At 40.9% G+C, this 272,212-nt stretch overlaps 9 protein-coding genes and 1 long non-coding RNA gene across 20 annotated transcripts in view; 5 read left to right on the forward strand and 5 right to left on the reverse strand.

Moving 5' to 3' along the window:
* Positions 1–4,984: 4,984 nt before the first annotated feature.
* On the reverse strand, positions 4,985–30,139 carry scaf8 (SR-related CTD-associated factor 8). Of its 4 annotated transcripts, none has more exons than XM_010731270.3 (20): positions 29,954–30,139; positions 29,202–29,285; positions 14,182–14,226; positions 13,682–13,843; positions 13,073–13,229; positions 12,852–12,979; positions 12,533–12,709; positions 12,372–12,451; positions 12,126–12,246; positions 11,580–11,711; positions 11,388–11,497; positions 10,765–10,958; positions 10,568–10,668; positions 10,153–10,266; positions 9,813–9,969; positions 9,291–9,421; positions 9,047–9,203; positions 8,919–8,966; positions 8,588–8,779; positions 4,985–8,403 (listed from the first exon to the last, which is right to left on the reverse strand). In XM_010731270.3, the coding sequence occupies exons 1-20, from the start codon at positions 29,981–29,983 to the stop codon at positions 6,410–6,412; spliced, it is 4,314 nt and encodes a 1,437-aa protein (XP_010729572.3). In that variant the 5' UTR covers positions 29,984–30,139; the 3' UTR covers positions 4,985–6,409. The 4 variants fall into 4 exon arrangements, with proteins under 4 accessions (XP_010729572.3, XP_010729570.3, XP_010729571.3 ...); XM_010731268.3 differs by having other exon boundaries at positions 8,555–8,779; positions 29,954–30,138; XM_010731269.3 differs by having other exon boundaries at positions 8,555–8,779; positions 9,047–9,182; positions 29,954–30,137.
* Positions 30,140–30,785: 646 nt separating this feature from the next.
* Positions 30,786–38,678, reverse strand: ipcef1 (interaction protein for cytohesin exchange factors 1). 3 transcript variants are annotated; one of them, XM_027274544.1, is made up of 11 exons: positions 38,457–38,678; positions 36,853–36,906; positions 36,339–36,378; positions 35,702–35,871; positions 34,001–34,074; positions 33,677–33,748; positions 33,499–33,563; positions 33,251–33,375; positions 32,748–33,114; positions 32,355–32,545; positions 30,786–32,191 (listed from the first exon to the last, which is right to left on the reverse strand). In XM_027274544.1, exons 1-11 carry the CDS (start codon positions 38,529–38,531, stop codon positions 31,991–31,993), a joined length of 1,434 nt encoding a protein of 477 aa, XP_027130345.1. In that variant the 5' UTR covers positions 38,532–38,678; the 3' UTR covers positions 30,786–31,990. The 3 variants fall into 3 exon arrangements, with proteins under 3 accessions (XP_027130345.1, XP_010729575.3, XP_019115417.2); XM_010731273.3 differs by lacking the exon at positions 38,457–38,678 and adding an exon at positions 37,692–37,986; XM_019259872.2 differs by lacking the exons at positions 36,339–36,378; positions 36,853–36,906; positions 38,457–38,678 and adding an exon at positions 36,093–36,278.
* Positions 38,679–45,090: 6,412 nt separating this feature from the next.
* Positions 45,091–76,858, reverse strand: LOC104919292 (connector enhancer of kinase suppressor of ras 3). The gene is made up of 13 exons (XM_010731272.3): positions 76,578–76,858; positions 61,822–61,985; positions 57,511–57,713; positions 55,563–55,650; positions 51,880–51,921; positions 50,800–50,919; positions 50,561–50,620; positions 49,791–49,859; positions 49,544–49,690; positions 47,998–48,122; positions 47,275–47,462; positions 47,080–47,166; positions 45,091–46,904 (listed from the first exon to the last, which is right to left on the reverse strand). The coding sequence occupies exons 1-13, from the start codon at positions 76,627–76,629 to the stop codon at positions 46,618–46,620; spliced, it is 1,632 nt and encodes a 543-aa protein (XP_010729574.1). The 5' UTR covers positions 76,630–76,858; the 3' UTR covers positions 45,091–46,617.
* Positions 76,859–78,139: 1,281 nt separating this feature from the next.
* qpct (glutaminyl-peptide cyclotransferase) lies at positions 78,140–85,913 on the reverse strand. Its single transcript, XM_019259695.2, has 7 exons — positions 85,743–85,913; positions 83,749–83,895; positions 83,311–83,592; positions 82,083–82,250; positions 81,449–81,548; positions 80,819–80,935; positions 78,140–80,531 (listed from the first exon to the last, which is right to left on the reverse strand). Exons 1-7 carry the CDS (start codon positions 85,848–85,850, stop codon positions 80,350–80,352), a joined length of 1,104 nt encoding a protein of 367 aa, XP_019115240.2. The 5' UTR covers positions 85,851–85,913; the 3' UTR covers positions 78,140–80,349.
* Positions 84,558–92,818, forward strand: mocs3 (molybdenum cofactor synthesis 3). Its single transcript, XM_027274545.1, has 14 exons — positions 84,558–84,673; positions 86,573–86,673; positions 87,714–87,843; positions 87,957–88,049; positions 88,642–88,762; positions 89,583–89,657; positions 89,864–89,981; positions 90,054–90,162; positions 90,259–90,321; positions 90,861–91,024; positions 91,187–91,234; positions 91,805–91,901; positions 92,003–92,110; positions 92,613–92,818. The coding sequence occupies exons 1-14, from the start codon at positions 84,646–84,648 to the stop codon at positions 92,768–92,770; spliced, it is 1,413 nt and encodes a 470-aa protein (XP_027130346.1). The 5' UTR covers positions 84,558–84,645; the 3' UTR covers positions 92,771–92,818.
* Positions 92,819–93,278: 460 nt separating this feature from the next.
* Positions 93,279–131,152, forward strand: prkd3 (protein kinase D3). 2 transcript variants are annotated; one of them, XM_019259896.2, is made up of 19 exons: positions 93,279–93,897; positions 94,790–95,412; positions 114,095–114,233; positions 117,785–117,916; positions 118,523–118,680; positions 119,591–119,780; positions 119,866–119,943; positions 120,034–120,220; positions 120,802–120,925; positions 121,156–121,233; positions 124,173–124,449; positions 125,812–125,864; positions 126,273–126,345; positions 126,472–126,578; positions 126,754–126,915; positions 127,778–127,876; positions 127,963–128,230; positions 128,676–128,761; positions 129,502–131,152. In XM_019259896.2, exons 2-19 carry the CDS (start codon positions 95,143–95,145, stop codon positions 129,673–129,675), a joined length of 2,655 nt encoding a protein of 884 aa, XP_019115441.1. In that variant the 5' UTR covers positions 93,279–93,897; positions 94,790–95,142; the 3' UTR covers positions 129,676–131,152. The 2 variants fall into 2 exon arrangements, with proteins under 2 accessions (XP_019115441.1, XP_019115435.1); XM_019259890.2 differs by having other exon boundaries at positions 93,283–93,897; positions 119,588–119,780.
* A 9,646-nt stretch (positions 131,153–140,798) lies between these two features.
* foxa2 (forkhead box A2) lies at positions 140,799–143,432 on the forward strand. The gene is made up of 2 exons (XM_010731276.3): positions 140,799–141,148; positions 141,833–143,432. The coding sequence occupies exons 1-2, from the start codon at positions 141,077–141,079 to the stop codon at positions 143,003–143,005; spliced, it is 1,245 nt and encodes a 414-aa protein (XP_010729578.2). The 5' UTR covers positions 140,799–141,076; the 3' UTR covers positions 143,006–143,432.
* Positions 143,433–145,199: 1,767 nt separating this feature from the next.
* LOC113744555 (uncharacterized) lies at positions 145,200–160,652 on the forward strand. Its single transcript, XR_003461634.1, has 3 exons — positions 145,200–145,343; positions 157,074–157,251; positions 158,878–160,652. It is a non-coding gene; the product is annotated as an uncharacterized LOC113744555 (long non-coding RNA).
* A 77,638-nt stretch (positions 160,653–238,290) lies between these two features.
* pax1a (paired box 1a) lies at positions 238,291–242,926 on the reverse strand. The gene is made up of 5 exons (XM_010731277.3): positions 242,670–242,926; positions 241,323–241,952; positions 240,142–240,275; positions 239,412–239,625; positions 238,291–238,867 (listed from the first exon to the last, which is right to left on the reverse strand). Exons 1-5 carry the CDS (start codon positions 242,671–242,673, stop codon positions 238,758–238,760), a joined length of 1,092 nt encoding a protein of 363 aa, XP_010729579.2. The 5' UTR covers positions 242,674–242,926; the 3' UTR covers positions 238,291–238,757.
* Positions 242,927–255,236: 12,310 nt separating this feature from the next.
* The window catches only part of nkx2.2a (NK2 homeobox 2a), a 31,115-nt gene continuing 14,139 nt past the window's right edge, over positions 255,237–272,212 (forward strand). The window contains exons 1-2 of one of the 5 annotated variants that reach the window (XM_027274524.1): positions 255,237–255,273; positions 256,261–256,345. The gene's annotated coding sequence lies outside the window, so the exon portion shown is untranslated. Of the gene's footprint in view, positions 255,274–256,260; positions 256,346–256,428; positions 256,448–270,249; positions 270,309–272,212 lie in introns of those variants that run through there. The other 4 variants (XM_027274528.1, XM_027274530.1, XM_027274527.1 and 1 more) reach the window with 4 other exon arrangements.

The following is a 272,212-nucleotide window of genomic DNA, read 5'->3' on the forward strand; positions in this document are numbered from 1 at the left end:
GACGAGAAGCAGAAGCACCAACAGAAAACCATTTTGCAAAAACAGACAGATAATAAGATGTAAACACATGATGTGTGTTTACTGATATTTTTGTTTGGAAATATGGCCGCTAACACGAAAGATTAGGGACCAACAATGTTAAGAGGGATGACAAGAGTTGTAGACGTCACTCCTGAAATGTGAAAGTACCGTCTCTGCCCGTGTACACCATGTTTGCACTAATGGGTTTAGTTCTAGTTGCATTGCAGCACCACTGACACACTGCCAATACACGCACAAAGTTAGTTATGTGTTCAGTGACAGACACACACACACCTCCTCAGTATGCATATACACACTGATTTGCCAAACACAGGTGTCCTTTCCTCCTGCTTCTTGTGTGGGGTAAAAAAAAAGAAAAGAAAACACTTTCAATCCATTTTAATTATTTTTTTTTTTTGCCCCAAGAGAGGATGAAATGAAATATGCTCATGAAAGTTGAGAGGAAAAAATGATACAAGTTGCTACCTTAAAAAAAAAATAAAAGTGGAGCAACACAACAGTATTGTTTCGAAAATAAGTCTAGATTTAATGAACCTCTCTGCCTGTCACAGAAAGTAATGCACACAAGACGAGGAGTTTACAGCTACGCTAGATGTTCTGTGAGGCTGAGGTCAAAAATTGTTTTTTTAAATTTTGACTAATTGTTAATGGTAAATGTAAGAAATTTTTATAGGACGGCGTCAAAATAAATCTACATCAGAAGAGTTTATCATGTCATGAGCATGAACTCCATGTGCAGTTGCACATGTCCATGTATCAGTATCTCTTTAGGGGTGGTAAAACTCGTCTTTTGACCAGTTTGTGTCCACAACCTTGGTCCAAACTGAAATATCACAACTATTTCATTGATAACCATGACACGTAAACATTCAAGGTTCCCAGAGGATGAATCCTAATGTTGTTGCCCCGACTTTACATTTAAAGCCACCAACAGGTCAAAGTGATGAAATATCTAAAAATGTTGTCCTTGTAAAGATTGTATCAGCCTCAGATGTACTTTATTTCTTACCGAATGGCAGATCTAAAATAAGGTGTTGTTCTTGGGAAACATGCTTGAAAAAAACCAGCATATTAGCATTTAGCTCAAAGCTCCGCTGTGCAGCTTCACAGTCACCAGCATGGCTGTGAACTTGTTTCTGAACAGTCGAGCTTGTATATGTATAGTACTACTGGTCGTTTTTATGCAAAGTAGTACTTAAACACGACCTTTTGTTAAATCTGATGGGAATGTAACACATTTTTTGAATGTCTGCATCAAAATTGCACGGTAATCCAGCCAACAGAAACCCAAAAATGTCGACTATTATGGAGATTAGGCGATCACCAAAGTCATTAGGATTCATCCTCTGAGCGCCATAGATACCTGTACTGAGTGTTATAGCACTCCATCCAACAGTTGTTGGGAAAGATACCAAGGTCATGGACTGACAGACAGACAGACAGACAGCTCGTGTGGCTAATTAAAGAAAGACATGATGAAACTGAAAACCTTTTCAAGGGGCTTATATTACCATTAAAGATTACAGTTACAGAAACCAGCAGAAAACTGAAGAAACTGTGTGTATCAGCTTCTCTCTGAACCAAAAAAGGCTCTTTTGGGTAAGATTAAAAAATACAACAGTATAATCATCCAATATATCTACAACAGGCCAAATGTTTATTATTCTGTTATTATTTCCGTTTGATGAAGGCCATCATCAGCGTCATGTTTTTCTGCAGTGACTGCCATTTTTCTCTTATTTTAAAAAGTAAAAAATAAACTCCCTCTGGCTGCATGAATTGAAATTCATACAAGAGCTTAAAAGAAGAGCAAGTGACAGCCGAAGACTTGGGTTTAAGCTTGAATTGCTGGAAGTGCACACCTTGCTAAAGTGCCCTTGAGGAAGCCACTGTATCCCCACCAACAACCAGCTCCGGGGACTTGCTCGAACTGTAAGGGTGGGGAACAAATCTGTGTCCTTGCTCCCCCTCTTTCAGCCAATTCGCAGCAGGGGGTGAACTCACAATGGGGTTAAGTTCCAGGGGTTAAGGGAACTTTGGACACTTCAGCCCAGTCTTGAAGAGTCTGCTGACTTTGATAACAAGAGAGCCAGGCAGGCAGTGGCGGCTTCGTGAAGGAAACTTACAGACACTCTCCGCAGTGGTGGTGAGTAATTACGGTGGCTGCAGAGAGTGTGTCGAGATAGGGGGATTCCTCTCCTGCACAACTAGGCGTATGGAAGATAGATGTCTGTTTTTTCCTCTAAACTAAATCTTTCCTATTCATTTATTCGTGTGAGCAGCCACACCAACACAGACGCCATTTCTCTCCTCTTGGCACGGACTCTACCTTTTGCGAATATAATATTTGGGTATCTGGCCCATGGCAGATAGAGGCCGATTTTAGTCTGTAGGCTTTGGGGAGGCATAATCAATAGCTTTAATCAATTAGGAATGCAGCAACTGAGAAGCTGTAGAAAGGGGCCAAGTCTCACACTGAAAAGACCTTGTTCCATTTATCAAAGCGCTCCTGTATCGATCTGAAAAAGGTACAGAAAGAGGTATCTGATGAATTAATTCCAGCATGGTGGTACCATGAAGTTGCTGCACAGCAGCAATTTTCTATGCCCATGAATCTGGAGTTGTTGTTTCACAAGAGGGAATTGTGTGTGTACTTCACCGTGGCACCGTGAGCTTTTATTTGTCTCTGTGAGAGTGAGGTGCAGCAGAAGGTAAGAGAGGTGAGCACTGCAGATTTTAAGCTGTCGCACCCTCCGAGAAGCCAGCCTGCCACAATGACGAGAGCTGCAGTACCACACTGACCTCAAATGGTCAGACGTGGTACTGACGCGACAGATGCACAGACTGTGACGCTTCAAGTGACAACAGGAGAGCAGAATCTGTTGTGGAAAATGAACCACTATATTTCAATATAGCCAAAGCTAATTTGAAACGTCCTCTATATAGTTAAGTCATGAATCTGGACATATTTAGTCCATTGCAGACCAAGATTTGTGAAGTCGTATTTACAAGCTAAAACTCAACCCTCATTATTGTGTCTAATTGACTTCCTCACAGCAGGAAACTCGTGTGTCTGACCTGACAGTAGAAACCAAACATTAGCGCTACCACCCGGCCATTAACTGGCAGTGTATTATTATTCCATGCCATTATTGTTTAGGTGCTCTCATTAGTTGCCCAGGCTTGGGTAATCCTCAACTAAAAAGGTCAGGACCACTTTGCTGGTTTTATTTATTTGGAGTATAACATGGAAATAATGTGCAAATGGCTTGGCAGAGGACTGAGTCAGGACTGTGCCTATTGGTTATAGCTGGATTTAATGAAAGGCTTGCAGACAGAAAAAAAAAAAGCACGATATCAGACACTAATCAGTATTTGAAAGCCTAAATGTAGACGTTTGGTTTTTAGCAGGATTCATTAGAAGCTACATCACATGCTGTTTATTCTACTACAGATAAATAAGTGAAGGATGCCGGCCCTCCGCACTGCAAGGATTTATTTTTATTGCTGTCCAAGGGAGAGCTGGCCAACTGCTGTGTACATGTGTCTGTTTCAGGGCAGATAGTGGTTGATTCAAAGTCTTAGGGCCTGTCAAATCTTTCTGTGGGGGAGGTCAGCAGGAGGCTGGACCTGGCCGACTGCCAGACTGCTTTTTGGAGCCAGGTGGGAGCTAAAAATTTATAGACTGAGTCACACTAGGAGACACAAACTGGATATTTTCAGCTTGGCTTTATCCCCCGAACGGGTCTCTAGATGCTAAATCCAGAGCCAAACTATGAGAATGTGTTTTGTTTTTTTTCCCTGCGTATTAACATTTGGATTAGCAGCCTAAGCTGAGGTGTAATTGGAGGTAAAGACATTATGCAGCAAGCACACGTTCTCCCATTGTTTTCACTCTATAGAAAAAGAAAAAGTGCTGAAACGGCATCGGTAGACAACATGATGTAGGCAACTGCTTAAATAAATCGTGTAGCTTGTGTTTTCTGACACTAGCCAGGCCGTAAATGAGTACAGAGACGAGCTCGTTGCTAGTGTGTGCTGAGTAAGCGCTTCCCTCCAGCTGTAGCAGCTGGAGCACAGGGTGAAGGAGGGTGGCTAAAGCAGTGGCCAGCATCTTCTACTTCCTCCAGATCTCCCTCATTTGTATATTTCCTTACCCTTTTGTTCTGTTGCCAGATGGCTGATTTTTTTATATATATGGGAACTGTCCCTTGTGAGAAATGTGCTTTTTCTTTGCATAATTCGAGGGCATTAGGAAAATATCTACACCTTTATTGCTAGGTGTGAAATGCAGTATATTGCAGTGTTTTGACTGTATGGAATAGACCTCGGTTTGGCATCTCAGGTCTCATGGGAATTTTTCTCTGGATACAACCAAGTTTAGACCTCTACGCCTGGAAAAAAAGTCGGTGTCTACAGTCGAGATGGTTTATATTCTTATAAAATAAGGATGTTACACAACTTTTTTAAATAGTTTTAAAGGAACAGTGTAGGATTTAGTGGCATCTTGCGGTGTGGTTGTTGCAGTCAGCAACCACGTTGCCTTATCCTCTCCTCGTAGGCATGAAAGAGAAACTACCGTGCGGAAAATGCAAATATCTACAGTTAGTGTTTGGTTTGTCCATTCTGGGCTACTGTTGGCGGGTCAACATGACGGACTCCTTGGAAGAGGAACCATCTATAGATAAGAGGCTCAATCGAAGGTAACAAAAACAAGGATTCTTTTCTTCAGGCGATTATACACTAATGAAACTCAGTTATGAATATTAAATTTTGTAAATACTACCCCCTAAATCTTGAATACTGTACCTTCAAACTACAAGCATGTGTCTGGTTAAAGTATTAAAGTTTCTCTGTTTGGAGGCAGCAGTGTTGATGTGTATGCAAGGGTTCATCTGATGGGCCTGAGTCAGGATTCATGACAATAAGAGGGGTAAAAAAATCTGATGCACCTTCAACTTTTATTCAACATCACAACTCCTGTAGTAGACATTTGGTCTGAGAGAACAGCAGACTATGGATTTCTAGTAGTATGTCTCAACAGAAAAGCACTACAAGTATGAAATGAACAAGAGAGACAGGAAGGTTAAAACATGGCTACAGGCCTGCATGCACAGAATGATGGGGTATATAGACTTGATCTCCTCTAGGTGAGTGCTGTACAAACTGCCCAGCTACCATTCAAAACGGTAGGCCAGTCAATTCTGTGCAGGTAGCATTGTGTTCATAGAGCTGTCTGAAACCGAGTTGCACGCACAGTCTGGGTGTACATCACACAGTAGTGTTGGGTAGCATCATGAACGACAAATCCCATTCAAAAAAAAGGCACAATCCCATCCTCAACAGTCACCCAGCAAAAGCTTATGGGGAAACATACAGGCTGAAGTCATCGAAAAACTAAAAAACTACAAGTCCCACGGTTGCATCCAACAAAGTGCTCTGCGGATGGATGGTATAGCAGCAACTTGAGTTACGAGAACATCAAATCGACTGAGGTGACAGCGCACAATGTGTACGAGTCTGTAAAGCAGTCTTAGTTTCCACTGGTCCTGGGTCAGAAAACAGTCCTAAAGCATGTGTTTTAAACAGACAAAGCATGTTTATTTCAAACTAAAACAATATGTACCCAACATCAGAACATCCCTCTGTTCGTTTCTTTTTTTCTTCCCCCTGGCATGTAATTTTCTGTTTGTGTTCACTGTGTAATTGGAAACAAATTACAGACATTTATTTTGGGGATACAACATTTTCATGTTTTCAGTTTAAAAGTGTTCATTTTTTCCCAATTACAAGCGGCTGGACTGGCTGTACTCACTGTATGCAGGCTATTTGTTCTGCTTCGAAACAGAAAGCATTGTAAAAAGGACACCACAAAAGCATTCATTGAAAACTTTGCAGCAGCATTTTAAAAAGAAGAAAAAGACAGAAATGGAGCCAGCGACTGCCGTTTTCAAGTATCATGTGTAACTGTATTCAATCCGTTGTCGGACAGCCAGGATTTCTTACTCTTCCATAGGAAGGTCAAAGCTCTTTTTCCCCCATATACAATTGAAACATTTTGGTAGGCAATTCAATAAAATTCGCCAAGCTTAGATTAATTAAAATGGGTAGATTGGCATTACAACTTAAAAAGGGTAAAAGGAAATAAAACACAAACAAAATCGTCTATCAATATATCAGCTAACGAGCCTTCTATTTAAGTACACTGGTATTTGTGAGAGATAAAATCATTTGTTATTGGTTATCAGTCAATAACCGATGTGAGTCAGTATTCGCCATGTCCCGTGTGGTGGTGGTGGTTTGCTGACATGAGTACAGAGAAGAAGAGACAACTTTACAAAATGATCTTTTACCTACTGAGTGATGATTATGTCCCCTCAGTGTCTGTGACAGTGTCTACCACTGGCTGACTCGCAGCTTCCTCCATGGGCTCACTCTGTTCATTGTCTACGTCCTTAGGAGAGGCAAGCTGCTCCTGCTGCTGCTCCGGTTCGCTTTCGGGGAGCATAGAGTCGGAGGAGGGTTCTGGAGTGGGCTCAGGAGAGGGCTCAGGGGAGGCCTCTAGGGATGGCTCAGGTGAGGCCTCGGGTGAGGACTCCGGTGTGGGTTCATCCACAGTGCTATTGTCCCTCCCAGGTCCATTGACCCATTGGGGTTCGGGTGAGGAGGCTCGATCTTGTGACTCCTCCTCATCCTTCTGTGGGCTTTCCTGCTCCTCCAGATAGGGAGTCGTCTCCTCAGGGGGGCTGGCAGCTTGCGTGAAGGCCACAGGTGAGTCCTGGGATGAGGCTTCAACCAGCGGTGAGGCTTGGCTTGGCGTCTCACTGTCTGGAGAAGAAGTGGTTTTGGAGGGGGACTGGGCCGTGAGCTGGGATGGTGATTCTGTTTGTGGGAGGGTCTCAGGTTGCGGTGATGACTTGCCCTCAGTGGGAGCCTCAGTCAGTGGGCTCTGACCCTTGCTGTCAGATGATAGGTCAGGTGATTGGGCCGAGGGTGGTGACTGTGCCTGAGGTGTCTCAGACGGAGTTGGGGTTTCTGACTCGGGCTCAAGCTCGGGCTCAGATGCCTGGCTCTGTGATGGGACTGGAACCTGAGGCAGTGGCTGATTCCCAGGAGAACCCAGGAGAGAGGGCTTGCCCTGAGCCTGAGGCAGGAGGGAGGACTGGAATCGTGGCTGAAGCTGAGGGTTTAATTTGAGTGGTGCAAGCAGTTTGCCTTGGTTCAGGCTCAGGTTAGTATTTAGAGGTGGAGTTGGAAGCAGGGGTGTAGGTAGAGGGAGAAGAGGCGTCCAGCCACCACGTTCACGATCCCTCTCACGGTCTCTCTCTTTGTCGCGATCTCTGTCCCGTTCATGCTCTCTGGGGCGGTCTCGGTCTCGGCCTCGCTCGCGGTCTCTCTCCCTCTCCCTCTCCCTCTCGCGCTCCCGGTCTCGCTCTCTCTCTCGGCTGTGGCGGTTACCATTCATCTCCTTCCGGAAGTCAAAATCTCTTTCATCTCTGTCTCTTTGCCTGTCCCACGGGCGTCTTCGCTCATCTAGGTCTTGATGTAGCTCACTGTCGAAAGGCGCTGTGGCAGCACCACTACGGTTCCAGGCCTGTGGCCCCCCAACAGCGCCAGCATTTCCTGAAACTCCGGCTGCTCCTCCTGTCGCCCCAGGACGGCTGTCGAAGCGGTTGGGGAAGTTCTGTCCAGGAGTGGGACGCTCCTCCTGGAAGCCTTTTGGCCCGACTGGGGCCTGTAGGCCTCCTCGCATGTTATCTCGTTCGTCAAAGTCCCCTCTGGCCTGGTTCCAGCGGTTATCCGGAGTGAAGCCTGCAAGAGCCTGCAGACGTCCCACCAGGCTTGTTCTGGCTGGCTGAGTCCCTGGGGTCTGGAGCAAGGGGGGCCTGCCTCCTCCAGCATTTCCTGCTCCGCCACCACCTCCCAGGGACTCCCTATGCTCTGGTGGAGGGGTCCTCAGCAGGCCTGTGCTCTGCTTTTCCATCGGAGGGAAGCGGTAGTCCTGGTCTTTGCCCTCATCGGCCCCAGAGGAAGACTCATTTTCTGTCTTCGATAGATTTTCATTGTTGAGGTTGGGGGCCCTGTTGAAGGGGTCCAGCTGAGGGAAGGGAGCCCTGGCACGAGCTTGAGCCTGGAGGGCACTGTCGAGGAGGCCGGCAGCCTGCTGGGCGGGGCCCTGCTGCATGAGGAGCGGGAAGCGGGCGGCAGCCCCGGGTTGGAGGAGGTTAGGTCGCACATCCAGAGGCAGCAGGCCAGGCATCCTCTGTGCAGCCAAACCAGACTGATGCAGTGGGTGGGTGAGGGAAGCTGTGGGGTGCATGCCAAGGAGACCCATACCGCTGCGGACTGCATTCTGCATGCCTGCGGACAACAACACAATGACAGAACAAAATATTTAAATTCTTCATGGACAAACACAAACGACTTTGGGAGCACAAATAAACACGAGATATGATCAAAGTGTCCGCCAGACAAAAGAATTATATAAAAGAACACATTAGCATTGCTTCACCTTGCAGTGTAAGCTCTGCAGCAGCATCCATACCCTCTGCAGACTGTCCCGATTTCTCATTGGTTGCTTGCTGAGCTTGTACTCCCACTGGGTTGAACATACTGGCTCCAGGGATGGCTGAGGCCATGAAGCTCCCGGGAATAGTGCTGGTTGGAGGAATCATAGCGCCGAACGGTGAATCCTTGACAGCGTCTTGGCTGGTTGCCACTGAAGGCTGCACTAGAGCTACAGGTGGGTACAGAAGAAACAACACATTTAATCCAAGGCAGTAAATTCCATCTCGATGCCTTGAAAGGACAGATTCAATTTCAAGTTACCTAAATGCATGTATTAGTTATAAGGCTAGCATGCCATAAATACTCACAAGTAGTTGCTGAAGCCATGGCTGCAGTCTGTGCTGCCTGCATAAAACCTGCATATCAGAAAATAATGTTGTGTAAGCTTGGAAATTTACACGGTTCTGATCTTTAAAAAAACGTCTGTGTCATTTACCAGGAGGAGGCTGCGATGTATTGAAGCCAGCTCTTATGAAGGGTGGTGGAGGCCCGTAACCTGGTGGTGGTATTCCCATGGTGAAGGCAGGAGGCACCAAACCTACCGCACTGGGAACAGCCTGGGCCACTGGTAGCTGGGTGAGACATAACGATGACTACGATGAGAATGGACAACAATCAGAACAGCATGCGCCGTGCTGCTTGCAACGTATCTACAGATTGAGACGAACCCTCTTCAGTACCTGTACAGGCATCATGGTGACCTGCTGGTTGTAGGTTTCAGTCTGGGTGTTCGATGCAGCTGTAGTCTCAGCACTCACCGGCTGATTTGTAACTTCCTTGGCTGGCTCAGCGTTTTTGGCTGCCTCCCACTCTGCAGAAACAGACAGAGATGAAAACACAATTATGAACTCATCCAGTTCTTTGTTTGGATTTGGGAGATTAGCTGTATTTTTCCAACTCAATCTTTGTCCTCATTTTTCTATCAGGATGGGCGGGGAGTTCCTGATAGGATTTCTTCAAGGATTTTGGGCATTACCACCACAAAAACAGAGAAATGAGGGATGGTGGGAGAAAACAAATCCACTTAGACGAAATGCCAAGAAGTGCCTGTGTTTGGATAGCTGCATCATGCCTTCATTATGTGTGTACAAACTTGCTTGCGTATCCTTATTTATATTTAGACAAGCATCGCTACTGAGTCAACAGAACCAGCGCATGTGCCAAAGAAAGGAGTTAATAAGTATGTATGTATTTCTATTCACCATCATTAACGGTCTCCTGGTCAATGATGCCTCCTTCAGCAAAACCATCCAGGTCATCCAGCTTCACCTTCTCCCACGGTATGTAAGTGACGCCCAGGTCCACATCCCAAAACTGCTTGTACTCCTGCTTTACCCCCTTGTTCAGAGCCCATGCGATCTGGATCAGACACACAGACGAAAGTCAAGAAACAGCCTTTTTCCAAAGTCATTTCTGGAATCCAGCAAGGATCCATGTGCCTGGAAAGCTAAACTATCTCTGAGGTCAACGGAAAATTACATTAGAAGAAGCCACAAGGAGAATGAGAGCACAATCAATCAAATTATAAAATGTGATGTGTACCTTGATAATTTTGGAGCCAATCTTAAAGGAGCCGGTGCTGAGCTTCTGGCGGGCGCGGTACGCATCCTGTCTGTGGACCATACAGATGTAGGCACAGCCTCTGGGAGGGATCATCTGCAGACACACAGACACACACATTACATTACTTAATATAGGACATGGGAAGGTTAAACAGTGAGACGTGACCATACGGTGGAGAATGACAGGAGACTTGATGGATGAGAAAAGGAGTGAGTGCGAAGAAGTAGCACAGAGGAATTTCAAAGGAATTAAGAGACGGGGGGGTTATAATAGTAATACGGCCTACAGTTAATGGCAGTTTAAGGTCACCATATGATAATGATAAATTGACGTTCTTGTACCACTTTAAGAGATCAAAGAAGCAGCTAGCATGCTTTAAGTAAAGTCTACTTACGTTAATAGACTCAATCTGGCCAAACTCTTCAAATAAGTTGGTGAGGTCTTGCTGAGTGGCCTTTTTGTCCACCTGCCCAACCCACAGGGTTGTGCTGCACACTAGGTATGGGTAGAGGGGAAATCAATTATTACTCATCGGAAAAGCAGTGACAGCAAACTATGAAAAATATTCTCAAACAATGATTTCCACTTTACCACTTAGTGTTTTAGATCGTATGGGAGGCAGTCCTTTCTTCTGCCGCTCCTTTTCTCGCTCTCGGGCGCGTCTTTCACTTGAGTAAGAGCGCGATGACTTCCTCTTGCGGTCTCTGGAGCGTGAACGCGAGCGCTTGCGGTGTTTACGTTTCCGTGAGCCGGAGCGGGACCTGGACCTTCTCCTCTTGGGAGACCTGCAGAGAGAACATCAAAACATTTCCAGAGTGACTTTTTGTAAGACAGGCCTGCTCCTTTAGAGCGTCAGTCTGTTTTCACAGTTCACAACTGCATTGACTCATCAACTAAAAGTCTTGACTCCCCATGGAGGAGATTCCCAGAGTCTTTGAAAGAAAGTAAAAGCAGTTCTACATAAAGTAAACTAGGCAGGGTTAGACAAGGTTAGAGGGAGTCGAATTATCATCATGTTTTGGTTTTTATCCCTCATACATAAACATCTTCCAGCCAGAACCTGTTCAATACAGTATCTTGTGCAACAGTCAGCACTTTTCTATGAAAGGTGAAAAGATCAAAGCTTGTTCAACTTACACAACAGACAATTCAGCGATATTTTCAAAAAGGTACATTTAGGAAAAGCTGAGATTTCAGAAATAAGTGATACTGACCTAGAGCGTGACCTTGAGCGTGTTCTGGAGCGCGTGCTTACAATCTTCTTCTCCTCTGCTTCAAAGATCTCCTCCTCCATCCCATCTGGACCCTCATCCAGATCCATGTCCTAAAACCATCATAAATACAAGGTAATGAATAATACTGCAGTCATTACGATCAGATCTAAGCCTTACATGGGCCAGGCATACCTGCTGTTGGTTGTCTATGGAGTCATCCAACTTGTTCTCTGACTCTGGAAGCTGTGCTTGGCTGCTGCTCTGAGCAGTTGCCACAGAGTTCTCTTGGCCAAAGATCGTGTCCTGCCCTTCTATGCTCATTGCCTGGAAAATTAAAAAGAGCAACGCACGTATTATTGTGTCCTTTATTAACGTGGCATGTACACGGGCAGGTCTAGGAATATTTACCCATGACGGGAACAGAGGCACTTGCAGGACTAACGGTGTGTGGGGGACATAGTGTGGCATAGTGTATTGTCTGGGGATGTGGAGTTATTTATAGATCACTGAATCCCAGGGCGAATGTGTGCAGTCCCTCTGGGATGTTAAGGTGACCGTTTCATCTCTTAGTACGGCCAAACGTGGTTTATTTTTTAAAGCAACTTCACTTTTCACTCTCCAGGAGGGGAGGAAAAAAAAAACGTGTTAAACCATGGAAAGCTTGAGTACACAGTCAGTCAGTCCTGATATTTTTGGGGGAACTAATCTGTGATCTGTGTGTACAGTGTGCGTTCATACCTTCTGTTGGTGCTGCTGGTGCTCTAAAAGCTGCTTCTGAAACTGCTCCAGGTTCTGCTGCTGCAGCTGCTCAGCCAGCTGATGGAAGAGGGAGCTGTTGATAGGCTCCGACACCATGGGCCTGAAAGTAGTCAGCAGCTTGATTAGATTAGTGGTTGGCGCAGTGAAAGGACAATGGTTCACTAATGTTAACTGCAGTGTGGGAGAAATAATAGCCTGGTTATAAAAAAAACACAGTAAACTCACAGTTGAGATGATGAGGAGTCTTTTTTAGATTCTTCACCACGTTCAGAATCATTCCCAAAATCAAAAGGACCCAGAAGTTTCTAGAAGAAACAAACGATCACATTAGGAGGCACCAGACAGAGCAAGGAGGAAAGAAACATTTGTTTGCTAATAAGCATTACCTTATTAAAAGAGGAGACCCTCTGCTCCAGGGGGTTGAGGCTGTTGGCAGTAGCGGCAGCTGTGAGTTGAGCCGTGAGAGCTTGTAACTGCACCACCAGGCCAGCATCCAAGGCATGCAGCAGGGACGGCTGAGGCTTCTGTTGCTGCATCTGTAGACTCTGTACCAGCTGCTGCAGCTACAACAGGTGACAATACAGAAGTTTGACACCAACAGCCACACAAACTGCAAGTATTGACTTACTAGATTGTAAAGTCATAGAGATTGCAACATTTTCAGTTTGATAGTTTATTATCTGGGAGGTTTGGGTGGACACTAACCTGCTGTCCCTGCGGACTCTGTAGGATCTGTGCCACAGCAGCCACAGTGTCTGTGTTGGTAATCTGGGAAGCCCAATCAGGAAGACCCTGGACTATGTTGGCTGGAGTGGCCGGGGTAGCTGGAGTGCCTGGACACACAGAAACAGAGGTGTCGTAATAAGAACCATGAAGTAAAAGCAAGACCACAGTATCAGTGTGAGTATGTGTGTACGCTGACTCACCAGGCGTAGTGTTATTGACTGGGGCAGCACTGCTGGGCATGACTGGTGTGACACTGGGAGGGGGAATCCCTGCTGCCATGTCCAACAGAGGCTGGATGATGTCACTCTTGAAGACTGCATTCTTTTGCCACAGGTTCAGGACTCGTACTATCTTACTCTGGAAACACCAAAAAAGGATGAAAAAGCTCATTTTAAATGACAGTTAAATGCAAAGACACAATGCTCTGGGGCAGGTGCAGCCTTAGAAGGTGCTGATACAATAAAAGAAAACTGTGGGAGTCTCAAGGCAAAGAACTAAAGAACAACAACAACTAAAAGACTAAAAAAGGCATGATGTGTTAGTCTTACAACCTTTAAATATATCTTCAATTTGGCCTTCAGAGAGGTGCAGCTTTCCTTTGTTAAAATATGTAATTCCCCTTCACTAGTTTAATTAACAATTCTTCATATTTGCCCGTGATGACATGGGACAAAAACAAATCCTACTCTGCTCTATACACGTGACCAGGCTTATATCAAGCTGTACCATCAACTCTCATGAGACCATGGCAAGTGACAGAAAATGAAAAGCCATGGAGAGGAACACAAAACCTGTTAAAACTGTCTGACCTTATCATCTGAAGGGCAGCGGTAGAGATGCTGGAACGTTGCAATGATGTTCTTGCTGAAGCGCGGAGCGAAGACATCCTTCTCTGTCCCAAACTGGTGTCGCGACTGTCGGACAATTGAGTCGATGACGTATAGGCCCGGCACTTTGTATTCTGGTTTGCACTGTTGATGCAGAGACAGGCAACTGTGTTAGGATATTTTAGTAACAGTGAGAAAAGAAATCTTTTAAATCTTGGGTCTTTTATGCATTACTCAAAAGATAAATGCACATATTCACAGTCCTATAACATTTCACAGGTCATAAAGAAATTTGTGAAATTGTTAAAAGAACAGATGTACATTGTTAAAAAGTAATCTGCAGAACTATAAAGACGGCATTACACTGAAAATATAAACTGTTAGGATCATATATCATTGTCCTCTGTGACTGGCTTAGGAAAAGGGTGACCTGAAAAATGTGTAGTTTAACTTTTACTGTGACAATCTCATTTAAAACTCACCTTCTGTATGAACTTCTCCACACTCTGGACAACATGCTTATAGAACTGAAAGAGAAGCAAAGGAAACATTTTGAGGGACTTGAACAAGCAGCAGTATTTCAGAACAGAGTTTAAGAACCCAACAGGGAAGATGAAACTAAACCAGCAGCAGCTCTGGTTGATTAAAACCTGAAAATGGGAATGAAAGAACCCCTCCTGTTTTCAACTCTGGAGTTACTACAACTGTGCACCCATCACTCCTAACACCGCCGCCACCCATTAGTCATTAAAGACAGAGAAATTAGTAATGAAAACTGCAGTTTTGTCTCCAGCAGCTTTATAAATGTTAAGTAAATGTAAAATATGCTGTTATAGCATTTCAGATCAGAGCTATTCAATCATGGTTTCACAAGGTTTGTACAGGACATATCGATGCTGATGGTAAATTGGTTTTGGAGGGTGTTACAGGAAGATTAAAAGAATCACAGCCTCACAAAAAAATAAAAACTTAAAACATTTTAATGGGTAATATGTGTAGAAGACATTCCTCTATAAGTACAGAGAAATATATTGTTAGTGAACGCCTTGGAAGAGTGTCTTATGGTGAGTGATGAGATTACATGCAAAGTCAGTGCAAAGATGCCCGGGGCTTTGCACAGGGTTTTGTGTGGAGGGCCTGAAGAAGGACAGAGCTTCTGCGTACTGACAGACAGCTGCTGAGTGCTAAAGAGCTCTGCAGAAAAGACCCGGTGGCAGAGCCAGAGCTTTAGGAGGAAGAGTCACAGCATATTCTGTTCTGATCTAAACCCGCTTACTGAGTTTATTTTTTTAAACGTTACGATTAAAAAGCGGATTTATCTTCACTCTCTACCTGTCTGCAGCAGCAGAGGTGCCCAACCCACTTGTAGCTATCTTGATGAGAGACAGGACAAAATGGAAACTGGACAGACAGAAAAGTAAGCGAGGAAGCTGCACCGCCTGGTAAAATATCCTTCTATTTCAGCTATTAGTTATACATTACTGTGAACCAAGTTAGAATACAGCCCTGATCGAGAAAATCATTTTAAAAGTTGTTGTTTTGCAGACAGACCTGATTAGGCAGAAATGTTTTAGAAATCTGCATCATGATGTAGTATCTGTAGATTATTTTGATCTGTTAATTGCACTTAAATCACAACAAACTGTTTATTTTTGTGCTCATACTACTGTAGTAATGAAGACTGAATTCATACCACGACAGGAGAACTGAAACATCTAAGTAATGTACCGTAAAATGCAGTAAACGGATCTCACTTCAATAAAACAAATGTATAAATTAAGAAGATTTGACAAAATGATCGCTGTCGTTATGTTGTTCAGTCTATAGTCACTAGACTGAGAGACAACAGACAGACTGGTTACACTTTGGCTCAGCCATGATACATTATAGACCAACCAAAGAAGTACCTAAAGACAGACTGGTTACACGTTGTACATCAATGACCAAATTAAACAGGTAATTACTATGGTGGTTTTTGTTTTTGCCAAAATGATGATGCTCTAATCTACAAACCTGTGCACGTTCAGCTTTACTGTTGCATGTTTATGTTCAAACGAGGATTATACACATTTATATAGTTCATGTGATTTTGTAGAACAGTGTTTCTTGAACGTTTTACACTGCATACCACCTCAGAAAATATTTGGCTCTCCAGGTAGCATCAATATGACAGTAGATACACACATAAAATACAGTGGCATAGGTTGGCCCTGTTCAGTTACACGCTAGAGTTCACACAGGAGATTATTTATTGTTGACTGTTGTCGGGCGCGCTGTACAAACGAGCAGAACTAGAGCTGGCACTTAAACTCTCCCACACAAATCAAACCAAAAATATTACAAGAAATGTATTTTAAATTACATTAACCGATCTCATAGTTTGGGTCTTTTAATTTCAAATTTTGTAATATTTTGAGTGTATTATATTTTTACATGAACAAGTTTAATTTTTCTTTAAAATGTCAAATTCCTCCTTGTGACATTCGAAGCTCACATACCACCAGTGCTTTGTGTGGCATAGTGTGAGACACAGTGTTGTTGATGTTTATTTATAGGTGACTACTGCACTGTTGACACTAACCATAGAGCTAAAAGACAAGACCAGGGTTGATACGCTTTTGCCGGCACAGCTGTGAACATCAGCAAAGATGAACTTGAGACTTTATAGGGTCAGAGATGTATAGTGCAGTTTCATAAACATAAAGTCATGTACAAATGTATTAATGTCTCCACTGTGGATGACAAAAGTGATAAATGCTGAAGCTCCTATATATCAATACATGGGCACTGAGACACGAGTGAAATATTTACCCCTTTCATAAAACAATTTTCCCCCAAATCCACATCAGATATCTGAGGACTTTGACCAGAAGGGCTGACACACTTTAATTTTTAATGAAGACAAACACTTTCTACAGTGGTCCAGTAGATGGAGTCAAAGCACAGACTGAGACTGAGTCCAGACTTTATGGTTCTTCAACAGAGTTTCAATAGTTTCATTTAATTTCCCTGAGGTTTAAAAGGCAAGACATTAAATCTGTCAATCAACAGAAGGCATGTTGACGTCAGGCAGTGAAGGAGTTACTGTCGAAATAAATGTTCACATTAATTAAGAGACAGTAATGTACCATTTCACTGCAAACACATTCCAACCTTCAAAATATTATTTTTTTTTACTTTTCCTATCTGTGAATAGACATGATGTGAGCTAAGTTAAACAACTTTTGTTTTGCTGGTATTTTTTAAAAGCATTCGTCAACATTGAAAACTGAAATTTGTTGTCTGTGAGTTGCAAGGAAACTATTTCTCATTTCTCCAATCAACCCCTTTAACACAAGGCCACATATAAACACATATAAGACCCTTGCACCAACAGAACAATGAGCTTTAACAACAAATGAGTTCCAATAAGAGCACAACAAGCTTTCAGGAAACGTGATAACTGCAAGAAACGTTTGACATCTTGCAAACACCAAACTGTGGCAACGACACCGTTCATAGACTCAAATGTAAAAGCAGTCTATCAACAGTTAAAGCATTGCCATCTAACGGAGTGCTAGCTGTGTGCGAGTTTGGCTTACAGTGACTGAAAATCAGCAGTGCAAAACAGATTTGTTAACAATTTAATGATAGTGATATTATATTGGGAATAAACATGTTTGCTGTACCAGCCAACTTGCTCGTCGTCATCAGCCTTACTAAAGACAATCACTGAAAAGATTCGACACTGAGACCAATAACTCAAAAGAGGATAGATGTCTTTAAAATAAAAGTATACGGTTCTTTTAATGGCAACATTAGCAACACAAGCTTTAATTAAGTAGAATGTGAAGCCATATATACAAAGGAGATGAAGATAAATACAACTGAAGACTCTGAAGACTGTCAGTATTTTGATACGTTAGTCAAGGTGAGTCCAGATACTGATTGTGTTACATGCCCAAACCCCAGGTTACTTAATTAGCTGGCTAGGTAGGTAGGAGGTGCAGCCTTGTTTAACTTAATAAAAGGGTAATAAGAGGTGAGCTGTCTTGTCTGTGTACTGTGTTTAACTACAGGCAGTGTGCATAAACTGACTGAATGGTGAAGAAACTGTAACTGACTGTAACACTACTGTCATGAGATGAAATGTGGCACAAAATATTGGACATAAGATAAATAAGATTAAGGTATATTATTCTAAAAATAGTAGTGGCCACTGATGAGTACACTGATTTTTAAAAGATAGCCACACTGACATATTTAAATATAGTTCATAATGTTGTAAATATTGTTTAAAAAAAAGCCTAATTTCACCGAACAGGAGGATTTTCATCCCACCGTATCAGTACATGTCACAAATCTAGACGAGCTAATAATGTTACTGTCAATGTGGTCGTACTGTATGAAAAAGAATGAAAATCAAACACTGAGAATGGTCTTTGAAATTAAATCCAAACATGAGATTCCCAGATTGTAAACACGCTGTAACCCCGCTGAGCACAGGGCTCTCTCACAGAAGAAAAACACATGCTCATACACTAGTTGCTGCAGTGATGACTTGTCTCTAGGCAACTGATGTAGCATACTGCAGAGCCTGATAAGAGCGTGCAAAGGATAAAAACAACTTTGCAACAATTACGTATATTGGCCACATGAAAATTACATTTGGGCAATGATTTCAACTGAGCTTTGGTTAGGCACATTTAGAAGACGCCCGACTGTTAAGGGGAAAGACAGATACTATAGAGAGCAACAGGCCAAGATTACGTCACTTTAGGTGTGAGTGCAACCAAACAAGTGGAAGTCCCTAATCTGAAATAAGGTTGTCCACGATACCAGAGTTTTAAACCTTGATATGATTCTTAATTCTTCACCTAATTTTAGGTCAATAGTGTTTTTACAAAGTCGCCCAAACACACTGACATAACCCACTGAAACCAATGTGGTACCGACTGATCAGAACCAACCGGGTGTGTTCACTGTCACTTAACCTGCACTGTGCTTGTGAAATAAAGACTGCGCTTGCGTCTTCAACATAATAACAGATAATGTCTTTCTCTTTCTGAGAAACTGCAGCAGAGCTGTTTGAGGAGAGTGAGGTGGAGACTGTCGACGAGTTCATCTATCACAGATGCAGCCATTCTGCGATTTTATTTTTTTTAAATAACTTCAGCACTTTAGATACTATCGAACATATAATTAACGGAGATTGTATTGTTTTATTTCTGTTTAAAAAAATAAATAAACCCAACCTGAAGACTCATTTGTGAAGGAACAGTTTTATGTCCGAGGCACCATGTTTACTTAAAACTTAAAACTGACTGTGTTTAAACGTTCTACATAACCAGCTGGTAGAAGTAATGTTACACAATAATCACTTCATACTAATGATAATGATTCATACGTAATGAAATTAACTTCTCACCCACAGACACTGTGCTGAACAAAGAGAGAACCTAAGCTGAGTGAAAACGTAAAACATATTTCAAAGCTACACTGATGACTTTTAAGTTTGGTGACAGAAAAGCTCAAATATAATAGTACATTAAATGTAATATGCAGTTCAAATCAATTCGAATATTTGACTTCATTTTCAGGTAAAGTTCTGAGCTATATGTGCAGTAGCCTTGACAGCTAGTACTTGCTACTATCTTGTGTATGACCACAAAATAAAACCCCAGGAATTTGGACCCACTTAGAACTAAGTGCCTCTTTATACATCTGTATAATCTTGAGCATATTGAGCACTCTGAATAATTTATAGGTCGTATCACAGCACAATATTTATTTAACTTGAGTTTCCATCTTAAACTGAAAACCTGAAAGGTCCATTTCAAGTTGAATGTAACAGGACTGCTTCAAATGATTATTTTATTATTGATTTATCTGCAGAAAATGTTTGAGATTAATCAACTTAAGTGAATGTTCCTCAAAGACGAAGGTCTTGTTTTGTCAGTCCAAAACCCACATATTCAAAAAACTCAGGAAAAGCAGGAACTCTCCATATCTAAGAGGCTGAAAGCAGCATTATCTGCCATTTTTGCATGAAGATAAATGATCGATTGTCAAAATAGTTGGCGGTTATTCTTCTGTTGATGGGCTAACCGTCGACTAATTGTTGCAGCTCTAGACAGTAATACATTTTACTGCCTATTAGGTCCACATATTACTAAATTAAGTTTAGTATAGTGTGATAATCTGGGACTTTTTAAAAAAAACCTTTCTGAGCTACTGCATAATATTCTATTGAGGCTCAATAATTAAATATTTTTTGAGCACAAGGAGTTTTATGACAAGCAGGTAAAGAGCCGAAAGACCCAATATATGCTCCCACAACCTGATGAATATGGTCAGTGTGTGTGTGTTTTCTGCCAATTACAACATCAACATGAACAAATTAAACCAATATTCTTTTTGTAGGGGAGGAGGTAAAAGACTGTGGGGAAACCGCAGACGGGTTATATCAGGAAAGGAGAGAATAAAACTGGAAGCAGGAAGGCAGCAGGACAGGTAAGAAAATATATCAAGTCTGTGATGTTCAGAAGGAGGTTTTTATGTTACAAAATATATCTGAAAGATTATGTACTATAAATATTTGTTTGGCTTTTGATGTGAAAAGACCTTAAATGGCCTTGCACACAAACGCAGGTTACTCTGGCTATCAGATCCTCTGCTGTGGATGAGCTGGGACAAGCTCTGCTGGAAATTACAGTCACCAAACTTCATGTACAGGCACAAATAAAGTAAATAAAAATTAAAAAAACATACGAGGGCGTAGTACAGTCTATGATGGTGTAATATTTCAGCCACAAAATGCACAGTCATGCTGGATTTCACTTATCTAAATTTAGTGGCACGGTGTGGTGAAAAGCAGGCCGAACAAGAGAGACGACAGGTAGGGCTGCAGGAGGGAATTGCAGGCGTTAGCCTGGCTCGTGGGATAGCAACAATGTCAGAAAATATCCAACTTCTAATCAAAAACCTACAACTTTCATCATTAACCTTCACTCACTGCAGCCAGGCAGCATCTCTCATTCCCTGTCTCTGGTCTTATTTTGCTGAGTAACCATACAAACAATGAAGATACAAACAGGCCTTTTTGACATAGCAGGAAAAGCACAGGTGTTACTAATAACATTAACAATGGCTTTGTTGTATTTAAGTGTCTGAGCAAGCTGTGATGGTGAGCCTGAAAGCACGACACCAGCACTGTGTAACTGGAGCAGCCTGATGGAATTCAGCCACCATTCATTTTATTATTTACACCGGTGTTTCTCCCCGTGTCACTAACAAGATTTCCTGAGTGAGGGGTCAATCCAAACAGCCTTTTGGTAGCGTCGTCATAAATATAGATTTTTCAATACATATTAATTCAAAGTATTTGAAATGGCTTCAATATTTAGTTTCTGCACTACTGATGCTCCAGTACCAGCTGTGTTGACTCACTGCCGGAGAGGAGCTCTCGCTTCTCTCTGACAGCGAGTTGACACACACCTCAGCCTCTCACTGATGTCTGCTTCTTGTGACATTCGCTCTTCTCATTAAAAGATGGCAAGTGCAGAGAGACTGAGCATTTTAGATGGCAAAGAAAACAGCGGCAATGTTGTTTGGAAACACTTCGCATTCGAGGCAAACGAACAAGGAAAGGAAAAAGACAGAAGCAAGCCCATATGTGAGTGTGATGTTACAGAGCAGAGCTAATAAGTGCTTACACGGCAAATTTACCCATACACCTGAAGAGCCAACATATCATGAAGGTTGGTGAGAGCTCCCATTTTAACATCACTGAAGCATTAAACAGGGTGCCCTGTTAAACTGCTACTGATAAGTGTGCAATCCTTAAAGCTAAAGGAGGGATCAAAGTCTCAGTTGATCGTAGAAGTAAGTAACTCCTTTCAAGGTATTGCATACAAGTTAATAGTTCCAGTATTGTGACAAAACTATTTGTGCGCCCTGTAATTTGACATGTTCAGTCAGACTCAACTCTACACAAGAAAAAGAGTCAAGTCAACTTGTGACAAATATGTCTCACTCGCTAACAGGAGAGTCCGAAGCATGACAATAAATCTTCTCGTAATGATCTAGTCTATATGTACTCTCACAGTCATCACAGTGACACCTGTGTGGGTGTACAATGGGGATGCAGTGCTCCTATTATAGACCGCTTATTTATTTATTTTTCCCAAGAATATGGAAAGTCATCGTCTTTTATGTTATGGTACAAAAGATGATTATGAAAGTCCGGTGGTAAAATGTTCCTTCCTTCTACTTTCTATAACTGTTAGCAACAGTCTGATCTCATTTACTCAGCAACTTCATGAACTTTGTGTTGTCTCTACAGCAAGAACCCTGTGTAATACATCATCACAAAGAAGACTAGTTATACCTTCTCATTCATCAATAATTGTTCTAACGAATTTAAACAACACAGGTCACATGGCTTTTTAAAATGTTGCCCTTCTGATAGCTGATGTGCCAACACTGCTGCTGGTGCTACCAGGAATCAAACGGGGAATGGGATGTTTAGGATCTTGAATAAACGTAGAATCTACATTTAGGTTAGTTTCATCTCATTATACTCTATGTAGAGTGTGTCAGAACAAATGGAGACAAATATTCTAATAATACAAAGAAAATGAAGCCTTGTAATACAAATCCCTGATTCTCTTCTCACTTGAGCTCAATAAAAAGGCCACTTTATCGCAATAAACATTTCTTTCAAATAAAAGCACAGATCCAAGCGATGACCAAAATGGTCACATGAGACTATTTTTTGAGAGTGGGAGTAATCCTTTTATCTGACCGCTGTGTGAGGCCCAATCTGAGAATTATCCAATTACTCAGCTTTTCTAGCCTTTATGGCAGACCAGTTGCATGCATCGTAATGACGTGTGATGATACTCAGCCAATCAACTCTGTGCTTTCTGATACGCATTGTGACTCAAATCGGTGTGTGAGATACATGTGTCTAGGGCTGCAGCTATCGATTCTTTTTGAAGTCTATACAGAGTATACTACTGAATATTTCAGTGATTAATCAAGTTTTTTTGCATTTTTAAACAACAATACTGTAACGGACCGTATATACACTGCGGCTGTTTGGATTAGAGTTGCACGGTACCCATGGTACCCCATGGTGCCAAATCTTAACCTTAAACGGAGGACCTGTGTGTGTGTGTGTGTGTGTGTGTGTGGTGTGTGTGTGTGTGTGTGTGCAGACAGTCTCTTCGCTCTCTTCCGCAGCGCCAACTTTTTGACTCTGAGTTGCGTGCGTCGCTGTTTACAGTCCGTGTAGAACACGATCTCCAGGGAGGAAAGCAAGTGACTTACTTAAACTAAATTATTGATTAAACGAACACTCAAGGCAAAAAAAATGATTTGAGGATTTTTTGTACTCAAATTACTTGAATTACTCGAGTACTCGTTGCAGCTCTACATGTGTCCCAAGACTGTGGTGAGAGTGGGAACCTGAAGCTACAAGACAGCAGCACAGAGCATCTTTTGAGCAAGCATACCCACTCAGATCTGAACTAAGGGGGCAAGAAATAAATTATCTGATCGTTTATTAATTTTTCCATAACTGATTATACTTATCAGGGTCACAATGACCCGAATCCAATCCCAGCTGACATCGGGCGAATCTTAACACAATCATTAACTACCGGCCCAGCAACGTGCTAAAGGATTTTCCCTTAAATACTGTTGAAGTGTTATTGAATTGCACTTTATTTCATACATACAGATGTTAATCAACTACTAGGCTACTTCATTAGTCAGGTGCACCAGTGCTACCAGAAATTAGAGATGTTTTTGATGAGGTTATTGTAAAAAAAAGAAAAGAACAAAATGCCATTATACAGAAACTGACGGACGCATTATGCTGCATTTCTCCAGCATCCAGCAGAGGAGCACTAATCTTGGAATCACCAAGTCCCTTTCATCTATATCCCGGATCCCAGATTAGCCCTCATACTATGACACTCGATTTCCGCTAGTCACTGAGTGCCACTATTTAACAATGTCTTATTTATGCTGTCCTGCTAGCACTTATTATCCTAAACATACCATACTTTGATTAACCTTAAGTCTGTCATATTTCAGGTCAAATTTGGTCCTAAAGCTAAATTACACATAAGATTTCAGGAGTGCTGATTACAAAATTGTAATGATCCAAACCCTACTCGTTCTGTCTGGGGGAGACGGGGGACACACAACACACAAAAGAAAGAGAGAAAATCTTCAGCTGTAGCTTTCAGTAGCTGTGTACCGACATCAGCCCAAGAGGTTTAATCTAATGCCGTTTGGATAATTAACAACAATTAGCACAAACTGCTGAAGCCTAGGTGTAAAGAAGATAAAGTATTTAACGTGTTTAAGTCTGTGAGACTAATTAAATTTAAAAAAAGTCTGGTGAAAATTTTGCAGCTTAAGGCCAAATTCAGAGCAAATCAAGTGAGCCAATCACAGCTTGTCGTAAGGGGGTGTGTGTGTGAGGTTGCAATCAACGGAACCGCTATGAAATAATCAAAAAAAATATATAATATTATTATATATAATATATTAATTTCTCTGATTCACCGGCTTTATCACCTTTAACGCACTCTCTCTCATTCACCTGTCTTTGTTGCTCGATCACTGCTCTCGCTCTAAAACTGAAAAAACAAACAAAACAAAGGAAGCTTCTTGGAGTTACTGTTTTGCAGTATAGACTGTGAGCCAGACATAGGCGGAGAAGCTGGGTACAATAAATAAACCAGGCCAGGATACATGAGGAGAGTACAGCTTAGTCCACGAACCTCCTTTCAGTGATATTTCGGGTTGACTATGGAGTAGTTTGACCGGTTTGACATTGGGTTTCTTGCATCTGGCTCAACTTCTCTGTTTTTGACAATATCTCTATTATCTAATTATCTCTAATATCTCTATTCAAATGAATAGGGAAAACCTGCGTTTTCACGGCAGTGCCTCATCTGGTCTAAATCAGATCCCTTCGAAATGTGACCTAGCGTTCCAGCATGGGGAAAACAATGTCCACGTCTGTAATGAAACGTCCCACTGACACACAGTGGGTACACACTACAGGCCACGCTTTGCACTTCAGCAGGGGGGTGCATTTGTAATTTTGCACTTGTGTCCTGTTGCCCCGTCAGTAAACTAAACTATTGTTCTCTGTGCTAACACAAAATGGACAGAACCAGCCAGGTGCGATGACGGTATCGCAGGGCTCAAGTCTTACACTTTAGCTGCTGTTGGCTCACTTCCAGAGAGTTTACACAAAAAATGAAAACAAATAATGTTACAGCCATGAAGTTATCTGAGCACAGACGTTATCCTGTTTGCTTCTCTCACTAAATTACCAACACCAGTGAATAAAAATGAGCCAATTCAATTCTACGATGTGCTTCAGGATTAGACTGTGGGTTACTTCTCTTTCATGCGAAATTTGATTTTTTTTGTCACTGATTCGTTGTTAGAAATCGGCACTTGAATTTTATCTTTAACACCAAGACTGAATCAGCAGATTAGACATCTTCAACTGATTTCATACCACATGTGCCAACATGAAAAATATAGCCACACTCACTCTGTGTGTGTGTGCAGAAGAAATGAATCACTGCCGCTCTGTCAAAACAAACACTCAGGGTTTATGTGCTGCGACAGAGATATAACCCTTAGGGATGAATGAAATTACCAAGTTGATGTATACTGTCATATTAATGCAGCGTTAATAATGGCTTACTCTTGAATGACTAGTGACTCTAAAAAGATTGTGCACACGCTGTGTTTTATGAAGAACACCTAAAGATAACATCCACCTCAGACTGATGTCTGCCGCCCTCTCCGGCATCTGTCATGTGAAAATCAAGTGTACATATGTGATGTCTGTTATGTTGAGGATGAAAAGCTGAAATCCTGAAACTGTGTGTTTGTGTTACAGCAGCACTTGTAGCAGAATTTGGTCCAATCCAAACCACCAACAGAAACGTGTCTGTTTGCATTCTCACAACTCCAAAATTTAAACTCCACACCATTAATATGCAATATGAAGCAACGCCTATAATGTTGTGACTGGACTACCAGGGAAGAAAAGGTGCATCAAGTAGACCACAGCACAAATACTGCCATCAGACAATTCAAGATAAAAATTAAATAGACTGATCCTTCAGAACAATCCAGAGTTAAAGCCAAACATCGACCAACGCATAACAACCAGAGAGGGCGTATAGCCGCCCATAACAGTGACAACAGCAAAATCCCCGCTTCTCTAGGTGTGTGGGAACACATTCATTTTAAATGATTTTAGTCTTCGTCCATCTTCCTTGTGAAACAACCCATACTCCTACCTAAGCTGGTAAGGGATTCTCTTTATCTCTTTGTAACTCTCTCCACCCCATCCTCCTGCTTCACTTTCAGTGCTTTGGGAGAGCTGGGAGAGCTGCTGAGGGAAGGGGAAACAGGCGTTATTCACATGCAACACAAGGAACAGGCAACACCAAAACATCACAAGTTCCTTCAGAAACCAGTGTACAAACATGGAGAACATCAGAAGATTTATCAGTAAGGACTGGTATCCTGGACTTTTGCCACCAGACTTGGAATCTTTAATTACGCAGCTTATGTTGTAATAATAATAATAATAATAATAATAATAATAACAATAAAATCAATGGTGATTTGTGTAGGAAAATAGCTTCGCTCTTGGCCTGTATGCCTTTAGCATCTCAGGAAAAGGAAAAAGAGTTTTGCATTTCAGGTGAACTACAACCACAAATCATGTGGTTTTTCTCGGAGATACCTTAAATAGACCGAAGGTGCAGGAAACCAGCCTTTAGTGTAATATATGAGAAGAGAGACAAACTACAGGAAGGCAAGATAGCAAGATAAATCCTAAATTTTAAAAGACCTTTATCTAAACTCATTAACCATATAGGCAAAAACTATATTTTTTATTGCAGGTGGGTGCAACATTAGAAACCCAAAACAAGAGATCTTTGACCAACGAAGTGTGTTTAGTTGGTATTTGACTATGGATGGTGTTAGAACAAGAAATTGTCCCTCAAGATTTGAAAGGGCTGAGCACAGACTAGGTGACCACAAGGTAAAACTTTAAAGCCTCTGGAAATGTGGCTTAAAATAGTAAAAATACATATAAGATATCAAAGTTGAGCATCTCACTGAGTTGGTTCAAAAATGGCTCATCGCGGTGCGCTATATTTGGAACATTTTCACGGCTTTACTTTGGCTGTCAGACAGCCGACAGGAAACTGAAGCTGCTGTCTCTACAAAGCTACCAGACCACTTTTACAGAACAAGTGAAAATTTGTATCAATCAAAACAGAGTAGGTTAATGTTGGAACAGTAGAGAGGCTGTCATGTTTGAATAAAGTGCATTTTACGAGTTAACAAGGAAATGAAGCTCATCTAAAAGAGATGAAACTTAAATCCTGAAGGTGTACGGCTGTATTCTTCTGTTTAATTAAGAAAATAGTGTGAGAAGATTTCCTTTCTTTAAGAGTTTATCTATTACACTAAACATGGCAAAGTCATTTACTTTTGACTCTCCAGCTGGCTTGATACACAGTAAGTGAGAGCAGAGAAATTTTGTTCTGAGGGACAACTGATGCGGATGTTTTATATGATTTGGCTGCAAAATTTATTGCATAATAAATACCGAGCATAACCACATCCAAACCAAACCCAGGGTTAATAAAGTTTAAAATTCATAATGTCTTTTACATGCACACTATTATGTACCAAAGACCCTAAATCACAGAGTTAGAGGCACAGAGAGTCACAGATGAGAAAAACTATGGCAATACTGAATCCTTATTTAATATCAAACATAAACTGGTGACTTTTCACCGCTCTGTCTCACGCTTGTCTGGTGGAACAGATAGGCTTCTATTTTGAATCAATATAGCCGTCAACACACGACATCTAACAGCTTGCATTTCACCCAATTTGCATGTGTAACTGCAAGCCCGAGCATCTCTTCAGGCTTCAGGCCTATTTTCATTTACATTACGAGTGTCACTACAGCGTATAAAAAAGGTACAGAGTGTCCAGTGTAGACACTGCCAGACGGCTGTGTGTACACTGTGTTAAAATACTTGCAAATAAACAGCGTTTAGTCATACCGTCAGAGATATTTACCAAAGCACTACTTGATTATACGAGCTACTCCACTGTTGTTCTTTTGTGTATGTAGATACGACTGGACCTGCACAGAATCAACTACTAATCCACTCCTAAACAGATCAATGATGGCTGAAATCCATTCAGCGTCTTGGTTTCAGGGTGCTGGTATACTGCCTGCTGGCCCTGTTTACACCTGGCATTAACATGTATCTTGGGTGGTCCGCTCACAAGTGGACAGCTCAGACGTGAATGCACAAGATCTGATCGCTGGGGACCACATGTGGAGGTGGTCTGGGCTGCGAAACAGCCAAATTCTTTTAGCAGCGTGTACGCAAATTTGTCATGTGTCCCAGTGAAGGACCACCTACTCAACTGATGTCAGGCAACAGTCAAAAATAGACTGTGGTGGACATCAAGTATCTACTTATAGCCGTTCATATCACAACCAAACACCAGATATAATGTTCGCGTTTATCTGCGTATGGAGCAGGGAGGTGAGATCAGACCACAAGTGATCACTTGAAATGCAGTCAAACGCATGTCCTGTCTAATTTCTGATTTTAAAACACTGAAAATCACAAAATTGGTGAAACTCAGTTGACTCTGACTTTAAATGGTGTCCCACGGGAGATCAATCAGCTAGAGCCCTCTACCTCATGTCGTCAACATGCATTAATAACTAAGTTAAACACCGATTATTATTCCTGTTGACCAGCTCTCCTCACGGTTTGACAACTATGTGCGGCTGTGACGTGAGTTTCATCCTCGCAGGTATCTGAAGAAGAACAGATACCTCTGCACTATTTTTAGGCAATATAACTCTCCTTTGTTTATTTATTTATTTAAAGTTGTCAGAAGAGCTTACACATGTTCTTCACAGTCTCAGACAATTTAAGCATTATTAAAAAATAAATATTGTATTCACAGGACGTCAAAAACAATGAACCAGGTTGTGTGGATGAGTTTAACTCGAGCTGACATTGTTTGGTAACGGATGAAATCCCTGGCAGGAGGAGGACGTGCAACCGCTCGCTTCATGATTTTAGAGGCGTTAGAGGAGTCTGACATTTTAAACTACTTCTGTGTTAGACTGAGTTTTTCTTTTCCCCCCATGAACACATCAATATTTTGCATGAATCAGCTGAGTTTGAAGTATCTTTAACATAAACATACCTTTAATGGCCGGGGGCCTGAAACTCGTTAGATAATCAAACATGTCTGTAGACCCTCCTCCTCCTCCAAATTAATTTATACATTATAAACAAGCTCATAGCAGCTCGGTTATGCATGGATCTTTGTCTTACTGAGAGTGTCCTCCCCTCCTCTCATGTGTTTATTCCCCTGTTACCTGCCTCTCTTCCTTCTTACACTACATACTTACTTTTATAGCCTTGATTCCTGACTTGGTGATCTGGGTCATCTTGGCCTTGGAGATGGGCGGCTTGTACTCGTTCAATGAGTACAACTGGAAAACAAGAGAGAACATCTTTTATCATGTGATGTAACCACTGAAACATAAGCATATATAAACATAGTTCACAGTCAAAGCATCCTCTCTCTTAAAGCTTTGTGGTCACAGACCCTCTGACTCAGGTTATGGTGATTTAAAATAAAAAAATAACCAATTTAATTGCTGTCAATTAGCGGTTACCTATGATACAGACACAGACTGCGGTAGCTTTGAGCCGGTAACGTTAGCTCTGTGTGCTAGTTCATCTCAAATCATTTATATCCTGTGTTTATACATTTATTTATTATGAATTACACGGCTGTAACCATCTGTTAGCTAGTTAGCTGGCTAACTAGTTACCACGCAACCGAGGCGGGTTTTTTTTGTAGCTTGTAGCTAAGCTAACGTTAGCACCAGCTCTTTAAAATGTGCGGACATCCTCACACGGTGTGTGTGTGTGTGTTAGGAGACTTATTATCTCCTCGTGTTTAATCTGCACAGTTAACACACACGCCAGACAATAAGCAGGACACCGTCAGCTCGCTGTTTTGTTGTTGCGGCCTTGTGTGAGCCTGCCCTCCTCCTCTTTCTACTACTTGATGCTAACAGTTAGCCACAGCCGCGACTAAAAAACATTTTCTGCTCTGTTCACAAATGTGCAAGGGATTTTTAAAAAAACAAACCTCATTGTTAAAGGCTTTCACGGCCTCCATAGTGTTGTTTTTCGGCTCACAGGCGACTGTAAATATTTACAGATGTCTCCTCAATAACCGGTTTGAGACATGCATGCTCGACGTTTGCTGAGATGGAGGAGACTGCCAATATGGCGCATAACCCCGATAGAAATCTGCAGAGAGACCGGCGACTCCTAGCGCCAACCTGTGGGTACTGCAACCTGTATCACACTGTACCCTCTGTGTCGAGTATACATCACAGTGATGCTGTCCACAAACACACAGTCATCTATGATTATGCAATAGAGGGGCGGCAGTAGCTCAGTCCATAGAGACTTGGCTTGGGAACCGGAGCTGGTTCAAGTCCAGCATGGACCAAAAATATGGAAGGTGGACTGGTGAGAGGTGCCAGCCAGAGCACTGAACCCCCACCGGGCGCTGCTCTGGCTGACGGCCCATCACTCCACCATCTCTCTCCACATTTGCATGTCTATGAGTCCATACAGTACTTCTGTACTGTATGTGTGTTAGGGGTTAAAAAATGCATGTAAATAAAAACTGAGTAAAAAAAATAATTTATTAATAAAGTATATCTTCTTCTTTTCTTATCTTAGAGTTGGAGCCTGTCCCAGCTGACTTAGGGTGAGAGGCAGGGTACACCCTCCATTGACAGTAACACACACACCTACAGCCAATTTAAGAGTCACCAATTAATCTATTAAGTGCATGTCTTTGGATGGAAGCCGGAAAACACGCAAACTCCACATAGCCCCAGCCGAGGTTCGAACCTTCTTGCTGTGAGGCAACAAATGCAAATCCACAAAAGCCACCATGGAAAATCTTCACTTGTGTGATAATACTTTATTTCCCTGTATACAAACAAGCGCACTGACTTGAGATCAAACATAATTAAACATCACACGTCCATGTACATCTATTTACACAAAGTTAATATTTAACACGCACAACAGATGAAACCGCAGGGAAAAAAATGAGTTTCTGTGCCTGGAGCTTGGTTGGGCTTCTACCAGTAGGTCATGATGTCAGAGGCCCCCGCTTGACTCGAGTTTCCTAAATCTGTTGCTCTCAGCTCTCTGCTCTGGCTGTACAGAGTCTTATAATGCCTGATGTCTGGATCTGAATGACCCTCTAATCTCTTTATCTACTAGTACAGGGTTTGGGTCTGCTGGGATTTGTTTCTAAAGGCCCAGGAGAGGACACTATTAGAGTTCTTATCTGAGAATTATCAACCATGCATCCTGTGTTTAAATGCAAATGAATACTGATACATCCTAGCCCAACAGACTGTTTATACTACTGTTTGTTAGTAATAATATCGTATCACATTAAGGTTGGGATTCTTCATTTCAAAATAGTTTTTGGTTTAGTAGAAGACGTAATTACATTGCCTTTTCTACTGAAAATGAGGGAATTTCTTTGACACCTTGACTCTGAAATCAGGATTTGTGACCAGCATTTATTGTGTTCGTGCAGGTCCTGATGTTCAGTCTGGAATGTCTCCATGATAAGCATGACAATACCATTTCTAGGATGCGCCACTCATTCAAAATAGTAGCTGTAAAACACATGTAACAGGCCGCGATGGTGCATGGCACCAATAATTGACAACAGTTAAAAAAAAACAAAAAACGGAGCAGGTTAAAAACATACTGTAAAAACAAGTGTTTCCATCCAGAGAACAATAGATTCATTATTTCAATGTACTCCATCATTCCAAATATTTCAATGTTTTATGCATAGGTTCACAGAATTACAACATAAAAACATCTGGAAAATCAACCAGTCTTACAAATCCAACAGTAAAAGTAATACTAAGACACAGTTCACATTTTAATGTGACAGGCTAATCAGAAAACGTCTGCTCCATCTCTATTTAGGAGCTAAAAACACTCTTCTTCATTGATCCAGTAACTCGTCCGCCGATATGGAACAGTAGTCTCAAATGAAAACAGCAGTGTGTATCCAAAGTGTGTGAGTGTAAAGTCCTCCGGGTCCAAACACTTAAAAAACAGTCATGAAGAGTCTTTATAAACTGGTCTCGACCACTGGAGCAGCAATGACTGATGCTGCAGCTTTCGTGGCCTCTGATGCCACCTGCTGGTCCTGTTTAACACAGATCTCCTGCACCAAGGGCCCATTGGCTTCCTTCCACTCTCTGAACTTGCCTGAGGTAAGCGCCGAGTCCGACAACAACTGCTCTATTGCCTGCAGGTCTGCCTCTTTCGACTGTGCCAGAAAGGAAGAGAGCAAAGACTTGAATTGAAACAATTAAGTGACAAAACAAAGATATTCAAATTCTTTTGCAAACATTAGCTGCACTGCAATGTAAAAATCACATGGACAAAAAACAAAAGCAGTGCAAAGAGAGACTATGAAATGGAAAATGTACCTTTAATGTGCTGTTGAGAGTCCTGATAAGGTGCAGTCTATCATTGACAGTCTGGTTTTTACAGCGTTTTATGAACGAGGCCCTGAATTCCCTTTTCGTGGATGGTTTACGATCCCCTATTGGCGAGAGGCTGGCCTCTTTTAGATGGATATACAGCTTCTCCATCTCATCTGAGCTGTTCCCACGTACGCCTGTAACAAGATAAAGTTATATTGTATCATCACAGTACATGGCACAAAGATTACGCTGATAACTGCATGTATGAAAGGTTCCTAAAGTCAGTACGAGACAACAAAACACAGGCAAGTCACACACAAAGGAGATTAAATCGATCACAAAATCTGAAACAGAATAAAACGCAACCAATTAAAAAGAACTAAAATAAAGTCTCACCTGCTTCTTGAGCACCAGAAACAACCCTCTGTGCCTCCGCTTCCTCCTCCACCTGCTCAGCAGCAGGGCTTTTCTCATTAGACCTTGTTTCCGGCAAGTCCTGCTGAGATGAGCTTTCCATCACTTGGCTGTCATCCTCTTCTTCCGCTTCCTCTTGTGGAGGTTGGTGTGAGTGTACCTGAGCCGAGCACACCACAGCGTTTTCCAAGGTGGGGGGAGATGCCTGCGCGACCAGGTCCAACCAGGACTGACGGTGTTTGGCGAGTGAGGAGGTGGAGCTCTGCGACGTCATCGTGCTGACGGGCGATGACAGCGATCCGTTGGCTTCGCTGGGGACTGCGGAGGAGTAAGGGGGAGGAAGTGTACCCTGAAAGACAAATACACCGTGGTCAGACGTAATAATCCAGCCAGCCGGACGAGAGTAAACATACAATAACAACTTAATTCAGCAGCTACAGTTTTGAGTGAATGAATGGCCGTGACATGCCAGAGACATGACTGACCTGATGTGTGCTACCAGGTGGACCGGATGCATCTACAGAGTCCCTCAGGGTTTGTTCAGAATATGGTGGAGGGGGAATCTCTGTGCTTTCAGCTTCTTCATGGTCACTGGCTTCACTGTAACACTCTGAATGGGAGACACACACAAAGTTAGAAGTTATAACAAGGCTAATCCAACTAGTATTCAGAGGAGATTTAAATATTTGAAGCAGATAACAGTGATACACGTCTGATTGTTACAGGAGCTCACCGGCAGCAGGGTTTCGTTCCGTTGGCTCATACTGAATGGAGGCAAGCCCGAGCTTATTCAGCCACCTGGGGAAAAGAAAAAAAAAAGAATATTCAACTTAGACATGACAAAAAAAAAAACAAAAAAAAAACACGCCCTTAGAGAAATACATACAATAAAATCTGTTTATGTGACTTACAAGTTCATCTCGTCGTGGTTCTCAGCAGCAAAATAAAACATCATGACCTGAGGGTGGCAAGCTTTGAACGCACTGCGTGAGGAGAAGTAAACAGAGAGCAGTTAGGACAAGAAAGTGAAGAGATGCTCCTACTGGAATTCATGAAAACTGTGAGTTCATTTGCAGATAATCTCATGACTATACACTTCATATTACAGCGTGTGGGACAGCGTTTCTGTGTCATTCAGGTCCCAAAATAGACAAGGACATAGTTCCTTTTTTATTTCAAACCACTGGTGGTCAAGTACCTTATAAGCATTATCTGACTGAGAGTTATGAGCTTACTGTTTCTTCTTGCACTCTATGGCTCTGTCAATCATGAAGTTTGTGAGGTCAATGTAGCCATCGGCTTTCTCCGCCTGCAACACACGAGATTGAACAACAGTGAGTGTTAAAACAAACTGATGACTTCAAACCACTTCCCGACAATGACACAGCCGTTGAATTGCACTAAGCCACTTCTTCTATTTTCTCCCGTCGTGTCACAGTGACACAGAGAAGATGTGATTGTAGTTACCATGCTGGTAAATGAAACACGTCAGTTACGTATGAGTGTATCAGAGTCTGACGGGGTGCTAGTGGCACTATCTCATTCAGGAAACACACACACACACACACACACACACACACACACACACACTGCTTGGTGGTTCCTGCAGTGGCAGGCTGGCAAGGCAGACAGCTGTGGCAGAAACAAGTATGACTCATGTGCCTCTGGTGCCTTAGACGGCAGCTGTGACTCAGTATGCATTAAACGTTTTCGAAGATTAATGCCGGTTTGAAATTCTGCTGTGTTTGCTTTTTTTGTAAAAAAAAATTGAAACAAAACCGACGATCTCAGGAAGAACTAAAATGAAACTAATGAAATGACATTGGATCTGATTGCAATTGATGGAATTGTGGCTTCAGTTTGTTTTTATCTTTAAATGTATTACCTTTCACACACACACAACTTAAAGGATAGGTGTACTGATATTCTATATTTTTCATATTGTTGAATAATTCAATGAAAACCAACAGTACATTGATCCTACCAACAGAATGTGCAGCCAAAATCTGTTACAGCTTTTTCCTTACTTTGTATAAATCCATTCTTTTCATTACAATAATAATAGGAACATCATTGCCCTGGGTGACATGGTCCTTCATTACAGCGAACACGAACACTGTAGTTTATTTTGAGCCAATCCTGCTGCTGTAATACTCACGACACCCCCAAATTTGCATGCACCAGCAACTGAAGACAGCCCCCTACAAATACACTGTTCCCTCCTGTTTGAGTAATATTTGCCCAAAACTATTACATTTATTTTGAAGATTGAAGTATTGTATGAATCAGCTTAGGACTAAGAGCAACAGACAGGATTGGGAAGCCGGAGAGTGTTGAGAGGCAGAGCAAGACGTTGTTGGTTTTAGTTTCATTGGATTTGTTGACATAAACAAATATAGAATATCCCCATCCTCATTCTTAGAAGCACTGTAGAGAGAGCATGTCACAGCAGAATAATACATAAAAATGTACTGAACCACTTTAAAATCACCCCAATATTTGTTTTTTAAATCTATTTTCCTCTGATTCTCACATTGTATTCAATATTTACACTTGAATTTACTCTTTTTATGTATGGGAAAATGTTCATAAACAGGTAATGAACAGTGAGCTAGTCATTGTTGCGAAATAACCCAGAGTCTTGAAACTATTTATTGTGCAACAATGAACCGCCTGCTGTATGTTACCCTGCTTACTACTCATCTGCTTATACATTCGGGATTATTTTAATCACATCTTCTTACAGTAATACTAAAAGAGCAAATTTGTATTTTTTGAGCGACTGAGAGTTTCAGATCATGAAGAAGTGAGCGAATCCTGAGAGAGAAACAGAGTGAACAGTGATGAACTATGACAGCAGTCTCATATGAATGCCTCAGACTCTGGCTGAACATGTCTACATCATAAATGGGTCTATAAAAGGCCACTTTACTCACCAGTTGGTTGTTGTACCAATAGAGAGACGTCTTCTTCAGCACAAACCAGTACTTCTTCCATTTGATACCCAGGAAGCCTTTGCTTTCTTTCTTCCTATACAGCCAGCCCTGGTGGTCTGGCTGACCAAGCTCTTTGACTGAAATCCGTCTCCTGCTCATCGTACCATTGCCTGTGCACAGAAACAAAGAAGCAACACCGCAGTTACAGCACAAGAGGAAACAAGAAGTTGCGGAGTCTAAATTCCTGACAGATAGAACATTTCCAATTGAGGGGAAATAGGTCACTATGTTGGTTCAATAAACAGGTGAATTGTATAAATAGCACTGACAACAAACCCACGCAGAATCCACAACAGTCAATTCAAAAGTGCAACGCTACATTCAAGCCTACCTGTTTCCGTAATGAATAACACAGCGATAATAACACAAAAATAGAGCTGACTTCTCAGAATCCAAAACACTGATACAGAGAGACAGAACAGAGAAGAACTGAAGTGAAAGCAACCACGAGATGTCTTAAAGCCATCTGTACACACTAATTGCCCTGCCACTTCACACACGCCCACAGAGTGTCGAAATTACAGCTGAGGGCGCACACACAGACAATGTGATGAGGGCTCACGGGGTGACAACGTACCTCCTCGGGTCTTCTTCTTGGATTTGTGTCGGAGGGAGACCTTCGGGAGGAGAGCAGAGAAGGGTGAGCACTCAGGTCAGACGCAGGAGGCGAGAGGAGTGCGTTAACGGTTTCAGACCCCACAGCTGAGAAGAAGAGGCTGTGTGGAACATCCTGTTTCTCGCACCAAGTAACACATGTATTTTCTCTCTGCTGTTCTCTCTTTCTCTATCTCTACACACACACCTCCCTCCTTTCTAACATCCTCATCTGCGATGTGACTTTCTGAGCTACGCTTTGTCCCCTTTTTTTAAATTTCACAAAAAACACTAAGAGAACTAGAGCGCAACCACCCAGTGGAGCATAAACCCATCCTACTATGAATATTTAACCCTGCCATCATAAAAAATAGGAGAAGCAGAAGTAGCCCAACCATTAAAAAGGAAAGCAGGGCTTCAATTTCATTATATATAAAGAGAGAGTAAATGTCAAACGCAAAAAAAAAAAAGAAAAAAAAAAAGGAAGAAACACTTACAGGGTTGTAGTCATCGGCAGCCATTGAAGGGGGGACAGATATGGGGAAGGCAGCCTGTGGAAAGAAACCAAAAAGATGCAGGTTACCCACAGATGTGTAGGCTGACAGTATCATCTCCCACAGTTAAATAATAAATTTGCACTTCTTTGCTCTCTAGTGTAACAACAGGAAGCAACGTCATGGGCAGAGAGTAGAGACAATGTTGTTCAATTAGAAAACCTAAAAAGTTAAAACTCATGACGAAATGCAGCACTGACTCACAGTGTCACAATGGTCACTTTGTTCATTAAAAGACCCCTTTTGTGACATTGTACTGCAAGTTCAAATATATTGTTTAGCAGCGTCAAGCACAGAGGAAAAAAACCTCAAATGACAGTAACAGCAACATGAAAGATGTTGTGAAATCCCAGTTACCATCATTGACTAACTTCCTCTGCATATGCAAGTTCCTTATTTGTAGTGACAAAGCTGCCTGAGAGAGACAGAGAGAGTATCACAGACCAAACATTTGTGTGGAAAAACCTTTTACGATACAATACAGCAAAAAACTGGGTATGATCTGACAGAGATGAAGATTCTCAACCACCCACTTCACTTCTTTGTAGATGTGAAACATCTCCCCGAGAGTCAATCTATCACATAACCTTGACATTAACATGTCAGACTGAGCTCTATGCGAGAAAAGCCAGCCTTGATGTCAGGAAATGTAAAAGCACAGGTGGCAGGGTGATCACACAAGGTCCTGACTTCTAGTCCTGCTGCAGTTGTTCGCATTCAATCACTCACCACAAAGTACCTCCAAACGCCGCCCAGTGAGAACAATAAAAGAAGAGTCATACCTGATTCACTTCAAGTCCTCTGCTGCTCTAAAAGCTCACACGGCAACAGCTTCTCTGAACTAAACCTCTTTGCGCCACCGTGTATATGTGTGTGTTGCACAACACACATGCATCATGTCTTGTTTTCCGGGTGTTGGAGTACATGATGATAACCACATAAACCACAGCACAAGGCTGTGAGTGTGTGTGTGTGTGTGTGTAAGTTCCTGTGGGATTTTTTTTTTTTTGCAGATGTTAAAGGTTAAGTGTAATTTTAGTTCTGTGATTTAACAAATGTGCATGCAGATTAATATGTAAATCTTATAACTGGAATGGGTACATACACTTTCTGACTTCAATCAATCCAGAGAACTATCCCCCACCCACACCATCTGCACATATGATTTTTTTTTTTTTATCTACAAAGACACAAAGGAGACATACCATTTTGGTTGTGAATGCAAATTTTGGGCCAAATGTTGGTTACTATATCAAATAAAAATGTGAAACGAGTCTTAAAATCAGTGCAAAAAGCTACTAAACAAACAAATGTTAATCCAAAAAGTAAAATATTAAGTAAAAATGTATTTTACACAATTAAATTAAAGTTATCATTGGATTGTAGATTCATTTTAAGTGAATGTAAGCATTATTCCCCCTAAATGTTAAATTACATAAATGTATACTACCTATACCTGTACTCTTTCTACTAACGTTAGCCCTAAACGCAGGGTCCTCGGCCTAGCCACAAATACAGAGTTTGAAACAAAACATGTGTTACTGTACCTTCCACCACGACCTCAACGAAAGCAGTTTAGTCCGAAAGCTCTGCTCAAAGTCTGACCAAACCTTGGCGAGCATGTCGGAAAAAGACAAAAGAAGAAATTCAAAGAAGGCTCGTTTGGTTTCAGGTGAGTTCAGCTGCTCGTTGGGTGTTACCCTCTTCCTTCACTTCAAACAGGGTAAACACACAAACCCAAACAGAAATTAACATCATGAAGGCACTTTTATTTATTTATTTATTTTACTTTAATGCAGCAACAACTTTAGAGCTACTTTACACAGTCACTGTATTATATTCAGTGGTTCAGATTTACTAGTTTATCTCAGGCAGTCTTCGCAGTTCCCACTCTTGTCCGCTAGGTGTCGCTAAGACACCAACAAAACCAACAACTCAACATTTAGGGGACACAGAGGTATAGTAGCTAGATCTAGTGTCAGCACTGTCAAGTAAAGTAGGATTAACAGAAGACGTCAAGAAATACTGGTTAGTAATTCATGGTTCGCCCATCATGGGAAAGAAACAGTATTAATGTGGATACCAGCAGATTAAGTAAGTTGGTGAAGGAGGCAAGAGAGAACATGGATATTAAATCAGAGGGGAAAAGTTTGGACTCCATTGTTGGGAGAATGGGAGACACTTATATAAAGTACAAAATAAAGTAGGAGGTGAAAGAAATAGTCAAAGTAACAAAAAAAAAAGAACAAGTAATTATTCACAGATTAAGAAAAACACTTTTTACTGTAGGGGGACGTCGAACTGGGCACTTCAATAACTATGGAGAAAAAGATTTGACACAGAACAAAGGATAAAGATTGTAGGTTTACAGATGTTGGGACGGGTGGAAGCCAGGTTTAAAGATGTGATTGAGTGTGGGGGCTCCATGGAAGGAAGAAAATGGATATTTCGGTTGTTGAAAACAAACGATTCATTACAAGACTGTAATGGAATAGGAAACAGTGAGTGGGTGAAGACCAGAAGGAGGTAGTAATACAAATACAAGGATGACAACTGCCAAAACCCCAAGGAAAAACAAGAACAAGAAGAAGAACCAGATGGCAAAAACAGTGTGTTTAACATGGATCTATTTCTTATAGCTAATGTCGTTAAGTTGTTGATGTCTACTATTCTAAAGATTCTTTATTGTAATTAAAAACACCTACTTCAAATACCTGTCAAACGCCTTAATGCGCCATTCACTGATAATGAGCACACCTACTGAATAAGTCTGGGGTGTCATGGTCAGGGCAGAGTGTTACAAAACATTCTTCCTTTTATAGCTTGAAGACAAATTCTCCAGACACACTACGGTTTCTTCTAGAAAAGACAGAGAAAAATAAGTGTTTCATGTTACAAAGTCCGTCTGTGGCTCTGGGAAGCTGTGGCCTGGCTATCAACACCCTTCACCGTCTTAGTGGGGAGCTGGGTTTGTAGCCATAACATCAATGCTCGAGGAGTATCTGTGCAGAAGTTTGAAAGTTCTGGCCTACGCTGGCCTGTGCCGGGACGGCGGTAAACCAGCAGACACATTCCCGGGTCCTGCATTATTATAGTCTCCATTTCATTTTTGCTTAAATAGACAGGGGCCTCTTCTCTCTTTCCACTTGCTATTGTGCTGCAGCGAGTGGATTGAAGTGACTATGAAGAGACCCCCCCTTCCTTTTATATCTCTCACATTCTCACACTGTAGCTTCCCCTCCTGTTTGTCACCCTATCTTTCTCATCCATATCAAGTAACTTCCTTGTGCTACCCTCCCTTTGACATTTCAATTAAACATGTTGAATTAAATAAAAGATTTCAAACACAATTCACACTCTTCTCATTTTGTGACGAGGAAAAAAAAAGTCTCAGCATGCCACTTTAGGCTGATTTAAAGGGGCATTTCGCTGAAGCTGTGTTTGGGTGGAAGTGAGGTAATCTTGCCTGCGACTCATGTCAAAGACCCGAAGGATTCACAGGAATGCAGATTGGTCACACCATTGTAGCACTCAATCTCCCATCATGATCCATGCTGAGAATTGTCACGGCACTTAGCTAATGCCCCCCCTCCGCACTCCTCCCACCCAGAAACTGTGTGTGTGTGTGTGTGTGTGTGTGTATGTGAAGGGGAGAAAGAAGAGAGGGGGGCAAACAAAGTGGCTATTATTCAGCAGGGGGATCTCACTAAAGGGGGAAGGGTGCAAGGGCTGGAAATGATATCAGATTCTAGCTTGCTCAGTTTGACGGCGCTGCGTGCCCCCCTGCTTGCTGTTGGTAGTAACTGCCCTGGCACAGTTCACCACCTCAGTTTAGATCTTGCTGCATGTGCTCACTGAGCTATAAATACACTATTGAATGACAGTCAATGAGGATTTGGATTGAAATAAATTGTAACCATTCAGGTACAAGCACAAATAGTCCAGAAGCAGTAAAATCCAAACATCCTTGTACCCCCTCACGTCAATTCTATATAAACGCTAACAGCAGGGTCAAGGTTTTCTTGTTTGGTGCCACAAGTGGCCGTTGGACTATAAATCTGTACAAATGTGATTTGTACACATGCCACTACTGACTATGTGCCTAATTCATCTGACCCCTGTGGAGGTGCATGACTGGTATGTGCCACTAAGACAGTAACTCACGGTGCTGTGGAGTATGGCCTCTGTGTGTGAGTGCAAAGGCAGTAAGAATGATCCTGAGTTTACCCTTGTGGTCATTTCATTTTCACATCTGCCACAGTCAATAGATGCTAGATCAATTTCAAGTCCTTTCACGTGGTCTGCACGTTCAGTGACGGACAACACAAAGAGTCTGCAGCCATGCTAGCAGCTTTGAGGCAGCGCCTTGACCTAAATGCTGATGCTAAGACAATGACCATGCTCAAGTTTATATATATGAGATATATAATATATATATATATATATACACACACACACACACACACACATATACAGAAATTCTGAGCACATTTTATTGATGATAGTGCTATATTAACTTTTGTACCAAATTTCATGACAATTCATTCAATAGTTGATGAGACATTTCACTCAAAACTCCACACTCAAACCTGAAGGCGGCGCTAGAACGCTTAATCCTCTAGAGACCTCGTGGCGATCCGTGCTATGCTTTTTTATTTTCCACTCAGTTTCATGGTGTGTGTGTGTGTGTGCGTGTTCAGACTCTTCAGTCAAGACCTTTCACGTGGACTGCACATTGCAATACTTGTCTGGTGGTTTGTGTTTGAAGGAGAGCGCAAGAGAAAGTGTGTATGTTGTTTTATCTGTGTGTGAAATGTAATGGGCCTGTAATTGAGGCTTTCGGTGTCACCTCCTCCCGGGCCAGTGGCATTCCTCACATTGCACAGTGGACTAACTCAGTCACTCACGCAGATGTATGAAAAATGCACACCCATACTGTATGACCACATACACATCATTCTTTCATCAGTGGGATTGATAGCGGTTACATTTAGACAGACTGACCCAACACAGTATACTTACTGCTTGAGAGAAGGACCAGGATCGTATCTGTGGTTGATTATACCTGTAAGAGACAATGAAAGTCGACGTTCAATGGTTTGAAACTGACTGCTGAAGCTGACGTCAAGCAGTTTACAGTACAGTTGTCCTGTACACAAAAAATCTTAATCCAACCGTCATTCCTCAGATCAGACGAAGGTGTCTCTTGAAAATTTCCAACACATACTTATTGCTTCTCAGCTCATTCGTAACCACTCATTACCTTTATCTGTGTTCCAATGCAGTTTACTTTGATGATATGAACTGAACTAAACACATCCCGTGGAGACTGTTTCAGGGTTGGCATTTTAGTTGGTGTTCCAGCGGTTTTGATACTACATTTGGCAACCAGCCACAGCAACATGGGCAGACAAAAAAACTTGTTTCCAATGCTCAGAATGAGCAGAATACCTCATCCAGGCCTCACCCTGCAATTTCAGGGTATGAAATTGTCTCTGGCTCATTTTTTTTCTTCCTTTCGATCGCTGACATTTTCGGCGCTCTCCTCCTCCTGTCATCCATAAATTTTCATGTCTTTGTCTCGTCTGTAAATTACTAGTTTGTCAAAGAAGAGACTGATGACTTTTTTTTTGCAGGTGTTGCAACTTAAAAAACTTCTGTAGGTACGCTTTGCTGCTCTCCCACCCACACAGAATTCACCCCCCACCTTTTCTTAGATAATTAAATAGATGGTTTTGACAACTGACAGAAATAAAATTGATGCACCGTCACATTTTATGCTTTGTCATGAGGAAAAACTGGTTTGTTTTAATGGATTAACAAGCCAAAATTAAGATGACAGCTGATTAAATCCACCGTCAATCAAATTCCATGACCTGCACCAGTGTCACATGTTCATGAACCTCCACCAACGATGAGTCAACTGCTTATCTGCGAGATTTACTATAGCATCTCTATATATTCTAAATTTGAGTAATGTGTTTTGATCGAGCGTGCAACAAACCGGATGCAACGCGTTTGTGTGCGGCTCTTAGAATAGAACTGCCGGGAAGGACGGGGGGTATTGTGTGAGGCATTTAGTCATCGATCACGGTGTTAATGTGGGGAGTCACACCTCCCCAGGCCCTACATCCAAGACCAGAGGAAGTACAGGGGCCACAGATGAGCAGCAATCCTTAGATGTCGTCAGATTTCGCAGTGGGGTGGGTTTATTTATAGTTAGACGCATAGAAGTATCAGGATTTGTCATGACAGTGACATTTCTAAAGATTATCCGGCATGTGGGGGTGGATGGCCACCAAGGATGGACACGTTGGTGTGTGGGATATGTTGGAACATATTGGAGGTCCTGAGGGATAACGATGTCTCAAAAAACAGACATTACCCATTTAATAATAAGCTTTTAATGGATTTAACATTCAAGCGAGTGAAAAGGTTTGTACAGCTCCAACAAAATGACCATAGATTTCTCAACTATAATACTATAAGCCTGGAAATCTTGTGGATGGAAATCTATTCTTTAGTTTTTATTGTCTGGTTGAAGCAGAACAGTGATACTTTGGATCAGTTCTGACCATGTTGCTGCAGCTCCTAATAGCCACAAGCACAAATCGATTAATATTAGTTCATAGCCTACCATTAAACAATTGATATACAGCCACACTTGGATAGTAACTCTATGGTTTTTACCCTCCAGCTGTCACCATCTGTTTGTCTGTCTCTCTCTATGCCCTATATGAGCCTCAGTATGGTTGTCTATGGCATATTTTCCTTGATCATAAAAGCAGCCCACCCACTGACCCACTGTTTTAAAAAGATTCCACAGCCTGCTGACTGTCACTCCCTGTAGGAAAAGTAGACCCACCCTGTTCTTATGTTTCTCATCTGACCTACGCACGACGTAACACTGTGTATATATGTGTGTGTGCGTGGGAGAGAGTGAGGAACTCACCGGTTGAGGAAGTCACTGCTAGAGTGCCAGTCGGATCCCTGTGATACATAAAGATTCTGGTGTTAACGCATGTTGGAGATTGAGTCAACTATCCTGATATAGTTGCTCTTAAAATTGCTCTTAGTTTCAAAGAGATCTACAAACATTAACTTAAAGCTACTGTTTATAAGGACTCGTTTTATGACTTTATGTGGTGGTAGTTAAATGTTGACTGTTAAAGTGCAGCATCTTCTCGATTACAAGCATTTTGTTTTCCTAATTTCATGTTGTAGCAAAATGGAACTCCTCTCCAGAACAGAAAAAAATAATTAAATTAAGAACAAAACATTCATCACATTTATGTGTCTCGGTCTGAGATTTGTTTACAGTTAACAAAAAAAAAAAAAAAAAATTCCACATGCACACAGTCTACCAATAATTCAGCATTCCCATGTAACCATTTGTGATGTGCAGGCATAACATGTTAGTGGTTAGCAAACTTAGCAGTGGGTTAAACAGAGTGCAGGTAGTATTTAGACAGACCACAGGTTTTCAGAAAGTGCAAATTAGTAAGGACCACAGGCGACTCTAGCTTGGCAAGTTTGGGCAGAGCAAGACACGGGAAGGGAAGAAGAAGAAGTGGAGGAGAGATAAGAAAAGAGGCCCATCTCAAATCTGAAAATTCATGCGCAAAAAGACACATGCAAAGAGGCAGGGAAAGAGGTTAGTCTTTGACAGATCTTTAGTTCCATGATGAAAAGGTGCTGATCTTCTCCAGGCAAACGCTCAAAATCAATGAAAATGGCAAAAGCTGTCAGGCAAAGTAATCCTAAACTGACTTTTAAATGTTTAAAAGGCAACATATGTGCAGGAATAGGATCCCCTGATGGAAAACCTGCTTTGACCATATGGTCACCCAGCTGGAATTTAAGGTTCATCAAAGAGGGTGGTAGTTGCATAAGCATCACCATCTGAGACACAGAGAAAAGGTAACTTGACAGTAGCTATCCCGTTTCACCGCATGCTTAAAAAAAAAACAGAGGCAGAGTTCACCTCAAAATGTCAAAAGGTTAGAGAGCCAGTTAATAACGACTAAAACGGCCCTTCACAATGTCATTTTTCAGTATGTAAACTGATACTAGAACAACAATGAAGTTTTCAGGAAGAAATGTCATCCCACACTCTACGTTACAGTTACACAGTAAGCAGTAATTCCACACCCAACGGTAAAATAAAGACAACACAAAAGATCACTGACATGAACTGCAATTTTTAATAAAACACTATTCAAAACTTACAAAAGGCAGATCAAGCAACAATAGACACTTCTTCCCTGTATTTTCTTAAATAATACTGTCATTCTGTCTCTTGTGATCTGTGGTCGTCCATGTGACCCGTGCGTCCTAAAAGATTGGTTCAAAACACTGGCTTAGAAAGACCATTTATTACTGTCAGCCAGCTCTATGTATAGGCTCTTTAGGTGGATAATTGCAGAGTAAACTGAAACACAGGATAGAAAAGTTTACTGAATAGAGTGCATAGCTTTAAAACTAGCACAAGTATTTGTGACAAGATATAAACATCCTTTTACAAGGGGTGCAACAATACATGTATCTGTATTGAACCGTTCGATACGGTGGTCTCGGTTTGGTTTGCACTATGAATCGAACAATACAATGCAATTTTATATTTATTTTTATCAACTTCTGACAATGCGCTCTGTGCTGAGAGCTCAGTGGCGTAGCATTTCAGAAGCAAGCGTTTAGCCCGCCAGATTTGGCCATTTTCCCAGTCTATGTTCTTCCAAACATGCATAAACATATTAGTTTCGTCTGTTTTTACGACCGGTAGTTTGCATGGGGTATTTTATTTTGAAAATCCATCAGCTTCTCTTTGCTTTTTCTGTGCCTTGCTTCCCACTGCTCGAGGTGGTCTGTGTACATTGACGCGTGCTGCTCGCTAAAATCAAAGATCCTCCACCATCCTTCAGATCAGTTGAAACAAATGTTGGTAATTTCAGTAAACTACAAGTCAAAAAAGGCATGGAAAGTTCTCTTTTTTGTATTGAAAAAATATCGAACTGTGACAGTAAAGTATCGAACCGAACCGTGAATTCTGTGTATCGTTGCACCCCTACCTTTTACCAACCAATGCAGCATTTTTCAACTAAAGTGACTACAAAAATCCTTATGAAGTTTATGCATAGCTTACAAGAGGCAACCTTTGGCAGAGGTTAATGTAACTGATCACAAAAGTGTAATTTGAAAAAAGAAAAAAGTAACATGTATAGTAAAAGCACAGTTTCACTAACAAAATATGCTGTTTGTTTCACTTAGTTTAGTTTCCATAACTTATTTATGCAGATAAAATCAAAATAAGCAAATAGCTGAAGTATTAAATAATGGTACCAGAGAGCATTTCAACTGAAACATGACATAACTTAGTATGTACAGAGGAGTCCATAGACAGCACACAAGGCCAAAGTGTCCTAAACCTGAACAAACTGTATCCACTTGAGGCAGAGATGGGACTTGTAGTCAGAGACGAGGAGGGTTGTGCGCAGTGTTAAAGGGGTGATGATGTAATGCCGTGAGTACTACAAAAGTAAGTTTGGTTGAGGAGTAGTAGTTGGTAGTAGTAGTAACACCAGGGAAATATGGAGGTTGGGGAGAGAGTGTGAGAAAGCCCGAAGCTGCCAAAAAACCAGCTGGACGTTAAAAATCAAAAGGCACTGAGGAAGGACACAAGACAGGAAGCCCCGGACAGGAAGCGCATCATCAGTGAGTCAATAGCTTAAGCCGCGTGATCCAACTGACCAGTAGTGAGCGTTCTGCCGTGCGTTTGGAGACGGGGGCTACGGGGGCCTTTCTCATGTCCTCCTGGTAGGGGATGGTGGCGCTGTTGTGGAGGTCAGAGTTGGAGTAGTAGCGGCTGCCCCTGATGTGGTCCACTCTGACGAGGTGACGTTCCCCCGCAGGCCTGTAGGGCGGAGACACCGAGGGGACCTCCTCCGCAATGGTAGGGATCCTCTCATTGCTCAGGTATCTGTACAGGAGGTCTTCACCTAAAGCAAAGACAATGAGAAGTCAGCTTATCCCGTCTGAAGTTTATTAACTAGAAAACTCATTCATTAACACATTATAGCTTGCTGTATAAGACAGGAATTGTCAAGGAAGTGCAGAAGTGCAAAAATATATTTTTGAAGGGGGTTCATCTGACAATTAGAGCATGCCACATACCTTTCCTTCCCTGTGTCCAGGGCTTAGCGTAGGGATCTACCACTCCAACACATGTATCTGCTGGCATGGAGAGAGGCCGGGGCTTTCCTACAGGCAAGAGTTAAATATTTATCAAAAGCATTATTTTAAGGATCATATATTTCACTACCCACTGCTTGAGTGTTTATAAGACTCTGTAGATGAGAAAATACTGACCACGTGAGGGCCTGTGCTCCCTCATTCTGGGCTGTATCACGTTGGCCTCGATCGGACAGCCGACGCTTATCTTGTCATAATCTGAGATCGTGCAGCGTCTTCTGCTCTCCTGGTCCAGAAAGGAGTTGGGTGACTCAGAGCCCTTTGGTCTTTTACTAATGCTGGAGAAGGTGTCCGTTCTCGCCTCTCTGCGCGGAGAAAGGAAAAAATACTTATTTATTTAACAGCACAAGATGCCACAGTTCAAAGTATCAATGATGACGTCACGATTTGGATGATTTAGAAGCAAATATGTTACTGTTATTACCAGAAATAAATATGACAGAGCTGCAAACATTTCAGCAGTTTTGTGAGTGTGACCATGTTCTGTCATCTTTATGAAGGTTGAAGATGAAACAGTCATTGCATAAGGACTATAGCAGGACTGGGAGCAGAGTGGGCTGAGGACAAGAACAGAATGTGCAGTAGGAGGAGAGAGGGAAGTATTGTGGTCACGGGTCTGGGACACACTCATTATCCACCTGCTTCAAAGGCCTGGATGTGGAAATGCTGCAAAGGTTGACCAGGGGTGACTGGATAGCTCACTGCAGGGTGGAAGTTGTTTTCTCTCCTTCTCTTCTTCTTACTATTTCTTTGAGCTGTTTCATGCCTTGTGTGTTTTAACCTCCAACTTTTTAGAACTCTAGCTAAAAAGCTAAACCTCATGAAATAGTAATCGCTCACCGTGGGGTGTACGGCATTGGAGGAGGAGGGGGGATGTACAAGTCCAGGATAGCTGGCTTCTCCTTTTTGGTTGAGCCGTTAGCTGAGCTGCAGGGAGACTGGGCTCTGATCAAGGAGGAGTTGTTCTGAAAAAGAGCAGCACAATAATTCATTTTAGTCAGTTAACTTCTCACACAATTAATAAATGATAGTGGGATTTCTGCTAGGCTTCTCACGCATGCACACATACAGTGCATCAGTTTACTGTTGAAAACGAATTAAGTCATTGTTTGTTGTTTCTGCCAAATCCCAAATTAAGACCAAATATGACTTGCTGGCAACTGGGAGGAGTTTACCACATGTGGTGAGACATTTAAGTGCTTGTGTGCGTCTCTCTGAGTATGAACCTTCTTGTTTGAGGTACGGAAAGATTGTAAGTAAAAGTCCAAAATAGCTTGCGAGACATGTACTTAAAACTGTACTCATTTACCACAGTTATGTTTCCCAACACTCAACAACATTGTGCCCTCGACTAAATGTACGACTCTTACACGCTGCCATTCTCATCAGACCTAAATGATACGTCTGATGTTACAGCGTAGTGGATGTCGTAGATTAATGACAAACTAAACATCCGATTTAGGATCTCATGAATCATTCCCCCCTCTTTCTTTCTCCAAATAGCTCCCATGTGTACAAATTATACAGTATTACAAAGCCAGTGTCATTCATTCCTGAATCAGGGTGTACGATTTATCTCCGTTTTGCCTTCTGGAGCCTTGTTATCGCAGATAAACTGAGATGACTAACTCTGATATATGCCTGAGTGCTTGTTAAAACAAGACGCTGGTGGACTTGTTGACATGGGCCACCTTTGTGTTGAGAGGCTCTTTGTTGTTTTGAGAAACCCACTCTTATCTGATATCGTCTCATCTTGCCTTCTCAGGCTATAAAACACGCTACGCATGATAAGACAATGGCAGAGCCTGAAATTGGGCAGTCTTAGTTTACAAAAAGGCTTATTGTCTCTCCGTCTGTTTAAGGGGACTCAGGTGCGGAGATGCGGTTAAAAGCTATGTTAAGCCTAATGTGTTCACATGAGAGAGAACAGCAAATTGGATTATGGTCACATAACCTTATTAGCGCAATATTTATCAGCTACCCCTGACCTTTCTTTGAACGAGACACATTTGGGGTGTTTTCCCTTAGCAAACCCAAATAACGTGAATTATCGAAACTCCAATTGTCTTCTTTGTCTTCCTCTGGGCACTTCTCATCAACCAGATACTAATCTAACCAGACTCCAATACAGGCTGGCAGCTTTATCTCCTAGACTGAATGACATCATTGGTTTGTTTGCCTCTGATGTTGCACGTGAAGGAAAACTCAATGTTGTATTTAGTTCAGCTGGCAGCACTTTCAGGGTGGCTCTGTGACACTTGTCTCGACTTGCCACTGGAACCAGCTCCCTAAAAAGCTGATAATTGGTTTAAAATGACTAGACGCGCAGGCTTTTGTTGATCTTCCATAATGAAAGGAGTATTGTCTGGAGCTTGAGTGCATGTACCTGTGGTACGGGGGGCTTCCAGCGCATGTTCTTTAGAGGGGCAGGGGTGAAACCTGTTGGGCCTGTGGGCCTCTTCTTAAGGAGTAGAACCACACCGCTGGGATCCTCTCTCAGTTTGACAACCAGGTTTTTCAGCTGCCAGCCCACCTGGTTAACAAGAAACACACACACACACGCTCCATGAATTTATTTTTTGTACTCAAATTGACACTATGTATATAATCGGATATGTAGAGTCTGTGCTTACCACTGTCTGCTGGTTAACCTGGATCACTTCATCACCAGCATGGATCTTCCTGGTCAGGTCTGCAGGTGACTAAAGAACAAACAAAGTAAAAAGGTCAAATCCTGATAAACCACTTTTACTTGCTGCACACACCTTATGCTAATCTACAAGCTACTTCGCTGGCATTTCTGCCTGATTTCAACAGCTGCCTTTAAAATACAAACACAAAAAAGCAAATATTTGAGGAACAAACACTGAACCCAAGTTCAAATCGTGAGAAAACAAAACACTCTCAACAACACTGTCTGCATGTATGAATACAAGTTGAATTGTTTTCCATGCCACACGGATGTCAAGCAGTATTAACTAGTCATTATTGGTGATGATTCAGGTCCTGATTCACGATTAAGGACCGGAGGCGTGAGGATTCAACCGTGGAAGTGATGCTGTTGTATTAGTCACTAACTGGTTGTCTCAGTGTGTGGAAAGTTTTTTTGTGGGGGTTGTTTGTGATATTTACCGGTTACTAGAGTGCAGAAAGAAACAATCGCTTTTTACTGATGAGTAGTTTTTGACTTATTCAGATAAGTCAATGTGCCCTCCTCAGTAGAGGAGGAAGAGAATGAAGAGGAGAATGAGACTGAGGTGTTTTTTTACTAATATCAGAAGCCTTTTTTTAGTGAGTGCATAAAAACTGCAGTAATAAAAAGGGATTTCTATTATACCGTTCGCTGCATTTTACAATACAATAATAATTACAGCATGGAAAGGGAGCGTTTTGTCATACTTACGTGCTCTGTGGTGCCTGTGATGACATGTAACCCATCATACGTAGACTTGATGTACATTCCCTATGGCAAAAAACAACAACAAAAAAAAAGACCAGAGTTATGTTTTCAGTAAAAATATGATATTCCCAAAGGGATGTGAGGGTCACGATTTGACACACATTGCATGCATTCCTTGCCCATAAGGCAGACATCGGGTTTAGGGCTGAAAAGAGGAAGACAATCTCCCAGCATTCCCTTACCAGACCCTCTCCTGGTTTGATATTGGTCAGCTGGACTTCTTCCAAGCAGGCCGACTGGCTCATCAGGGGGTCAGAGGTGGTTCTCACGGTCTGGTCACAGATGCTGTTCAAAATCTTAGACTGCAGAGGAAAAGGGTAACATGAATGAATAAACCAAGAAGCACAACAAACTTCTCACAGTAATTTTGTGCTAAATTCTCCAATGGTGCATTGTGCCTTTACTAACAAGTGAACGTAGCGCGTGTTTTACAGGTTACAACAAGTCAGGTTTACGCTGCTACTCGTGACACAAAGACCTTATCCGTCATCAGTTAAGTTGTATTACTCACTGTGTACATGGCTGTGTGTGTGTGTGTGTGTGTGAGCATGTTCATGTTTAGTGCCAGGCTTAATGGGCTAAAAAAGGCCATTAGTGTGCTATTAACTGGACGTAGTGCAAACACAACACTGAAATCAGTCCCTTCTGTCTGCTTTGTACGTTGCTCGTTTCAGGACAAAAACTATTATTTATCATCATTAGAGGGGGCCTCTTCTCAGGCACGTGCGTTTTGTTTTGAACACAAAGTGTACAATTTATCGAGAGGACATACAGAAATGAGAGCGATAGCAACAGGAAATTAGGGAAAATAAAACGCAGCATGAAAAGAATAAGTGAAAGAACGTGAGAAAAAGCTGGAGACAAAAGATGATAACAAAGACCAGAGGCAGGGTAATGCAAAAGTGTAGGAAACAAAGAAATGCACAAAAAGAAACTCAGCTCTAACGCGGACTTGGGTTGTCTAAGAAAGAGACAGAGTGCTAGAGGAAGCTCGGTATTAGCCCAAGGGGTCTGGAGAGTGTCAGCAACAGGAAACACTGATTGATGGTTGGGGCGTATTAGAGCCGCCTCCTCTGCTGGCAATCCTATAGACCAGTCTGTTCCGTTCACTCGGAAAAATGACCTTGCTGCTGTGAGCGTGTCACACAACCTCAATGTAAAAAAGACATGTATCCAACCTTTTTCCCCTCTATACGTGCACTTCAGCGTCTCATTTAGTTTATATTATGGGAAACAAAAAGAAGAGATAGCAGCGTACTTACAACTTCCAGGATCTTCTCTTCCATCTCGTAAACACTGCAGTCCTGTTACACAGAAGACAGCGATGACAGATTAGGCTGGTGAACAGTAAACAACAGGGAAGAGGAAGAGGCTGTTCAATGGCTACAGAGAGGAAAAAGTATAGGGGTTGGGTGAGTACGATATAATCAGCATTCCAGATATAGAACTGAGAAAATGGAGAACAGCCACAAATAAACAGCTTTTAGATTCTCTCTAGACCTCTCTGCCTAAATTCTAGGGATGCTATAATTGCATAATGCCCCGTGTGGTTCAGTAAACTATATTGGAACGTAAATACCATACTAACACTCATATAGTAACAATGTGCAGTTGACATGGTGGGAAAACAATTGAAGAAAACATTGTAATGATGTTCAGAAAGCCCTCATCCAAATAGTGCTTTGATTTCCTGCAAACGTTTGGATGCATCGCTGCTTTTCCACAGTTGACAGTGGGTGGGCTAGTGAAGGCAGGGGGGGTTCTGGAAAGAAATAAGACAGTAGCTGTGATCTGTGGTCATTTGGAGATAGAAATCTGCAAAGTCAGCTGGGAGACAGACCACCATCCCTTCCAAAATGTCCCAACACGGCGCTCGGAGACTGCAGCTGGACTGGACACAGCTGAGGCAACAGCCTCCCCTGACAACTGTGTTGCTGGTGGTGAAAGGGCCCCTGGTTAGGCAGGGAGGGGTGGACTCTACGCTGGGAATGCCCAAAGGGAAGGCATTCATCAAAACGTAGGTGAAACACTTGTCAAAACTAGAGGGCACAGAAAAACTACTTCAACACGTCTCTTGTTTCTGGAGAGGCCTCACAAGCCACAAACCTTTTGTCAAGGCAAAATAAAGGGTAAATGGTGTTGTGGGCCCTCACAGTATTAATGACATGCACAGGCATGTGCCATGTACAAAGCCAGTTCTGTTGCTCCTTGTAAATCCATTGTGCAGACAGCGAATGAGGGGTCGAGCAAGTTTTTCCATATTTCCATAGCTTGCACATTCCACTAGACTAAAGGGGGAGCGTCTGTTTTCAAATGCACTTGGCTTGTCGTTCTGTTTGTTTGCATTGACGAGATTTGTATGAACTGCCTGTCTGTGCCTGTGAGCGATGGCTTTACATCAAAGCGAGTGTACATCCCTAAATATTGTTTTTTATCTGTGTTTGACCGCAGGACTAAGCTCTTTTGGTTAAAGTAAGTAAGTAACATACAAGTGACTTTGCCACGTTTCCTTCGCTTGAAAGGGGGGGAAAAATTAAAAGCCAACATAAACATTAAGAAGGAAAAAACAATCAGAAGTTAAATTTGACACATATTGGTCCCAAAATCATGTTTCCATACAATGTAGTTTCTAATGTCAGCCAAGAACATATGGTGGTTTCAGAAGGAATTTGGCCATGCTTGCGTAAACATGCAACTGCATATTTCTTTTAGAAACTGACCCATGTTTGGATGACTACACTGCTGACTGAGCCAAGAGGGATGAGCTAAAAATACATTATTTTGATGTTTAGAGGTTGTTAAACAAAAGCAGTGTCATTATGTGCCGCAGACATGGCTTGGCACATCTCTGACCAGGCTTTAAAATTTGTGGAACATTTATCTTCACCGTCAAATCATGTGAATACAATGACACAGTTAATCCTTCTAAAGATCTGTTTGTGATATCCAAATTAATCCCATATCTTTGTCGAAACCAAAGTCCTACAAGTAGACAGAAGCCAGATCATAACTAAGCACTGACAGAGGCTGAGGGACAATTCCCTGGGTGTACTGATCCCTCACGTTATGGACTTGATCCACACAGCCGGTGTGGATCAGATGACTCTCTGTGTGCTGCTCTCTGGGCCTTTGATCTGCCACCAGAGCGGATTTGCATGGTCGAGCGATGAAGTGGCCGAGAGAGAGGAGTGCTGGCACAGTGCAGGAACCTGGAGTGTAGAGCTGCCTTTTCACTCAAGTGAAATGGACTGCAAAACTTCAGACCTAGTCCTCTACTCATATTATACCTACATATGACTGCTATATTTGTTAAAGCGTTTGGCCTACATAATGGAATCTGTTCTTTCTGCTAAAAATAGAGAGGAATAAACTTCAAATCGAACAATTCAGTGGGAAGCACAGATAGAAGACATGGGGGATTTATGTAAAATGCCTTCTTTGAAAGAGAACGACCTCCACGCCAAGACGTGTGATGCCTTCACAGTTTTATGGCTGTGTCCCATTTTGTGTGTAGACAAAGGCTTCATTCAGGCAGAACACATAAATTGTGTGATGTGAAAAGCCCTAATTCCTGGCTGAAGTTCATGAACGAGCTGGGCAAAACTCGTGGCGTCCTCCCGCGTCATAAAACTAATCACTGGGGGAGTCTCCTGTGCATCCTATTTTATTAACCAGTGGCTCATACTCTGGCCAGCACAAAACAAAGGGAGTCTAAATGGAAAAAGGAAGCCAATAATCTAACTGTTGTGCCATTTGTGTGCACACAGAGTGGAGATACTTAAATAAGCTTCCTCATCATCATTTCTGCAGTCACATATGTCGCTAAGGACCAAACTGCATCCCTCCTCCACTTGTTGGAGGAAACTAATCTCCCCAGTCTTACAAGACTCTTTCAGCACCTATCAGGAGTTTATTCTACACCATAACCTCTCCACTTCACATGGCAGTGTGGGAAATGCATACCCCCCACTTCTCCTGGATGACCATGACCGAGACAGCCACAGTAAATCACCAAAGGCGCTGAAATCCCAGACTCTGGCGAGGAAATGGGCACTCTGGGAAAGGAATTTATTTTGATGCAATAACCCTCTAAAAGTGACACCTGCAGTCTCAGCAGCCACATTCACTGGCAGCGTAAAATGAGTTGCTTACAAGCTTAAGTCGAACCCTTTAGGGAGAACGAATTGTACATATAAGCTAATGACTTTAACATTGAATGAAAAAGACCACTCGCCAGCTCTCTTTGTTTAAAGATATATACAATCTGCATGACCCACCACAAATGGTTGTATATAACTGACAGAGGTAGACTCAATTGTAACATGATGCAATGCTAGAGCAACTCTGCAGGAAGTTGTGAAATATAGTGGATGTATCCTGATGCTCTGTTTTTACCGTTATCCGTCTATCTGGCAGTCCCATGGACCACCTCCTCATCCCTGCATTAAACCTACACACGGGAAGCACTTTCAGACAGTTTGGTCTCCCACTGCGAGCATCTTGAAGAAGCAAAAACAGGAACCACATGGCTGAGGGAGTATGGTAGCCTGGGGAATGTTGGCAGCCACCTTTTAAAAGTGCACCAGTGGGTTTTTTTTTATGAAACTGGAAACACAAAAGCGACGTTTACCATTAAACGTCCCCGCAAGAAGGGGGTCTTCTCATTAGCCAGCGTGAGGAGGAAAAGATCCCAAGAAAAACATCAGCATTTGCAATAATGTGCTCAGACTGCTGGCTACAGGCTTATGTCATGGCTGCCAAACCACATTTCCCATAACTCTCTTCTACTACACTTTATCCTGCATGTCTGTGCCCCCGGGCTGGTATGTGCTCAGTGGAAAAAGCTATTGTGTGTGTGCATGTGTGTTTGTGTATGTGTGTTTGTGTATGTGTGTTTCCCAGGGGGTAATAACACGTGTGCTGCTGAGCTAACTAGCATGCAGACCTGTTGAACTGTGGTGGTGAGCTCCAGACACAGCTGAATGATCTTGTTCTTGGTGGCTGTGAAGTCACTGATCCCTGTCAGAGGTGTCCTGCAAGCAGACAAAGAAGGAAAGGGAGAACATTAGGAACCAGTGATGGACTGGAGAGTTGGGTTGAGATTTCATTTACTCATATTTAGGGGCAAACTGTCAAACATTGGATATCCAGTCAGTCAGGGACACCTGTAAAAGCGAATCCCATACAACAGCTCAGCTGCATTATACTGAGGTGTTTCTTATATTTTGCTTATGCCCTTTACAAACATGAGAGAAAGAAGAATATCAGAAACACATTTCAGTATAATGCACTCCAGTACAACAACCCCAGTAACCGTGACTTCAGTAATAAACATATAGATGAATTAACACCTGTTGGAGAGTTGTACAGAGCTGTTGTACTGGATTGCATATACATGTATGTATTGTATACATGGACCTCATAAAGCAGCCTTGGAGTAAATGTTTAGAGTGACTTACCGATGTGGAGTCAGCTATGAGCTGCTAACACTATACTTTATAATAGACTCAGTGAACCTTGCTCTGATTACTGTGTTTGGGTGACTGGCCACAGACAGACTTGGTTGTAACTCAAGAATGTCACTGCTCTGGTGCCATTTTATCTCCTTTTGTGCATGACTCCATCTAAAAACATATTCGTGTGAGCTCCAAAATAGTTATCCAAACATCAGCCCCCAAACCCCCAACCAGTCCTTAAAATATGTCCGTGTGGCTCATCATATCAAGTTCTGAACGTTACAAAAACATGAATCTACACACAGCATGTGACTTTATTCAATATTATGGATTTCCTAATAAAAAAGGTGCATGAATGTGAACTTCAGAATTAATTTAACATTTAGTATAGCAGTTTTAAAGGATTGTCACGCTGCTCTCATCCCAACATCAGAAGACTACCGTTAATATCATGACGTCACCTTACCCGCTTTAGCCGAGCCTGCCTCAATAGAAGCTTAATTTCAGCCAGATAACACTTAATCCTGGAAACCTGCTTAATATGCTCTGCTTTTATGGTATAATGCTTTTTTTTTGGAGCCGGTCACTCTATATTGTGAACTATTTGGCCATCATATCTACATAAATAATTCATTTAACCTGCACCAAGTCTAGATTAAAGAATGTAGGAGCACAAAACAATTAAATCGTGTTTTTAAGGTCAATCTATGACAGAAAGTCACATGCTTAATCCCTGTATTCACGATTGGTGCTCATCAAGAACCAAATAAAACTACTCCATGTAGGTCCCTGTAATGAAATCACAGTAAAAAAAAATGGGGGGACCGATAACCTAGTGCGTTTCTGAAAGGTTATCTGAAAACTTTACTTTACTAGGTAAAGAGAGTTTCTCTACATGCATATGTGCAGTGGTCTTACAGCAGCCCATCTGATTCAGAGCACACATGTAAGTTCTAACTGAGAAATTGCCAAAGTCAAAAGGTCAATGGTGAGGTCAGGAGGGAAGAAAGTGTTCAGGAGCCTCTGATGTCTTATGCTGTAATATTTATTGAAGCTTGGCCAAAGAGAATTAGAGACACTCTCAAAGTACATCAGAAGTGCCTGAGTCACTCTCACATTCTGCCAGACTCATCCTGGTGGTCAGACTTTAAACCCCAAGATAACACCACAAATACTACACGCCCAGAATTAGTCAAAGAGAATGTATTTCTCCATGTTAATGTTACCGTCAGCACATTGTAGGCTGGAAACACTGTTGTCTGTTTATGTCGAACTAGGAAGGCAACATTAGGTCTTGTCGACACTGGCCCCCACAGTGTTGAGATAGGCTGGCACCTACTGTTCTCAACCAAAGCCAAACAAGTACTACTGCAGAGGACCTCAAGGCCCACACGTGACCTTGTGTAACCTAAAGATAGAAAATTCCATAACACTAACCTGTCAAGCCAAGCCAGCAGGCTCTTTGCAGCACCGATCAGCTCCACCACAGAGGTAAGGAAGTCGTTGGGTGGCTTGCGTGACATGCTGCCATCATACGCTGGGCTTTTCCTGCGGTCAGACGTGGCCATGTGTAGACTGTTGGTGGCAGCTCTCATCCTCACGACCAGATTCTTCAAGTTGTCCGTCTCTACCCCATAGTTCTGAAATGGTAAATTAATGCACAATGTAAATGAGCAAAAAAAGCAGAAATAGAAAAAGCACACACTAACGAGTGAAGCAGCAATTATATATCCATTCAAACTAAACAACCCTTCTACATAGTCTACACCTGGGGGGTTACCTTTTTGTTATATTCCAGGAAAACAAGTTTTCAGTACAGTAAATGGCTGTAATCATTTCTTTGACAGATTTGATTTACGGGCAAATTTCCTCATTCAGGTTTGTTCCAGGGTGTGCAGGGAGGGTGTGCACGTGCTATCACCTGATTTCTATCAAGCAGAGCAAAGTTTGCATTCTTGAGACTGAGTTGTTTCCTGCGTTTGCATTCCTCTAATTTAAAAGGTTATTCACATGCACAAAGCAGCCGAGCTCTGTGTCTTTAAGGGGGTCACTAAGTACACTACAATCCCGGCTATGAACTGAACTGCTGCGGGGTGCTGAGCTGCGACAGCACGCAAACGGGTCTGAGACTGAACGTAACCACTTGTCAAATATTTTTAAGAACTTGTTTTTGAGTTTGTGCAATGTTTTGATTGAATAAATGGGTCTGAAATAATGTGTTGGTTAAGGTAAGCAGAGAAAGGGCAGCCTGGCACTTGTCCTCGTAAAATATCAGCTTACATGGTGTTGCATTGCTGCCAGCTATGCTTGCTGCGTGTGTGATGTGCCAGTAGCTAAATATGCTTTGCAAGGAGTAACAGCACGTGTTTGGAAAATAACGAAGGAGATATGCAAGTGGTTAGAATCTACTTTTATTCCACTGGCTCTCTCCAAAAAGAGCTTAAAAAAACATTAAAGTTATTTCACTCATGTCAGTACCAAAGGAATCCCTGGAATAATTGAGTTTGTCAGACAGTAGCTGTAGGTAGCCGTGCTCATGGTACACTTGACATGGATTGTTTAAATATCAAAAACAAGTAAACATGCTCAGGATACGTACGGGGGGAAAAAAAGGGAAAGGACTCATTCGATGGTTTCTCGTTCATACAGTGAAAGTAGCACAAAAGGCGCTGTGAACATTTTCCAGATCAAACGTCTCTCCTGCCTTTTTCATTAGCAGGCTAATCACACAGTCACAGCAGTTCTAACTGGCCCACAGATGTCCAGAGAGCTTTTGTCCCACACTGCCAGCTGAGCTAAAAACCACGTCTGAGCAAAATGTGCGGTTCCAGTCGAATGCAATTTTTCACTCTCATAACAGCACTTCAAGTCATATTTACATTTCTTACAGTGCCTTTTTTTTTAATAGACATTCATTTAATACAGAATCAAGATGGCAAGCTTTTTGTGGAGGCTCTAGTTGGGGCTCTTTGAAGTGCAAACTATACGCTGGTATAAGTGTCCTCGTGAGAAATGGGGAACGGCTATCACAACACAGAGCTTCCTGCCATCGCCACAGGCATTACATGGATCTGACTTGACTATAAAAGAAAGATGCAAATGCCTGCAGGCTACTACAGAGAGAGTGTGGGTGCATGTGTCTGTTGCTCTAATGTGCCATCTAAGGTTAAGTGTTACATTATATCATGGGGCAGAATCACCGCTAGGCAATGGTAAAATACATTTACAGCAGCTCAGCGGCACATGCCGAGGCCAGATGATCGGTCATATGCTTATGGCTGCTGGAGAAACCTAATGTGTGTGTGAATATCATGCTGTGCTGGTCTTGAGTGGGTCACTGGGGTCTGAGAATAAATAAAGAAGTGTTGGGTTTCAGCATTGACTCTGCAGAAGACATCATGTCTCGGAGAAGTCCAGTAAAATTAATTGAAATGTTCGCTCTTTGTCCCTTGACGGCAATTTGCTCATGATAGCTTTTGGGTGGAAGAGAAGCATGTGTATGAATGTTTCCAAAAGGGCTGTGTGGCTTCATGTTAGGCCATCAGTCATCGTGATTTAGTTTTGAAAACGCTAACGGGACGGTTCAGGCTCCGGATATATACAAAAGGTACTATGATAAAGTCAAAATTTTTAATATGTGTGCAACAGCACCTGTTTAAACATTTAAAATTCAAGAGCAAAGCCTTGTAGCAAAGTGTCACAGGGATGAATGTGACTGCATCAACAGGAAGTGTCTGACCTAACAGTAAACAAAAAGAGAGAAAGTGGGGGGAGGGAGCGGCGTGTGGGGGTTTCGGTTGCTGGTGGCCTGTGTTCCTGTCGGTAGCAGTGACCTTGCCTCAGTTAAGGCTAATTGAATCGGGGGCCTCACTTCCTCCCATGAGGCCTGTGGGAGGCCAAGGCCTCATTCTTAATAAGGAAACCCCTAACGGACAAAAAACATTTAGCCAGACTGTTTCAGTCAGAGGTGAACGGTTTGCTGAGAGTCGAGTATTCCTGGTATAAACCGCCTTACTGAAATTACATAACACTACACGGCGCATCCAACACCACACGAGCATGGTGTTAGAAACTAACAGCACGTTTTGAAGGGAGAATAAAGCTCACATGCGAGGAAGAGGGTTCACTTAAAATAACAAAACCACGCTGAGGAAGCACTTTGGAGGCCAAATTTATGACTCTGCTTGAGAAGAAAATGACTCGAGATTTCAGTGCCTTGATGTCAAGGTTCTAGGGGTGAACAAAAATCTGTGCCTGATTACTGTGATAGTAAAAGAGGTTATGGACCACATGACATACCATATGTTATATATACTATGATGAGTAAATCTATCAAAACAAAAAAAAAAAAAGGTGTGGTATGTGCAGAGTGCTTCCAGGTGTCAACTTAGGAGAGACTGTGGACAGGTATAGGACAGACTGCTGAGAAACAATGGATGAGTGTATTAATTGGGTGAAAGTTTAGTCTAAGGGAAGAGATGGATCAAATCTTAATGTCCCTACCTCAGTTAACACAGTGTGGTTTGAAAGGTGGGTATCCCAGCACTGTGAATGTAAACCTGAACACAGAAGGAGCCATGAAATGATAATGAGATGTGAGCCGAGTGATGAGAGTTGAATCACACATATGCCCGATTCACACAGGATGCTAGAAAACCCCCTCCATGGCTTCAGTATGCTGAGGTGATGGATCGCTGACAAAGAAATCACATCTTTTCTAACCATAAAAGGTGTTGATCCAAACACATTTGACCTACAGCTTTCAGATCGATTCAAGATGCGGCCTCGTGTAGGAACGAGGAGATTGAACTTTAAGGTTTCTTCAGGGTAAATATAACCATGCCGCAACCAATGTAATGTACAGCATTTTAAGAGAGCATAAAGGCAGAAATGCTGACTCTGATCAAAACGCAGGGAGCACAATCTGGGACTTTTATGGCACAGGAAGTGATAAAACTCCAAAAATCGATCCCATCTGCTGGAAAAAGCTGGTTTTCTTTCAGTCGAGAGCACGGACGGTTTTCATCGCTCTTTTCATGCTCGTGAGTTGAAGGCAGAGACATTTTTGTTGGCAGCTCTTCTGGGAGCCGTGATGATGGACAGAGGGGCAGCTGGTTCGCTCCCAGGGTGACTAATAAGAGCCAAACAGGGGGATCTATAACTGAACCGAGCGAGATGACTCAGGTGAGTGGATGGCTGCAACAGTAAGAATGTTCTCTGAGTGACACTGTCAGTTTGATTAAGAGAAGAGTATAGCCTGGTGGTTTTTTTGTGTGTAAAAGAGACTTAAAGTGTAAGTAAGTGTGGAAAAAAAGCTCTTATCCATCAAGAAGATCAAACGGTCACTCGTCCCTACGTGATTATCATTAACATCCTCTAATAATCTCACACAACTGCAAATTGAGCCCAAGTCCCCTCCAACCAGATTTCTACTCTTCTCTGAGTGACACTGCCGTTCCCCCCTGTGTCCTCGGGCTGCTTCGAATGTTGTGGTGCTTCCACACCCTGCTGAGCTGTTCTGCATCACTAGTTCCTTTAGCTGCCCAACCAGAAACTTTTTTTTTTTGGTGAATGCGGACACTGAGCTTGAGGGGGTGGGGGTGGCAGTGACCAAAAGAGAGCCCCCCTGCTTTGTTACAAATCCTTTCTTAAGACAGTTACATCCTAGGATTATGCCTTTAGCTGTAAGATCTCTAAAGCTACTGTATTTGGATTAGCAACACGTGCGCGCAGCGGAGATCTACTAACCAAAGCGCAGAGTAGGTCGACGGCCTCCAGCACCAGTTCCTGGTGTCCAATCCTGGCCACGCCGAGCTCCTCCAGGTCTTGATGTGTGATCTTCAGTAGCTGTTCCCCACTGATCTTTTCCCGCTCAAAGTTGCTCACATACTGCTGCAGGCTGTCGTCTAAACCTAGACACACACAATGAGGAAGGCAAATATAAAAAGATCCATTAGACAAACATTAAGAATACGGATCGGACTGCGACGGTTCAACTGTCATTTGCAAGAACCCTTTACCTCAATGCAAAACCAAAGAATGGAAGTACTGTATCTGTACTGTATCTGTTATTATTAGTGTGTCCTAATTGTGTGAGTGTGTGTGCACAGTTCAGATAAGGAACAGGTGCGACTGCTATCTTTGCTAGACAAACACACTATAAACAGAGTTAACGGTTGAGACCTCTAAGTCTGTTGAGCTGGTTAAACAATGGATGTCTATATTTGTGAGTGTGTGTGTGAATGTGTGGGCGTTTCAATAAACGTGCCAGTGTCAGTGGTGTCCCCTTGCTACTATTTGGAGTCACCAATAACAAATGACATGGGCCGTTACACTACCAACTGCGCTGGTTGTCGGACGCACAAGGGTGCAACTTGCACGGATATTCCGTGTACTGTAGTGCACTGCAGATTGACTTATATACACAATGCATTGCTATAAAACAAACTCACAAGCATGCCCTTTATGTGCACGCAATGTGTCCTTCAGTGGATCTTCAAGTAGTGTTGAGACAACATCGTGAAGAACAAGCCTTTGTGTGTGTGTGTGTCTAGCTGTGGGTGTCGAAGCAAACACCATCTTTCTCCCCATCAAAGAGTGCACAGAGAGGGGGCAGCTGCAGATGCATGGCCCCGTGCCCTGCTTCTCTGAAAGACCTGTCAGCTGAAAGACACACTCGCTTGCTCTAGCCATACCACACACACACACACACACACATAATATTCTTCCGCATGAGACAGGATTCAGCAGATCCATTTTCAGTTTGACATTCAAGTCGCAAAAAAAACTTGACATGTTTTAAAAAGTAACATGTAACTTGATAGCAGATAACAGCATGCATATAAAATGTAGGGCATGTAGTTATGAGTGAAGACCCGCTGGGTGTGTTCTGAGCAGACTTTATGAATGGCTACTCGTGTCTTCGTGTCTCTGTGGCACTCAGTCTGTGCTCGTGTTGCAGAGTATAGCATAAACGACGTATGTGTGAATCATCATTTATTAATATTTATTATAAGATAAACAATGAATACACATACTACATGTTTGCATTGAAGGTTAGGTATTGCAGCCCTTTGAGATACATTTATTGTAGAAATTGACATCACAATAACAACCTTCAAAGCCATTAAAATTCCATTATGGCATCAAAGTTCACTTACAAAAGTGTTCTGAATCCCTGAGAAAATATCTGTGAGAGCTCAAGTCATGTCTGCTGAATCAAAGGGAAATTCCATCATGACTTGTTAACCATTAACCTTCACACAAGTCAAGTCCAGTTAGCCTCATTACATTTTTCTCATTCCTCTCATTCATAATTCTGCAGCAAGACTGGAGAATTTTAAGCTTAACACCTGACTGGCCTTGCAGTCTGCAAGAGAATCCGCTTCATATTGCAAGACTTTCAGGGGCTAAGCACTGGCCTGAACTCACAAATACACAAACACAAGTCAAAACACAAACACTGGGCCAGTAACTTAATTCAGTCAGATTAAAACAAAGACTTGGATGCAGTGGGGAGGGGGCAAAGTTTCTTCCTTCCTGCTGTGTTAAAAAGGCATTTCCTGTGGAATGGTGCCACTCTCCATCACAAAGGAAACTTGTGGCACAGCTCACAATGAGACTCGCTGAGGCTTATGTGTGTGTGTTTTCTTACTTGGTCGCACTAAAAACACACAATATAACTCAGACAGACAAGATATGGGAAAACACTCAAATGGTGGGAGGAATGAATCTGCATCCGCTAATTGATGAATGAAGCGCCTATCCTCTCCTCTGGGATGTTTTCACTTTTCCATTCATTCATTGGCAAGTGTTTTCTCCCCACATAACCCTATCCCTGATCCTTGAAATCAGACCTCGAGAGTTTAGAAATCCGAGAGTCCAAACTGATCTGCATTAGCTTTGATTTGGAACAATTATGAGTGTGTTTACGTGAAAGCACTGAACGAAAAAGGGTTAAATGTGCACTACAGAGAAAATGTATTACCCTCCCACAGAATTCAGGGGCACTAAGAGGAAGGTACAAGAGCAATCGCTCCCTCTGGACTCAACCATTGACACCTTCTAAATAAAAGAGGGGTGTCCTTACAATGGAGCTTATAAAACATTTATTGGGCCTCGATCAATGGCTGCTGGGGTGTGTGTATATATGTGTGTGAGACTATCAATTTTCATTAAAGCTAGAGTAACCAGTAAAGGAGATTGAGTGTCACGTTATTGTGAATTGAGCGAGGGGGGGGGCACAAGGGAGGACTGTGTGAATTCTTTTCAAAAGCCTGCGCAGGATGAAACGCTTTGGAGTTTTATGGCCTCTGTGAACCACTTGGCAAATGTCCTCAAACCAGAGCAAGTGGGTGTGACTGTGTAGCAGAGGCACAGACACACGGCACCATCAACGTCAAATGCAAATCGCAAAAAACATTCATTACCCCGCAGGGTTCATCGGAATTACAAGCCTGGCTGAACAGATTCAAACTGGACTGATACGTCAGGGCTTAAATTATACTAGAAATACGACGCTTACAACTAAAAAGCGATGACGGTATAAAGGACGGACAGAGCCTGAGTGATGTCACTCACTCCAAAGCGCTGTTTTTAAGCCAAAAATATGCGGTGCTGGGCCGCCGCCATGTTGGATGTATTGCTTCTTCCGCCTCTCAGCTAATTTAAATATCGGCAAAGACGTGGATCACCGGCACACCTGAAGCAGTCCGAATGACGGCTGGGTGCTCAAGTAAGCCATCTGTAACAGCACCTACCTGTCAATCAAGCGGCAACACTGCTAATTATGCGTAACTTTATCATTTAAACGAGTGAGTTGAAAAAAATTCACCCTCCTCACAGTTGTCACTAAAGGTGAAATTAGCTATAGAGACCAAAACCAGGCTGTAAACATGTTTATTTCTGCTGTGAAACTGGCCATTTTAATATGAGAGCTTATGAGATGTCTCAAGCGACTGCTCGAGTAATCTTAGCGCTTCAACAGTGGCTTCATTTCCCAGAACCAGAGGTTGCCACTTGCTAAAAACACTATGATAACAAAAAATGAATAAAACAAAAAAAAACTGTATTACGAATGAGGTCACGGTAGCGTTGTATATGGCAAACTGCTGCAATCTAATGCAATCAAACTGCAGCAGTTTTCACCTGCGGTTCGAAAAGACCTTCTCTGTGTGAGCAAGAGAAGGGCATCTGAATGAAACCTGTCAAAGTCTGTGGCCAATAAACAAACAGAAGAAGCGGTGTTGGCAAATGCTGATCTGTGTGACGCAGTAACAGCATCTGCTGTTCACTGTGGGGTCTTTCTTGCCACCCACCATCTCCCATTGATTAAACACTGATGGGTAGAACAGGTTATCAACACAACATTTGCAGTCCATAGATGCATTACACACACACACGCACAGAGGCATATTTCTGGACAGCTGGGAAAGCAAGAACCCAGATACTCCCGTCTGGATGCAACAAGTGGAACTGGACCCTTTTGGAGGCCTTTCGAGCTCTGCAGCCTACTTAAAGGCTGTGTAAGCACACATTTTTGGCAACGTAAACAGCTGAATCCTTCCGCTTACAAATGGCTGAGCTATTCTTGCCATGATATCAGCATTTCTCATCTGAACAGAAGCACAAAAACAGCAGATTGTGTTTAATGTGGCCAACTACACGATAGCTCAGGGCCCGCTGTGTTTGTGTGACGGAAAAAGTCATTGGTTTTATGACATCTTACACAAGTTCAGTGCTCCGTCTTAACAAAAAAAAAAAAAAACAAGTTGATCAATTTTGTACAACAATGCTTTCAATGCGGTTTTTGGTTGCCGACGTTTCGTTCTCAGGGGTTTGATTACACCAGAAAAGAGTGAACGGTCTTTCACTTCCTACAGAAAGAATGAAACAAGCGCTCTCCTCTTCACATCCCCCATCTTTCAACCCCTCCCTGTGCTCCCGGTGGACGCTGTAGCCACCCTGTAACACACATAAACAGGGACACACACACAAACATGCACACACACAAACACAAACCAATATCCCCACTGGGGTGACCAGTGGGAAAGCTACTGGGTATAGAATAGCAAAGCCACTGTAACTCTGCTGTCTTTATTTGTGAGCCCGGCCTCTGGACCTGCGGGGAACAGTCTGGAATTTGACTCATTGTTCTCCGCTGAGCAGCTCCATTGTGGGAATTCACAGCACCCTGGCACAATGGTCTCTGGCCGGACCAGGCCGTGCTGTAATTAGAAAGAAAGAAAAAGCTCCTCTCGGCGACTGCTAAGCTATCCTAATGCATGACTTCACAGCACAACAACAAAGCCTGTACACACACACACACACAAACACACTGGGCTTGCCCTTCCAATGGGAACTGGGGATAGCAGTTACACAATGGTGTTCTACATCTCTCCATCGAGCATGTTGTGTCCTCATCTGGGAACAGTGAAGAATGTTCCGTCTTTTTCTGGGACTCTTCACACAAAAAAACCTGATAGTCTGGCAAATATCTGCCTTATTATGCCACGTGTCCAGATACCGACAGCAGATATTCCTTTAATAATCTGAAACTGCACATACATTTGGATACCGAGAATGAATATCAGATTAAATGAGTGTGAAACATAAAGGCTACTTTGTCTCAAGGACAGCATTTTATTAGTTCTATCACTTTCTGACAGCTTAACTGAATATGACCCTGTGCGACCCGTGTTTTAATCTTATCACTGCTTCCTTCAGCTAACAAAGAGTGTTTCACTTCATGTACCCTAATCTAAAAACACAGACATCTACAAACTGGCAGTGACATGTCCCGAGTGGGCTTCCTAAGTGAGAAAAAGCAGCTGAGCATGGCCCGACCACAGGCAGACAAAAGCAGCTCTGTCTCTCAAAGGGTGATGGACGATGACTGATGACGGAAGAGGGGGTCAAAGTTCGCGGGGGCTGTCATGGTTGAAGCACATCAGCAACCACGAGCCCGAGCCCCTGGGCTCAGTTCATCCGCACCTCTAGCAGCACACGACCTCAAATCACATTGCTGGTACCACATCAGATTTCCAAGTTCGAGGGGCACTGACAGCTCAGTAAGTATTGATTGGAGCGAGGTGAGAGGGGGCGTCACTGGTCAGAGCACAGAAGGTTATGAAAGGTATTTTGGTTGTCGTATGACCTGACACAAGATGAGTTCTGGTCACAAGAAGATCAGAGGATAGAGGAAAAACAAGATGGAAGAAAGAAAAAAAAAAAGATAAAACAGAACTGCTGCGGGCACATTAGTGACTGCAAACCTGTAGCAACCAAACAGCTGCTTAAGCCAAGGGCGTGGAAAAAAACTGAAAAACTAGTTGTCCGGGTCACTGAGTTTGCACCTGATGCATGATTTAGTTTTCTCTTGTGAGAAAAGTTTTAAAGACCAAACATGTGATCTGTTCTACGTAGTTCTTTCACGGGGCCCGCACCTTCTTGCTCACCTACATTCCCTTAATATTGAGGATTCTCAGGTAGTTTCAGTTAGCAGCACATAAATACTGGTAACAAAGAGACCGAGCCTCGCTCTGTCAAATGGTAACAAAATGTTAACCATTTCTTGGCTCTGCTCACAGCCAAGTAATAGAAGAGCTATAACCCCTTGTAAAACACTGAAATGTCTTGTTTTTACACTTTGTTTTTGTATGTATTAAATAAATAATATGTTTATTATTCACTACAGAGGTACTGGTAAGGCATGCAGCTTCTGTGTCCAGTTCTGACTTTGTTTCTTATGAACTTCTTGGTCAGAAAATGAAAACTATGTCCAATTAGATCTAACTATTCCTTTAATGATGGCTCTGATTCAATATTTTACATTACATTAAGTCACATGTTGCCACTAGTGCCACTAGAAGTATAATCATAACAGATTGTAAACACAGACGGATACGTGATTTATTCATGTGTACATCGGACCGGAGATATTCAAAAACCAGTTTGTAGAGCTGCGTGTAAACAGGTTTTTGTTCTTGCAGAGGCCAATGTCAGGAATCGAATGTGCAGGTAAATGTAGCCAGTGCTTGGGTGTGTTTGACGGGGACAGGAGCAAGGGTTCAGACCAATAACCTCTCAGGCCAACATAAACACCTATCACTCTCCAGCCAGTCAGCCGCCCCGCCACACTGCTGCTTGTTACCACTAGCATAAACACCCACTGAAGAAAGCAACAAAGACCTCAAAAATGTCTCAAACTCCCCCCTCCCTCCTTCTTTTCTCAGTCCTGTTCCTGCTTCCCCCACCCACCACAATCTTTTTAGTCTTTCCTGGCACCTCCAATGTTCATATTGTTGTGGTTCCGACGTTTGAAAAGCATCCCAAGATAGTCCCAAGTCTTTGTGTCTTGAAAGTGCACAAAACAATAGAGACCGTCACTTTTGGAATTCGGGAATTGTCAAGTGTTTTCCAATAATAGGTGTTAGAAAGCAATAAGGAAAGGACACTACCCTCTGTGTGGCCTGAGAGTCACTGAAGAGACTGCGCTGTTTGTGTGTCAACGGGACTTCTAAAGCACTATACATCATTTCTCTAAGACAAAACTATAATTAAGGGCCGGCGTTCTGTGACGGAGACAGATATGGAGGGAAAGAGGCAAAAAGTAAGCAGAGATGAGAAAAAGGGAAGAAGAAAAAAGAAAAGAAAGAAAAATACCTCTTTGCAGAGGTGACACCCCCCATCAAACTTAACCCTAGGTTCAAAGTCATAGCCACTGAGACCCAAACAGGTCATAGAAAAAAAGAAAAAAAAAACCCAGGGAACTCCATTTAATGCTTTCATCCCATCACATGTATGGTGTATGATCAGGGTGGCCCATGTACTGATTACAGAGCAATTTACTAGCACCATAATAGCTGCCTATGGAAACCACAATAAAGATGAACATGGTTTGGGGGGAGGAAATGTGCCCCACTCATTTAGCTTGCCATGGGAAAAGTGCGCTTGCACTCAGAATAACTGCGTGTGAGCATATTTTTCAACTTATCTTAGCAGCCATTGTGCTACAGTATTATGGTTTATAAGACTTTTATGAAACAGAGATGACAGAAGTAAGAAAACTAAAGATAGCACTGTATTGTCCCTGTGGTTTGTATGGTGTAGTGTAGTACTTGCTCCGCTGCTAATGTGGATCCCCATAAGCATCTTTGGTTAAGAACTTGCTAATTGCCATTAATCTCCCAGAGAGTAAATCCCACCCTCAATCTTGTTTAAAAAGACTGGCTTAAGAAGTAGGAAGAAATATCTCACTGCCAAGCCAAGCAGAGGATTTACTCCATCGACACAGACACCAGGTCCATCTCTGACCCTGTCACAGCGGAGGTCCGTTCCTCAGTCTGGCCTGTCTTGTTGCCGCCTGCTTTCTACCCAGGATAAATCCAACAGGAGCACTTTGCTGTGACTTCTTAGTGCTACCGGTGGTCACCCACTCTGTCACAATGGCTGCCAACAAAGAGCTGAAGCATTGGCAGGAGCTGTAAATAAAATTAAGGTTACTATAGTGACAGGGGAAGTGGGAACTGGGGGGTGAACGGATGGAGGAGGCTAAAGTGGAGAGAAGAGTGTGACCACAAACCAGTGATTTACAGCCGGCTTGTGTCCAGGTCAGAGGAGGAGGACACGGAGGTCAAAAAGATTGAGAGCGTCATTATTCCATCTATCCTTGCCGTGGTGGAGCGATAACAACAACACACTGCCTCACGATTAAAAAAAAAAAAAAAAGAAAAACACACAGTCCATTTACAAAAAAACACAAAATTAAGAAGTCCTTAGCTTTCCCTGAAAATTCTCAATGACTAATGCCTCTTAATACGACAGCGAGGAGCAAATATAACAAACGCTTGGATGCATGAATTATGTAATGTAAGACATCACTAAGCAGCCTACAGGCTGTGGGCAGCTGATCCCAGTCTCCCTGCTGCGAGGGGTGCGGTTGGGGGAGGGTGAGTCATCTTCAATAAAAGTTAGCGTGAGCGTCGGTGTGTCACCCGCAGGCCAGGACAGGGCACCTATGACGTAGCCATTCAGAAAACACATTCACACACTCCATGTTGTGCTGTGGGTTACTATATGGACTCTCTGGCTTTGGTGTTTGAAGATGTGCCCCCTATGTTTTCTTTCAACGCTTACCTGAAGCAATGATGAATTCTTTATGAACACACAACCTCTCATAAAAAAAACACACTCCTCCCTTTTCCAGGTGAGGTTTGTTTGTATTCCAGCTGGCATCTGCTGTGGGTCTCCCTCACAGTCGTGACATAATTACAAGAAAAGGGACGGTCGTGTTTTCATAAATGATAAATGTGCTGTTGACTGGAAAGGTTGCCATACAAATACAGATGAAGGGCAGGTGAGAGGCTTTCCCCAGGTGTCTGCACCAATGGAAACAAAAGAAAGGATCCCATGATCGTCTCTTTAGGTCCAGAATTTTCTCAAAGAGGAGCCACCACACCCTGCTCAAACAAAATTCAAAACCCTCGTTTTGCTCTAATATCCTTTGTGCGGTCTATTGAATTGAGATCAAGAAAACAAACTTGTTTTGTTTCAAACTCTCTGACGTTTCCAGCATAGTTCATTTTTTAGTTCAGTTGGTTGAGCGGTTTCACAACCAAATCCAAAATGACAAAGCACATTAGACCCGATCCATCACAGCTGAGCTGTATTCTGATAAGTTACCTGTATGTTAGATGAGAGAAGAAGGAATTAGGCAACAAATGGGTGTTTTTTGTTTTTTTTTAAGGTAGGGGACTTGTGAGGGGGATGTCCAAGGGAAGTTGGACAATAATTGAAAGGGTTCCTCTGAAAAGCCACAGTATGTATGACTTCACTGCTTAGTGCTTGTGGAATTTTCTGTGGACTCCCCTGGGTGACTTTCATCCATAACCAAACCAAAACAAAAACATGGCACATGTGTGTGTCCCCTTATCAGCCTTATGACCTTTCCATAACACAGTACTAAGCACCATTGTGTGCCTTGAACCAACATGTAAAAATAACCACAAAGAAAGTAGGGTGCTTCCCTTTAATCATCCAGGTGGTTTTTAGTTTCCTGGTTAAAACAAACACTTTCATCCATCCATCCATCCAGCCTTGTGGAGCCACGGCGGCCTCAGGGCTCATCAATGCACCATGTGAAAACACAGACTAACCCATTACAGCTGCCATTTCTATCAGCACTCCCTAATGTAACAAGTCAACAAGAGAGCTGACTCAGAGACACGTCACAGCAAGTGAAAACACGAACACAGGCGAGGGACACCTACAAACAATAACAGCCTGCATGCGATGCTAATTTAATACCAAGAAAATGTTATTGCAAAGTGAAGGTTTAAAGTTTAAAAGACTGTATTTCCTATAGAGACGACAATTTTAAACTGTGTGAATAGCTCGACAGGAATTCAGTGAGTCTCAGTGCAGGACTTGGGGAAACTCTGGACAAGCCTGAACATGTTATGACCAAACTCTGATCTGGCATCTGCCCAAGTGCCCGACTAAACCCAGAAGTGGGTAACAGTTCATAAAACTACAGATCACTTCATAATCATAATGACACTCCATTACAGTGTAAGCTGGTGACAGGATGAAAGAGCTTTGGTTCGAGGGGGAACGTCAACTTGACTTAGTTCTGCATTTTAAATCCGTTAAAAGCAACTAGTGGCCCAGAATGCAACAAAGGAGGAGGTGTATGTACGACGTATTTTGACTGCTCATTCACAGAGCTGCTGGTTTGGTAGGGGGAAAAAAAAACAAGAGTGGTTGACTGCATTCCTCTCGTGTCCTGTGGTTATTTGAGCAGAAACGCATTAGCAGTGCTCTGGTAGCAATATCAATTCTTTCCTTCTTCCTTCTCTGTATGACTTATGAGACTCATATCATCAAGCACAGATCTTGATTCAGCACCTATCTGAGACTTGATATATTAAAAACACTTCAAATTGCATGACTGCGACAGTGAGCCTCGAAGGCCAATCATGACACGCGTGGGCAGGCGCACGCATTTAACAATCCCTTCACGAGAGGTCAGTCGGCATGTGACCCGCATTTGCACTCGTGCCACGCTGTGCCACCTCAGGTTGGGGCTTTTATTCCCACGGCTTAAGCATGGCATCTCAACAGGCCAATGCTCTTAGGGCAAGAGCAGGGCCAAATAGCTTGCAGGTCCTGCTAAGCTGAGATCATCTGGGGAGATTTGCAATGCACATTATAGATTTGAATGAAAAGCAAACTGGTCTAACCCAGGTTGGCAGACAGACAAGGTGACATGTGGCACTGAGAGAAGAACCGTTGAGTATACACGCAAATGCATGCTGATTTTGTTTTACAGATCCAAATCATCACCCCTGTTAAGCATTGCACACATGAAGGATCATTACTAAGCACTGTCAAAACTACTACTACGCACTGGCACTAGATGACAACACACACTTCTTGTCTTTGTCTCTCATCACTAGGAGAGAACAGTGACATTAACTATTTATGATTTCTGCAGGAGTCTCCATATGTTAAAGCGCTTGAGGGCTGTGAGGCTGGGACACCGGGCCGTGTGAGAAACAGGCCATGGAAGGGCTGCCAGGAACCAAACCACGGCAAACCCTTTCAGTCACCTCTCCCCGGGGGGAATCCTCTTACACTACTTCCCCTGAACTCTAAAGGCCATTTTCAATGGAAAGGTAACTTGGTTATCTGCCCATCAATGGAACACAATAGGTCAATTTTAAAAAGCTGGAAACTTGTAAATGACAAAGACAGGAATTTTTAAACTTTTAAAAGGACTTTCATTTGAATAAATTATTATACTTTGTGAGGCCACTAGACAGAGCAAGATCTCCGCTGCTTTAAAGCTTACGTTTTGTTAAATTTAACACCTATCCTCCCTGATGCACACAAGTCTACAGTATAAAGGTTGCTAGAATGGATTAATGATGCCTGTGGAGGCTATCCAAACACAGAAGTCCGTTTGTCCAATAGAGCCGGCACAACAGAGGCAGTGGATGCCTTAATAAGGGTGAGAGGTGTCTGCACTACGTCTGTTCACACTCCAGTTTAGGAAGTCTCTGTTTTAGCCAGATAAGGATCATGGGCCATCATTGCCCACACCTCACTATCATCTCTAAAAGATAAGGCTGCTTAAAAGGTATCCATCAGTGGAGTCATTCAGCATGCGCAGACTCAGACACAATGCTGTTATTTTTCCAAGCACACACTTGGTCAAAGACAAAAGCGACATTCGGCACGTTTGCCACCTCTCCGGCAAGATAACAGCCTTCTTGGCACTTTGGTGTTATTTGGGAGGCATGATACAGCGACACCCACTCAACATCAGGCAAACCCGCAAAATGACGTAGAAAAGAACACATGATCTGACCGCTGACATCAGACCTCCGCTTATGGGTTCATGCAGCTGTAGCTCCAGTCACATCACAGATAAGCTAATAGCGGGAGTCTTGTACGTGCGCCAAAACATGGCTGTTTGGTCTGAAAGGGGTACGAGATGCAGGGCACTAGATCAGCAGGACTTTTTAATCATGACCTCGTGCTCAAAATAAACCCATCACTGAAAATCACATGCCTAATCCATTTCCAGATACAGTACTTTGAAATTTGATTAGCCTGTGTTTAAGTATAGAAAATGCTGGAGGATATCCAGGCTGTCTGGACTTGTTAAAGAACTGGATAAAAGCCACTCAGTCAGACAGTAGTTGTGTAGATTTGGATGTTTGGGATGCCTTGTTAAAACTTAGCAGTCTTACTCCCAGTAACTAAAAGGTGGACAAATGGAGAGGGGGGAGGAAACAAAGTAAGTATGTTTGGTAAATGAGAAACTATTCACCTAAGTTGGAGCTAAACATTCCCTGAACAGTGCCAGCCCTTCTCAGTTGAAGCATTGCCCATGTGGATTCAGGACTATATTTGGAAAATGACTCGCAGCATATGGCTTAAACTTTTGACTTTGTGAACATGGCTATGTGGGTCACTGTCCTAGAGTCACTGGATATGGCTTTTCAAACCTAAGCATAATTAAGTTTCCAAAGAGTCACAACAAACCTAAAATTTTTATTCATTCACTGGTTAAAAAAAGATATTCTGTCGAAAGGTGCATATTTCCTCCAGGGTAAGTAGTCCTACACATGACATATGGGATACTAATCACACGACACCACAGGTCCAGCTGGAAGATCAGAGCTTGTGGTGAAGGAAATGTGCTTCAGGGCTTCTCCAGTCTCCAAACAAAAAAACAACAGTGTTTAAATTGAAAGAACAAAATGCCCTTTCACTGGTAATACACATTCGCCAACAACTGCTTGATCTTTTGAACAATGCAAGTGATTAACAACAGCCTCAGTACACAGAAACAGTCCCTGTCCTATTGAGGAAAAACAACCTGAGGCAAATGAGAGCGAAGGTCTCCTCACAGAGCTTTCTGGGAGTTTAATTATACTTCTTTCATACAGGCGCAACAAGTCTTGAAACACCCGTGTTTGCCATTGGTGTGAACAGGTCAACAGGCAGCCATGACCCTGCTCTCAACGCTGGTTTTACTTGATGTCGCTTGTTTTCGGTACGCAGGAATTACACAAGTTGTTCTTCCGTCAAACAACAATGACAACAGTGGTTCCATGCTATGCTGTGGCTGTGCACTGTACAGCGGTCACTGAGGACACAACAACACAATGTCTTCTCTTTTCCATGGAAGCAGTCGGCGTCTTCTGGTCGTCATTTAGCCACATACTTTTCTGCTCTTGGACAGTAAAAAAAAGGTATTAAACATAACGCTGCGTTGACTTTTCAAAAGCTTCCAGAATAAAGAAATTATACCTTTTTACGGACAGTTTAGATTATGTTAACTTTACGTTTAATGGTAAGAGCTAAATTTTCAACCACAAGTCTTGAAAACATTCAGATGGAAGTCGGGCTGATCGGTAATCCGGGTGAGCAGTTTAAATGATGAAAACAAGCTGGGCTGCATTTTGAATTTTAGTTGTTGAGTTTATTTGTTTAGTGACTGCTTAAAGGCTGATCCCTTTTCTTGCAAAGTAATGGTAGTCTACACCCACTGGCGACGCCTCTAACCAAAGTAAACAGCTATTTTCTAAACCACAATGAGGAAAGTTAACATTTTGGGTACTTGACTTTGCAAGGCTGCATCATCTGCTTTTATAAAGACAACACACTGCAGTGACCATGTTAAATCCAACCTGTTTAACAGTGGCTTGATATACCTGCCAGTACCCATCACTTGATATGAATGGTCAAACGTAAGATGACCCTACGTTCACGCATGAGAAAGGGATGTATGAAATATTCCCATGAATGGTTTGCTGTCATTTCAGTTAGCTCACTTCTGCGAGGTTTGTAAGGGTCCGCAAATCCACTGGCTAAGACCTACAGAGACAACCGCTGAGTCAGATTTGCAGGAGACTGACATCAATGGAGGTCTGTGTAAACAACTAATCCTCCATCCATGCGTGCCATGGCCAGGCTCTTTTCACTGGACACATTGAAACTAACCCCTCCACAATACCCTTTAGCTCCAGACTATGGATGAGCACTGGCATGGCATGCCTCAATCAGCAGTTACAGCTCCACAACACGATCATAGCTCCAATTAGATTAAAAAAGGAAGTCGCGCATGATTTGTTTTGGGAAGTTTCCAAATGTCCGCGACATCCACGTAATCATTTTTCTGTATAATACACACACACACACTTCATTTCTTCCTGTGTTTGGAATGATAGCACTCAAACTATTTCCATCCATTCTTCGCATACCATTTGGTGTCCCTCATCAGGCATACTTCTGCTGTGACTGAACAGTTTCAAAGCACAATCGTGCCATTAACATAGAATGCATTCCTGTCAGCACCTGAAACAGGTGTGTTTTCTTTTTTAATATGCGAGTGTCACATCCTACAAAACACTAACACAGAATTATGACTGCAAAAATGATTTATGGACTTTCAAATCATCTTCAGATGGAGCAAGAGATTTCAAAACTGAGGTCAATGATCATTACTCAATTAAAAAACAATTATTACAACAATGAGTCAGTGCTGTCATTCCTCAGTGGGTGAGTTAGACAACAACAGTGTTTTTTTTAAATGGGAGACCCTGAGGCAAAACTCTGTCAGATAAGAGTCTCTCTGTGTATTTGGGAGTGAATTAAATGTTTATTTAGCTGCAGCGTGCTGTAGAAATGAGCTCATGTTTGTCTCTCAGATACAATTTGAACGCTAACAAGAGCCAGCAGCATCAAATGACTGATTTAAACAGCTTAACTGTGAGTGAAAGGATCCAACTCAACGTTTGTAAGTGAGAGTAAAAGAAAATGCAGCCCCATTGTCTGACGCCTCGGTGGAGGTATGTTGACTCGCATGAGCAGTTTCTACGAAACCAAACTGAGATAACCGAGGAACGACTCGGGGCTGAGACGTTAAGGAGCCATTGTTTCTGTCAGAAAATGTGCGTTATAACGTGTGACAACACAAACACAAACCTCACCTCTCATCCAGTCGACAACTTGTTTTGGCGTCCACTTCGTTATCGGCTCCATGGCTCCTTCAAACAACGGAAAAATGCCAGACACAAAAATGTGTCAGGGTTTGTTTGTTTTGTTTTTTTAAGCGACGTGGTTGTTTAATTTTTAAATTAAAAATGAAAAAAATCTCTAAATGTGTACTGTCACATCATTGGCAACAGGTCGGTGTCTCCGTCTGTCTCCGTCTGTCTGTGTTGTCTCACCAACTGAACCACTGTGTGCACGCGGGGCTGGAGGCTGGACTGAAATCCGCCACACAGACCGATCTGGGATCAGTGCTGCGTTCAAGTGCTGCCGGGAAACACTGGGGAAAATTCAACACAACCAACGAACAATAAGACAACCCAAAGATAACTTGCTTTTCTCAGACTTATATAAACCGAAATAATATCATAGCTTATTTTTTTCATTTTTGAATCATTATGTTTACATTTTTGTATTGACATTTCCACAAATGTTTAAACTAAATTATAACAAAATTACACCGTGATGTATTTTTCCCCCTTTTTCCGTCAAACAATGTATTTTTCTGATTTACATCATATTTTATAATTATTTCTGACCAAAACCGCTTGAGCACCTGAACACCAGTCTGTCAGCATGGTTGTATTTACTACTTCACGTGATGGTGTTGGTAGTTTACGAGGTGCACATGAATGCAACGTATGATATTGGTAGTTTCTGTGTGTTCACCGCCCTCATTTGAAACTAGAGGCGTGCACATATAAAAGTGTGCTACACAGTTTATATTTTGTTAATCCTTAAAAAAAATCTGCAGATTACACACTAATCCTATCACCATTTTTTAAATACAAGTGCATTTTTTTTTACAATGTGTATAAAACATCTCACTTTGTTGTTGTCACTGATAATGTTTTACTGAATTGATTATTAAGCCATTCTTGTAATATTAACTAGTAAATCAATCTGTACAATCACATTTGCAGTCACCAAGATATAATATGTAAGAAAAACTTCAGAGGCAGCACGAAACTGAATATGACTCACTGCTGCTCTCTGTTGGTAACTTGCAAGCTGTGTAGTGGCAGGCTTCAAAGCCGTACAATCTTCCCCACATATGCTTACAATAATACTTCATATTCTCAGGATACCCCCAAATCAGTAATACAATAAAATTTGATTGTATCTTATAAAGGAGTCAGCCGGCTGTCTCAGGTCAGATAGAGAATTAAGTCACAGCCACCCAAGAGACCCTGTTGGATTTTCATTTTAATAACTTAAATTTCTAAACAGGGATATGACCCTTTTGTCATGGTAAAATAATATTTTTGTGTATTTTAACATGAATGAAAGTCAGTAAAAAAAAACCTTTTGGAGTTTGATTTCCTTCTGACAGTGAAAATATGTGTTGATATGACCATAAAGAATTGATACATTCAACTCAGCATCATCTTATTTCCATGCTCTTGGCTAATATGGCGATGACTGGTAAGAGATACTGTACAGGTTTATTGTGGGTCAAGAGCAAGCAACTACACAATGAACTCAAAGCAGAAACAGATAATAAAGCACATTTTGTTTTTAATGAATAGCTATTTCATTATTTTTGCAACACCAGCATGCACTGCAGTTTCAAGTCTGTTTTTACTAATATGGATTCTGACATTAAGTGACCTTTCCAGGCTCATTGTTTTCCAACAATCTGAAACACACCTTGGGAGAGAGCATGGGAAAGGCCCTTTCCATCACTTTATTACAGTACAGCTGGAAACTGTTGATCTCTCTGCACTGTAATCAGCTGCAGATTAAACGTCAACTGTTATTAAACCTGGGCATGCATCAGTTTGCTGTCAGGCTAAAAATTACTGGAAGCCCCACTACAGTGCAATACAACAATTTGTTCTGCCTCTCCTCTTTTTCCTTGTTCCAACATGCTGGTTGCTTGTCATTCAAGAGTTTTGAATGAGACCGTTCTCCTTAGATTAAAGTTAATTAAATATATTTTCTTCTATTTTATATCCCAACCGAGTAATTTTGGTGATGACTGACAGGTAGAATGCCTGAGGTAAAATGTCAAGCTTCCAGAAACAAGAACAAAATTAAGAATGAGCACAATATTAGCACGGTACAGGACGAAAAAAAAAACTCTCTAAAGAACTGCAGATAACTTACGTTTTACGACCTAACACCCAGATTTCACAACTCTCTGGAGTTAGGGAGGAAACTGTACATCACACAGCAGTCTTACTTGACTAATGGCCCTTAAAGCATGTTTAATCTCCCTTTCAGAGACAAGATATAGGCTGTGCAGTATAATGGTACACATTGTTGCCAGGCATCACAAACATTTCTGACTGAAGCCAATGGGAGGTAAAGAGCCATGTTCGGTTCTCATGGGAGTGGGTTGGATTGAAGGGGATTTGGGTGGTGTGGAATTCAGGGGAGGTCCTCTGCGATAGGATTAAGTCAATCATGGGATTGTTGTGAAGGCGAGGTGGAGGGATGGATGGAGGAGGAGAAGGCCCAAGCTTTAAAGTTAAGAGAGTGAAAGACCTGAGAACCAGATAGAAAACTGGAAGAACGATGTCAAGTACTCTTTCTGTTTTCAAATGACAGAGAAAGTTAACACTAGATAATCAAAATGATCAATCATCAGAGCAACACCGACTTCTTAAACCACAATGAAACAAAGACTTGTAAAGATAAACAAACTCTGTGCAGCCTGGCTTGTACTCTGTATCAACATTTATTTCAGCCTCATAACACAGAAGTCCAGGCTTGTATTGGATTGTATATTATTCTGGGATCTATATTTAAAACCTGGCTAATAATGTCATATAAACAAAGGCAGGCACATGAAACATCAGCACAGGAAGTTCACTTCACTATCTAAGATGACAGGATATGAAGGGCTAAAGAGGTTTTTAACATAAATAAAACCACTTCCTGACACTGACGTGTTTGCTCTATAACACTGAACAGATTTACTGGGAGGAAATGTAACGTGTTGCTGAAATGCACAGTTTGACACTGTCTCACGTGTGTTGCTACATACTCTTCCCCATATGTTTTGGTAGCATCATGCGGGTGGCCATATTGTATATATTTATCACGCTACATAACAGATCAGGGATTCTGGATGTCATTACATTACTATAAGAAGGTGTTTTCAGGCTGCAGCTGTCCCCCAAAGCAACTCATAATGAAATTGTCAACGATATTGCCAGGGAATTTTTTTAAATAAAGTGTATAATAACATCCGAGTTATTTTTATCTTTTTACCTCTGCATTTCTCTTTTTCTTCCTCTTTGAGGCTCCACATCCTAGACATTAGCATTGCCTCCTCACAGTGTAAAAGAGGGGTTTGGGCTGATATAAAGAGAGCAGTGTTGTAAAAAAAAAAACACACAGGAGATTTTGTGGCTGAAAGTTTAGAACTTGAAAAGAAGATGAAGCTTCAGAGTTTTGAGCTCTCTTATGAATATATTTTCTTGGGAAGAAAATACATGCTACATACACATAGAAAATATGTTTAGAGAATGACTCCAAAGTTTAAAAAAAAGAAGTACTGGATATGTAGATGACATAAAGCATGTCTATACATCATATGTAAAATGTTTTCTGCAGCTGTCGCCCATCTGATCTGAGTCAGGTCCTAACCTTTAAACAGTATTAAATACAGTATATTCTTTCAGTCGTTAAAAAAACAGCTGAAGGTCTTTACTACAGTGACATTAAAAAAGAAAAAAAAGTTGTTAAGTGATGCTGGTGTTTTCACGGGGCATACTGTGGGGTTGAGGGGATGGTGGGTCTGGCGTTGAGGTACTCCAGAACAAAAACTTGTAGGATCTTATTGAGGTTCTGAATGGCGGAGCGATCCAGGTTCTGCTCGTTGTCATCAAATGTGTGCCACACGGACGGGAAAGGGGACGGGATAAGGTGAAGGACACGTACACCTGACAAAGAAGAATAAGAAGAGAGATGTAGAGGGTTAACTTTAGTGATCCCTTGATGGGGATCACTAAACCCATTTAGGCCCAAAATATAGACACAGACAAACAGCTCATCGACATACAAATATGGAGAGATGTAGCCATGTAGCACCCTGGGAGCAATTAGAGGTTCACTACGTTGCTCAAGTGCAGGAGGTGAATGGGCACGTCTCCAACTACCAGTTCACAGGACATACTGCAGTCCAATATGTAATCATATTAGCTGTAGTTGTGTTATTTGGTGTGTTTACCTCTGTTTAGGAATGGTATATGATCATCTTCTATGCGGCTTACAGTTCGCTCTGGCCAGAAATATTGCACGCTGTTAGGATGATCCACAAGCTGGTTCATGGAGTGTAAGCGCTTTTCTGAGGATATAAGAGGGAGGACATAGAGTCAAACAGTGCATCTGTTAGTTCAGTTTGGAAAACAAAAACAACAATGAGCTGATTTGCCTAGTTAGGACTGTTCTTTGGTCTTTGGCTAAGGTTGATTTGCCTAGTTAGGACTGTTCTTTGGTCTTTGGCTAAGGTTTAATACGTTTTTACTGACATTTTCTAAATCCGATTCAAATGGCAAATTGCAGTTGGTGCACCAAAATACATGTGACACCTTCTTTCAAACAAAGCCCCACTGACTCACCGAAAGTGAGTGAGAAGAGGAAGAATATAGATATATATAGAAGAATATTAATATAGTATAGTTCACAGATTTGTGAACTGACTGTTAGCCCAGTTGCCATGTCAGTTGCCTTTGTATGATGATGTCTGGAATATAACTAATGTATTGAGTTATTAACGTTACTCATGTTGTTTGTGGCACACCTTTACCAAAGCACACAAACCTACTTTATAATAATGATAAAACACAAGATTACTCACCAATGTCCTGTAGTCTGGAGAGCCAGTGCATTGTGTTGGCGAACTGGTTGCCAAAGTATGGACTGGGTGCTCCGATCAGGTCCAACAACACAAACAGATCCTGGAGGAGAATAAACAGGACAGGGGAGGGAGCCGTTTCATGAGAAACTCTCTACACATCCTCAAGATAAGACTTGCTCACAAGAAGCTTGTTTCCATAATAATCACACCTCAGAGCCCTTGCTTTGAGTGTGGTGTGGTGGTAGCTCACTGACATCAATGCTCCACGCTACACAAGCTTTTTTTAAAGATATCATCTGCTTTATCTCCACACAGGAATGTCTACATTTGTCAATAAACAGCTGCCTTATCTCTCCACAGCTAGGATACAGAAACAAACAAAAACTGATGTGGCATCGTGTTATTATAGAGTGTATAATAAATGATGTTTGATATCAAGACACCCAAGCCTCCCAGATGATAAAATAGGTGGCTGTGAGATTTCTTCAACAAATGAAAGACCTGCTTTGCTAAGGTGCCTGTGTGGGCTGCATGATGGTACTGAAATTGATGGGATGATCTTGAGTATGATTAAGTGATCATACTAATCTCAGGTTGTTTTGGACAGAGAAGGGTGAGTAGCAGTGTAACGTACTATGCCGTGCAGTTGATTGGTGCCTGTGGCTCCAACGGGGTGTGGAGTGGTCGCCATCTTTTGGGCCAGGTGGCGGGAGCCATAGAGGGAGTCTGTGGCGGTCCAGCGGAAAAGAGCCTCCTCTCCATCGAAGAAGATCAGCTGCAGGGTCAGGTTGGGATTGGAGCTCTACATGGGGGATAAAAAGAAGATAAATCATGTGTTACATCAGTTTGCATCCGTAGAGTTTTGCTGCCCCCTAGTGATTCTGGGATCACAGTGACACAAACTGCCTGACGTTTTCTGAGGTTGCTTTTATGTGAAATATTCATTTTTAATTTTGCAACACTCAACACAGTAGTAATAAGTAAAAGTTATTTATCAGCTATAATACTGATTATCTGTCCATCTACATGGCAGCTAATGTATTTGTATTCAATGTGATTCCTATTCCCCCAGGGACCTTTGTGACAGACAGCTGAGTCTGATAAACATGTCCCTAGGCTGATCCCTCCCTGTCATAGGCTGTGTCACAGTCCACCCAACAGACAGAAGTCTGAGCACAGCTGTGAAACAGGAAAAGGGCAGATGAGTAAGCTGCATGAATACAAAGTGATTTCTTTAAGGATCATTTGTTTGTGGAGAAATTAAATATTATTGATGGCAAATTTGTATTTCTGTGTGACTGAAGTCTGATTTAATATATTTATCTATGGCATAGACCTACTGTCCAAGCCTTAAAAAAAACATATCAATTCTTCATTACTATTAACATGGGCACTGTAGTTTATTTTAAGGCCAATCCACCAGGCATGTATATTCATTTCCAGGTGAAAATAGTCCTGAATAAATGCACTACTTACTCCTAGAAACTACAATGTCCAGCTGTATTAGGACTTGCTTCTCCTTTTTTATGTCTTCCATATGTCACAGACGCGTAACAAAATTGGAAAGTACCGAAACCAAACTAATCTGTAATCCACTTCAACATTTCAACATTTGTTACTCAGCTTGTCGTGCCATTGTTTCTCAAGTTTCAGTGACATAAGGAAAATCTAAAGTGATGTTCACCCAGTTCCTGAAACTGGTTTTGTCTAAAACATGTTTGACCCTAGAACTTTCTGCCCCTCGTGCTGTTGTATGACTCGCCTGTGATTCATGACCATAATTTGTCAGCGCTGGCCTCAACCACAAAAACTAATGACGCATTGTATGTTGTAGCTTTAAGTCACATGGTATAGGTCACCACCTTCTGAGCTTTGAGTTCTTCATCCAGGGCTCGTGCCAGCTCCAACATCATAGCACAGGGAACAGCAGAATCAGTGGCGCCCTGGAACTCCATCCCGTGCCATTGTGGTGGATAGTACTTGGAGTCATAGTGACAGGCCAGGACCAGACGGCGTTTGGCTGATGGGTTGAGAGTGGCAATTAAGTTGGTGAAGGGCAGGGTGCCATAGGGTGTTTGTGACACAAACCTATCCTCTGTCACCTCCCAGCCTGCTCCAAGGGAACCAAGGGTTGTTTTGATATGCTGTGAACACACACACGCGACGATTACTGCTTAGGCATATACCTCACCTTATCACCGCACCATGTTTTCCATGAGGTAAAAGTAACAGAATAGATGTGTGTCATGGGGAAGTTACATGTTTGTCTGTAGTGTTTATGTTCCTGCAAATAAACTCACCTGTTGCACTGCCTGGCTACCTGCAGAGCCGGGATACCTGGTAACCAGCAGTGGCCTCAGGTCCCTCAGCCACATCTGTGCCAGGTCAGTGTGAGACAGGGCAGTATTGATCTCCTCTTGTGTTAGAGTCAGGGCTTGGTGATGCAGCTGAAGAGGAAACAAACAAAAAGGGTGATTAATTGGTTTCTGAAAGACTATAAACCAATCACATGGCTATTAAACATCAGGGCTGTAGCCTAGTTAATCACAGATTATGGAACACAGAATATCATGAAGCAATATACTCCTATTGTCAGTCCGTGCCAGCTTCAGATCGACTACTTAGTAAGAGCTGGGAAAAGTGTCACAACACTCTCCTGTGTTACTGGAAACCACTCACTAAATCTGACAATGAAGGTTGCTATGGAGATCTGAAGAGAAAACACACCTTAACAGGGAATTTTGAGATCACCTAAACATCTAAAACAATATTCTATAAAAAAGCAGCAATTTAATCTTGTGGCAAGATTGCATCAAATGTGTTTTAGATGAAAGACACACAAGAGCTACTTAGCGCTAACAGTGTGTACAGACATTGATTGAATGGCTTCAAATGGACACAAGGGCTGCTTTAGAAAAGCAGGGATCTATTGAATAAAGTGTGAAGTGGAGGATAAAGAGTGAAGGGTGCTTGTCAATGTGCTATTCTACTCTCTCGTGTTCTAGGAAGTAGACATGATTGCAAAAGAGCAGATCACATGTTTGTGCAATTCCAAGAAGCACAATATGGATTTGGATTCAGCTTTCGAGTTGTAAAGGTCGATTAGGCATGGGTTAAAAAAACATATTGATCCTCTGATCGTTTTCATTTGGTCTCAAAGTTCACCTGCTGAGAAGTATGGTTGTCTTGGTAACAACATGAACCCGAAAAGGACAGAGCAGGAGGGTAAGAGCCGATGGTGAGAGTCAAAGCCTGTTTGTACTGTATGTTTTACACCACTCTGATAACATCACAATTAGAAGCATGTTGACAGAAAATAGTGAGAAATCACATCACATATACCTAAAGCTCAAAGTGATGTCTTCAGATAGCAGTCCACAACCTAAAGATATTTATTTCACTGTGACATAAAACATCAAATCATTGCATCCGAGAAGCTGGAACCAGCAAATGTTTGTAACATTTACTTGAAATGTAGTGTAAGTCTTTAGACTGAACATTTTCACATTTGTTCTCCCTTCTAATTTAGTTTCACTTGCCTGTCTCACAATAGGGGAGGGCACATTCCTTAAGTTTGTTCTTTACAACTGAAGCATAAACATTCACTTACAAAACCTGTTCACAGGTTGAGTTTTACCCATATACTGACTATACCACGATGTAGACTCAGACATCAGTCTTGTAATTACAGTACGGCGTACAGCGCAAAAAAGTATAATTATGTGGTCACATGGGCTGAACATAGTCATCCAAAGAGCTGGGGCTCACTGGGCTCAGAGAGGGTTAAAAGGGGGTCCACTTAAGGTCTATAAATACCAAGACCTGCAATTGGAGGATCAATGACGATGGCTGTGCTGCCATAGCAACTAGGCAAAGAGGAGAGGAGAAGAAGACCACAAATGAGGAGCATGAATGGCCAGGCATACCCAGGTGCATCACAGGAGAATTACACAACACAAGGCATGGGGTTGTTGAGATATCATGGATAAATATAAACATATTTTATGTAGATTCAAAGTGAATTTGGGAACTTTCCATTTCTTATAGTCTAAGCACTGTTAATCTCCAATCAAACACATGCATACATAGAAACACAATATGAACAATTAAATTAAATTCCAAGCAAATGTTTAAACATATTACTTTCAAGTGTTTTTAAAAGTAAGCAATACAATTGTAAAAGCACTGCATGCGGCAAGTTTTTTTTATTTTTATGGCACTTCTAGAGACGGTTTTCTGAATGTCTAAATATGTAAGTATTACTGTCCGGCGAATTGTGGATTCATTTATTTACCTTTTCTTGTGTCCAGGGAATTCCTTTAGTGCAGTGGATGAATGTCACCCAGATAGCCACCGTGTAAAAAAGACGCGCAGCCATCGTTGTTGACGCTTCTCTCCACATTCCTGTCTCTCTTCTGTGGAAGCTTACAGATCATGTGAAAAGCAGGAGGGAGGACCCAAGGCTCTGTAGACCACAGCGCGTCACTATACTGCTATGTGTGTGTGTGTGTGTGTGTGTGTGTGTGTGTGTGTGTGTGCGTCTCATGGACCACATGGGTGTTAATTGATAATGGCTCATTGCTTAACAACATATCGACATATTTACAGCATACCCACAGTGTGGGGGTCACAAGTCATCATTAAATGTCATTCAATATGCCTCCCTAGTACTCGTCAGCGTTTAAATGGGAGATTTACATTCAACTAAAATATATACTTATAGTAGTACTTATATAGGAACACTTTGCTTTCTTTTTGAAGCTTCAATAGCTTTTTTCTATCTTATTTTTGAGAGTAAATTTAGAATTATGTATTATAGAATTATTAAAAAAAAAATATTTTTAATATTATATTTATATTTTCCCTTATATATTATTTATGATTATTATACCATCTTACACCAAATTATTCATAAAAAAAAAAAATAAAGATTATTATATTTTGTGAAGTAAGACGCTTCGCTCGCCCCTACCATGGTGTCATTGTCACGTGGTGAACCCGGAAACGTGTGCCGTGTGCTCCATGTCAACATGTTCTCTAATTTACAGAAAGCTAAATCCTTTTTTTTAAATATAATATATATAAATATAATAAATCATTCAGTAGCTTCGTGTGTTGTTGTAGCGTCAGCCATGGCTCAGGAGGTCTGCAGCTTGAAGGCACAGCTGCAGGAAAAGAGAGAAGAGATAGCTGCTCTGAAGGAGAAACTGGCACAGCTGGAAAAGGTGAGAAACTTACGAGATGCTGAAGTTAAACTGTGTCCTTTGTCCAGATTTGAAGGCAAATTGACCCTGTAAAAGTGTTTTTATAAATATATATAAATATATGTCACCATCGCATCCTTATAGCCTAGTATGATCCGCCTAACATGAGCAAATATCGCTCATGTATTTGTTATTGTCATGTTGGACATGCAGTGACAGGACTCCTGTCTTAAATCAAACCTGGACACTCTGTAGCTAGTGAACTACTGAGTTGTCCTGAAGATGATGTGCAGCCGAGGAAAGATTCAATATATTCAGGTACACTGTGAGATTGTGTCACTGAACATATTCAGTATTTGTTTGTATGTTTAGATACAGACTGTAGACCAGTGGTTCTTAACCTTGTTGGAGGTACCGAACCCCACCAGTTTCATATGCTCATTCACCGAACCCTTCTTTAGTAAAAAATAAAATATGATTTTTTTTACTGGTGCACAAAATGAACCGTGCATTAACATCACCTTGTTCAAATAACAAAACCAACACAGTGCATGAACTCACAACAACTTACCTCAGTGTGACTTCTGCTGTTGCCTTTGAGAGACCAGTTCAGATATAGTTCACAGCAAAGTCTGTTCCTTTTCTTAGTTTTTATGTCCAGCATCCTCGAAAACGATTGCTCACAAAGATATGTTGTAACAAATGGTATAAAAAATTCCAGGGCGGAGGCTCCACCGAACCCCTGAGACCGACTCACCAAACCCCTAGGGTTCGATCGAACCCAGGTTAAGAACCACTGCTGTAGACTGTGGTGCTGTCTAAATAAGTTCAGGTGCTTTTTATTTAAGTCTGCCATCTTGAGAAACATAAGAAAAAATATTTTTTCTCCCCCAAAATAAGTCTCAGTTGATAAAAAAAAAAACTTAACCACTTAAATATCTCACTGTATTATGTCAGACACGTGTAGTCGTATGTAAATAAATGTAGCCCATTTATATGATAGAGGTAGACTGTCGAGCTCCGGCTTCAACATGTTTCTTCTGTAATAATTCTTCCCTCAGAGCCATAACTCAGTGGAGCTGCATGACAAAGTGACACCACTAACCCCCCTGAAAGCCAAAGCAGCCCTCAGCAATGAGGACATCATGCGGTACAGCAGACAGCTCTTACTGCCCGAGCTGGGTGTACAAGGTACGAACGGCGGCGGATGGTGTTATTCGGATATATACAGTGCAGTAACTGTTTTGTCAAGTGAGATTTATGGTGTGACTGAACACATCAGAGTGAATCTTGATTGTCCACAGGTCAGCTAAACTTATCCAAGACTTCAGTGCTGATTGTGGGTTGTGGAGGACTAGGCTGCCCACTGGCACAGTATCTTGCAGCAGCGGGCATCGGTAGGTGATCTAATTGATTAATGATGTGACCTCACCAAACAAATCAAATCATTAACCCTTCTACCATCCTGGAAGTGAGTGTACTGTGAGTAATTGTTGAGTTTTTGTCTTTTCCTTTAGGCAGCATTTAAAATTAGGACTCTGGCTCACCTCCCAGAATGCAAACATAATTATTCCTTTACATTTCCAAAAGAAATATATCCCACTACTTTTTTAGTGCTGTCTGTAAATAAAAGCAGGTACGCTGGGAAACTTAAAGACACAGGAGTATGTTCACAACTTTTAATTTAAGACGCACTTATTTTGTGAAAATGCTTTTCTTTTGCGGTCAGAATTATACTACCTGTTGCCTCAGATGAAGTTTCCTTAGCCAACATAAGCATACTGATCAGGGCCAAAGTCACTGAATGTGTTTGGTGGTTAGCAGATACAAAATCTGAGAAAAGCAATGAACAAGAACTATAGATAAAAAGTCAAAGGTACACTTTGTTAAATGTTTACCCTGGGTGTGGAGTTTAATCTCCATGGTTATCCGTATTAAGCTTTGACATTTATACAGAAGCCTTTCTGACTAACTTGTTTGTCTGTGTAGGACGTCTGGGCCTGCTGGACTATGACGAGGTGGAGCTCAGTAACCTGCACAGACAAGTGCTTCATGGGGAAGAGAACCAGGGCATGGCCAAGGCTCTGTCTGCTGCCAATGCAGTTAACAGGTACAGACTGGCACCTATATACAGTGGATGAAGCCAATACAGTACATAGAGGTCAAAAGCACCTTAATACCAATACCAATTAGTGGCACAAAGGTTTGAGGATATTTAATAAATATGTTCCGACACAAACATACCTGGGAAAAAAAGTAATATTTTGATATTATTAATAAATGTTCTAAATTTCTTTGTTCTTTTATTTAATTGTTGTATTTCCACATTTTTTTGTGACCCTTTGGTTGCTGTATAATGCACGCTGGCGCTTTCCAGTCTCACCACAGGTTATATTTGGTTGTGTATTTCTCCCCAGTCTGCAAATATTGTGTAAACATGTTATTTTAGAGACAGCTGTTTTTGGTGCCTTTCTCCCTCACAGTGGGCCTACTGTGGTTAGAATACACGTTGTACGACCATGACCACACGGGGGAGCCATTTCTCTGGCTAGCAAAAGTGTTTTTGATTGCGTGTCACACACACACACACACACACACACCACCACCCTCTTGCTTTTATTCTTAATTCTTTACCACATGCATTATAAAGCTTCTAATGCAAAAGCCTTAAGTGATAATGTGTGTTTAAGATTAGTTTTTTGTGCTCTTTGTGATAGCAGGGAAGGAGAGAGAAGAGTAGGGCCAGGCATGTGACTAAGGTCTCATGTCGTATTCAACACTCACATGTTACTGTTTTGTGATTTGTTTGAACAAACCACCAATATGGCCCTGATACTTGTTTTAGATGTCAGTTCATAGAAATACAATTTTTTTTGTTATGAGGACCAAAACTTAATTGATATTTATGTGATGTGATTTTATGTCTGCAGGCTGAACTCAACAGTTGAGTGCGTTCCCTACCACCTGCAGCTCTCGCCGGAAAATGCCTTGCAACTCATTCAACAGTATCCTGCTGCAAAGCTCTCAACCTACATCTGTTACACAGACCTGCCACTGGCCAATTCTTCTAAAGTCATGAATCTATCTTTACAGCTGCATAATGTCATTCAGGCCTATGATCGTTTATATACTCAGTTGAGAAATTCAAACATGCGACTTACCAGTGATATGAACTGTGTCTGTGATGACACCTTGACTTCACTGACCTCATATATGACATTGTGGCTGACTGTTCAGACAATGTCCCCACTCGTTATCTGGTGAATGACGCCTGTGTGCTCAGTGGCAAGCCTCTGGTGTCAGCAAGTGCCCTGAGAGTGGATGGGCAGGTAAGATGGAAATCTTACGTCAGTTTGACAAGAATCCATCAGCTTGTACTTTATCTTGTACCGTGTGTGTAGTTGACAGTGTATAACTATCGTGGAGGCCCCTGCTACAGATGTCTGTACCCAAAACCTCCACCCCCAGAGACAGTGACCAACTGTTCTGATGGAGGGGTTTTAGGAGTGGGTGAGTCTTGTTTCTTTATGTGCCCAGAAACCATTAATACACAGCACAATCTGTTTAATTAAGAGTTATTGGTATAATATTCCACTTCTCTCTAAGTTCCAGGGATAATGGGCTGCTTTCAAGCTTTGGAAGTCCTCAAGATTGCCTCAGGACAAGGCTGTATCCTTTTTACTCCCACATAACATACATACAGTACCTTCTTTGGTCATTTTGTTGCTTTACATAAGTAGTTTTCTGCTTAGTCATCTGGATGAGTCAAGAAATAACTGCTGAAAGGGTTTTCATTGTAGCAGAGTTAGGGATTAGAAGGCTGTTTTGTGCCTGACTGATAAAATAAAGTAAAAACAGGCAGAAATATTTAGTCTGCATCCTCTGCACTCTGCTGACTCTTCATTTGCGATTCCTATGAGAACTCTTCCGAAGTGTGTTGTGGTTACAGTGTTCTCATGCTAATATTGAGACTTAAATCAGAGAATAGACTTGTCCTATCCTGCCTTTGGTCTTGCGTTGTAATACCCGTGCTAACACCTGGCCTGTTATGCATCAGCCCGGGAAGTATTTCACTGTTTTCAACCAAAACGGTTGAGCGTTGCTATGATGTTTACACACAAATGGAAGTCATGTCATCTGCTTCTCCAACTCAAGCGGCAGTGGTGCTTTTCAAAAAAGTGGCCTTTTCCTTGACCGGGGTGTGGCAGCTTCCTGTGGCCAGCAGCTGGTGATGTTTGACGCTCAAGATGCCAGATTCAGGTCCATCAAATTGCGGCCCAAGCAGGCCGACTGTGTAGTGTGCGGAGAAAACCCCAGTATAACCCAACTGGTGGACTACGAGGCTTTCTGTGGGGCTGCTGCCACAGATAAGGTTGGTCATGAGGGTTATGCACATACTCACAGGAATGTTGCTTTTTGAAATGATAGAAAAGGTTTCCCCATATCAACTGGACTCTGCCAGTTAATACAACACATGATTATTCTCTAATCATAGAAGAAAATCTCTCATTGCTTGATTTGCCGTGTGTTTCAGTGCCGCAAACTCAACCTCCTTTCCAGAGATCAGAGGATCACAGTCCAGGTAGGGAACATGTACCAAAGAACAGTCGGCCATTTCGTGACTCCCTGTATTTAGTGCCGTTTATTGTATGATTACACGCAATTTTCTCAGTTTTCGTTTGCATTCATAAACTGATTACATCTCAGCACTGACCCAACCCCAAATGGGAAATGACTAAACATGAGCCTGTAGATTTTCTATGGGAAAGAATAATATGTTCTATTTGGCAGCGAGGGCAGTGGCAGTGGATTGCATCTGTTTATGTTTCTGCAGAATTGGTGCTTTTCAAACCCGCTGAGTCATTAAGTGCAGAGATGGGGATCATGATTGATTGGGCTGTAATTGAGATTGTGCAAAAGGGGGCTCCAGTTAGAAACAGTTTTGTTTCCTGTGATTTAAGGAAAAGTAGTTCAAATGTTCGTATTAATCCACAAATCCAAGCAACCTTTTAACATTTGCTGTGAGTAATTTTGGATCCCTCTTTTAACCACAGATATAAATCAGTCTTTTCCAAAAGATGAAGCCACACCTCTCTATAATAATAATGTTCTTGGTATTTGTGCATTAATAAGTGTTTTAATGTAATTCCAGGATTATAAAGCTGTAATTGACCATGCAGAGCCCCATCTCCTGTTGGACGTGCGCCCTCTTGTGGAGGTGGACATCTGCCACTTACCTTTCTCTCTCAGTATCCTTTGAGTGATGGAAATCTCACTTTGTCCTATTCTGAAGTGTCTGTCCTTGTTCATCCTGTTTCTGTGTGGTTTTCCTCCTTAATATTGCTGCCAGACATTCCCCTCTCGAGTTTAGAGGCTAGGAAGAGTGAACACATTCGATTACTTCAGGAAAGAATCAGCCAGTTGAAACAGCAGATGGCAGGTGACTGCCGGCCTCCAGGTAACATGTCAAAACACCATTTAGGGGCCCGTACATGTTGTTTGAAATAAACAGGCACGTAGAGCCACTCGTGCATATTCACAGTCCACTGTGTATTCTCATACTGCCGGGCCGGAGGCTTATTTTGGACAGCTAGTAGCAGGTTGTAATGGGGTTGCTAGGTGACCCCTTTTCCAAAACAAGTACGATCAACCTGAGCAGCTGGCCTGCTTCAGAGAAATTAATATTCAAAATGTTATTTTGGATATTCACTGTGTTGAACTTTATTTATCAATGAGCTAAATTTAGCCTTGTGGACTTCTTTTTTATGATATTGTTCTTATCTGCATCTCTTTGGGATCTCAACCATTCACCTCGTCTCACGTGTGTGCAGCGTTTTGTCCCCTACAGTGTTTCTCTACGTTCTTTTATCATAGAAAGTAGCTACGGTTCAGTGTTTTGAAGTAAATTAGTCATTTCAGGAAGTCTCTGAGTGTTTTTTCCTCTCTCCTGCTTTCTCCAGTGTACATAATCTGTAAGCTGGGTAACGACTCTCAGAAGGCCGTGCAGGTTCTGGAGAAGATGAGTGGATCAGAAGTGGACGTCATCACAGTGAAAGACATCTGCGGAGGCCTCATGGCCTGGGCAAATAGAATAGATGCCACATTTCCACAATATTAATTGATTATAAATACTTTTTTGTTAATAAACTCTGCATTTCATTTGTCATCCATACTGTTTTCTTTCTACAGAACATTGTGCTTTCAGGTAAATACCCTTTTAATGCCATGTCTTAATTGCCAAATCTCACACGCAGTGAGTGTAACAATGGGGCTCTTCCTAAAAATGCGTTGTGTAATCTACTGTGTATCAGTTCAGCAAAAACATGAGCTGGCAGTCAGATAACCCGTACGCATCCTTGCAAAATCAAGTCCCTCTTCCTGTTTTTCGTGTCGATGCATAGAAGTTCAGTTAATTGAACAGAAAGCTTCCTCATATCTAATATCTGAGTCCACACTTTCAGTGTCAGGGTCCTTAAACATACACACATGGCCCTATTTTACCTTTGAGCTGTTTATAAGCTCAGAGACAACACCGGAAAGACTGAAAGCTCTGATCAGAAAACTCAAAATTCTTCTTTATTCGTTTATTTATTAAAGAAAAGTGAAATAAACCCACTCTTCATTTTGCTTTAAGAACCCATTAAGTCCCCTCTTGAGGATTCCTGGACCCCTCTTTGGAAACCAGTGTATTACAAACTCGTGTAGAATAAAGTTTTTTTTTTTTTTCTTGGCATGACCAAGTTGAAATAACGGAAAAGAAAGGCACATGCGCATTGGTTCGAGCTCCATCGGAGGCGCCATTGCTTCACAGCGACTGTAGTTCAAGTTTTCCTCCCCACACATGGAAAGTCAGTTATGCGGAGATAATAAAAAGACTCCAAACCCCAGCGACGGTCGCTGGCTCTTTTTTTCTTTTCTTCCCCCCTTCTCCTCGTCAAGCGGGGGGAGTAGTCACAGCTGGAAGGATAATAAGATGCGCATGAATTTACAATCTGGAATAAAAGATAAGAGAAAATAAATGGACGGCTCGGTTTGTCTCAGCGCGCCTGTGCGTAAAACTTCTGTCGGTATTTGTTGTGTGTAGTCTCCGACCGCTGCGCTGCGCTTTGCTGTGCGACTTCCACAAAAAAAAAAAGAAGTGCAGATATATAAACTTGAGAGTCCGCTTCCCTCAGTTGATGGAGTTAAAAAGTTTCTTCAGTCCACTCACAATGGAAAGAAAAGCGCCCTTCGCTGACTGTGAAGGTAAAGTATGATTTCAGAAGCGTTTACGGCGACGTTTAGGGTGGTTTTTTTAAAACTCGCTTTACGTGGTTGGATATAAGCTCAACTACACCAAAGTGTCTCCTGGATGTGTATATTTCAGCTCTTGTATAACTTGTTTTGCTGGCATTCTCGACTTCGGGTCGTGTTCTGCCAGCAAGCCAATCGAAAGTGGGAGGGGTGCAGATGTTCAGAAGCCTTGGATCCAGATGTTTGTGGAGGTTGAATTCTTGTAAACACACAAATGATACGCTTTATCAACTTTTACGCGTCTTTTAGGCTGTTGTTTCAGTGTTTTGCGCACGAACACAAAGGGCCTGTTGTTGTGATAAGTTTACTAAAAGTCAAAATAAGAGTCGATAGTAAAGTTAAAACTAATGATAGTGTACACAAATGTTAAGTGGTGACTTCTTTAGCACTTCCCATTTACATAAAGGCAGTATGATCTAGCTCAAAGATAACTCTTAAGAGGCACAAGGACCAAAACAATGCAAGGCAACAGCAACACAACACTAGTAATCATGTGAAAGATAACAAAGAGGAAGTTTAACAAGCAAGTTAAACTATTAATGAATGTGTTGTGGTCTTCATTTCAAAATATGTTGATGTGGTTGGTGTTAATTAAGACGGCAGATGAAGGCTGAAGCATGTCTTTATTTATTTTTTTAAATGAATTGAGCTAAATGGGAAGAAAAGTGGCTTCATTCATACTTCGCCTTACAGCACAACAGAACGAGAGCCTCATGATGTGCGCCGGCCCTTTACTTTCTCTACTGTATGCAGAATAGGTGAATATTTTTCATTATAAAAATAGCACCATGTGTCTTTGTCTGTGTGTGTGTGTGTGTGTGTGTGTGTATGTTTGTGGTGACAGGCTTCCTGTGGTCAGAGTGGATTACTGACCTCAGTAAGGAGAAGGAGCACCACTCCAGAATATGAAGTTTGTTGCAGTGATTTTGCTGCAGAAGTCTGCGGATCGTTCAAAAACTTTTACTCCATCACCTGCCCATCTCGTGAGCGGCGGATCAGCTATAACTCTCTTAATTTATGAAAAACAATGTCACTTTGATAAGAAACACACAGTGCTGACTCACCGCGACTGATGAGGATCAAAGATTCCCCCTCCCAAGAATCTATCCACAGAGATCCAACTGTGCTTTTTTCTACCAGCCTTCACTGAAAACCCTCCACTATTCAGCGTTTCACGTCGCCATTGGAAAAAACCCAATGTCTGCCTCCTCTCCCCCATCCTTACCTCGAGCCTTCCTCCACTCTCTCCATCCGCACCACCCATCCTCGCCGTCGCCCGGAGTGATCTACACCCGGCTGTCCAACGGCAGCCACAGCGTCCCCAGCCCCACCAACTCCCGCAGCTCCTTCCATGGGGTCTCCTTCCTTCTGCAGATAGGATTGACCAGAGAGACAGTGAACCTGGAAGCCAATGACCTGTCGCTGTCCTCTGTCAAGGACCTGGTGTGCTCTATAGTGGACCAGAAGGTAAGAGTCTCATCTCATTCTAGCACCCCTTCATATGATTCACACTCTGTTTTCAGCTAGAGAGGACACCCTTTATCAAACATCTTTTCACTAATGTCCTTCTGGTTTTCCACAAACACATACAAACCTATTACAGATAGCTTGTTTTCAAACTTCAGCAGTAATACCGACAGCAGGAGAGGGCCAACGTGATGCACCAACATGTGTTTTGCCATCTTCTACCATATTCATCTGTTTAGGTTTTATTTTCCAAAGCAGACATCTGGGCCTTGTGCACCAAAATGAGTCAAGCACCGCAGAAGCATGCACACAGCAGCACTGATGCTCCTCCAGTTACAGGACACAGTCTAGTAGCTCCAGTTATTTACATTGTGGGATAATGTTGCTGGACTTGCATGATGCAAGAGCACGCATACAAGCTCATACGCACACACATATACAACACTGCTCTGTGGTTTTGCTCGGCCCGTGTGATGTTGGACCTGCTTTATTTTCCATGATATTGGCAAAGTGTTGTAATGACACTGGAGTGTAGCCTCAGCGTAAGAAGCAGCTTTTAAACACAAGTATTGGCTGTGTCATTCGTGCAAGAACATCCTAAGTGCATATCAGCGGCGCCAGCTTTAATTTGCCTGTTCTTGTTAGTTTGTGCTGAAAGTGGTCAGGCAGCTCTGATCATGGTTTGTGTCTACCAGTGTGTGTGTGTGTGTGTGTCTGTTTATAACACGCAAAGTCAGAATGAGGGTAAAACATTTTAATTTTTGTTTCTAATCCAAAGTGGCCCCCGTATAATAATAAAGCACTGTAAAACTGCAACATCACAGAAGTTAGGTCTTTTATATGGAGTGTTTTTCTCTGCCAGGAAAATATGTTCATTGTGCTACTACAAAATAAGATCAAGAAAATATTTCACATAAACCGGAGCATTAAACTAGCATAAAAAATGTACAGTAAGTAACACAATAAGTATTGCTGCTTGTTGATAAGTTGATAACATTTATGCTTATTGAGTCACTAAATATATTCTATTTGTAAACAGGTTATCTCAGTAATTGTCTTCTCTGAGCCCATGGATGTGTACTTCATTGTTGTGTGGGATTAATGGTGTGCAAAGCCTGCTGGAATAATGAAATGGCTCCTGTGTGCATTCACACGTTGCTGTTTTTTTTTAACCACTTGTGTGTAATGATGATTACTCCATTTGTGTTTGTAATTATCATCGACTGAATAGAAAAGAGGGTGATTAAACAAAGCACTTTCATCAGCCAACCGGGATCTGAACATTTAGGTCAGACAGAGCTATATTTGTGCTGGAGATGATGATAATGGAAATAAGGAAAAATAAATGAGGAACAAACTTGTGCCGAACAACAAGTGGACGATAGTGAGGGATCTATCTGTGTCCGAGCCTGTGTCCTTTGGTTTCATGTTGTCCAAGTTGACATTCCAGGGGAGCAGGGTAATGTTGTTGTTCTTTACGAGGTCTGCTGATTCTCACTAGCTAGTTATGAACAGTTCTGGTCTGCAGAGCAGAAAATCTCATCACTGCGCATATTTACATGGATCTTGTAACATATTGGCATAGTTGCAAGAATCTGTAACAGGAAAAGGGTGGGAAATATGATGCTTTGAAGACAATCCATAAAGAAAATCAGCGCAGTGCAGTGGTGGCGGGTGGGTGCTGATAATCTGCTGAAATGAGATGAGGATCACCTCCTGTCCTGTGTAATTTTATCACTGTATATTACTTCATATTATATAAGATATGGCAGGAAATGATCTAATTTATAGCCAGCAGTCATGGGAACTTTGGAAAGGATATATATGAAGTGAACATCTGCACGTACTGTTCATCCTTTTCATCATAATATACTGTACCTTTTCACATCCAGCCCGTTCATCCACATCATTGTGCATTTCTTCTATTAAACACAGCCAAATGCAGTGTACTGCCTCAACTATTTCATGAAATCCAGCCATATGGCTTTGATATCAATGGAAAATGTGACTGTAGGCCTTCTGTGCTCTCCAGTCCATCCCTGCCTCGCTTCTTGTTCTAAAATATGCATGACAATAGTGAGGCTCTTACAAAGTCCGCTCATCCTTGCCAACTTTTCCAGCTGAGGATCTCTGACCCTAGCTCAGCCGTTGACAGTCGTCCCAGGATGTCTCCAGTCAGCAGAACCTCAGGTGTCTGTCAGCAGAGGTGAGACAGGAAAAAGCTTCAGACTTCATGCGGTAATATCTGCACTGAGATAGAGTCTGGATGGAAGTGTATTCCCCCCTTCGTGCTGCTGTTTCCTCCGCTGAGAGCTGGCCTGCTTCACAAAGTGACTCACCACTCAGCCATGCAACAAACAGGGATGCTTATCCCTAACTTAAATCTGTCCATTTAGTGTCATGTTTTCTGCCGTGTCAGCTGTTGTGAGCTTTCGGATTGGGATTAAGTTGTATGTAAACAATGATATCAACCATGTTGACATGTTCAGCTTTGTGGCTGAGTAATTTATCCATCTTCGTGCTAATTATCTGAGTCTGGGTCACTAAGCCAGCAGGGCTAGAACCTGGATGCACTTCCCAGTGTGCTTTCAGGCATGCTGGACGACTTAGTTCTGTCACTGTTTTCTGTCTCTGGTCTCTTTTTCTCAGCCAAACCATCTCAACTTCTTCCCCTCATGAACCCATTGGAACAGTAAAGCTGAATTTATGGCAGACTCAAGGGGTCAATAGGAATCTTGCTATAGATACAGTGTAGGTTTGTTTTTATAGTTGAGGGTCAGATTTCAGCCGTTGATATCACCACTGCATCGCGAGATACATGTATTTTATTAGCCTGTATTCCCCACAGTAACTGTGTTGACATTCTGTGTGAGACGGACAGACACCGGGCTACACACATACTTATACAACGTACAGTTACATCATGGTAACCTGTAACATTTTGCCTTGCCTCGTTAATGAATAGGAGACTACTGCCATAGTCCATTCATTCACATGGATCACGGTGAACGGTAGGCTTGCTACATGTGTGTTTCTGAAAAGGGAAAAGACTACTCAGGGTCTCAGTCACTAGTAGCATCAGAAACATAGGAGAAAACACAAGCAGCCCATGCTGCTCAATCACACGGCTCTTGTGGTGTCTGCTGTAGTCCCGATATGTAGCTGGAAGATGAATGGATCCTCTTCATGCAGCTGCTGTAGATACAGTAGTCCTTAATGCAGAACTTCAAGTTCAATGTTCACACTTTTCATTGCATGCAGTCAGTCCAGCCATTCTACACAGAAACCTTGTTTAGGATGATATCTCATGCTTTCACTATGTTCTCAAAACTTGTGACCCTAGCTGACATAGCTTAAGGACAGAAAGTTAGTCTTCTGGTGAAGTGAGTGCTTTATTTTGTTGCACTTTCACTGTTGTGTAGTGCATGTTCCTCTTTGGAGCCTGTTCCTTCAGTGGATTGCAACACTGTAAGATGTGTGAGACATTTTGGTGTACTAGACAGCAACACCACGACAAACCAGCTCATATCTGATTCTTCAACAAGCTCATTTATCAAAGATACTTGTCACCTGCAGAGAAATCCCTTCACACACGACAGATACAAGCCTGTGTACTGTAGCTGTTGCACTCTGGATGCAGTGGTACAGCTGTAAAACAACCAGATGTTTGCATTTGCTCTCTTTTACTGTGTCACAGCTTCAGGGTTGACATTTCATATCTTTCCTGGACCCTTTAGTTTTGAATCAGTCTCATTGTTTGACAGGGAGCCACGCAGGCTGTTATAATAGCTGTGTATTGTATAGATTTTCTACGGTCCATTCCTCTTCCTGCTAAAGACTCAACCGCATGACTTGGCCAGCGTCCACAGTATAGATTTACTTTCTCTCTGTTCTCTGTGTTGATCTAAAGTTGGTTTTGATAGTAGTGGTTTGGACCACATTCACCAATTTTAGTGGTTAAGGTCAAGCGTAGTCCGGGGCAACCTGATCTTGATAGGTTCAGTCTCTTAGAGCAGCTATTGTGGTTACTGCTCCTGCAATCTACTGAATTCTTTAAAATATGACCGTTTTAGTGTCACCACTTGGCACAAGGGTATCAACTCTGAGCCAGGCTCCTTGAGGACTGTGAGAAAGGGTGAAGAGAGCCAGCCAGTGGGTGTTGGAGACCCTCCCATTCGAGTACCATCCAGCCCAGAGCTAACTCATGGCGGCACATTGACAGTTCCCCAGTGGCTACATGCAACTCCGAGTCGGGACAGCCTTGTTTCATTGGTTGTGTCCCAACTTCTCTGTCTGGTTTTTGGGCTTGATGAATGGCGCGAGATAAACATCCATAGCTTCCACTTGTTGAGCGCTTCCTGTTTGGTGTCGCCCAAGTCCTCTCGTGCAGCCAGCGAGGGAGCAGTGGCGGGACAAAAGTTCACGACTCCCTGAGAATGACTCCCAGTTAGCCAGCTGGTCAGCCCAAACAGCCAGCCAGCTACAGAACATTCCTTTTCACCCAGGCATTTTTGGAGGATGATGTGATGTTGCTCGGGATGGGTGGGATTAGACTGCTAGGAAACTGAAATACTTGAAGCTAAACACTTGCTTTAGTAATTCTGGACATCTGACACATTTTGATGGATGCTGTAATGGCAATAGCATGATCAACACTGTTTAATTTCCTACAGTCTTTATGGGGCTGTATTTAATATCCTGCAAAGACACAATTGAATTTTCTGGTGAATGTTGGCCGCAAACATGTTTCATATAAATGGAGAATTTACAGTGTAGTTTGGCATCAGTTAAAGGTTTTTCTTGCTATCAAAGGGGATGATAAAGCTTAGCAGGAGAACGGAAATTTGAAGTTATTTGGCCTCTGTAATGGAAAAAAAACATTCAACTTTTACTTCAAATGTTAGTTTTATGAAAACTTTAGCACTTTTAGCACTTGTCCTTAGGATGTTGCTACATTTTCACTCCAGCTGGAAATGCTGTGAAAGGCAGCTGCCTCAGCCACAGGTTTCCCTACTGGTTTTGTCAGCGCTGTAACTCCCAGTCTCTGGTTGAGGGCTGTACAGCTGCCTCTGTAATTAGCGAGACAAAGGCCTTTTTGAGTCAGAAACAGGCTGCGTTGGACATCGTACAGTAAAATAGCAGAGTATTATAAAAACAGAAAGCTTTGGATTGTTCTAAACCTTTGAGTAATATCACTTGCATGATGCAAGGTAAGACTTGGCAGAGAAAACAACATCGGGTCAAGATTCCTTTTCAAGATTAATTATATTCAGTTGCAACTGTAGAGACGGCTTTCTTTGGTCAGCATTTGTATGCTTTTAGATGGTGGTGTGTCTGTTTTTAGGTGCTTTTTTATTGGAAGTTGTTGTGTCTAAATGTGATCAGAAGATTAAGCTTTGCGAATTAGCTCTGGAACCGAAATATGACTGTATACGTACCAGCACTTTCATCAAAGATCTTTATGTGGTGATGAGGTTTGTCATAAAAATGGACCTGGCCTGGAAATCTCTTGAAAGGAGCAAAAGAAAAAAAAAAGGTCATATAGAGAATAAAAAAGAAGAGTTAGAGAGAAGAAAATGAGAAGAGAAAATAGTAAGAAAGAAGGGTACAGATGGAAAATGGAGGGACTGCAGTTCACATCGACCAAAACTAACTGAAACACACGGGAAATAAATCACCACCATCTCTCCTCCCTCCCTCCCTCCCTCCCTTTCGACAGTATAAGTCCACATCTGCATGTTCCTATGGAGCTGGCAGCCATATTTCACTCCAGAGGACGTCCCAACAGCGCAGGGCTTTATGTGTGATATACATGAGGCCAGACGTTTCCTGGAAAGCACATTCAGCTCCTGCTCAAGAAAAAACAGGTCACCCATGAGTCAAAATATTCACTGTTGGTATTGGTTCTGAATACACACTGTTATGGTCGTAGCCTTTTTTTTTCGAATCTGATGGTTTTCAGTGTTCATTTGCAGGTATACTGATACAGTCCAAAACCATGGGGGTGACTAAAGTGATATCACAAGCAGGATTGCTGAAAAAACCCCAAAAGTCTTCCGTGTACAACTCAAAAGCGTACTTGCACAAGGAATCTATCAATTTCCCCAGTCTTGGAGTAATTTGTGGAAAAGGGAGAGAGAGAAGAAAAAGGGGGGAAAAAAATCTCTGAAGTTAAGTGAGCTAAGTAATTTCTACCATCTGTAGTGCAGATTTCTGCCGCCTCGCTCTCCTCTAAATGTAAAGTGGCAAGGCAGAACACAGGGCCCGGCCACAAGAGTCAGAGAATGACAGAGTGGAGAAGAGTGGTCCTCTCCAGGGAAAGGGGGCAGGGGAGGCTGGGACAGCCCTGTTGGCAGGCCTCACTTGGGGCACAGAGGGGGGTTGTGGTACGACTGATGTCCTGCCGTTCAGTTCGTGCCAGAACCATCAATAGAAGGCCGCTCCTGCCACCAAGTGTGGCTTTGCTTTGGATTTTCTGCGCTGCTAGGTTGCCCAAACGCCCTTCACCATACTTGACTTTAGCCCATGGCAGGAGATAATCTTGACTCACTCCAATCTCTGTTAATTCTGGCTGAACGGGCTTTCGATTGTGATTATATTGAAGTGGTAGGCAGCGGTAATGTCAGACCATTTAATACTCCTGGCGACTTTGTCCTTGTGAAGCCAACCACATGTAGCGTTTTAGGAGCGCTTCCTGAGAGACTCCACGAGTTTCCATTCATAAATTTGTAACTGTCGCTTAACACAGTTCACTGAAAAGAGGATATCTCATTACCCTCATTAATTTACTCATTAACATCTTGAGTTTCTCCTCTCCTAGACCTTCAGTACACTTGCTGAAAACCTCAGCACACTAAAGGACTTCAACCATGACAAATGCTGAAGAGGAAGGGTCCAATGACATGGACACAACCTTCTTTAAGATATTAACCCTTGCTTATTAGACCTGGTTAATCACTAATATAACTCTTTTGAGCTTCTCATTTCAAAAGGCTTGTACAAAACAGATGTTATGATCGTGATCTTAGGAGATGTGTTAATATGCCAAAAATGTTTCCAGTGTCTTGCAATGAAGACCACATGGTCTCTGTTTTAGCTACAGAGTCACATCAGTGTGTTATTATTGATTGCTGCAGTAGGAGCAGGTTGCAGAATGTCTTATTCTGTGTTGTTTTCTCTGCACTGTTTGCCTTTCCTGTCTTTCAGCATAGTGAGTGATCTGTCAAACTGATAGGAAGGTGACAGGGGAAGTGCAATTACGTGTTGATAGAACAAAAATACACCAAGAAAACTGCCATGTGTTATGAAGGGGGGGAGAAAGGTCTTAAGAATTTAATAAGCCTAATGAAAAGCACCACAGGCTAAGTGGAAAGAAAACTCGCTGTATTACAGTTCCCCTTTTGTTTGATTGGTTTGTTTGAGCACTTTTAAACCCAGAGGAAAGAGTCAGCCACTCAGCATGACTCCTTTTGTCACTGTGTCTCTCTCCTTCTCCAGTCATACTCGCTGTTCGGTTAGTTCCCCTCAGAGCCGCTCCCTGTTTCCATATTCTCTCTGCTCCTGCTCTCCAATCTGCTGTGGTCGGCGGAGCAGCACAGCCTGTTCAGTCTGTGTGCCTGCGTTCAAATGGCTTTTTCTCTACACTGCACTTGCTATTATTCTTGTCTGTGTGTTTAAACGTTCAGAGAAATTGACTTTCGGTGTCATATGTTTTGAAGAAGGTGCCGGCCTGAGTGTTGGAATTTGGCTCGTTTGAGTGTTTAGTTAAGTCTTGTTAAGTTCTTTTACGTAGGTACAATTGTATTTCTGTGAAACTGCTAATTCAACAAAAGAATGGCCGTAAAAGTAAGACCTCGTTATTAATCATAAAGTAAGAAAAAAAACTCAAGCAGCCAGGGCCTGCCCCCTTTCTCTGACACAAAACCCACAGCAATTATTAATGTTTCTGTTGAGCAACAGCAGCCTGTTCCTACATCCTGCTATTACCGTGCACCTTATGACCCCCCCGCTCTACCAGAACAAGGGAAAGTGCAGTTGCTATCAATCTCATGTAAATTCCCCTCAGGTTCACCTGTTTATTTGCCCCGTGTGGAGGTGAATCTGGTAGTTGTCCCCTGCTACTCCAAGCCAGAAAGGGGAGATGGAGTGCTTACTGCAGTATATCTCTGAGGCAGAGGCGTTGGCGGAGGATCGCAGTGGGGTTATAACTCATCAGCAGTGTGCGGGGGCCTGGCCAAGCATGTCTTAGATCACACTGCTCTCTTCCTGAGAGGCCTTAGATCCTGTGACTCAGCCTTCCTCTTCTCTGCTTGGCCTCTAGACACATTTAATGCATGCAATACTCATGCACACACACACACACACAAACTCATATATACATGTAACACCACACATGCAGGTCGTCGTCACTGAAGAGCGATAAGACAGTTTCTGTCATGTATGAAAAAAAGAAAAAAGATGCTGTTAGGCCAAAAGCCACCTGGCTCTCATCTGGGATACAGTGGCCAGTAACCAAAAAATGACCTCATCACCATTATCTCCACCCCACTTGGGTGCTCTTGCGCTTCAGGCCAAATTACCACAGAAGAGTATTGTTTCTCTGGATTCAAATAATCAAAAGACTGGTGAAATAATTGCGGGATTTTCTTTGGAGAGCAACGTTTTGTAAAACCAGGAAGAGATTTGGCTGGAAACCATCAGCTATTGTGGTTGATGTAAATTGGGTAAGCGGTATAGCTTTGTTAGAGTCTCCTGATGATTGAAAGAGGTCTAGGATGACAGGTGTAGAGTCTCCTTCTACTCTGTGGTCTGGACGAGGCCCTGGTCTTAAGCTCAGTGGTTAGAGTTATGATTCCACCTTGTCTGCACCAGAAATGTAGACACACACACACACACATAGGCTGCAATGACACACATACCCAGCTCTCAGCTTACAGTAAGAAGGAAACCAGAAGTGAATTAATTGCATATGAACACTTTTGCACTTTTTTTAAACTTCTGCGTTTCTCAGCTTACAAGTCAGTTATGCTTCAGCCAGGCTGCAGTGTTCACACATCAGAGAAGTGTGAACACTGCAGCTACGAAAAAGACAGAAATTGAGAAGGGGTCTCATATGTTGTTTGGACAATAAAGTGCTTTGTCATTTTACGGCCTCTTTTCCACAAAAAAAGAAGTTTTCAGCTCGCGTGGTGTGTGTTACAGTTTTGAAAATGCACTGCCACGGTGTGATGCACATTAAAATTGACTATAGCGCCAGATGTATTCCAAGTAAAGCTACATTCCATGCTTGGCTGAAACTTTGAGCGGAGAGAAGCATCAGATGTCATTCAGACTGGATCTGTTGTTTTGAAAAAAGCACAGCTGTGTTCCACAATGATACGGCACAAAAAAACAGTAAAAGCCATTAACGAACCATGAGCCATATTCGGCTACATGGAAGGAAACAAGTTCGTCAGGCCATAGAGTGAGAAAGTCACAGCTTCTCTTGCCACACTCCCACCAAATGAGTTTCCTTTCCACTACATGTGGCTGCTTCAGTTGGTTACCCTCAGTGAAGTCTTCCTTTAGCAGCACAAAAAGAAGCTGACTTGACTTCAGGAGGAGCTCATATTATGAATGTGTCTATGTTGTGGAGAGTGAGGGGATGAGTTTGTGTGATCCAGCAATTGTACAAAGATGCCTGTTTGAATATAAACCATATGAGGGTTGTGCTTTGTCAGTCGGTTACACAGAGCCCCCCCCCCCCTCCTCTCGCTCTTTCTGCCTCCAGCTGTAGTGTGTTTTCCTTGGCCTGTGTCTGCAAACGGAGGAGCAAATAGTTTTATGTAATGTACCATTGAAATGAAGCATACGTCTTGGCCTTTCTTTTCATACACTGGCTTCAGAGCAGAAGGGAAACACATTGTATGCCGTTACTGTACTTAACTCGTCGCGGACTGCGGTCAGTATATCTACAGTATATTGTAACATCCTGCAAAATCATTTAAAGGTCTCATATTTTACACTTTTCCTTCTTTTTTTATTTAACGTTTGACATCTGTAAGAAGATATATTTGTGGTTTTAAGGTACCAAAAACCATCTCTGTATAGTTTAAATGGTCCTTTCTCACGCTTCTCTCTGGAGCCTCTCTTCTGATTGGCTTAACCACACGTAAGGTAAGGTTGGTCACAAAGGGATGTCCTGTCAGCTTTCCTCGTGAAGGCACAGTTTCTGAATACTGCTGCTGCTGTGTGCATTTCTCTGTGGACTGAGCATTTTGATACTTTCACAGGGTTTATATATTGCCTTCCTTATAATAATAATAATAAAAAATGAATCTCACTTTTCTGCAATATAGGGCCTTGTCTTGTCATGCTGTCACAAAGTTAGTGAAGCTTAAAGTTCTCCCAAGGATGAATTCATTCAAATCTAGATGTACAGTATGTATATATATATTCGCTGATAAACAACAGAAAGTTGAAGTACATCAGTGCAACCTGACCGCTGACAGTTCAGTTGTAGATCTGGGTGTATTTTGTCTGTAGTGGCTAATGTAGCCTCTTGTCTTCAGCCCTAAAGCGAGTGACACCATTCGAGGCAATTTGTCAGACTTCATGCAGCTCCCTCTGGAGCCACAAAAGATTTAATATGACTTTTTTCTTTCTCTTGCAGTCCAATATGTTTCTCTTGCATGTTTGAATCCAAACAGCACAGTTGTTCTTCATTCTTCAGATGTGGAATTGAAGCTTTATTTTTGCTTATTAACGCTCATTTTTCTTCTTTCCAAAGGTCACAACAGGTTAAGTAGCTGTAGTTATGGTAGCATTTCAACAGGCAGTTTAAGATTTTCTGCTCGCTAATGATTCCAGTCAGATCATTAAGCTTGGAACATTCCCTCCTCTTAATAAATAATGTCTTTAAAAAATGAACTGTATGAAGTATAATGTAGGTTTATATTGAATTTGCTTTATACCTACGGTACAGTGATGACATCTGCACCATCAAAGTGAATTACTTAGAAAATATTATAGCCAAATTGTATGTAAACTGTTAACGGAGGTCCATAAACACTTAATGTTGAACAAGACAGCGGAAAACCAGCGCGTTCCCAGTGAGTTTCTTTAGACACAGCGCTCCAAATGACAAATGAGTTATGTTGATGCACACGTCTAGTAATTGCACGATTCGCTGTGCGTGTGTTTCTTGTACCATGCGGTGTGGAAATCTTTTGCTTGGTATTGCATTGATAATATGTAATAAAAACAAATACAATCCCACTGTTGACTTTAATAGATTAACACAGTTTTCCACACCGTGTTTGATGTGACTTGAACAAAGTAATTACACAGTTTTCCCCCAAGGTTCGCGTGAGCACATAATTGGATTTTCCAGTGCATTCGTTTGACGAGTTATTGAAGTATATTTTCCTCTGTTGTGGGCATTAACATACACCTCAAAGTCAGGCAATTGTTTCCCCGCTGTTTTGACGTATATAAAAAAAAAAGTCTCCTATTTGTGAAACCCTCACTATGGCTCAGTGGAACTTATGGTTTCATGACTTACTGTGGAGCATGTCGATTCTGCACATGTTGAATCTGCTGTGCATTAAAACTCATCAAGTCGTGCCCGGAGTTATTTACCGAGTTTGAATATAAATGCCGCTTGATTTAACTCTGTTCTTCGGGAAACTCTTCAGATATAAAATAGAGACAAATAGAAATCAACATCTTGTGTTTTCTGGTGGAGGGTCTCTGTGGCTGCGTGGTCTGTGTCGTGGCACTATTAAGTCATTACAGGGGTTTCAGTCAATGGACTTATTTATCTGGCGACAAAAAGCACCTTGTATCACACTGATCTTGTGACAGTCTTTATCTTGCCACCTCAAGCTAAATGAACAAGAGCCTTCCACCTCCTGACTCTGGTTAAATGTTTCATAAGAACCCGGTACCTTAATGAACATATTTAGGTTTCGTTTTAAGCAGGAAGTATAGATAATCCTCTACCCTCTACTCCTGTAATGCCCTAGATTATGTATAATAACTAAATAAAGTACAAGTACATTCATTCACTTTTGCACATTGTGACCAGCACAACAACAGTCTTTAATCTGGGGTAAGTACCTGCTCAAAGGCACCTCAGAAGTAGTTGCAGAGTGAGAGCCTTGCTCATTCACCTTCAACACAGTTTCCCAGCTGGACTTCAGATTCAAATTGGCGCCAGGATGAGAACACGTGTAATGTTTTCCATGCGCTCTACCATTTTCAGGTTTATTTCTCCAGGTGCACAGTCCGATTGAAATGCCAGAACAATAGTAAAATGCTAAAGATCTCCTATAATGGGCATAGAAGTGCTGTGTGTTGTTCTCACACAGCGAGACAACTGTCACACCTAAATCACATGGATCTGGAGAAAATTTAACTTGTAGAAGGTTGGAAGTCTTTAGTTGCCATTTGTTTGGCTGAGAGTTTGGAAAAAAAGAAAATATATTTCTTTGTGGAATAAGACAGCTTTCTGTGTTTGTGCTTCTTTTTAAACTAATGATTGTGCTTGGATTTATTTAATTACGCCACAAAAATGAATAATGGTGTAGGCCAGCAAGTCATGATTATTAAAAACAAGTCACATGATGACAATCATACAGAAATACAAAACTGGTATTTTCTGTTGCATTCACTTTGAAGAGTGTCTGTGAAAAGATCCATTGTTGGGGGTCTAAAACGCTGCGTTAGTGTGGATGAAAGGCTGACTTTAAAAAACTTCAAAGAAAAAGAAGTGTGTTAGTGTAGAGGCAAAACGATTTGTCAATTAGCTGATCCACAGAAAAAAAAATTGATGAGAGCCCAGTTGTATTCATATGTGATGATGTGAATCTCCATTTCACTATAGTGAGACCTTTTTTAAAAACTTGACCTCACTGTATAAAATATCCTGTTATGACCTCGATATAATCACAGCCTCATAAAACTGTACAACCACAAAACTTGAGACATTGAGACCTTAGGCATTCAGAAGATGTATGTACTGTATAGGTATGTATATCTCTGAAAAATGCAATTCTTACAGAAATGTCAAAAGTTTTTGATATCAGTTCTTCCATGTCTGCGTGTCTTGTTGTTCTGGTAATTTTAATCAATTTTCGAGTGGTTAGAAATTTACACTTAATCTGCAACAAAATGGAATCAACCTAAAAAGGGTTGCAACAACAATGAGACATAATAGAGCGTAAAAATGTCATACCTCAGTCATAATTTGCTAACCTGTTAGAAACTTTTATTATTTGAATAGCTGCCTAAAGAAAACAGAATATTTATTCACAGATTTATGAGTTCTTGACACAGAGTGCTGAAGTGGATTCAGAAATAATATTCAGGATCCCAGCTTTCAGATGATATATACCACGTCCATGTGGTATTTACTGCTGACCTGCTATCTCCACCTAAAAGTCTCCTGCCCCCTCATAAAAAAAGACAAAAATATGTTTCTTATAAGAAGGGATGTAGCGGAAGGGGTTTATGACGCTGCATTTTATTTTAATTTTTTTAACTGTTTCCTGACATTTTATTGACAGAATGATTAAAAGATTATAAAAAACAAAACAAAGTACAGTTGGAAATATACACGAAAGTGGACACGACCTCAAACAGCATTTGCACTTCTCTAAAAAGACAGATGTGCTGCATGTGCATTTTGCTCGCCTATTAGCTACAATACTTCTGCAAAGAGCCGCACTACAGCTGGCTGTTTTTATGAATAGCATTGTTTACTGAGCTGCACATGTAAGTACAACCTTTAGCTCATGCAGACTGATCTCAAGCAGAACATTTTTCTGTAACTGTCCTCCACATCTGTCTGGCCTGCAGCCAGGCTAATAAAGGTGTGAGGCAGGCTGAGGTCAAGCAGCATACTTTTCCTTACTGTAATCACATGGCCATCTGTCAGAGTCTGTGCACCGCTCTCAACACTGCTTCCCTTTAGCCACCCACCTCTGCCACACATCACACATGCACAGAAACACTAACCACACAATCATGTGGACGCTGTTCTGTTTTGACAAAAAGGTTTATTGTCTTCACTGAGTGCCTTCGCACATTGGTTTTGTGTTATTTTACAGTGATGGCAAACAAATTCAGTTTTTCGGTTCATCATAAGCCATGGCTTTTTTCCCCTCCAGTTTTAATGTCACATTCATCTTTAGCTGTACACGCACAAGATATGACTTATGGGTCATTTCCCTAATGTATCATTTTGAGCTTTACTATGCAACGTATAACAATAGCTATGCAAGACAAAGCGTCAATATTCCTCATTGCCAAATGGCAACCTTCGTTATTTAAACCAGATCAGTTTTTCATGGCTGTCTTGAGGTAATTTGTTTTTGGCTGCCAATGAATTAGGACCATATTTCAGATCTGTCCAGCTCCCTGGCCCTCTCCCACCATCATCTCCCCTCTTGCCTCTAACTCTCTTTCCTTATAGCAGGATTTAGCATATCAATGGCGGATTAGTTCGTTTAACAAAAGCTTACCACTGCAAAGCCCCTTTCCACTCCTCTTTCCATCCTGACTTGTGGACCTCACACACAGCTCCTCCACGCCGGGGTCTTTGGTGTGCGTGTGTGGTCGCGGCTGCTCAGCTGAATGGATTTGTGTTTGAAGATGACAAAAGACATGCTTAGTCACTATGGGCTTCGAAGATGTATGCAGTAGCATGTGTGGGTGATGGTGTGTGAGGGTGCATATGTGTACAGGAGCACGGAGCAGGTTTATTTTTACATGCATGTATGCTGGGAGCTGAAAACGTGTGTAAATAGACTGATTTCTGCTTTATGCATGCATGCACCCACAGGGTAGCCATCACTTATCACTTTATCTGTACTCACTTTGTCTTGATCTCAACAACATACTGTTCAAATGTGCCCTAAACCTGCCAATCTATTGTTCTTGTACCTCTGGCTTCCTCTTGCTTTAATGGGGCATGGAAAAAAAGTAGTGTCCTCTGCCCTCACAGCCGTTGCGTGTCGGCCTGCAGATGCTCCTGCTCTGGAATGGGACCCATTCTGTACAGTGGAAAGTGTTACACAGGGTGCCAAGGAGGGTTGACTCCAGCTGGCTGGATTTGGGCATCGACCACAATTTTTTTTTGTGTGTGTGTGTGTGTTTGTGTGTGTTTGCGTGTGGGTTCCAGAGTAGGCAAGTGGAGGAAAACCCCACCGTGACACTGCAGCCGGCTCAGGAAGGATGCCCTTGCTGCCTGTGGTGGTGTTGGTTTGAGCCACATAGCATTAATCACCTCAGAGGGTGACAGGGTCTAGGATGTAGATGTGTCAAAGGTAGAGGGCGAGTTGGAAATGTTCCATTATACAGGCACGTGCCTTGTGTTACACAAACTTTCTCCTCATATGTGTTTGCAATAGTTTTGAACATACATTTGAAATCATCTACGTACAGTGATTGGTTGATGATAGAGTCCTATGTGACGTATGAAAGAATGAGAGCGTCCTTATATGATGAAAGGCTGTCAAAATATCTAACGCTCAAACACACCACAGGCCTGCAGTGTTTGCGATGGCTTACCTCTGGTCTGCACCACAGTATTATCAACTTAAATTGAACCCGTTTCATTGTGGTGAAGTGTCATACCATTGTGTCTCTATAATTTTATTACATCTTACATCAAGCATGTCCCGCCATGGTGGAGAAAAAAAGTTGATTCTGTTTTGACTAGCATCAACTCGAGCTGAACTTATCCTGCTTTAAGTTGTGGGGGATTGAAACTTTTCCCGGCATGCACAGTGCAAGATGTGAGATACATTTGTTTTGACTGAGAGAGAGAAAAAGTGAGACACCCCAAGAAAAGCCACAAAGATATGAAGAGAACATCTGTCACTGCACATATAGACAGACCTCAAGTGAAATTGAATCTGAGACCTTTTAGCCATGTACTTAAAGTACATTAATTTTACACTATATATATTTACAAGATTTAACCTCACGCAACCTCAGTGCCTCCATTTGGGAATGACCACTCACTCGCAGTTGTTGTGGTCCATTTGAGATGGTAATAATAATAATTCAACTCTCCCTTCACTGAAAATTGAGCTGCCATGTTCATTTAAAGGGTTACTTCACCTATATCATATTTTTCCAAATTGCCTCTAGTAGTATTTAACTTAAAATGCTGAAGAATGCTAACTACCTCCAACCAAAACATTGCAGATGGACTGAATATAGATTCAGATACATTTTGAATGCTCTACTTCTTTCCATATCTTATTTCCAGAAACAAGATCCTGATTCCAATATATACTTTCACTTGCAATTCAACTGTTGGATAATATATACACTAATATATACACTGAGGAATGAATTAGCCTACATTTAGTTTTTTCCTAGGAGTGTTAAGCTATACACAATCCATGAATGCTATTCGAAGCACCTGGTGCTTGTTAGGTCCCCCGTGAAAACGAATGCTGTACACCAAGTGATGTTTTATGTTATAATGGTGTACTATACTGATCCATCCATCCATTTTCTGTAACCACACAACCACACCACACGCTAGAATCTATCCCAGCTGACATTGGGCAAGAGGCGGGGTACACCCTGGACAAGTCGCCAGTTCATCATTAGGCACATAAAGACAAAACCATTCGCATTCACGTTTAGCAGTTTAGAGTCACCAGTTAACCTCTTAAGTGCATGTCTTTGGACTGTGGGAGGAAGCCGGAGTACCCAGAGAGAACCCATGCAGACACAGGGAGAACATGCAAACTCCACACAAAATGGCCCCATCCTGGGTTTGAACCAGGGACCTTCTTTTTGTGCAAACCAGTACGCCACTGTGCCACCCATTTACTGTCCAGAAGGGGAATTGCTCTGCTGGGAGATCAGACTGTAGGCCTGAGGCGGGTCCAGTCTCTCACTGTCCAACCACTTGTCCACTCAGCAGAGCAGGCCTCAGTAGTCACCAGTGTCTTTGCTGAAGTACATGTTGGCTCCTGGCAAGGGATGCATTGATTAGAAAATTCAGGGCAGTTATTATTTAAAAAATGATAATATGGTAGATTTGGCTAATGCTGTTTTTTTGTTATTTATTTACCCTTTGATCCATTTTGATGCAATTTGTACATCAAGTCCAAGTTAATGCACAAGAACAAATCCAAGTTGTAAAGCACCAGCACAACATTTAGATAGCTTAAAACTGATGTGACACAACAGATAAACATTGGCCACTGACATTGGAGAATGGCATCTTATTTGACGATGGTGATATTGGTCAACGAGGTGAATATTGGCTGATACTGATGATCGGTGAGTCTCTTCTTTTGTTGGGTCGTTCTTCTGGCTTTGTTGAAAGAAGTCATCTGATACACCCATGTTTTTCCGAACACATCAATCTGTCTTGCTGTCTCTGTATCTATATTTCTTGGCAGTTGGAAAGCTCCAGGTGTCTTGTGGGTCCTGAGCCCAGATGCTTTGCCAACCCCAGTGCTCCTGGGCCATATTGGCATTGTTCTATGTGGCCCATTGTGCATGACCCTTGTTCAGGGGGAAACAGCTGCTGGATCCTACAGTACCAGCCTGCTTGGCACTGAGACAGGGCTCAAGCCTTGGTGTAACATTACTGCGCCCCAATTCCCAACTTTTATACAAACCATGTAGGACAGCTCTGAACATCCATCTACTGTTGATCAGCTTCTTCTGCACCGTCAGTTTTGCAAGGTGACGTTATGCAACCTTCCCCTGGTACTCTAGAGTCTTATTTGTGCAAGCTTAAGTGTATGTGTACAGTAGATATTTGCACATGTACTCTATGTGTTAATAATCATGTATATAATTGGGTTGTAGCCCTTTCCTTGTGTCAAGAACATCGCTCTCATCTAAGAGGCTATCGGCTGCCCTCAGAAGAGGAAGTGACTCAGTATTGACTGGCGCTGCACTTCCTGTGAGCTGATTCTCCTCTACTCCTCTCAGGATGTTTACCTCCTCCTCCTTCCCCATCTCCCTCTTCCACCCTCCTCTCCGCCCCCTTCCTCACACGATCACGTGACCTTTACGTCTGTACACTCAGCTCCAGGTTCAGACCTGGCTCGTCTGGGTTTAGTTTGGCCCAGACTTTGTCTGCAATGGTGACTGACTGCTGAGTCGTGGGTCTTGGCCATGCTGGAATCCAGCATGGTCATTGTGTATGCTTGTTTAACATATTTTGCGTGTAGTTAATTATGATTAAGTCATGTTAGCGTTGAGATAACGCAGTATTCATGGAAAGGATGTCAAATGAAAGACATAAAACAGGCACAAAGGAGAGAGCCTGGGATTTATGGGGATTTCTCATACTATGTAATGCCTCCTGAAGGGAGGAAAACAGGAGCCCTGGCTTCATATTACTTCAAACCCCATACTGATGGTGATGTAAGCCACTGCAAATGATGTAAAATGAGTGTGTGTATGTGTGTGTATTTACAGTAGGTCTACTATAGAAAAGATTGTGAGTACAAGTCAGAGTAATGGAGTCCATCTGTATTGCTTTCTCATTCTTTGTCGCTTAGTAGCTGTGTGAGACGTGGACCCACCGCAGTGCAGTAACCATTACTGTCCAGACATTTATCCTACACATGTCCTCTGTCATTATTTATCAGGCTTAGAACATCACTAACAGCGACACTTCACTAACATCTTCACTTTTATCTCCACCTCTCTCCAGTTCCCAGAGTGCGGCTTCTTTGGCATGTACGACAAGATCCTGCTGTTCCGCCACGACTTGAACGACGAGAACATCCTGCAGAGGCTGACCTCGGCAGAAGACATCCACGAAGGAGACCTCATTGAGGTGGTGCTCTCTGGTATGTAAGTTGCGGTGAAGCTAATAAATCGATGCGTAGTGTCCCACCTCGAAGGTGTTGAATGATTTTGGCACACCCCAGCATCTCAGATTAGTTCAAACATGACCAAAGACGGACTAAAACGAATTGCTACTTAGCTTCTTTGTGAAAGGAAAAAGAAAACATTGACTCAACAGACCTTTGTGAATTGTTGCTCTTGGCAGATACAAAAGTACAGAGTGAACAAGTTTTTAATCATCCAGTCACAGGATTTATACCTGTTATTGTGAGAATCTTGTGAGTTTTTAAATTGAAATGAGTTCTCTAAATAACCTTTTGACCCCCATCATGGAAGCAGAGGTCAGACTCTGGAGGAGATATTGGCAAAATGCTGAGACAGAAACACCACAGGAGACTTTCGACATTTGTGACCCCTGTTTTTAGAATAATGGAAAAGGCATGGTACAAAAATTGAAATGATAGAAATTAGTCACTCAGACAGACAGTTTTTATTTATCCTCACATGCTCGTGCCAGTTAAAATACCAGAAAATATTGTATACAAATGATCCAAAGAAATAGGCTTGCTTCTTTCGACTTCCAAAACAGGAGAATTCCACCAAGCAGTATAAACCAAGTGTTTTAAAATCCAAACAATGGGCTAAAACTAATAAACTGGAGGAAGCTTCATGCGTTCCATTTTTTGTGCCTGGTCATAGATGACACCCCTTCGGGTAAACACAGCCTGTAGTGTCCGTTCAAGGACATTTCACTGAATGAAAACATTGCTGCCAAAATGAAATACTATTGTCCAATTTGTTTTCATCGAGTAAATCACTTGACACTCTGCTCGCTCACTCACCTGCTTTTTGTTTTGTGATAGATTTCGGAAACTCTCTCTCCTCATCAAAATTTCCATCAGATCGTCCACCTTATTAGCGGCGACACAGGTGTTTGGTTTTTCTTTGTCGTTTCCTGCGATGACTGAATCAGCTTCCTGTGCGGTGCTGAGACCAACAAATGGCTTAGAATATCTGTTCTGCTCTAATCTGTTCTCCTGCTCCATCTGTTCTCCTGACACCACCTGTGCTGAATATCTCCCCCTCTCTCCTGGGTCGATAGCATTGTTTGCTGGGATTTAGATGGGGGGATGATTGTATAGGTTCAGGATCTGAGGATACTTCAGGCATCTGGGCTGAGGAATGTAGACTGAAGACTGGAGAACTTCCTTCTTTTTGTTTCTGACTGTCTGTGTTTGTCTTGTACTCTCTTTTGTGTCAGTCTTTGTTGCTCTCTTTCCCTCCTCGCTTTCTCTCATTCTAATCCCTCATACCTCAACAAATCCATCTGCAGGTGTAAGCTCCACTGGTGGAGGCTGACAGTTTATAGCCTCAGATGTACCTGATGAAAAGCGCCATAGAAGAAGAGTCGGATCTCAGATTTGCTACACAAGCAACACAAAATTTCATCTAAGGCTCAATAAACTTGGCCTTCTTCATGAGAGGGGCTTTGCATGTCAGACACTTGATCTTTGTTTGAGAAACGCGAGCTGAGAGATCCACGTTCCCAAGCCTTTCATTTGGTTCAGAGAAAATATGAACCCTTTTTCCGCCCCACAATTTGTCTCCTGTCATCTTCCGTTCAGTTTCCCTTAACCAACCTGTTGTTGGATTCTGCGGCTGTGGGAGAGAGACGGTCTGAATATGTCTCTTGCTGCGAGAGGGAGGCAGAAGTGGCTTTTTCTTGGCTGCAGGCTCAAAGAAGAGGGCTTGTTTTTCTTACAGTAAGTGATTGTAGTAGACCCGCGGAGTGTAAACACGCTCTGATGTGCGGGGCGGCCCTGGACACAGCGGACACTGCGCAGGCCATCTCGGCCCATGAGGTTTGAGGTTTAGCCTGACCGATTGTCCCTTTGTTCTGTTTTTCACTCCCTTAAATTCCCACCCACTTTCAAAAGCTCCTTGTTCACCACTACTGCGAGTGTGAAATTTATATTTTACAAATCTACTGTTTGTCTTAAATGTGACACTTAAAAGTGTCAGATGGAAACCTGAGGCCTGCAGAGAGAAACCCAAATCAAACAGAATGCATTCATGTAAACCTCTCCGGTCGTGAAGTGTGTCAAGTTCATATTTGCTGTCGTTTGATGCTAATTAGCGCAACAAGCATTAAATAATGTGACTGCTAAGAAGTGGCCTGTTGTTTTGCAGACAGCGTGTAAAAGAGCTCATGAATGCCGCCTTTCATGTGCCTGAGCCAGGAAGTTATGTTCGCTAGATGACATGTGACCTGCTTGAGTTCTTTCTTCTCTTTAGAAACAAACCCCAAAACTGTGAAAATTAACCTACCAGCCATCATATTTATTTGACACATAAAGAGATAAAAGACAGAAAGATAAAAAAAAGTGGCAAAATGTGCAAAAATATGAGTATCTCAAAGAATTTCATTGCAGTGGTTCCAGAAAGTGACCCTAAAATTTACTCCTGACCGGTTCCACCTGTGGAAATTGCATTCTTTTGTCAAATTAACAGATAAGATTGATTCAGTGTGACCGGCTTTTTATTGCCTTTGAGGATTTCTGAGTCACCTAACAATTTCTCTTTTTTTTTTATGTGAAGCATGTGCAGATTTTTAGCAAAGGAAATGTTTTTTTATTAGTGGCCACATGTCATATTTGTTGTTCGAGTCTGTTTCTCATCACGGTCACAACAGCTGAGAATGTCCTCAGTTCAATCCAAAACAAAATGTGTTTGAATTTGAATCACCTCATAGGAAATAAACTAACACACACGGTACACTATGACATCACCGTTGCCACCACACAGGTTCTGCCACTTAACCAAAGAGTGTAAAGATTAACCATTCCCTCGTCAGTCACTGCGGACGTAGACATAAATGATTGCACAGGAACAGCGAGAAACACTTTGCTGGCACTGAGAGGCACACACACACACATGCACACACAGGTTTGGCAGCAGTCACCTCCATATCTTACTCATCTTCACATCTTTGATGATTCACAGCCATGATTAACCGACTCTTGCTTCCAACAATGAGCTCAGTGCTGTCTGTTTTGTTCAAAACAACATGGACATGAAGGAGAATTAAGAGAGAAACAGGAAGAGTGTATCCACAGCACTGTTGGTTCATAATAACAAAGATGAGAGTGATATAACTGGATCATTCTGCATTTTCTCTGATGTCTTCTGGGTGTGCCCTATCGCTTTGACACATGGAATGATGAAATTGTGTCTTTGCAGATGTGGCGCCCTCTACTGTGGCATTGTAGACATAGCACTTGTATGAAGTCACATTTATTTGTTTGTGCCAGATCACTCAGGGGAGAGATTCTCAGTTCTATTAGATAACCTTCTCGTTTACAGACACATATAGTGAGACTGTGTGTTATCTTCAGTGTTGGTTTGAAAAAAATGCCAAATGCAGATGATAAATAGCTCCTCCTCTCTTGTCTTTTTGAGTCATTTCTTTCTTCCAGTTCAGTTTTTTTTTTTTTTTTAAATACAACAGTTGTCCAGATTTGTTTTAGTTATACCACTTGTGTATTGTTTCTAGCTCAAGCCACAGTTGAAGACTTCCAGATCCGACCCCATGCCCTTTATGTCCACTCCTACAAGGCCCCCACCTTCTGTGACTATTGTGGGGAGATGCTATGGGGTCTCGTTCGGCAGGGGCTCAAATGTGAAGGTTAGACACGCACGCACACACACACACACACACACACACACACACACACACACACACACACACACACACACTAACTTCTTGTTGAACACTGCAGAACCCTGTGTCACTGCCTAGCCTTTGAGCTAACCTACACAAGACAAGCAGTAAATGTAAGTCAGGGTGTGTATGTCTGCATTCACAGACATACACACTCGGAGGCACAAACACAACAACTATGTATCAGGCAGACATACAAGCAATCGAGAAAGACTTGGTCTGGGCACTGTAGCCAGTGAAATGCTTGACATTTAGTTCCCAGTGGAATTATGGCACGTCGGCTTGTCTTTCATTTTCTGTCCTTGTTGGATCAGATTTGAATTATACTCTTTCATTTTCATGTCATTAAGCTGCATTTGAAGTCCTCTCTTACGATGAATTACATTTGAGTAGTTGATTTATTCACCAGAGAAATATTTAGGGTCATAAATTCTCCTTTTTAAGCCTATTCACCAGTGGGGCCATCGTGTGGCTGATTTGTGGAATAAAAATATGTTCACCTCATTTTCACCTCACAGGTTGTGACCTTGTTTTTTTGACTAATTCCATTTGTGTTTGCTTGTTTTAAAGGATGTGGGCTAAACTACCACAAGCGCTGCGCCTTTAAAATCCCAAATAACTGTACTGGTGTCAGGAAGAGGAGATTATCCAATGTCTCACTGCCCGGACCCTCCCTTTCTGTCCCTCGACCAGCACCTGCTGAAAATGCTGTGGTCGTCCTTGATGAGGTGAGTTCTGATGGATGCCCAAAACGCATGGGCTTGGATAGAAATGAAGAAACCTTTTGAAAAAAAAGCACTGTGAAAAGTTGGAAGGACATCAGTATCTGCTGATGTCTGATCTGATGTAATGATTATTTTTTATCCACATGCATAAAATGAGCTGGCTGCAGTTTAGACGTCATCCTAAATCAAAGCCAGGTGAATTGGCCAAGAATGTGAGGCAGTCAATCTGCATGCTGCTCACAAGCTTTGTCTCAACTGTTAAACGTGTCTAAACTTATCAAATTTGGCTCTTTTCCATGAGTGAATCTCCTGGGCTCTGTTGTAGAATACCACTGATGCAGAAAATTGAATTGAGCCGCTCAGAGCTCTGTGGAGAGATCCTCAGCGAGGTCTTATGAAACAGTTTTTGCATAAGCTCGCACTGGAATATTCCCTTCCTGTCTGTGTGTCCCCACAAAAGGTCATCAGGAAATGTAATTATGCTAATGACATTAAAAGTCCATTGAAGTCCGAGTTTATGTATCTCTCACTTGTTGGCAAGAAAGAACGCTTCCTTCCCATTTCTGTCAGGAGCTTCCAGACTGCTTGATGTATTCATATAAAATCGGAGCTAAATGCTCATATGTGGTAAAACACGACAAATCTAATAAATGTTTTCAACCACTGGGATCGTGTTAACTAGGAAAAGTCATGCTAAGACAGTATGACAGATCTCCTTTTCCCTTCTCCACTGATTTCTTTCTCTTCATCCACTGCCATGTCATTATTCACTCTGTCCTTCCACGTCACTCAAATACTCCCTTTGAGGCTCTATTATTCCCCTCACTTCCTTCCTGCATATGGTTTTTAATTCTTCCTAACAGCCCTCCGTCTTCTCTTTTCTTCTCCCCATCCTTCCAAACCCCTGCAGCAGAGGTCCCATCAGGAGGCGGGGAAGCGGATCCTGTCCTGGAGCGGCAGGCCTATCTGGATGGAAAAGATGGTGCTGGGACGGGTTAAGGTGCCACACACCTTTGCCATCCACACTTACACTCGTCCCACTATCTGCCAGTACTGCAAGCGTCTGCTCAAGGGTCTCTTCCGCCAGGGTATGCAGTGTAAAGGTAGGTCTGCGTCTGAGGAGTCTGTTTCAAAGACATCACGGTTCATTTTTAGAGCATTTTTGTGATTTTAAATGTCATCTGCCAGATTGCAGATTCAACTGCCATAAGCGATGTGCTTCAAAGGTACCTAGAGACTGTTTGGGGGAGGTGGACTTTAATGGAGGTAAGTTCTACATCCAATTTCGTAGTGACAGTGGTATATCGCTGATGTTTTCAATTTTAAAATATTTGTACATTTAATGTACATGTGTAGAGCCAGCCAGCCCTGGCCCAGACTCTGACACTACCATGGATACTATGGAGGTGGACAGTAGTGACATGGAAGGGGGCAGAGGACTGGATGACCCAGAGGAACCCTCCACCCCGGATGAGAGGATGTTCGACATGGATTCTCCCTTCTTGGACAGAGAGAAGGACGAAGAGCCCATCAAGACTATTAGGTAGGATGATTTGACATTTCTGTTACCCCATTCAGAGATTTGTGGGTGGTGCTGTGGCCTTGTAGATTTTCTCCTAATGAAGTGTAGGTGGCAATGTTTAGTTAGTTGTCTCACCCAGGATGGCAATCACTTATTATGCCAGCTACCCAATTCTGCTTTTGTATATATAGATATTTTTTGGCATTTTTCCTTCACTGGGCAGCTCAGTAAAGAGTGCCAGGAAATAAGAGTGAGAAGGGGAAGACATGCAACAAAGGTCACCAGCTTGATTCGAACCGGGGACTTTGCGGTTATGTTTTAAACCACCAGGTCTAACTGCACAATTCCAATGTTTATTTTACACCAGCAGCATGAGTTTTATGTTTCCAGTAGTGCTGCCACTGCTCCAAACATAAAATGCATCACTTCCTGTGCAGGATTTCTGTCAGGAAAGACCTACCAGACACTGGGTGGTTAGAAAAGCAAATATAAGAGGTTTCCTGAGCTGGCTACAGGTCAATTTAATGTAACCTGTTACTGTTTCATTATATTTAGCTCTAAAGGACTAATCAATTATATCTTTTTTGTCAATATGTGTCTAGCCCTTCCACTAGCAGCAACATCCCTCTGATGCGGGTGGTCCAGTCCATTAAACACACCAAGAGGCGGAGCTCCACTGTGGTGAAGGAGGGCTGGATGGTTCATTATACGAGCAGGGACAACCTGGTAAGAGTGATAACCCCAAAAGCCCAACAAAGGAGCCCAGTCTGAAATGGACTGTGCTTAGCCTGTATGCTGGGGAAAACTCCTTTTCCAAAGCTGTTCACATGTGTTGAATTCAGCGCAGAAGGTATTTTCCTCACGAAACAAAATAATTTGAAGTACTGTAATATTGGTAGGTCATGCGTGTTTTGCCATTTGGACTAACTTGGTGTTCCTTCTCCCCTTTTTTACAGCGGAAGAGACATTACTGGAGGCTGGACAGCAAGAGCCTGAGTCTCTTCCAGAACGACACCGGAGCCAAGTTCTACAAAGTAAGCATAAAACTATCATCTTGGAAAAATCATGTCTTGTCTTCCACATCAAACACACAAAAGCACTTATTTATCTGTCAGAAAAATATTCCCCCATCATAGCTCCGTAGCGATTTGCCATTGCGCTGCCTGCTTATGATTCAAAAGTGCTGATGTTGAAGTCATTTTCGTATCATTGTTGTCTGTCACACTTATGAGAGGTATGTAAATAAAATCTAACCAAGCGGTAGCTGTGTGACTCAGCTTGAGGGGTGTCGTGTTGCATTTGTAAACTACGCTGGGGTCAGTTCAGTCCACTGAAATTTCCCCTGTGGTTTTTCACCCTGCAGCCTGGTCTCTTCCCTGCATGAAGTGAAAGGCTCGAGTCACTAACAGTTGCTATCTTAGCTATTGTGTCTCAGATCAGATGGGACATTTGAAGGGGTTTTTAAGAGAAAGTCACAATTTAGGATCTATACACCCACAGGTTTTTTTTTTCTTTTAAAAAAAGTGACACAAGTATTGAAACAAATAGTTAAAGTCTATAAAAACAGACACTGAGATGTTGAATCAATATTTTGAACTGAAGTTTTGATCTTCTTTAGAATTCATTCAAGTGGTGGCTCTGAGCAAAATGCTGCAATTTTCAATATGTAGATTCAGTCGTGGAGAGTGTGTGACACTACCCGTTCAGTGCCAGCACCGTAGTCAGTCATTACACTGCCGCAGGGGCTTAATAGCACAGTAATTACACACTGAGGTCCGAGGGAGGAAACTACAGCCTGCAAGGTAAAGACTTCCACATGTGTGTTGGTGGTTGTGTGTGTGTGTTTAGGATGTGTGGGGGTGTAATCATTTTATTGTTCATGTCGCTTTGTGTGTTTTGAGACTTTGACACCTCCTTCAGCTGTGTTGTAGTGGGATGCTGTGTAGGTTGCAGCAGAGTTTCCAGTGTTTGAGACAGCACATTCACTTCTGGGTGTGTGTTTGTGTGCGTGAAACAGGTGGTTCTACATGCAGCTGTATCTATGGTCTATTTTTTTTTTCTCCTTTTTGTTTTTCTACTTTCTTCCTTTTATGCCAGTTGTGAAACAAGCCTGAAAAAAAAACACTTAATTTCTTAACCCTTCTCTCCCAATTATTCTGTCACACCCTGAATCCCCTGCCACTAAAGCTTTGGAGAGGAAACCTCAGCAGGGACCCGACTCCTCAGGGTGTGTTTACTGGCAGCTTTATGTGGTTCTTTATTATCAACTTGGCACTCCAAGCTACGTTTAAGACCTTCAGGAGGCTAATTGAAGGCTTGCTGTAAATGCCTTGTTTTCATGCTTCAAAGTTTGGTCTTTGTTCCATGCCTGTTGCTTCAGAGCAGATTTTTAGCCATGATAGATAACGTGGGATGATTTCCTTGCACACATTGTAGAAAAAGGTTCTTTCGGGGGTTTCTTCTCCAAAACCACAGATTCTCCACATGCTTGGTCTGTATCCGGGAAACCGTCTGTCTTGGGCATTTTCCTTTCATTTCCCTGAAGTTTCTAGCCTGCTGCTCATCAGTGTGTGGCCACTGTCCTCCCCTCTCCTCTTTGCTTTATACCTCCAATCTGATTAGTAGTGGTCGCGCAGCGGCTTGCTTACCAGGCATGGCAGCCATTTTCTCCATTTGGAAGCCATAACGGCTCCTCGTTTGAAGATGAGACCCCTGTACTTGTGGCTTTCTCTGAAGAACCTTTTATGGGGTGAGGGGGCTTCTCTCTGTCTCATACCCACCCACTCACACACCACTACCCTGTAGGAACGGTAGTTGCCGTGTCTTTTAGTCTCAGTGGCTAGTGGTAGCGCCAGCGGCTCGTGCTCAGATGGGGCCTCTGGCTGGCCCTGCCTTGTAATCAGGGAACCAGAGCACTTCAGCCGCCGCAGGGCCCCAGCTCACGTGACCCAGCCCCGCTAACCACAAGCACTTCATCTGATACTCTGTGGTGAGCCACGCGGAGGGAACAGCGTGTGCCTCTGCGAGCCCTGATTGGCTGGAACTTCTCTGTGTTTTTTAATTTCTGACCCTCCTTCCTCTCTTTGATTTGACAGTGTGTTTGAAGGGGAAGGGGTTTTAAAGTGTGCTTCAACTGTCCTTTCTGTACACGCTCATAAGAGAGAGAAGGGTAAAAGAGAAAGTTAAAGCTGGGACTATATAATCAACACTGTGATTACATCCAACGAGTGTGGAAAACTTTTGGAGTGTGTGAGTGTTAATACCTGGCAGCAGGTGAAACATTTTTTACTTAATAAGATTGTTTTATGTTTTCATTTCTTAAACAAGATCACCAAAGTGGCTGATGCGGTTGTTGAGGTGGTGTTTTATAAAACTGTTTTAATGTTTCTTTATATGAGATGTGACTTCTCCAATGTGACTTCTATTTTATATTATTTGTAACTTTTTTAAAAGGTAAAAAAGGAATCTTGTTGGCTTGGTAAAGAGAGCAAATTGTTTTTATTTAATAGCATTTTTTCTTTTGTGTATATATATATGTGTTTTTCCCATTATCCAGTGAGTATTAAGTATCTTTTTTCTTTGTTTCTTACCTCAACTCCCAAAATAATATGACATGTATTATTATTATTATTATTATTATTATTATTATTATTATTATTATTATTATTATTATTATTATTATGCTTATGTTGAAATGGGGTTGGTCAATGTGTGAGTTTTGGTCTCATCTATGGTTGGACTTTGTGTGTTTTTTATGCCTCAGGTTGGTTGACTGTGCAGATATCACTCTGTGGAAAAACAAAAAGAAATGAGAACGAAAAAAAAAACTGTCTGGATTTTATTTATTCGTTTGAGAAACACAGAATATAATATCTTGCGTTTGACTTGTTTTTGGTCTTAGTTGTAATCAATATCTTGCGTTTGACTTGTTTTTGGTCTTAGTTGTAATCTCTGTCCATCAATTCTCTCTCAGGAAATCCCTCTGTCCGAGATCCTCCAGGTGGAGCAGTCCAGAGACTACAGTAACCTGGCTCAGGGCAGCAACCCACACTGCTTTGAGATCATCACAGCCACTATGGTTTACTATGTAGGGGAGAACAACTGCAGTCACTACCACAGCCCTGCTCTGGCTGCCTCAGGAGTCGGCATGGAGGTGGCTCAGGGCTGGGAGAAGGCCATCAGACAGGCCCTGATGCCCGTCACCCCTCAGCCCAGCGTTGCCAGTGCTGTTGGCCAAGGCAAAGACCATAGTAAGTAGAAGATTGCATATCTCTTGTGCTAAAATTGTTTTTGTGAAACTAATGGGAAACAACTTGAAATAGAATGAGTGCATAGGTCTTTTTTTCCAAAAGTTGACATTTTCATGTAATACAGACCACCAATCATGTATTAAATTTTATCTGCCTGCAGGGTTATTAAAGGTTCTAAGCATTCATGTGAAAAAACAAAATATGAACATTTTTAATGGTATTTCATTCAGCGTTTTCAGTTAACCTTTTGTCTTGCCTTATCTAAATTATGAAAGAGTGTGGGTTTCCCCCCTCAGTAATATTACAGGGTTTTTCCTGACTAGTTGGTAGCTTTCTTCGGCCGCTACAAATGAAAAGTTTTGCTTTCCTTGATCATGTGTGTCAAAATGAAATTAAAAAAAAGGTCAGTGTTTGCACCAAGTGGTCAAACAAAAGTGCTTTTAGTCAGCCTTTGAGACACAGGGAAAACCCTGCGTTAGTGTCTGTAGGCCGAAGGAAGTGACAGAAGTGATACATGAAGTCTTTCTCTCGGTAGTTCGGACAGATGTGACTTCTCTCGGGTCAGAGAATTTTAGTCCTTAACCACAAAGACAGGAATTATACTGAGTCTGTGGGCTATTTAGGTTTCTATGCTTATAAACTGATTTTACAGATTAGAGATCCACATGAGAGTCATGCTTCTTAGCAGCAAAGGATTTCAAGCAAGGGCATTAGAGAAACAAAAGGCTGCAGTCCTGAAACTAAGACTTATTATGTCACCTTCAAAAACGACTTTCACCACTCACAAATGACAGTAAGCTGTTTAAACTGTCCTCATCCTTAGATCTGGATTCATTTAAGTGTGGGTAGATAAACTGGTAAATAATATTGATATTTAATCTGTAAGTATTTAAATGTTTACATAAATATGTATGTGCAATTTTTGTGGTCATTTCTCTTGTTTGCCAAGATTAAAATTACATTTCTGTGTGCTGCATTAAGTCAATGACCACAAAATCGTTACTCGCTACTCGCTTTTATCTCTGGCTTTCGTATTCATTGGCTAGTATGCAGGATTAGCCCCCTGCGGCTGTCTAAATTCCCAGTTATGAAATGCATTGCATACTTGCACCATTTAGTCACACATAGCTTCCCAGATCAATTTTATAGCCAATTTATTGTGTAATAAAATGCTTCATTATGTGGGGCTGTGACTTATTGCACGCAGCTGCAATAAGCTTGAAGGTTGCGAAAAAAATACGAGTATTTGAGCAATGTGCCTCTGACTACAATTACTAAAGATTTCACTGGCTGCTTCATGCACTGATAAAGTGGCGCTTCTCAGTTGTTGAATGTGGAAACATCGTGTGTTTTCCTCTCCAGAAGAGCTGTCCATCAGCATATCTGTGTCCAACTGCCAGATCCAGGAGAATGTGGTGAGTGGGGCTTCTTTTTTCTTTGAAACGCTGTTGCACAATTTCCCTGCACAGCCTTGCACATGCATGCATTCATGTGCTATTAAAGTAGCTGTTGTGGTAAATGAAATCTCATCCTCCTGTTTCTTTACCAAAAACCTCCAGTGGAAGCTTTTAGGTTGCACAAATAGGGAAGCTGCAGACCCTTTTTTTTTTTTTTTGTAAAAGCGAGTTTCATTTCGGTTCCACTTCTCTATTGAGTGAAAGTTATTTATATATAAATATTGGGCAATATCAGAAAATATTTATCGAAACGCTTTTTTTTTCTGGGCTTTTGATGATGTAACTTTTACCAGTTGCCAATGTCAGCATGAAAAATGATCAGCAGTAAATTAAAACACAGTAACAGTGCAAATTATCTCCTTGTAGGATATTGCTTCGGTGTACCAAATATTCTCTGATGAGGTGTTGGGATCAGGCCAGTTTGGCATCGTGTATGGAGGTATGTTTCTTTCTGTTTTTTTGATAAGATGCCACTTATAGTTTATAAAATAACCTTACTGTGAATTGTATTTCATTAGTAGGCTATTCAAAGTGATTAATTTCACTGTGTCCTATGATATTTTAGGCAAACACAGAAAGAGCGGCAGAGATGTGGCTATCAAGGTTATTGACAAGATGAGATTTCCTACCAAGCAGGAGAGCCAGCTGAGGAATGAGGTGGCCATATTACAGGTAACGACCAATGAAAGTGAAAAATACAAAATTCGGTCAAATCAGGTTTTTAAAAGATTGCATATGCTACTAGAGTGAGAGGCCTTGGCTGGAGCCTTTCAATACACAGTACATTCTATCAATGATTTAGAAGTCGATATGTCTTTGCCTCACTATCCTTTATTCCTGTCTTCAGAATCTGCATCACCCAGGCATCGTCAACTTGGAGTGTATGTTTGAGACGCCAGAGCGGGTGTTTGTCGTCATGGAGAAGCTGCATGGCGACATGCTTGAGATGATCCTGTCCAGCGAGAAGAGCAAACTGCCCGAACGGATCACTAAGTTTCTCGTCACACAGGTCCGTTTGCTCCGTCACTTTCTTTAAGATTAAGATGCCAGGACTCACTCTCTGAAAGCAGCAGATCACAGTCAAATCGAATGGTAATCAGTTAGATCCACAGCACGAGCCGTTTGCCTTTTCACTCTTTATACTTTTTCATGGCATCTCCGTTCACTTCTTGCTATTCTTTGTGTTATTTTCTATCATCGTTTTTTTTCCCCCTCTCTCTACTTGTGTTTTTTGGAGTGCGTTAGCCCACTCTGCACGAGTCTCTGCTCCAGCCCTGGGTTCTGTTTATTCTTGTGGTGAGCTGATTGGGAGGGGGGGGGGGATTGTTTACTGGATTGGTCTGCGTGGCATCACGGCCTCCTCCCTGTCCGTGGATTATAGCCTGCAGTGCGCTGGTGGCTTTGTGGCCTGATTAGAAGAGCAGCAGGCCCCTGGGCCTCTGTGGATCTTTGGGTTCCAAACAGGAGCAGGGCCATTAACAACAGCCCCATTAGCTGCGGCAGGGTTGACTCTGATGTGGCCGGGAGGACTTCTGTCAAAGTCAGGGTCAGGATAGGGGAGCCAGGCGCACTGTGGTTTTGGTACAGGGCCATAGGCAGACATGCATGCAGCACTAGACCTCGTGAATATAGATGGGATGAAGAGATGAGATCATGTGTCTTTATATGAAGGTACTGGTCAGGATGGAAGTATTTAAGGGCATCTGTATGCTTATACTGCTGTTATTTTTCCATATGACAGCGCCATAGATTCTATTGCTTAGATTATACAAACATTGCCCTGTTTATACAATAGGCTATGTGCATTTAAACACTTTAGTTTGTGGAGCTGTGGAACTTAATCTGTGCTTTTTTGACTTGATTTCTAACAGATCCTGGTGGCCTTGAGACATCTGCACTTCAAAAACATTGTTCACTGTGACTTGAAGCCCGAGAATGTACTACTGGCCTCCGCAGAGCCCTTTCCTCAGGTAAAAGAAAACAAAACTTGTGTGTTTGTGTTGATGCATGTGCATGTGTGTGAATGCACGGACCTAATTTTTCGGTCTCCTCACAGGTAAAGCTGTGTGACTTTGGCTTTGCCCGCATCATTGGCGAGAAGTCGTTCCGGCGGTCTGTAGTGGGCACTCCGGCTTATCTAGCTCCAGAGGTGCTGCGCAGTAAAGGCTACAACCGCTCCTTAGACATGTGGTCAGTGGGAGTCATCGTGTACGTCAGCTTGAGCGGGACTTTTCCTTTTAATGAGGATGAGGACATTAACGACCAGATCCAGAATGCTGCCTTCATGTACCCCCCTACACCCTGGAAGGAGATCTCTGCAGAAGGTAAGAAGAACACTGTGTTTATTTGCACCCTTCCTTGACGAAAACATCCAAGTATGCTATGTCCCTCACTCCTGTTGGTGCTGCTTGCACCTGTAGTTTAATGTCAGACTGATAGACAGATGTGTGGACTCCCCACCTACACGTCTGAATTGTCTGAACTTTGCACTGACTTTGTTCTCGTCTGTGGTTGAAATGAATCACTTTCAAATCTCCCCAGCTGCCCAAGCTGCAGCTCCTCCCACGTACAGTGTAAAATACATAACGAGGTGAAACAACATTGAAGGTGTTGATGCTAATGTTGTACAGTAACTCCTTCTTTTTGTCGGTCTTAGAGAGTCTTGCCTTTTCAAAGGCCACATTCTGAATTATACTGGTGGTATGAAATTATATATGCATTACACTTTCTTTCTTGAATCGGTCTACATATTATCGATTTCTTTCACAGCCACAGATCTGATCAACAATCTTCTCCAAGTCAAGATGAGAAAGAGGTACAGCGTGGACAAGTGTCTCAGCCATCCCTGGTTACAGGTGACATATTTGCTTGTTTTCTTTCCTTCCTTTTAACCCAATTTCTCTTCCTTTTTCTGAGTCATAACTCATTTAAGCAGGAACACAAAATCGGCGTGACTCACACTTTCAAAGGGTGTTTCCTCAGAATAGTCACGTTTAGAAGTTTTCTTCAGCAGTAAACCACTGATAGTTGGCAGTGTGTCAGTAGGTACAGCACTAACAGGAACTGCAAGTATTTCATTTGACATTGAGTTTCATGCAAATTATCCAAAATGTAAACAAATATAGACATTAAGAAACAAACAAACATGGGGCTCGAGGTGCCTCCTGAGCGCCCTCAGAATTATGGGAACTGTATTTCACAAATTTTGACTGTGACTATCCCGAGTAAAAGTCAGAAAAAGAATGAAAATAGTTAAAACCTTTCAGCTTTTTGTGATTTGTACTAATAAGAACACATGTTTTGATGTTACCAAGGCCAGGTGTATCCAATACAGTTCTTTTATCCCTGAAACACTGACACACTGCTCTATGTTTGAAGTTGTCAAAAACCTGAAGACATACAAACCATTTTGACTTTTTAACTCAAACTTACATGCAAACTCATGGCATTTCTATGTAACCCAGCTTGAAAATAACCACATATGTATGTCTAACACGTGTAGCGGCTCTGCTAAAAGCCTGAAAATAAGTGGAGTGAATGATAACGAGGCCAATGTGCTTTAATTAACTGAAATGCCTGTTTCTCTTTTCCTCAGGACTATCAGACATGGCTGGATCTCAGGGAGTTTGAGACGCGGCGAGGTGAGCGCTACATCACCCACGAGAGCGACGACGCACGCTGGGAGGAGTACGCAGACGAGCACAGTCTCGTTTACCCCAAACACTTCATCATGGCTCCCAACCTGGACGACATGGAAGAGGACCCCTAGTGGCACAGGGGACTTGCAACACCACATGTATTAAAGACAAAGATTGTCACTGGGACTTTTTTCATGAAGCTTTGGGAGCGGCAGATTTTCCCTCCAGAACTGTTTGTTGTGGAAACAGAGAGAAGCCGATCAGGAGGAGAGTTACTCTCCGGAGGCTTTTAAAAGTGGGGGAAACCCGACAGAATTTGTAGCACAATGCACTGCTACAAGCAGCATGCAGGTGGAGATGCGTGCCACAGAAACGCATTAAGAAACTGTCAGGAGAGAAGAGCGTTCATCTTCTTTTTGCACAATTTCAAAACATTCCATGGATTCGCTCAAGTTTGGTTCATTTTTATGAACAATCACAAACCAAAAACACACAAGATGACCTTGATAGTTTAGATATTGTACACACAATTTTGGATAACTTTGAGTAATAATATGACTCTGATCTTTATGTAAGAGAAGAGATCAGAAAGAGAGAGCTTACCCCAGGAGTAAAGGGCACTTTTCACGAGGGATTACAGTCTGAGAATTTAAAACACGAGTTTTGTTCTCATTTCCGAACTGTTTGTGAGACTGTCCTTTGGCATGAAACTGGAACTATCGCATATATTTGTATGTTTTTTTTAATGTATTTCGTAATTGTGGTAGATTTTTGCACTATATTACCATTGAACATAGCAATTGAATAGAAACACTATTCGCTGCTACGGAGAGCAAATATTGTAGATGCAAAGTTTTAACCAGTGATCGTCAGCAGAAACTTGATACATCTCACACAGTATTGGCTGCTTTGTCACAATTTAAACCTCAACAGGTATTTTCAACCAGCATGTCGCCACCTGAGTATCAACTGTTAGAGGCAGCTAATGGTGTGTAAGTTTTATCAACTTTACCCTGGGAAAAAGTGACCAACAGATCCTGACCAAATACACTGACAAAAGATATTTCCAAACATTTTTAAATTAATGTTGTGAATTTGTTCAGTGCCATGACCCAAAAACTGTCAGTGAATGCAATAACGGAGCCATTTTTTCCTGTTCAACATGAGGCTAAAACAGCACGGACTCTATGTTAGACTCTATGTCTAGAGCGTCATGTTTCTGTGTATCTTTTTCTTGAATGTGACTTCTAGATTCTGGAATATGTGTTTTTGATGTGTTGCATCAATCTAGGTTTTACATAGAACAAAAATATTGGTGTCACTTTCATTGTTTATTATGTTGTCTGGACCATTTCAACAGTCATTTTGTCTAGACAGTGGACATAGTAGAAACTAGATATAATTACAATTTGGTTCACATGGGAGTTTATAGCACTATGGTTTTGTAGTTTGCTGCATTGGTGTGTTTTGGGAGTACCTTCCTGTTTCCTGTTGTCTTCTTCCTGTCTTTGTTGCCGCTGGATTGGCAGGTGTCAGTGTTTTGTATATTTCAGTACATACCGATGGAATAAAAACCCAACTTCTTAACTGAGAATGAAAAAAAAAAAAGTTCTCTTCAAGCTCTGTCTGTCTTTCTGTTCATGTGCCTGACTTTAACAATAGATTTATTATTTCAGTGCCTCACCATGCATAAGCAGCCCTGGCTAGTAGTTTTGTGTTCGTTGCATCATGATGTGTGAGTGAGAGAGCGTGTGTGTAGTGGTTTCACATGTCAGATCCCATTCTCAGCAGCTGGATGTGATTGTTGCACCACACCGTGCAGTTTGCAGAGCCAGTCGCTCACCACAAGGGAGTAATGACATAGTTAAAGAGGGTGGTGGTGATGGTGGGGGTTTGTGGAAGACTTTGAAATCGCTCATGATAAATGCTATCATGGAATCCCTTCAAGTATCAAACGTGTGCGCAGCTCCAGCCGTATGAATGCACTGTCTCATTCCTGGGCTGTACTTCAGAATAGGACCATTGTTTGAAGGTACAGTCCAGCACAAACCACAGAGAATAGACAGCTGTCATTAATTTAGAAAAATCTTTGAAGTGCGCTCCACTGCACCCACTGCACATACTGGCTGACCACTGTTAGCAATCATGGCTAGCATTATTGCAATGCTATCATCTAATAGCCACTGATGAGAAGTTGAAGATACTCCTTTTTTTCTTCGTGATACTCAATACTGCAGTTCTGTATCTGTTCGTCTGAATGTTTTCAAGATGTGGATTCTCTTTGCAGGCCAGATGACCCCATTAACCTCTGAGGGGGAAGACATTTATAGATGGGCACAAATGCAGCAGTGATGTTTGAGGTCACCGAGTTGGTCCTCACACATTCAGCCGTGGGCAAAAATAAACCCAAACTACCCTTTTGCCAAATGTGAGGATTCATTATCCACAGTTATTTAGAAGAAAGGAGATTAGAGCAAAACTGCACTGGAAATAGCGCAATGTCTCCCTCCTCTGGCTGGACGGAGGTGTAAAAGTTTCTTAAAATATTGACTTAAAAAGGGATCATGCTGTCTGTACACCCAGTGTCCACTTTATTAGCTACTCCTGTAGAGTCTTATGCAATTCAATACAACTACAATGCCATAAAGTCTTATTTTATGTTCAGCTTTTTATTTGGACAAGGCTGTCACCACATTTTTAGAGGTCAGTCATGGTGTGATGTGGAAAGTTGAAGCCTCCGGTGCACATACACTGAGAACAGAGAAGTAGGAAACATTTGTCTTTCATAGTTCAACTTTTGACATGGAAAATATTCAGGCTCTGCAATATGTGTAATGTAGTGTACGATATTATGAATCTACATTATCAGAAGGGAAGCATAATGAGCCTATAGCCCATTCATACAATGTCACATGCATGTAGTGGTTCTGGCATGCACGATTTGTATTAATCATTAACAATATGGGATCCAACCAGTGTTGGAGAATTCAATTTAGTTTTGAAGTTTTTAAATCAAGGGTATAAGTATTATTCCATACTCAGGTAGAGTCTCTATGTCATACCACCCCACAGTTTGAAAACTACTAATATACTGTATTATATCCACACTCTCTAGCCCCTCAAAAAGCAGTTCTCTTTTCTACCAGAAGGTGTCACTCTCTGTAGGTAAATCCAGTGACATCGTGATGGTACAGTCACAGTCTTTGTGGGAAATTCCTAAAACAGGATGTGTGTGTGAAGCATTTTGGTAATTCTGAGATGGATTAAGATTCATTGTTTTACATAAAAAGCATCAGAAACATGCTCTGTTGTCTACGATATTTAGAAATTACCTGTGCAAACACCTATAATCACACATCACAAGTGGATATAGACAAATAAGTCTCCTTTAACTGTAAAACATATTTAAAATGAATGAAAACATGAATCAAGACAGTGCCATCAGATGTGTGTCAGAAATAACATCTGTTGTAGGATCAGAGACAGCGATCTGTCTTTGTTGCCCTGATCCTGGGGTCTGTGTATATTTGTTGAGCAGCTTTGCCCAGTAGCTTCTCGGCAGGTTTCTCGTCACCTCGAGGGGAGGTCTGTGTGTCACACATCCTCGTCCCTCCTCCTGCCTACACTTACATCCCCACCTCTCCTATCCTCTATGTCCTCCATTCCTCTGCTTCTCCTCACTACTCCATGCTGGGTATCCATGGGCTCCAGACCAAACAAGCAAACAAACAGAACAACAGAAAAACCCATCACCCAGACAAGGTTGGTCTGGGCTTGAGGGAGTGATGGGGAGAGATCTTGTTTGCTTTCTGGGCCAGTTCCATTTCACTCTGATGGCAGAGAGGGCCTCCCAGGACACAGCGACCCACACTTCTGTTTGACTTCCAGGAGGGATCACGGTGGTCCTCATCACTGACACATCATCATCTGACCCAATACACAGTTGGCTGCAGCCACAGGCCTGTAGCCTTTACCTAAGCTGGCCCTGTACTCCTTCACTGTGGTCTTTGCCTTTTATCTGAGGAACTAGCTGGAGTGGCATTCAGCTGGTAGCCTTTAATCCTCACAATGCTGTCTTTTAGTCATGACCAGTAAATACAGTGATTAATTTGATGACTGTCATCCCGTATACAGCATGGTATTAGATTATAAATACTGTCTGGAATAAGGAAACTAACTGTATAATCGCTAAACAATTTCTCAAGATATTGTACTAAAGAAATAAAATGAGCTACAGCTTGTATGTTGCAGACTTAGCCTTTGTTCATGCATTATTAGTTCACTGCCCTTGCCTGTAACTGACAATAAACCACACAGGAGCCAGACTGTTTTACTTTTACTTGTGTCCTTGATGAAGGACACAAGTCCCAAGAAACACTCTATCTCCAATCTCTAATACAATCTCACAGCACGCTATGCAGTCTCCGTATCTGTTCTTTCCACATTAAGACCCAGGAGACAAATGAATGCAACTACAGAGGGCATTTATACCTTAGGTGTGTGTGTATTGGAGACAAAGGTGTCTAAAACATGGCAAGTGGTTGATTAGATCAGTTCCCCTGCATGTTTGCTTATTATCTAATGACCTGGATCGTGTAATATGTGTGTCCATTTGCGAGCACTTTTGGGGTATGTTGATGAAAAGATAGTGATGGCAAGTACGCCAGATATGAAGTGTCTCTAAGTCAGAGTTTTAGACCGTGTATTGCAGGAGAAAAGGTCAAAGCAATGTGTGTGGTGGCTTGTTGTAGGGACATCAAGACATTCTTTTGTTGTAAAATCAGTGGAGAGAGGAAATGAAAGCTGGAAATGGTTTCCTAGTCTGGGAAAATGTAGATGAGCTATATAGGTATGTTTGATTTGCTGACTCCAGCTGTGCCTGGAGAATTCCCCTGACCCATCCTATGGACCGGTTGCTGTGTGAGACCACATGTACCCCTGTTGCAAAGCAGGCAGGCGCAATACGCAACCCCCCTGAAAGGGCTGGCCATTGAACTCTCAGGCAAGTGGCAATATTTGCTCACCTGAAATACACACATCTTGCCAATTGGGGTCGGGGTGGGCTCAGGGACTGGGGAAGGACCCCTTGATGCAGCTGTGGCCCAGAGAAAGACCAGACCAGGAAGTTTTGTGGCTGGAGAAGGGTGGGGGCTCTCTTGGCGGGGGGCTGTTTAGCAGTGGCAGCCCTATTGTGTCTTAAAGGAGGCAGGGATCGTATTTGTTCGAAGCTGCAGGAGGCTGATGAGGTGCTAATCTGTTGAGTGGATGTGTCATTGGACCCCTGTTCCCAATAGCCTGTTAGCTGTCAGGGCCTGTAAAAAAAGTGCAATTTACGGGCCCCAGGCCAAGACTCAGCCATCGGTGTCCACGGGTAAGCAAACACAGATTGGACACTTATGTTGTTTCTCTGGTAGGGCAGGCTTTACCACCGGGCTCCTGGGGTGACACGTAGGCAGCCTCTTTTCAGCCCTCTTCATGAGTTGTCGGCCCCCTCTTTGCTCCTCTGTAAACACTACAAATTAGCCATCTGCATATGGATGGGCCCTCAGTCCATACAGGAAGGAGACAACTGCCTGGTAGAAGGGAGAAGATATAGGCTCTCCCCTAATGTAGACCAGATATACATTCACCACTATCAGCTTTTAATTTCTATCCTCATGCATACGAAACAAGGATAGCACATTCAGGCACAGGGATTTCAGATATGCCAGAAACGTGTGCCTGCTCAAGAGAGTGTGAGATTTTGTTGTATGGTGCTTTGAAGCATGAGGATAATGGAAGTGCAGGGCTGGCCAGTTGTCTGAGATGGGTTCGGGTCAGCAGTCAGAGGTAATCCCAAACTTGAATTTCCCCATCAGCCTGGAATACAGATAAGACAGCAGCAGATATGAACCTCACTGACTGAGCGACTGATGGAAAAAGGAAATGGACCAAAAGCCTTTCTCAGATGTAGAGCTGAGATGTGTGTGTGTGTGAGAGAGTGTGTGCATGTTTTCTCGAGAGGTCTATCAGAGACGGTCGCAGCCCAGCAGATTTGTGGATATTGAGGATTGCTTTAATCAAAGGGACTTTGTATTAAAGATCACTATAATATCAGTATGACACTCCCATTTTATCATATTACATCAATTCAAAAACCATTTTAAAATAGTCAGTCAGTTAAATCAACTACCATGGAGAAGATGTCAGTAGGTTATACCCATGTCCCTTGAGTCAGTTAGGATTAAAAAGACCATTACTGATACACAACTTTTTAATCATCACACCAGGTTTGCCCTTTTGTCCAACCTGATGCGGATCTGACAGCATGATGGCCGAGTGTGAATGGCAATAGCTCATCGTGGATTATGGCACGAGCTTGATTGTAGTGATATTTAGACACAGAGCTTCCCATGGGAGCCTGGCACTTTAATTAACATAGCACTACTGGCCCCCCTCCTGTTTTAATTGCCTTCAGTCTGTGATTAAATGTGTATTGACTCTGCAGTTGGTTCACTAATGAATAACAATGTGCTGATTTGGTGATATTAAATCTTTTGGCTCTAATACACATCCCAGCCACGGTGCTTAGAAAGTTCAGACATTACAAGGAACCACATATGCACATCACACAATTTATAAAAATATATCACACAATCCACATGAACTATAGTGTTTTTTCATGTTGTGTTAATCTACATCATTGCACTTTAAAATGTTTTTAATAATTGGAGACCACTTTGTATGCTTAGAGTGGCACCTAAAAGAATTGTTAATAAATTATTTTAGAAGCGTTTTAAGATATTAAAAAGAACACTTTTGTGGTTGCCAGGTTGTGACAACCCGATTTGGGAAGTGTTTTTTTTTTCTATTTAGTTATAAATGTCGATGAGTTGTTAATTGTTGTTAGTTGTTTTTATATTGTGCGCGGTTGTTTTCTAAAATGACGTGGTTCCAGCTGTTTTCTCAACCCAAAAACTAGTCCTAATGCTTTTCTATAAAAAAAAGAAAATATAAAAAGATAATAATAAAGTGATTAGTTACAACATAAAAGCTTTATAAGGGGTGTTGTATCAGAAAGTGAATTGAAACAAGCTAAGCTCTTAAAACACATTCTTTAGTGTCATCTGATATGTGCATCTCTTGGGATCCCACCATCCTCAGTCTTCTCCTGTGGTCCAATAGATAAACTGTCACCTTGTTTGATAAATGAAGGGCAGCGGTCAACATAGGATCCTTTAACATGACAAGAGAGAAGTATTGAATCTGCAATGCCGTGGATACAGTCAACATAAGACATATCGAATGGCATTCCTTGTCACATTCCTATCAATATCAAAAGGTGTGTATTTGAGGATATCCTTAGTGCGTTTACGCCTGTGTTTGCGCCCTGACCCACTGGGGCCAGTGCAATAACTTTGGACTCCCTCCCACACTGCATCTCGTTGCAATGACCACTCTCAGTTTTTATTTAGCTGGGTTGTGTGCCTTCCCAGTCCAGCCGCTTTTCAGATTCATTTCCAGGTAAACACAGTGTGGCCAGCCACAAACCTGCAGCCAACAGGCGTTGTCACAGCTGTGGCAGATAATGGCAAGTCCAAACTCCAGCCCGGCTCTGGAATGTTTACTGTCACCACAGGCAAGTTGGCAGCAAACATTTTTTTCCAGCACTTTTCTAAGAGGAAGACTCTCTCGTTATTAATTTTATTTTGATGAATTACACGCTTAACCCTTTGCCCTGTGCTGTTTTGTGTGACTTTGTGCACTCAGAAGGATACAAAGGCACAAAAAAGGGACATTCTTAAGTGAATCTTTAAATTTCAGTTGAAAAAAAAAAATCCTTGCTTTGAAAGTTGAAACTTAAAATTAACACATTCCTGCCAACAACTCCTGGGTGTTTGAAGGAATGTCCAAAGATTTCCACCTTCCTCTCACAGAGCAAGGAGCACCCCCCCCACACACACACACCCAACAGTATCTGTACTAGAAAACTACGCTTTGTGGTGTCACTTTTAAGGCCTTCCTCATGCAGGTGTTGTGCTTTCACTTCTTTAACTGACACATTAAACTTTCATCATTTAGTGTTTGCCCTTGTCATAACCAGTAAAGGAATGACACCTGAATGTGTGAAATGTAACACTGATCATCATGGAGGCTAATTGATCAACAAAGTGGCAAAAACCAGCCTTGAAAGAGGAGAGATGTAAGAAACACCACAGGTCTGGGTACTGTATATGTACGCTCACCGGGAGAATGTCAACTTTACAAGAACACAGTGTACGTTTTCTCCTCATCCTTGTGAGAAATGAATGCAATTCACTTCTCATTTCCAGTGTATGCACAGGGTTGTGAAAACACGAGCTAGGAACAGAGCAGCCAACAATAAATGCAGCAGCAGTTTGTGTCGAACATCTTGCATTAATGATTGTGAAGCATTAAGAGCCACAATGTTCCGTTTAATGTGTCATTTAAAAACTGAATTTTGAGCTTAAGTTATTCAAATGTAATGTTGGTAGAATAACAGAGGATGGACATAAACTAATGAGCATATTTGACCAGGCATTTACTTGGTCTGCAGCATATTATTAGCAAGTTACAAACCACACAGATATAATGGAAAGGACTGTGCATTTCTTATGTGAAGTACATTAAAAATAAAAGGCAAAGAAATTGTCTTTTGAAAAAAATTAAATCAATGAATGTGTGCTAAAATGCTGATCATTTGACTTCATTACTATTTGTAACAGTTCAACCTCAATATTACATGTATACATACAGTGTGTGTAACTGTTTGCTAAATCTGGGTATAGTGTAATGAAGTTGGATGCTCTGATATTTCAGTCTTCATTTGACATCTACAAGCACACATGGTCAGTGAATTAAAGATAATCTGAATTCCCACTGTTGCAAATTTAAGAACATTTGGTTCTGCTTATTGGCATATCTTTATTTATTTTTTTATTTGAGCACAAAATATATAAATTGACTTGTGAAATGTTGGGACATTCCTGTTCTTCAATACTTGACAATAATTCTAACATTTTAATTTAACAGAAATGATAAATGATCCAGGTTACATTTCTTTAGAATATGAACTACGTGTCATACTCTAGAAATGTTGCCCAGTTGTTTTGTTTTTTTGTTTGTACCCCATTTGAAATGAGGTCAGTTATTGTCTCTTCTTTGCACCTGTAATATAGGGACGGACATGGTGTTAGCACACACATCACACCAGAGAATGAACAGCTTTAGCAAGCAGTTCAAATTTTTGTTTTTGACTAAATCCAAAATGTGACCTTCACCCATGTGAGAGGACTGTGGCAGGTTGATGATTAACTATGTAATTAGCAAGAGGAACATAATGTCATGCAGGTCAAGGACCATTTTAGAATATTGAGGATTTCTGTCATTTTGGAGCAACTGCATTATGCAATCCAGATTCTTTTCTGGACACGTTTGAGAAACACCATCAATGCATGTGTATTACACAAACCACAAATTAAATGCTTATTTTGTGCAAATGTTCTGCATCAGATACAGCTCCACAATATATTTTAACAGCTACCTGCTCTTAAAATGACATAAATAAATTGGTTTATGACTGTAGTTATTGTTGTTTTAAACCACCGTAAAATAATAAGCCTAAAAACACTTGTGTTGACCGAGTCAAGACGAGAAAGCGCACATTTGACCATCTCCAGCTCTCTCTCTCCCGAATCCTCAAACACACACAGAGCTTTTTTCTCGTGATCTCATTTCCAAGTTAAGCAGACTCTGTTAGTCCCTCGTCAACACGACAGGTTTACTCGCCTTTACTAATGGCTCTCTATACTGATAGTTATGCTCTTGCGTAAATATGGAGTCAAATAGATGTACCACTACTGACACGTGGCTGGCACCGGACTGCAGCCTCACCTTAATGTTTGTGTCATACAAATACTGTACAGACTGCGAGAGTTAAAGGGCCTCGTCTGTCTAACACTATAAACCGTACATGAAAACATCAGATAACTCAATCTAAACGTCTTATGAAGAAAAACAATCCACGTATACTTTGATGCATACTCTGAATTGGCGTTAATATTTGTGTACTGTAAATTCAATTCAGCAAATAACAAAGTGTGTAAATATGTTTTGGATTTTGAGAGCCTCCACAGCACAGCTGTTTATTATGCCTCCAATTATTTTGCATCTATTTGGTGTCAAAAAAAAATTCAAAGGAAAAAAAAAGAAGAAGCATAAATTCCACCATTTTAGGCTTTGAAAGAATTAAAGCTGCTTTGTGTGTCACAAACAGCAAAGCCTGTTACAGGCAATAACCGAGAGAGGGCGCCCTGAAGCTATGCGTGGCATATTCAACACTAATTAAAACATTTAAAAACAGTAATTCAGTCATTCAAGACTACTAAAGTGAAATAAGTAATCGAGATTATTTTGTTGTCGTTGCAGATGTTAGTTAAATCATTTAGAAAAAATGTAAACACTTTTAATCTGAACAAAAAATGTTAAAACAACTGATTTTGTAATAGGACATAAATGTTCATAACAGCTGGTGAAATGTGATTTCATTATAACATATTTCATTTTTTTTTTTTTATCAAAAGGAGCTTGAATCACGTGAATGGACCTCAGCATGTGCACTGCACACCTGCGTGTGTGCAGGCCCATCATTACTGTCTGCAGGGGCAAAAACATACTGTTGCTACTCTTTGAGTTGACCCCATAATAAGATTTATACAGCAACACAACCCTGGCAATATTGTAGAATAAATGTATGAATTAATGTTTGCTTTAATACGTTCATCTAAACGTATTTCTACGGGCAGATCAACCTTTATCCAATTCATAAACGTTTCTTATATTCTACAGTGTCGCTGCTGTGCGATAATTTAACAGGTTCAAGGTTCAAGCTCTAAATTCCTTGAATGCAACGCAATAAAAATGGATTATGATTCCGGCTCAGTTGAGGTGGAATAAGCACGCTGGAGGTTGTGAGTAATGAAAAGCACACCAAAGGAAGAGCGCCAAACATTCCTTTTATAACTCCTCTCTCTTTTTTTTTTCTCCCCTCCCCAGCTAAAATACAATAAGATTAGTTTATAATGAAGCTTTTCATCAGAAACTGTTCTTTTCAGTCAGCGCAGGTGTACAATTGGGTTGGTAGGGGGTGGTGGTTGGTGGTGGTGGTTGGTGGTGCTGCTGGCTGGGGGTAGGGGGGGGTAGAGGGAGAGGGAGAGGGAGGGAGGGCTTGAGGAGTCTCACGCCTAGGTGCGAGGAGATTATTCAAATAGGGCCCAAGGCGTAGAAGTAGGGATTGGAGGCTTGCCTAGCGCACAGAGCTATATCACAGCGTTAACAGGCAGCACGGAGCGTCATTTGAACTCCAGTCACTGACAGACGCATTTCACGGCTGGCTCCATAAGACACACATGCGCCAGTCCTTGACGAAGGGACACACCGACGATCCAAATACACTTAGTAGTCCCCAGTCACCTGCTATTAGAGAGACTTTTGGCTTTTCCTCTGCTGGGAGACGCTTTGTAAAAGTCCTCCATGATGCTTGGAGCAGTTAAAATGGAAGGACACGAACACACCGACTGGAGCACCTACTACGGAGAGCCCGAGGTGGGTACCTTAAATATATATTTTTTTTCTCCGTCTAAAGCCGATCCCATTTTATACAACTCAATATTAGCCCTGAGATAATATTAACTTTGTGATCAAATATTGACTTGAGGCGCCTCCAAATCCTCCCCCATCTCCACGCAGCGCACTATCCTAACAAAGTTGCTTGACATGTAGGGAGGGAGGGGGGGGAACGACTTTTCACTCGGATTATAATTTCACATACGTATCTTTACTAAATCAGATTATTTTTCCTCATGTTTCCACTCAACAAACAGCTGAGCTGTTTGATTTTGCGGATATTGATTCAAATATTTGTGTTGCCAGTCGCTGTTTTGTGTGCGAGCACAGTCATATTAGGTGTCACCATTATTCTCGGCATTGTATATTTTTTTTTTTTTGCGGATTGTTTAACTTCATTTATTTACCACACGCGTGGTATCAAATGTGTTCTCAAACATATGCAGCTGGGTTTTTAATTTTGAAACCAGTTCACGCGGAAGCAGTATGTCCATTTGAGCCTTTACGAACCAGTGCGCATTTAAAATAATAATTACTTTAATGGTATTTTAATTCAGTGCAATCATTCTGATTTCATATGACTTGAAGAAAAACTGTATGTTCAGTAATTGCTGTCATGTTTGTGCCAGATGAAACTGATGATTCTCTCTTCCTCACTGACAGTGTTACACCTCGGTTGGCAACATGAACACGGGCCTGGGAATGAACTCTATGAATACCTACATGAGCATGTCCGGCATGAACACCACTGCCAACATGACGGCCAACTCCATGAACATGTCATACGTCAACACGGGCATGAGTCCCTCCATGACCGGCATGTCACCGGGCGCCGGAGCCATGAACGGCATGGGCGCAGGCATGACGGCCATGAGCGCAGCCCTGAGCCCCAGTATGAGTCCCATGACGGCGCAGCCCGCATCCATGAACGCCCTGACATCCTACACCAACATGAACGCCATGAGCCCCATATACGGACAGTCTAACATCAACAGGTCCAGAGACCCTAAGACCTACCGCAGGAGCTATACGCACGCCAAACCTCCATATTCCTACATTTCTCTCATCACCATGGCTATCCAGCAGTCGCCCAGCAAGATGCTGACACTGGCCGAGATCTACCAGTGGATAATGGACCTTTTCCCTTTTTATCGACAGAATCAGCAGCGCTGGCAGAACTCCATTCGCCATTCTTTGTCGTTCAATGACTGTTTCCTCAAAGTGCCCAGGTCACCGGATAAACCCGGGAAAGGCTCCTTTTGGACTCTCCACCCGGACTCCGGGAACATGTTTGAGAACGGCTGCTACCTGAGGAGGCAGAAGCGCTTCAAGTGCGATAAGAAGACCATGAAGGAAAACGGCCGCAAAGGGGGAGACGGCGGCTCCTCCAACAGCAGCTCAGAGAGCTGCAACGGCAACGAGTCCCCGCACTCTAACTCTTCCTCCGGCGACCACAAAAGGTCCCTGTCGGACATGAAGACGAGCCAGGCCCTGAGCCCGGAGCACGCTGCCGCCTCCCCGGTCTCACAGGGGCAGCACCTCATGTCTCAGCATCACTCGGTGCTTGCGCACGAAGCGCACCTGAAGCCGGAACACCACTACTCCTTCAATCACCCCTTCTCCATTAATAACCTCATGTCTTCGGAGCAGCAGCATCACAAAATGGACCTAAAGACATACGAGCAGGTGATGCATTACTCTGGCTATGGCTCCCCCATGGCCGGGGCTCTTTCCATGGGCTCCATGGGGGGGAAACCCGGTCTGGATGCTTCATCCATACCTGACACAACTTACTACCAAGGCGTGTATTCCAGGCCGATCATGAACTCCTCATAAACTCTTTACCCCTCCATCCGATGTGGACACTCTTCCCTTCAATTTGTACATTTGTAAAAAAAAATAAAAAAAAATATAGAGTTTGTGTACAATATGTATTTCAGATATTTTTGACGTTTCCCACCGTTTTAGTTGTCGAGTTTGTTAGTAGCCTAATTATTTTGAGAGAGGATGTTGATAATAATAATTAAAAGTAATGATAATGTGACGAGATCTGTTCAGAAGTCGGCTTCAGGAATGGACCCCAAAGACAAAACAAAAACTTGCTGTAAAAAAAAAAAAAAGAAAAAGGAAAAAAAAAAAAAAGCCTCCATCTGCATAACTGGATTCCTAAATGAATTTAAGGATTTCTTCAATCATTTGTGTAATTCCTATTTATGGCTTGTATATGTGTATTCTTGTAGTGACAAGAGCAGAATCTATATTAAAGTGTTATTGGTTTTGTTTTCTGAACATGATGGTGTTTGCCGTTATTATTATTTTTTATTCTTATTTTATAGTATTTATTATTATATGTTAATTTATTTTATCCTCATTATTAAACAGCTAAACATTATAAACAGATACCATGTTTCTGTTGATGGTGACTTAAATTAGCTAAATGGTACAACATTATAAAACACAAGTTAGGGCAAAAATAGTTCACACGAAAGAGAAAACATTTATTTTATTTACCTTCAATGTTAAAAGCAAAAAACAACCAAGAACAATTTTACTTTTCACTTACATCCAGTTTCTGTTATTTATGCCAAACACTGATAACATTAAGAATGACCTGTTTGTGCCTTAAATGAGTTTCGCAATAATTATTGATTTTTTGTTTTTTAATTTTAATTCTAGGAATTAAAAAATAATAATGGACAATATATATATTTATATATATCTATATATATAATATCTATAATATATATATATATTATATATATATATATATATTATATATAAAATATTAAGGCGCATGTTTTCAGGAGGTTTGTAGCTTTGCTGGACAATATTGTGAAAATGCCTCTCCAATTTGTCAGTCCGAAAATGCAAACAAAACACACACACGCTTATTAATCCCAAACACAAATTAGGATATTTATGAGGGTTTAAGTTTATCCAACACATCAGCACCTCTAATATATTAAAACATAACAAAACAACATTTTTCGTTCTTGACAGAAGCAGAAACTCGGATACAAATTTACGCGTGTGCTGCGAATGAAAATGACCTTTACCATCATGCAGGAGATCACTCATAAGAGCACATTGTTTGAGTCATCTCGCTAACATTCAGCTGCTGCATCCTGCATGTGTGGCAAGAGTAAATAATAATAAAACATATCTAATATATTAAATCAGCCATATAAATTCCCCAACATTCAGTGAGACACATTATGATTCAACCTATCAAGCTCTCTCTCTCTCTTCTCTCTGTCCCACACACACACACACACACACACACACACACACACACACACACACACACACACACACACACAGCAAAGTTTAGATCAGTGAATAAGATTAAGTGTCATTGTCACATAAAACAGCCTCCCGTGGCGCAGGAGAATAGTTGCTGGAAAAGAAGGCTGATTTGGGAACAGAGCCGCCTGAATGTGATGCTCTAACTTCTCTCCCCTCAATCTGGGGGTCCATTGTCTACACCCTATTTTTAAAGTAGTTGGAACCTCCCCTCTTGTTAGATAAGATAGGCTCGTTGTCGTCCAAATGAATCAACCCCCCCCCACATCTCCTCCTCCTCCTTCTCCCTTCCTCCTTTTTTTTTTTTTTGCATTCTCTTCCCTGCTGAGCTCAAATCCAAGGCCAGAGGAGTCTGGGGACATTTCTGCTCCCCCTTATAACTAAATGACACCCCTTCGTCTTCTGAACACGTAGGGCCTAAAGTGTGCGTTTATTCTCCAGACCCTCTTTACAGATCGTACTTTAAACAGCGTGATCTGCGAATAAACAAAGCCAGTAAACAATAGAGTGGAGGCTATGCCCACATATAGGAAGAGTACACACACAAACCAAATTGCACAAGTGTAAACTTTGAATAGGACGCCGCAGCTCTGTAAATTTACACAGACATTAAATTTCGTTCTATTCATTTTAGACATATAATGCTAAGCTGATTTTTTATAGCACACTGATCGATATCTCTGTAAAATAATCATTTTTTTAACTAGCGGGGCAGTGAAATCTTTGCTTTGTGCTAAAGTCAACAGTGACAGAGTTTGAGCTCAAATAAATGCCGTGATGTCTGGAGCCCTTTGCAGAAGGCAGAAGGCGATGCTTCTACAATGGGCTCCTGTGTGGCTTGCCAACAACAAGCACCGGCTATTTTGCACAGGTATGAAGCTTTTATTTTCTATAAAAATCTTTATTCCTTACTAGAAGGGAGACGTGGTTTTGATGGCCTTTTTCCTGGACATGCATGAGACAGGGGGGGGTAGTGTTGGTGGTGGTGGTGGTGTTGGTGGTGGCAGAAGCTGATATCCTAAATTCGTGAGAATAGAAGACGTATTGGATTTCACGACAGGGTGGCGCAAAGCTGAGGGGATCTGCAGGTTATGCGATAGTGGCTGCTGCAAGTTTCTGTGTCTTTGAGTTGCGTGATGGAGAGAGATCACTGCTCACTGCAAAAGCAACAGCAAAAAAAAACAACAACAACAAGAGGGGATTTAGAGTCAATGCTGATGCATTATTTAAACAAAAAAAGTGACTTAAAAAGTGATAAAGATCTGAAGAGGATGATTTCATTCCACTTGAATTCAGTGCTGGAGATTCCTTAAAACAAAATAATCTTAACAGGAGAGGTGTCTATAAAAACAGGACTGAATGCTTAATTCTAGGAAATCCATATTGATTTTAAACGCCGGTGAAAGTAGCGGATCTCTTCACTTGTTTAGAGAAATATGAAACTCAATATTGGCATGTTGAGCTGGATATATATATATATATATTTTTGCAGCGTGCGGCTGATTGATATCATTGTAACGAGAGCGAGCTTTGCTGCAGCACTGACCCTTATATCACACCGGGGTCGATATATTTATTTTATGGTTTTATTTTTTTATTATATCAGTAAATCTTAAATGACATAAAACTGTTGGTAATTGTGATGGAGAGCTTTTTATTTTTTAAAATTTTATGATAATTATTAAATCGTAATTTATCACAACTGTATTAAAAAACACATAATAATAATTACAATAAATAATAATAATAACAACAATAACAATAATAAACAATAATAAAACAGGTCTCTATTATTTCTGCAATGGTGCCTTACAATATTAATGTCCAAGACGCCGTATTTGGATAACTTAAGCAGATGGAGTGCCCTCCAAAATGTCCATTAGCCAATATTAAACAACAACAGTATCCCCGCGCGGCTCTCCTCCGTCCTTTGAAGGCGGGATAACCTCAGTCAAGCCCTCTCTAGCGCGCACTGAGATGGGAATGGCCTTTTGGAGCTTTGCCGGTTCAAAGGTAACCAACCTCAATCTGTACTGCCGGACACAAGTGCGCCGAGACCACATCAATGCACCTTCCCAATCTCCGAACTTTGGACACATCAGTGAGGATACCTCTGCAGCTCCTACAGCCGAGCACATCTGTTGTTATAGCAACTGAATAAAGGATAGGTCCAGCCTGTTGATTCTTCTTCTTTTTTTTTCTTTTCTTTTTTTTGTCTCAGCTAACCTGATTTCTCTGCATTTTTTTGTGATCGTATTTGCATATTTTTTGATTAAGGCCAGAAAATCAAAAACTCTTTTCTCACGGAGGCACAAAGCTGTCAGACTCATCTTCTTGTATAGGCACCCTCTGGCTGCTGGTTAGTGACGAGAAATCGAATGAATGGAATAAAAATATGACCAATTTCTGGCAAAACAGGACACGCATTACCGCAGGGATAATAAAAAATAATATTAGTAATAAAAAAGGAGGCTTACAGATAAACATATCTACCATTCATACCTTCTTCTTCTTCTTTTTTTAATGTGGCTATATTGCAATTTAACAATAATCTTTTCTGTCACGTCTTTAAATAGCGTCTAATTGTACCAGACCTCCAAAGTGAGACATTTTCCCTACAGCGATGTATTTTAATGCCTAGGCGAGTTTGGGCCTCTATTTTCACTGAATGACTCAGTATCCTATAAGCCATATGCACATTCAGCCATGGGCGTCAACTAAATAGCAGAGCGCACTGCTATTCCTGACAGCGTTTTTTACGCACGAAAGCAAAGAGAAACCGATTCATAATAAAAATGTAAGAAATATTAAACGACAATTCCCATCAGGGGAGCGGCAGCTGGAGCAGACAGGTCTGAGTCTGCGCAGGAGAATCGATTCTCCAATCGGTTACATTTTTAAAGACTCGGCTCACCAGGCAACATTTCTGTGTATTAATCGGATGTGGAGTGATTTGATAAAGTCTGGTGGTGTTATATACAGCAGGGTGTCTGCAGCACCTATAGGCTTCACGCGGCAGCCCCGCGGACTGGAACACCCAAGTAGATCTGTCTCCATGGCGACGGCGGGACACCGGTCCAACAAGCTGTAATTCTGTCTCAGCCTTTTGCAGGGGAGGGACCGTCCACACTAGCCCGACTTAACTCCTCTTTCACCAGAAATACTCCTAATCCCATATCTTAGCAAGGCAAACTGGCATCCCTCAGTATATTAAAGGGACCACAAAGTCAAAACTCAAAGCCACCCATGGTTTCTCAGCGGGCGGCCCGTCCCGATGAGACGCTCCGTCCATCTCCGTGTGTGTGTGTGTGTGTGTGTGTCTCCAGTTTTCTCCGCGCTTCTCCGCTGCCGATGAATCAAAGTGATCATAATTAGGCGATTATTATTTTGTTCAATTAGAAAATAGTGTAAAAAAAAAACGCACGATCATATTAGGGTCAATTTTATATGACACAATTTAAGGAATGCATGGCGATATTTGATGTTAAATTGTCTGTTGATCTGACTATATAAATGAATAATTATTTTGTCCTGTCATGGGTTTATTCCGGGTTTATTATCCTGCTGCCATTGTTTATTAGTCTTACTGTTTATTATTGATGATGAGCTTATTGGGAATTTAGGACGAGCACAAAAACAACATTAAAATAAAGTTATCACGTTTTTAAAGCAGCCTGTGTACACTGTAAAACTGGAACATTTAAATTGTGAAGTAAGTTGCTAAGTTGTTACTCAAACAGTAAAAATGCATTCTTAAGGCTGCATATTATCGACTAAAATATATTTTTTAATGAAGGTTAAACAATAAATACATTTGCACATATTTGTGCAGTCAGTGTGATGATTTTTTGGTATTTATAGAGAAAACAATGTTTAAAAAATACAGTATAAAGTAATAATAAATAAATTGCACACTGAATAGAAACAGCAAAGGAATTCAAACTGACTCTAACTTTGTCTACGTAGTTTTATTGTATATTTGGGCTTGAAGCAGGCCTCTAATGCACAACCTGAGCTTCTATTTTTTTACACAATGTATCCACATCACTAAATAAATTAAAATATGCCCCTGGAAGTTTTTGAAGCTTGAAATGAACTGTTTTACTGTAACAGCCTTTTTAAATTCGAGTTAAAATTGTCAGAAATCATACGTATACAACACATTTATTACTACAGGTTCATGTCTAAATGGTTGGTTAATATTTGTTGTGCAGCATGGATTTTATTTATAATGATGAAAAGTGTAAAGGAGATTATTTTTGAGGAAGTCTGCTCTTCTTGTGAAATATACAAGTATAATCATGGATTTACAGATACATACCAAAGCCATACATTATCTTCAATTATCTTTTTTCTCCACCATCCTACAGTTCATATAAACAGGTGACTACTTTCTGATTTTCTTCTTGGGCATTTTCCTTTAACAAAAAGTACATATTTAATGGTTATTGTTCATTTCTCATCATCATATAAAGCTGACACTTCAATCTTAAAATGCTGGAAAGTTTCACAGTCAGCATGAGTGATGGATGTAGCCGTTATTTTGTCAATCTAGCTGTACGAAGGTCAGTTTGGGGTTCTGTTATGATGGAAAGAAAAGATGTGGGTCTGTGTGTGTGTGTGTGTTTAAGAGAGAGACAGGGAAGGCTGAGATGGCAGGATGGACAGGGTGAGAATGCGGCCACTGACTGTGATGTGTCCGCACTCTTCTGACATGAATATGTGACATTCCAGTGTACGACTCCTTCATGTCCTGAAAGAGAGAGAGAGAGAGGGAGAGAGGTCCACCAACAATGCCCATTGAGTACTGTGAGGCAGCAGCTGGTGGGACGTGCAGTGACCTAAAGGCGATCTATTCAGGCCAGGATGGGGTGCCTCTCACTACCCTGCTTTTATATGCCTGGAAGTGGATGGATGGTCTGTGTTTATCCTTGTAAAGTATTGCAACACAGGTCACTGTCATCACTAAAATGGTAGAGAAGGTCGTCCCTGCCTTGCAAAGCCTATCAAGGTTTGTAAAGGGAACAGCAAAAAAAATCAAGGGTGATGGAGATAATGTCTGATGGTAGAACTTTCCATCTTATGTCAATGTGATGGAGATAAAATGGAGATGATAGGCAAAGGTCTTTGTTTCTGGGGAGTGCTGAAGTGAGGCTCAGCCGCACACTGGAGGAGGGGATTAGCTTCTCAAGGAGAAATATAAAGCGTACAGAAAAAAAAAAAACCCTCCATGCAAGATAATAGATGTGTGATCAACCAGGCAGAAAGATACTATATTGGATGGAGATTATCGATGCTCAAAATGTGGAGTTAGGTATTGTTTGAGTTGACTGCTGGAAACATTTGTGTGCATACATGCACTCATGCTTCTAGCTCCTCTTTGGTAATTCCACAGGCATTTCCCAACGGGTCTCATGCCTGTCTTTGAGATCAAACCTTGTTGGCAAAGCGACCATAAAACAATATGTCAGTCAGCTGTGGTAAAGGGATGCCTGCTTGGCTGTGATTGATCTGCCAAGGGTTCTTTATTCCCCTGGAGAGTTGATACCTCCAGGTTATAGATTCAGCAGTTGCCAGTACTGGTGAATATCCGGTGCTTCTGCTTTGGAATAGTACCACATTATAGCCCCTTTTTCTGACCCATTTCCACCCAGTGTGGCACATTGAGCAACACATGGCCATAACATGGAAGCCAACATGCTGCAATATCTCCTCACTTCCCCCTCAGCTCCAGTTCCAGGAAGTGAAGGCAGATCTTTGCCAGCCAATCACAGCGAAGGACACCCAACTCATTAAAAGTTAATGAAACCTATAAACGTGGTGCGCCAGCGATTCATTTAAACCCCCAATCCAATCTCCTCTCCCGGCAAAGGCAAACAAGCCCGTGTGCCCCCAGTGCCGTCCTCGGAATAACAAACTACGGAATATTTTGTCCTGCATATGTTCTCCTATGCAGACATGTGCACTGTGATAGGCTCTTACAATGGGACTTGTCCAATTTAGAGAATGCCAAGATGGTGTTCTGCAGGGGTGAATTTTGTAATCTGCGTCCGAGTTGAATTTAATGCCTTTACTTTACACCACACAGCTTGTCGAGAATGGCGGCGATAGATATGCCATTTCAACATTCATGAGAATCACTGACATTCAAATAATGTGCTCATTTTAATACCGTATATACCGAGTGGGAGGCAAATCTGTGTGAAAAACCTGTATTTACCTCTTCATGGTCATGCGAGTGTCAAGAACTATTCCTGATCCATGCAGATTGACGAGGCCAAATCTGAGGGTAAGCGCTTTTTCTCCTTCCAATAAACTTATCTCTCTCCTTCCAGTGTAGTCTGTCTGTCAGGACACTGTCACCTAATAGCATTGCTGCTCTCAATTTAATAACAACCCATCAACAGCAATAAACCTGCCACCTTAGAAGTGTCCAAATCTAAAGTGTGGAACAATATCCCCCCTTGTCTTTAAGACCCCCCATTTCAACACATCCCAGTGCCCCTTAGTGCTTCCCTTGGGGGATTCAAATTAAATTCTCTCCATGTATAGTGCCACTGTCAGCCTGCTAATGAATTCCCATACCCTGACTTGAATCAAATTAATCCCCAATTTAATCCCATATAAATGGCTGTGTTATGTATAATGGAAAGGCGGATGCTTGGCTGAAGGATTGAGGAAAGCTGGGAGGTGTCTACAGGGCTGTTGAGCAGATTATGGTGAAGGATGAGGCCCTGTATGTTTTCCCCACTGCAGAGTAGTCCCCTGATACACACTATTTAACCCTCGCCTGCTTGACGCTGACAGAAACATCACGCCGTTTGTCACTTAATATCCGTTCAGATTAAGGAGTCAACTGGTAGATTTATTGGTCAGAGCTGGGATACCCTTATCTTGAAGTGCCCGGCAAAAAGATAATGTAGGGTGGAAGAGGGCGTCTACTATATATCATTATTCATTCAGGGCCTATTTACAGTTAAATTAGCTGTGAGTTCAGACTTGTTCCAACCAAACCCAGTTTGAGGTCATAGTGTCAGAAACAGTTGCGTTACATTTTAATGCAAATTTCCTCCAAATAACCTCCCTTCATATACAAACCTTTCATGTTAAGAGTGGTTGCATATTTTTGGGAACAACTCCCTATCATTATTTAGATTGGATGACCACCACTCCTCAACTTCTTGGAGTCAGCGGTGGGTGAGTGACAGGTAATTTGTTAAGGGGCTTATTTATACAAATAGTGCAGTATTATGCGTCATGGTAAAATATTACAAATGCCTTTTAGATGCAAATATAATTGTCCACTGCTCCGTCAGATGTATTTGTGTGAAGAAAAGCAAAGTCCAGATGGTGGCTCCAGGTTCAGTTATTGATGTGTGGCTCTGAAGACTGGAACTGTTGGACCTCCCGTTCCTGTGTTGTTTTTGGCCTGTTCGCGCAGAAGCCAACAGAGAATGAAAACTCAACATCCAGATATGCCAACATTATGATGTTGCAGCTATTTTTTTCTGCATAGGATAAATGGGATATTTTGGGATTGATACACAGGATCAAAAAGTGAGTCAGGAGCCAAAAAGTTATCAACTGTATCAGTTGGGTGATTTTCTTTAATAACAACGCAAATATTAACACATTCACTGCTAGCAACTTAGTGCAAAGTTTGTCCTAAAACTGATTGTTTAAGATGATGTTGTTGCTGAGGTTGGATGTATAGTTATAAATGTATGATATATACTGTGTATAGTTATGAAGTAAGCAGTAGCATGGGATGATATGAAGATGACAGACGGTTCTGAAGTCAGTTTGGCAGTTCAGAGGACAGTTTGGAGCCTTTAAAGCTTGGGCCACCAAATGTCTGAACAGCTATGGTTTATTGAGGCATCTGTAAGCTTACTCATTTTATTGCCAAGCTTGGCTCGTGTACCCACCGTCATGGAGAGAGCGAGAGAGAAAAAACACACACACAAAAGTTTGCTGTTTGCCTTCATTCCACCAAATCCTTGACAGCCGTGCTATAGCCCATCACTATTCACACCATTGTGCTGTCACAACAACTAAACACATCATTTGTGTTGCAGAAACTCATCCTGTATGTATCAAATACCAAATGTTTGGCGACCGAGAGAAGCAATGGTGGCGGTGGTGGGGGGGGGGTGCTGCATAATTTGCTAGGAAACATTTTACCGAACATTTGGTGATAAAAACGCCGGCGTCGGCCCTAAGGCTTAAAGCAATTAATTCAGGATCCTGACATAAACTCTCCAATCCTTTGACAGCTTGGAGCTGAAATAAAAATGCTAGTTCTCCTGGGAACGGCAGGAGATAGCTGGCTCTTTTCTGGACTGTTTGCTCACTGGCCCTGAGAGCAATCTTCCCCAGTCAGAATGAAATGCAAGGACACAAACAATGTACCGGCGAGAGAATGGGAGATGGGGAATGAACAGTTTGGACTATTTGCTCAGCAGAAGGGCAGCCACAATGGCCGGCCCATGGCTTTCCCATGCATCAAGCCTCTTAGTCTTAGGCCTCCCTTTGTTGCCTGGTTTCTTCTTCCCCGGCCAGATAAGAGCCCAGCTGCCCTATACTTTTAATTCCCATTGTACACCATACTGTATGGTCATTTATCTGTCCACATTGTGCCTGCCATAACCGTGTTGTCTAATTGGATGGGTTATCGTTTGTGTATCTCTGTTCACCTTAGCGTGTGTACTCGTTTAGGGGTTGAATCGCACTCACTTTACCATAAAAGGCAGGGTGTCGGCCGGGTGAGGGGGGATAACGGCTGACCCCTCTTCTCTTCTTAGAGAAGGCAGCACAAGTCAAGCACAGAGTGCGATAACGATAACCAAGTGTTTTTTTTTCCCAATGCTGATTATCAATTTAGAGCAGTTTCAATCATTTTTTATTAACAAAGGCAAAAATGCTCAAGAGTTAGATTTGGGATGCAACAAAAATCTAAGTGAAGGGTCTCCTTTCTAGGCCCCGACAAAGATGTACTTTTCCAGCCAAAGGCAGAAAGCTTCTGAAGGCTCTTGAGGGAGAAATGAGATGTGGTCATTATATGACCTAATGGCAACTTCAGCCAGAAGAGAGGGCAAACAGAGCAAGTGTAGTGGCTCTGGCTCTGAGAGAAGGATCCATATTGTGCTCTTTTGTTTTGGTTTGTTGGTTTGTGTTTGCATTTACATTGACCAGTCCTTTGCTGAATGTGTATTCACACTCAATACATGTAATGTTGTCTGCGTGGCAGGAAATGAAAGTAGTGTGCTTCACTGTTGGAGTCTGCCGAGAATAAAATAACAATAGTAAATGTATCTGAAACAAACAAACAAACTAACAAACAAACAAAACAAAACAAAAAAAGAAGAAGAAGAGAAGTGGGATGTCACAGGATGATCAATACACATAAAATGAAGGAGCATATTCATGCATGTGAGCAGACACTTGCCTAAAAACAAACACACACACACACACACACATACACCCATCCCCCTCTGTAAAGGTTGTGGTGTCAGGGACCCCCTGGGTGGTCAGACTGAGGATGATTTCGACACAATATGATGTGAAGAAAAACCTTTGAGAAAAGAGATTCACTGGCTGTGTTTTTTCCACTGTCACAACTATTTAGAAATTCATTTATTATATACAATTCATCTTTTGTAATTCAAGTTGCAATGTATTTGAAGAGAGTGACATCCGGGGATATAAGTGCTTCTCTTTCAAATGTACACACAGATACACTACAGGAAAACTTGTTCTTTTGCCAGCGGAGTGAAAACACAACCCATGATGATTCCACAATGGTTTATTCTAATGGCTAAGCTCTTAATCTATCAGATCAGATTTCAAAGTGCTAGTAGCTGTGCCAAGACAGGTCCCAGGAAGGAAAACCCTTTTGTTTGGGGCAGAAAATTTTAAATTTAAGACCAGACTTTATTCACAAGTCCCTAATCACAAATAAAAAAAAAAAAAGGTATGACCTGTTGCGGAAGTAGCTCAAAGAGCAACATTGTTAAGAAACAGAAAACAGTGCTTGTTTTCACATCCACCTTTGGTGCACCACCAGCGCTCTGCCAGCATGTCAGACCTCAGGTATGGCAAGATAAATAGCTGTCTTATTTGTGCCTGTGAGAGCCAAGCTCCTTGTGGGGTGGTGCTCTCGTCTTCACGCTCCACCAACGCTGAAATAAAGCTCTGTTCGAGGCATTTCAACACTGCTTAAGGTTGTCCGTGGCTGTGTAATTTATGAGTTGAGAGGACTTCGTTTTTAAGTTCACTATGACCTACAATCTTCCTGCATTCATGGGTGGAGAAAAGAGCCATGTGAGTCATAGGAAACTTACAACACCCCACCAATTACCTTAAACAATGGCGGTCTGAGAGATACCTGTAGCATTCTGGTGTGTGGTTCAGTCACTAAATGTGATGTGTTGTGACCTAAAGTAATTAGATGTGTAGGCACTTTAACAGGTTAGCTGTTTTGTCACCTGTAGGTCAGTATTTAGCTGGCAGGAGGCGGTTAGTGCTTTTCACCTCATGCCCCGTAGCTCTCGGTGGGTGGTCATATGGACAGGCAGACACGCAGACAGACAGAATGACACGCTGACTTGTGGTTGCTGGCACTGCTTGCCTCTTTGGCAACCGGCGGCAGAAGAAAAGATAACCCTACTCAAAGTGGCTTAAGTGACTGTGATTAGGTTTTTGGCATTTGTTTTTGAAATTCAGTATAAAAATAAAATATAAAGTCAAAATTTTGGCCTGTTTCTATTTTTCTTGAAGTTGATATACTTCAGATAAATATACACATAAAAAAAATAAAATACATATATTAGTAATATTCTTTTTTTGACTGCAGAAAATAATATTCCAGTGCTGTTTTCAAAATATCATATATGATAGCCTTTTTTTCTGTTTTCGATGAAAACATTAAAATCTTTATTTCTGTTTTAGAAAACAAATGAAATACTTGATGAGTAATCATGATCACAAATCATATTTACTCAGCACGAATATCAAAAGACAAACTTTGTTTTTAAAGCAATGTGGAAATGTGATTTATAGTCACACACTGTCTTACACTGTTTATACGCATATGACATTTATATGTACATATCTTGTGTTTACCCTTTGTTACAATAAGTGGACATATGACTTGATAATTTTCTTTTATTGCTAAGCCATCACAAGGGGAAATTAAAACGCACATTATCAGGTTAGTTTTATCAGTGGTTCCACATAATGTAATTTACAATCTAAGCAATCAAACCTTGTTTATATTATAACCACAAAAATAAAGAAATCTGACGGGCTTTTAAAACTCCTTTGAAATAAAGACAAACTGTTTTTTTTATAGGAATAAAATGATTTTTTATTGTATGCTCAAATTAGCATTTAATTGTGTGGATGTGTAAATTATGTAGATATAATAAAATATTATATAAAATACATTTTGCTTACCTGACGTCATTACTCTAACTAATCGTTTATTGTTATGGAATTCTGTAAATTTGTAGATAATCAACAATACAAATGACACTTGCCTGTGTTAAATTTCACGGGTAAAATATGCAAACAAGCATGTAAAACAAATATTTAGTTATCTAAAATTACTTTTGAAAAATGTATCTAAATGTGTAGATATATAGATATTTCATTATCATTGTATATTTGAGTATATTTGAAGTAGCAATTTAATAATTCACTGCAAAATATTAAGCACATGAAGAATAAAAAGCAAATGTTAACAAGAATATAAAAACATTAAAATGTGCCCTTTATATTTTATGATTTACTATTAGATACATTTCACTGACAGTGTAAAAAGGAGATATTTATTCTATTGCTTTTTAGCTCACCATATGAATATATAAATGTTTTTGCATGAATATTGTATTAAAGATCAAAGATGAGTGAATTGCAGAAGTGTTTTTTTAAACTTCTTCATTCAGATGCCACCGTTCATACCCGGAACATTTCGACTACACGTCCACATTTCATATCGGTTTTGTCGAGCACTTTCAGGGTCGAGCACAGCTAGACATGGCTGTAACATTCACATTACCTCTCGACCAATGTGTGAATGTCAACACCCTGTAAACACCTTTGACACACATGCTTGAATGCGACGGGCGAGTTAACTAAACATTCCTGGGTGTTCCCCATAAAGGTCTACCACTCATCCACCAGACTGCACTGACCCGTCTCCCACGCTCCAAGTTGCACTCATGGAGCATCCTGGAGGGATTTTTCCCCTTCATATAATTATTTTGTTAATTTATCCTTTTTACTCTGTATTTATAATTTATCACCCACAAAATAAAACATTACAGGATAAAAAAATAGAATTTCTAATAATTCACTAGCCGATATTTTGTATTTTTCTTCTTGCCCGTGTGTCTTAAAATGCTATAGAACAATGTTCTATAAGGATTTGGGAATTTGGGAGTATAATTCAAGCCCCGTGCTTATCGTCACACCCAGACTATTTGAGTGTTTTGAGATGCGGGCTCCCTGAGGACGGATCGAAGGCGTCCTAGTAGAACTGCACATCAAATAAATAGGAGGATGGGATTTATATGGAGGCTGTGTCTCTGTCAAATAGGGCTCTGCTGACTGAAGTGATCCCCACGGCCAGAGTGGAAGAGAGGAGGGAGAGGAAGCCTCAGAGGGAAGAGGGATAGCTGCAGAAGAGCTACACTGATGCACACACACACTCACTCAAACACTCACACAATGTCCCACTCAGTCCTGGGTTGTGACCGGCCCATGGCATTGGCCAGGTATGTCAACTATGTTTGCCTAGCCATCCATCACCCATGCACCTTCCCTCCTGAAACAGGAACTTTTGTTTGAAGCATACATTTGTTAAGCCCATCCTTTGACTCTGCTCAACCTAATTTATTTCCTGGGAGAGACAGGATTTATTAGCACCTATGTTTTGTTCTTTATATTCCTCTTATTGTAGGGTGCACAGTGCATACGTGTTGGTAGAAACATAGAAAATGGATGAGTTGTCACTAAGAGAGATTGCGAGCTACAGTTTGGGGACACCAATGGCCCTTATCATCGGTGACCAGGGTTAGCAAATAAACACACTGCAGTGAAGTCAAGCTGCACGTAAGGAAAGAAAAGATTTACAACGGTATGACGCTCACACATGATGAAGAGGATATGAAATGTTTTTTTTCTTTTTTTTTGGTTAAGTGTCTACATCATGCTGTGGCAGAATGGAAAGAAAATGTTTATTTTGATATGTGGTGCTCAAAATGTTGAAAAGCAGTTTTTAAATAATCTTTTATAGAAAACAATTTTATTATTTGTAGACCGAAGGAACAAGGAAGTATAACACGGACATGAGAAAGTAGTTGACTTGATGGTTGAGAGGCACAAGAGGTACAAAGATTTCAGGAAGTGCCATACTGGTTTTAACACGAGCACAAATGTGAGTCATTTCGCTATTGTTGTCCACCTTGAGAACATATTGTCTGAGTGAGACGCTGACATGAGAACCAGCCACAAATGTCTCAAAAGAAACCTATGTGTGGGCCGGTCTGTTTGCTAATGCACCTAAGTTGGAGCCTTACTTCACTCTCTGAAACACAACCTTCATTTATCTTTTGACTTCTACTCTGAGCGGGAGAGCAGATATCACTTAAAGTGCCACGTTAATGATTGACTCTCAGTGCACCAAGCATCCTGCTTTGAGTGGCCACTTTGCCTGCTCTTGTGCTGCATTTTCAGCCGTAAATGTTTGTGATCCCACTATCCTCTCCAACTCCCATACAGTATTATTAGTACTGGGGGGTTAGGGTGGGGTCATGACAAACTTTCAATAAAGAACCATTGGCATGCTGAGGTAAATGGGAGATAAGAGTTTGTCTCTGACCCTTTTAGTGCTTTATAAGAATGTGACTGTGTAAACCTAATCTCCCCTCAAGATAAATTTGGTCCTGCTTTTGTGAAGGCAAGTTCATGCATTGCTTTTTTTTTTTTTTTTTTTTTTTTTTTTTTTGTAGTTCTAAAGCCCACTTTGACAAGCATGAAATGAGCCCTGGACTTTTCATTGACAATTCAAGATGTAGAGCAAACTGAGATTAGGGCATGTTAATTAATTGTGGGGTTGGCCTCCCATCCCGTGAAAGACTTGTTCCATTTATTGCCATCCTGCCAATCAGTGACAAGACTAATCATGAATTTCTTGTCCTTATTCTAACTTTTCTGTGTGGTAGAACAAGAGTTCCAATGGGATTAAGACCCTTATTGATTATTTTATGTGTCACCCACATGTGTTGATGCTAACATAACTAATTTACCATTTAAGAGCACTATTGACATGACTGTAAAATAACATAAAATGACAGATGATGTTATATAAGTTTGATCTGTGTTCTGCCTATCCTCTACAGATGCACATGGCTTTCATTCGAAGGCGCTGCTTACGTCTACTTTCATCACCCTGCATCGAGCGACCTGAAAGCACTTCCCTGTCGATGTACTTGGCTATATCTACGTCTGACCTGTCTGCCATATGTAATATCAAAGCCTCTGTCAGCGTGGAGCTGAATGGGAACAAAAGAGAGGCCTCCATTAATGATTAACTGTTCTAAAAGCCCCGGCTTTTGTATTCCCATGGTGCCCAGGCTATCTGGCCACCATGTGACATGCTCACAGCATTTTTCGAGCAGATTGGGGGAAAGCTAGTGAGCAAACACAGGTGCTTTGGAGCAGCGTTGCCGACGCTGTCAGGGACAACCACAAACAAGAGCAGCTATGCCTGGCTAAATGAATCCCCACCCCTCCCAGCACCATCACCACCCCCTCTCCGTCACTAGCTAACTTGTTTGCTACCTCCCTATAGGTTTCTACCCGCAAAGCCTTCCTTCTGGAGAGTCCCCACGTCCCCCCCCAACACAAGTCCAGTGTCCGCTACAGCCGTGCTCTACAACTTCTCACACCCTCCAAAGAAACAAACAAATAAAAGTGAGGACGGCCGACCACTTCTTTGAGGTGATGGCATTTGCTGTGGTCATGACTAGTGGGAGAGCAAACAAATTAATGGTGTTCCGAGTTTTCACTTTCCAAACCAAACTAAATGTCTTTTAGTTCAAGTGGGGCAATTCCACTGACCCTGGTGTCAAATGCTGTATAAGGGTTGCACACTCTTGCACTTGAAATGCCGAGAGGAGGCCGTAAGAAATTAAACAGGGCTTGAGTATTGGCCCACATGAACCTGGTGTGTTGAAACTCCTTAAAGTGTCATGTGTCAAATAAATCTTGAACAAATTGTGTGTGTAATAAACACTCGTGGTTTATTTATTTTATTTTTTTCTGTCTGTCTATTTTGACCACAAACTTTAACAAGGTGTCTGGAGCACTTAACCTTTTCATATAAGCTGACTGATTGTTCAGAGAGACTGCGGGTGCTGTGTCGCTCAACTTTGATAAGACAATCAGATGATAGGATGGCGTTATCTTAACATGGCTTTCCGGCTGGGGGACAAATGAACACTGTGTGATAACAGGAACAAAAGCTTAGCTCTTATTGGCTGCCTCCTCCAAAGAAAGGGAAAATTATCAGGGTGGAAAATTCACAATGGGCGCAGTTTTCATTTTCAATTTTCTACTTAGCCCAGGTCACAGGACAGCTTTTTTTTCTAGTCACTCAAATATTTATATTGTCTCTCGTTCGCATTTTGGTTTCACAGTGCGCAATTACCTGCGCCTATAAAGTTGTCTTTATCACTACAGAGATGATAAAAAAATGTTTTAAAGCAAACGATTTAAATCAACAGGACGGGAAATGAAGTTGTAAAAGTGAGAGACGGCTGTAGAAAAAGAGGCTGACAAGGAGTGAGTATGATATATACTGTAGATATATTTCTAGAAAAATGAAAGGACAGAAAAATCTTGTCTGTGTCAGAGAGAGAGCAGGAGATGGAAAGATGGAGGAAAAGGGTCAAAAGTTGCTTCTTCTGGGACCTGCTACTGATCAGTAAAACGCCACTTCTGTCTGTGTTTTCTGACTTTTGCAGCCCAATTCTCAGAGTCAGTGAGGGGTGTGTATACTCAAGGATTCACTCTGGGATTTGTTTGCTCTATTGCCAAAAAATGATTGGAAAAAATATTGGTGCCCTGGTAGGAAATGTTGGAACTTTCTCTGACTTAAAAAAACCCTCTTGCTACTGTGTAAAAAATTGCATGAATAAAATATATCTTTTAAAGAGAAGGTGTCATGTGTTATTTGAAATGCAGTTGTGTCCGAAAAGAGTTTGATGTTGAGCGTCTTTTGAATGTAAACTTTTCAATGTTGTTAAAAAGGGCATATTCCAAAGTTGAATTTAACCTCCTTAAACCATTCTTTCAGGGACTATCAGACAGGGTTTAAATGGGCAGAGATGTATTTGAAGAAGCTCATCTCATCCCCAGCTCTGCTGCTGGTTCTCTGCGGAGATTTATCCGCCAGTGGTCGTGAGCTGAGTCTGATCAGAGGAGTTACAAATCCTCACTTTTAGGGGTCTTACTGTAATTCACAGGCCTGTTGGCTGCAGTAGAGAGTGGGGGCCCAACATCTCGAGAGGGATTTGAGACAACATCTTTGTTGCCTCCTCATTGTGTTACGGTGAAAGTCGTCATTGTCTGACCAAACTCTGCTCAGACCTCGGCTCAATCAAAGAAAAGTTTTCCAGTAATGAGGTAAGACATGAAAGCTCATTGAACACAGCGACATGTTGAAAGGGCCCTTTTGATCTTGCCAGGCACAATGGTAAAATTTGAAAAGAGCAAAGTATGCTTTAAGCAGCAATGCACTGCATTAACCTTGTCTTTTGACAGGCCCACACCTAGAAAAAAGTAATATTCTGCTTGATAGAAAATGTAGCTCATGAGTAATGGCCTCCTTGAGGGGAGGGAACCTTTGTGCCAATTTTACCTGCTTTCTTTAGAAATTGGCTGATCGAGAAACAAATAAAGCTGGCCTGTATTCAACGCTTTGTCATAGCAACATTGTCTTTGTGTGTTCTTTCAAGTATTGTCTGATATTTTTCACTTTTTTCTTAACATATCAAGGTATTCATACAACAATATAGTGCATTAGTAGTGATTTAATGAATGTGAATCACAATGAGTCAAATCCGTGATTTAAAATCACAGATTTAAGGGAACGATGCTTTAAAGTTGTCCTTTTTCTTTTATGATGAGTGATAAAAACTTAATGGCAGTTTACTGGAGCTGACAGATTACCCAGCAGCCTACTAGGTCAGTCACGGGTCAGCGCAGGGACGACTCTGTCCCCAGACTCTGTTAACTGAGTGGGCCGGGACTATCTCTGCCCATCAGCCAGCCAGTCAGTCGCTGCCCCAGGAAACGCTAATAAAATATACCTGTCTATGACTATTTTGAGAGGCTGGTTTATTGTACAAAGTGAGTATCTATTAACTTCTGTAGGTTAATTGAATGATACAAGTTTAGGAGCTTTTCAGTGGTTTTCGAAATTTTGCGAAAGTCCATTTGGCAGACGGCAGCTACCCTCGTGAAACCACTGAATACGTACGATACGATATGATCAGATGAAAGAAACCAAAGGGCAGGTGCTGCTTGTCTTAAAAAACATGTATATATATATTCAGGAACCTTCAACAATGTTCTCAACCTTTACCCCTGCGAAACCACACACATAAACACACTCCGTCTGACGCCTTGTGCGCCTGGCCTGCCTGGCGTGTATTCATTTTCCACATGGAGCCATAAGACAAAGGTGGTCCACTCAGGTAATGGAGCGACTCGGAACACAATCTGCTCAGGTGGAAGACCTCTGTGCTGCCATCTTCACGCCTGAACTGCAGTCAATGACAGACATACAGCCTGACGCCTTTCTCAAAGCACAAACCCACGTCCGCCAAACTGCCAGAGGCTTCTCGCTGCCGTTCTAATAACCCTCTATTCAATGAATTGTCTTTCTGCGCTTTTTATGAATACAGCCTGTGTCCCTCGTGTTCAATTACTTGAGTCAATATGGATGTATTGAACCTCAACATATGAGTCAAATCATAAAGTGTATATACAAGAGCAGGGATGTTATGGCCATCTCAGCGGAGCAGTGAAAATTACACTGGTGATTTGCAGCCCAGGAAGTAAACAAAGTGGTAATATATGAGGGCAATAACACATAAATATGGTCCCAGTGTGGAGAGCATCTGGGCAGTGATCTTACTTTTCACCAGTTTGAAGAAGATGTACTTCAAATCATAGCATCTTGTAAACGGACCATTTAAATGATGTGATAAAATAAAAGTTGATATGCCACAATGATGCCTGTGTGAATGGATTCATATGAGACCATGTGTGCATTGCGTGTATGAGACAGCTGCTGCTTTTTGGCACACACGCACGCACACACACGCACGCACACACACGCACGCACACACACACACACACACACACACACACACACACACAGGTAGCAGCTGGGCAGGCTCACCTGTCATATTAATAAAACCAGACAATCCCTTCCATCAGCAGTGCAGCGGCAGCAGCAGCGGAGGCTAAAACAGACAGAGAGACGGAACAAAAGAGTGGAGAGGCGGCGAGACATGAGGGAGTAAATGAGCAGACGAGGAGTTGGTAACACCCCATACCCACAATGTGTTATAGATACCAGCTTTAGAATATGTGTAAACCTCATAATGCATTATAACTATTTAGATTTTTTTTGAAAAGGTCTCTGGTGTCAGCATCAACACAGTTTGATAGTTTGCTTTTTCTGGTGTGTATTGCAAGCTATCAATACGGCCACTTAACTGTCATGAAGGCATCTTACCACAACCTCCTTTATTTATGATTGAAGGACGTATAAGGATGTTCATAAAAGGATGGAAAAAATCATGCAAAATGTTTAGAATGATTATGAGGAATTGTGATATTGATTATGAATAGTATAGTAAATATAGCTATATGTATAACGTCTAAAAACAGGAAGGAACATACCAATTATATCTATTATTGATTCTAGCAATTCTTACAGTGTATTTGTATATGTTATAGTACATTATGCGCTGACTGTCTTTATAGGCCTCATATAAAGTGTTAAAATGAATATAATATAAATAATATAATAAATAATAAACAGTAGACACCTCAGGTCTCTGCAGGGGCCAATAAAACTCGAAATAAAATTCAACAACATCAAGATCACAGAAAAACACCAGTTTCCCACATAACAGTTCTCGGATCTGTCTTCTCCCTAAATTAAATTTTCAATGTAGTTCTGTGTAATAATCTTTCTTTTGAATGTCATGTCTAAGCTTTGGCTTATTCCAAATCTCCTCCTAAGTATAAATTGTACCTTCTTTTTGGGAGTCACTGTGCAATCAGACAAGAGGATTGGCTGTGGATGATAGAGCGATGACAATGCCGATAAGATAAGAAAGCCCTTTAGAGACTTTCTGATTGTGTGTGTGTGTGTCTTTTCTGCGTCTTGGTCTGTTCCTGCGTCTGTCTTCATGAGTGTGTGTCAATGTGAGGGGTGCATGTTGCTGCTTGCTTGTGTGTGTTCTCTTGGCATCAGAAAAGGCCTTGGACGGAGTGAAGAGAGGGCCCAGGGGAGAAGGAAAAAGACAGAGTGAGAGAGGGAGAGAGAGAGAGAGGCGGTAGAACAATAAGGGGTGGTGGAAAATGACAAGCCTGCTAAAGGAGAGCTTCCTGAGAGCACCACATCTAACAGAGGAGGCTGTACCGTACAGAGGAGACCATCCTCCTCTTCCATTAACCCCTGGAGTGCCTAGTTGCCCAGGTAGAGTTGATTCATTGGAGGCACTGACAGCTGCTCCATGGGTGGTATCCTGTGTGTTTACTTTTACCTGTAGACTCAGAGGACTCGTCTTAAAGCCAATGAAAGCTCTAATGTGTCATAACTGACAGCACAATGAAAACACTGTCACGGATCTTCTGACAACCTGGTGAGATTGAGGTTGATTAACCTAAATCTATTGCTGTCAGCACAAATAAAATTGTCCTAATTTGCATAAATTAAATGAGTGGAGCATCCATGCTGAATTGTGGCTGAATTGTTGGTATCCCGGCAGCCTCGAAAATCAGCCGAGTGTGATTAGGCTGATTACCTACATGGGTGAATTGACAAAACGTGTCCAAGGGAAGAAGTAGGAAATGCTTCATAAAGAATCTTTTGATACAGACTGACAGGGCCCAGTGAGTAAGCACCAAATTATGGATGAAGGCACAAAAAAGAAAGTTCCCAGTGTTCATTGGAGGCCAGTGAATCCAAAATGAACTCTTTTTATGAGGCTGACTTTGCCTCCGTGATGGCGCTCGCACAAAGCAGCCAACAAAGGGCGGCAGTAAAGGGGGAGTTGTGACAAGATAGCGGCACAAAGAGAGAATCAACTTGTACGTGGCTGAATGCAGACAGGAGCCCGTCCCAGCTGTTTTTAATGGCGATGCATTGACAGGAGGGCAGGCCATTTTTAATCGCGTGCACTTCTTTCAGGCACACACACAAACCCCCCCTTTCACTGAGCTTTGTCAGTAACCTGCAGTGACCTGCATTCAAGGCTGTGTCAGGGTCCCTAGCACAAAAGATGCTGGAGAAGGGTACAGGGTTGTCTGCAGCTAGATGTCCAGGTCAGAGCCTGGAATCCCCTACTAGACCACCACAGTCCTCTAGGATGGGTGATACCTAGAAAAAGAAAAATAGTGTAAAGTAGTTGTAATAATTGACACAAGAATGTGTACAGAGACATGTAAGTTGGTTACATTTTGAACTAAATAAATGTCTATAATGTCTCTGCAAACACACCCATACACACACACACACACACACACACAAAGAATGTACAAACAAGTCGGAAAACAAAGGGCTCTTGTAACAGGGCTTGGGATCTTGATGAAAAATTCAAACAATATTAAATGGGGAGTGTCAACAGCAGACACACTTCTGCTGAGGGCCCTTCAAACAGACAGAGTAACTCGGTACACACATTACGCCGCCACAGTTCAACCCCTTAGTGTAATGATGATGGCAGCTTTAACTGGGGCACAGCTTTTAAAACCCCTCTCCCGCAAATACTCTTCTCCAATGGGGTGGTAGAAGCTAAGGCAAAAAAAAAAAAGGAGAAGTAAGGAGTCGTCGTGTCCAGGCATGTCTTTTCCTTTAGATTTACCTGAAAAACGTCACCGGTCACCGACATTCTCCACGACCCCTTCCCACCCAGTACTCCAACCCTCCCTTTCTAGTGACCACTTCATCGGGAGTCGCACTCCTGAAAGATGCAGATTAAGATATCAGTGCTGAAGGATTCCAACCTGCACAGCACAGAGCAGTAATGCCTCTTGACAGGCGAGCTTTAAAGCTAGGCCTCAGATTCTCACATCCATCAGTGATCCCTCATCTCAAGGAGTCGGAAAAAGAAACAACTCACATAAATATGTGGACTTCACTGCACACATGAGGAAGAAGTGCATGAGGAAAGCAAAGGATAAAGGACCACTTTTTTCTCAAATATGATGCACGTGTGTCTGTGTGTGTTTGTAATTATTACAAAAGGTGTGTGTGTGTAGTTGATTTCAGTGCGCATAGCAAGAAAAAGAAAACACCTCCTTGCCTTTCATTTACACATTTTCTATAACGTGAAACTAAAACAACACTTTTTTTTGCAGTTATTTTAGTTTCACTTTACATATTTATAAATTGCAACGTTGATTTTTACATCCAGTTGTTTTGTGCAAAATAAATAAAGAAATAAGAGTATGATTTTTTTAAGTGTAGACCAAACACTCCTAATGTCATCAGTGTCCCTCACAATATTAAAGAAGCTTTACTATAATTATTATACAGTTATCTAAAAAACCTCTTTGGCTTTGAAATAGGTGACAATTGCTTGTGTGATAATATAATGCACATACATAGACAAACGAATTTTGTGAATATGTGCCTGTTTGCTTCGGTTCATCTGTGACTTACAGTGACTCAATCTAAGTCAAGATCCAAAAATGCTGGGTCCTACATTTCCCATAAAGTCTTTGATGTGACATCATCTGGGTTATTTTTTCATACTTTATAGAGCTCCGTCCAGAGTAACAGAAAACATTAAACTTTTTTTTGGCAGACTGAGTTGTACTTATGACAAGTAGATTAAACTTGTAACATTGGTCGAGCGCCCCTTTAAGGTGGTATTGGGACTTCCTTATTTTTGAATAGGATGAGGACTATAAACAGCTAATCCTTAATAAAAACTCAGTCATTATAGGAGCTATTTTTCTTTCGTGTGTGCAATCTGGCACTGCCGCAGGGTCAATAGCTCCACCACCACCTGTAGGCAGACAACAGTGCTGACTGGGAGGAGCTCGACTAGCTGTGGTCAGACACAGGAAGCGGAGACAGCAGGTGCACTGTTATCACCTCCATAGAAAGGTAATGAAGCCACATCACAATCAGCAGGAAATGAAGCAGCACAGCTGAGCCTGATAGCATACTCTACATCACCCAACAACATTTTAAATGTCTATATGCGAGTGTATATGAGCCGACAATTAATAATAACTGGATGTCACTTATAACCCTTTGAAGCACTCACAGACGACCTAACGCACTTGATAAGAGAAAATTTCCCAACGTCTATGCCTTGCAGTTGTATCCCTTTTGTTTATGAGCGCTCCAAGTAGACTCAAAGTGGTGTGACATTTACGGGTGATTGCTTTGAAGAGGAGCCAACTGCTCTCCGAGCAGTAAAAGAGCCACCTGCCTTGCCTCACCTGCCCTTCTGTGAGGGCTTAGTGAATAAAAACTCCCCGAGTTCCAGTGTCAGCTAGACCCTGCCCAGTAGCTACAGTACAGTGCAGCACACCTTCAAAATCCCCCCCCAGTTTTGGCTGTTGCAACAGACAGAAAAGAGGATATAAAGAAGGAGAGCTGTTTTCTTTTCAGTGTCTCCCCTCGGCTAAGTCTGGGGTAAGCCCACTAATCCTGCTTGGTGTGATGACTCACAACGGGTGTGGCCAATGTGTTCCCAAAGATATCTTTTCCACAGTCTGAATATCAATAGGAATGTTTATGTTGGCTTTGTGAATCATGTTGTGTGGCATTTAATAGTTTCTAATGGTTGCCGAACACCTCTTCTTATGTTCATATTTATATGTTTGAAGCAGAGAAAACAACAAAATCAGAAAACTAATTTCATTCCTCATATTTGTGTCGTTTTTTTGAGGCGTACGCAGTGTTGTACGAGTGTGTGTGTGTTTTCTGACATACGTGTGTGTTTGTGTATGTGTGAGTGGGAGAGAATAGGGCCAGTGTCCTACCTAATTGTTATTGCGTCTGTGTTTGGCCTGGAGACAGTCGATAGGAATCAGCAGTGAGCCTGGTGGTGGTGGTGTGGGGGTTACGGAGGGCTGTGTCTCCCACTTCCCAGTGTCTTAGTTGTAATGCATCCCTCCACTAACAGGGATCAAGGTATTAGGGATTCAGGTTATTTGTATTGATTTTATGTGCTGTCATGCCGGGCTCGAGGACGCCCTCATATTTGTGGAAATTGCAAATTCCACCTCCGAAATGTCACCAGCGTTTAATCTCTTCCTGAGTGGTCAATACGGGACCCTCATTCTGGTCCGACCACGTTTATTAAACAGAGACCAAGCGTTCCCTCCGTTGCCATGACACCATGCAGCGTGGTATGGGATTGGTCCAGGCTGGATGGTAACATGGGAGTGGGGAAGTCGAACTTCAACATTAATAACTTTTGATGAGATCTGTGTCAACGGTTATGAGACTGAACATGGATAAAGAGAGTTGACTATGGATTAAGTTGAGCACAGGGAGTAGTAGCCACAGTTGGATTTAGGAGTCACATTGAGAATTTAATCATAGGTCATTTTGAAGGGCTGCAAACTTACACTTCAAACTTCACAATACTGTACATTCAAAAGGCTTCAGTGCCTGTAAAATGTGTTTGAAAAGAAGCATTTTTTTCAGGCATCACTGAAAACTGACAGCAGTATTACTGGAGCGTACTAACTAAGGTCAGTGTCATTATTCTACGAGGACTCTTCAAGGTCCGTAAAAGCAAACTGATTTGTTGCATCTGCCAACATTTGCATGCTATTATCATCTTTGCTTTATCCGTGTCATAGCAAATGTTTCTCTTTCTCTAGTGTTTACAGGAATGGCCGAGCCACCCCTCCTTTCTCCATTCAACACAATCAAATTTACTCTGGCTTGAGTACACGTTTAGTGGGGACCATTTGTTTGAGGCAAACACTTAGGGCCTTCGTATGTCATTGACCAGTGTCCACAAATATAATCCTATCAAGTTCAATCTTAGGATGTTCTACGCCATTGTTTTCCTAATGCAATAAATGAAAATAATCACATCTGTCTTGTTTTAATACAGAGCCACCTCCTCTTTTTTGTGTAATTTTGAGTGTATTATAAACCTCAGATTCCTCCATATTTTATTTATTCAAGTGAGTCGGAATAAACTCGTTGATGATATTGTGATTTTTTTTTTCCACTGAAATCCTACTGTTGACATCCACCACGCTTTAAGTATTTACAGTACAAGTAGAGGAACGGCACAGCTAACAAACATGAACCTGCCGGGGTGGACGGCATGCATTACTTGCTTGTTGATAAACCCATGCTTCTTCCAAAAGCCCTCAGTTGACATGTACCTACAGAGAAAGCCTTAGAAAAACAAGCAGGACCCTTGTAAATATGCAGTGCCCAACAGTGGCACACGCAGTGTTGGCTTACAAACTGCTAGTGGTGTTTTTCTTTTTACCTCCAAATTTGCTCGGAAAACTAATCATGGTCTGATAAAGCCCATGGTAAATATGGGAGAGATTGACACCCACATGTCAAAGTTTACATAGCCGAACCAAGTGTACATATAGGGCAAGGGAACTGTGGGGCCGAACAGGGCTGGTCTGGCCTGACCTCGACAAGTCTGCGCCGGTGAAATAGACACTTTGTGAGAGAGGCCACAGAGGAAGAAGATTAGTCAAAGACCTGGGCACAGAAGGAAGGAAATTATTTGAAGATAAACTGTCTGCACATCATGTAATAACAGAAAAAAAATGGACATCATTATTAGTGTTATATCAGAAAACCGATGGATAAAAATGGACAATTTTTTCAATGCATTAAATATCCTGGATATAATGCTTCTGCTGTTTTCATGTATGCCTCTCCTTTGAAATACATTAAAATGAAGACTGTGAATGGCTTCCTTCTTGCCAGTTGCTGTCAGCCTTCCAATTGCTTGATAATCCACAGCAAAGACAGTGCAGCTAACAGAAAAGGTTAACCCCTGACTGATGTGTCTGATGTTAATCTATAGATCAATTAGGGAGAGGCACACTGGGTCAAGCTACAGATATTGCAGTGGCTATTAGTTCCCCTATCTGCCATTATTACACAGTCACATGCTCAAACATTGCGCTGGGTTGGTATGCTAGGCACAGATGCCTAGGGTAAACAGACAGGCCTACAAGGCTTGCACAAAATATTGATCTGACAGCAGATGGGAACCTTGATATCAGCCATTCAGTTTCCCTGTGTCTGTATATTCTTATGTGTGCGTGCATGTGTTGGAACATTTGTGGCAAATGTGTTTGGGAAAATATTTAAAAGCACACATGCGTGTTTGTTTTGCCTGACGTTACTCCAGAATGTTTTCACTTCCAGTTTCAGCTGAAGCACATTATGGTATGCTCTCTTATGCTCCTGTTAAGCACCTTTAGTATAGATAAATGAATATGAGCTGATTGTTTACAGTATTTTATTTGTAATAATAACAATCATTTATATTTTAACATGCAAAGTTCTGCAGTAAAAGAAACAGTTTGTATAAATCACATTGTTTAGTTCATATTTTCACAGTTTTTTTCCCTCATTATTTCCAAACCGCCGGCTGCATCTTCACAGACTACACAGTATTTTCCCAGCCCTAACTCTAGAATTAGTTCACAAAAGTTGCAAAACCGATGTTGCAATGGGCCCTTTGTGCACTCTAATTTACAACATAATAGATAAAAGCTATTACACATAAGCTGGATACAAGTCAGGAGCAGCGGCTCACGTCTAGTTTCGAGATTTATATTTTACATGACGTTCTTTGAATTTGTTCCAAATTGAACTTTCGCTGTCCCTCATAATAATCCAAATGAGGAGGGATTTTTTTTCTCTCTCAAAAATACCAAACAAAGTATGAAACACATGCATCAACTTCTTTTGTTGCATTAAGCTGTGTCTAAAAGAGAGAAGGGTTGTCAGTGAGAAAAGATGGACTGAAATTTTCCATTACTTCATTCAAAGCATTCCTTTCAGTTTCAGTGAATTAGCTCAATGGTAAAATAACTGAAGGGAGATGACATGATTCCTTGTCTATCAGCAGAATGAAGGAATGTTCTTAAATCAAATCCTCTTTCTTGGAGATATTTTGGGTGATCAAAATGGCTCATGCTGGGAAAAATGTCACCAGGAATAACCTATTTATTGGCGAGGGATGGTTCTTTCTTTTCTAAAGCTTGCAATAACATTGAAGAATAATGTTAAAAAGAAGAATAATGAAAGAAATGAAAGTGCTCTCATGGTTATGAATAGGCAATCTCTTTATATGAAATTTGGATTTCTAGAGAGGGTTAGGCTGGGTCACATATTTCTTCAGACTATCCCTGCATGCCACAATGCAGCCAACTTGTCCAAATAGCATTGATGGGTTATCCAACATTCCTCTATCCTAAAATCTCAGGATAATCACAGCAGGGGTATGGAAGCATATTCATGACTAATTATGTTTTTATATCTTCCTGCTCCGCCCTTTATGTGTTCAGAGCTCCATGGTGTGTTCTGGCCCTGGAGATCAATCACTCTGAGCTGCGTGGCCAAACACCATTGACAAGCGGAGGCAATGCAAAGCTGGTCCAGCACCTCTATGGCATGCCACCATTCAATTAGTCTTGGTCAGCAGGAGGCATGATTATTCCAAAATTAGTGATTATTTCCCTGGGTAAACAGGCCAGATTGGGGTGTGTCATCCCTTGTGTGCCTCGCTGTTCACTGGGCCTTCACAAAGGAGGCTGGGGCCTGGAAGAGAGGCCAGGGTACAGAAGACTGCTTCCCCTGAAAGAGCAACCCACTCCCCCCTTCTCATTGCTGGACCCTGCGGCTCGACACAGCCCTCCCTGATAAAGTGGTATTTCCCGCATACAAAGGCGGCATCGGACTTAATCCTCGGCCAGCTCACACCCCCTTTTTTCTTCCCAGCAAGAGAGCACAATGAGCGTGGACCTTGTCTTAATCCAAAGGTGGGCTATCACAGTAATCTGATAATACATGCTGATCAAAGTCTATTCAATGCTAATCAGGACAACAGATCAGCATTATGATCTAATTAGGGACACCCTATGTGCCACTGAAGTGAAATGCCAGAGCATTGTAAACAGTGGAGGATAGCATTGAAATGCTGGAGAAGAACAAAAGGCTGAATGTAATGCTTCGGTATAATCCTAACTCAAAGCTGTACTAGCAGAGAGTTAAATGAGACAGCGTTTAATTGATTTCAGGATCTCGTGTTAAGATGTAGATCATACGAGATTTTATATATTGTTCAATTACATTGATGATTTGATTGTGTGTGTTTTTTTTAGAGGTTGTACATGTTTTTTTTCTTTAGCTCCATGGCAGCAAAGGGTCACCCCTAACATAAAGGAAGATGAAAAGGTTGGAGGTCACGCATGGTAGCTCACCTTCTCACAACATGTCATATGTGCCACCTCCAGTCACAGTAAGAAAAACAACAGCACTTTCTTTATCACCTGGCAAAGCGATGTTCATTAAGACCTCTTTTTGACTTTCGTAGACCCATTCCGTACTTGTTTATTTTGCCACTCACGGTATGCCCAATTAGCCATGAGCTATTAACAAAGCGCCAAATCAATTACCCACTTGCCTTTCGGAAGTTGTTGTTCTCCGCTGGGAGGTGCATCAGTCACGTCTTGCCTGCACAGTCATCCCCTTGCAACTTCAGAAATCTGGGTGGCCACAGCTCTTTCGAAACAGCACAACACAGCTCCTACATTTGGATAAATGAAGTCTACTACAACAAGGCCCCTAGCAATGGTTAATCCTATCAAAATGGACTCCTTTTAGAAAAACAATAAAAGCAAGTGCCCACTAAAGACAGTGATATGTTACGCATGGAATGCAGAGAAGGCAGAAATCAGCGTGCGATGAGAATTCCTTGTACAGCGGCCGACATCCCTTCCACCTGGGCCTGAAACAACAAAGCCGTTTTTTGGATTCAGCACTGTTTAGATACTCCTTAGCTACGAAAATAAAAGCCAGATGTGCAGGCATGAGTCTCATGTGGCTACATGTAGGCTACTTGTGTGTGACGACGAAAGGCAGCCTTGTCGACAGCCATTGCTTTGCAAACTGACTTTCCCTTTCAGACAGTGTACAAAGAAAGGTTTAACCCTTTAGTCCTAACAAAATGTACAAATATTACCAACACTGTGAGAGCTGAGCTTGCCAGAACTTCAGTTACATGCTGAGTGTAATAACAGTAATACAATATCTGTTTTTCAAATATATAAAATTTGAGGCTTGGAATTTTGAAGATTGCATGTCTAGACAACAAAGTAGATTAACTGGATTAGTCATCGTACAAATCGGATGACTTTAAATGAGTCAAAAAGAAAAAAGTGTCAGAGAGATTAAAAGACAGCCCAACATTTCAGTTTAACTCCTAAGTAGCTTCTAAACTGCTTGAAGTTTGTGTGTTGTCCTGTGTGGGTCAGCTCAAGCCCCCACCCCCATCCTTAGTCCAACTCCCACACACAGGCAGGAACAAAAAGACCCACCTCAGTGTGGCCCTATCAATGTCACCGCTTTGTGTAGCAGTCTTTCAGGGTACATGAAGTGTCTTTAGCCCCCGTGAGATCAATAGCGTGGCCAACTGTGCAGCAGCCAGCGGCAGCGGCAGCAGCAGCCACGCAGAGCTGCAAGGCACAGAAGATAAAGCTGATCAGGCTCGACACATTGTCAGATCTGTATCTTTGATCTACTTGTGTGCACTTTGCTTTTATATGGAACTTTTCAATCCGGTTTCTCTATTGCATTTGCTGTGCAGGAACTTGCCGTTGAGGTTGTAATATTGACGTGCCATATCTCCATTTAGTTGAAAATGTCCCAGAGGACCTTTCAAAGTTTTCTGTGTACTCTGCTGAGCCAGATCTTTCCTGACAGTGACCTCAGTCAGCCTATAGGTACACTGGATTGGACAGGTCAGTTCCATTGATTTCCCATTCCCTCTTGGCACAATAAAGGCTGTCAACGAACCACTGAGATGTGTCCTTGACCAAAGTGTAATCCATGCTGTTCTATCATGTCTACTTTAAAGCTTTTAACTCAGTAAAAGGCTTGTTCATGGTGCAATGATCCATTGAATAAAATGCAGATTTAACAGTCCATTACTGTTACTTTGATCGTTCCCTCGTGTAATCATGTAAACTCTAGGTGAATATATCATTATGAATAAATGGAGACCACCAAGTTAGACGTTAGAGGTCTCTCTTCTTTTTCCCAACAGAAAAAGCCCAAGCCTAATTTGCCATCATCAGCTTCTTTTGTTCAAACAGGGCCTGGTATTTGAGAATAATCCTCCTTCCATAGATGAAATAGTGTCTCGACAGGCAGTGGCAAGACTCTGTCAAAACCTTTTCCAGAGGCGAATCTTTGTGAGATCTGCAATGTTCAAGACTGAAAAAAAACACAGTCTTGTTAATGACAAAACAAGTGATGTAAACTTGCCACCTGGCTTTGAATACAGGAAGTGTGCAATTAAAAGCCAGGCATGCAGTTAGATGTTTGCTCTGTTTGCTGTTGTACTGAATGTTTTCTTCTATTGTGGAAAGGTTTTTTATTCTTATTGCAAGTAATTAATGTATTTCATAAACAATTCACATGTGTTTTACTAATTTTCTATGATTTAGAAGCACACAGTTTGAGTTGACCAAACATGAAATGGAAATAGATGCCTTTACTTTATATTCAGTGTCTAGTTATCCTTCCAAAATGCCATGTGTAATGTCATGCAATATCTGACAAAATGACCTTAATTTAAAGGGCTGCCACTGATGTCAACACCAGGTAAATACCAAGTTGCAAATGTGCATTGATTGTTTAGATGCTCCAGGTGACACCATGCCAGCAGAGAGAACTTTTGTTTACCTCTCAAATTTCACAGAATGTTGAAGTGGCACTAAAAAAATTATTGACATATTGCTAAAGTGTCTGAGATTGAATAAAGGTTATATGTCAAGTTAAGTTCAGTTAACAAAAATGTTAATATGAAGACTCAATGCAACATAATTAAAAATGCTTTTTAAATAATAATAAAAAAAATACAGCATATAAACATGCACATAACTCTAAACTATGTAAAAATACACATTTCAGACATATTGTCAGTAATGTTTACATCATTAGTTAGTCACACTGCATTTAAGTATACATATAAAGAATTAGTATCCAGGCATTGTGGCTTTTCCTTTGGTTGTCTTACCACAACCAAAATAGCAAGTGTGTATGGTGCAATGTAATAAGGAAATGAGATGCAAATTACTCCATACATCTACAGCATATTTTAGGAACGTTATTCAGTGTTTTGATCTAGACTATCCTTTTGTTAGTTAAAATGTACAAACTATTCAAAAGATTTCTTTTGTTCTTAACCTTTGTAAGAAAGTGGAGAAAATATTTGGAATGCATTAAGTTCTGAAAACCGCCTGTCATGGCAGACAATAAAGGGTAGCCTAATAGATGTTAGCATTGATGGTAAAGAGGACAAAAAGAAGCAGCTCTCTGTTGTGCACAAACTGCCTGGCGCAACTAAAAATGAATCCATTTACTTCAGACTGTTTACTTTGTACTTTTGGCTGTAAAGGCAAAGAAAAAAAAAAACCCAATTCACGAGGTGCAGGAGCCAAGGCCTCAACTTCCCTTTCACAGGCCACGTTTTTTCAGCTTTTTAAAAACTCACACGCCAAGCGCCCTGGCAGCCAGCGCTGACAAGATGCAAGGGAGAGAGAAAAGACGGAGTGAGGAGACAAAACCAAACACAAAAACAGTAACATCTGCAGCCGCTTCCAGCCAGACAGTTTGATGTGAATAACTCAGCACTTTGTGCCCTGACCTTGGCGAACAAAGGGGGGAGATGCCTCAGGAGCGGCGTGGGACACCCCGGGAAGCGAGCGCCCGGAGAGCACCCCTGCTCGTTTCGCTGAGTTGGAGTTATTGTCCCCCAGCAGGGCAAAGAGGTGCCACCAGGGCACCCAGCAATGCATGCCACTTAGACTGTCATAGTTTCAGCACAAAGATGGCTGCTTGACAAATGAAGCAGAGCAGTGCAGGAATAAAATGTCATTTTCAGAGTGGTGCATTGTTGGGATTGCCGTGCCATATGAATGTAGATCAGGGTCAGGCAAATAACTATAGGAGTGCCTTTTAAAGAGATTGGTAAATGTAGAGATAAATCTGTGCAAGGGGGGAGTAGATGAATATTTATCAATCCTGCCAGAGGATGCTAATATATATACAGATTTATTTCACCTCAGTCCAAAGTTAGAAAAGGCAAATTCTTCCCCATCAAATCAAAGGGAGACACAACAAAGCAACTGTGTACTTCAAGACTTAAATCTTACAAGTTCCTAATCCTTCTGAAGTCCACACGGGACCTTTGGTCTCCATGGCAACGACAGGGCATTCAACCAAGTGATTGCCTCCAATGAATTTCAGATAAGACAAAATGGAAGTGAATTGATGTGATTTTAATGCAGAAGTGAGCGGTGGAGGGGAGGTCCACTCGGTTCATATTTGAATAAAGCAAACAGAGCAGACAAAAGGCTGACAGCCGTAAATGACATTGTCAGTACAAAAATTATCAGCCAGTTTACAATCTGTTTGCTCATGTAGAACAAACAGAATGTGTGTGGCATCCCCGGGCTTTGTGAACGGCAGGGCCGGCAGCCGGCGGTGAGAGAAAAGCAGATATCAGCTCCCCCTGCAGCCCTGCAACAATTAGATAGCAATTTGACAGGCACACTCAAAATGTGAGTTTGTTGTGCTCTTCCAAGGGCACCACATCTTTTTTTTTTTTTTCATCAAAAAGGAAATACATAATTGAGGCAAATTGTGTGACCTATGGCCAGAGGACTCGCAGGGTGGGATATCACAGGCGTAGGGAGACACATTCCAAACATAAGACCCTCAGTTACCTAGCAAGGACTCGAATCAAGGTCCCCTTTTCTGCCTTGCCCTCCTTTGGTGGTAGGGGACCAACAGGGAGATCCTCCTTAAAGACATCCCTGTTAGGCCCCGTTCTCTCCCTGCTGCCTTTTGTTACATTTTGTCACTTGTTTTGTTTAGAGCTTGTTAACTTCTCTATAGCCGCATGGACAAGCAGCAGCTGGTGAGCTTGCGGTGGGTTGCAAAGCATCAATTTTATCCTGCGACAAGGAGGGAAAACATGCCAGGCTTGCTTTTGACAGCACCTTGAACCATCTCACTGTAATGCCGTCTGTCCATGTTGCCAAGCAGCCATAAGTCTACATGGGTCTGGCACAGATTAGTGACCACAGAGTGGTGTAAAGGTGCTGAAGGACCACAAGCAATATCACTTTGTCTAACGCTATGGAAAATGCAATTTACAAAATGTTTTTTAATTAAGTTGCACAAGGGATATAAAAACTAGTTTATCGACAACGTGTATAAGGCAAGTTATGTCTGGAAAATGCAAAAGAAAGGCAAATGTATTTTAAAAACGTCAGCAGCAGTTCTTGCAGTAAAGGTGTGAATTCAGCTGCAGCAAACAAAGCAGCTCTGGAAGACGTCCAGCTAAAAAGTCAAGTCCAGCTAAGTTTAGTCTTTTCTTGCTGACGAGCAGTAAGTAGTCCAAATGTGTAGAGGCTGTGGCCTTGTGATTCACAGCTTGCCTGACAGATCTGAAAGCAGCAAACAAAAGTCAGCTGAATCTTCTTGATACTGTGTCAAACTTCTCATCGTAGCAACACAGCATGTCACAGTGTTAATTGATATTCATCCCAAGATTCTCCTCTCTGTGCTGTGAAGCCCTGCTCTGTTCTCTGGCTGTGGAGATGCCGTTTAGTCTTATTAAAAAGTTGTTTGATTAGCCGGCCCTGGAATGGAGGCAGTGGAAAGGTCTGGCAGCAGCAGATAAAAGAGGAATGATAAATAGGCGAAAAGCCAGCCGATTGCCAGTCAGCCACTAGAGCATCAAAACACATCCATTTCTCTGCAAAGTTGATCCAATTATTGTCAGCCACTCACAGATAGCTACTATGCTTTACTCCTTTCATTCCAGGCTAAATTGCTCTTCCCCTTTTTCGCCGATACCGCAATCGGTCATAAAGGGCCAGCCATCATTAGTGCTGTTTGAATTGGAGCCCTGTAGTGTTTGGTTAAGAGGGTAAATGCAAATTTGATGAAAGAATAAGGCTGCATTTACATATCAGCCTCAGCTCACATGGGGAGGGTAAACATTCTGTTTATCTCAAGTGTCATTTTATGATTTCAGTCGAATATAAAACCGACCTTGGCCCAGTCGGAGCAAAAGACCTAGGAAATTTACTGTTGTTTAAGCGCAATTTATTCAAGTAGAACTTGTCAACAAATCTTCTATAACTCGGCAAAGAAAACAAAGAAAATCAAAATGTTTTTACTGCATACACATTAGTGAATCTTAATATGAATCTCACCTCTTAATTGTTTCTCTAATAACGATAATTTCTTGTCCCAAATAATGCATAAAGTAATACTCTTATTTAATACCTGTGAATAAAGGAAAATGCAACAGTGCCATGTTTAAGAACACTTCCAGATAATAACAGAATTTAAAAAATTAAACAAATAGCAAAATTCAGAAATAAGAATATAAAACGTCTAAAATAGACATTTGACACACTGTTCATTTATATTTATTTCCGTAAAAATGTCACTGAGGAGAATTAATGCGAAGCCTCACAGTACAAAAAATAGCTCCATGAAAAAGGTAGGAATATGCTGGAAATAAAATATATGACCTGATGTGAGATGTAGACTTTTAAGCTTTAAGAAGACATACACTGTATGAGGCATTCTAATCAATGCACCATGTGAAAACCACTATTTTACATTATATTACATGTTTGCTTAATTTAGCAAATTCACCTTGGGCATTTTAAAGAAGAGCAGACAAAACTGTCAAATAAAAAAATAAAATATACACTCCACATAATCCACACAAACAATTTTTAATTTCTGCATAGCCACAGAGCCGAGTGGGCTGTTAAAAATAAGGCAAAACACTGCCATCTATGGCTATGTTCCTAGGACTGCTGAGGTCCTGTGCACCCAGCACAAAGGCAACCAACTATTCCTAGAAAAAAAAATTGTATGGCTTGATATTTGTAAATAAGATTAATAAAATATAATTGTAATCATAGAATTGTAAACACATGCCTGACAATTCTCAATCTAGTAAAGTAAAAAAGTGTTTTGGAACAGTGTTCACACCAAAGTTTCTTGCATTGCTCACGAAGCTGACACGTTTTTGGCTTCCAAAATTGACAGATTAGACTGAAACCTAGATTTTCATCCAAATGGGCATCTGGTGGCCATATCCTTTAAGCAACACAATTCTGCACAAATCAGGGGTTCTGTCAGAGCTTTTCGTACCACCTGCTGTGTATCTTCCCCTCAAAATGATTGAGCCTGCCTTTATTGTTTCATCATAATTTTATCTTTACAGTGTGTTGGCCAAAACACAACACACATTGCACATTTTGTACTTAAATGAGCAATATAATGATGCTGCAGGCGTCATATACTGTATGCTGGTATAACTTACTGTATATCTTATGGCAGATACTTCATATCTGATGAATTTATATTGGCAATAAAAACACATATCAGGACTAAATTTTGACTGTGATTCAAGAGCGCATTAAGGCGCAATAATGAAGTGCATATAGCTGCCAGACTGGGGTAGCAGGTTGGCGGTGAAACATAGAAGAAAGCCAGATGTCAGGGCTTCTATAGCTTAGGCCTTGACCAGGCCTTCGTCTGCAGCGGCCCTTTATGTAGCTCTCTGTGTGATGCACTGGTCCCCTATGGGAGCCCCAAGGCTTTACTGGTGATGAGACACGATCTGTCCCGTCTGTCACCTCTCTCAAGTTATTCATACACCATCCATACAGTCAGTCCTCCAAGGCCTATAATCCCTGTCTCCCGAGGTGGAGTACAGACAGGGAAGCAGACAGGAGGGTGGGCTGCAAGTCTGTTCATAAGATGTTTAACACGCTGAGCATGACAGAGCATTTCATATTTACAAAATTTCAGCAATGGTATCAGCATGAGGCTGCGAAACAGTGGGTTATAGAAGCAAAGTGGAAATCCTGATTCATACAATAACGTGGAAATGCATGAGGGAGTTCAAAGATGCAGAAAGGGACAAACTGGATTTCAAATTTGGGACTGGGACAATGCTTCACCCTCTGACTTCGCACCTTCGTTTTCATACATTTGTTTTTGATGAACAGTGGTAAACAATTTCATATTTTTATTTCAAAAGCTAGTCATTCCAAAAATGTTTTTTCTTTCTTTTTTTTAATAAACCCAAGAGTGTGCTGGGCAATTATGTTATGAAGAACTAAGTTTAAGTAAAATCTACAAATAGCAATATGCATAAAAGTTCCTAGCTGTTAAGTGGCATTATGAATTGGAGCTACTTCAGCACCCCCATGACCACACATGAGAGTAAATTTGCTCAGCACGTCATCTCCTGATGTTTACAAACAAATACAGAAAGAGTTTATGTAATGCATTTATTTAAACAAGACCTAAGAAATGAGCAAATAGATCATTCTTAGGGATTCTTTGCTTTGCAAACACGCCTATTATGGATTAAAGTTTGACAGCATGCCAAAGTTATCAAGGTAAACTAGAAGTGTGACTGACAACTGAAAGTGGTTTCTCTTTGTTCGAGTGTGTGTGAGAGAGAGAGGGAAAGAGAGAGAGACACACACACACACACAGATAGCCAGCTAGAAAAGCCATACATAAAGAAGTTCAGCGAGTCTTTCTATGTAGCACTTGTTTTACCTCCCTCCTTCCTGGAGGCACCATCAATTTACCAGGGACAACTTCACCACTCCCTTTAAGGATCAGCACAAAAAGACTGACCTGGGACAGACACACAGGGTTCACCTCAGAGCCCATTAATCACGTGTCATGGTTGTGTGCGTGTGTGTGTGTGGATGAGGTCAGATTCTGGCATGCTGTGTTGCAACTGCTAGGTCACATACAGGGCACTGGGTTTGATCCACAATATCTTAATAATGCAGAAAAAAAAGAAAGTGTGATTTGTGTTGCTGTTTTTTTTTTCTCTGTTGAATATTGATTCACTGTGTGTGATCAGGAATGTTTGTCAAACTCAAATAGCATTGCTTTTCCTGTAGAGATTAACCTGTTTAATGCAGAGAGCAATCACCCATTGAGGTTGCACTGCGCCGTAGGTTGTTGATGTGTGTGTATGCACGGGTGGGTGGGTGTGTTGTTGTGTTGCGTGTGTGTGCATGTGTGGGACAAAGACCACCTGTGCAGTGGAGGGAGCCAGTGAATTCGGAGCCAGAGTGCGCTCTGTCAATTGGCATTTGATTTGTCACTCAGCAGACTCGGGCTCTGGCTGAGTCACTTAGCAGGCCACACCCGCTTTTCTCCATCTCTCTTTCTCTCTCTCTCTTTCTGCCTTTCCCTTTTCTTCTCCCTCCACACAAGGTATATCCAAGGGTTCACCTCCAGGCCAGAACTGTTGACACACATACCTTAATGCGCGTGGCTCACACCCATGTCTTTCAGTGACTTGTGTTAAGCTGCAGCAAGTAAAAATCATCACAGATGGTCAACGCTTTGCTATCAAGATTTGGCGTTGATTATTTCTTTGAAAGATCCTCCGTGCTGAGGATATTACTGACACAATCGTTTGGGGGAAATGATCTCATTATAAGTTTAGGGATGTTCCCACCAGGTTCACACACACTAGTTGCATTCTTTAGCCACATTTGCCTGTGACCATCTGCACTCTGAATTGTGGTAAGACTGGAATATTTATATTGTCCACAAATCATGAGAGTTTGCATGTTCCCAAAGAGGGCTTTTATATCATGCACACCTACCAATGTAAGGCACGTCTGTGTCTGAAATGAGAGGACCATAGTACAGGTATTAATAAAAGCCACATCTGAGCGGCTCCGCAGGGATGCAGGTGGCAGACAGTAGCTCGTTTAGAAAGAGAGCTCAATGGATACCGCAGCCAAAGAAGATCACAGATGCACACAGAAGCCTGTTTTTTTGTACACATCAAGCTTTTGAGATAGTAAAAAGGTCTCACATCTTCATCGAACCTAAGTCAAAATATATTAGCTTATGTCTTGAATTAATGAGTAAAAGATTAAAACCATTTTGACCAATCAAAAGCATTACAAGTGGCACAGAATATGCGTATCTACATTTCAAGCATGCAATCACAACTGAAAAAGCAGTGCAAACATATTAGTCTTACACAGGAGACAAAAGAAATGCCTTGCATTCTGAAGTTGCTACAACGGGTTCATTCATGATGCTTGAAGGGCGTGGAGCTCAATGTGAGGCCAACCACATCAAACACTTGATTAATTAATGATGTGATGCCAAAGGGGGGGTGTAACATGGATTGTTACTGTCAAACTTGTGACTCTACTCCTGAAGTCTACTTGAACCTCCATCCCACGCAGACATAACTCCACGTACAGCGCCAACAAATAGCCCATCACTCCCTTCAGTAACAAAGCACATCTACCAGCTCTACCAGAGCTGTATGAGACACCATGTCTGTGCAGAGAATCAGAGGAAGATCACCGAATGAGCTGAAACCTCCCAGGTCAGATGAGAATAAGTTTCCCATGACAGAGAGGTCCTTGAAGTCAAGTTTGGAATCATCAGAAAAGAAAGTGTAAGAATTTTAGAGAAAACTAATAATAAAAAAACAACAACTCTCAGAACAAACTGGGATAAAGCATAGGAGCCACGTTATTGCACAGAAATCTGTGGTTTGAAGGACTAGTTTTCAAAAAGTAAGGTCAGTTTTTTTCCACTTGGCTTTGAGAGAAAAGCGGAGACAAGCAAGAGAAAAGGTGTCCATTGCAGTAAGCAGCTAATTGATAGGATGGCTCAGACAATGGACGGGTGCCACTTGGTCACATTCCTCACATGCCAGTCAGTCTGTCAGTGACCCTGAAACGGAGCCCACTTTCCCAATTAGGGTCATTAGTGTGAGCCAGTAAGTGCCCCAGTCACACATGGCTGCAAACCAGGTCCACTTTGGCACTGTGGAAAGAGCCCAAGCACAACAGGACAAAAAAAAAAAGGCCATCTCAGTGTTGCCTAAGACGTCCATCAAGGCATTCAGGGGTTATTCAGTGCAGATGCAAGCGAGATTTGTTTCCCAATGTGTGGACCTGAAGGGGACATACACAATTTTGAGCAACTGAACAACTTCTGTAAAAGAAGTAAATGAGCTGCATTAATGATTCTGTGCAGGCCATCGAGCTCGTGAGAATGTGAATGAGATGGATGTTGGCAGTTAGAAAGCTGCTCACGACTGAGTTAAAGGCACCAGACTGACAGTTGTGGCAGTTGCTTTATTTCTCACTGTTGTAGAAAAAGCAGACCACAAGATTCACCATAGTATGATGTGTTTTCATGGACAAGACCCAGTGAAACACCTCCTAACCGCCATTCGTTGTCGGAGCATCTGTATGAGCTTGTAGGCCTATTATCATTCGTTAGTCATATGGAAATAGATATTGATTCCGTGAATGATATTTTCCTATTCCTCACAATAGTCACCAGAATGATGGAGCCATTTTAAATCCCGGAATTGAAAAGAAAAGGGGCATTTACATCTGCGGTCACATCTTTTTTTTTTTGTATTGCCACCGGAAGATATCGTGACGTTAACATTTAGCAGATGTTGTTGCTCATTTGACTGCTAATTTGGTTATGCACTTTAAATGTAGCTTTGAAACATCCGTTTATGGATATGAGGGAAACGATGTTGCTGCTGTGTGGGGCGAGCATCCTCGGAGGGCGCGTGATGTGATTGGCTGTTGTGAGACGGCAGGGATGCTTTCTGTTTTGGCCTTCTGTTTTCTAGGTGCTCACTTTGAAACACTTAAATATAACATATTGCACACTGGGAGAAAGTATGTTTTCATGGTAATGCTGCAGCATCATCACGCTTACAGTTTGCTGATACTGGACCCTGATGCTGCTTCTTTGAACTCAGTGCTGTGACAGTTTTAATGGAGAATTTGACAGGCTTATTGACTGCTAAGACTAGTTTGGTAGTCTTAATGTCAAGCTTGCGTCTCTTTATAGCACATACAGTGTGCTTCGGGTTTATATCTCTGTGGTTGTAAAGATTTAGTAAACATGCTTTATTTCTCCCCGCTACGATTTGCAATGAACACTATGTGCACCTGTATTCCCTTCAACCATTAACAGGCACTGTGTTTTATCTTTGAGATTAGGCACGCTGAGAGATTTGGAAGGTGGCAGAACACTAAAATAATCAGTCATCAACTTTCACATTCAAGAAACAATAAACCAAAACGACTGAAAGAGAAATCAGTAGAGAGAGAGAGAGAGATTAGAGCTAAAGCTGTTGCCAGCATCGTTTGGTGAAAAGAAACCTCTCTACTGTGCAGCTGGGAGTTGTGCAGATTCATCAGGTGGGCAAGTTGAGCCAGTCACAAGGTGCTGAAAGGTGCTAAAGCCCATGTAGAAAAAGATGGCACCTCCCCATGTGCTGTATAAACATGAAATGTTTCTTAAGACTACAAGTGTCAAGAAAGGAATTAAGTCGGCAGCTTCTGATCTTTTTATCGAGGCTGTGGAGAAGGCAGGAAAAATGCAGAAAGCATGTTCACACCAAATACCAATGTGGTAAAATACTAATGTGTTATGCAAATATGAAAACACTGTTTTGTAAAGACAATAAGGCACAAACCACAAAATATAAATATGTAAATTGACCACATCAGCATTGTAGTGACTGGAAGCAAGCTGTAATATTGTACCAATGTCAATAAATGCTCTAATAACACAAATCAGATTGTACAGAGTGAGTGTACTCAGTGCCTTTAGTGTGTTTGTTTGATGAGTTGTCTGGCTTGTAGTGTCTGAAGCCACTCACCTCGCTCTCTGTCATAAAGAGGCTGTTTGCACAGAGATCCTCAGACTTACTGCACATCACGCTGAAAAGTAGAGCACTCAGAAATCTAGCTGTTGATCTGTTGATCTCAGCGGCATGTTGGTAAATCAGAGCAAAAAATAATCAGACGGACCTGTTTGTACAACTACTAAGCCGAACCAAGTGTCTGCAAGTGAGCTAGTATTGTGTACAACTCCAGCTGTGATAGCTTGTAGATAATCTAGCAAAATGCACAACGGCGAGCCATATTTGCTTAAAGCAACCAGTCTGTGGAAAATAAGTATTTCATTCTCACCTTCTCTCTTGAGGATTCATTTTAAATTTATGACGTTTTAAAATGTAAATAACACATAATAATTAAAAACAAAAAAAACAAAACAAAAAAAAATACACCCAAATGAATAAATTATAAAGATACAATACAATATAATGATAAAAAGGTTCACATTGTAGTGCCCTGCAACACTGCCCCCCAGTGGACACCTTGGACAACAAAATACATATAAACCTTGTAAGAGTGTCAAAATGAATCATTCTATAAATATAAAATATACTAATATGTTTTTATCTTAACAAACACACACACACACACACACACACACACACACACACACACACACACACTTTTTTATTACTACAGTCATATCCAGTGCTTGCCAGGCTATCACTACATACAATCCCCCTTATTGTCTTATCATTGTTCCGACAGGTGGTCTTACCTGACTGTGGCTGGGAAGCAGGCAGATATGAAGGGGATGTGTAGGGCAATAAAGCCATAACCGGCTGGTTGTATGGAGGGGACGTTACATACGGAGCACCACCTGCTAGATGTGAGGGCTCTTTATCACCAGCTGGCCAGTGTTTTATAGCACTTCTTTTACAGTGGCTGTGATTAGCAGAAAAGGTCAGGAGGAAAATAGAGAACCTGTCATCGTCTGGATGTGTGATAGAAAGTTCTGAGAGTTCATATCTGTTAGAAACACTCTGATTATGTCAGTCAAGATTTAGTCTCTGTGTGTGGCAGTAACAGTGAGCCTAGTAGTGAGATTCCTCTCTGTTTTTAAACACTTCCTCCATTGAGGGAGTGAGACAGGCCTCATCACAGCTTATTCTGTGGCACCACCATGTGTTAGATGTGGTGTATTGCAATAGTTCCTCTTTGAATAACCCTGGTGCAGCTGAAAAATCTTCATTATTGTAGGCTTTACAAAGATAGAGTCCCATGGTGGTCTGGTTTAGACATATCTGTGCACTGGTTATTGTTGGGGATTTTATTTTGATCTCAGGCCATGAAATTGTTCAGTTGAGTTAAACAAACACTCTGCAGTATATGTCTCATTTTATTGATTTACAGAAAAGGCAAATACATCTGTAAGTCTCAGTGCCTGTGCATTTTCTCAGTCTAACTAATCTGATATTTGAATGAGCTTAGTGATATACATAAAACTGTGTTGATACAGGCATGTTCAACTGATAATCAATGCATCTTTGTATAGCTCGACTTTGACCCAAAGTATGGATGAAACATCGGCACTTCATGTTTTGAAGCTGAGCGTATTGTCATATGTCACTGCTTAATTTGATGAAGAGCAGATGGCACAAATAAAAATTAGAGTGTAAATGAAATAGAGGATCATGAAGCAATTTAAAAGTCATTTGTTCTTCAAATTAAATTACATGCACATAACATTTAATTTAAAGCATATACCAGTCTCACAGAACAATGTGGCTAAAATCTACCAGTGCTACATTCCGTATGTCACACATGTGTTTTCTGTTAATTTGGCTGATTGGACCTTACCTCATATTGACTGGATGCAGCTGTGCTAAAGATTTGATTCAGCCAAGCTAATGAGCTAGAAAATCTGGAATGAGCTACGAAATGATCTGACTATGTCTTCTCCAAATTTCAAACGTTGGTTTGAAAATTTATGGTTGTGAAAGCCATGTAGAAACAAAGAATGATTAGTGACTTCTTATGCCAGTGAGTTCTAGTAGCAAGAGATATTGAATGCACATATTTGTGCACATTAAGGTTCATTGGACTAATGCTTCTAATGCAGATCAGGGTTTTTTATCTGTTTTTTAAGCAAATCTGTAAGTCTCAAGTCAAGTCTAGAGCTGGGACACTTGAACAGAACAGAGTAATTAATAATGTTATTAGTAACACATGCACTTTTCCTACTTTTCAATATGCAAATTCTATATGAATATGTTTTGGACAGCAAAATGGATTGAAAACAAACAAATACATGATTTATTTATTCAAGCTTATATGGATTTGATTTATTCTGTCAAGTTGCATGTGAATAAAGTAATTGCAGATTGCAGAGTGTAAGTCCTGATTGTTTCAAACTTAGATGACTCAACTGGTCAAGGCTGCACGGCAGAGGTCTCCCTACTCTGCAGGTTTACATCATCATAGTGGCATGCACTTCCTCTAAATCTGCTTGCATCCTCTTGCAAACCCTTTAGCATTAGTTTTTTTTTAAACTGGGCTCTTTCATACAGTAGTGTGATGCATAAGATAAATGTGCATATTTTATCTAATGCTTCAGCTGATAAACATCACTGTTAGTTTCAAGTAACGCTTCCTTGAAGTGAGACAGCTCTGGCTCTTGATCACTTCCATGATCTGTTCTACATTTTTCCACCTCAGTGTTGACCGCCAGGCTTTTGTTTGTGTTACCAACAATAACAACAATACCCATAGAAACGTAATCTAATCTGCTAAATCTCAGTATCCCTTACTACTGGAAAAAAAGTCAATTATGTGTCTCATACAGAGCTGAGAGGTCGAGCTGTTTTCTTAGTGAGTCAGATCTTTTAGCTCTGCGCACATATAAACAGGCCATTTTGTCTCCCCCAGCTGTTTCATTTTATGTACTGTAAGTCATTTCATTTGTCAAAATCAATTTAGATAATTCTTATTGTACTTCTAGCATTGAAATGTACAGTGGCCATAGTACAGAACACTTTGGAAATAACTAACACAACAGTGACGGAATGAATGCAACCTTTAGTGTGAAAGTATCTGAAGACATATGCAGGTGTTTGCAGTTATTCTGCAAGCCTGATTGGACTTCTGTTCAAATCGGACTGTATCCTGCACGGTCTGTAATTATAATTAGGTCATTAAAAACTCATACTCTCATTTTCATACTCTCTCTCTCACTTACACTCATGGTACATGATTATTTTTAAGGTTGCTGCTCAAATAAATACTTCCTATAAGTTAACATTGACCCAATACATTCTTTAATCGGTGTTTAATTTTCTTGTCTATTCTCAAGGTCAGAATTTTCCTAATTTGTGTCAAGAAAATGACTACAATAAAAATGCCTGTTTTTCAGTTTTCTGACTAAATTTTCAGAAGTTCAGAATGAGGTCATTCAAGAGAACGGAGCAAATATTGCATAAACTGTGGATAAAGAAAGGGTGTTGCATGTTTAATGATGCTATTCATACAACAATGTTACATTCAGATAGTGCTGCCCAAACACATGCCCTGGGAAAAGCAATAGGAGATGTTGTTACCAGTCTTTTTATTAGTTAAAGTCACCATAAACCAAAACCAAACTCCTAAAAAGTCGATGTTTTCCAAATGGCTGTTTAGCGCTTAACTTACATAATTAGATTATACATTATGAGTCTTTAATTATCAACCTGGAGAAGGTAGATCGTTGACTAACAACATACTTTCTCTGAAAAACATTAGGTAACTTTTTTTTATTGGTTCTAAAATCTGAAGCTGTTCTGTATTATTCCTGTTGTCCTCCCGGAGTTTTATGTTAAAAACAGCTTTTTGCTGCAACGAATGCAAGATATACAGTAACTGTAAGGCCCGAATTTAGAGAATATAGAGATATTTTGACATGTCACAGTAGGAAAAGCTCAGATGTAAATAATAAATGTAACGATAGCAGCTGTAGTTAGTATTGTGCATGCTGGCTCACTGTTACACTGTCATACTGAGACACTTGAATAGAACAGAGCAGTTTATTAATGTTAGAAGTAAATAAGTAAATCCTGTGCTTTTCCTGCTTCATGTTAGAAACTTGCTGCTGCCCGTAGATGTAATAACAAACTTTATTTTTAGTGGATGACAAAAGAAAACAAATATATATTTTTGGTAAGGTACTGCAGTAGAATTCATCCTGATTTATGTTTATTTTACTAAGTAATTATGTTTATTTCATTTTTGTTGTTTTGAATGCTCTCATCACAGGCTAACCAGTACATACTAATTTCCAAAATCACTGAAAACCTTTCTTAATGCCATGTAGCCCACAGTTTACATCATCTATAGTGCCTGTTTCTCTCAGCAGATGTGAAATATCTATTTATATCTGCTGCTTTAACCACATGATGGTCTCTTTAATGAGACAATCATAGAGGGACAGACACAGGAACAACAACACAACAATGTGATTGGCAAGAAATTGTGATTTGGTGATCAAACTAAAATTTAATGAACCTTCTGTGAAATGCCATTTTGGCTTGGATGCCAAAATTAACTGGAGAAACAAAAGTCCAGTGGGTGATTTGGGGGATTTATGCATGTTCTCTCTTCATAATTGTATCTTCCTCATTAAAATAACTAGACACGCTGCAGTAGTCTGTCGTGGTTTAACTGCCAAAGGAATTCCAGTCAATCACAAGAAAAAACATTTCAGGTCAGTGTTCATGATCAAACATAAGAATTCCCCAGAAACAGTGTTTTCCTTCATAATTTTAGGTTGTTCAAAACAAAGGATTTGAATCTTTCTGTTTAATTCCCACTTGCATTTTTCTCATTCTGGATTTTAACTTAAATCATGTCTTCAAATGTGAGTGAAATCTTCTTTGCATCTTTGAATTATAATCAGTTGGAGGCAATTAAAAAGCTCCTTGCTTCTCCTCCTTTTGTTTTTTACAACTGCCATGTTCTGCTAATGGCTTTGGATCATGGCTAAGCCTTACCTCAAATGGCTCTTAATCCAGTGGGCCTGCGTTTGTTACCTGAGGGAAATACTATCCAGGCTCTCTGCTACCCCCACTGCAAGCTTCCAGATTAGTCCAATATATATTAATCCCTCCATTTATCTTTGTCAACTAAGGGCCCAAAATAATTTGAGAGTGAGTAAATAGAAGCGTGTGCAATAAAAGAGGCATGCCTCAGACAGAAGGCAGGTGCTTGCCACCTCATACAACTCGTCACTGGGATTGGTTCTCTAATGAGCCTCTCCGTACGGTAAATATGGCTCTGCTCATTTTGCTCATCAACATTTCATGCGTTAGGTGATTATCCTTTTCAAGCAAACAAGGGATGTTTCAGAGTTTCTAAAATGGAAAATGGTCATCAAAAACACATGAACTCCTGCAAGGCTGATTGTTTGCACATGAAATGAAAGGAATGGAGAATTTTCGAGAAAAGTGATATTTAGAATAAGAAGCAAGCTTGCTCTGGAAGAAAATAGAACTAAAGGCTTAATCATCTCACTGGAAATTGACATAACATCGCACATTTTTTATTAGCTAAACCTTTATGTTGCCTGAAAAGTCTTCTTATGTGCTTGTACACCCTGAGCAGCTGAACCCTGCAGGACACGTCCAGAGTTTGACATTTACTGTTAGGTGGGAGCCTAATAAATACAACAGCAGTGTATATCACAGTAGGAATGTGTGTGATGTTTTGCCAAAAGATCCAAATATGATTTCAATGTGATTCCAGGAGGTTATTAGCTTCAAATATATTTTTTTAAAAGGGGCTGTAAACTTCAGAAATAGGAGGTACAGTCATCAGGGTATTTCTTTACAGGAGATTTTTTTTGTGGCGACGACTCAGCAGAAATGAAAGTCTCTGAGTCTACTATAGGGATGTCCTTCTGTCCTGGTAGTGGAACTCATTACAAGTGGTATGCTTCTGCAACACACCCACTGAGAGGCTGGCGCAGCTCCACAGTTTCCTGACGTGGTGCAGATGCACCATCAAAGGTAGGGATCCCCGTGTAAAAGACCTCATGAGGACCAAGTATGCCACTGGACGTTGCTTTCAACATTTCATGGGCTTCAGGATTTCCAAATGATCTTTGTTGAAAAACTGGAAGTAATTTCTTTCTTGACTAATGTTTCTTAGTGATGCTTGTGGATATTATTGATATGCAGTGCTGAAAATTAACAATGTCATACAGATTTTTTACCTTTGGTTGTGTGGCCGTTTAACAAAATATTCTTTAATATATTTCAGAGGAATTGCTGTAGGTCTAGTATTTATAATACCAAATTACCAATCAACAAGTCAAGATACATTGACCCATTGGCACACAAATATAACAATACACATCACTTTGTATCATTTAGGACTGGACTATGTCTTTAGCCAATAATCCAAACAAGCCAAGCCACCAGAAACTGTTAAAACTGCACTAAAATTTCTACATGTCAAATGACTACATGTAGCATGAAGTTGCAGTTCCCCTGTTCTCTATTGGTGCTTCATTGTCTTTAACCCAATAGTTTGGCTGAAAACATTACCCCATGTCAAACGTAGAAGGCAGCAAAAAAGCTCTGATAACACCACCTAACACTACCTGCCCAGGACCAAATGATTAGCTGGTGAACATAGTGGAGTGAAAGAGACAGAAATTTCCCTCAGAAGCTTGAGGAGAGCAAACCAGGGCTAAAAGGAGAGTGAATATTGGATATTGGTACATGTACATGTACATGTAAACAAGCAGCTGTTTGCTAACATTTATTGGATATAATATGTAAATGTAATATGTGCAAGTTTGTAACTTATTTTGTATAAAAAATAATGCAATAGAAAATGAGGTAGGAACAGGAGACAATGTGCTGGCAGTGCAGAAAATCAGTATAGATGCTGAATTTGAATCATCAAAGATTTTTTAAATCTTTCACAACAGATTTTCGACACTCTCACTCAAAAACAAAATCTACAGATGACAGCTAAATGTGTTGTGAGTGTATAAGAGTTCATGAGGTGCTTTAAGTCTAAGAAAATAAATGAAACTCAGAAATATGTATTTAAAGCAAAAAACTCTGACTCACTCTTTTTCTGGAATAAAAGTACGACTCAAACCTGTGCAGTGAAGTCCCTAAAAAGCAAACAATTTTGGTATTTTTGGCAGGGAAGCTCACCAAACCATCTTTTGTTTTGAAAAGTATTTATTTTCTGATCCAAGATTTATAAGCTGCCATCTGGGAAACACTCAGATTTATTTACCCAAAGAAAATATAGCGGTGAAAAATTCATGACTGCGTGTCAGTCTGACCCTTGGTCATCTCTTGGCTCTCCCACCTCCAGGATGAGAAAAGCCCCTCAGTGTTGTTGAGTGATGGGGGTTAGAGAGGAGGTGGGCCAGATGGCCATCTTTCTACAGCCTATGACATCCTCTCTACTCTCCATTGCTGCCTTTTCACCACATCAAAAGCAAAGACAGCCACTGACAATCAGACGTCTACTTTCTCTAAAAGTGCATGCGAGCGGGAAGAACCACTATAGATTATTTCATGTTTGTTTATCCCATGCATTATTTCAAAGAGCCAGCAACTGTTCTATAAAATAAATTGCGATGAAATATTTAGTTATTTATAATTACAACATTTATATGTGGTTCCATAATATCTTCCAGATTTTTTGCTTTTGGCAGTGCATTAGCTATTTCTCTTTAATTTATGGGACATTTATTATGTTATAACTTTTGATAATCAGGTTTCACAATTATTTTGTAGTGAGCATTACTCTTGTGCAGATGAAAGAATTTAGGCTCCATTTTTAGGCTCTGTGACTTAATCGATGATCAAGACGATGTTGTACTTCTGCAGCTGCTGTGTTGATCCACATGTCTCTCCTTGGGGGAGATATAGGGCATTGTGTCACTCCAGTGAGGCCTCAAGACATGCAGACTAGCAATAACTGTCAAGTTCATAAGGAAGTCAAATATTCAGCGTGAGGAGTGAAGAGGAGAACTGTGCATCTGACTAGCTGAAGGGGGGGTTTAGGCCTGCCAACAGATTTAAGTGGTCACTGAAGCCCACATGACGTGTTCTGTGTATTTCATATGAAAGCAGTATTTCCATAATCCTACATCTCTCTGTTAACCACTTGTCTAAATAGTCATAAATCACCACTGAATTCCTTCTTTTATTTGGAAGGCAATAGCTTCCAAAGCTGTAGGAAACTTACAGTGAGACCGGAAAACATTCACTACATTATCTTCTTTCCAACTAAAAACAATGGAACAACAAAAGATCCAAATGTGTACTGCCCTGCAGTAAAAGGTTAGCCTAATTATCGTATATTATTGCCCCGTTTAATATGATCTAATCTCTCTGTACACCAGAAACACATGCATGTGAACACACATGGAGACAGACAGAGTCGTTTCTCACCTTCCAGTTTTACAGTAACAGTTAATGTCCTTTGGGAAAGGAAATCAGCCACCAGTTAGAAGAGGACTTACTGAGTGATCCATTTTCCCTCCCACAGATGAGAAAGTTAATAGGTTATATCCTTGTCCTCAGCTGGGATTGCAATTTCCTTTCCCTTTGACCTGCACATCAGATGGTAGACTCTTACAGGAATCAAGGTGCAGAAGAACAAACATGAACGCTTGAAACTGGAAGGCTGGGCTGTTCTGCTCCACTCCGCCTGCCAGCCTATGAGGGAGGATTGGAAAAGTCATCAGCAGACCTCAGGCCAAGGCCCTGCTTGAACACGGGTGGCCACCAACACAAAGTCTCCAAACAAATGGCTTTACATGATGTGATCACTATCTGATGCGCTGCAAGGGAGGGCGAACGCTACATAAATGGCACTTTCCTGTTGAAAGAGAAATTGTGGATGATGTAACAGTGCTGTATTTGAGGGTGGCCAGAGAAAACAGAGATGAACAGGGCTCTGTTTGTCTGCTGCCCAGGCAGGCGGCCTCAGCCTGGGTAGCTTTACTGTATTCAGACAGTCAGTCATAAAATTTTGTGTGAGGTGAAAGACAGAGGTGGCTTTGCGGCTTTCTTCATGCTTACTGAGTAAAGAGGTCAGTCATTGTGGTGTAAGGGGGATTAGACGTCTGTCAGGCTAAAGTAACTGTAGCAAGTTGCAGAACAACTATGAAATACATCCACTATGCATTATTTCATTTTGCCATTTGGAGCAAAACAGAACAATTACCAACCTAATTTATTCATTTGGATCATTTGTCATACGGATGACTCAAGCCAGGAAAATACAGAGCAGCTTGATTATGACTGTAATAAATATAATGTTTAGACCTGGCTCCAGCTCAGTTCCTTTGAATATGACCCTTGCTACAAGATTGACACGATTCCCTACAATAAGCTAACAGTGTAGTTGGCTTTGTACAACACATTTTCAGATCATATGATTTGTAGGTCGGGGCTGCCACAACCTCTGCCCAACATGCCCAATATTGTGTGGTGCAGCATATTTAACCACTGATGTAAACCAGTTCCATATGTCACAGTAATGTGAAGTAAAAGAAATAACCACTAGAGGTCGCAACAGCCACATCACTGCTCACATGATCAGCCAGCAGTCTGCACACTGTACTCCTTTACAGGGCTGTCTTATGACATGACATATTCCCCAGTTCAGTGTAAAAAAAAATGCAGAATTTGCTTTGGTATGTCACATGAAAAGAAATTATAATGTTTTTAACAGCTATTGCTATAATTATGAAATAAAAATAAACAACACGATGATGTGAAATTTTCCTCCTCTGGGAAGAATCCGCTTCTTTCACCTGCAGCCACATGTTGCCCCCTCCCCTACAGATGAAGACACGGCCCTGCGCCTGCTCTTTGTGGTTCACATCCCTGACTGTTGGTCCTCAGGTCAGACCACCGGTCCCTCAGGAGGAAGGTCTTCACCTTTCTTCCTTTAAAACAACAGCGGTGGCCGGGTCAAGGCTATGTTTTTTACCGACATTTCCTCAAGATGGCTACCAGCAGGAACAGCTGCAGGTAGAGAACTAACCACAGCTGGTACTGAAACATTAACACTGCGATGTGAATGTTCTAAAACATTTGTAGCATAGTAATTTCTCCTCTCTTAATGTTCAAAAAGGCTTGGCTAAATACACAAATTACAGCTTGTATGGTCAATATAAAAGCTTAATGAGAGGACTTGACAGCTCGACTCAAATTTGTATGTTCTGGTAAGTTGCAAGTTGGTTTTACTATAAAATGCCCATTTGTATTTTTAGGTACCAACATTACTGCACCAGCATTACACTCTGTGCCTGTCTGTGTCTTTCTCATACACACACACATATACACGTGCAGACGTAGACAAATATGTTCACCCTGCTCTCTCTTATTTTTGGAGGCGCATTGAGGTCTTTTGCCAAATACAGCTTTATACTGCCTGGCCTCCAATCCAAATGGCTCTATAACAGTTAAGAAACCTCCAGGGCCCACAAAGACCAAAAAGAAACAGAGGAAAAAGTGCAGTTGGCAGCCAACCACACATATTCACTGAGCTCATCCCACCAGGCAGCAGTAAATCATTATGAAAGCAAAAGACATTGTGGTTGATGCTATCATCTAAGACCAATAAAGCGCCCATTTGTAAGAACAGCCTCCTCACATATAACTGTCACTAACTGTCATGTCAGTAGACATTTCTCCCTGTGGCTTTCACAGGATCACAGTGTTTCAGAAAAAAGGACAAAAGCGCAACAAGGTTAGAACAATTCTCTTGTAAAAGACAGAGAAATTAAGCTCCTTTGTCTCTTTAATCAGATTCACCCGTAGAGTTGCCTGATAGGGATTTGCCTGAAGGACATTTAGAGCCAATTCCCACAGGAAAAAGGTGAGGAGATGATAAATTTGTTCATAGCAATCTGGGAGCTGTATTCCTGGTGGTGGCAATCAGCCTTACATTTAGTCAAAATGGAAAATGTTCTTGTTGTTAAAACACAAATATGTTCTTCAAAGACCTCCAGCAAGAGGCCAATTGGCTTGCTCTTTTCTGTGCTCCTGGGATATTATTCCCTCTTGAAAAGCTTGATGTCCAAACAGCCCAAATAAACAAAAAGAGAGGATATGATTAAGGGGCTCTGGTATGTAGGACACAGGAGATTTGGTTGTTTTAATTCAGTATTTTACATAGTTTTAGTTATATGGTTGCAACTTTGCTACTAGAAGAGGGTTAGCAACTGTTTCAGTAGGTATTATCTGACATGTGGTACCCTCCCATGATGCACTCTGCCTGATGTCCTGCATTAAAGGAAAGGAAACCGAGGGCGTCATCCTGTGACATGGGCATCAGTAGGCACCTCATTCCCTCTGGGCCTCTCTTTGCCTTTGGCTCCAGAGGGGCGTGAGCGGTTTGTCCTCTGCTTGAAAGATGGTGGGTCTTTGCCAAGTTCAACCCTGCCCAGAAACATCGGCTACTATTAACTGGCTTCCTGGCCAGGAGAGGGAGGGCAGAGATTGGGGGATTCACAACGGGACGGGGGTGGGGGTTGGTGTGATCGTCCTCTCCGCCTCAAGTCTCTGCCCTGTGATCTGGAGGCAAGCTGAGATAGCAGAGCCCTGCCGTTCGACCACAGTTTACTCTGCGAGCGAGGGAAGTGGACGTGGCCATGTAACAGTATTTACTTCATCACTGACTTCATGTGGGTGGTCCCCCCTCGCTGGAATACAATGGCTGCACCAGACACTGCTCACTCACATACTGTCCTGCCTCATTGGAAAAGCCATAAAACACGAGTCGTCCAGAGCTCCCAGGCTGTGCATGATATATTTTGAGTTTTCTGTTTCCTCACAGATTACCTTACATTTGCTGGTTCTCTGCCAGAAGACTGAATGAAATCTATCAATCTTTGTCTGTCTTCTCCAGTAAGTAAATGTGATTTGACAAATTTAACCTATTATTATAGCATTAAAAGCTGATTAGTGTCATTTATAAATTACCAAAGTTTTGGAATATTCTCTTGTGATGGAAACAATTTTTTAGGAGCTTGTAGGGTGTCATTGTTCCAGTTAGCTGCCATGTGAACCCGGTATGGTATGGTGATGATACCTAAACTTACCCCGCAGAGTGTGTCTGAATCGACTCTGATGTGTGGATAAGAACAGAAAATCAGCTTTGCTGAGTGATCTGTGTATAACCTTACTACATGACCTGAGGCAGTGGAACCGTAGCAGACCAACTTTGTAATTTCTCTGAATTGACAGAGGAAATCTGGACCAGTATGGCTCAAATTATTTCACTTCCATTTTTTCATGCCTCACCGGAGATGGGAAGCTGCACTGTAAACCAAGGTCAAATAATCAAAGCGTTTGCTCCTATATGTTAAACATATCAAATGAGCAACTGTCACTTGCATATTGGATCATCATTAACAGTAAAACAAGGCTGTGTTCATGTGAAGTATTACCCTAGTGAGTTTGCTGTTGATAAATGCTCTTGATGATTTGGTAGAATATCAAACTTCCTTCAACAAAAAACAGCTTTTCACAGGCTTCTTCCTTAATTTTGCTTCATATTATTTCTTTTAACAGAACAAGCACGGACAAGCCACACACATATGTACACACACACTCGCGCACACGCACACAGTAATGGAGATGTAACTGGAAGAGTTCTTGCGGCATATGGATGCCATTTGCAAGCTGCACTGAGAATGTATAGGTCAGTCTTACCCTTTGGTATCTCTCTATCCATCTGTTTTCACATTACTTGCAAATTATAGTGTCCTCCAGACCCAAATGAACATAAATCAGCCCGGTGAAAGTGCAGAAGTTTTCCCATCTGTCATAAAACAATGATTTAAAGTACGGGTTGTCAAAACATGGCGCTGTGAATTCGCCCCGCTCCCCAGCAGAAGGAACACAAAGCACCATCTCATCGGGGTAATTTATGGCCTCTGAGGGAACGGAGGGTGATTAGGGCTTAGGCCACCAACAGCCAGAAAAACAGTAGGAGCTCCAATAAGGATGGCTGGAAAACCTAGACCAAATTTATCAAACAATTCAGCGAAATCTATTTCTGTTTGGCGAGGAGAGCGAGATATATGGCCTGTTTAGTATACTGGTACATCTCTGGAACATTTGGTCATACTGCATTTGTGAGTTTTGGAGATTCTACATTAAATAGTCGTAGCCGAGGACATGTGATGTATTGGTCAGCTGAGGTGGCCAAGGCCAAATCAAATATACAACAGGACGTTCTTGGAGTTTAAACAACATATTCGTGTAAATGATGTCACCGCGTCTCTATAAAATTGTTTCTTTTAAAGGTGGAGTTTTAGGTTGAAAGCGGCTGTGTTCAACAGTGGCTGTGGGTGTTTGGCATCCACCAAAAAAAAAATGGACGAGTTTAAAAAACCCTGGTCTTAACTGCCTTTACCTTAAATGGCCTTTAAAAACTGAAAGGCATACATGGTAACTAAAGCTGCACAGTGGGACATGGCTTCCTGTATGGTCAGTTAATATATTATGATTAGCTCAGTACCACGGTCAGTGAGAGGAAATGCAGGGGTAAGGCGCTTGCATTAACAACAGGGTACTGTTGAGGTCGGGCTGGGTGGTTCCCAATTAATACTTTTGCTTATTGACACTTTCATGTGTCTCTAAATAAATGCAGATTTCCTGTGAACCAGAAATGGGTGCAATAAAATGAGCTTAGGTGGTCAAACAGCTATGAGGTGGCCACATATCAATACCTCAGTGATGTGAGTTTCATAAAGAAATGTTTGTCTTGCAGGCCTGGGAAGCCTTTTTCATTTCTTGAGAAGCCTGTATAAAATGTATAATTTATCTACCCAAACTAATTCCTTTACAGCGATATGTTATAAGTAAATCAGATTAATGAATCTTAACCTGTTCCTCTGTCTTTCTCTCCATATGGGAGACTTCTTGAATGACTGGGCAGGTATTGCTTTTGCATCTATTTTTACAACTGCTCTTCTGGGTCCCTGGACAGTCATTGGTTTTCTCTGGAAGGAGTCATGGCCCTGGCCCCCATAAAGTGCACAAAGTTCAGAGCTTCTGCTGACAGGACTACAGGTGTTTTGCTAGTACAACTCCCACTCTACTATCACATTATATTATCACTCTCAGCATTGGCATTCATACTGTTTATCGCCCTTATTCCCATCATTTACATGTCATCACTATGCTGAGATTAATCTTTTTTCTTTCTTTGGTTCTTCTAGCATGCTAATGCACATCTCTTGTGAACTCCGGCAACAGCAGATATTCTCCATAATTTGTATACTCAGCAAGGGCCTGATGCACATTAAGTAATTCTCCACAAGCTTGTTTGAGTTAATTGCGTGGTTGCCTTGCAATCTCCTGAACCACCCAAGCATCAGCTCCCTGGAGGATGTTCTGCATGTCCACTAGCCAATCAGCAAAAGGGTTCTGCATCGCCGCTGGCGGTCCACCCTGGGATCCAAAGGCTGTTCTGGCCAAGTAGTTGCTTATTTCTCAGGAGAACTCCAATGCCCTCGCTGGGACTCTTAAACATCTGAAGTGGAGCGAAGTTCAGGGGCCTTTGCAGCCGTGGCCACACAGGCCCTGCTATCTGTTTAAACAGCAGGTAGTCCCCAGCTCTCCTCTGTTTGTGTCCATGGCTTCCTCTGACAGTTGGGGGGGATTTTCCCATACAGTTCATCATTCCGAAAGCGTCTTGAAATATGTCTGTTTTCCAGGATGGAGGTTGATGGAAACAAAACACACATTTAGAATATGTACCAGTACATTATTATTTTTATTTGTTGTTTCAGAAACAGTGATAGGATGTTCAGATCAGTTAAATTGATTTGGTCAAACAACAAGAATGTCATGGTTCACTGTATGCACTAAAGCAATGTAGTAACCATTCCTAGTCTTTTGTAAAGAAATCAAATCAATTTGGTGAATAACAATTAAGAGAAAAGTGAAGAGAAACATAGTGACACAGAAAAAAATCTAAGAAGGACCCAACATGTCTGGGAGTGAATGTATACACTGTCTATTGATGTCTGCAGCTCAACAGGTCTGCTCCATCAAGGTGGCCTCAGCTGGGTCTCTATTGCATCCCACGTCAACACCACTGACAGCAAAAAGCACTTAGGGACCAACAGATCACTTTACCATTCCTCCAGCAGGAAGGAAAGCCTCGAGGTGGGCGGTGGGAGGTTGGGAAAGGGGCAAAAGGACTGCACACTGACGGGCATTAGCCAGTAGGTGGGAGTATTGATGCTGATTTAATACTCCCACCACTGGAAGGACAAGAAAATGTGCAAAGAAGAAGGTACTGCAACATTATCTTCGAGAAGAGAATTTGCATTGACCTTAAATAATTGCTGCTAATTATTGCATATCATTCACAATTCAAATAATGTGACTTTGCTCTATTTTTTTTATCCCTTTAATGTGTTGAAATAAAAACTATAACTACTATAACTATAAACTATGTTTAAAATGTTGTTAATGTGAAACTAAACTGAACATGAGTGGTGTGCTCAGACCCACAAGCTCAATGTAAAGATTATCATCTCTTTCCACATGTATGTTACAATTTTTTATTTTTTTTGTTCATCTCCCAACATTCTTACTTCTTTCAAGTTAATAGCTTAATTGCCAACATTATGGGTTGTTCTGGGGCACAAATGGAAGAAATTATTTCATTTCAATGCTTCATTTGCAGCTAGGTAAATATAAAAACAGCAATTAAAATATTTCTGGGCACTGTGGATGTTTGTGTCCATGATGTAGTTCTGGTAAAGTGGAGGCTCCTTGAAATGGGACAACTTAGACAGTAATAAAAGTTTCATTTTCTATTTCTCTAAACATTATAAAGGACAATTGTACTGAATTGTAACCCAACTGGACTGATTATTGAAAGTCAAAAATATTGAACCATACAATATATTACAATAATAGAGTATATCTACAAGGAATTAAATGAAATTAAACTAAGAATTTCCTGAACTTCTACATGCTCATAGGAAGTCCTTCAGTCTGTCTCGAAATTCACGGCACGCAGAAACCAGATCTTATTTGTGTGTTTGCTTTCAGCAAGTGGGGTCACCCTCAGTGGATCTCACCAAGCTGTATAATTCAGCCAAGAGCTGCCCAAAGTCTGTGGCCCATGGCCCACCGCTCCCTCTCTTTGTGGGTTACCAAGGGAGAGCACACTCCCTGTGCCGTACATGCACAAGTACAAGACATGCATAAGTAAATACATGCATTAAATAAACATTTACACCCAGGTTAATCCAAATTGATAGATGCAAAGATTTAAAATATAAAATATAAAAGTAGTATTTCTGTTATGTTATGTCTCTGAGGTCAGTGCGCTGTCAACTGAATTTAGTTTAAAATGGAGAACAAAATTGCCACAAACCAGATACAATAATCTTTACCACAATTTAAACAGTATTTAACATAAAACATACACCCCCAATGCATTTAGGATTTCAACAAAAAAACAGCAAACCATCAGACTAGTGAACAAATGGAAAGTATTAAAGTATGTGCATTTGGCAGCACTTATACATACAGTAGGAGTGTGTGCTTGGTCATGGAGATTGTTGGCTTGACACTGGTGAAGTTATGCAGCCAGGTAAGGCCAGGCGCCAGTGGAAGTGACAGTCTCACCTCCACTAAGTCTGACTCTGAAGATGTCTTTTAACATGGGGAAATGTGTCCATTCACGGCCAGCCGAGCGTTTCAATGAGCCACATTAGCTGTTGCGCCATTGTTTTTCAAAAGGCAGCTCCGAACTTGCTTTGATGGCTGGGAAACTGGTCCATGTTTCACTTTGTCATCCTGATGAGTCTCTCGTCATTCTGATCTGCTGAGTCTTGCAGCCTCCATCATACTGTAAAGTGAGCCAGGGCAGGATGAGGTTAGTCACATGGTTGAGTTGCTTAAATGAACTTTCCATTTTATCACTTTAAATTGTTTTTAATTAATGTCTTTAAAGGCAGTGCTTAGTTGAAATGTAAAATTGTTAAAATTGTGAAGCAAAGATGTGATTAATGATAAAACCTTTGGAATGAATTCAGCAAAGTTAAGATTTAAAATAAAAAACATTGATCCACTTTCTCACCCTCAGAAGCTAGTTTGGTGGTGTGAAATGAAGTTTTGTTTTGTGTTGGGTATGTCCAGTGTGTGTGTGTGTATGTCCCCTGAAACCCTTTGAGCAAAATTAATATTCCACAAAGGGGATGCCGGCCATCTCTCATGTCCTCCGTCACTCATTCACAGCAAGTCATTTGTAAGTCACACTTTGGCTTTGAAGGGAGTCAGGCACTCACTAGAGAGGAATTCCCTCTTGAGGGCAAAATCCTCTGGAAGAGACCTATGATTATATCTATATTAATGGCTCTGTAAGTCTAGAAAGATGTTTTGTCTGCTAGATCTCACAAATAGAGCTTTTTCACAAAGAAGAGGGTCATCTTAAACTGATTAGAGTGCAGAAATATCAGGTTCTTTTTGAGCTTGTGCTGTGCCTTTGGTCTTGTTGTGCAGACCCTGATGCCAGATGCAATAAATTATTAGTCTAAATCAGAACAGAATGTCAGCTTTACATCAGGATAGTGATCCATGTCAAGGAAAAGAAACGTTATGTTTGAAGCAAAGCAACGACCCAGTGTCAGGGTCTATCCCAGCTAAGTCCAAGGCTATTATTTACTATTTCACATCTCACATGAATTTGGGCTGTTCCTGAAAGAGTATTGTACGATAGAGCTTTGTGGGGATTCAAATGATTTAGTATGTTTTATCCTCAGCAAAAACACAGAATTGGCCGGGCACTACTAAAAAAGAAATGCCACAATGCTTAATAAATCACACACTCAGCTTTGTGGCAGTATTTTTCAAACTACATAAAATATATTATATATTCTATATGTGACCAAGTTGCATGCTACATTGTAATGTGAAAAACAGAAAACAAATGTTGGCCAGCTTTAATAATATATCTTTATTATTATTATTAAGATTAAAACCAATATCAGATTTCAGCTTTGATAACTTTTGCATGGAAAGCAATAAACTAAAAAATAATAACACAAAACAAACCCAACTCATACTGTGCAAAGTTAGAATCTGTATTTTTCTCATTAAACTTATACTGTGTAGAATAAGATTAACTATTGCTGCCCTCTGCAAAAGACCACAGAATATTTAAGCTTCAATAGCCATCGTAATCACATGGGATTTGTGGGCCTTATCTAAAGTACTGTGTCATTTTCAATATATCTGCAAACCATTTACTACTTCTGCTCTCCTGTTATAGCTGCAGCAGCACAGAGAGGTACCAACGGGAGAGCTCACTTTCACTTGACTTTTTTTCTTTAAAGAAGCTCAGAGGACTGAAAAGCCAAAACCATGAAAGGTTTATCTTCTGTAAGCTGTCATATTCGTACATTCGTACATGTACAATCCCTGGTACATGTTTATTTTACTTTATTACTCTTTCATGTAATTACCACTGAAAGTGGTTTGTAGTGAATCAAAAACAAGATTTCCACTTTAATCAACATTGCTAACCATGAAGTTCATCATGAGAATAAATTACAGAAACCAACAGCGTGACACTAATGACAACCTCCAACCATTTTTATGACATAATACCAAGCTAAACGCTCTGTACAGGAGTAGCTACAGTATATGTTAATCCTAAGGCACCCACGGTACAGCAGAAATCATAGTAGAAGTTCCCATTAGTTATAGTCATGCTGAGCCACATGCTGACATGACTAAATGCCAGCTCAAGAGTCGCAATTAACAAGCTTGCCACAGTTCAATGACAAGACAACATTCCCTCTTACAGTATGTGGAACCATGAGTGTCTAAATAGCATGCCAAACAACCAAAAGTCTTGGGCAATGTCATCTTAGCAAGCAGCATCCGTGTCCACAGAGTGCTTCCTGGATGTACCCGTGAGCCCCATGGGAGCTGTCAGAGGTCAGTGAGAACCGGGCAGGGAATATATGAACAAGATTTCCAATAAAACAAGGCAACTCTGACCAGCATGAAAGCTGCAAAATCAAAACCAGGTGGGCTGCCCATGTTCAAAACTATCAAATGAACACCAGATCATGATGCAGTTAGGGTGTATATGTTTTTCTTCCTCTCCATACACTGCTAAAAGACACACAAGTGATAGGCTACATTTAGCAAACACTGCACCTTGTTAGCATGGAAGAAGAATATGTGAAAATGGAACTGAGCCAAGAAGAAAGATTTCTTACTGTATAGCTCAGTCCAGTGTCAGTCTGGGCTAGTTCTCTCTGAAGCAAACCTTAGAAGTGAAAATGCTCTCAGTATGTCAGCTACACCACACTCTTATTATTTCCTCTTATACCATATATCATGTTAAGCCTTTGGCCTTCAAACATTTTTTGTGCATTTGAAATGTGTGCGTATCACTTGTCCCAATCAGGAAAAATGTGATTTGAATAAGGTCAGGCGAACTGTTTAAGTGATCATGCATTTGCCATGAAATATGTCCTCGTTAAGGACGAAAGATTAGGTTACCTTTTCGCAACAAAAACAGTAAACTGAGTCGAGAAAACAGTCAGCTTTCAAATGTTTTCCTGCCAGGGCTATAATGCAATTTTCTGCACTGAAGAGGGCCATATTGAGAAATGAGCCTGAAGACATGCAAAAAGGTACATACAGAAACACTTTGCTCGCGGTCAGGAAGGAAGTACCTTGCCACCGAAAAGTGAGTTAGGAATAATGGAAAATTCAAAATAATCAAAGGAAATCTACTCTATATAAGTGTAGCAAGGAACTGTTGGACGTTAGCGCACTACATACAGTATGAAACTGTTTTTTTTATCTCTGTTGAACCTCACATACACTAAGGTAACATTTAAGAAAAAGCAAGTACCACAGATGTGATGTAATGACACTTTAAATCTTATTCTAAAAATACTAAGAGTTGATGTGAAACTGAGTGAGTCAGAGGCTCAGTGTCCATGGCAAGGGCGGTGGTGCTGACAGCTTTTAATAATGTTGCCAGCTCCAACACAGTTCCCTGTTAAAGGAATAATACTCAGTCTGTGATTGATTGGCAGTTGGTAAAACTAATGTACACCCCTAATGTAACTAACGCTTCTTAAGGCAACACCTACAAACACTTGCTTTGGTAGGGGTGGACAGTTCAACACACTGTATCGAGAACCTATTTGGAAAGTGGTATTCTTCCCCCATCACTTTTGAGTAATAAGAATTTAGTTAGTCAGTTATATTTTACAGCCTACTGTTCTGTTTTTATGTCGTTTTCATGCACACTAGATTTCACCACCAATCTCATTCACAAGACTGCCAAACCTGGCATTGTTTCTGAATGAGCTGTGTATCTGCTCCACTTTTATAACTGTGACATAATACTAGTTGTCTGCTATGACTCAGTGTAAAGTGTGAATTCCAAAAATCTATTAAAGCTAAATCAATAATGTTGTATTACCAGTGAGTCCAGTTACTACATGTAATATGAAAGAAGTGACATGTAGTGACAAACCCCAGTAAAATTATCACCCAGCTTTGCAGTTGTCCTCTGCTCTGTGGTGCGTTTTAACCACTTTCAGCCAGTTGGTTTCACAGTGTACAACTTCACTGTTCTGGTTAATTATAACTGCATTTATGGATATGGTTTCCTGTTTTCTCAGTGAAAAAGCTCTGATAATCCTACTGTTTGATAACTGTCCAGTGCCAAACAGCAGATAGTAAAATTAAGTAACTAGCTAGTGAACATAGCAGAGGCCAATATTTTCCTTGGACACTGGTGGGGCCAGAAACAGAACTAAACTAAGTCATCAGGTGGCCAGGAACGTGGCTTGAAATGAATGCTAATGTTGCTTTGTGTCTGCTGGATGTGTTAATAGGCATCTGTTTTCTGACACGTTTGCCATATTAACTTTATAAGGTGATAAAATGTTGTATACACAAGTGGTCAAGATTGCATTACTGGACTTTTTACATCTTCTCTAAAACTTATTTCAGTGTAAACCAATTGAACTATTTCATCAGTTAGTTAAGTTTAATCAATGGGCTTAGATTGTACGTGTGCGATCATTGTTTGACTTGGATAACGGCCACTGTAAATATTTCTTACACTATTTACTCATTGCTGCATCACCTACTGTAACGTTACTTGTGTGTGGATTTCTTTGCAGGAACATGTTTGTATATTGAATTGCTTTTCTGACAGGATGTAGGAGAAGTGCCCTAAAGCAGGGCGAAAAAACAGCAATCAGATTAGGACGTAGTAGACATCATCATCAAAACAGTTTTTCATGGCTATCACTGCGCTAGGCGACACAAAGTGTTTGAGTCGAGGACATGAAAGGTCTGTGACAGCATTTTCTCATTTTGAGTAACTTAAGCTAAACTTTCACCTCTCAGTTGTGCTATTGGCTCTATAAAAATACCTGTTGTGAGAAGTCTGGCATGGTCTGTTTGTGGTTAAGTCGGCCATGAGTACCCCTGAGGCAATTTCATGTATTTCCTTCACACTTCTGTCAAAGCTCGTAATATGTGACAGATTATACCCCCAAAGAAGGACTGGAAGGAAAAGTACGACTTTAGTACAAATTTAGTGTAAAATGTGTGTTGATGTACACATAGCAGTCATATACACTACATCACTTTTGACTCTGATGAAGGCAGTATCTTCAAAAGGTCTGTTTGCACCATTAAAGGCTGCAAATCAGTATGCTGTATAGTTCTTCCTTGAACTGAGAATAACCTGATTCAGCTGCAAGCTATTGGAAGATGTGCGGAAACCGCCGTTTTAGCTCCATGTCACTCACTCAATAAGGGAAGACAGGATCTTGCATCATAAAGTTGCAGTTAAATGACTATGGATTCAGTTTATAATGATAAATAGTCCAACGGTTTTTGCAATTCAAATCCTTAAACACTATTTGGCATTTCTGAGCTCTGAAGACTAATTCAAAAGATTATAGCCTTTAATTCTGTAGGAATTTATTGAAACCTGATGTTCTGTGATTTATCCAAATTTCTGTAGCTTTTGAAATGGAATAGGATAAAATAAACAACTATTTTAAATAACTCCAGCAATTACGCTGCGATATTAAACCTCTGCGACCCACATGTTGGTACTAAAGCAAACTATGCAAGTAACTGGGTAGTTTATGTAAACATAGCGAAAATGGCTGCTTAGCCCAGTAGCAGCAGCAAATCCCTAAGTACTGGAGCCTATGATTAGACTCACTCAGCCTTTGGAATAATAAACTTCAACTTCTAGTCGTCCTTAATCGGAAAATTTTATCTAATTTTTTCCTAGATCAGAGTTGGTTCAAATGCTCCTAACTGTCCTTTAATGCCCTTTAAGTGCTCTAGTTGAGTAGCCGTGTTTCATGTGCTGAAGCATTTGCCAGCTATTCATAGTTTCAGATAGGGGTTGGATGAAGCAACGTACAAAGTGAGGGATTCAGGAGATGTTAAATTAGTAAATTTCAGTTCTTAAGTTCAGACTCAAGTTGATGTCGACAGTAGCCACTATGGGATCAAAAGGACCAAATAAGAGCTCCATATAACAATTATGAGTAATGAAGACATTTTTTCCATGAGAGGCAGAAAGTCAAAAAGTCCCTACAAGATAAAAAAAAGAAAGAATATCATCAACAGATGTGCACATTAAATGTCTTTATCATTTCCTGCAGCTGCACACCATCGTAATGATAATTAGTCCTATTGAGATGGGTCCACCTCAGCATTTTGTGTTGATTTAAGATAGTAAATTGGTTGCCGTGTTTGTTTGCTTCAGTAATGTCTAACAACTGAAGAAATATCTGCTGTCCCAGTCTGGAGTAATCAGGGTGTATTCTGTTTGGCATGCTTGAGTGCTCATGAAGTCCACTGGGTGAAGGGGAACTACACTGGATCTCAGCCCAGCTGGAAAACTGTCCTGTGAGCAGCTCTTCAGCTGTGAAATGGACAGTGTGCATTTGATTCAGCAAACTGTATTAGCACAGATGAAATGACAAGACAAAGAGACGTCTAAAGACTTAAGATTTGCGCTGAAAGGTATCGCGCACTTGAAAACTTTTTGGATTTAAAGCAGAGACTAAATCTTTCTGAGTGAAGCACTGAAGTTTTGTTCCATTCATATCATGTTTATTTACACAGTGATCAATTGGTTGCAAGAGTAGCAGTCAGCTACAAATTATGTGTGAGCACGAGGGCTTACCACGCCGCACTCACACTCAGCTGGTTTTGATGCAGGGATGGGATCATGGGACAACTCTTGGACGGCTGTGAAAGGGCTGTGGACTCTGGCGGTCTGCTGCAATGCTCTGTGGGTGGGAACACACACCAATGTCCTCAGCAACCCAAAGGCAGCTCTACAGTACAGGAATAAGAAGGTCCGACCCCGTGGCCCGCGACACAGTGGTCCAACGGCGCCTGTTGGCTGAGCCCAAAACACCATTTCTACACCAGATGTATTTCTAAGATTTGGTAGTGCAACAACTTCAAAGTCCAACTTGATTGTTTTTGATTGTGTGATTATTCAATGCTGCCGTCTTTTTCTTTTATTTCTGGGGGGAAAAGATATTATCATTCAACCACACTTATTTAATTGCAGCAATTGGAGCCACTCTAATTGGGCCATGCCTTTCATCTGTAATGGTAATGATTATGAGATTGTGTTCGTGCTGAGCAGTCTAGTCTGATGAGTAAGAGTAGAATGATATAACTGGTCAAGTAGATTTCATCCATTTTTTGGAGTAATGTATTTTAACCTCCTACACAATAAACTATTAGAGAGATAATCTGATTTAATACAACATATATTCCTGTTTTTTTTATGGGTATCAAACAAAGTCCTACGTGCGTTCACATTGTTCCTCATCTTGATGTTGATTCAATCTTTGTAATGGAGGTCTTGAATAAGTAAACAGTGAATGCCTGTTCACAATGTCAGCATGCTTTGTCAGAGCAACGCAGACATTTAAAGAGCATCTTATCATGTTGATTTAAGCAATTAAACATGAAGTTGCCCACTACAAGCTCTGACTGACTGTATCATCTTAATTATTATCTACAGAACCTTATCCTCAAAGCGTTTTCTGTGGCCCGATAAAGGGGACTTTATCATGGTCATTACGTGGTTAAATGTCTGGCTATTAGAAAAAAAAAGTTTGAATTTGGGAAATGTAGGCGCAGTGCAACTTAGCCTTTAATGTGTTTGGGTATGGTGGTTTAGAAATGCTTTCAGGTTGCATGTATGTTAAACAAAGTAATTAATCTTTAAATGATACCTTCTACTCTAATCCTTTCGTGTGAGAAGCATGTCTCCATTAAATGAGTGTAAACAGACTGTGCTTTGACCCAGGAAATTGTTAGTGGAGTCTGAAAAGCTGCTAAATAGGCATATTATTTTTTTTAAACATGGTTTAAAAGTTCATATGAGTCAAGCTCCGACTGTATGTTAATGATTTACAAATAATTCAGGATGTGACTTATAGGTTCCAAAATCAGTTGTAACATCAGTAACATTTTGTTCTCCTTCCATCCGATGGTTGAGACACAACTCTGTAGCTACAGTTGTGCATGAGCTTACCAATATTAATTTTATGTGACTGCAGTCTTTTGCCCCTAAGTCAACCACGTCCAGATCACGATCTAATCAAATGTGATAAAGCCTTACAAGGAAAGATGGGCAGAGATCTGGACTCTACCCATGCCAGTATAGGAGCTGTTTTGACAAGGATTATCACTTTCATCACCAGGTAATTTATAACAACCCCCAGCTTGTACAGACCTCATATCTTTCCTAAAGGACTGTGCTTACAAATAGAGATAGAAAAGAGAGCGATGCTGGTAGGTTGGTTTCTCACCTTCTGCTGAAGTAGGAGGGGGAAAAAAACAAAACATTCAAACATCACGTTATCTTTGGCCCATATTGCAGGCTGACTCTTGCACAGAAACCCGGGCCATGAGTGTCTTGGCAGAACAATCACCTGCATAGTGATGCAAAAGCCAAGGAATCTATCCAGAGGTCTTCATAAATCATCTCTTATACGTTAAGATAAACTGTGCTTATGCAGCTTTGACTGGCAGGAAATGAATTCTGGAAATTCGAACGTTTTGCAATCCTGATCTTGTTTAATTATTTTTTATATCTGTTTGTGACATGTTCTCAAAATATTCACATGGTTTCTCCAGTAGAAAAGAAACTATGGCGTGCATGCATGGGCTTACAGGTACATATGTAAATCTGATAAATTACACTACACTGCATTTCATAACAAGTCCTGTCTTGTAATAAATGACAAGCTCTAGTGCTAGAACAAAAATTATGTACAGACTTTGCCCACAGTTCATGAAGAATGTGCTTTGCATCCAGACATAGATATGAAGACTGTTTATTATGCAAGCACGCCATCTATTCAGTGTTTGCACAATGCAAATGTTTTCACAGTGCTATCGTAACAACATCTGAAACAAGCACCTCCACCCCTTCTTTCAACATTACACAGGTAAATATAATTATACTATGGTGGCAGTGGTTTTCAGTAGTAACAGTCTGCTGAAAACGCACTGCAATGCATATTTTAAAAAATGAATGTGTTAAACATGTAGAGTATGTTAACCAAAGATTGTAGTCATGCCCATTATCACATGCATCTCAATGCATCAATACCTCCTGAAAACTGCCAACATTTCCTAAACTTATCTAAAACATTGAGACTAAACACAGAAATCAGCATGAATATTGATAAAGAACTAGTGTTAAAGCTCCATGATGGAAAAAAAAAAACTATTAACAACTATTTGTTGCTGTGGTTCTGGCAGATTTTCTTCAATTTCTCGATAGATTACTTTTAAACGTTAACATTTGCAAGATGTTGACTACATTTCAGATCTACTCACCACAGAGTAATGAGACTCAGTCCAATGGAATCCTTGTAGGAATGCATGTTAACATATAATATACAAAAATCAAAGACAGAAAGGCAACCCGAGAAACCATCCACCAATGCTCTACCCATGTTCTTGCCAGTCTGCCTGCTTTGGTTGAACAGCACTGAAAGGACACTGTGCTCAAGCATTACAAAGGATATCCTACACATGTTTGTTATACATCAAATTGAAAATTATCACACATAATTTGCAAAAAGACAGGGAGAGAGAATGAAAAAAAGAGGAAGGAAGGCCAAAAATGTGGCCGCATGAGATTTTCCTCATTGCTTTTTTGTGTGCTTAAACTATAGTTCCAAAAAGCCACCCACACTTCACCACGTAGGGAGAAACCAGTCTCAAACTGGCACCTATTTATGGACTTTGCTACTGCCAGGGAGAAATTCCTCCTTCAGTGAAAAAAGCCCATTGAATGTGTAGCTCATCCATCATTCTAAAGCCATTGGCTTTAAAACAGAAGCAGCAAGGCTATGATTTGGTAACACACTTTGCTTTGATTGGTTCCCCACTTATACTTTTGACTTCCCTTTTAACTTTTTTTATTTCACATAAAGCCCTTCCCCTCTGCAATTCAACATTTTCATTAGCAGAAGTGCCTTGTTCAAAATTTTTAGTTGGTTCCGTCCGTGGCTGAGTTTATAAACTTCAAATATGTATAGTATGTGAGTGCTGAGCTTGTGTCGTGTGAACTCCTCACCGGTGCGACAAGCTGAGGAGCTGACGTCATGAACTCCACTTCACCTGCACAGGCTGCCACTCGTGCAAAGAAAGAGGTGGTGGCCCCTGCCATACCTCCTTTGATGCCAATTAACTAATCTTCTTACCGGTTTCTTCAAGTATGCAAACACTGTCGTGCTATCTGTGTGAAAATCAGCCTAATAGTCAAAATGACGTCTATTGAGCACACTCAAAACCAAAACAGGAGAAGCATTCCTCTGTGTGTCAGGGTAAGTGTTGAATGCCAGTGTGATATCCATTCACCCTGTTACTTATGATTCACTAAACCAGTTATGGCAGCCATTGTTGAAGCCGTGCATATCCACAATTTGACTTTGGCAACTATATTGTTATTATAGTCATTTATTCAATCATAATCAAGACTGAGTTGCTTAATTTTGCAAAGTGCTGGGAATCATTCGTTGTTTATTAGGGGAACAAAAAGGGATAATGGTTCCCTAGAAAAGGCAGTTTCAACATAACAGCTGAGGATATTTTAAAATCTGTAAGCTGTTGTTGTGGATATAAATGTATTTCTGAAAGGGGCAGTCTGGCCTATTTTTATGTTTTATTTCCTTCTGGCAAAAGCCAAAGTCCCTCAGCTACTGTAAGTTACTGCTCAGTTTAGCTGACAAAAAAAAGTATGAACTTTAGTGCTGACCACTGTATCTGTGCAGCTCCAGTGCGCTGGAAATGGTGCAGACAACAACATGCACACATGAAGGGTTTGGCACTGGAGTAAGCGCTCATAGCATTGCTGTTTCTGCTTTGAATTTCCCAGAGATTATATCAGTCAGAGGTGGCCAATGAGACAACATATGACAAACCATTAGCTGTTCATGTCATGATGTTTCTGGTAGATAAGTTGCAACAGACAGCAGAGATCATTGTGACAGTGACAGCAACTTTATGAAAACTCCCAGTGATGCAGAGTGGTATATGAAGTAGCCTTGTCCTGCACATTTCTCTTATTTTGGTAACCAAAACAAAACATGAGAATGTGAGCAGGACATGTGGCACACATACATGAATAATACACAATTTTCAGACATATCAGATATTACTATGAGCCATATAAACAATCAGTACTCTACAATAAAGACCTGATGACACAATGATGACTGAGGGCCTTTTAATTGAAGCAAACAAATATTACCAATCAGGGTCAGTATACTGAAGCTGGAGCTTGTTGGACGGCTACCAGCAGGGTCTCTTTCCTCTAGTTCACAGCTTTAACAAGTCTGATTTGAGTGACCTGGGGAAAAGGTTTAATGACGTGTTTCAGCACTGTGCGGGTGGGTGGTCTAACGCGAATGGGCAGGGACGGTACTCTGATGTACAGAGCTGTAAATGGATGCTTCGGTAGAACAACAAACACTTTTCTTTTCACCATCCCAGATTACGTCATATTGTGTATTTATATGATGGTTCTAAATTGTTTGTTTCGTGAAAGTGGTTAGTCCAACGATTTCCGACAGATAATATTTTGTGTTCCAGTTTTTTAGAGATGCTTTTCGATAGCTGTAATTTTACTACACTGCCTGAAGCATTCTCATAACGGTGCATATTTCAACCATCTTTCGTCAGTGTCTCTGTATGCTATTTAGAATCTTATCCAGAGAGATTATTTTATTTTATTTTTTACCAGTATGCCAACAATGTCCTCTGAAGATACTGTAATCCATTTTCACTAGCCGAGTCTTCACACTTTTATGGGAAGCCTGGCGCCACATCTCTCTAGCTCTCAGCTGTGCTCCCTGAGAACATTTCTTTGGAGCTCCATATCTAAGTGTTAATTGTTTCATCTGCAGTTAATCAACAATCTTGATTATTATGAGTTTGTTAGGTTTACTTCGACCCATCCTTCCCTATAGCTCCTGCCAGGTTTATGGTCAACACAGAGCCAATGAAGAGACTACTGCCACTCAAAATGCTTTTCAAGTGTTTATTCCCAGTAACACTATAAGTACATGACATGGTAAAGCAACATTATTTTGCTTACAGTTCAGACAATTCAATTTTATTTTTTTTCATATTATTTTTTAAATCAATATTCTGTATATGTTTAACTAAAAGTTAGCAGCTAGCTGGTGAACATAATGGAGCATTTAAGCTGTAAAAGAGTTGGATCAAAATGAGCTCCTGTTAGAGTGAATATCTTTTGTTATGTAGGAAGAAGGTGAACAGAAACACAACTCAAATGCTAATGTTGTTTTATGGTCACTGGGTGTGTAAATATATTTACTAGCACATTCGGCATACAGTCCCAACTTTATATTGTAATTTGTCAATATTGTGTTTAGAGCTTGTTGTGCTGTGAGCAAGCGGCCAAAAAACAAACAAAAAAAATTAAAAAATGCAAATGTACATTCTCTACTTATACATATATATATATATATATATATTTTATATTATATTTTTGGACAAACTGAAGCATCACAATCACCCTGTTTTCCAAAGTATTGTTCATTGCCTGAACCACCACCTGAAATTCACTGTGGAGAAACATGTGCAATTACACGTCAGCTTCTCAACCAAAGCCATGTTAATTTATTTTTACTTCCCTAATGGAAAAATATTCCCCTAATTACAGTAAACAGAAAGTTGCTATTTCATATGGAATCATTCATGTTTGATGCCTGACTCTGATAAGACACTTTTGAAGTTCCACTGTATATGTTGTAAATTGTTTCTTTGAGCTTGCTCAAGTACCAAAATCACCCCTGCTTCACCCAGGGGGATAGAAAGCAGAGTGGGTACCACTCCAGCACTTGAAATCTGGGCCAAAAGTTTCCAAACATCTTTTCCTGGTGCCTAAAATTAGCTGCATAATGAGGTAGTGGCTTCCTTTTCTCTGAACTAATACCCCATCCCTGTGGGATAGCATGATGTGGACTAACACTCGAGATCAACAGAAAAATCTCCCACTGACACTTAAGGCCCCAGGACTGAACATTTAAAGCTGAAAGAAAGAATTTAACTCCAGTGTCTTTGATTAGAAGAGAGACCTATAGTGAAATAAACTGTAAATGTACAAAAAGATGAACAGTTTTGCAAAATAAGAGGTTTATATAGTTTTTTTCTAAGCTGCTGTATTAAAAGGTTGCAAACTGAACCAACAGCAGTTAAAAATTTCTCAGCAGTCTCCTTTACCACTGTTTCCAGTGTACACCTTCACTAAAACAAGTTTTATGTGGACTCCAGGACGGCTGGGTAGAATGGAAAAGACATGCTTAAGTAGACTCCACTTCATTATTAAACCTATAGGTCACATTTAATTGCACTTGCATTAATCTGTTTTATTTCAACTAATGAGTACTGCCATAAATTTAACTGAAGGTGAGGAATTTTTATGACCTTCAGCAAACTTTTGATCAGGTGTTGAAGCTGTTAAGGGGAAAACGGGTTAGAGAATCTTTACTGTGTACAGTACAGTGTCCGATTACTCAACGGTTTGATTTTCAGCTCTCATTAGGAATTCTCCATCACATGTAACGGATGCCTTTCGGATTTAGTGGACTTCTTTCTTTTAGGTCCAACTGTATGGACAGGTAATCTTACAAAAACATGCTGATTGGCTGCATGTTATTTGTACCTAAAGTTCTAACTACTGACACACTAATCAGGCTTTATTTTTATGTATTTGGGTTGTTATTATTATTATTATTATTATTACTATTTTTTTTCTTTCACATTTTTATATATTACTTATTTTTATATAAGAACATGTGCTAATAATTCAGACTAATCGAAAATCCAAAATGGTGCAACATGAAAGAAGAGGAATATGAAAACATTTCAAACAGGAAAAAAGTGTTTCATTACAACAGAGGCTCGAAGAGCTTTTTCTGTTCTCATGATTATGATGATTTTCATGACTCTTATATGTCCCATTAGTACTTGCTCTGCTGGTTAGGTTTATGACTCAATAGAGACATGCTTAGTGGTACATTTAACTTTAAGGACACACTTGCTGCCTGAATGAAAGTATTGTTTTGGAGTCACCGTTCCACCGGCAGAAGATGAATTACCAGCTACTTGAACTGCTTATTTAAAGCTGTATGAACTGAGTGTGGGCACTTGAGGACAGCACAAACAAGATGTAAACACTGACATATTGTTATCATATAAAAGAGATAAGGTGAACCTGTTAGCGAACAGTTGCTCATTTACACATCCAGCAAATAAAGAGCAATATTAGCATTCCAGTTGTGCTTTTGGCTGCACTGCAATTGTACAGCAGGTTAGAACTTTTTGCTGAAAACTGCTGTCTGCGGCATGAGGGTGGTGAGACTGAATCAAAAGTAAAGTTTGGGGCCATGGAACCAAAACAATGAGCTGAAAAATGTTAAAATACCAGCAGAGCTCGCTTATCTTTTCTGGGGCTTTTGTACCTTTATTTCATAGTGCAGCTGCAAAGTGGGAAGAAAAAAGGGGGATGACATGCAGCAAAGGGCTGCATGTTGGAATTTAACCTGGACCGCTCCAGCCTTGGGCACATGCTCTACCAGGTGAGCTACTAGAGTGCCCCAATGAGTCACCTCTTTCACATTACATGTGATCCATTCCTAATGCTAGAAGGGCACTCAGAGAGCACAGACAGCGTTTTGCTTCTACAGTGATATTTGAGGTGTCTGTAGTCGTAGCACAGCATTAACTTTAATTACAACCAGCTTGTGCATGTGTGAGTTAATTTTGCCATAGACATCGGTGTTACATTTTACCTACGTGAAAAGTGATTGCTGGGATTTACCTTGTGATTTGGATCCACTCCAAAATTTAACAGGCTTCTTCTTTGGTGTTCTTTGCCAGTACTTTTTCCATAATCCTGCGGACAGACAGACAACACACGTTCTATCTAAGGGGGAGACAGAAATGAAAGGAAGCAATAAATGATAACAATGATTATGAAATTTCGGCTAAGCTACAGCATGGATGGATAATCCTGCAGGCCATATTACTATCTGACGGCCAGACACGCAGCATCTCTCTGTGAACCCTAAACTCCCTTCAGTCCATTGACTCCAGGACGCCTCTACAAGAACCAAGCATGTTCTCAAAACAAACAGCACAACCTGTACAGGAGTCCAGACCCGGACCTAAAGAGCCAGACACTGGGATTGCCTCTGACAGCTGTTTCCTGTTATGTAACTACACACAGCTGCTATTTCTAAGAGAGGGCATCTTGGTGTTGTAGACATTTCCAAGGGTCAAGAGGAAGAAAAATAATGCAGCTTTAATAGTGACCAACAATGGACCACCAAGGTTTCCTCCTCTAGCATGCAACGTTCTGAGTCACCAAATATGTCAAGCGTCTTCACAGGACTTCACTCATTTAATGAAGTTATTGTATTGGTGGCGATACTATATACCATAATGTTTCTACAGGGAACATTTTAAAATTATGTTGTTTTTTTTAAGAAGCACACTGGAAGAATTGCATCATAGTAGTTCTTCTATTTGTGCAGACCCATAGGTGATCCACACACTTTAACATAGGGCCTAGTACTTTTTATATGGTGATAGGTTGCAATGTTCTTCATGATCACATTAACAAAGTAAACAGTGACATCGATTGATTTTCAAAATAGACATAAAAAGAGGCAAAAGCGAAACAAATGAACTACATAACATATTAAAACATGTAGAAGCATATTTTCATTGGAAGCACCTAAACCAAGGAAAATGACCAAATCTGAGCAAGTAAACAGCATCTGGTGTGCTAAACTCTGCACTTCTGAAATGCTCCTGATGGGGTTTGAAGTCGTGTAGAGGACGGACCAGAACAACGTGACAAAGACATGCCCGGTGGGGTTTCAGGGTAAACAATTTGCTATTTTACATAAATTTAACCTCTAATATAAAAATATGTTTAAATATTGTAAAAGATGCATCGTGAAAGAATTTAGGATTTAAAACATTTGAAAAATAACTAAGATTATCAACAGAATATGAATAAATATTGATGTTATGCCAAAGATACCCACTTAAGTCAGCATGCTAGATTCGGCCTGTCCTGTCTTTGTCCACTTTGTTCCTCAGGTGGCGATAGACAGATCGCATCACATCTTAATTCTTACATATTACACTTTTAAAATAAGTCACACAGTTGAAACAATGTTTTTCTTACTTGCAATAACGTACCCAGAAGGCTATAATCTGCTACAAGGGTATACTGTGGGGAACTAAGTTCTAAAGTCTGTAAAATATTCAAAAATAATACAGAGGAAATGTTATAGTGTCCTTAAGGCTTCAGACGCATTAGTTTCCTTGTTAACATTTTGCTCAGGAGAATAGAAGATAAATGAGGGAGCAGTAATGTCTGGGAAAAAAGGCTGGATACTTGGCTGCCATTCTCTGTAAATATTGGTTCATTTTGTTTGAGGTCCCTCCACAAAATAAACATTTTACATATTGAGTAGATTATCATACTTCTCTGACCTGGATACTGTATTATAGCATGTGAACATGTCTTTAACCTCCATGCATGGCCGACAAAGAGAGACCACCCTTACAAAGAGAAGAGTGGAAGTCACTTTATGTGGAAGTTTGTGTCCTTTGAAATGCACCATTAGTGATGGTTATCAGATGCAGCTCAGTGAGCATCACAGTCTGTGACCCTGTCAGTCCCTGCTAGTCAGATCCAGTTTTCAAAGTCAGTCTCAAGATCCTGAATCTAAAACAATAAAGACAAATATTGGTAGAATAAAGCAAACATCCATTTCTCCTGAAAGGTTGAGGTTGTGTAGTAAGGCTTGTGAAGTGGCTGTGACACTGAATCGAAACACTAAAGTCAACAGAAGATGAATCACTACAAATAAAGTCTTGCATGCCTGACTATTAAGAAGAAAAACACTAGACACAATTCCATCGAAATGCTACACTTCATAAGAACAGTCAATACAATGGAAATACAAATAAATCAATAGGGGACATGTAAATCTCTCCTGGCAGATGTCTGTGGAAAGATTAGGATGGCAAGGTGATAGGTCATAACTTGGTAGCAGACCTTGTAACAGGAGGCAGATTGTAGCAGCTCTCACACTGCTCCCACGGGGGCTGGCAGTGTGTGTAAGCTAAGCTGTTACTTAACACAGTAAGTTTTTAAAGTATTACTGTTGAACGCCTATGTCCATGATAACACGAGAAGAGGCTTTACACATCTATATTGTAAACTTTGCAGTTTGGTCAGGTGTTGACCAGCTAGACAAGCTGGTCTAGCATGCTACAAAAAAAAAAGAAAAAAAAAAAAAGGCCTCGATCACACGCTGGAATGCCTCCATGGGTCAGGGGCATTTATTGATGACATCTGTTCTAGGTTAAAGGGGCATAGAAGGTACAAGTACATATGGAAGTCTCTTTTCACAGTAGAGGGGGCTTTTCCTCCATGACTTCGGATGTCCAGGGTGTGTGTCTCCTTTCACCACATACCTGCTTCTGCCTTACACTTCAGCTCTCTACACATGTCAAGTGACAGCCGTCCATTGAGATTTATCAGGGCAAGATTTATGTTTTTAGCAGCCAGCTCTCGCTTCGTAGTAGCCGCGCTCACTGCAGGCAGTGTTTTTCTTCCTGCACATTCTTATTAGTTTAGTTTATTACAGCAGCACGTCTGGTGAGGTCATTTATGGCCAACCATGGTGGTATGACAAACTCATTTATAACGGTGAGGCTTCAGTATGTTGGATGAGATCACTCGTGCCCTCCTCCCTCTCACTCTTGCTGCCCAGACACCAAGCGCCATAGGTAATGAAATCATCTGTTTGTCTGTATATTTGTGCAGGAATACGATGGACCGGGGGATCACTGTTGTTGGTGTGCAATCGCTGGCTGGGGGGTCATTTCACACACTGCTGAGTTTCTTCTCCCACAGTTGCTAAACACCATTGAGATAATATGAGAGAGGTTGGCAGGTTGAGGCCACATGCTGGCTATGTAGATCACCATAGACCGGTTAATAAGCTGAAAGCAGCAGTGATGAGAACACTGTCTTTTTAACTTCTGTATGAATAGGTTAATCACACACTGTCAACTAGAATTTAAAAGATTTGATTGCCGTATATTTCCTTGCATCTTAATACAACTGGAGGCTAAACAAAAATAATATAGATATAGAGATAGAGTTGAAATACATTGTAACTGGTTAAGACTGTATGTGTTGTGTTATGATACATTTACATGCATCCGAAAACAAGGTTGTTGTTTTTTTTCTAACAAAAAAAGTGCAGTTGTAGTCATAATTGTATTAGTAGGCGCAAAAGAGATGTTGACGGATAATTAGGAGCTCAACAGCATGTGTTCGTCTCAGCGCAGGTTCCCCGCTGATATTGAACTTATGACCCTGATCCCAGAGGGACATGTTCAGACAAAGATAGAGGGCAGCAGAGAGATTTAGACATGCTTATGGAACCTGTGTGGTCTCCAGATATGCAATGTGCAGTCCAACACACACATTCAGGCCTTGGCTGAAACTTAGCCCTGATTCATACTGAGTATCCATCTGGTAGAATACCCAGCAGTGTTGTACCCAGCTCTCTGCAGTTCCCATCCAGAAGAGAAAGCACACCGACAGAGGGAAGCACAACGGAATAAAGCTGTCCAAATGTCCAAATCCCAAATGATGAAGATGCCACATAATTTGCTTATTTTGAAAAGGAAGTGCTTGCTCCAATAGATGTGTATATTTAACATTTTCAGAATGAAAAATGATGACAAAACAGCAATGTGTAAAGGCTGGAACTTTTCCATGTAAAACATAAGGATCTCCGCCAAACGTTTTTCACATTAATACTGGAAATAAATTTCTTTAGTTCAACACACAACTCAAAACTTATGTCCATCTAGTTTTCATACATGTGCAGTAGTGAAACCTTTAATATATCTATTTCCTGCATAAATATTTTACATAATTTAATAAAAAGATTCCATGAAGATGTGGCATTTGATCTGTTTTTCTTTTGCTTTCTAAATCACACAACACTTCATATTCATTTGTTAGAAACAACTTAAATGCTTGTTTTATTAAGCGAGAGAGATTGAATTGCACCGCATGGTTTGTATTTGAAAAGGCAGTGGAAATTTGCTATTGTGAAAGTGGAGATGGTGAGTTTTTTCTCATGAGGACTGTGCTGCGCAATTGCTATCCTTTGGTCGTGGAATGTAATGAGAGTCGCATCTGTGGCAACAACTTCTCACAGTGCGGCATGGGGCGCAAGCGACAATAAGGAAATGTTACTCATCATTTCATAAAAGTGGATCATACCCAGACTCTTAACAGATATTTATGTTTTATGAAAACCAGTCTTGCAATTTCGCCAACAGAGTCAGAAACGGGGCGTCTTTTACCAGCTCTGAATGAAGGCAGCTGAAGTGGATTAGGCTAAATGTCCTTGGAAAAAAGGGCTCACCACAAGAGTAAAGGAAAAAATTCACAGCACAACACTGACCGCTTGGTGTGTTTCAGCAGATACAAGCACCAAGTTTGGTCATCTTGTTGCATACAATAATACAGTACAATGGATTAGCAATCCCATATGCTGTAAGAATTGACACAATTAATATTATATAGTGTTCAACTGGATGTTCAAGATTAACTTGAGTGGTTGCCATCTATCAGTTTTGACACAGTAGCACATAGTATCTACTGGACTGGTGGTATTGTGCTTCCCTATGGAGACATATAGCTGTATTGTGAGCAGCTGGAGAGAGTCATGGACCAATAAAAGTTCAAAATTAAATACTGCATTGAGATTAAGAGAAGAAAAGGTTTGGACATTGGATGAATGAAAAAAGTAAAAATTTTGCACCAGCTGTCATGAGCGAAGTAGAAATTTTTTTTGGTTGCCTTTCAGCTTGCAGAAAAGCAAGCATGTATACCATTTTCATTTTCTTGCTTTACCACCCATGTGGATGTCTCCTAGATTAAGATACCTCCCTCCACTGCACATAGTCAATATGCCCGCATGTAGGAAAAACCCTGCAGAATCAGTTGAACCACAGCCTATTGAGATATGCTGAGATTGGAAAAAGCTTTTGTATAGGCGGGGTAAAAGAATAATGCTGACGGTAATGAGCATTCATCTGCTACTACTCTTTAATTGAGATGCATAAACACAAAATTCCTTTGAATTGCTTCGCTGAATTGCTGATGGCCCTTGAAAAGATTAGACATAGAAGTATGATAGGTCTTGTAAGAATGCCAAGGAGTGATAAAGTTTTACAGTTTGAATCACATAGATGAGACAGGAATGTTGAAATATCTCGGATGAAAATCCAGCTTTCTCCCAGCTGTTCCCAAGAAAAAATAAAAAAAATAAAATAAAAACCGAGCTGGGCACAGATCATGTTATACAAGTTCGTGGGGATGTGCGTAGGGTTTTTTGAAAATCATCAGCAATCATCTAAGCCACATCCATCCAAACCAGTGGAAAATAAATGATATGAGGACGTGCTGACATGTTGAAGTTTACTCTAATTCTCATTTTGGCTCATGCTCCATTGCTCTAGCCACAAAGGAGGATCTTCGCTCCCATCTGGCTTACTGTGCAGCACTGACGAGCAGGCCAGCTTGGTTGGGTCATTACAGGACTGAATTCAACTCACAACAGTAATCGCTGAATGGGTAATATTGGAGTCAAGCCTTTAACTGAGCTATAGCTAGAGCATTTAGTCAAATATTACATAGTTTTAAACAAGAGAATAACTAGTCTATATTTAACTATTTTTCAATCAGTATTAATCAATATATAAATCTAGATTATTTTACTAACTTGTCTTGTTAACTAAGTACATTTTATATTACATTTTCATTCCACAAATAAAAAAATACAGTACTTAAATACTAAATACTAAACTAATATTGGATTAGGTTTTTCTCCTGAAACTTTCTCTGTCTACCTGAGAACTGAGTCCCCTCACCTGCATGCAGTGTTGATCCTCTAATCCCCTGGATCTGAAAGTAAACAGACAGACTGTGAATATACAGAGGGACACTCACAATATTTAGTTAAGAGATTCAGGCTGGATGAGGGTTACTCACCTGAGCTCTGGGAGTGGCTTTTGTGTGGCTGGACAGGTCAACAGCATATCCATTTTCACTAGCGGATGGGAATGTGTTTGCTCAGGCCTATCTCCGGCCTCATGGAAGGTGTTTCATCCTGAGTGGATAATCTATCGTCGATGGTATCTTTAGAAAAAAAAATTCACCTTTTTTTTTTTAAAAGAGCCTTGTTTGGTCTTAAATTAGTTCAAATCAGTGATGTTTCTAGGTGTTGTGAGACAAAACTGGATCATTAGATCAGAGTTTAGCCTCCCACGCTTACCAAAACCTGGGTGAGAAGACTATCCCTTACCTGCTCAGGGCAGGTCAGCGCTTGTCACAGCTAGTAAAGCTCTTCTCTCAGCAGCGTCTCATCTCCAGCTTTATCTTCTCTTTACTCAGATAAGCCAGTCTTAAATCGATATATGAGAAACTTAATATTGCCATCTTATTAGGAAAATGAGAGGAAGCATAGAAAAAGACTGAAGTGCTGAACGCCCTTTTTGCTTTATTCCTATGGTGGAGGTTGGTCCATTGCTTTTCAGACCAAATAATATAATACAGGATGAACAATACTGTAATTCCTTTCTGAAATTCTTTTGCTTTCCATTGCAATATATTCTGCATTCCCCCTCATACACAGAGAGAGTTTGAGTTGTATTATAATATAGTAGGCTATTATGTATTATGTAGTAGACCACCCCTTGACTTGGTGCACCTTCAGCTAAGACACCATGAGATGACTAGCTTTGGCGGTTGCTGTCGCTGTGATTGCGGCTATAACCATGAATGTGCTTTGGTTATGACACATTAGTGTGACTATGACACATTAGTATATAAAGGGTGTAACACTGAAGGCTGTGTGTGTGTGGTTGTGCTGGCTGAACATTGTAGTGAAACTACTGCATTCCTGAACTCCTGTGGTGTATTAGTAACACATCTTTCATGTCTGACAGGATAAACAGCTATAAACATCAGATTAATTGTAGTCCAAGCAATGAACGACGCCTGGCTCTGCCACCCATTCACTCAAGGCAATCCAGACTTTTCTCGTCTATTGTTCCCCATTGGTGGAATGCACTACCAGTTACTACCATTAAAAAACTCCTGAAGACCCAGCTCTTCAGAGAGTACCTACCAACAAGATGATAAATCTATCCCTCTATTACTGTCACACTACTTATTGCTGCACTAACATGTCCTGGTTACCATGATTGCGTCCCTTTTTTGTAAGTTACTTTGGATAAAAGCGTCAGCTAAATGACTGAATGTAACCATATCTACAGCCACAGTATCACCCAGCACAGCCAGACAGGACAGCTGCAGCTGTGCTCACAGGAAAGGAGTAAAGGAGTAATAAAAACTAAATGCATAAAGTGTCACATCGTCTGTTCTTTCTGTTGTGTCTGTGAAAGAGTTTCAGTGGCAGTGGCAGTATAACTGGACTGTGACTGAATGCAAAATATATTGTGAGGAATGTAAAAGGTAATGCACAAGTTATTGTGAGGTAATGGACAGTTTTGTACAGACATTTATGGTCCTCCTGAGGATTAATCCTACTAACTTTGGTGATCCTATCCTTTTGGTCATCTTTCCTGTATTTACAAATATATCAACTACTGGATTACCATGAGATTTGTCCTCATGATGAATTCTAATAACGTTGTTTCATTTAGCATTATCGCCAGGCCAGAATTTCAATCAGCCTCAGCTGACTTAACATGCTAGCATGCTAAACTAAGGTGAACATGATGAGTATTATATTTACTAAACACCAGCATTTTTTTCATTGTGAACATGTTAGCATTTAACTAAATATAGAGCCACTAGTGTGGCATTGACTGTAGATTACATCAGTGGTAAAGAATAGCTGATATGGTGGTTGATATGGGCCAATAAATTTGTAATTGGTTTAGACTCATCATCATTAAACCTAGTGAATTGGCTACAGTATGCTCCAAAAATGAATCCAAGAACACATAATGGCTATACAAACGCAAAAACAAAAATATCATTTTTTTTAATTATTATTTTACTTCAGCATTAATTGCTGGCCAGATATTTTATCTTAAAATTATAGCCGCTTAAGGTAGATTTGCTTGGCATGATTGATTGCTGCGATGACAGCATCAGTCATGATTACAGTAATAAATGGTTTCATTACCGTCTTTTTATGTTAGGTCAGGTTAGAAATTAGCTAACAGACAGCCCTGGAAATTTGACAGCTTGTCAAAGTGAGACTAATTACAGCTCTCATCTACCCTGGGGGAAGAAATAAATGCAGAGGAGTTTTCTTGTGTTGTTCGTGTCTAATTACTTTGTCAGGACATGATGAGCAATCCCACAAATATCAGTCAAGTATGACAGGAGGCACCCACTCACTGATGCCTTGACTTTTCTCTTTTGGTTTTTGCTTCAAGAAAATGTCTTTGCTACTGGTTATCAAAGACCACAAACTTACATTATGAAGCTTAACTGGGCCTCAACAGCTATTAAACCTCATTTGCAGTATCAGCATAGTGTTTTGCAAATTATACACAGTCTACTCTGGATCTTGCAGACGATAAGGACTCTCCCTGGAGATTGGGGAAATGGCTCAATTTGGGCCTTTCAGACGCACTCACAGGGAGCGGTGCTTGTACCTTCAGTCGCCAGCCCGCCTTTTATAAGGCAGTTAGCTGTACAGTATCTCCACCTGAGATCAGAAAGCACCAACAAAGAGTCAGCATTCACATCGACAGATAGACCCTAGACCTAGGAGGGTGTTCAGACAGAGTTGTTGAGTTGGGCAAGAATGCCTCACTGGTGCCAAGTTTTATTTTGGTGTAGGTCCATTGCAAGAGCAATCTCAGAGTGTGTGGCATTATGGAGGACATCCAAATGGTTAAGATGGAATTCCCTGATTGTTACTGAGACCTGAACCCCACTGTTCCTGAAAAGATCTCTATCAGCTAGCACTCCTTGAAGCACACAGCTATTCATTAAAGATGGTTATCGGCAGGTCTGAGGTGAGAGCAGGGTTTTCAGGGGCAGTCAGAGAGGCGAGATCATTTGGTATCATCTAAGATTGGCTCAGCTCAGTGTCTTTCTACACGTTCCTTCACAATTAAGACAAACTCAAAGAGCCTTTTAAACTCCTTAGATGTCACAGAGAAAGAAATGGACTAATGAGCTTTTACTCGTAGAGCTCACAGGGTTACAAAATCGGCAAACATTTCATAATGTAAATAAACAAAAAATACCTCCACACATGCAACAAAAGATCAAGGCAGAGTTAGCTATTCTCAGCTCCCTTTTGACCCAGTGTTGCGTGACGCTGCTATTATCTCCGTGAATGTCATATCAAGACCCTATATTTTCCATGACAGAGTAGTCTGCAGCTGGAAATGTACAAGATTTGTTCATACAGCAACCCATGCATCAGTGTGGTTTAGTTGGATCTCATCTTTGGTGGTTACTTTCATGGTCGAGTGATTGCATGTTTAAGTAGAACACAGGGTCATTTACTTTTCAGGGATGTAATACTGAAATTCTGAGTACATTATTGGTCTGTCAGTGTTATGCCTCCTTTGACCTTTGGAGATTGATTTAAAAGTGCTTTCTGCGTAAAATGCCTTATCTTTGAGCAGCTTGTGCACCCTTAACGAGGCAGCAAACACTTCCTGGTTCATTACTGCAGACAGTAAAACAGAAGTCTGTGTTCAGAGCTGTATTATGGCTTGACTCAGCAGTAGAGGGCTCCCTTTTCCCTCTGAGCTTCTAATTTGACACTGGTCATTTCCAAAGGAGAGATCACACAAAAACAGAACATACATTTTGATTATTCAATCTATTACATAGATTTTGACCTTGTTTAGAGTTCCAGGGTCTATCTGTCAATGTGAACACTATAACACAGGGCTGATATCCACATATACTGCAGGTAGCATTTGTATTTTTGAAATAGCAATTGTTATTTTTATTCGACTGAACAACATATGTGCTTCAACTCTGTACCTGAGAACTATTTCTCAATCCATGTTATCTGTTTTGATTGAGTGGGATGTTTGCCAGCTAGGACTTCCCCTGCCATTAATCTTATTGTGGTTCTCAGTGACAGACTGGATTATCAACTAAAACTTTCAGCCACTTGAGACTGCTACTGATGTTTGGCTTTCAAGAAGAAGAAAGAGTGGGAAACAATTCTTCTGGTGGAAAAGAGCAGACGGTGGTGTAACTTAAGCATTGTGGAAACCCTCAGAAGCCCAGTAGCATTATCTGGACAAACTAATATTTACCCCGAGACAGAGCAAACACATTCATTTACTCTGGCTTTATTCAGCACTCTGGCATTGTTGATGGATTAACTCTAATGATGAAATCGAACCTATCTTTTCAGTTTGATCTAAAGGCTTCACTTCTGAGAGAGCTGTGCATCAATCACTTACAAGTGAAAATACTTGAAACAGTTTAACACAAGGAAGCTGACAACAAAAGGTAATTATCGGTTAAAGTTACTGACTAGTTGTTGTCAAATGAACTAGTTGCAGACTAAGACAAGATCTTTGCTTACAAATTGCTGATCAGCTGCTTCACCACCAATGTGCACATTATTAAGGAGACAGTCTCCCACAAAGATGGAAACAAAATCAACAACAGTCTGTTTCTTTTTTTTTCAGCTGTGTTCAGAGGGATTGGAGATTTGCAGCAGTCCGAACATGAAAAAGGCAAGTAACGAGTTGGTTTGAAGTCTGACCACAGTGCGGTGAATCCCCTTTTGAGTCAGGTCTGCTTTAAATAAAAACTGATTTGCCTCCCCCCCTAAATTTAGTCTCCAAAATTACACACTCTTCAGAGCATTGTCGGAATGCACGAGACTTGAAGGTCCTCCGTTCTCACCAGAGTGTAATGAGAAACTGCTTGTAGAGGACGCTGGTCAAAGGCAAACACCTGCAATGATGATACTGGGGGAATCAATCTTCCTTCATCCGCCCTATCAACACCAAATGGAGGAACTAGATTCTCCTGACCTACCCGTTAGCTTCATGTGATGAAAGAAGAGACCACTGCTTTGCTGCTTGAGCCAAGAGGACGGATGGATGTGGGGAGAAGCTGAGACATGAAAATGTTCACCCATTAATATTGGAAAGAAAAACACTAAATAGCATATGCAAAAACCATGAAGGATGCAGAAATAGACAGTGACGTGGATTGTTATTGATGAGATTGTGTTTTGCCTATTCAGAGGTTTAGGAATTTGGCTAATGATTAATGCAGCTTGATGACAAAGGTGATTGATATGTCATGTTTTGTAGAATTATTGCAGAATTTCAATTAGCAGAAATGAGCTGTTGACCCAATAAAAACATGGTGAGAAAAGCAAGGTGACGCATCCCAGTGCTGCTTAGTCACACTCTAAATTCACTGTACAACCGGTTGGATCAGTCTGCTTCCAAAGAAGTTACTTAAAATTCATATCCATCTGCTTACTAAATAAACTTACATGGGAAAATCAGCCAGTGACAGAGATTAAGTACATTTATTTGAGGTTTTTTATTTAAGGACAAATTTGACGTACTTGTACCTCATTGAGTATTTCCATTGTATGCTTTATACTTCACTCACACTACATTTCAGAGGGAAATATTATTTAATAATTTTTATTCAACTAATGCATACATTAGTTTCATGCTTATTACAGTTTGGCTTTTTTTTTTACTCCTTAGTAGCACATAAAAAAATGTACATTAAAAACCTTACTGTATTTTCTGGCATTACTCTAATTATGCACATTGGGTGCAATAAAGTAGTTAAAAAACATTTTAAAACATATTTAAGAAAATATCCCATACAAGTTACTGATGCATCAATTCTTAAGTACTATCTCTGTTCTAGTTGGCCCAGGTGGAGCTGGTTTTAAGCAGAAACACGCAGTTTTGTCGCACGATTCCAAACCTAGAGGTCAGCCCCACATCCAAAGGGTCATAAGATAAATCTGACGGGTTGTGAAATGATTAATGAGGTATGAAAGAAAAATCAACAGCATTCTGCTTTGCAAATTTATACTTATCTTATGAAATATTGGATAATTCTACCTCTGTGGTGGCCAGTTATTGAAATGGAACCATCTGGAAAAGGCCACAAGTCAAAAAGGTTACAAACCAAAAACTGGATTAATCTTTAACAATTAATTATATTTTATAAGAGTATCATGTTTTCTAATGTAAAATGTTAAACTTCGATCTTAAACTGTTATTCAGTGGAATAAAAAGTATTAAATAATATTTCCCTCAATGAGGTACAAGTACCTCAAAATTGTCCTTAAATAAAGAACTTAAATAAATGTACTTCATCTCTGTCACTGGCTGATTTTCCAATGTAAGTTTATTTAGTTAGCGGATAGATATGAATTTTTAAGTAACTTCTTTGGAAGCAGACTGATCCAATCTATTGTACAGTGAATTTAGAGTGTAACCAAGCGGCACTGGGATGCGTCACCTTGCTTTTCTCGCCATGTTTTTATTGGGTCAATAACTCAGTCAAACTTTTCTTTGGGGGAAATGTTAGCGTTCCTCTAAGAATTTCCCTGTTTGCATTTGCAGGTGGACCCAAGATGGCACGATGGTGTATTCATACAGCGTCTTGTTTTTAATGGACAAAAACTCAGCATTCTTTGGCACGTATTGAGCCGCAAGTAAAACCTTGACGAATTCATGTGCGTGTTTATTTGTTTTTTTTCCATGTGACAGACGGACAGACAGACAGCCTTGGATTTCACTTAAAGAGTAGCCGAGACCTTGTTAACTCAGTAATGGATAGCCCTGGTGTACACGAAGACATCCTCTTCATTCTTGTGCCACTGAGAGCAGGAAGAGAAGACAAGCACTTCCTCTATCACTCTGACACTCACCTTTTGTTTGTCTCAGCTAGCAAGACACCAAGAGCTGTTTTCTGTGCAGTGGTTAATGGCTTTTCTTTGTCGTTTCCCATGAAGAAAAACCTAAAAGAAATATTTTGCTTTATTGTGAGACAAGACTGTCAAGTTACACAATACAGTGTCCATATACTATATACATCTGAAAACGATGCTGTAAGAACATGTCAACCTTTACTGAAATATTGTGCAAAGGTAAAGGATCAATGTTAAATGTTGACCTGGACACACAAGTCTGTAAGCATGGAAAAAATTGTCTTGTTTCTGACTTTGAAGAAGCTCTTCAGCTGTGTTCTCTGCAGCTTGACTAAGCATACGCGCTTTCTTTACTAAGCTACTGAAATCCTCCTCCACAAGACAACAAAAAATGATTGTGTTTCTCATTATGGTTTAACACCATGACAGACAGAGTATTGGAGCTGAAAGACAGAGGGCTCACTAGACAATTGAATGCAATTTAAGCATTTCTGCAGAGGCCCACCTTGCTATTGTGGCTTGGAAGTGTGACTGGTGGTTTACTCAGTCTGCAGTGGAGGGTGATGACTGAGAGGATCTCCAGTACAGAGTAGCCACCCACATAGCATTGTATCTTGTCTGCACAGGAGTCCGATACGTATCATAAAAAGTCTCATTTTATTTTAGTTCATTTTTTTGTCTCAGTGCCCATAGCTTTTCTCACACTGATTCAGTTTGGAATGAAATGTATCTGTAACAATTATATATATGTTGGTCATTATCCGTATCTGTTTAACATCATTATCTCATGGTGTCATGACGGGTGTTATTTGACTTTAACTTTTGATGCACACACACATTAAAGTTAAAAACCTATGATATAGACAAGACCTCTGACATAAATGTTTCTTAAACAAGACTAACAATGTGTATAAATACTTATATTATGTGATATGACATTACACAATGGTATTAAGAGTATCAGCCAAATAATATTGGAAAACAATAAGCCTCCACTGAATACATATGTAGCGCCGACAACAATTTAACCGACAACAGGCATAGATTAAAGAAATAAGAAAAGGCATTTAAATAACATTTAATACATAATGACAAATGACAATTGACAACATATAAATGCTGCTTACACAATAATTTATCAGTTAATACAGTATACACAGCCCAACACCATGAAAGGGCGACTCTGCCTGATGACTACATTTTGCCCATGTGAATGAAGATTTGCATGCAGGACCTTTCCTTGTAATACTTGTTCCACCTCTGCTCTGCATGCAGCATACAGCTTTCTTGTTTTCTATGATAAGTTATTTTTTTTATTTCATGTGCCACTGAGGCAACTTTTTCATCCGTCAGTACTCAAATACAAAGCTTACGTTATTAGGCTCACCCATCATTTGCATTTGTATTTAAAAACTTCAGTATGAATACACGGTCTCACACACTACTGTACTGTGGTAATGATTCAAATAATAACAAGTATTCTCTTGTGTGGCCAGTGCGTTCTTCCACTTAAACGCACACTACTTCATGTCTTTCACGTATTTCCATAATGCCGTGATGTCATTTAATCTGTTTTTGGAGCTGTTCTTCCTTCCGTATGGAGAGGCTATATCAGACCATTCATTCAGTGTAAACCAATGTTTTCGCCATGCCAAATTAACAGCCACCCTTTGGGTCAATGCTGCCTGTGAGTGTTGAGATGGGAGAGGCGTGTCTGAGTGGGAAGCACCAATAACAGCAGCAACATGCATGGTTCTCCACAACTGGCTCCACTCCGTGTTCTTCAAAGGGCCTTTTTCCTCCCTCTCTCTCTCTCTCTTACTCCTGGTTTGTAGCTGCAGTTGACTGCAAGACAGACCGGGCTTGCCGGGCCTCGCTACGCACGAAAACAGACCAAACAGAAATCCTGTTTATGCCTGATGATACTGTCAATATGGGAAAGGTCAGACGGTTATGTACTATATATGTTTTATTTCATCCCGGATGTTGATAAAGTCAATGGGTCATGTTAGTTTGTGTTGATTTAGACAGGAGCCTGTCTTGGTCTTGGTTATCAGCCAACAAGTTCTTTAAAATCAGACAACTGATAGGGGCTGGCAGGTCTGACTGGCACTGTTGTCACAAACGGCAAGGGAGTGGCAGCCGGAGAGCATGCTCAAAACGGTGATTAATGGCAGCCAGCGTTGTTTACCTTTCACCTTTTGTTGCATTATCTCTTCAACACTTTGCATGGCGAGAGGATTCAGTTCTGGTCCTTGTTGCACATGTGCAATATTTAACGGAGCAACAGGTTCTGCATGTTTTAGACTTGCACTACAGACAGTGTGCTCTATTCCTGTTACCTCTGAATAATGAGGTGATACCCACAAACCACCCAAAAACTGGGTTAGTATTTGCTGAGAACAAACTGCACTGCACAATAAACTCTCTAAATTAGTGTGATGATGTTGCCTCACTCAAACTTTATATTTTTTCTTTTACCATTATAGGCCTCAATAGTTCATTTTGAACTTTATTTCAGGAAGTCCCATTGAAATCAAGAAAATTGCTCTTATAAAAGAGGAGTTGGGCACACAAAACAATCATTACAGATTTTTATTTTCAAGACACTGTTTGATGGTTACACACTCGTGAGCAACACGTTTACTTATTTTAAAAGTACTTATATTTTTTCACACATGGTCAATGATGAATAGTTCTAATCTTGCGATTATTTGAATTCTGGCAGAACAAAATGGTTATTTATTTATACTTTAAAATAACTTGGATCTGAAAATCTGTTGTACAAAGGTTTGTGTTGAGCTCACAGTATAATCACAGTGAGACGTGACGTGTTTTTATGCTGGTATTTCTTTTTTCCTCGCACGATAATAAACTTGTTTCATACTTAAGTTGACCCTGTGATGGAGAGCTGATAAATTAACAGTAGTAAACTACTTTTTTTCTTGAGACTTTTAAAGATATATTGAGTTTACAGTTATACATAGAATTTAATATATTATATTCAAACAAGTGAGGTTATGACTTCCTGGCACTAACTGTAACACTGATCCTCAACTGGAAGGTGTACAGATTGTATATAATCACATTGACATTCCAAATTGTAGGAAGTCTTTTTGGTCACTGACAAAAATAGAAAAGGGGAACTGAATGCCACTGAAAAGCACATACACTTACAGTATATGGCTGCTGTGTTCTGATATTCTATTTTTCTTTTTGGCAATATTTCTGTGTATCCAAAATCTTGTCCAGTAACTATTAAGAACACATCCGAGAGCCACACTCGTCTTTGTTACAATGAACACACACACTGCAGTTTATTATGAATCAATCCCAAGTACCCTGGTGCTACAAATACACTAAAGCACCCAATGTATCTTAATCCACGGCTGAAAATAGCCCCCAATAAATGCACTATTTACCCGTGTTTGAGTAATGTTTGCTAAAAACTACAATGCCCAGCTGTTAAAGAAAATTATTTTGCCTTTTTAAAGATTCATATCTTCAGTAGGAACAAATGTGCTGCGAGCCACAGACATTGGGGTTGGGGAGCCACAAGTGTTGAGAGACTAGATTAATGCATTTGATATTTTCACACAAAAAAATATAGAATACCACCAGTCCTGAAATTATAATAAAAAGAGAATACATTTTTTTTGTTAGAATTAGAGTTAAAAAGTGTATTCCAGTGTACAACATCAAATGAGTAAGAATGCAGTAAGAATTTTTTGGTCTTCTCTCTATACACAGAAACATCTATTTGCTCAAGTCAGAGATCCAACTGAGTTTCAGTCAGGATTTTCCAAACCAACAGACAGTATGGTGGTTTACCACTTACATTTTTGGGTAAAGAGTCATCATCTTATTATCACCTAATAAGAATTTGAGCCAAAAATTAACTTGAAGGCAACCCTTAAATCCAACACCGCATAGTTTTTTTGTTGGTAGCATTTGTGTGTGGCAACATTTAGCACAGTATATGTTTCAGCACACTTTAAATAAGTCACAGATGGGCAGCAGGGCAGAACATTAATTCTATCGTCTCCACAAATTAGAGAGGATCCTCTTGAACTGAGGACTGTCTCTCTGTCTGGGCACAGATCTTCACTAAAATAGACCTCCATTACAAAACTGCTGACAAATTTCCATAATGAAGGTCTGTATTTTGACTTTCCAGTAAAGAACTGCGCACCACTCAAGATGCTGATATTTACATACTGATTACTGACGATACACACAAATTACAAGCATTCTTAGTTTTACAAAAATATGCCTGCTTTCATGGCAACGTTTTCAAAGAGTGCATTTTAATTGTGTTTGCAAACATAATTTCATGCTCTTTTAGTCATCTGTATATAATAATCAAAGCTGGGCTCTGCAATTCAACGTGATCCTGTGGTTATTCTCTTTATTGCTGTATCGTTGTATCCTCCGTGGACCAAAAACAGAGGCGGAATCTCCTGAGAGCAAATGTGAAATGATACGTTTTCATTTAGAAAGCCAAATGTCATCATCATGTCTCTGTCCCTTTTGCTTTTAGAGCATCTGGTTGATGTGGTGAGCTGGCAAAGCAAGTAAGAACATGGGAGGGAGACATTTATCATCCTCTAGACTACAGAGCTGTAACTCTGCCTGCATGGAAATCCTGTGGACAGTCAGTGGAAAAAAAAAAATTCAATAGTGACTGCATTACAGGGATGACATCGTTACAGTCTGACTGCTTTGATTTTTTAGTTTTAGGTGGTAAAAATATGAATGCATCACTTACAAATTCATCATATAACAACATTGATCTTATTATCCTGCTCAGTCATTAGGAATGTTAAATGTCTTATAGTTTTTCTCTCTTTAGTTCATCTTAAATGCATCACATTCTGCCGTACAGTCTAAACAATAGGCTGGCAACTGTGGCCAGAATTTTAATTAATGACTTTGTTTCTTGCATGGTTGCCAAAAACTGATATCCTGCTTATCAAAGACCTTGACAAGATGTTTCAACACTGATTGCGTGCTCCATGTTACCACGGCTAGTCAATTCACTTGATGTATCAGACATGGGAACTGCCGACACGGACCTTCTTTTCAAAACTTGACACAATGCCAACTTGCCACTCTCCTTTTAAAAGGCTTCTCATGTATCTTTCTTTGCTTTTTCAAGACCTGTCTGGACTGCCATGTCGCCTGTCCTGAGATGCTCTCTTGTTGACTTTGAGTCATGCAAAGGCAGAAAAAGTGACTGAGTGAGTGAGTGACTCCTGGCCAGCCTGGGGTAGTTTCCCCCCTCAAAACAGAAAGTACAGATAATGTAAAATGTCTTAATTCATACCCAGCAAAGTGTCCAATGCATAAACTGAACTTTGGTCTCTAAAGGACACTCAATCCTTCTTGTACACACGGTAGACACTGATGAATTGTTACAGTTGAAGATAGTGGCGCCTGTTTTGGCTTAGGATTCTCTGTTACCATTTCGCTGCTGCTTGGATTATTAATAGTGCTTAATATCATATCCATTAGGATCAAGGAGGACAAATCTCCTACCCATCTCTCCAAGTATATGTTTAAGCTTGTGGCATTTGAGAATCCTTTCAAGTTTAAGTTGCAGAGGTAACACTCTCAAGAACCTGGAGATCAGAGCACCATACGGTGTTTAAGTCTGGGCATCTGCACACTTGTGTGTGAGCAGTTTCATTCAAGGTTTGGTGCGCAAAAAGTCCCATTTTGTCTCCCTTACCCACAAGCAGGTGTTGTTTTTCAGTAACATTTAATAGACAGGGAGAAATTAAAAAGGGGAATTATTTTTCATACATATTACAGATTCAATTATTTTTGCATAAATCTCTATTCATAACGCTGGACACCATTACAATAAGATGTTGGCAAAAAATGTTACGGTAATGATCAAAAATTGACTGAAATAGCTGTAAATATAAATAGTTACCCTGTGAAATTACAACATTATTAGAAAAAAAAGTAATGAAAAAGAAATGGCCCACTGTTTGTTAAAAACACAAAAATCTAATCCTAGTGGTAATTCTGGGATGCAAAAAGTGGCCTCGCTAGCATATTATCACCCATCTCAAAGCACACAGACAGAAATTTAAACAAATATTATGTATTTTTGCTCTGTATCAATAGGAAACAACCATCTAAAACCAGCCCACCTGCTGCCCTTCCTACACAGAGGGTCTGCAGAAGACGCAGTGGGGGGTATCACTTGCGGTCCTGATTGATGACCATAGGTCCCGCAGGAAGTAACCCCGCCACCATGAAGGAGTGTTTTCTGAACCCCAAGTGGTATCCGGGAAAACAGAACGACTCCAGTCAGGGAGCGTGTGTACTCATAGGCCATCTTAATGTTTGGATATACTGAGTCACTTGGGACTTTTGTTGCAAAAAGGGAAAAGAATCAACGACTGCAAAATGGAGCTCAGAGGGCAGACAAATTCCAGGGTGTATGCTTAAACTTTCTATTAAAACTGATCAGTGTGACACCTCAGTGCTTTGTGTTTTGGACTTTGTAGTATTGAAGCACCCTGTGAGTAACTTTCTGTGATCCTTTTTTAGAACCTGTTTAAAGGGTTTTCCAAAACAATTAAAACTCAAAAGATACCTCAGACCCAGAAACCCAGAAAACAGGTCATATATCTGATCATGCTGGATATGTGGACACAGTAGGTAAAATGTATTACCAAAGACATTTACATTTCAGGATACCACATCAGGAACATTTTTTAAAGGCCAACATGTTCAAAACCCATATTGTTATCTCTAATTTATATATAAAAAAAACATGTGTTGAAATCTTCCAAATATATATAGACCTGTAAATACACAAAGTCAGTGAGTTCAACATTTTGCAGTGAGAGAAGCCATAATTAACATTTGTTGATAGAGAAACAGAAGTGGAATGTGTTATTCATCTTCATTAATAAATACAGGGGGTCTCTAAATTGATCCTTCCTCCAGTCTCAGGGCTACTTTCAGTAACTATTAGGTGGTTTCAGTTTTTGTAGTACACACTTTTAAGATCAGAACCTCACAATTTTACCTTGAAGCTGATTAGATTTAGGTTAATCAGTGTTTCCAGTAATCAATAATTGAATTTCCCACATCTCATCTCTGTGGAAACCTAGCCAGAGAATTTCTTTGTCTTCATAAAAGGTCACACACACCTGTGTGTTTGGAGTTTTTTTGGGGGGGTAAATCATTTATAAAGACTTTTTGATACCAAAAAGGGAAGAACACTCTTCTATAGAAAACATATTGTTCTGTCTTTGCAAGGCATGAAAACACCCTCTCTCTTTTTTTTTTTACTTCCTGGTTGCATTCACACTGAAGGTACTGTTAAAAACCACAGAAATTCTCAATCTTACTCAACCAAACTGCACTGGGCCAGTCACCAAACCCCTGACCTCATGTGCATCAAGCGTCAACAGAGGAGATTTGGAGAAGAAGAAGATTTGGATGGAGAGCAAGCAGTTTGATGGATGTAAACTAGCATCGTAAAGTTTAATTACAAGAGTCATTTTTATTTGCAAGAGCTGAAAACTGGACAAATACATAACCTACAATAAATGTCAAAAATATGTTTAAATATTTTCATTCATTTTATTCATTCACCCCTTTATTGCTTCATTTCATTTTTGGTTCACAGTTGGGGTAAAATGAAATATTAAAAATGTAACTTTAAAGTTTAAATTAATGACAAACTGATATGAATTAGAACAAAATCAATAAAGGTTCTGATTTGTTCAAATCTAATTAATTTCAAAACTACTGAACTTGTTCAGTCTATTGTACACAAAACCGATACAACGAAATCGCTTTTTAAAACCATATTCAGCCAAGACGCAAACGCTTCATGTCACTGAAGGCCACACTTTAGATGTCGACCGAGTATATTCAGTATTTTTTTAAGGCGAAATAATACTGCAAAAATAATAATACCTTCTTTGGAAATGTATGTATGTATAAATAAATAAATTAAGCATAATTACTTTAGGTAGCATTATTGAACAGAAATCGTAAAACACAGTGTGTGTGTTTAGATAACCACCACAAATAACAACAGCTCATGGAAATGGTGAGATCAGAAAAACACATATTCAGTCTATGAAGCTGTGAGAAGACTTTTGATTTAAGCAAACAAGCCACAAGAATAAACTGTTTTAGAGCAGAGCCTAAAGGCCTCTATAGGAAAGTTGTATCCGGGGGAACTTGTCCCTGAGGCTGCATGTGTGTGGATGTGGACCGTCAGCTGCTCTCCTGTACACACCGTTCATTAACGTGCACGATCACATCTCTGATTGTAATCAGGGCAGGTATCAGTTACAACCGAGATAGCATCAGCAACGGCGCCCAGATTGTGCAGGAAGTGTATGGAGGTTATACTCGAAATTACTTGTAAGTGTCGCAATGACTCAGTATGTTTCAATCCCCTTTGACAGCCTTAGGGTTACACTTATTATATGATTAATTATAATGTGTTTTTATAGCCTCACTGTCAACTGAGCTGGTATCAAACATCCTTAAGAGAGAGAGTCTGTCAACTCCAGTTGGAAGACGCACCACTGTGATGAACCAAAAAGGTTGTTCAAACCTGTATGAAACTCAGCAGCGTAAAGAAAACAGGAACGAGACTAGCTGATTTTGGTAACGAGGCTCTCATTTGTTCTAACAAAACTGAAAACCACTTAAGTGAACAGAGAATTTCAATTTCCTCTTTCGTCTTTAAACTCACATCAGCGCCCTCATAAAAAAAAAAAAAAAAAACTTCCACGAATTAAACCAAACATACCCTTCCATGGATCTGTGCAGGAATAATATAAGCTACGACAACATATGGCATTTAAGAAAGCCTTTATTTTTGAATATTTACAATGAAATTATAAAAATATATAATTAAAGCTTTGGAAAATATTTTACATTTAGACAATTTATCTCTTTGTTCACATCATTGAGTCGGAGAAGAATCGAAATCATGGGCACAAATTAGAGATCACATAAAATAGGCCTGTGGCGGATTATAGAATAGTCCTTTGGTTTTTATAATAAAACATCAATGACTGACAAAAATGTATTTATTTATTTTTTTAAATCTTGCAGTCTCCAAAAGAGAATATAGTCTAGCAACATGGAATATTTCAATGGAGGAAAAAGAAACTATCAACCAATGAGGGGAAACACCGATACATCAATGCAAGCTTACATTCATATAGCCATGAAGGCCGACAAAGCTATACTGGTATTCATAATGTATGTGAATAGGCCTGTGTTTGGCTGTAAGCTACAAACACTTGGGTGGGAAACAAGCCATAACTGTTCAGACTTACTGTTGGAGATGTTGAAATGAGTTCAGTTAAATGGATCTGGTAATAAAAGTGGTATAAGTCCCGGTTATGACGATGAGGTAAGGTGACTGGGTCCATGCACACTGTTCAAGTCTTCATGTTGCTGCTGCTGCTGCTGCTGCTGCTTGCTCAGGGGACTGGGCGGTTTTCTGTCTCCTGCACAACACATGGAGAAATACAGTTGGCCTGTGCATGCAACTCCATCGTCAACTTATGATTTACTCCCCGAGATGAATGCATTTAGCGCGAGCTAGTCCGCCCACGAGTTAGAGCATATCTGTCCTGAAGAAAAACACACTTATTAACGAGGACTCTCTTTTTAAAAAAAAGAAAAAATATTTTCTTCCATTTTATGCGCGTAAAATCTCCTCAGACACATGGCAAACATGATGGTGGCCAAAACTGGAAGGTCAGTATTTAATAATTGACATGTAATTAGGCGTCATTTGGGATTTAGTAAATGTTTACACTCGTTGCGGTCATTGCTTATTGCGAAAACGTGTGCGCAAGAGAACGGCACGAAGATGGGAGAGAGACTACGGTCCTAAGTTAATAAAAGTTGAGATGGTGAACAGGACTCAATAATAATAATAATAATAATATATAATAATAATAATATAATAATAAATAATAATAATAATAATAATAATGATTCAACACATCTGTCATCACATTAACCCGCCCCCCCCCTTCTATCTACCTTCTCGGGCCTGGTGCTTGAAGGTCATCGGCGAGTGGATCTCCCCTGCATGCATGCTCATCCCGCTGCCTGGGTGGGACAGGGCCGGGCTCTGCGGCTGCCAATGGTGGTGGCCCGGGGCCACATAGCCGCCTGCAGGCCCACTGTACACCCCGTACTGGTTGGTGGGAGAGTATGCGCACGCCGAGACATAACTGGACAGGGTCGAGGAGGGCTGCAGGCAGACAGATAAGACATGGACAAAATAAGCCCCAAAACCTCAAACGCACAGCACGTATAATTGTATGTGACAGCGACATGTGGCCTACAGCAGTGGGTCTCAAAGACGGTGTCTGGTTGGATTAAAAGAAGAAGAATACACGGGATTCACTGGAATTGGGTTGAGCGTAAATGAAACTATACAATAACACACAGCTAGGTTTCCTCTGTTTGTCCTGAAACAGAAGTAAATGAACAGTGATAAAACTCTTGGGAGTCTCAGGGGTAAAATCTCATCAAGCTGAGGTCTGTGGCCTTATGTGACTCTGCTTGAGGGTCGGTGATATGGACACTTCTCACAACTTTGCCACAGGCCTTTGGAGCGAGAGCAGTAACTTACTGAAGGCCTCTGCTCATTTGGGCACTAAAACTTTAGACTGTTTTTAAAGAAAATAAAATGGGGCGATAAAGTCAGACTTGTGCAAAGCTAGTGTAGAAACGTTACAGGCTGTACATACACAAATATGTTTACCTGTGCGTATTTTATGTCGGCGTCAATGGCTGATTTGTCGATCCCGTTGACTGCGTGAGCCGCGGGAAAAGCTGCTCTGTTGACGCTACTCCACTCCTCCATTTTTGGTGGATATCCATCAGTCCCAGCAATGGCTGATTTAGAAAACAGTAACTTCATGTCAGAGACGTATAAAAGGCAACATAGCTAATAACAGTACAGTCCCATTCAGTGCTATAATTGATTATGTAAATTATAGAAACGTTTGAAGTGCTTTATGCAAAAGTATGTCTGGGCTATAAAACATGTTTGATTTTCAAAACAGCTGGCCTATCAAAAATCCCTTTTCATACACAAACATATAATTTAATATGATGTCCTTTTTTATATTTAATATGATCTAAATGTTTACAACTATTTATAAAGTGCGAAGCTGTCTGCGTGTTAAAAATAAAAACAGGCCCTGCTTTTAATTGGATTCCATTTAAAAATACAAAACAAATAACAAAAAACGATAACGTTGAAAGAAAACGACAGCAGCTTATTATAAATATTGTACTCTTATTTAATAATTTATATTAAAAATTGTTTAGATTTATCCTGCCCAATACAGCCCTGTATTATATATGTTACGTTTACGCACGTGTGTGCGTAAAAGAAGATTTTCGTATAATTAGGCTCACATCTTTGAGCTATTTAAATCAGAAAAAAATAATTAAAAAATAAAGAATTATTTATAATTTACACACATGTTGTTTAGATTATATATTGGCTATCGTGGCACAAAAATACAGTGGTCCAGACAACTTAGTATCGGATAAAACGCTGAAATGAGGACCAGAGGGGCAAAGAAAAATGCCTGTTATGACTACTTGAAGGATTAGGGGGGATATAGCAGGTGAGCAAAGTGTTTGCAAATGCATCATCCCATGAAAAGGCCCATTGAGAGTGGACTTAGTGCTTTCTGGCTGAATGGTGAAATGGAGGCCTGTACAACTTCTAATGGACACGTTGTCCTGCCTGCTGCCAGAACAGGTTGTACGGCGTAATATGACAATCCATCATGCAGAATAACACAATAATAACCAGCTGGGCTCATTTGTTAAACTCTTATTCGAGGACAGGGAGAGCTGGAGGCTTACACGCGTGGCGCAGAGGCCTAAGATTTCTCACAGAGCAGAAAGTGATTTTGTTTTCCTCACCTGCAGGATCCATGAAGGCTCGTATACCGAGAATGTTGCTGACGGTGTGCGCAGAAGGCCAGGCCCTGGATATGCTCATATGTCCAGCCGTCACCGGTACTCCAGGAGGGCTGCCCATTTTAGTGCCAGTGGGCGACATGGTGTTGGGGTAGGAATAAGGGTATATGTGGTTGTAGGAGAGCCCGGCCTGCGCGGAGGCTTGCTTACTGCTCTCATACTGGTTGGGCTGGGAGAGATTTCCAATCTTGTTGCGTAAAATCCTACTGATCGAGCTAACCGACGGGACATTGTACTTGTCACAAACTCCATCTGCCAAAAGTCTGTCCCGAATCTCCCAGGCAAAGATACCGGGGTCGCTTTGTTTGTATTCCCTGATATTTTTCACCACGTTAGGCGTCGTGACCCGTGGTTTGCTTCCACCGATGGCACCGGGTAAGATGGAGCCCGTCTCGTTGTACCTCGCCAAAATCTTGCTCACGCAGCCGTGGGAGACTCGGAGTTGCCGGCTTATATCGCAGGGTCTGATCCCGAGTTGAGCCAGCTCCACTATTCTTAACCGTATGGCATTGGGCAGAGGTCGCCCATTGACGAACACGCCGCCTAACTGGTTCACCTCTCCATAGGTTTGCTCTGCGGGAGAACAGAAATACACAGATCATACATTTACACTGCAAGACGTGAGTACATGTGTGTCTGACAAACTCTAGTGAACAAAATACGCTGTCATCATGTCGTCACTGTAAGGCAGTGATTCTGCCACAAAATATAATTCCATCAAATAATTGTTTATTAATTAGATAACTTCAAAAAGTTCAGCTTGCATCTGTTTGACACGAGCTCCTGTAAATCACACCATAAACTGAGCTTCCAAAGTTGTATACCATGTGTCAGTCTACACACACTGGTAACTTCTGTTTAATAATCGCTATTTTACAACTTTAAAAAACGTGTGTAAATTGTCTGGGTTTACTCTCCACAATCCCTACGAACACAGCAAAAAAGAAAAAGAAAAAAGAAAACAACATTGAACATGGCGAGCTTGAGGATTTGACACTCGAGAACTCTTCAAAGACACACTTTTCATAGGATAATTGGTGGTGTGGTTCCATTTAAGATTTTAAAGCTTTAAAACAGACAACAAGGCCGGCTGAATTAAGATGGAAAAATCCAGCATGAAATAAACTTGACAAGCTGTCGCCAAAGGACACTCTTCATTTGCACATAATCTGAACTTGGAGGGGGGAGAAAAAAAGAGCTTATTTCTGTCTTTACGCAAGCGTGGTGAGTCTGGATACGCTTCCATAACATCCCTTCCAGTGAAGCATGCGGATGGTAATGCAGGCTTACCCATTTGCCTATATGTTTCGAGATGCCTGGAAATGTAGGTGCCCCTTCAAATGGCTGAATGCGTCCGAAGCGAAGGCAGAGAACGAAGGGGGAACGGGAGGAATGAGCCCCAGAAGAGGAAAAAAGGAGACCTCTTAAAATCTCCTCCGAGTGCAGCGCGCCCCCTTCTTTTTTTGGAAGCGAGTGACTGCAAGGTACAATGGCACAAAGTGATCTTCATCCGATAAAAGCAAATTGGAGTTATCCCGGGGAGTCCGGAGTTCGGTGGAATTAATTTGACGCGTCGTCCACGTCAATCTTCGCTGTTATACGCCGAGCCTCTGCTTTGGTTTCATTGGTCGTTCTGCGCTGGAAACGCTGTCAGCCAATGCAAACCCCATCCGGTTGGAGCCGTGCAGCCTCCCTGAATATTTTGCATAGGGGAAGTGGCAGAAAGGGAAGCGTTTCATCCAACATGCAGCCTTCTGGTAAGGACTTATACATCGTAGGAGATATATGGGATGACAGTAGAGAGTACTTGGACTGGTTGATGATGTTTTCAGCTTTAAGATTAAGTTCCACCACTATTTTGTTTTATTTATTTATTTTATATACAGCTGGCATATATTATAAGTTTGCCTCACATGGAGTGGAATCATTTTAAGGGTGTAATTAAATTATTAAATTGCACCAATCAGCCATTTAGCTGATAACTCATATTCATGGTGGTTGTGATGCTTTGGAAATTGTGTTTTTAATTACTTACTGTACTGGCTTCGTATAAAACATCTGTGAGCTCATGGTCTGTGGTGTGTTTGTAAATGGTTCTGAGCAGTTTAGTGAATAACATTTTTTTTTTTAAAACGTAGAATTTATTCAGAATAGAAAAAAACACCAATACACATAAAAATATGAACTGCATAGATATAACTATGGCATCTTGGCTAGTCCTATAAAATCAATATTTGTATGCTTTCCATTTTAATAAACTATATTTTATATATATTTTTTAAGTGAGCAGTGTTGGACATGATCCTCCAGAATCGTCAATAAGAGCAAAAAGGGGAGTATTGCACACAAGCAGCCTGAGTCTTTTTATAAGCCAGTGTTAGAGCATCAAACATGGGAAGGGGCTCATGTAATCGATACCTCTGTAGATCGCAGCGCTCCCAGACTATGGGGATATCGACTGGATGCCAGAGACATGCATTATCACAGCATGTTTTCGGAGTTTCCTGTGCAAGTTTAGAAGGTATCGTTTATAAGCTCGCAAAACGTTACTTGTAAAACTTAACTGTCGACCCAATGGTAACAAGGTGCAGTGTCCTTATTCCCTCACTACCACCACCACCACCACTCCTCTCCTCCCGGTCTCTTGGCCAATTCAACATCCAGATACGAGAGCAGGACACATGGAAAGCATCAGGTTAGGTCAGAGGAGCAGAGGAGTCTTGGTGCTGGAGAAGTTAGATACTGGAGATGGACTTCATTTTTTTTATCTTGAAGGTTTAGTTTATCAGGATACAAAGTGAACACTTGCATGTATGTTGCAGCATGGCGCAGGCACACTGGAGGAAAATGATTAGTATTAATTATTGTATGAATAAGTGGTAGGTTATTTAAACTCTCTCTCTCTCTCTCTCTCTCTCTCTCTCTCTCTCTCTCTCAGCTTGCAGGACTCCCCTCATCTGGACACCGTAGGAATTGCATGTTTTTGTTGCTTTTTGTTGTTGTTTTTTTATCAGCAGCACACTGTCTTACTTTTTTTTGATGACTCGTGCACTATTTTCGGGGTAGGTAAACTCTTTTCTGAACGTTTCAAGTGTATCTGTATTTAATACGTATAGGAAAATGAGGAGGTGCACTTTGATCTACGCCTTGTATAACTGATGTACAATCCTCCTCAACCAATCCGCTTTATCAACTCACACATTACATAATTCACCATGTGTCTGTCATGTGTTATTCCACTTATAATTATTAAATGTTTCCCTCAGCTTGATTTTCTTGTCTTCATTTATGCATCACTAGGCAATAATTATTTTTTATAATATAATGTAATTCCATTTAACGATGATAACGACTGATAAACTTGCTTTTAGATATAAAAAAAGGTCTTCGTGTCGTAGGATTAACTTACATGCAAAAGTCAATGTAATCCATTTATCGTACCAATGAAAGTGAATTCGCATGACTTAATAGTTCTTGTTTTTTGGTTTTTCTAATGACCACTCTCCTTTGCAAGATTGATATATTAAAATTGGCACAGTTTGTGCTAGAGACAATTTACCGTTTTTTATTTTATTTTATTTTATTTTATTTCCAAAGTTCAGATGGTTTAAAAGCTATCAAAAACAAAAATGTGCGCGGCACCAGATGGACTTTTTTTTTTTTTAAATACAGTGGTCGGTTAGATAAACAGTAAAGATCCACATGAAAATATAAACGATCTTGGTACTGGAACATTTCTGTATTTTCCTAAATTATTTTTGAATGATTTTCTCTAATGCGTTTTAATTGATCCACATGAACGTTGAAAAGTAAATAATGAGATAAATGAATATTAATAAGAAAGAAAACACGTTTGCACATTCATCAGGTGTTCGCTTTGCAACCGTCTCTTAGGGTTTGTCATGTGTGACTAAACAAAAACAATCTTAAACTCTCTTTTTTTTTCCCACAGGATCCAACGTGTATTCATACAATATATGCCCACATAAATACAGTCCTGTAAAGGCAAACACTAAACGCACACTCCTTAATATTTCATTTGAGAATTTAATGGTGGGTGACGCATAATTACTCAGCTATATATCCACACCACTGACTCATGTTGTCATTATTGCTGAAATATTCCTATTTTCAGCTTCGAGGTGCAGAGCCGTTTCGTCAGGGGGTCTTCAAACTCCACACAAACTCAACACATGTCAGATTTCTATCTTTAAACGACATTAAAGTCGCCGTGCACGTCACAGAACACTGTGTAAGTAATGGGAGGACATTTTAAGGCTGGGAGTGCAAATGAAATGATTCATATTGTGGTAACAGCTTCTCGCAGATTAACATGCAGCTATATTGATGGCTGTTCTGTCTAAGATCATATTTCCACTCATTTTAATCGCATTAGGCCCACTGTTGGTGGATGAATATTACTGCTGCGAGGTTTGAGCGTTTCATGCACTTTTAAAAAGAACACACACATTTTTACTATCGATTCTTTTTCTCTCTCTCTCTATTTTGAGTGGTTTTAATGAGACTGACGCCAAAAAGCAGAGGATTAATTCATATTTAATTTAATTTAACTTCCATGTTCAGTCTCCATATCTGGTGCGTAATTCAGGTACGATGAGGTATTATTTGTAATCTATTTAAAATTCTTAAATTCATATTAAAAATGCTGAAATAAATCAGCTGCTGCTCAGACACTTTTTTACTGACGTTTGTGTTTCGTTTAAAACAGATTGAACCATCCTCTCTGTTCTATAGACAGAAATTATTTTTCTTTAAAAAATGGTTTAATTCCATATTTTATTCCTTGTCCCTTTGTGGGCATTAAGATAATTAATAGCCAACAAACAGACGCCGGTCTTCAAAGAGTGAACATTCCTCCTCCGGATCAGACACAAGTTAACTCATCCGATCGACACCTGACACCCGCAAGGTGTACCGACCCCCGTCGGTAAATATTGGTGTTGGTTTTAGGTGTCATCAAAGGATTGACTTCCTTAAGTGTGCTTTGTCTTTAAAGTCTTAAGGCGAGTTTAAAGTTCCATTTCTCATTGTCTCATAGGGGGCTGATCACGCGAGTGTGTAGAGTTGTGCTGGAATTGATTATTTTGTTGATCTCCCTGGTTAAAATACACTGATGTCACTTTATGAACTGCTTAGTAAATGTTAAAAGAGCTGAAATCAATCAATGGTACCTGCGTACTTTGCAGTGTGTGTGTGTGTGTGTGTGTGTGTGTGTGTGTGTGTGTGTGTGTGTGTGTGTGTGTGTGTGTGTGTGTGTGTGCAGACAACACACACCACAGGCTTCTTGGCATGAGAACTGCAAAAATAACTAGTAGTTGTGATGCTTCAGGTTCAGTTAGTAGTGTGGACATCATCTTCACATCTCTCATCAGGTGAACACCAAAATCACGACAATCAGATAAATCCCTCTCTTATTTCAACAAAAGCAGAATCTGTATATATTTTGCTGACATGGTTTCAATTTTCTTTCCACAACTGGATGAACCATAGTGTTTCATTGAAGAGTGTTTTTCTTTTTTTTTCTTTTTTGGGCTACGGTTTTGATTTAGTGTTTGTGAGTTTTGGGATCTCATTCCTCAGTATGGAAATTGTTAGACTGGGTCCAGATTGTGTGTATCTAGCACATCAGGAGCAACACGAGGCTACAACTTTAAAACAAAGGAAACCTCCTGCTTCTATTTCCACAAAGACCCAAACAGTAGGCAAAAACAAACTTGCATTTGCTACCTGTGTCTGGTGTTTGGGTGCACACAAATGGCGCAACTGGACATTTGTAGAAGCTAAGCAGCTATTCTGACCCTCACCTATTTTAAAATATATATTTTCTGTGACCTTAACCCCAATGCATTAAACCTAAGGTTTCACATTTAGTCCAAACAGTAATAAGCTCTTGTTGCTCATTATTAGGAAGGAATCAATGTTTATCCTGTTGAAAGCCAACCAAGCCCAACCTGTAAAGACGCACACCAATTCCATGGTCAAGTAGACCCCCACCCCTCCTCCTCTACAAAATAAGATTTGTCCACTCCTATCTGATTCAGAGGTAGTGATGTGTAGTTTCTTTGTGCTCCTGCTGGTGAGGTTCTGCAAAAGGAGCCTTGGAAGGCAGCAAGCTCAGTTCTTTTATAGCCACAAGACCCACTCTAAGCTGCAGAACACGCCTAATGAGGGCGTGCAGCGGTGCCATGTGAGACATGCCAGCTTTTACCAGGCTGAGTAATTGCTTGTGACCTTCTCTAAACACGTCTCATGTGTCTTCATGTTCTGCGTGTACTTCTAATTGTTACATTAAGGGAGATGCCTGTGGATTATGCATGCACTTTGACTCTTTTTGGAGAATAGACAAATAATATCTCCTTAATATCTCCTACTAAATCTGTAGGGAGGCAAAGTGTCCTTTTGGTTTTCTTACTGTTGACGTCTTGTTTACTTTTACCTCTACTTACTGTTATCATATTTTAAAGATTATATACTATCAAAGCTACAACGCATGATTCAAATAGTGGCACTTATTTATTACACCCCTACATAAATATACATCACCGAACAACAACTGCTCTGTCAGAAAAGGGTGGTTCTAGTTTGTTTTAATTTCATACCACTGGCTGTCCTTGGGAATCCATAACAACTTTGTTGTGTGTTGGGGACAAATCTGGTTTTCATTTAAAGTGGAAACATATTAGGAAAATACAAAGAACTTTTTTCTCTCTGTTGCTGCGATTCAACACGCTGTCACCAGAGACTGTGAACTGACTTGAGTGTTAGCGTTCATAGACTGACCTCTGATCTGGAATGATCTATTGTGGTCATATTCACGTTTTGTTTTTGTTACCTTTTGTTGGAACTTACACATATTTCATTGATTCTTAATGTAAACTTCTGCAAAAGAGCAGTAGCAGTCAAGCGGTCTAATGCAGGCTTCCTCCTTTTTGGAATAATAATAAAAAACGGATTTTGGTGGAAAAAGGATGTTGGTGACCGACTAACAATAATAAATACTCCTGCTGAGCATAAATGGTGCATCGCCTAAGAATTAAATCTGATTAGTTTCAAAAGATGTTGTAATAACATTTCTGAGGTGAAGAAGCAGTAATATTCTGTGACTTCAGGTGTTCCTGCACCTCTGCTTTGGTGTTGACAATGAGTCAGTACATATTTAAGTAAGTGTAAGAAAGTATTGAAAGAGCATCACGACTGCATCATAGAAGCGGTTTCTTCTGGAAGGCTGTTAACAGTCATCTCTATCACTGAAAAAAGAGGCTGCCTTTATCGTGATGCACTTAATTAAGATGAAAGTGTGACTTCTAAGAGGAGGCAGCAACCATAAATTCAAGAAGATGATGATCTCTAATGGAAACAGAAAAGATAACTCAAGAGTATCACATGTTAAGCATCTGCTATCACACCGGAGTCAGCACAATAAAGATTCGAGGTGTGACCTCTTTATCAGACATGGCTTTAACTGACCATCACAATCTTAATAAAAAATCAAGTGATGACAAAGTGATGCATGCTAAATTAAAAAAAGATAGTATTTTACTTCCTATAAATAAATCTCCAAAGGAGAAATGTAATATAAGGTGCCATTGTTTAGTCTGTCAGATTCATAGATTACAGGCTGAATGAATCACCGGAAAGAATAATGTCTTTTCATTCTCCCAAACTATTTCTTATGAAATTGTGGCACAATGTGTTATCTTATCTATGTTTTTTAATCATATATTTATATTAAATAAATTGAAATAAGTCACTTTTTATTGTTTCTATCTGAATGTTTTCACCGCAACTGTCCAGATTGTTATTCTATATATACATTAATTAATTTATTTATTTTTAAAATGTAATGCTGTTGTTGTTGTTTATTTAGTTGGTCTGGTCTGCATTACCATATTTTTCTTTCTTTTTTTTATTTTTTACATTATCTGTGTTTGGATCAACTGTGTTTTAGAGATAGGATGAACCTTTGCCATGTTTTACGCCTGTGCCCTGAGAATCATAGCCTTCCACAGAGCTCCATGATAATCAAATTGTGTAAAAGGATGATGAAGAGCACCCTCTATGGCCATGAGAGGAATAGTCCTGCATGTTTGAGACAAATTATAATTTGAAGCCAGAAAGCTAATAAATGTTTTCATGTTATAAATCATCTTTGGGTTACGATAAATGTATTGTTGCAGTTTGATGTAATCAGTTAAAGATAAACCAAAGGATCACTCTGATCAACCCAGGAATGTTGTAAATATTGTTCTTGTTTTGGGATAGGGTTGGTTAAAACATATCAGAGGGCTGAAAACGGAGAACAACACCTGCAGCAGGGACTGACTCTTATAAACTTCATAGATTATTGAAAAAAAAACCTTTCTAATGGGGTTTACTTGCTGACAGGGCTGCATAAGTACTCATTTGCGTTGTTACTACATCATTAACACTCATGCTCACAGTCTATCCAGTCTGTTCAGCCAGGCATTATTACATGCACCTTTTATACTCCCATGCTTAGTTGTTGTTTGGCAGTGGAATTTCGCTGGACCGGGTCTGTTGTCAATTAAGAGGAGGAACCTTAATTACTTTTGGAGCACTTCAGACTGCATCCACGGCTGCTGCTGATTCATGCCTGCCCTACTTGGAAATCAGCCCAGGGAGTCAAAAACATGAGGTCACATGTGGAAATTGACAGTAAACTTGTATTTTCAATTCACAAATCTGCTGTAATGTTTATGATAAACTTTTGACTCTGTGTTGTCTCTCAGAGGACACCTTACTTAGCCTTAAATTAGTCTCTGCACTTAGATAAATCTTTGAGACACCTGTAATAATAGTAAACGTCAAATTACCCTCTTTGAGCTGTAAATCCAGTCGTGTGTCATGCATCGCAGTTGTGGTGTAATTCTCTGCTTCTAAGCCTCAAGAATGCCAGATCCATAATGGAAAAGTCTGCAAAGGGACATTCAAGGCCTTCTATTGGAGGCAGTGTGATATCGTTTTCCGCCAAACCAGAAATCAAGGCCTTGGACAGGCCTTTTTTATGTCAGGGATAGGGGTAGTGTATGTTTTCTGACAGTTGCTCCTTTTAAGATTAATGGGCTTATGAAAACCGTGTGTCTTCTTCCAAAAGCCAAGCTCAATATCAGTCAATGTTACCAGCATAATCGTGCCGTCCTGACAAAGAAATCCTAAAGACAGATTGAATATTGATGTCACAACACAGGAGAATCGGAATCAGTGTCTTTATGTGTGTGTGTGTAAGTGTATGTGTACAGAATGAGGGCTTTGGCAGCCATACTGGATTTGATTTCTTACTTATGGGATAAAACACATGCCAGCTAACTAATGTGAAGCTGCTTTTACACAAAGACTTTCATATTTATGATGCAACAAATTATACTGGAATCAACAAAGCTAAAATCTATGCTCATGAACTTACTAATAAGGCAGAAAACCACACAATCTAAAAACCCAGTGAGCTCTTCTTCTTCTTCTAGAATATGTAGAGGTGCTGGGATCTATCCTTGTACTCTATCAGTGCACTGACCTCACTGAACCACAGCCAGATGCTCATAAATACATTCCCTTATTTCTACCCTTGTGTGGATGCCAGTTGGGCCGGGAAGTGGGTTTGTTTTGGGTGTTCTCAATATATTCCAGCCAGAGCCGCACTTTCACGTTTCTCATAAGAGAGCTGTGCTGACTTCCTGAAATGCATATGTATTCCTGCTTGTGGTCGTCTGTCATGGTGGTGATCTGTTGAAAGCTGCACAACTCCAGTCCAGTGTCTGCATAATGGAGACTTGTTTGTCCCAACACCCATGGATTAATCAACTGGACGTGTCTCCTCCGTGAATTGTAGTGTCGTACTGTGGGAGTCCACATTCAAGAGTGTAAACGTGAAAACTGACTCCAGACCCTGGTTAAGTGAGCAGTTAAGCCTACGTCGACCAATGTCAGAAACTCAACCCACATGATTACTTTTTGGTCACATCTGGACACACTGCCTTTCAGCTTTCAATATATGTATGTGTGTTTTACAGTTTGCAGATATTTCAGGAATCCTTCATGTCTCTCATCAGCTTTCCATATTTAGAAAGAATAAGCATATGCCTTTTAAAAGCTAATTATGTAGCATTAACAAATTAACCGCGTTGAGTACAATCCAGGCTTACAGTGTGGGGTGGAGATCACTTCAACCTACAGCAAAGGAATGGGGGACCTTAGCTCACTCATACTGGTGGTGAAATGTCTGACATGTTTGCGCTGAGTAGGGACAGACAGGCCTGCAACCAAGCCTGGACTTGCTGGCCAAGAAAAAGCCCCTCAGCTCCCCCATTTTCCTTAGCATGCCCCTTCCTGAATGAATGTACTGGCTCAGCTTGCATACTCAGTTGCCGGGTTCACCATAATAAGCAAGTGAGTGAGAATATGTAACTACTGTATGTAAATCTACTTTTACCATCTGTTTGTATTGTTGAGGCCATTAATGACTGTACATGTAAATATAAAAGAAAATCCATATGCGTGAGCAGAACAGAAGGCAGCTGGCAGAAAATACATTGTGTGTATAAAATAGATAAAAGCAGTGGAGGGGGAAGAACAGGGAAGGTAAACTGTGGTCAAACTAGAAACATGAGACAATAGGGTACTGTTCATGTGATAAAACTGAGACTGAACTGCAAATAAAAGAACAGTATGAACTATTTCATTGTGCGATGTTTTGCCTTTTTTAAAATTGTTTTGTTGTTTGTCTGGTTTTCTTGAATGCAGCCTTGAAATTGTTTCAGTTACAGTGGTGGAAGAAATATCCAGATCATTTATCAAAGTAAACATGCAAAAAGCCTAAAGCAATATCAAAACGCTCCATTAAAAATTTGTCTTGCATGAAAAATCCTGCTTAAGTAAAAGTACATAAGGATTAGGAGCAAAATGTCCTTTAAGTATCAAGGTACAAGTACTTGTTTCATCCCCATGACTGATATATTGTTACATAAGGCATTATTAGATTATTAATAGTGATTTACAGTGTGTAAGCAGTATAGTTAGCTGGTTGAGATACAGCTAGTTTTAAAAGGACCAGGATTCAGTGGCATTTAGGGGTGTAGTTGCTGCATTTCGAACTCCATACTTCACCTGCTCCTTTCTAGCATGAAGGAGAAATTACGGTCGCTGTGAAGAACTAGAAAAACACGTTTGTTCTGGGATACTGTAGAAACATTAAGCTTCAAAATGGTGGACCTGTGGCATCTGTAGATATAAAAGGTTCATTTAAGGTCTCTGTTATGCATATTATATTCCATTTCTGCCACGTTCTGTAAATAGAGCCCCCTAAATCTTACATAATGGACCTTTTACTACTGTATACAGTTAAGTATAGTCCAGTGGTTTTCATCCTAGGGGTTGTGCCCCTTTCTACAGGGTCTCAAGATAAATCATAGGGGGCGTGAGATGATTAATGGGGTATGAAAGAAGGAAAAATAAATTCTAATACACACATCTGTATTCATTTTTTTGGAATTTAGATAGAATGTTTACTTTGTTTCATGAAATATTGGATAATATATCTCTTTGGGCATTAGACTGTTATTCAAATAAAACCATGTGAGAAGTTTGGAGTAAAAATCACTAGTTGGTGGAACTGCTAACCACTCAGAAATGTTACCACAGCTTCACACTTCTTTTCTGTGGAAAGTCACAAGCCAAAAAGGTTTGAAATCTCTGGTTTAACAATGTGTCATATTTTATAAGCAATGGATTAGAAGAATTAGAAAAGGGAAATACTGAAAGTAAAGCACATGTTCATCATACTTGTACAAATGTCCTACTAGCCATTTAAATTTTTTCATCAATCCAGTAATCATTTACTTATTTAGCTTGTCTTTAAAATTATATAATATGATTAATCAACTGACCAATTACTTCATTGAGTTTCAAAAAAGTACTGAAGACATTGTATTAAGTTGGACATGCAGTCAGTTTGGGTGTATTCTATACACCTACACCTGCGTTAATTATTTTTAAGACTGGATATTTGGAGCTTTCCTATTAAAAATGTATTTGTCTATTTCTTTGCTGTTTACTTAAATAGGTCATATCAAATAATAATTCAAATAATCCAGAAAACTCTAAACTATATTGTGCCCACCAAGACAACTGAAAGTATAAACCATTTGTGGCTGCACTTCTAATTATTTGTGGTTAAAATTACAAGCGAGCTCATGATTCATACCAAAAATGTTGATAGTTGTAATAATAATGGTGTGCATGGTGGAGCCCACACGTAATGATGTTGTTTGTTGAAACAGCTTTGGAAAATGTGAAATGACAAATGACAATTGCTCAGTGTCAGCATTGATGCAATCATATTTCAATTGTGTACACCCCTATTATAGCTAATTATGGGTTTGGTCAAAGGTCTGTGTGAGCTTCCTAGAAGACTCTAGTGTTAGATGTCAAGGAGAGCTTACCTTCATCCGGTGTAATTAGAGGACGTTCAGCACCTCAGCTGAAAACATGAGGAAATTATTCTTCCACCACCTTTGTATGACTGTTCTTCAATTAACTCATTACTCTGAAGACAATTTGTCCAAGATGAATTAAGTGTTGTTTCATTCTGTTTAGTGTTATGTTAACAGGTTCAGGTTATCACAGCAGATTTGTCAATGGAAAGTCTGAAGGGGAGGAAACTTGTTGTCAACAACTGTGCTGATAAATCAAAGCCTTCCTGGTCTAATTCATGGTACAATTATCTCAAAGGAGAAGCTTTTGTGGAGGTTTTAAAGTGAGCCCATATGCTGCAGACCACAACCTGTTGCCACATCTCCAAAACATCTACAGAGATGGAACTCTGTGCTCCGCGAGTGTTTCCTCCGACAGAAAAACATGTCCCAGACCTCCTGTCCAAAATAGAGAAACAATTACAACATCAAATAGAAAAAGTGCGGCACACTTCCCAGGATCAGAGGGTTGAGTCTTTCCTTGGCAGCGAGCACCATTACTGGCTGAGAGCCTCCTTCACTCAAAGAGATGGCAAGGATTTCCCCATGACATAGTGCGCATGATACTTACCCAAGGATAGGAGGATGAAGCCAGCTGTGGACTGAAAATCTAGGCATTCATGTTCTTTGTCATTGTAATGATAATGATTGCTATAATGATGATAATACATGCATTCCGTCTTCTCTTGTATGTGGATATTAAAGAAATTACTAGAGTATGTATTTTTTTGTTTGGCTTGTAAGTTAAGTGACATCATGTCTGAGCTAAATCTTGGCATTTCTGATGGAAATATGGCGTAACAATTTCATTTGATTAGAAAAATCATAGGAGATATTTGATAAAAATTCTTTGAAATCAAGCTGAAGACACAAACATTTTAAGTTACCCTATTCTTGTGACATTCACTAAAGTCTAAGGAGAGCAGGAGACTTGAGGCAGACGTTAGGTGCAGAGCAATCAAGTGTTATTTCTCCAACACTGAGAACAATACAGAAATAAACTACTTTGTGCCACAGGCTTTAAAAAAAAATGGTCCTATGGGCAGCCACATGGTGGAAACTGGCAGCTTTATATAGCCTGCTACTGGTAATGACCTGGACCCTCAGACAGTATAGGGGAAACTGCCTCTCACCTGACATGAAAACACAACATCAAACATCAGATACCTTAAAATGCATTTGTGCTACAATACTGCCACTTAGTGCGTATAACTTATTGTGTTAAACATTACAAAAAGAAATAATCAAACCCTACTGAATTGATTAAATTGCAATCTCCCCCCCTACACTAATGACTACATTAATGGTACGACCCAGAACCTTTAAATAGTGCTCAGATACTCTGGGGACTCTTTTCACCCAAACACCATGGAGAGAAGACAAAAGAGGTGAGTAATTTGAACAAATGTTTCACCTTTGCACAGTCATGTCTCATTTAACACTTTCATTGTGTTTGAACTTTAGCACAGTTAGCATATTTTGCTGAGGCTGCCAACCAGAATGTTTCTTTCACAGGCCCAGACTGCAATCAGCTGAGAGGCAGCACAAGGGACAAACACACTTTTTACATTTAAACAGTTAATGCAACATCATCCCGTTTTCTTTGTGCCTTATTTTCTGCTCATTGCATGGAGAAAGTATTAGTATGACCAAAACTATGAGTAATGATGACCTTCATTATAAACACGTCCCATATGCATAGAAAGAAATAGTGTGTTTTTGGGGACTATTTTCAGCTGTGGATTAATGAACATTTGGTGCTCTACTTGTTTGACTGATGAAGATACATGTTACCCAATGCAACACAACTGACTGACATACTTTTAATTATTTTTGGATATCAATGCAGCTCCAGGATAAGGCTTTGGATATGCATCATTTCTTTGCTGGTTTTGGTCTTTTCATGGACTCTGTTTATGATAGACACAGAACATCAGTAGAGTTTAAAGTAAGCACTGGGTAGACCGCAAAGATGAGCCCACATCGTTCTAGTCCAGTTACTGTTTGAATTTTGCATACATTTACACTGACAAACAATGAGGTTGTTTTTTTCAGGTATTGCTATTGCTTAAAATGTGATTAATAAGATTCTAGAGCCATCTGGTGCTCATTTGTGCCGCACACATAACCTTCGGCTCCTGTATCATAACTTTACACTAGTGAATGAAGTGTTAATGCTGCAGGAGTTAAGCCGATGTCAGTGGTATTTCTTCAGCAGGGCTATGACCTGTCAACAAAGAGGGAACCCCTCTGAAAGTGATACTCACTCTTCAGAGACCGTTTGACTAAACCAAGCGAGACGTTATTAGCATTCTGGAGCTAAAATGTTTGAGTTAAAGCTAAAAATGTATTTGTCAATGTCTGCTTGTCTTCAGATGATTCATCCTGAGCCATTCTCTGCTGTCTTTCTATTTTTCTGAACATGAGCCCAGACAAGTGCAAGCAAGTCCTGGAGGACAGGTTTGATGGGCTACTTTTAATCGTTTTCTTTGCTCTGCATACACATCAGGGGAAGAACACCGTCACTTTTTCCATCTGAATTCAGGATCGATGAAAGGATAGGTCTTCTGGTGTTTTTTTTTTTCAAGATGTTGTTGCACAATTCTATTTAGGATTATTTTAGTTTGAATGGAAAGTTTCTGCCATAGATTAAATGCATGTTGGAATAGGGCGGATTTTACACAGGTGGAGCACCTTTAAACACAGTGGCTTATAACTTTTACTGGGCAGCATACACTGTGATGGTACGACCAGCAGTAAAATTCAAAAGCCCTTTGAGCTGTGCCCTTTTAATTCTCCAACTAAACAAACTTAGACATTCCCGCCACTTGTTTCTTCACTTCATACTACTGTGGGTCATATCAAGTTCTCGGGGAGAATGTAGATGCCTGTGATAGCATCGACAAGATGGTACAAAGTGATGACACGTTTGCAGAATCAGCCTGTCTGAGGAGGTGTGTGTCACAGGTGACTGAGAACACATAGTCAGTTGATCATGTCATTATCTTTAAGTGTTGTCGAGACTGAGGTTTCTTTTTCTTTTTTACTTGAATTACAAAATGCAAACTGAAGTCTTGGAGAGCTGAAGCAACACTGTCACTGATTGAATTAAACTGTAGGTGAAGACAAAACCACAGTTTTATGTAATTATACCAAAGTACTGAGTGTGAAGGGATTTTTTAAAATTATTATTCATCCTAGTAACTGAACCAGCAAGTTTTCCAGGTTACTTGGGAGGCCTTTTTTAAATTCAAACAAGGGACTTGTAGCTATGCTACTAATCTAACGTGCAAGATGACTAACATCAAGATTAGGAAAACTAAAAATAAATTACTTTCATCAGAGATCTTCCTTTTGAATTTAAAATGTTCTGTCCTGCATTTAACATAACTAAACATTTTCTGACTCAAACTCAGATTTCTCCTTTGTTCATTCTTTGTGGTTAAAACTACTCACTGACCTATAAAGTTAACAGAAAACAAGAAATTGATAATTTTCCAAAAATGCGACAGCCTCGAATTATCATGATACTTCAGGTCTGCTATTTTGATTCTTAAATAGATGTTTTACTGTTGAGTTACAAATTTGTTTTTCTGTAGTGTGTGTGTATCTGAGGACTTTCTATTAATTCATTTGCTCTTCGTGTGGCGCAAACTGGTAAATTTGTCATTTTCCAGACTGTTTCAGGTCATTCACGTTGCACACTCGGATAGATGTTGAAGGAGGGGTCCTGGGACAGGGGGTGGGTAAGAGAGCATGACTGAGCTTTATTGCCAGATTGACAGAACAGAGACCTTGGAATGAACTGCCCCTCTTTTGGGCGAGTTTACATATAAACACCTTCAACGTGCAGGTGGAAATACGGGCTAGTAGGGGTAAATAGTCCTGCTCTGGAGTCCTGGACATTTTGCAAACAATGGAATTTTTCAGATAAACTGGAGCTCTCCCTAGAAAGAAGAGAGATCCACCAATCACTGAAAGATCTCATGAGAAAGCGACTTCAGATGATCAGATCAGCCTCTGAAATCTGAAAACACACAAGTCTGTTGACTTGTTGAAGTTGATTCAAATTATCGCCACTCATAAAGGGTGGCAGATGATCACCAGTCAGGTGTTTATCCATCCATTATCTGTAACCATTTATCATCATATACCAACTGACTTTGGGCAAGAGTCGCCAGCTCATCACAGGGCACATAGATACAAACAACCATCCACACTCACATTCATTCCTAAGGGCAAGTGATCAATTAACGTATCTTGTGCATGTCTGTGAACATAATGTTAAGTTAACTTAAGGTTATAGGTTAATCTTTGGACTGTGGGAGTACCCGGTGTGACCCCACACAGACATGAGGACAACGTGCAAACTCAGAAAGGCCCCTAGCAACCTGGAACCTTCTTGCTGTGAGGCAACAGTGCTAACCACTGCAATTCCAGCATTTGTATACAACTCTGCCTCACATTCCTACATATCTACACTACCTGGTACAAACACGCCATCATCTGGCCTGAAGTGGAGTTGCTCACTTGATCTTCCACTCTGACGACACTTCTTGTAACTTGTTTATTGTCTCCTAATGCTGACACCAAGGTAGTGCGGTAAGTTTGAGTCTCACAAATGGAAGACATTTAGAAAACTTCTAGTGTGAAAGACAGAAATTTGTGATTGTAATATAATTTAATCAATCAGGTTTTACACCTTTTTTAGTTGTATCTCAGAGGATTTAAAATGCACAAGCAATTCATTGTTGTAGTGCTGGGAAAATGAGGAATGGATTTCATGGAATTTGTATGTTGGTAAAGATGCACAAAGATTCTTGTGGACTGGAGTTTTATTTATTTATTCATTTATTTATTTATAATTAGCCATTCAGAACCGAGAAGTTGAGTGCTGCTCATATTCTTCAGAGTTGAGTGCCATCTCAGATTACACACCATCATTTCAGGGTATCATCCACTAGATGGCAGCATAGGCTTAGAAAAGAGCCTAGGAGGAAGTAGGAGCCTTCAATTATACATTTGCTCCTTTTTTTTATTTTGAATTATTCACACAACTCATTCCTAATAATTTGTCTTCGAATAACATTCTTTGAATAATTTTTTTTTTCAAAGTTTATAACAAACATGTCATGGTGTCCTCAGAATATGAACACAACACAATGTACACCATAATAGATTAGTCTCCAATGTTGCCAGAGGGTGGCAGTCTTTATCCATGAGTTCCAGAATGGGTTTAACACCTTTTATCACCATCTCTTTATGGGATGAGAAAGGAGAAAACAATGACTCAAAACAGCAGGCATCTTTACTCAAGAGCTAAACTGTGAAAGTGCTTTATATTTATATTTTTAATTTGGTAATTTCCACCTATTTCATTTAAATATTTTCAACAACTTTGTGTTTAAAGAAAAATCTTACAAATCTTACATTTAATTCCTGAACCTTTTTAGACTCTACAACATTTGGGCTTAACTACTTTTTACAATTTGGTATGTAGCAGTTCTAGAGATGGTTCATGCTGCCAAGGTTCTCCTCTGATTAGAATATGATTCAAGTGATGAAAAATCTGACCCCATATTGTCATCATTAATCACTACACCTTCATGGAAACATCTCTGATGCCAGAAAAAAAGATAGGGAGACCACACATTTAGCTGAGTTCAGGGAATGTAATATCTCCATTACGAATGTCTGCGCAGAGCTGCACTGAGAAGTTGAAAAGACACCTCTGATTGATGTGACACTGTATGAAAAAAATATTGACAGCTAAGCCCACATTCCTCATTGGGTTCAGCAGTGTCAGCTTCCTTTTCTCTCCATCCTTCATCCGCTCAACCTCGTCCCCTCCACGATGAAAGTCGAACAAATCTGCTGACATTGATCCTGTCTCCTCGGCTGGCCTAATTTTATTTCAGCATGAGAGAGACTGCTATCTCCAAAGATCTTGACAGACAATTGTATTTACTATTTTCTTTTCACAAGCCAATAAAGGGGGAGCAGTTATTGCATCAGATTATATGAAAAACCGTTTAATGATTCCAATTTATAACTCTAGACTGAATAATGATACAGTTAAGGGCTGACAGGCAATGATAAATGAAGGCTCATATAAAACATATTTAGTGTGAAGACTGGCTGGAGATGAATTGCACAGTGATACAAACTCATGATAAAGAACAGTAAGAGCCACTAGAAGACTTAATAATGTGCTATTCATTTTGAAGTGATTTTGCTGGTTAATAAAAGAGCACAAATTAAAAATATATTTATTGTAGAAAGACGTCTGCGAATATTGCCCCCATGTCTCCAGACACCCACCCTCACCCAATCTAATCGCTCCCCATCTCTTTTGATTGAACCTATCAAGTCCTCAGTTTCACTCTCCATCACTGCTGACTCTCAGTGCATTCCGCTGTCTGTGACTTGCTTGATTTAGTGCATGCGATTTCATATGATTTCTTCCACTGCATATATTACCAGCTTCTCCTCTGAAGGGACTCGCAGCATTGTTCGTACTGCTGTGTAGACTACACAAGTGAAATGAAACCCATCACAACAACAGCTACACCAAAGCTAAATTTCCAGCGGGGTGTGTCAGTGAGGCTCATTGTACAAGATGTAAATCATTCTGCAAATTAATATGGTTGATTCATTACTGTTGCAGCATCTTTGACTGAAAACATGCAGTGTATATATACATATAATTCAAAGGGAAGGACCAATGTACACAGACTGTTTCTGAATGTAGTGAAAAACCATGGTCAAGTGGTGAACCGTTTAAATTCATGGTCAAGGACTAGATGCCTGGTAGGTACTGGGCCAGAGAATATGTAATATCTGTAGGGTTCTTTTTCACTGGGAGATAGGACATTGAATTTTCCTGATACAATGTCCACCAGACTTCCTTGGGACACAATTCTGTTGTCACCAGTGCTTTTCCAATAAAGGGTTCAACAACTGTTTGGTATTATTGCTATTGAAGTGAAGGTCATAGTCATGTTGTATATTTGTTATGTGAAGCACTATAAATGTGATATATCCAGACAGTTTAAAGGCAATGCAGTCACACAAAGATTCAACTTTTTTTTTTTTACCTCCAGCCGTGGGTAAACAATGGCTGCCTCCATCCTCAGGTGGCTTGTGATACATACAATCCCTCAAACACTACCCGTCGCCTCTTTGTTGCTCAGGGTGATGCACATGGAGAGCAAGGGCGACAACATCGCCCATCCATTTTTCTAGACAACATACGAATTTGAATAATAAAAGTGTGGACCAAATGAGAAAATGTAAATGAGACTAAGGACAGGCAGGCACTGGCTCTCATTTGATGAAGAAGAAATGAGGAGCGAGCTAAATTATCCCAGGATCATGTTCACACTGACACCTGGGAGACAGATGAAGTAGAGGCCATTGTTTTTATCTGAATGCAGATGTAGAGAGGGCAGAGGATGGTGAGAGGAAGTACATCAGAATAGGTGACCCCCCAGCTCTATTTGTTGCCAGAAGAAGAGCTGGATCAAACAAGGGATCCGAGGGGTTGAGCAGTCTGTTGTGTCTTTGTGAGCACTCCCTTTGACACTGACACAGATTGACACGGACCACGCACTCACAAATGAATATTGCATAGAGTACCATTTAGGACAATACTAATAGCTTTGGCATGTGTGCCCATATTAGTGGGAGGCAGTGGGTTGCATAATCACAAATTTATTACAGTTTTGAGTTATTTTTGTTCATATAGTCATGATTCTGAATGCAAATACCATGAAATGATAAGTTTGAACAACCCTAGGACAGTATTTTCTAGCAATGCTATTGGTATGGTTCTACTGGTGCTGGCTGGTCAGTCTCCACACCACTGAAATATCTATTGGATGGATTGCCAATTAAAATTTGTACAGATATCATGTTGCACAGATGATGGATCATAACTACTATATATTGATTGACTGACTTTTTCTGTAGTGCTACCAGCACTTATTTTCTTTTTTGGTTCATATGGCAAAATCAGGTTGACATTTAAAATTTGTCAAGTTATTTTGTTTATAACCAAACATGTGCTAGACTAATGACATTACCAGCTTCAGGCTTAGTGCTGCCTAGCAAATGTTGGCATGCTAGCATGCTAAACTTTGATGGTGGCCATGGCAAACATTATACCTACTAAACAACACAGGCATTATTTGTGGAAAAGGCAATTTGGAGACTTGACACGTTTCTTGGTGATACAGTCTGGAGAAACACATGTTATTATAACCTGTGGAAACTTTAAGGTGCAAAAGGTGTAGCAGTAGACAATGTTCAACAAATAATAGATGAAAAATATTCATTCAATCCAAAATCAAAGTATCTAACTTTATTAGAGAAATCATTGTCTACTCTTGAGGTTACAGAGACAGGGGAGCAAAAGAAAGCAGAAGGAAGTGAGTAATAAGCATAGCAAAACAAACCATGCAGAGGCCTATAAAAATACAGCTTCTTCCACTCAACAGCCGCCTCCTTGAGATGCAGATCATCCGTGATCACCTGATAGTTCCGGATAGAGGGAGGGCTAAGCTCTCACTGAACTCTCACAGATAGCCTAGCAACATCCTCTGTCCTTATCCCTCTGGACACCCACAAACTGCCACCTCCCCCAGGCCTCCCACCTAGACCCTCAATCCTTGGAGAAGACCCCAGGCCAACGGTGAACAAGGAGCTCCTGAATGGGTCCTGGACTGGCCTTTGTCTGGCCCTACTGCAGAGGTCCTTTATTTACACAGTCTTTAACGCTGTATGTTTTCTTGTCTCTTAATTGCATTGGCCTTTGCTGCCTCTTGGTCAATCAATACCATCTCTCCAATGACATCAGCAACTCTATTCAACAAGGCCTTTCCAGGTGATGAGTGTTTCATGGGAGAGCTTCTGGGAACAAGCCTTGCAAATGTAAACTGATGGTTTTCTTTTCTCCTATCACTGTCCCCATCTGTGTATTATAATTACCAATACATTTGTAGCAACATATTTGTCCATGTATGTTTTTATCTATTTATAGAAGCCTCTATGCCTTTGTTAATTCCTAGTTGATACACTCAACACACAGACATGTGTTTTTTGGGAAGAGGGTGTGTCTTCTTCAGCTTCAGGCTCAGCACTCTGCAGTCCATAGGTGAGCTCACTGCATGATAAGTCTAGTTGATGCAACAATCAGTGACATCAAAACAATTTTGCCGACCCTTGACTCTAGAGGAGAGCAGCAGAGAGAGCGAGTTGACATGCCTTTACCAATCGTGAGTGTGTGTGACCAAGCACATTAATCATAAGAGGTCTAACCCTCTCCTGTGTCCAATTCAGCGATGATTCTCTAGTGCAGCACCATGGCAATGTTTAGACAGAGCCGGACATAATTATCTTTTTGTGTACTTTAATAAGGAGACATCCGAGTGTTCAGATGATAGGGGCACACACAGCACAAAACTACCATACAGTGATATTATCCCCTTCATTCCATGTAATTAAAACATAAATAATTAAATCCCACTAACTAACATAACTGGTATGCAAATTTGACGATTTAGTGAGTTGAAGAACACAGGGATTTTTTTTTAACCAAATGGGGACCATTTAAAGTTGACCTTTGGAAATGTTATTTTGAATGCAATGTGATGGTGCTGTTTAATTTGAAGAGGTACTTATCTCAAAGTCAACATCTTACTTCTGTTTTCCTGACGCACACTCAGTCACCATATATTAGGCAGTAGCCTGGCAACCACAAGAGTCGAGCTGTACCAAATGGATATGTTTGCAATATGACAGGCCCAGTGTTCTCCTTACCGCTGACCCCGCCTGCCATTTTGTTTCTGTCCTGCGAAGGTGTCAGTGATAAACGTTACCTTGTCTCAGCAGGTGTGCCTGGATGGAGGGCCCAGCCGTTCGGAGGGGGTCACCAACCCCACAGTGTTTCCCCCATTTATTTGAATAATGGCCCATTAGGACGGCTGGATATCCAATGTTAAAGTAGCTGTATGTGTCTCCTAGATAAAAGACATAATTACCTGAGAGAGGGAGGATGTGTTGTTGCACACTTTTCCTCAGCTGGGCTCCAGAGCTCAGAATTAGCACACAGTCCTACCATTAGGTGGCGGCAGAGAGAGGTTTACTGGTGAAGGCCTTGGCCATGGCTTACACACAAACCTCACCACAACTGCTGTATCAACAAACTGTTACTGCACAGCCAAATTGAATCAAGAGGTAAATTTCTAAAAAGCTGTTTCAGTTGAAAGCCTGGCATACTATTAGAATTTTAAGGCAATCACAGCATCTGTTGTGGATTTCCAACTTGCAGTTGAGTTTCATCAGAGCTTGTCCTTTTTGAATCAGAATACAGTTATTCATGTTGCAATTTAAATGTATTAAAATATGCAGCGGGACATTCATTCAGTTTTCAGAATGAAGGTTTCTCTAAAACTACACTACAGCTACACTACAGTATGTATCTTTTAAACTATTTTCAGGCAATGACTGTTCTCACTGAATTGCATAGTATCATGGTGAACAGAGAGTGGGCAATTTGGAAACCTTTGGCTTGCTGTGAGATAGAGTTGTCCTTTTTGGTCGTCATTGTGGCTCCTTTTGCCTTTCATAGTTCTGGTTCAAGAGAAACTTGCCATGCAGTCAATGGAAATGTGGATTGGAAATTTGGAGTGGTATTCATATGAACCAAAAAGATTGCCAATTAAAGATGAGTTCTTTATCATTTAGTTGCCCTTGGGGTTTTATTCCTCAATTGCTATCACCTTATAAAAGCATCCTTTTAGCGAAAAGAATAGAAGCCCATTTTCATGACCTCCTCTAATGCATTTCCATCCATTTTCATTGCCTCGAAAAAAGTTTTCACCTCTCCACAAAACATGTTAATTGCCACCGTGGGCCCAGTATAAAGAAAATATCTACACGTTAATTATCCAAATATGTTGGCAACCCATCTGCAGACAGCCATTGAAATTACTAAATTGTGTTTTCTCCTTTTCATCTTTCATTTTGAACACATTGTTAATCAAAAGGCTTCAAAAATGTGCAGATGGGTAATCCTTGTGTCTGCAAGGAGCAGCCTGGTTCAAGGTGACTGTTTCATGCCCCTAAGCCCTTCTGTTTCTCTCTATTGTATTGTTTTGGTTACATATCCTGATGGGATCTTCACAGTACTCAAATAGGGACTTTCTTTGCACACGTGCAAATACAGAGAGAAAGTCAAGCAGCCATAAACATGCAGGCACACAAACACTGTTCTACACACACCTACTCACAGCAAAGCAAAAGCTTGGTCTTCAGTGTGCAGTGACTGGTTATTATTTATGTAATTACTGATTTTGGTGAGATTTGAAGCAAAGGAAATGTTTTCTGCTCAGTACTATGGAAGCAACGGTAATTTTGAAATTCTAACCTTGAACTTCTTGTATGCTATAAGATTGAAATCTTCTTAACGTCTGTGGTTTATGAAGCAAAATAGTTGTGAAGCACTTAAATGTGGCTGAGACATCCACTTTGTGTTTTAAAACAGCACAAAGAAAGCTCAGCTGAAGAAAATCAACGGGCAGCAGTTTGTTCAGTATGATTGTGACATCTACCAATAACTTATTATTTTATAGAAATGTGTCATGACATGCTTGGTCCAAAATGTTGTCTGAAACTGATGATATTTAATCTCACTTTAATTACAACATTTTATGGGATACTCACTTTCATTAATGAGTGAGTATGAATAAGCATTGTACCATTTTTTTTTTATTGGAGTTGGATATAGTGTTCAAGAGCTTATGATGTTGAGTGAATATGCAGGATGTTTAGCAAATAATTAGTTCTTCATTATGAATTTAGATTTTTTTTTAATCTATTTCTTACAATGTTGCCTGGAGTACATTATCACAATGTACTCTTAGCTCTTGTACTTCAAGACATCTTGTGCTCTGAAACATCAACTAACACAAACTTCAAGTGAGGTGGGAGTTGGAAATGAAGAACCATTAACTGGTCACTTGTTAAAGTATTCTAAAAATTCTTTAAAAAATGTACAGCAATCTTTTTCTTTTCCAGATACCTATCTTACTGGGTAAAAAAAAAAATCCCCCAACACCTAATTCTAGATGTTACTGCTCATGTTACAATATAATCCATAATTCTCAACACTGACAGTTAACGTTGATACATGTTGATGCATGTGAGCTATTTCAAATGATTCAAAGCATTTTTTTCTTCCTAATCTTGAATGCATATTTCCATAAAACTAACCAGTCTTTGAATCTGTTGTCAAACGGTGTACCAGATCATTGTTAACCAACAATCATCTTGCATCTTAAAGTCCTTGAATGCAGCTTCAATGCTGCATTGAAGTAGACTAGTGCTACAGAGAAAGCACAGTTAGTGTATGACCACCCACATGTTATTCAGTGCATCTGTCATGTAGGTTCTCAAGTTAAAGTGGCTTAACAGCCAAATTTCACAGAACATGGCTGACTACAGACTACAGTGATATTTCCTGCTCGTAATTTCTGTGACTTGGTAGAAGAACATGCATGTGTTGACATTTCTGTCTGCATAGTGTCTATAGCAATACATCACAATAACGAGCATTTGTCAATCATTTCGCCCTTCTGGTAAAAAGTCTGATATTACTGTACATACAGTATTTCAGCAAGATGCATTGCTAAGAAAATGAATGGCCTTGAGATATCCCTCTTTTGATTCAACATTTTCCATGCAGCACTATTCAAATAGAGAGGAGGAAGATGAGTTATATTCTTCTTTGCCTACTTCACTATAGACCTACTATTGAAGTCAACACTCGATATCCTTTGAATCTTTCCTCCAAAGCTGCTCTGTACAGCTGGAGTGAAGGCAAGGACGAAGCTCACCCATCTTGCAATGATCTGTCCTTGACTCATGCTCCGATATATTGTTTCAAAATAATAGAATAAGGGAAGAGGTCACTGCTCTCTCTGCATATCATGTTAAGCTCCCCCTTTATAAATTCACACCGGTAGGTTCTGCAGGGTTAACACCGACTTGTGAGAGTTGCAGCCCTTCTGTTTTACGCTGCGCCTCTCTTCAGCTGTAGGATTTATTTGCAACATGATTTGATTCTCCATCCGTTTAAACGACTTCTCCAATGTAGAAAGCGCTCCTTTGTTGTTGAAGTGATACAGCTCCTCTGCACCATCTTAGAAGATGGCTGTTGCCCACAGTGCTAAAACTGGTCCTGTGAGCTGACCTTGCTTATTATGAGGACATATGCATTATATAATGCTCCTTTCACATATCTGGCTATTGAACAAGAAAGCAGCCTGACAGCTATGTATCTGCTTCATGCTTTAGAATCTTTTCACAGTAATGTAGCAGCTTTGATGTGTGAGGAATATGTCTAGTTTCTTCTGTGGCTTTAACATTAGCAGCACTTTCTCATGGTACCTGACTCAGTCCACATATAGTTAAGAGAGAAAATTGATCAATGGATCAATTCTTCGTTATTATTTGAAGCTCACTTGCGTCTGACCTTGACTGAAGCATTTGTACCCACATGCCTCAGGGGCTAAAATGTAAAGTGCTTACAGAATGTGTCAGCTAAGTACAGTATTTCTGGCTCTTAGCCTCAGCATCAGGGTTTACAAAAAGATATATATATAGCACTGGCCTTGCACCAGATGCTTAGCGCCAGAAAAGAGATATTCAAGCCTAAAGTTATTTATGTCAAGTAATTCCCACAAAAACCTTCCATACAACCCATAACTCTGATATTTTGATGGAAATACCAGACATTTTATGAGTGCTCTAAAAGAACTTTATTTTCTTCACTCAGAACTAACACTTTGACACAGCTCACCACTTTCACACTATTTGTTCCCTCCTTCTTTTCCTCCAGAATAAGTAACAGGGCAAAAATGTTAAGACCGATCACCCTACACTCCACAGCTCCTCAAATCCACAATGCACCGTTGTCATTTAAGAAATGGTAATATTCACCGGTGTGCAGAATTGGGGCACTTCGTTGGGAAACCAACTCATCTCCTCTACTTTGCTTTACATCTCTTGAAGGGCTAAAAACACCCATTCACTTGCTTTAACACTGAGGGCTTTGGTGATCTAATGCTAAACCTCTAAGTGCGTGTATTTGTGAAGAAAAAATCCTTTCAAATTGATAGGACTGGCTATCATCGTGTATGAGCCTCAACCATACAAGTGAGCCCTCAGGTTTAATCAAATTTTTTTTTTTTTTTTTTTTAAAGTGTATCTTTCATGAAAATCAACCCAGTCTCCATGGCATCTGTGTGTCGAGAAGCTCTCCATCTTTTCGTTCTCCTCGAGTGGTCGATACATTAAAACTTGAACTGATTGATTTCAGAATGCCGTGCCATCAGTGTCCTTACGCAGCCGTTAACTACATTTGAAGTATCTTAGTCATCAGGCTTTAGGCCAGGGATTGATAATAGCTTGACCGACAAGGCCTATCTTACCCATCCTTTTTCAGGAGGTCTTGTATTTAGCACCCAGAGCACTTGTGGCAAATCTCAAACAGCACAAGTGTATTCACAGAGCGGCTGAGTGGAAAGCTTTTTCTCATTCGTCTGAACCTCATGAATACATTCCAACTCTAACTAACTACTTTGCCTTAATGTGGAATTTCAAACGAGGTATGAGGCCAATTTATTTATTTGTATTCTTTGCGTCTTAGCAATACTCTTGAACACGGTGATGACAGGGAGGATAATCTCTGTCTTTCATCAGCAAAGTGGCCCCGCACAAAACCCATCAGTAATGTATTCGCTATTGATTGATGGTCGCTCCTGCACTACTAGGCAACACCATTATTATCATGCATAGATTCCAGACTGCCCACAATAAAATCATTGTCCTGATTTAAGTTCTCTACCACCCAAAGGTGTCATAGTAGCAAGACTGGTGTTTGCCTCGTATTGCTTTCTTCCTCACAACAATTACTTGGCGTTCCCTGTCATCATCTTTATACACTTTATACACACGACCTTTGATACAGGAGAGGATGTTTTCTATACAGGGGAATTGTTGTAGTGTACGTGCAACAGGTGTAAATAGATGTGCTAAAGAGAAACCAGCTCTAATGATAATAATAATAAAGAGGAAGTCATGTTGCTACATGACTTGTTGTTGTTGTTCTCGGTTTAATCAGGCAGGTGGAGGAAGATGAAGCTGAAGTCTTTCCGCAAACACGTGTCCTCTGCGTTATAGTTAAACTATTATGTTGAGCCGCAGTGCGCACTGATTTAACTTATATAAATGACTATAAATTGATTTTATGATAGAAAAATGTTAAAGAAATTAGATGGCCCGATTATTAAATATCATAAGGGGCAGTCATGCATGAAGCACAGGAATAGTTTTAGTCCATTTAATTGTTTTATTTTACACTACAGGTGCCCTAAAACAGATATGTAAAATGTTTGATTTTGATTATTATTCTGTGTGGCTATATATACACATATGTATGTATATATTTATATATATGCGCGCATGCAACTATTTTTAACTATTTATCCGATTATTATTATTGGTTTTCAGTGTTGTTGTTTGTTGCACTAATGTGTTTTTGCGCCTAGTTAATGCGCCACAGAGCAGAGACTTCGGTATTTTTAACTGACTGTGCGTTGCTAATGAGACTTGCTCTGTGGCCTCGGCTCACACAGTTTGCGCCTGGTTTCAGTGTGGACACATGTGGATCTATGTAGCAAACATTATGTGTTTAGTAGTCTGCCTCATGGGAGATTCCCGGGTCCCGAATCATTGTGAATTACTGTGACCTTGGTTATCAATCATTGTATCAGGGTATCTAATGTAAACGCAACTGTGGCGTGGATAACATGCCACATCTGCTCTTTGGACAGCGCTGCTTCTTGGTTACCAAGCGATTTATTAGAGAGCTCTGTGTGAGGAATAATAGGTCGCGGTATAAAGATCAACCAGCAGCTCTTCCATAGGCGCACACTTATCTCTTAAACAGGCTGTTGTTACATTATCATTCACCTACATCATAGAGCAGATAGTTTCATGTCCCAAAAGCATCCCAAAGAGAGAAAACTACTTGTGCGGGTTAAAAGCAGCATCCGCAGGGAGCTGTGTTTGCGCCCAAGACCAATTTATTGCCGATGAACATATGGCCAATATTTTGTCTCACGTCATAGCAAGGGGAAAACAAACACCATGCAATGTGAGCGAGTCAGCAAGAGCAGAGCCACTTGGCCAGCTATGCAAACGCTCTTGGACAATATGAGAAGAGGAGCACTTGCTTTCGGGGTATATAAACCACATCAGGCTTATCTCTGCACGCACTCCTGACTCCCATTTGGAGATATTTCATTAACTCTGCGCGCTGTCTTAACGCTGGCAACACATTCAGCCCCCTCCAGTCTAGGTAAGCGCACTGGATACTCCAGTCAGTTTGCATACAGTATTTTCTATTTTTACAGCCTAATAGACACTGCTTATTTCCTTTTGCTGCTATTATATGCGCATCAGCGCACATCTTAGCCATTGAGCGCAGAATGACCCTGATCTTTCTTAACTCTGTTTTAAAATAGGATGCTTATTCAGAGTGTAGGCCTGTGTGTGTGTGTGTGTGTGTGTGTTGGTGATCATTACACACTCACGTGAGCAGCCTGTGCTTGGTTGAACATTGTGGTTGAGACTGGCCTGCGCCTTCATGTCCGAGCTCAGTCAGGAGTATGACTTGAAATATTTGGTAATATATAAAAGCAGAATTCTCGAAATCAGACATTATAGATAATATACACAACGCCGGTGCACTTACAAGTCTAATTTACTGAAGAGCATCAGTGTCTTGTAGGATGGACATTGCGGACATAATGTGCGTTTGCAGATGAATTATATCAGAACATATGTCTTTTTCTAACACACGTATTAGTAACATTATTGTAGATTATAAATTGTCTAACTGGGTGCAAACAATAAGACACCCCCTGTTGTTTCTTAAATGTGCCGGTAGAGACCGCTAGAGCTCTACAGATGTCAACAGCTGTTAATGTTATTACTGCACTCACACACAGTCTGCCTAACAAGGAGGACAAGTTGTCTGTATACTTGTGCCATCTAAAGCGGGCCAGATCAGGTTCTCCTGGAGAGGATGATTTATTTATTTCTTTATTTATTTCTCTAAATGTTCTGCACATTTGCAAATAATAGTTATCTCCCCCTTTTTTTGATTTGTCTTAAGAAGTCTCAGGCCAAGCCAAGTCTCTCCCCCCCTCCCTGCCAATGTCAGTGCGATACTGAAATGGGAAGTGATTAAAAAATAATAAACCCCCTTTTTAGCAATTCGTCTTACATAGAAACAGATTAAGGCGAATGGCACAGCGTGGCATGAAATTCACCGTTACAAATAAACTGGTGGTTTAACAAATGAAGGCATCTCCTCGGGCCATGGGCGCACTGCTATAATCTCGCCGTGACATGTTTAATCATTAGAGGAAAGGAGACGAATAAAGACTTTTGCCCGGGAGGGAAAGGTGGTTGGATTTCTGTTTTTTTTTAAAAACGGACTCCAAAATGATTTCTACCCTGAAGCAATGTCTCCCCAGGCCATGGCTTAGCCCTCATAATAAATAAACCGGACCCGCTTTACCTGCATATAATATATAGGCTTTTAATCATAGAGGGAGGAAATCGGTCTTGTCACTCTGTACATTTATCATGGACACCCTGAGGCAGGCGGGGTTACCTTTATCAAAGACTAACTCCCTGCCTGAGGCATCCAAACACGCTGAAATTCAGCGATTAAAGGAGGGAATGATCAACATTATTATGGATTCTCCTGCGGCATTCTTATTTGTGCATTCAATCGAAAGATTTATTTAATCAAGAATATAAAAAGCTCTTTCTTCACTTATTTGGGAACAATCGTGGGCATGAATTTTTAGGAGGGAATTATAATTAATCAGACGGGCCCCGTTTTTTGGGGTTCATCCGAAAAATTAATTGTTTTTGGATGAGTCCATTCTGCTGTACGTTTGATTGCAAAGCGGGGATCAGAAAAATGTAACGAGCTTTAATAATGAGCCAGTCAGCTCTGTTGCTTATAATATTAAAATGGGAGCACTGGCGAAACTGGTGATAGCATAATTATAGCAGCAATGATCACATAAAAAGGTTAGTTTTGTGCATGCTGGGCACAGTTTTACACACACAAAAAGTCAAATGAAATACCCAACGAGAAATACTATTACAGTGTATCGTTTTAGTGTCAGATCTGGAGATTTAGTGTCAACTGAACTCTAATAAGCGGGTGATGGGAAGCACCAG

Source organism: Larimichthys crocea, chromosome XXIV (genome assembly GCF_000972845.2).
Source record: "Larimichthys crocea isolate SSNF chromosome XXIV, L_crocea_2.0, whole genome shotgun sequence".
NCBI classification, from domain to species: Eukaryota; Metazoa; Chordata; class Actinopteri; family Sciaenidae; genus Larimichthys; species Larimichthys crocea.

What these genes read in the sequence shown, in the direction of transcription:
- qpct (XM_019259695.2), bottom strand. Translation starts at nt 85,850, where the DNA reads ATGTGGAGAGAAGCGTCAACAACGATGGCTGCGCGTCTTTTTTACACG. An exon ending in TTCCCTGGACACAAGAAAAG is followed by an intron (nt 83,896 to 85,742) that starts GTAAATAAATGA and finishes TTTCCTCTTCAG; the next exon opens with CTGCATCACCAAGCCCTGAC. An exon ending in GTAGCCAGGCAGTGCAACAG is followed by an intron (nt 83,593 to 83,748) that starts GTGAGTTTATTT and finishes GTGTGTTCACAG; the next exon opens with CATATCAAAACAACCCTTGG.
- LOC104919292 (XM_010731272.3), bottom strand. Translation starts at nt 76,629, where the DNA reads ATGGAGCCGATAACGAAGTGGACGCCAAAACAAGTTGTCGACTGGATG. An exon ending in TCGACCTACTCTGCGCTTTG is followed by an intron (nt 57,714 to 61,821) that starts GTTAGTAGATCT and finishes TTACCATTTCAG; the next exon opens with AACTATGGGGTAGAGACGGA. An exon ending in CCAATGCCGTACACCCCACG is followed by an intron (nt 47,463 to 47,997) that starts GTGAGCGATTAC and finishes TTCTCCGCGCAG; the next exon opens with AGAGGCGAGAACGGACACCT.
- ipcef1 (XM_027274544.1), bottom strand. Translation starts at nt 38,531, where the DNA reads ATGCTCGCCAAGGTTTGGTCAGACTTTGAGCAGAGCTTTCGGACTAAA. An exon ending in CTGCCGATGACTACAACCCT is followed by an intron (nt 36,379 to 36,852) that starts GTAAGTGTTTCT and finishes CTCCTCCCGAAG; the next exon opens with GTCTCCCTCCGACACAAATC. An exon ending in CACCTGGTAGCACACATCAG is followed by an intron (nt 33,115 to 33,250) that starts GTCAGTCATGTC and finishes TTTGTCTTTCAG; the next exon opens with GGTACACTTCCTCCCCCTTA.
- pax1a (XM_010731277.3), bottom strand. An exon ending in AGCCTTCATGGATCCTGCAG is followed by an intron (nt 240,276 to 241,322) that starts GTGAGGAAAACA and finishes TTTCTAAATCAG; the next exon opens with CCATTGCTGGGACTGATGGA. An exon ending in CAAGCACCAGGCCCGAGAAG is followed by an intron (nt 238,868 to 239,411) that starts GTAGATAGAAGG and finishes TGTGTTGTGCAG; the next exon opens with GAGACAGAAAACCGCCCAGT.
- scaf8 (XM_010731268.3), bottom strand. Translation starts at nt 29,983, where the DNA reads ATGGAGGCCGTGAAAGCCTTTAACAATGAG. An exon ending in AGAGTCCGCAGGGACAGCAG is followed by an intron (nt 12,710 to 12,851) that starts GTTAGTGTCCAC and finishes CACCTGTTGTAG; the next exon opens with CTGCAGCAGCTGGTACAGAG. An exon ending in ACCAGCAGCACCAACAGAAG is followed by an intron (nt 11,712 to 12,125) that starts GTATGAACGCAC and finishes TTAATTTTCCAG; the next exon opens with GCAATGAGCATAGAAGGGCA.
- mocs3 (XM_027274545.1), top strand. Translation starts at nt 84,646, where the DNA reads ATGAACCCGAAAAGGACAGAGCAGGAGG. An exon ending in TCTTGCAGCAGCGGGCATCG is followed by an intron (nt 88,050 to 88,641) that starts GTAGGTGATCTA and finishes TTGTCTGTGTAG; the next exon opens with GACGTCTGGGCCTGCTGGAC. An exon ending in AGGTGACTGCCGGCCTCCAG is followed by an intron (nt 92,111 to 92,612) that starts GTAACATGTCAA and finishes TGCTTTCTCCAG; the next exon opens with TGTACATAATCTGTAAGCTG.
- foxa2 (XM_010731276.3), top strand. Translation starts at nt 141,077, where the DNA reads ATGATGCTTGGAGCAGTTAAAATGGAAGGACACGAACACACCGACTGG. An exon ending in CCTACTACGGAGAGCCCGAG is followed by an intron (nt 141,149 to 141,832) that starts GTGGGTACCTTA and finishes CCTCACTGACAG; the next exon opens with TGTTACACCTCGGTTGGCAA.
- prkd3 (XM_019259890.2), top strand. Translation starts at nt 95,143, where the DNA reads ATGTCTGCCTCCTCTCCCCCATCCTTACCTCGAGCCTTCCTCCACTCT. An exon ending in GAGCCCATCAAGACTATTAG is followed by an intron (nt 120,221 to 120,801) that starts GTAGGATGATTT and finishes ATATGTGTCTAG; the next exon opens with CCCTTCCACTAGCAGCAACA. An exon ending in CCGCAGAGCCCTTTCCTCAG is followed by an intron (nt 127,877 to 127,962) that starts GTAAAAGAAAAC and finishes GTCTCCTCACAG; the next exon opens with GTAAAGCTGTGTGACTTTGG.